Source organism: Phocoena phocoena, chromosome 5, assembly GCF_963924675.1.
Source record: "Phocoena phocoena chromosome 5, mPhoPho1.1, whole genome shotgun sequence".
NCBI lineage: Eukaryota > Metazoa > Chordata > Mammalia > Artiodactyla > Phocoenidae > Phocoena > Phocoena phocoena.
In genome coordinates, this window is record NC_089223.1 from 103,267,742 (window position 1) to 103,530,231 (window position 262,490).

The window sequence follows — 262,490 nt, forward strand, 5'->3', positions numbered from 1 at the left end:
AAGAAGTAATCATAATCTTGGAAATAGAGCAAGTCCCCACAAGTAAAAAAGATATTGGGGGGTTTTGTAATCCATGTACTGGGTCCCCTAAGCAAGCCATTTTTCTCCCTGGGCTTCAGTTTCCTCAGATGAGATACGTGAACCGATTCATCCCCAAGTCTCAGATAACTGCTTTATTTTTTAAGCTTAATTTAGATTATCCCCAGTTTCACTACTGCTAAATATCACACGGATCAAGACAAATTCTTCTTTCTCACTGTAAAAACCTGTCAAATCCCTTTCACGATATAATGTCAGTTTTCTTCTCTTTCTTATCATTTAAGACAAATGACGCCTCTCTCGGCTTGGCTTCACCTTAATCTTCCCAAGTTGGCTGTTGAGACAGACGGCCCATTCATGTTTATCTGCTTCATTGATTCATGAAAGAAATAGACCAAATCAGTCATCACGCAGCCCCTCAGTCATCGTCCACAGCCAGGCAGCATCCTCACACCAACCTGTCTCCACTGTTCTCTCCCCTCCAATCTTTTCTCCACACTGGGTCCAAAATGATCTCCCCAAACACACAAAGTCATCCCCCTGCTGGAAGCTCCCCTATGGCTGCAAGGGAGCCACAAGCTCAAATACCTACAGCAGCCCAGCAGCATGCTCAATGGGTCCTTTCCCTGGCAAAGCCTGAATGGGGATCCTTTTCTTCTGAGCGTCCAGACTATGGAAAACTCTGCTCTATTGTTCAAAGGCTTTCTTATTGGTTTCTCTACTCCCCACCCTGCACAGCTTTAGAATCTGGCAAATGTGTGGAGGAGAAAATGAACCGGGTATTTGACTCCCCTACCCCCATCTCTAATTCTGTCTATCTGGCCCCATGAGTGGGCATCTCTCTGTACCTAGCAGCAGCATCCACCGTACCAGGCCTGGGCTCATGGCCTTGCCCCCAGGTAGCAAAAGACCCCAGAGAAAAAGCAGCAGCTGGCCCTCCACGGTTCTCCCCTCTCCAGAACCTGGCTCCCTCTAGTTCTCACTGCTTCAGCGGCTCCCTGAGGATTTAAACGGATAACTTTTATATTTTATATAAAACAGACTTTCTCATTGTTCTTGGCAGGAGTGGTTGTCTGCTAACAACTCCATCCTATCCAGGACTGCAGCTCATTTTTTAACCCCGAACTTGCTGGCTTCAGAAGTCCAGAGGCAGGAGCAATGAGCTTGTGGAAGAAGTGCTGTGTCCAAAGTACCCTGAACTATGTGTCCAGGACATCGGAAAGTGACCTCACCAAGAGCTCCTGCAAGACAGATTGTGGCTAGGTCATTCTATTCCCCCTGTCAATTCAGGCCCCTCAAAAACCATGCACCTCTCTCTTCCTTAGTGCCTAGGGAGAACCACACACCTCTGCTGATATTAACATGTTTCTCATCAACAAAATCAACATGACTTTGCCATCTGACCCCTCAAAAGAAATCTTACCTCTCATCTGTAACTCAGTTGGTTATTCCGCATTTTATTCAAATCCTGCATTTCTCAGTGACAGAAAAAGCCCTAGTGCCCTCCTCCCAGCTCCTAGTCTGCAGCCTGGATCCCAACATCTCAGTCATTTTAAGGGGTCTGCAGACGTGGCTGGAATGTTCCTGGTATAGTGAAGTCCTTGAAGCTAATTTTCCTGTGTGGATAATGGCTATGGAAGCCAATGCACCTGGCCTCAAAAATGTTAGCTGCTTCTGTGGAGGACTGTTTGCAAAGCTGGTCAAAAGAATCCCTCCCTCCTCTGTGTGCATATGCATTTGTAATGTGATTCCCCTGCCTTGTCACATGGTTGGAGCAATAGAGAGGGGCAGAAGTGACCGTTGTGGGTTTTCTGAGCCCGGGCCTCTGAAGCTCTTAAAGCACCTGCTCTCTCTCTTTTGGAACGCTGCCTTGGGACCACCAGGTGCAGAAGCTTGAGCTAGCCTCCTGGAGGATGAGAAGCCTCATGGAGCAGAGATGAGCATCTGACCTGAACAGAACAGCTGACTGCTGGCTGGAGCCAACCACCAGGTTTGAGGCCATCTTAGACTACCCAACCCCAATCGAACTGTCAGATGAGCATGGCCACATGAATGACCCAGGTGAGATAAGCAAAAAAACTACCTGTCAAGCCAATCCAAACTCCTCACCAATATAGGTGAACAAATGAAACAGTAATGGTTTTAATCAGTAAGCTTTGGTAGTGGTTTATTACTCAAAAATATCTAACTAATGAGCCTTCCTTCTGCCAATTATATAAAGTGTTCTGATGACAATGATGATTTATGTTAACTGGGTGCTTCCTCTGTGCCGGGCTCTAAGTGTTTTACAAGTTTAAAGCTCTTATGTTCTTACAACAATGTTATGAGTTAAGGACTCTCATTGCTAATGAGGAGACTGAGGCCCCAAGAGATGAGGCAATTTGCATAAGGCTGCAGAGCAAGCAGGTAGTGGAGTAGGAACCGGAACTCTGGTACGCTGGCCCCAATTCCTACATCATTTGCCACTGACCACACCACTTCTCTCTCATCCTGAAATTCTCCCCCCCCCACCCGGCAACCCCCCATTCCCTCCCCACCTCCTGGTAACTTCCCTCTGGGGCCTGTATAGAATGACACGGAAGGAAGAACTCACATTTGTCTACTGAGTATTCATTTACACAATAACACGCACCACACCTGCTGGGTGCCCAATACTCTTCTAGAAATTAAGGATACCAATTTCTAGAACACAGTAGACCAGAACTCTGCTCTTAAAGTCTAAACACATGCCTAGCACATACAACCACTCTTAGCACATGCCCTCATGGGATCCTCACAGCAGCATCATGAGATGGACAGCACCATCCCCCTCTTACAGATGAGGCTGAGGGGAATAAGGACACACTCAAGGTCACCTAGGGCTTGGGACCCAGGGTGTCCTGACCCCAGACCTAGGCTTTCCCCAATTCACCATGAGACCTTCTTCCACCCACAGCTCCTTGAGGATGGATGTCCTCCAAGTCTTCTCCAAACTAAAGACCCCATTTCCCTTCTTTGTCCTTCTTATGTTTTGGTTTCAATCCCAAGAACCTCCTGTTCACCAATGTTTATTTTTAAGACTTGCTTTCAGCTCAATTGTGTGCACATTTATGGAGTGCTGGGCATCTGCCAGGCACTGGGTAAGGGGATGGCGCTCAGGGGGAACCCCAGTCCAGCTGCTTAAGAAAACTGCAGAAGAGGTGGCTGCTGGCTTGAAATAATATGGGGTGGGGCGTGGGTTACATACGGACTGAAAAGGTCTCCCTTTCCACACACCCCACTCCAGGAAGCAGCAACAACCAATGCCAGCCAAATCAATAATAGCATCTATTGCACCAATCTGGTTTGCTCAGAGCTAAGACCGGGCACTGGGCGGTCCGAGAACAGACCAGGGGCTTGAGGGTCCTTATTTGACCCAAAGCAGTTGGAATCTCACCTGTGCCAATCGCTGTACGACTTGGACAGTGACTTGTCTGCTCCAAGTCTCAGTTTCAACATCTGCAAAATGGGAGACAATACCGATTTCTTGGCATCATTACACAAATTAAATGTAGCAACATGTGTGAAAAGGCCTTGAAAGATGCCCAGCATAAGTTTAGTAGAATGTGGGGCTTAAATAATTTTACCCCAAATAATAATACTATCCAACATCTAGTGAGGACCTGTATGCCAATCCCTGTTTTAAGCACTTTACATATTTGGTTCAGCTCCTCCTACAAATATATGACAGGTGCTATGCTTACTGCTTTTCATTTGAGGCAATGGAGGCACAGAGGGATTAATTTACCCACAGCTAGTAAGTGGTCTGAGAGGCTAGCTCCAGAATCCACAATCTTAGCCAACACACTCTCCTGCCCCAATAAAATAATACGAAGACAGTGCAAGGTTGAATGGGAGATACTAGTAAATATCATACACGATATGATCTCAAGTTGAAAAAAGTCTGGCTGCGTCCGAGGAACGTCAAAATGTTGAAAGTGAACATCTCCTAATGGTGGGATTCCATGTGTTTTTGTTTCTTTATTTTTTGTATTTTCCAAACTTACTGAAATAAACATATATCAATTTTTAGAAGCAGGGGGAAAAATCGTTATTTAAAATGTTTCTTAGTAGCTACTATGCCAGGCTTGGTTAGGCACTGGGCATATTTTTAAGGATATTATATTATCCTGGGTTTTCAGGCACTATCTGGAAAGTTTCTAGCCTGACACAGAATAGACACTCAATACATGTTTAACCTCTTTCCTCTCAGGAGCAACAGCTATTTCTAGTGTCCCACAAAGCACCCATAGCATGCTTCTTCCTAAAGTGTTCCCTAAAACTGTTATGAAGGCAACAGAACCAAACAATAGCTTAATGATTTTGTTTCTTTACATTCACTCTGAAGATAAGCCCCCAAGTTTTCCCAGTTCATATTTTGGATCTCTGAACATAATTTTTGGATTTTACTGTGGGGGCACCTCTGGGTTGATGTCCAGGCACCAGCAGGTGGAATCTGGGGTAATATGGAGGTATATGCGGTGTTCTTTCCATCCCACGGGAAGCAGGGAGGTAGGAGTAAAGCCACCCTCTGCCCTTCACCCCAGCTCTGTGACCTTGAGCAGATGCATAAAAACTTCAGTTTCCTGATCTGTAAAATGCTATCCTCTTCTTTATCCCTGGTATGGTTGTCAGGAGACTCAAACAAGAGCACACACAAGGAAATACTTTGAAAACTTTAAAGTTCCATCCAGAAACAAGAGGTGGGAAATACATAGAGGAAGCCATGCAGCCTCTAAGCCACTTGCTATGGTCTGAACATTTGTGTCCCCCCAAATTTCATATGTTGAAATCCTAATGCTCAATGTGACAGTATTAGGAGGTAGGGCCTTTGAGAAGTGCTTAGGTCATGAGGGTGGAGTCCCCATGAATGGGATTAGTGGCCTCGTAAAAGGACACCATAGAGCTCCCTTCTGCCATGTGAGGACACAACAAGGAGTCAGTTGTCTGTAACCCAGAAGATGCCCCGCCTTCCAGAACCCAACCATGCTGGCACCCTGAACTCAGACTTCCAGAACTGTGAGAAATAAATTTATGCTGTTTATAAGACCCCAGTTTGTGGGATTTTATTTCAGCCACCTGGATGGACTGAGACAACACTGAGCACACAGTGGATGGAAAACAGACAGGAAATTGAGAACCTGACAATAATCCCTGGCAACTCAGGAAATTACGTTTCATTCAAGTTCACTTCCCTATGTAATATTACACTATCAGAAGTTTATTTCTCAGACTGTGAATTTTTTTTTAATTTTTAGTGGAGTATAGTTGCTTTACGATATTGTGTTAGTTTATACCATACAGCAAAGTGAATCAGCTATATGTATACATATATCACCTCTTTTTTGGATTTCCTTCTCATTTAGGTCACCAAAGAGCATTGAGTAGAGTTCCCTCTACTATACAGAAGGTCCTCATTAGTTATCTATTTTATACATAGTATCAATAGTCTGTATATGTCAATCCCAATCTCCCAATTCATCCCACCACCCCTTCCCCCTTGGTATTCATACGTTTGTTCTCTACATCTGTGTCTCTATTTCTGCTTTGTAAATAAGATCGTCTGTACCAATTTTTAGATGTAGAAAAAGCTTTCGACAAAATTCAACACCATTTTATGATAAAATACTCTCCAGAAGGTAGGTATTGAGGGAATATACCTCAACATAACAAAGGCCATATACGACAAACGCACAACAAACATCATTCTCAATGGTGAAAAACTGAAAGCATTTCCTTTAAGATGAGGAACAAGACAAGGTTGCCCACTGTCACCACTATTATTCAACATAGTTTTGGAAGTCCTAGCCATGGCAATCAGAGAAGAAAAAGAAATAAAAGGAATACAAGTTGGAAAAGAAGAAGTAAAACTATCACTGTTTGCTGATGACATGATACTCTACATAAAAAATCCTAAAGATGCCACCAGAAAACTACTAGAGCTCATCAATGAATTTAGTAAAGTTGCAGGATACAAAATTAATGCACAGAAATCTCTGGCATTCCTATACACTAACAATGAAAAATCTGAAAGAGAAATTAAGGAAACACTCCCATTTACCACAGCAACAAAAAGAATAAAATACCTAGGAATAAACCTACCTAAGGAGGCAAAAGACCTGTACGTAGAAAACTAGAAGATACCAATGCAAGAAAGCAAGGCAACACAAAGAGATGGCAAGATATACCATGTTCTTGGATTGGAAGAATCAACATTGTGAAAATGACTCTACTACCCAAAGCAATCTACAGATTCAATGCAATCCCTATCAAATTACCAATGGCATTTTTCACAGAACTAGAACAAAAAGTTTTACAATTTGTATGGAAACACAAAAGACCTCGAATAGCCAAAGCCATCTTGAGAAACAAAAATGGAGGTGGAGGAATCAGGCTTCCCGTGAGTTCTTTTTGAAAGTGAAGGTATTTAGATATTTAGATGTTATGTAGACCCTATAGCGGTCTAAATATGAAAGTGGATTCTCAGGAGGACACGGTTAGACAGTGGGTCAGAGACACCCCTCCCCCACGCACCCGACACCCCCGGGGAGGGTGAGAACAGCTGTCTCTTCCGGAGGCCTCTGCAAGCAGCTCTTTGAACTCCATATCTCTCCTGCCAGCATCTCTGACAGACTGTGTCTTGGCCGATGGGACACAGCCCTGGACAGGAAGGCACAAGACCCACACCCTGGTCACTGCACGTCACTGGTTCTTAGGTCCCTCCCCTGCCTCCTGGACGGTCACAGGGCACAGCCTCCGAGTTCCCTTCAGCTCTGAGACTGGGTTCTCAGCCTGTCCTGGGCTCTCCCTGGGGAGCTCCTCCCTGACCCCCAGTGGGGTCGGACCCCCCTGCTGCCTCCCACGGCCCACTGAAGGGGGATAGTCTGTTTACAGGGCCGTCTCTCTCTCCCCCAGGAGTTCTTTCTCCTCTTCTCTGCTCCCCGGCACCTCAGAGATGCTAGGTGAACCTCTGTGGAAGGAAGGAGTGACTGAACAAAGGGGTGGAGTGGAAGACAGAGCAGCAAGACAGAAAGAATGACCCGGAGCAGCCCCACACAGCCTCCGCTCAGACCCGTGAGCAGAGCTCATACCCTGGAGAACCTTCTGGAGCCTCCGCCCTCCTAGGCTGTGCTGGGCTGGAGGAGAGAGATGAGAAGGCAGGTCTGTCTTTGAGGAGCACAGAGCTTGGCAGGGAGACAGGCAAGCGACAAGACAGCAAAGAGCAAGGCATCTGGGACAGGGCTGCTGGGTGCAGTGGGAAATGGGAGTCTGGGAAGCCCAGGGGCAGGGGGTTCAGGGTCTGGGAAGACTTCTGGGGACTGGGAGGTAAGAAAGGGGAGGGCTAACACTTTCTAAGCACTGAATATAGGCCAGGCACCCTGCCCTGATTCACTCATGCCTCATAAAAATCTGTCTTACAGGGAGGGAAACTGAAGTACAGTCCCTAGAGAACACCTGTCCAAGGCCCCGTAGTTGGTAAGAGGTGTGGCTGGAATTCACACTGAAAGAGGCTGGGGCCTGGGCCCCTTTGCTGCAGTGCTTGCACCTGGACAAACATCTCTTCAAGCAACAGAATACAAAGAAACTATCAGGGACTAAAAATAATCGCACACGTGGACAATTGGGGTAAATTATCAACAAAGCACCAGAAAGCCAAAACCCAACTGCCACTTCCAAGGTGCCGGGAGCGAAAGCAGGGTCCCGCGCAGGATCCCTGCACACAGCACCACGCAGTTGGAGGCAGGGGGCAGACCCCCTAAGCCACCCCTCAGGCCGGACCCACCAGTCCACCCCCAGCCTCATCCCATTTAAGGAACCGGCTCATCCCCCTTCAGGGAGTGAGCAAGGGAACCTGTTACTTGTTTTTGTCCCTCCTGCTACAGCCCGAGCCCCAGTAATTGCCTGAATTTCTCATCTGGCCTCCTATCAATTTCTATTGATTAAAGAGTCCAAGAACCCAGGTCGGTAACAGCACCAGGCACATCTGGCCCCATGGCGTGTCCTCGGATTTATAGAATAAATCTTGATAAAAGACTCCATCACTTGATCTGCACAGGGAGGTGCTCTGGGATGAGAATTCTAAAGCCCTTCCAGTGAAGCAGAGGATCTGGCCGGGTCCTCAGAGCCCCAGCTCCCACTGCATTAGGGGAGCCAAGGCAGAGAGCGGAGGGTCTCCCTTAGTAAGCAGCATTCTGATTAGACAGCCCGGCAACAGCATGACATCTTAATCAACCCTCCTTGAGGGGTTGTTCCCGACTCAGCCTGGCGCACAGATTTCCCAGGGGCTGAGCGGCTGCTGCTTCCAGGTCCCCCTAAGGCCAGACCTCGGAGACTCACTTCATTTTCCTCCACGTCATCTTCCCCAGCACCGATTAGCCTGCTGGAGCTCCAGGGGAGGGAAAGCCCTACATTGTATTCCCGGCCGTGCTTCATGATCATGAGCTCTCAGCATCTGTGCATCAGTGATTCACCGGGGCAGGACTGGGGGTACTTCGGAGCTGCCGCCCTAGGAGACACGGCTCGGACTTGCCTGGCCTCCTGACTCCTTAAGAAGCCTCTTTCTCTCCATCTCAGTGGCTTCTATTCATCATTTGAGGGAGACTTGAATTTTTCTTGAGTGTCCGCCATGTGCTGGGCCCTGAGCTAGGCTCTGATTGACAGTGGCCAGCTGAGTTTCCTCTCTGTTTTCATACACCCTGCTGTCCTCTGGGCCACGAGCTCTGTCCGTTTTCTGGGCCCCAAGAAGCCCGACCGCTAAGGACACCCCCAGGAAGCTGACCCCAAGGCTGACCTCTCGTTTGATCTCTGGCTTCCAGTTTGGTTCGGCCAATGAGAGGCACGAGGAGGAGTCTGGAGGGAGGCGGGATAGAAGGTTCTAGAATTTGTTCTCCACCCCATTGGGAGCAGGTCTGCAGTGGCTGAGCGTCTCTACCACGGCCCAGCTCTCGGCAGCCTCGGAGGGTAGCAGCGCCCTCTCCTGGCCCTGCAGCCTGGGGCGGGCACCTGCTTCCCTTCTGGCCATCCTCTGTCCCCTCCTCACCCTGCCCCCCCCACCAATAGCAAGTACACCCTCTTCAGTCACCCTTTTTTGGGGGTGTCTCCTCTCTCCTGCCAGGACCTGGTTTGTGGGATGAGGAAGCAGCTCTATCCAACCTCCAGACATGAACCTTGAGGACAGTACACTGAGTGAAATAAGTCAGTCACAGTAGAACAGACGTTGTACATTGCCGTTTCAATGAGGTACTTGGAGACAGAAAGTAGAATGGTGGTCGCCAGGGGCTGGGCGGGGTGTTTAATGGGGACAGAGTTTCAGTTTGGGAAGATGAAGAAGTTCTGGAGATGATGGTTGTGACGGCTGCATAACAAGGTGAACATACATATTGGTTAAAAAGGTACATTTTATGATATGTATAGCTGGCCACCAAGAAAGACACACCAGTCAATCACGGTGTGAAGGCCTTATTTAGATCCTGATTCAAACAGACTGCAAAAAAAGTTAACTCTAAATTTATAAGATAATGAGAAACTGGAACATGGATTGGATATTTGATGAAATTAAGGAATTGCTTGAGGTATGGTGATGGTATGATGGTTTCAAAAACTATGTACGAATTAAGCGATGAGTTGTCTAGTTTTACCTGAAAATAGTATGTGTGGGGGGAAGGGTGTTGTACAGATGAAACAAGATTGTCCTCGAATTGGTAATTTTTGAAGCTGAGTGACATCTACATGGGGGCTTCAGAATAATACAAAAGTATTATTCTGTCTACTTTTGTAACTGTTTGAATTCGTTCACAGTAAAATGTTTTCCAAAACGAGGTTAAATCTCAGTCCTGTCTTTTACTAGCTGGGTCCTCTTGGGCACGCTACTTCACCTCTCTCCTGCATTCCTTCTTCAAGAAGTTTTCTCCTCGAAGCATCACCTGCTCTGAGCAGCCTGGGAGGATGGTATGTATAAGAGCACCCTCCTCATTTCCTACCCCCTTCTCCCCCTCTTCTTCCACTTCATCAATCATGACTTGAAATTACACCACGTATGAGTCTGGGTATAGCCTTCCTCTCCCCTCTGACTTGTTCATAGCTGCATCTCCTACATCAAGGAGCATGCCCGGCACATAAGAGATGATCAGTAAGGATTGCTCGAATGAGTGAATGCATGAATCATCTTTAGAATTAAGGAGGTAACAACTGCCCCGCCAGGTCAGTATGAGCGTGAGTGAGATGAAGCTTTCAGCCCAAGACCCAGAGGAGAATAGATGCTCACTGATCACTACATATTTCCCTTTTCTTCTCTCCACCTTAAAAGCAACACCTGCCTTCCTTGCACTTTATCTTCCCGAACCCACAACTCCTGGGTGAATGATTCTGTGTGTGTGTGTGTGATTAAAAAAAAACACATAACATAAAATTTACCATCTTAACCATTTATAGACTTGTATACTGTTGTACAACAGCTCTCTCGAACCTCTTCAACTTGCAAAACTGAAACTTCCATCCAATGAACAACCATCCCCTCTCCCCGCCAACCACCATTCTACTCCCTGTCTCTATGAATTTGTCTCCTCTACTTACCCCATATAAGTAGTACATAAATCACACAGTATTTGTGCTTTTGTGACTGCCTTCTTTCGCTTAACACAATGTCCTCAAGATTCATTCACATTATAGCATGTGTCAGAATGTCCTTCCTTTTGAGGCTGAATCATATCCCATTGTAGGGATAGACGGCTCTTTCTTTTCCATTCATCCATTGATGGACACCTGGGCTGCTTCCACATCGTGGCTACTGAGAATAATGCTGCAGTGAATATGGGAGTGAGGATCTCTCTTTGAGATGGTGATCTCAGTTCTCTTGGACGTATACCCAGAGATGGGATGGCTGGATCGTATGATGGTTCTATTTTCAACTTTTTGAGGAAACTGGCTGTCTTTTGGCTATAACTAGAGAGCCCCTCTAGAGTTCTGGTTCTTTGGGACTATGACATGGACAAAACATTTGATCCTACAGTACAACAGTGTGGGGAGGCCACTCGCAACCCCCCCAGTGAAAAATGTGATGCTAGAGGAGGCTGATGATTGAACCAACTCAGAAGAAAGGTGGGGGATGACTTAGTAAGAAATGAAATTAATCCTATTGAACGACGTGGTAAAAGCCTTAGGGTTTAAATGAGAGCAGTCTACACCTTGGATGAGAGCAGACGCAGGGGCCCCTCTTCACCTGAAAGGGTCAGGCTCCTAAAAGTGGCCCAGGTGAGAAGATGGGTGGTGGAAGAATTTGAGGCTTCACAGGAGAAAAAAGGTTGTGAGGGAACCTATGAAGATCCATATACAGAGTTCTCAGAGAATAAAGAGAATGGTGAGGAAATATGATCTACAGAAAACACTGATGAAACATCGGGGGGAAGGATAGAGAGCATTTTATCCCCTTGTTCAACAGAAACTTTTCAGGTTCTTTCTTCCTTAAATTTTCATCAAGATGCCAATGAATTTGCTCTGTTTTGCTAACAGCAGGAATGGTGAGGCCATGCCTGGTGTATTCGATTTTGAATCCAAATGCTCAATGCCTTCCTGGTATTATAACTGAAGAGTTGATGCTAGTTGAGGCCGAGACCACAGAGGCCAATCTCATGATCATCGTCCACTTGCTTTTTATAACAGTACACTAATTTCGGTTGGGGTTGCCATGTGTCCAACTGACAGACTATATTCCCAGTTTCCTTTGCAGCTCAGTATGGCCATATGACTAGGTTCTAGACTTTGGAAAATATCAATGGAAAATGCCTAAAGGGTTCCTTAGGGAGTCAGCTCTCCCACCACTCCACTATCAACAATAACATTTTCTGTTTCCTGGAACTTGGACCTGATGGCTGACACTTCTGCAGCCATCTTGTATCATGAGGTGACTTTGAGAATGGAAGTTTTGAGTTGAGATCTTACAGAATAAAGAAGGAGCATGATGCCCATGGCTCCCCCATGAGACCCATGGATGCTCAGCCCTGAGGTACATAAAGAAACTTCTATTTCATTTAAGCCATTATTATTTGGGACTTCATTAGATGCAGCCAAATCCATTTTTAATTGAAACAGCCTCCCCTGCATGTTAGGACCCATCTGGTCTCAGGGTTACAGGGGGACTTGGAAGCTTGAAGTGGAAAAAAATCTGCATTGCTTTTTTATCAACTACCCTGATTTTTTTCTCCCCCCATCCTCCCAGTACTCAGTACTTACAGTTCAGGCTCTGCCCCTGAAAACTTCCTGTCAAATCAAGCCGTCAGCCTTTCTTATACTCATCCAGCCCATCCTTCCTCTCAGGGGCAGGAAGGGGGACTGTCTTTGGCCTCCAGAAGCTTCCATGTAATGAATGATATCATTTCCATCCCCTTATTCCTGCTGCTGGTCCCTCAGACTCCCTCTTTTTGAAAACCTCTGATCACTCATTTTCTCATTATTCCCAAGAGGAGTGACTTGTTGTTTGGGTTGAATAAGACTCAGATTAACATGGCTGACAAAAAAAAAAAAAAAAAAAGACTGCACATGCTAAGGGATCATCGTTGGAGAAGGAATTATGATATGTTCTCTCCATGTTGTATCAATGCAGACATACAGTTTACATGACACAGGCCCATACCCCATGGAAAACTTTCCCCTGCATTCAATGCATAGAAAGAGTACCAGACAGTGTGGGAATCAGAAGTCCCAGGCCCCATGCTCAGCTCTATCTCTGACTTCCTGTGTGACAAAGGGAGCCACTCTCCCCTTCTCTGAGCCTTGATACCCTCATCTATAAAGCAAGGGCACTCTAAGGCATCAGTTCATTTTATCCCTCTGCCCCCAGATCTGCCAACCGAAATTTCCCCTGTGCTAGTGAGTATCTTCTTCACAAAATACAAATGTCCCTAGAAACTATCAGTCATTCATCACATAGTATGAAATAGTTAAACAAGATGACTTTCCTAATAACAGGACAGTAAAGCCACCTGTACTGAATGCATTGGAATGATTGTTCTGATGGAGGGAGGAGGGTTATGGTTATGAAGCAAGGGAAACTGTGGAATGAGAAACTGAGACTCAAAGAGAATATGTCTCTGTAGGTCCCATCGCTAGCTAGTGACAGATCCGGTACTGGTATTCCAGTCTGTGTCATTCCAAGTTGCTGTCCACTACCCTGCAAACCAACACTTGGAGAACTTCTTCATGATACAAGAAATACAAATATAAAGCTGAGAAAAGATGTCACCTTATCTATAAGGTGACATTTATGGTCCTAATATTTACAATAGCCAGGACATGGAAGCCACTTAAATGTCCATCAACAGAGGAATGGATAAAGAAGATGTGGTACATATATACAATGGAATATTACTCAGCCATAAAAAGGAATGAAATTGGGTCATCTGTAGAGACCTGGATGGACCTAGCGAGTGTCATACAGAGTGAAGTAACTCAGAAAGAGAAAAGCAAATATCGTATAATAACGCATATATGTGGAATCTAGCAAAATGGTATAGATGATCTTATCTGCAAAGCAGAAATAGAGACACAGATATAGAGAACAAATGTACGGATACCAAGGGGGAAAGGGGTGGGGTGGGAGGAACTGGGAGACTGGGATTGACACATATACACTATTGATACTATGTATAAAATAGACAACTGAGTATACTGTATAGCACAGGGAACTCTACCTAATGCACAGTGGTGACCTAAACGGGAGGGAGTCCAAAAGGGAGGGGATATCTGTATGTGTATGGAGGATTCATTTTGTTGCAGTGGAGGCTAACACAACATTGTAAAGCAACCATACTCCAATAAAAAGTAAAAGAAAAATTCATGGCCCTAATTATAATGGCACAGATAAAGCATCTGTATCAAATGGAGTAAGACAGACAGTGCATAATAAATACCAGTCCTTCCAAGGGAAAAATTCCAAGGATGAGGAGTGAGTCTGAAATCTCCCTTCCCTCCCACCCTCCCACCTCCACCTCCTTCTCAACCCCTGCCTGTGACGTCTCCACTCTCTGACCCACCTTCATTGCATCCCAGACCCCTAGCAATGCCTGGGCCCTTTACTCCTTCAGCAGCTGATGGCAAAACTCTCGGTGCAGGAGGAATGGGGTGGGGAGGGGAGCTGGGTTAGAATTCAGCTCTCCCTTCTGCTGAATCACTTCCTTCCTGTCCCCCAAAGCAAAAATGAAAAGGATAGTAATATTTTCTCATCCAGCAGGATCTGTACTGGAGACAACCAGATACAGTAAAATGGGTGCTTGGAGCACCATTAAAAGAAAGTTGAGCAACTAAACTATGCATTCATTCAACAAACATTCATTGAGTCCCTAGTGGAAACCAGGCACAGTTCTAGGCACTGGGGATGGGGCTGAAAAAAAAAAAGTGTTGGGGGCCATAAGAAGTGGACAGATCTTGGATATATTCTAACGGTAGAGCTGAGGATTTGCTGACCTGGGGACGGACACACACACACACACACACACACACACACACACACACGGCAAGAGAAGGAGGAGGAAGAAGAGAAGAAAGAGAGCATAGAAGTTAAGCTCACTTTGCAGCTTTCTTGGCTCTACTGAATTCCTGCAGGAAGCAGCAAAATCACACCTCAGAATACTGAAAAGGCTGGCAACGGGCCCGGGACACCTCTGAGTGTGGAAAGGCAGAGCGGGACTAAACACAGGAGGACTGAAATCTGTACAGAAAGCAGCTGGGTGCTGGGGTCACTGCCCCCGGGGCTGCTCAGCCAGGAGACCTCCTCCCAGCCCCTGGCTGCCAGTGGGAAGCAGCTCCCAGGCCTGGGACTTCAGGAAGCCATCTGTTCTCACTCCACTTCCCTTCCTTAAGGGAACTTTGGGGAAAATATTCCAAACTTCCTGCGTAATCAGGGGCTGAAGGGAAAAGTACTGCCTGGCCCCTTTGAGGATGGACTTGATTTGATCACTCTTTTCTGGATGTCTTGGTTTAGATGTGTTTGGAGAAGTCAGAAGGAAAGCCAGGTGTTTCCAGGAGGCAGAGTGGGGAGGAAGGAGATGTCAGAGGAGCCGGAAAACTGAGCGGGCCCTTCAGCTGGGTGCTCTGACCGTGAAGGGTGACCGTGCTATGCGCTGCCAGGCCCTTGGCCCCTTACTCCACTGAGAGCACGTGAATTTTCTTTTTAAAATTTTTAAAAATTTATTTATTTATTTTAATTTTGGCTGCATTGGGTCTTCGCTGCTGCACGCGGGCTTTCTCTAGTTGCGGCGAGCGGGGGCTACTCTTCGTTGCGGTGTGTGGGCTTCTCATTGTGGTGGCTTCCCTTGTTGCGGAGCACGGGCTCTAGGCGCGCGGGCTTCAGTAGTTGTGGCACGCAGGTTCCGTAGCTGTGGCTCGCGGGCTCTAGAGCGCAGGCTCAGTAGTTATTGCGCACGGGCTTAGTTGCTTAGTTGTCCAGCCCTTGGCAAACAGGAGGACGGCACTGGGAAGGCCTTGGGGGCTCCCTGACTCCTCCAAGACCTGCTGACCTCAGCCTGCTGACTTGGCACTTCTGGGTCTGAGTCGGCAAAAATAAGGAGCTGAGGCTAGTCTGGAGCGTTTGTGCGGAATCACAAAAAGATGCCCACTCCAGGTGGCTGCAGCCCACAGGTCTCTGGGTGAATTTGTAAAAGGCACCACCTCCTCCAGCCAGGCACGGTCTCCCGGCAAGGACAGAGCTGGGGGATTTAAGCCCCTTTTGCCTCTGGACCGTATACTTTGTTCGGTACACAATGTGAACAACCAGACCGGCAGCCCTGGAAGAGCGAGGAGGTTGTCTGTTCGCCTCCTGCCGCCTGACCACAGACCCGACTACCCCACGCACACCCTCAGCAGGTGTGCTCGGATCCTGCTCTGCTGATCGCACCCAGGATGGCACCAGGGCACAGAAGGCCCTCAGTGTTGACCTGTGTCTCATGAATAACCGTCAGGAACAATAGGGAGTTGTCCACTGAGGCCACTAGGACGTAACCCATCAGCTTCTGTCTGCAGTCTCCCCCTTGTGTGTGTGGTAGAGGATATTGACTCTGGGGTCTGGTCTGGTGTGAGGCAAACACCAGGGTGTCCCAGTCCCGGGGATGGAGATGGGGATGGCGGAAGCAACGGCAGCTGGAGGCAGTGAGACCCAGCCCCGCCCCCCCTCCAGCCTCACACATGCTTCCCGTTGCTAAATTACTCTCAGCTACCAGCAGACAGAGCTGCTAGTCTTGGAGCTGAGCCCTGGAAGGCTTGGGGGCCGTAGGGAGCATTTGGCTGAGATTTTAGCAAAGGGGAGAATTGATGTGCGTTGGGGAGGCATGCAGAGGGATGGGGGAGGGGTGTGTGAGGGGAGGGCAGGAAGGGGAAGGGGAAGAGCTTGGGAGGAGTAACGCGGGGGGGATTAGCTCTGGGCAATAATCCAAGCGGCAGGGCCTCCCTGAGCTGGGCAGTGCAGCAGAGGGGAAAGAGCTTAGGAGCACGGCAGGTCTGCGCTGGTTCTGAGATTCCTATCCCCCACAAAGCAAGAAAACTTACGTGGGAGTCGAGGCCTCTCTATGCATTCTCGTCTGTAAAGGACAAGTGATGATGCTGAGCCCAAGGAGCTGTGAGAACCCCATGAAGGCAGGTGTGGACCCCTGGCACAGGCAGAGGAAGGAAGCAGCTTCTATCAGATGTTCCTTCCCACTTCCAAGGTTGGGGAGCTGTGCTACCAGGGACACAAGTCACCATTTATCCCCCATTCACTGTATAGAAACCTGCAGGATGATTCCCCTCAGAGCTCAGAGCTGGAGGAAAAGATCTCCAGAGCTGCTTCCTTTTATTGGCAATTCAATGCCGTCAAACCCATGTTATTCCCCTTTTTGCCTTGACTACCAGGAAGCTCAGACCTCATTTTTCCATTCAACTGTCATAGCTGCCCATAGCCTTAGTGCCGGGTATAATTATTCTCTCCTACCATCAGTCATTATTATCTGACCCTAAGTTTTCACTCTCTGTAATACAGATTCTTTTTATTGTATCCATGTCTTTTATTTTAAGTCTCTTTAAGTCCTTCTTGGAAGTAGGTAGGGACATATACAGCATGCCTGGGGGGTGGATTACACGGGTACAGGTGTGAGGACCCGTGTGTCAGGTACTGGGATCTGAGCTCCAATGGAGGAAAAATTGATTTCAGAGTCAGAGCCAGACAGACTGGGGCTCAAATCCTGACTCTATCAGTCTGGGCATCTGTGAGCCTCAGTTTTCTCAGCTGTAAAATGGGGATACACCCCCATCCCTCACAGGCTAGTCAGCGAGGAATTTCGGAGACACACTGTGATAAAGCCATGCATGCCCAATGCCTGGGGCGACGATGGCTGTTATTTGGCCAGTGGGGGCACTATATTTTATACAACTCTGGAAATGGGAAGACATGCTGAGCCCTGACTTTAGCAGGTGGCGAATGTAACAGCAACAACAACAATAATAATGGCTTGCACAGTGAGCCAGGCTCCGTGCTTTATGCCTCACTGAATTGTCTTCCTAAGGTATGAGGTCGTGTCCCCATTTTACAGATGAGAACACCGAGGCCCAGATGGGGTCCAGTGTCATACAGAAAGGAAATGGCGGGCAGAATTTGAGGCCAGAGCCTGCTTTGTTGCACCCTGTAACTGCTCTCAAGATCGACAGGCGAGGCAGAAGGGACAGAAGAGGCCGGGCCCCGTGGCCGTGCTTGGTCACCCTGTGGCTAGAGCAAGGGTTGGGGGAGATGAAGCTGGAGGGGTTTGTCGGTCAGATCCCTGAGGGGCTGAAGGCCAGTGCCTGGGGCTGGGCTGCATCCTGTAGACTTGAACTCAAAGGGAGGAGGAAGTAGCTCAGGAAATTATTTTCCATGCCTAACAGTAATTTCTGTGTTTTAGAAAACGCTTTTTCTGGATGGCAGGGGATGCTGGCTTTCTACTTGAAGGCATGGTGGCAAGTTGCACTTGAAGATAACGTCAACACTGCAAATGGCCAAGAGGCAGGCATTTAGCCTCTACTTAATCCTTCTGAGAGAGATACACTTTGGGAGGTGGGTCTGTTATTTGCATCGTTTCTCCAGGGGAGGAAACTGAGGCACAGAGAGGGTAAGCAGCTTGCTCAAGGTCACACAGCCGATGGTGGCAGAGCTGGATGTTAGAGCAGCTGCACGACTCATACTCTACTGCCTATGTTAGGTTTGTTCATTTTAACAAGGGTCAAATGAAGTGAGAAGGCCCGGCCCAAGCAGTGGAAACGGGCATCCTCATGGATGTTAAACAGGGGCTTTTAGGAAATGGGAGACACCAGCCCAGACCACCTCCTGAAGGCCTGGACACTCTTGAATCCGTGGGAAGGCTTTCCGGGAAGAGGCAGACCAAGGAAGAGGACCAAAGACCCTGGAGGGAACTGCAGCGGTTTGAGTCGGATGGGGAGGGTCAGCGCAAAGCCGCACAGGGATTGAGCTCCTGTGACTGTTAAGTGTTGAAAAGCTCTCGGCCGGCTCCTTACAGCCCTGGATGAGCTTGGCTGCATCATCACCCACAGACCCGACACAGCACCATCACTTCCTCCAGTCTCTTCACACCTGCCTCCTCAGGGAGGCTTTTCAGTCCTAAGCTCTGTCTCCATCTGTACCACCAGCGATCCGTGCCCTCTCCTTACACCCTGGACTTCATCTTCTTTTTCTGCTTTTTAACATCACGTGCATCAAAGAGGAAACAATGGCAGCATTCCCACAGCTCTCATCACATCCCAGGGCCTCTTTTTAGTGCTTTTACTCACTCACCCCTCACAAACCACCCTAGGCTGTAGGCACCCCCATTGTACAGATTAAAAAACCGAGGCACAGAGAGGAGAGGTGAGGAGAGGAGCCAGAGCCCAAACCCAGGCAGGGCATGTGTGCTCAGCTCCTGGGCCACCTGCCTCCCAGCATTAGAGGGAAAGAAGGAGGGATGCGCACCTGGGCTGGGAGGGCCATGGCGAGGCGCTGGTCACGGGGCATCTCCTGTGAGATGCCAGTGAGGTAAGACGAGGTTATGATGCTGTTATTTCCATTTTCTCAGGAGGAAACCAAGCCTTCAGGGGCCTTGGCTCAAGGCCCGCAGGTGGGGAGCATGGTGGGGCTGGGATGTGAAGGCAGGACTCCGTGTTCAGGGCCCACACCCCATCCACCTGCTCGGGAGAGCCGGCCTGGGTACCAACTGCCACGTGGGACCGTCCGCCCATGCCTCCTCTGCCCCAGCCCCTGCCAGCCCTCCTCTGGCTTCCTCTTCTCCAGCCAGGGAAACCCGGGCTGGAGTGTCCACCACTGAGCACAGTGTCTGGCATAAGCGTAGCTCAGAAGCCCTAGGTCCCTTCCTGACTGGCCTCCACCCAGGCCACCACTTCTGCTCTCAGGACAATATCGCCCATCATGGCTCAGCCCAGACGCGACCTCCTCTCCTCCCCCTTGGCCTCCAAATTCCTCAGGGCCTTATCAGCTGTCCGTTCCTGGTGGCCAGATCCCAGCTTCCCTGCACTGAGGTCACTCATGCCCACGCATCACCCTCCTGTCCAGGCGGTCAGTGCCTGCAGGATGGAAACACGGACGGTCCCTCGCTGGGGTCCTGTTCACTGAGCCGTCTCCCCAGTTTGATGTATCCCCTCCTCCTGAGGGCAGGGCCCCATCTGTCTAGTTCACCGCCTCAAACCACGCTGGTCCATGGTTGAGGCTCAAAAAGTAAATGTTGAATCAGCACATCCTAGGGTGCATGATGGGGGGGACCCCCAAGCATCGTGAGGGGGAACGAAAACTGTACAGTCTCAAAGTGGGGCGGGGAGTGGGTGTGGACAGGGCTCTCAAAGTGACAAAGGCTTCTCTGCTCTGACCCAGAAATTCCTCTTCTAGGAATCTGCCCTCAGATGAATTCACACGTGAGTGAAGGGGTGGATGTACAAGCATCTTCATGACAGCACCGGTTTTAGCAGCAAAAGATCAGAAACAATGTGAATGTCCCTTGAAAGGGAGCTAGTAAAACCCACACAATGGAAAATAGCGCAAGTGTTTAAAAACGGAATGAACAAAATTTATGTTCTGATGGGGAATGATCACCGAGATAAATGAACTGAAAAAACCAGAGCACAGGCATCGAGGTAAAACGGGTGTGTGTGTGTGTGCGGGTGTGTGACTGCTTAGAATACACAGGGTATCTCTGGAAGGAGTCATAAGGAACTGGGGTCATGTTTGCCTCTGGGAGGGGAACCGGGCTGGGAAGGAGACTTGCACCATATAGATTTCTGTGCCTTCTGAATCTTGAAGCACGAAAACGTCTTCCCTATACTAAAGACACATGTAAAATCAAAGAGGAAGGTCACAGTGGGATTGCACAAAAAGACAGCACCTTCCGCTGCGGGATTATAGAAGCACATGTATATCCATCCACCTCTGGTTTCCTACCCCCAACACCACCCCAAGCCTGTGCCTGTGTGTTTGCCCCCGCCCGCAAGGACTCTCGCCCTGGCTGAGCCCTGCTCATCTGCGGGGCCCACCTCAGTCACCACTGACCCCTCCCTGACACCTCCCTCACTGGTCAGCCACTGCTTTGTGCCCCTGGACCCTGCATTCTCCCTGCTGCACCCTGCTTATGCCACTCGGTCTCCAGCCATCTGCACATCCGTCCCCGCAGGAGCCTGGAGGATGGGGACCTGGTGTGAGACCCCTGAGACCCAGCCCCCCAGTGCCTCATCTGCCCCAGCAGGTTCTCAGGGAAATATTTGCTGAACAGACCGCTTTGCTGTAGGAGCAAAATGCCTCCCAGAAGGGCATGGCAGTGAATCAGGCGCAGGGAGAGGCTGCACTGAGCACCTGAACCGCTTGGCCAGGGGTCAAGCCAACCATCTCAACCCGATTTGCCTAAAAGCCCAGGTGGTTCGCAGCAGCGGGGGCGGGGTGTGCATTTACCTCACTGTGTTCAGGGCTCCTGCTCTGCGTAGCTCGGCCAGGCACCCCCAAGAAGGCGTCCACTGCTGCTTGCTGACAGCCCCGTGTGACAAATTGTTTTCTGCAGAGGCAGCTGGGCTGGTCCATCTGGCTGGTCTCCAGAGGTCTTGGGTCACTCGTGGTGGGAGGGGCGGCCCGAGCCAGCTCCTGCGGGCTGGGTTCCTGCCTGTCCCCACTCGGTCACCCGAGCAGGTCCTGTCCCTCGCCTGGGAGCATCTGACCAGGCTGGGCCCTGGCCCCATCAGGCCCACCAAGGGGGCAGCAGGGGAACACGGGGCCCCTTCCAAGGATGGGAGTCTTCGGTCGAGGCAAGGAAAATGCCGCAGTCTACCATCCACCATCGCAAACATGTCACCAGGAGGAATCACAGCACAAAGCAGTGACCCAGCTTGAGGAAATCCAAAGTGCAGCCCCAGGCGATTCACGGCTCAGGTTAATAGTAAGTGGCTCCTGGCTTCAGAACGTGATTTATTATGGAATCATCGGGCCACGCTGCAAAGATTGCCACGGCTTCTTTAATGGATTTTCCCCGGTGGCCTTTCTGCTGAAGCCCGGCATGTGAGCAGAGGCGGGAGGGAGAATTCAAGGGACAGAACACGGATGTCTGAACCTGGTGGGAGAATCTGGGGACCAGAAATGGCCTTGACTGCCTCCGGCAGGCTCAGCCCTGTGGCTTAGTTGGCTGCTCACCCCGACATCAGCCGGTTCATAGCCGGTCTTCAGCGTACTCCCGGTGCTCAAAGCTGATGGCATTGTCCCAGGAAAAAGGGAGGAGAGGGCAGAAGAGGTGAGCGCAAACCAGCGTACAGATCAGCTCTGCAGGACGCCGCACAATTGGCAGTTATGGGGTGGCGGTGCTGATTCAAACCGTGAAAGTGATGACTGCAGCGGTTTCCAATCAGGGGACTCCTTGGTGTGCGATGGGGCCACAGGGCTCACAGGTTCTGGAGGATGGAGATGGGCAACTTCTGTATTCTTGTTTCCCAGCACCTACCCGAGGTTCCGGAGCTCACATGGCAGTTAAATTAAATGCTTAATGAACAAATGAATGGGTGGATCCATTGGTAACCTAATCCAGGGAACTGTGGACGGACGTGATGACCCATGACAGTCCCGTGGGCTAATGAAGATGGTGGCAGCTTGATGAGCTGATGCTCGCTCATGGATGTGCTTTTCTTATGCCTTGATGCCCCCCCCCCCCCAGTTTTCCTCAAAATAAATGCATTCATTTCTGTCCTTGGGCTATGGTTAGGTACGTAAGGCGTTAACGTCAGGGGAAGCTGGGTGAGGGTGTGTGGGAACTCTTTGCGCTTTTCATTTCCACATACAAAGCTAAAATACATTAAAATAAAATCAATATGCTTCGCCTACTGCCCCGGGAGCCCTCGGTTTCTTGTCCTGGTCCTTCCTTGTCCTTATGTGACAAGCCCCTCACCAGCCCCTCCTCAGGAGAGAGATGATGTCTCTGATCGGTGAGCCCGGGCACAGGATCTGGGCACCTGTGGCCCAAGCCCCCTTGACTCTTCTTCTACCTCTGGGTCCCACACCTGGGTCAGGGCAGGGTCCTGTTCCCGGAGGAAGTAAGTGGTGCTGGGTAGGGATGAGGCAGTGACTCTTTGCGCCTGGCTTGGCAAAGGGCTACTCTGCACATCCCCCCTCTGGTGGCACACCAAAGTTCAGTTTCATCCTCAGAGCCTTTGCCCTCGCTGTTCCCTCCTTCCCCACCTCACCCATGTACTGAACACCTTACCTCGTTAAGTCTATGGGCTCTGCTCAGCCATTCCTTCTGGAATGACCTCTCATTCCCCAAAGCCAGGCAGAACTGCCTTCAAAGCCCTTGGTCTCACACCTCATGGCACACTTAACCATGACTGCACGGTGAGTTGTTTACATGTGTGCCTCTGCTGCCCTGTGAGCCCCTGGGGCAGGGGCCAATGTGGACTCACCTCTTTCTTCCTCATATCATATTGCCTGGTGTATATTAGACGTCCACAAATGTCTGTTGAATGAATGGACTTATCAGAAAGTTCTGACTGGTTTTAAGGTTTTAAAATGTGAAAGAGATAATTACTTTAATTGTCTCCTTTGGTAGACAAAAATCTTTTAAAACACGGGGAAGGGCCTCAGGCAGGAAAATAACAGAACAGTTCTCTGCAGCTGACAATGTTAGGAGCTATTAGATCAGGGCAGAGTCTCCCAACCCCGGCACTGCTGACATTTGGGCTGGACAATTCTTTGTTCTAGAAGGTTGTCCTGTGCACTGTAGGTGTTTAGCAGCATTCCTGGCCTCTACCCACTAGATGCCAGTGGCAGCTTCCCAGCTGTGACAACAAATAATTTCTCCAGACGTTGTCAAATTTTGCCCTGCGGGATGGGGGGATCAGACCCGGTGGAGAGCCACTGGGCCGGTCACTCGGTAGGTTTTGGAACAGAAAATATTCCCTTTGCTGCCTGGATATTTGCAAAGCTGGACTCCTAAGAATTTGCAAGTCCAGTATTTCTCTTGAGCTCTGACAATCAACACAGATCCCCAAGCCACAGGCAAAGCCACTTGCCACTGAATGAGGGTTTTGATTGCTACCAATTTCTTAAGACGTTCTCTGAAAGTTCTGCTTCAAATATTTACGGAGTCTAGGAAATGGCCCCAGAGAGTGAGTGGTCCTATTGCATTTATAATTCCAACGGTGATTTATTGACCTGGGAAGTGCTGTAGATGCTTTGTCGAAGTTCTTGATGCAAAGCCAGGATCCTTGCGGGGCTCAGGAGCTCGGGGGATGGCAGGAGGTGCTCAGCTTGGAGGCCAGGCCAGGACATTCCACCTTTTTCTTGCAGACGTTGTACAGGGAGCCCTGGTTCCACAGCGATGGAAGCCTGGCACATTCCAGGGTCGGGCGTCGGCCCCGAGGGCCAGGGAAGCTGGAGGCAAGAGCACAACGAAATGGTCTCTACTTTTACACGTCCATAAAAGCCCCTTTGGTCCCACAGTTTATCCAAGGAAGAGATGGCAACGATAACAAACATTTATTGAGCACTTTCTGTGCCAGGCAGCTGCTATTACATTGTCAGTGAGGCACACGCCATCAGCACTGAGTTACAGACGAGGCAGTGGGGATTGGGGCGGGGAAGGCTCGAAGCCCAGGTCATCTAAAGGCCTGACAAGATGATCACTGATGGTATCTCCATAGAGTCATGTCCTCTGTAAATTTTGTTGTTCACGGCGACAAGAGATGATGACCTTTCCATTAAAAGGAAAGCAATATCCACTGGATGCCAACCTCCTACTCCCCTGTTTTTGTTTTTGTTTTTTCCCTCTAAGCTCAACCATAAAATAATTGTGACATATGACAAATCTGGTTACTTCCCTTCAAAAATGACCTCACTTTCCTTCTAGGTCACTAATGCCCTGGTGTCATTTAGAGTTCGTTTTCACCATGGGAAGCTCGTACCAAAAGCCGGCCCAGAGAGACGGCTTGCAATCTGTTTTTCCTAGGGCAGAGAGCTCTGCTCCCCAATGCCTGTTATAGCTAAACAGAACCAAGGCTGTGGGCAAAATGCAATGCTGGGGATAAGGACGAGGTGCCCGCATGAACTTCTAGAGAAAGAGCCCAACAGCCTCCTCCCACCGCCTCACCCTTCATCCAAATCCACCCAACAAGGCCTCCTGTGGACCGGGTACTGTGTAAAGCACTTGAACAAAGACATTTACATTGACTATTCTGTCCTCTGGCTATAAAGAAACAAAATTATCCTGTGGCCTTGAAATTATGTCCAGTAAAGGAGGAGATTTTATCCAGCAGCATTCTACAGTGCGGTGAGAACTCTGAAGAAGGTTGAGGAACACTTGAGAAACTTAGAACCAAGAGTATTAAGATGCTCTTGGGTTCATCCATTCATTCAATTTATGCTCCAACTGTTTCCTCAAAAGCTTTGCTATCAGTTTCTGGCCAGTATCACCGAGTGCAGACATTGGAGGGTTTTTTTCTCACATTGAACTCCAGACTGTAACCTCAAGGGGGGCAGGAGAGACAACTCTCATCCCCCCAGTGAAGGCCCAGCACGATCTGGACACATAATGACCAGAGCATCAGCTCTAGAGCCAGACTGCGTGTGTTGGAACCCCAACTCTTTAGCTGTGTGACCTGGGGCTGGCTACTTACCCTCTCTGTGCCTCACCTTTTCTCACAGGTGAAGTGGAGTGAATGTCAAGATCGATTGTGGGCCTATAGTGAGTACTGGCAAAGCTGATGCGGTGCACATAGTAACCATTCAAGAAATGGAAGCAGGGGTTTTCTTTCTCATTGTTGTTCTTATCAACATCATCATATGATCTCCTAGACTCCTCTCTCCTTTATGCTGCAGCCTCATTTAATCGCTTACTGATCCCCCAATGCTTCAGGGGCATTCACCCCTCTGAATGACAATGTCTGTGTCATTCCCTTTGCCTAAAATGCCTTCTACCTGCTTATAATAAGGTAGGTCAAAGATCAAAAGTCAGATGTAATTTTCCTAGAAAAAGATCAAAGCTGGAAAGAAGTTCTCATTACTAGATAATAAGCCTGCAGATAAGTAATTTGAAATGAAAGGCACCAGTTAGAAAAAAAAAGTTTAAGGTCAATCAATAACACCAGCTGTCTTTTATTGAACACCGCCTGGGGCAGGCAGTACAGTAATTATGTTATGTGCATGATTCCATTGAATTGTCCCAAAGACCCCGAGAAGTAAACATTAGCTCCATTTGTTAGATTAAAAAGATTAATATGAGCATGAAGGCAAGAGAGAAGCCACAGGAATAAAGTTGAAATAAAATGCCAAGTTGAAATAAGTTGATAAGTTGAAATAAAATGCCAAGAATAAGATCAGTTTCCTCCTAAGTAATGGCTGCTTTTTTTTTTTCTTTTTTGAGCATCTCTTATTTTCCAGAGACATATTCAACTCTGCTTATCTGATCTTATCCTCACGTCAGCAGTAGGCAGCATTATCCCCATTTTACAGATGAGGAGATTTAAGCACACACAAAGTAAGTAACCCACCCAACATCACACTGAATTACAGCTGAGATTTGAACTCAGGCCTGTCAGACTCCAAATATCATAAGTAAAATAGGTTTTCTCTGGGAAAACAGAGTGCTTCTCTGGTTCTGAATCATGAGGACATTTTGGACCAAACCTCCAGTAAGAGCATCTAGGAAAGCTGGACAAAATATAGCAAAAGATCTATTTGAAACCATCTGAGAGCTACAAAGACTGTGAGGATTTGTGGGACTAAAATTCAAGATAGGACAGAAGCCAAGAGTAGTTGGCCCAGATTGAAGGCTGTATTTCCCTCCAAGTGAAGGTGAAGCCTGTGTGTGATTGTGGTGGCTGAGAGATAGAAAGCTAAGCAGAGATTCTGACAGCCTCATGGAGTGGGAAGTGGCTGGGGAAGGACACTGATAAACATTACAGGTTTTTGCTTAGAACCATGAAAGGCTATGCCCTAAGAGTAAGAGCAAGCAAGAAATAAAACAGACCTCATAAGTACTAAAATTATCTCTGAATCAGTTCTGATGTGCAGAACAAAGGAAGTCCTGTCTGGATGAAGGCACTATTAAATTACATCTTCACATTTTCACACATAATGTCTAGCACTCAGTGAAAAATAACAAGACACAGAACGCATGATATGACCCAATACACAAAATTTAAAAACAGATAATAAAAAGAGACTAGAAGGGGAAAACAGAGGGGTGCTTTGTGGTCACTTTCTAGTTCTGGACCTGGTGATGGCTTTATGGGCACATACCACTCCATGACAATTCATTGAGCTGTATGTACATTTCCGAGTTGTACCCTTTTCTGTATGTGAGTTATACTTTCAATAAAAACATTTATTTGAGAAATTAAGTGACTGACGTCCTCTCACCTTCAAAGAACCCAGTTGAGCTGTCTGTGCTGGCCACTCAGCCTCTGGAATAGGCCAGGACTCTGAATGCAAAGGTCTTTGGAGGACACTGTCCATTTCAGGATTCAGGAGGTATTTCTGAGCTAGAAGAGAATGTTCTCAGTCAAGCCTCAGTTCAGAAGTCTATTCTAAAAATCAACAAGTCAGACTTCCTTGGTGGCGCAGTGATTAAGAATCCGCCTGCCAGTGCAGGGGACACGGGTTCAAGCCCTGGTCCGGGAAGATCCCACATGCCCCGGAGCAACTAAGCCCATGCACCACAACTACTGAGCCTGTGCTCTAGAGCCTGCAAGCCACAACTACTGAAGCCTGCGTGCCTAAAGCCCGTGCTCTGCCACAAAGAGAAGCCACGACAATGAGAAGCCTGAGCACCGCAACGAAGAGTAGCCTCTGCTCGCCACAACTAGAGAAAGCCCGCGTGCAGCAACGAAGACCCAACGCAGCCAAAAATGAATAAATAAATGAATAAATTAAGAAAAACCCTATATGTCATAAAATAATCTTAAAAAAAAAATCATCAAGTCTCTGAGCCTTTTCATCGTCTTTCATTCCCAGATCCTTTCACCCCACAAACAGAGGCCCTCTTGGGTGCATTTGAACTCTGAGTGCCACATTCACAGCCCTCTGATGGTACTGCCATGGTCTTGGGATATCCTAGAAAATTGCCTGCCTGCTTCACTGTCCACTACCAGGCGGTAAGCTCCTTCAGCACAAGGACCACCACCTTTGAAGCGGACTCATTTTTGTAAGCCCTACAACACCTATCAGGGATCTGGCGCACGGCAGCCTTCTAGATAACCTGAATGAATAAGTAACTAAATTAATCTAGTACATTTCCTTCTTTTGAAGGTGAGGAACTAAGCCCAGAGAAGGGACGACACTTGCATAAACTAGTGGCAGAAGCAGGACCAGCTAGAATTTATGCGCCTCCAACTGTGAAAACAGATGCCAACTCAGACTTTAGGGGTAGAAGACAAAGGTACAGAAGGGCAGGCCCATCCCGACCAGCTAAAAACTGAAGCCAGGTACCTCTTCTTGTTTGTTGGCACCCTGCAGTGTGTCAGGCACTAACACTTCTAAAAAAGATCACGTTATCCTCCTTTTAAAGATAGGAGTCTGGGGCTCAGAGAGGTTAATTAACTCATCCAAGATCACACAGCTTTAAGAACAGAATCTAGCAATAAGAATCGCTGAGCGAGCAGTTATCAAGAGCAGCTCAGTTGCCTAAAGGTAACTCTATCCATACTTTCTTCACTTTTATATTGAGCACCTGAAAACAAAGTAACCCTAAACAAACCGTTAGGAACCCCCCTCCCCCAGTGCTGACAGTACACTGCACTTGGAAAACAAGGCCCAGGGAAATTCTCTCTGGCCAGATAGCATCTTAATTTTCTTGTTAACAATAAGAATAACAGAACAACAAAACCCCACCCATGTTACCATCTAAGTAACCACTATTGGTATTTTAGTTTATCTTCTAGCCTAAGTTGCCAATCATTCACAGATGTTCACGTACAGTTGTATCATTGAGGTCATCCGATACATTCCATTTTGTATCCTTTTTGAACTTAGTAGGATATCCTAATTCCCGTGCTATCACATGGTCCTTATCAGCATCATTTTAGTGACTAGCACTTCATACTCAGTGAATATGGGTTAATTAACAATACTGGAGCTTTTCCCCACAGCTTTTCACTGTTCTAAATACCCTGGCATGAATATGCCTGTCCATTGAGCTTTTCCACATATAGAATTATTTACTTAGGATAAATTTCCGGGACTGAAACTACAGGGTTGCAGAATTTGCCCACTTTGGCAGTGGCAGTATTTTTCTAATGCGTTCTCCTTAAGTAGTGAAATGAAAAGGCAGAGTCAGTAGGGAAGAGAGTGCAAGATAGTGGGGTCGGGTTTCCTTTAGTCATCTGCACTTGACCGTGGGCTTTTCTCCACCCTGGCCCACCTGTCAGACTGTCCTGCCGGTGTGGACCGTGTCTGAGCCTGCAGACTATTCCTAACTGAAAATCACACTGACCTCTGACAACTGTTGTCTTCTCAGACTCGACGTCCAGGTGATGGCTCGTCTGCAAGAAAAGACATCTCAGCAGTTATTCTTCATGACACAGCTGGAAAAGCCTTCTACAGACAACTGCAACTGGAAAAATCAGCCCCCTCCCCGCTGCAGAAAGTGCATTCTATGGCCAGATCCACTCCTCCCTGTGTGTGCGAAAATACAGGCAGGACCGCCCCTCTGCCTACAATCCTCAGAGGGGTCCAGGATTTGCTCCCAGGGATACAGGTGCAAGGAAAAGCTTCCACTTCCTTTACTCAAATTGAATCTCCAAAGGGAAACTGCATTTTAAAAGCTGTTAAAAGGGGGAAAATGAGGGCAGCCGGACGGCAGAGTCTCCAGGAGAAATACTCTCTCTGTGTGGAAGTCCCTTCGACACCTTGTGAGAGCTGATTGCTGAGCTGCATCGGGGACTCCTGACTGAGTCACCCAGGAAACCAGGTCGGGCTGGACCTGAGTACCTGCACCACCCCCTGGTGGACTAGTTGTCTTCCCGGACCCCACATGCACACAGGAAGAGGTGAAGCGGCAATGGTAACTCTGCTCTGAGAGCACTTCGCTTATATCCCCTAAAACTGTGTGTCTTTGAGTACCATGACCCTTCACACCCCAGTTCCTTGCTCATGCAGGTCTCCCAGCCTAGAGGGCCTTCCCTCCATTCTTCCAGCTAGTAAAACTCTTCTTTTTTAATCCTTCAAGGCCTATTTTGTGTGCTTCCTTCTCCAGGGATTATATTCCCAAATAAGTCTCCTTCTCTCTGCCCATCACTGTGTTGCAAGTGAATGCTTTTGTTCACACTTGGGTTTGGAGCTAGTCTTACTAGACACAGACTTCTTCAAAGTGATACTGAGGTTTCATTGACTTTTGTGTCCACAGAGTAGTCTCACAGGCACTGAACTACTTCTGGAGCCCCTGCATTCAGTACCTGATCAGGGATCTATAGATCTTTCCCCTGCTCTCTGCTCCTCATTTATCCCATAGGCCTGGAGAGGCTTGGGGCCAGGCAGCCTCAGGTTGAATCCTGGCTCTGCTGCTTACGGGCTCCATGGTCTTGGCCAAGTCAGCTGAACTCTCTGAGCCTTGTCCTCTCCATCTGCAGAGTGGAGCCACTAATATGGTCCTTGCAGGGTTTTGTCAGAGTGAAATAAGAATGAACGTCTACTAAATGTTCCATATACAGTAGCAGACGGATAAAGACTCACCCTACACGCTCCACTCCCCCACCTCTCTCCCCAGGTAAACTTTTGGGGGAATATTCTCAACTTCATAAAAGGTAGGACATCAAGAGAAAATAATTGCCTGGATCCTTGGGGGCCCAGGCTTGGGGTCGTTAATTTAATGAATTAAGGGAGTTTAGGACTCTCAGTCTCACTGCTTCTTTCAAGATGAGATTCCATTTCCAAAGGCCTATATATAGATCTTGTTGACCAATGCCCAGAGGAGAGCAAGATGTTTCCAGGACATGGAAAAAAGAGGAAAAGGCAGGGCAGGAGGAAGTGGAATTAGCAGCCTACTTGCCAGGTGGCTTGCATCTCTCCGAGGCTGGGGTCTCCACGACCCTCAGGTGTTAGTACACCAATCCCCTGACCTCCCCCAGTGGAGCAATACTTTGGTTCTGCTTGAAGGGACCCTACATCCTCTGTGAGTGTCTTTATGTGACAGCACTGTGAGGGGAATTTCAGGTAGGATCTTGTTCAACCCTCACAGAGCCTTACAAGAAGTCAGCAACCCCCGCCCCTTGCTACCGAGGCCTAAGAGAGCAGGAGGCTTCGGGAGGTGAAGGACGAGCACCGAGTGGCTTGGCACGGAGGACTGTCACAGAGTGGCAGTTCTTCAGGGTCTGGGGTGTCTTTATCTACCAGGTGAAACTTGGTGTCTGAAGATAGGGCAATAATCCTCACGTCCCAGGAACTGCAGGGAGTCAGGCAGTTGCGAACCCATCCAGGTCTCTGATGGACCTTCCATTTGTTGAGCTGACCCCAGGCTGGACCCTGCAAGCATGGGCAGGAGGGCACCCCTGAACCACTTCCCCCTGGCACCCAGGCATCTGCCTCCAAGAAGGGGATGACACCTGAGTATAAGCAACAAAGAAGGTGTCTCATTCTTGGCTTGGGAATGTCAATAGCCTAGATCCTGGTGAGATCCAGAAAAACTAGGTTTCCTGGGACTAGAGAGGGGGTAGGAACTTAAGAGGCCCTGGGAAGGTGCCCTGAGCCCTGCCCAGTCAAGCCAGTTTGGGGGATGGGGTGGAACTGAGAACCCCCCGTTTCCATTTAGGAGTCCAAGAATGGAAGGAACCCACCCTCCCCATGCTCCCATCTCAGCTAAAGCCAGGGAGGTGGCAAGACCCCATGTTCCCAGATGGAAGACAGTAGGAGAGCTGGCCAAGCTAGCCTCATGGAATCCTCCTGCTTCAGGACCAATGCCCGAGCTGAAGAGAACCAGCAGAGCTAGAAGAAGGACACCAGGGCGGATGCAAGGCCAAACTGTGGAAGTGGCAGCCGAGATTCTAAGGGATGGACGATACACCAGCTCAGGGAGATGGCAGCTCTGAGGGCCGGGTAGCCCCCATCCACCCATGCACCTGTCCTGGTCCCTCAGTGGGTATTTGGAGGTGGGGTCTTGGGGAGGTTATCAGGTCATAAAGACAGAGCCCTCAGGATGGAATCAGAGCCCTTATAAGAAAAGGTGTGAGAGAGCCGGCCTCTCTGTTCACCATGTGAGGACACAGTGAAAAGGTGCCTGTCTGCTCCCCAGGAAGAGAGCCCCCCCGCCACCGTGCAGCACCTTGATCCCCAGCTTTCAGTCTCCAGAACTGTGAGAAATGAATGTTTGCTGTTTAAGCTGCCCAGTCTGCGGTATTTTTGTTAAATTAGTCCCAACAGACTAAGATACTTAGATGCAGCCCCGAAGAAAGGACACAGACGCTGAGCCGACTGAGGCTCAATTTCTGTCTCCCACCCAACCAGGGCAAGAACAGGAAGTCAATGGGAGGCGGTGAACGACCCTGAGCCACCGCTGTGGGGTGAGCACCCTCTTCCTGAAATGGTAGGAGCTCAGATGGACCCCAGCTCTGAACCCCCAGCCCGCCACCCCTGCTTGTGACCTCGACCAGCTCTCTGACCACTCTGGGCCTCAGTCTCCTCCTTGACAAAGTGGGATGTTGGGAGGATGAAGTGAGTGAACCACAGAAAGTGCTGGCTCAGAGGAGGCTCTGTGAGTCTCGGCCGTCATCACCGCTTCCAGTGAATAAATGAACGGCAGCCTGTCCGGGTGGCCTCCCCCTACCCTGTCCTCTCTCAGGTGTCTGTGGTCAGTGTGGGCTCCCTCCCAAGGGCAGGGGCCAGTGCACATGAGCTTCTCGGGGCCCAAGTACGCCAGCCTCAGTGCTTCTGGGACTCCCCTGCTTCTCCGCTCTGGCACATCCCCTCCGCAAGCCCGTGAGTGTCCCCCCCACCCCAGCCAGCCAGGCAGCCCTCCCGGGCTCTGAGCCTAAGCCCAATGTCCCCATCAGGAATTCCATCTGTGTTCTCTGAAACAAGAATCAGCACACATAAAACCCACGTCCTGCCCAGCTGCCAGCAGGAGGAGCTGCCACCGCAGCCACCAGGGTCTCTGTGGCCCCAGAGCTCTGCTCGGCTGCCTGGGCCTTGGGTGTTCCCGGCCGGAGCCAACTGGCTGCCGTGTGCATGGCCTGCCAGGGTCTCGGCAGCTCAGTCCAGCCCAGCCCACAGGCCTGCAGGGTTCCTCTTCCCGAAGCACATTGATCCTGTTCCACCCCTTCAGCAGCTCCCCATTCATTGAAGGACCAAATGCAAACACCCCTGCGGGCGGTCATGTGTCCGTGACCTCCCATCCAGCCTCTCGGAACTCCTCCACTTGGGATCCCTCACTGAAGCCAGCCTGGAGCCCTCTTTGCTTCTTAAGCACATCACAGGGTTATTTTTCCCACTGCCTTTTACCTGCACACTGAGGATTGGCCTTCCAGCGACAAGAGGGACAGACTCACTGAAGGCCTAGTCTGTATGTGCCAGAGCCCGTGCTGCTGCCCACATGCCCCACAGCCCTGCAAGACACGCAACACATCCCCCTTCACATAGGGGTCGGAGCTTCAGTGCACAGAATCCCACAGCCAGGTTCAAATCCCAGCTCTGCTCAGGCAAATGATTTAACACACAAAAAGCTGAGCTAGAAAGCTGCTATAGACGTGTGTCTTTGGGCACGACCGGTAACCCCTTTGAGTCTCAGTTTTCCAGTCTGGAAAGGGGGATAATAAGAGCACCTCCCCCGCGGAAAGACTACCTGAGTCAGTTACATAAAACCCCCACGGTAAGTGATACATGTCAGTGTCCCCTCCTAAGGCCACAGAGCTAGACAGCAGCAGAGCTAAGATTTGAAGCCAGGGCTCCTGGGTGCCAGAACCCACGCCCTTGGCAACTGCCCACCCGAGGACCAGGTTCCTAACGCGTGGGACATCCCTACACAAGGTGCTTCATGATCTCCATCTGTCTTCATGTCCATTCTGCCAAGTAGGTCGTAATATTCCCATTTTACAGATAAGCAAACTGAGGCTCAGAGCAATTAAGGTCTTTTCCAAAGACACACACACAGTCTCTGTCTAAGCCCTTCCTTCTTGACACTTGCTATAATTTATGATTATTTCTCTCCTTGACTGCATGCACGTTTTGGCCTGTTTGGTTCACCATTTCTCCCCAACCCCAAGCACCATGGCAATAGGTGCTCAATAAATATTTGTGGAATAAAATGGCAGAGCCAGGCTTTTGTGGTTTGTGGAGGGAACAGTGAGCCACCCCCCCAGACCATGAAAGTGGGGGTGTTCTTGGTGAGCTGAACTGAAAAATAATGCAAAATGGGTCACGGCGGATTCAAAGTCACCTTAAAAGGAGGAAGTAGAAGCTTATGATTGCCCACAGCCTTTCAAAAGGTCTGGGTGGGGAGACACCCTGGCCCCAGGGGAGGCATGCGGAGCACATCCTTACAGGAAACTAACTCATGAGGCTGATGACACCATTAACACTCTCTGTTCTCATTGAATAACCTTCTGACTATAAATATATATTGACTTACAAATGAACAAATGAATGAATGAACTTGACTTTCTAGATAACTCCACTATAGGGAGAGAATATGCTGATTATCTTTTCATCCATCCAATATTTCATCCTGCACATAGTTCGATCTCTCATGGGAAATTATTAAGTTAGTGTTCAGGTTTATACCTCAGTCTCTGTGAATTTGGTCAATGTAAGTCAGCCTGTTTAATCCCAGTGAACAAATCGGGTCTAATTTCAGAGCCTGCCAGACCGAGAGCAGCCCTTGGAGGGTGGGGCCCTCACTGCAATGACGCCTTCTCAGCACACAGCCAGCCTCCCTCCCAGGTGACACCTGCCACATCCAACATCTTCCCTGGAACTCTGCACACAGGGACTGTGCCCGGTCCCTTGACAAGATGCCGACCTCTCTCCCCATCCTTATTCTGCCTCTGAAGAGGCTTGAAACCCTCGGGAAAAGGGATGAGCACTGGACCGGGAGTCTGGGGCTCTGGATTCAAATTCTGGCTCTGAACCAAGTCGCCATGGCCCTGAGCAGGCTCCTTGGCCTCCTGGTGTCCATGTCCGCTGTGTGGCAATTTGGATGAGAGGACATCTAAAACCCTGAAGGCTGTGGGGGAAGGAAGGGACAGAGAAGGTCGGCCTGCAGAGGCTGGGCTGGGAAGGCTGAGGAAGGTGACGCAGGCCTGGGGCTACACTGCCCAAAGCAGGCCCCCCTGAGGGCAGATGGAAAACAGGGCTGGCTGCGTGCACAGCAGCCGCTGCATTTCGCCCTCGCATCATCAGGAGCTGAGCTAGTATGGTGGGGGCACAGCTGGCTGGTCCCCAGGAACGGCGCCGTGCGCCTGAGTATGTGTGCGCGCTCGCGTGTGTGTGTGCGCACGCGCGCGTGTGGGCAGGCTCAGCTGAGCACCCGAGGGTGCTGCGTGCACACAGACACCCAGGTACCACTGTTGAGAGCCAGGCGGAGACCCGGGAGCATGTTTACTAGACCTGGGTCAGAACTGGTATCCATCACCATCTGCACTACCTGGTAGCTGTGTGACCTCAAGAGAGACTTCCAACCTCTCTGAGCCTGTTTCCTCCCGCTTCTGTAGACCATTAGGAGAGGAGATGCTCATTCATTTACTTCATTGCTTCATTCATTCAACAAATATTACCTGAGCAGCTTTTCTGTGCCAGGCATTAGGGAGACAGAAATGGATATGAAGCAGCTCTGGTTTCAACAGAGAAACGCTGACAAAACTCCCCTAACAGTCGGGGGCAAATCCCTCGAATGTCCCGCGTCAGTCATATCCACGTACAACGAAGGATGGAGGGGCATGTGGCTGATCCTGTGGCCCGTGGAATTTAGAGCAGACTCCTGGGCAAGGTCACACCCAAACTGTGCCCTGAAGGATGGATGGGAGGACTACAGGACAGACAAAAAGATCTGCCAGAGGAAGCAGTAAGTGCTAGGGTCTTGAGGCACACGTGAAAGACCCATCTAGTGAAATAAACGCCACGGTGCTTGTCTGACGCTGAACTGACACAGGGCAGGTCAGGCAGGCGGAGGGTAGGTTACTGAGCTCACAGCCCCAACAGGAAGAGGGCAGGGCTGTCTGTGGGAATCTACCTGTGGGACCCCCGGAGCCAGGAAGGTGGTCGCGTACTCAGCCAGCGCCACGTCATTCACCATGTTGCTTGCCGTCTCGGAGAGCTGGTGGTTCTCCACCCCGTGTCTGTGCAGCTCCTGGAGCAGGTGTGTGATCAGGCGGTTCCTCTCCCAACACTTCTGGACCAGGGAAGCCAGCTTAGCCTGAAAGGGTGGGAGGGAAGACACAGTCAGGTGGGTCCACGCATGCAGGACTCCCAGGGGGGCTGGATGACTGAGCTGGGGGGCAGGGCATCGGCTCCCTGCTCTGCATCCAGCAGCCCTGCCTTAGCTCAGCCTCCTCCCTGCAATCCCTCCCTCCACCCAGAAGCCAGAGCCAGCTTTGAAAACAACGGGCCGCACTGCTGCCCACCACCCCAGGGGCCCCTCACTGCTGTCTGGATGCCTTCTGGGTGGGTAGGTGGCGTGGGCTTCAGCTAGCTATGAGACAAGCTCCTCTCTAGCCCTCGACTTGCTCATCTGTACTCTGGGCATCATCAGGGCACCAGGACCAAAGGAGATGGTGCAGGCCAAGCACGCACACGGGGCCAGCCCAGCCAGGCCCTCATGCACAAGAGGTCAGACCTGTCCCGATCACGACCACCCTCCTTCTCACTCCTCTTTTTCCGGACACACTGGTCCACTCCCCAACCCCGGCGCCCCAGAACTTCCTCATCACCCCTTTGTAGCTCATGTCCCAAGCCCAGAAAAGCCTTGCACAGATCCATTCAGAGGCCAGCCTGGGCATCGTCTCCCCGGGCAGGCTTCCCTCATGCTCAGGACTTGGGTCTCTCTGTGCCCAGGCTCCTGGCTTCCTTCTGCCCCAGCAGTTAATCTTTGTATCTCTGGGTCTGTCTCCCACATAGCCTGGGGGATCCTCAAGGTCAAGACGGACACTCCCCTGGATAGCCGGCACCATCCCTACGCCGTGGCTGGGCACAGCATGGCCCATGGGAGAGATGTGTTACATGAGTGATGTGAGTTCGTGACCCTCCCACCATGAAATGACCTCCCACATTTGTGCATGTCCGGAGGGACTGATAGACTCTTGCCATCTCCTGCTCCATCGGAGGAGGTGATGACCCCTTCTTGCCAGAGCTCCCTTCTAAGCCCATCCCAGAGGGTCAGGGACCTTTGCACATCAGTGTCTAGGCAGTGATGCCCGGGTGCCCAGTACTGCAGGCAGGCAGCACAGGAGGGTGGTCTGACCTGGACGCTGGGGTGCCCCAGGCCCCCTGAATCACATCCCTAAAACATCGGGGCCTCTCCATTCAGCCAGCATCTGCTGAACGCCTACTATGTGCAGCTCTCCCAAGAAAGAGGCCATTGTTGATGGTGACAACGACTCCACTGGGCTCTTGGAGAGACAGCGAGGCCAAGCGGAAGGTTGCAGCCTTTGGCATCAGACAGAACTGGGTTAAATCTTGGTTCTGCCACTGAGTAGCTCTGCGTGACTATGGGCAAGGCACTGCATCTCTCTGAGCCTCAGTTTCCCTATCCATAGAGTAGCGTTCATGTTCCTGACACGTTCCTGACATGTTGAGAAACTGTGCTATTGAGAAAATATGTCTGAAGTACCTGGCACATGGCAAGCATTCAACAGAGAGTGGCCCTCGTCATTAGAATCCTTACAAAACCTCCCACGCCAGGTTACGAATCACAGTTCCCATCTGCGGATGAGAAAACTGAGCCTCCAGCGGTGAACGACGCCCCTGGGGAGGGGCTGGATCTTGAACCCAGATCGCTATGGCTCCTCCCTCCAGTCCGACCTCTTCTGCTCAGGCCTTGCCTCGTGTGAATGACGTGGTGCTGGTACCATTTCCCTTTCCATCTTGAGTTTGTAAAGCGCTTTGTCATGTACAAGGGGTTATGGTCCTCATTTAAGTAAATGGTATATACCAAATGATGAAAATAATGAAGGAGCAAGAAAGCCTCCCATTTTCAAGAGCTTTACACTTTGTTCTCCATTTTTCCATGGACACCATCCATGGAGGGTCTGAAGAAGCTGTGAGAGCAGCCGAGCAGAATTACTGTTATTTCAGAGTGAGTGGGATTTGGCAAGTCAGTGGGGTCCCGGGGCTCAACCATGTCCTTCTAACTCCCAGCCAGAGCCCCTCCTAGCCCACCCTGCCCAGAGAGTAGAAAGAAAAAGCAGCCCCTCCAGGTCCACTGCCCAAATCCAAGTGCCATATTTGAGGTGAAATGTGTCACCTCAACCAAACTGCACTTTCAATGAGCACGTTAAACCCTGTGAGCCAGTAATGTCATTTCTGGAAATCTGTCCTCAAGAAATGTCTAGATATGCGGGGAAAACTTTTCTAATAAAAAATGTGCACCATGGTGTTTATGTACAATAACGCAAAAGAGAGAGGGAGGGAGGGAGAGAGGGAAGGAGAACGGACAGAGGGGTTTGAACACCCGAAAGGGTCTGGCAGCTTTACGAACTGCAGTGGCTCCTGCTTTAGACTGTGGCATGAACAGCAGCTTCAAAGGCTAGCAAAGACAAGGACAGCCCCTATATGGGTTACACTCCCAAGTGGAAAAAGCCAGACACAGACGTACAGGTATAGTAGGACCTCAGACACATGTAAAATCTACTGGAAGAAAATACATGCAAATGCTAGATTCAAATAGGGACTTGGGGTGTCACTTGTCTCTTTCCTTCTTCTTTCCAGTGTTTTTACACAATAGAAATGGACTACCTCTTAATGGGAAAAATACTAAGCTCTTTTATTTCTATTGAAAGGGACATTTCATATTGATTTCACACACGTATTACCTTCAAAGGAGTCACAGCCAAATTTGCTTCCTGGTGCTTTTTCTGAAGTGCATCAAGCTGAAAGAGAACCAAGATTTTTGAAACCGTTGAGCCGTGGATTACACAGCTCGGTGCGTCCACAGGCGAGAGCTTGGCTCTTATCCCCCTCTTTCCCCACAGGAGCTCTCGGTGGGAACAGGGACCTTTCCCATCAGCTCCTCGGCCAGATCAGAGGAGGAAGGATGCTCTGAGCACTGGAGAATGAGCTCTGCCAGACTGCAGTTACCAGGGCCAGTTCTATTGCCTCTTACTTCAGGAAGGAAGCCTTCCCCATTCCCCATGCAGAGGTGCCAGAGTTCTTCGGTGTGGTGTTAAACCTGTAGGTTCCCTAGCCAGACACCCTAACCCCAGCCCAGCCACTCACTAGAACTGTGACCCTGTCAAGTCTTTCTCTGCCTCAGCTTTCTCATCTGTAAAGCGGGGTTAGTACTAGCGTCCACCTAACGGTGAGGATTGGATAAGGACTCTGTGAATCGATTCCTGTAAAGTGCTTAGACAAGGCTTGGCATCTGGTCAACATTCGATGAATATAAATCATTATTACTCTCTGCGGCAGGCACATGTGTGAAGCCACCTTGGACCTTCCAGCCTAGCCCAGCATCCAGCTGACTACCACCAAGTGATCCCCACTGATGCTTTGCAGAGCAGAATTGCCCAGCCGAGTCCTGCCTAAATTCCTGTTCCACAAAATGAACATTTCTATGCATCTATTTCGGCACACATTTCTGAATATATTTGAAGAGTAAAAGGCCGGCTCCAAGCAGACTGTCTTCTATTCAAAAGGCACACAGTAATAAGCTACAATACGACAGGTGCTCTGAGAATTCTTCTCACTCACTCTGATTCCCTCTGTAGTCAGTACAAGAAAGCTAGATAAATAAAAGTACTTCTTCTCCCCTTGAGCTCTTCTGACCTCTAATACTATTTTCAACCTTACATACCCATAATCAGAATTCATATGTGTATACACACACACACACACACACACATACACACATGAAACTATACTATACAAAATGTATTACAGCTTGCTTTTGTCATTTAATATAAAATCGTGGTGTTAATTCCATGGTATTACATACAAACCGATCACATTCTTTTAAAATCTTGCATATTATTTAATCATGAGGTTGAAACAAAATTTATTTAACCAATTCTTTGTTTATGAAAGTGTATATTGTTTCTGTTTTTTTGCTTTACAAACAAGGCTTTAATGAACATTTCTATATTCCTATGTTGGCACACGTTTCTGAATATATTTGAAGAGTAAAATGCCGGCTCCAAGCAGACCGTCCTCTATTTGGAAGGCACACGATAATATTTGCAGGCTTGGATGAAATCTCCTCTCTACTTCAGTTTAAGAAATAGCATGAATATGTTTCTGTGAGCTGTGTACTGGGGCATTTGCAATTAAAAAACGGACGAGAAGAAAGCGAAAAGACAACAGAATGGGAGAAAATGTTGCACATCCTATAGCTAATAAGGGACTGTATCTAGAATATATAGCAAATTCTTATAACTCAACAACAAAAAAAGAAACGACCCAATCACAAAGTGGACAAAGGATCTGAATAGACATTTCTCCAAAAAAGATATGAATTGCAAATAAACACATGAAAAGATGCTCAACACTATTAGCCATTAAGGAAATGCAAGTCAAAACCACAGTGAGAATAACCACTTCACACCCACTAGGATGGTTAGCAACAGAAAGACAGACAGTAGCAAATGTTGGTGAGAATGTGGAGAAGTTGGGACCTTCATCCATTGTTAGTGGGAATGTAAAATGGAGTTATCAGAGACAGACCTGAAAATAACTTTGATTGAAATGTTTAATAATTATATTACAAGAATTTCATCAGAGACTGGAAGCTATAAAAAATGAGTCAAATGGAAATTCTAAGACTGCAAAATACAATACCTGAAATGAAGAACTAAAATAATGAGTTTAAGAGCAAATTCAACTCACCTAAAGAGTATTACGTAACTGGAAGATGGATTAGAAAGAAATATCCAAACTGAAGCAGAGAAAGACAAAAAGAATGAAAAGAATAAAAAATAGACTTAAACATATATTGGTTAGGGTAAAAAGGTCTAACATGTGTAACTGGAGTTCTATTTTTCACAGGTCAGTGACAGACAGGAGTTCTATTTTTCACAGGTCAGTGACAGACAGGACAAAAATGTCATCATACCTCCTACACTGGTTGAGGGCACAGTGACAAATATACCTTCATTAATTGCCTTGGCTTTGGAGGTAGGTGCCAATACTTTGGAAAGCAAATTTGCAATATGTATTTAGAATGAACACTATTTCTTCTCCTTAAACCAGTAATCCCAGTTCTCTGAACTACTGTATATAAACAATGATATATAAATTAATGGAAATAACTATAGATCCAACAGTAGGGGAACAGAAATCACATCCACCCCATAGATTACTGCACAGTCCAAAAAATAAGGGACAAAAAGGCTATGAAGCAACATGGACAGAGGACATAAAACTCCACGTATAGTGTATTCGATTATACAAAGAATGCATAAGAAGGAGTCGGAAATCACTCCAAAATGTTGATAGTGTGTTTTCACCCATCGCTTTGCCAAAAAAATGTAAAGTGTGATACAATTCAGGGTAACAAGTTGTAGCCAAACAAATACACTCATTTATTTATGGTGGGAGTATACATGATGCAACATTTTGGAGGGTTATTTGCCATTATCGATCAAAGTTAATTATGTACATAGCCTTTGACCCAGTAACTCTTTCACTAGCAGAAACATATCCCAAGACAGATGTATAAAATGTTCGTTTGTAAAGCAAAGTAACAGAAACCATTTAGATTTCCATAAAGAAAGAATTGGTTAAGGAAGTTATGGTTTGGTCTCTTGAAAAATAATATGCAAGAGTTTAAAATAATGAAGTTCAGTTTGCATGTATTGATATGGAAATATCGCCAAAATTTTTTATTAAATGATAATAGCAAGATGCAGAATGTTTCTTATGGTATGATTTCATATATGTACACACACGTACTGAACGTGGGTAGATAGGGTTAAAATAAAGGAAGTTAGAAGGAGTTGGGGTTGAGGGGGAGAAAGGACTATATTTTTCTGCATTTTTTAAAGGTTGAGATAATTTTAGATTTACATACAGTTTAAAAAAATAATACAGAGAGATCCCTTGTGTACTTTGCCTGGTTTCCTCTAATGGGAACATTGTGCAAAACTATAGAATATTACAACCAGGTATTGATGTGGATACAATCCACCATTCTTTTTTTAAAGGTTTATTTTATTGAAGTATAGTTGATTTACAGTGTTGTGTTAATTTCCGCTATACAGCAAAGTGATGCAGATATATATATATGTATATATATGTATATATATATATATATTATTTTTTGTATTCTTTTCCATTATGGTTTAACACAGGATATTGAATATAGTTCCCTGAGCTATACAGTAGGACCTTGTTTATCCATCCTATTTATAATGGTTTGCATCTGCTAATCCCAATCCACTATTCTTATTCGGATCTCTCCTGTGTACATTTGTGTGTGTGTGTGTGTGTGTGTGTGTGTGTGTGTGTGTGTACCAAGTTCTGTACAATTTTATCACCTGTGTAGGCTTGTGTCTCCACCACCACAGACAAGATACTGAACCGTTCCAACTCCACAAGGACCTCTCCTGTTGCTCTTTTATATTCACACCCACTTCCTCCTTACAGAGAAAGGACTTTTATTTATGTAACATTTAAAAAACTGTTTGACAAAAAGGAGGACATGTCAATCCATGGAGGAAATATGCCTTCTGAAAAGAATGAAGTTATATTTGGTTATGTACTTGGAGAAAAAGGTAATCAAATGCCTTCCTCATAATCTATCCCCAAATAATTTGCAGATGGATTTATTAAAAAAAAAAACTGTTTGATTTTTTAAAAAGCCATACACATGTATTATTATTTTTAGATCTAACAAAGGTTACCTGGATGGAGGGATTACAGGCTGGTTTTTCTTCCCTATACTGCTCTGCACTTTCAAAATCTAATAAATACTTACAAACTGCGGGAAAGGGCCAGTGAGATCTTACCTACTTCTTTTTTCTACTCTCAAAACTTTCCCAAGTGAGGGAACATTGGTTTTCAGGGGGGAAAGGGAAGCATGGGCCCAGCCTACCTTGTCCTTGAGCTCACACCGGAGACGAGCAGCCTCATCCCGAGAAGCCTGCAGCTCCTGGTGTGCAGACCCTTGGTCTCGGAGCTGGCACTGCAGGGTCAGCACTTGGTGACGAAGTTGTCTGACGCACAGCCTGAGGTCCTCCTTGGAAGCCTCAGCTTCAGGGTCCTGGAGCTGTGGAATCACAGATTTGACTGTAATTCTTAGGTAATCTTCCAAGTAATTTGCCTTAGCCAACAGACAGTACCCGTTTTCCTTCTTAATTTGTTCTCCTGCTTACAATAAATTCCACAAAATAAAGTAACAGAGATCACTCCAAAAACTATTAGCCAGCATAAAAATCACTATTATCCATATATTATCTTATATTTTCAGTCTTTCTGCTATGCCCTTACCCAGGTGCCCTTACCCTTGAATGGGAGAGTTGGAGAGGGTCTAGGGAATCACAGAATAGCATTCTAGAGTGTTATTTAAAAAAAAATTTTTTTTCACACATGAAAAATATGTGAAATGGCATGGTATTCCAGAGTCTGTTTTAATAGACATCAGTCACCATTATACTGAAACACAGTACGATGAATGAAATTTAGTGTTCAAGTCCAATTATGAGACACTTATTACACTAAACCTTCATGTATTCCTATGGAACAGAATATACTGCATTTTCCCAAAACACTCTTCTTAAATCAGTACAAAATAGCCTCTCACCCTTCTTGGGTCAAACACGAGTGGGTTTCATATGAACATCAAATAGGGAATTTCTGGGAGGGCAGAAAGTGAGAAAAAAGGGGCTGATTTATCACCATGGGAAGTGTGGTCAAACGGCAGTGATGCTACTGCCCCCACTGGTTCTGGACTCTAAATTTTTATTTTTTAATAACGTATACATACATATACATAAACATGCATATATAGGTATATATGCGTATATACACACACACACACACACACACACACACACGTACACACACACACATACACCCCCACATATTTTTTTCTATATACGTTTATATGCCATAGATATCTTTTGTATCCTGTTTTCCTCCCTTAATACCATGTCATGGTCATTTTTCCATATCATTAAATAATGTCAAAAACCCTGTTAGTATCTAGTCAGTATTCTGTGGCATGGTGAACGCTCAGATTATTCTAATATACTGATGCTATAATTGAGGCTGAGATAGAAAGCCTTATCTGACACACCTCTGGTTCTTCCCCTGAGATCATCAGAGGGGAATTTCTGTGTCAAGGCCCTGAGCATCATTAAGGTCTTGATTCATGCTATTAAGGCGGCCTTGGGAAAGAGCAGCCCTGCTAGTAGTAAAAGTTCCAATTGCAATGCGTCCAGGGTCCCGGAAACTCAGAGATGTCTCAAATGCCATTGCTCCCGGCCCTGGCAGTCTAGCTTTCATTGAAAGCAGCCACCCCGGGAATGGAAAGCCCACAGAGATCATCTCTCCCACGTGTTCCTGACCTGGGTGTGAGATGGCAGGAGGGGCAGGAGAGAGAGGATGGAAGGGAGACAGAGACAGCAGAGTCAAGGCGACTGGGTGGCCCATCAGGCCTCTCCCTTGTAAGCAAGGAATACGATAGCAGAATGTGTTGTTTTGTTTTTTTTTAGTTAATAGAAATTCACAGATTGTGGGCCTGAGATTCACAGGCTGGGCCCTGTCAAAAACAGATGGGTGCTCCGAATGGTTCCGTAAGATCCAGCTCCAAGATTTGCAAAACAACTTGGCCTTTCTGGGAAGTTTGGTGCCTTTGCTGCCTCTCTCCTCTGCGGTGATTTAGGCTTCATCCCCAGGGTCCTAAGACAGCATCCACAGGACATTATTCTAAAGAGAATAAAAGTGTGGGGTGGAGGCTGGCCCTGCCTGCCACGTGGCACCGCCCCACTCAGTGACCCTCGTGAAGGACCCATGACTCACTTGCTCCCTAAAAGACCTCAGAGGCACGTGCTCTAGCCACAGGCTGCACTTGGGCTGGGAGCCCTGGGGAACACGGCCCTCGGGGAGCTCTGTCTGGTGGGGGAGGTTGACGCAGAGATAAGCCACTAGCACAGGGCGGTGAGGAGAAGCCAGGAGGCCGCCGGAGCCCCAGGGAAGCACTAAATCAAAGGCGTCCACTGCCACCCAGCAGTGTGTGGTGAATGCGTAACAACCCACTCTCCAGGGAGGGAGAGGCACACGGATGTGTAGCATGTGCTGATTTCCGTGGTTTAAATACCATCATGGCCAACTGCAAGCTACCAAAATGGCACCACGGAAAGCAGAGTTAGGGAGAGACGTGCCTCAGTTGCCTCTGCACCGAATCCATCCTGGGGGATTGGGAGGAGATGCACTAAAATGAGACCCAGACAGTGAGCAGCAGTTCTCAGGAGAAAGCTGGGGTGTGGGAGGGCCGGGTTGAGGAACTAGGAGCGAGGGCCGGGTTGAGGAACTAGGAGCGCAGAGACTAGGGAATGTATCTAGCAACAGCTGAAGCTCCCCAGGGGCCAGTTTATAACTCATCAAAAGGAGTTTGGACTTCATACCAAGTGTCACAGGAAGACCCAAAGGGTTTAAGGTTTTTATTTTAAGCAAATAAAAACAAGATCAGGTTTGTAACCTGGGACGAGGGAAACAGGAAGCTTTCTTCACCCTCTGCCTCCTGTCCATCAACAAATCCCATTGATTCTAACTTTAGTTTTTACCTGGACTCCTCTCTTTTTTAAAAAAAAATTCCTCTATTCTAGCATCATCTCTTGGCAAAAATCCTCTTGACTGTTCTCCCTGTGTCCTCCCTGTGTCTTTACAGCATCAAAGATCGCATCATTTTTCGACAGAAATTTAATCATGTTGTCCTGCTGAAAACCCTCCAATAGTCTCCCACTGCATTTGGAAGTGATCATAACCAGAGCCTACAAGGCCTCCCGTGATCTTTCTTATGACAACTTTTCCATCCTCATCTCATACCACGCCCCACCCATGCCCACCGCGATCCAGCCACGCTGGCTACTTTCTGCTTTTCAGCAAGCTAGGCTCATTCCTGCCTCAGGGGCTGGCCACTTGCTTCTCCCTCTGCCTGGAATGTTCTTCCTTCGCTGCTCCTTTCAAACCTTGAGACTCTCAGCTTGAAATTCACCTTCTCAGAGTTTTAGTTCCCACCAGGTCTTACTAGCTGGGATTTGACAAGATATGAGGGAAGTACATAAAAACAATTCTTTGCAGGCATTAAATGGCAGCCAACGCAGGGCTACAATCCATGAGAAAAAGGATGCACAACAAGGTGAGCTCTACATTGTCCCTGGAACATTTTCCAAACCATGGTTCAGGGAAATAGATCCCATGCTGAGCATGGTGGTCCTGCTAAGTGGAATCAGAGACTGGGGTTCAGGGATGCTATGACAGCTGGGGTTTGTGGGACAAAGCAACAGAGAGAGGTGAACCACAGAGAAGAAATCCAGACACTGTCCTAGAAATACCCTTGGGTCCTTGGCTGAATCATACGGGGTGCCACATAGTGTAAGACTCAGACCTAGCAGAGAACAGCAGCTGGGAGATCAATTGCTAGAGAGATTTTGGAGGTCACACACTGCTACAAAGATAGCAAAGTTCTGGTGTAGCCGAAGTGGAGAGTCTTTGGTGAATGCTCTGGGAACTCAGTTGATACCACTGAAAGGCCATGCCCTAGAAACAAGGACCACCCTTGAGGAGTAAAATCAAGCCCTGGTACTGAGGGGAAAACTGAAGTAGACCTGCACAGGAATAATGGTCTGCTGTTCATTCAGCTACCTACCAGAACAAAACTTACAACACGCTTTAGAGGAAGCTAATAAGCAGGAATCTCTACATGTTCCACATAACGTCCAACATTTAAAAAAAAATTACTAGTCACATGAAGAAGCAGAAAAGTGGGCCTTAACCAAGAAATAAAATAGCCAATAGAAACAGACTCAGAGATAATCTAGATATTGGGGTTAGCAGACAAGACCTTCAAAATAACTATGATTATATTTTTTAACAACATAGGAAAAAACAGACAAAAATGAATGAAAATGTGGAGTATTTCAACAGAGAATCAGAATCTCTTTAAAAAGGGTAAAATGGATATGCTACTGCAAAATACAATAAATGAAATTAAGAACTAATGGATGGGTTTATTAGAAGACAGGACACAGCAGAACTGAACAGCAGAACTTTTAGTGAACTAAAAGACAGGTCAATAGAAAATTCAAACTGCTAACACAAAGAGAAGAAAATAGAACAGTTCCAAAAGATGTGGGATAAAGTGAAAAAACAGTCTAGGTTTTTAGGAGAGGAGAGAAAAATAGAAAGGAACAAAATATTTGAAGAACTAATGGCCAAGAATTTTCCAAATCTGATTAAAGATATGACTCCACAGTTTCAAGAGGCTCAGAAAAACCAAGCAGGATAAACATAAATAACACTTCATGTAAGCACATCATAGTCTAATTGCCAAAACCCAAAGATGAAAAGCAAATCTTTAAAATAGTCTGAGGTAAAATGATACATTTCTTTCAGGGGAAAAAAAGACAAATGATTCCTTTTCTGAACAGAAACTGTGGGAGCCAGAAGACAATGAAATGAGATCTTTAAAGTGTCAAAAGAGGGAAACATATCTTCCTATCTAAAATTGTGAATCCAGAGTGAAAAAAATCTTTTAAAAGTGGAGTTGAAAAATTGTTTTCATAAAAAGAAATTTGAGGGGATTCATCACCAGGGAAAAATAACAAAGTTCTTCAGGTGGGTGTAAAACAGAACCACACAAGTAGAAGACAGAATGAACAGCACAAGAATGCAGAAAGATATGAATAAACATAAAAGAGTATTGAGTGTTTAAAACAACAATAGTAATAGCACTTTGTAAGGTATATATACGTAGAAGTAACATAGTTGACAAAAATAAACAATGAGCAGGATGAAAAGGAATAAATGGAGTAAACTATTAAAAGATTTTTGAATTATTTGAGACATGGTAAAAGTACTAATTTAAAGTAAATTTTAATAATTAATACCTACAATTTGAAATTTCTAGGGTAACCACTAAAAGAATGACACTAAAATGTGTATCAAAATAAGCTAATAGAGAAGAAAATGGAATAATAGAAAATAGTTTACTAATACCAAAAACAAAGGCAGAAAGAAGGAATGAAAGAAAAGAGAACAGAGCAGACAAATAGAAGAAACAGCAAGAAGGTAAACATAGAGCCAATTACACGATTATGTATGTGAAATGTAAATGGACCAAACACTCCAACTAAAAAGCAGAGGATGTCAAACTGAACTAAGTTTAAAAAAAAAACAAAAACAGCCATATGTTTTTTCTAAGAAACATACTTTAAAGATCCTGATAGCTCGAAAGCAAAAAGATGGATGGTGTAAAAAATTTATATACCATGAAAATACTAATGAAAAGAAACTGATGTGGTACTTTAATATCAGACAAAGTCAACCTTAGGGCAAGAAATGTGAGAGATAATGACAGATATTTCATCATGATAAGAGTCAATCCACCAGGAATACATCATAATCCTATATCCATGCGTATCTAATAAATAATTTCAAAACATATGTATTAAAACTAACATAACAAAAATAAGAAATAAACAAATGCACACGCAGAGTTGGAGATTTCAAAAGCCATCTCAGGGCTTCCCTGGTGGCGCAGTGGTTGAGAGTCTGCCTGCCGATGCAGGGGACACGGGTTCGTGCCCCGGTCCGGGAAGATCCCACATGCTGCGGAGCGGCTAGGCCCATGAGCTATGGCCGCTGAGCCTGTGCGTCTGGAGGCTGTGCTCCACAAGGGGAGTGGCCACAACAGTGAGAGGCCCGCGTACCGCAAAAAAAAAAAAAAAAAAAAAAAGCCATCTCGGTAGATGACAAAACGAATAGACCATACATCAGTAATGATATTGAAGATTTGATCAGCATAATTAATCTGCTTGGGCTAATTAATACCCAGCAACTGCAAAATATTCATTCTTTGCAAGGGCACATAGAATATTTACCAAAATAGATCATAACATGGTCAATGAAAAAAATCTCAACAAATTTCAAGATTAAAATAATATAGTGGGGCTTCCCTGGTGGCACAGTGGTTGAGAGTTCTCCTGCCAATGCAGGGGACACGGGTTCATGTCCCGGTCTGGGAAGATCCCACATGCCGCGGAGCGGCTGGGCCCGTGAGCCATGGCCGCTGAGCCTGCGCGTCCGGAGCCTGTGCTCCACAGTGGGAGAGGCCACAACAGTGAGAGGCCCCCATACAGAAAAAGATAATAATAATAATAAAAAATAAAATAATATAGTGTATGTTTTCTGACAACAATGAAATGAAGCTAGACATCAATAGCAAAAATGTAACTAAAAAATTCTACAGATGCTTGGAAATTCAACAACACACTTCTAAATAACCCATGGGTCAAGGAAGAAATTACAATAGAAATTAAAAGCTAAACTTTGAACTGAACAGACATAAAAAGTACAACTTATCAAAATGTGTGGGTTGTACTTGAAACAGTGCTTAGAGAGAAATGCATAGATTTAAATGCATAAATCACAAAAGAAGAACAGTTGAAAATCAATGATCCAAACTTTCAACCCAGGAAGCCTGAAAAAGAACAGCCAATGAAACCAAAAGAAAGTAGAAGAAAGGAAACCATGAAGATATTAGAAGAAACCAATGAAATAAAATACAGACATACAATAAAGAACATCAATAAAACCAAAAAATGATCCTGTGAAATGACTGATAAAATTGGAGAGAAAGAGAGAGAGACAGAGAAAGAGAGACAGAGACAGAGAGGCAGAGAGATCGGATATGAATATATACAAAGGACTCAACACTAAATATCCTACAGACACATTCAAGACCACTGGAAAAATAAATTTCATCCTAGCTGTCCTGAATGTCGAGTATTGTCTATAGATGAGGAAAACAACTCAGAGAAGTCACGGATATAGTCAGCACAGACCTGGGTTTGAACCCTGTTTGACTGAGTTCTAAAGCCCACTGCTCTCTCCTTTCAAGACCCAGTATTCAGTGTGATAGAGGTGTTGGCTAAAGCTATGGTGGTAATCAGATTGCAATATAGAAATGTATCAACTCAACACATCGCACATCTTAAACTTACACAGTGTTAGATATCAATTACGTCTCAATATAAATACATAAATACCAAAACATAAAAAGACTCAATGTACAGAATTATAACTTGAGGTGCTTGAAAAACTCCTTGGTCTGAAAGTAAAAGCTCTAATATTAAAGTGTAAACACCCACTCCATGTCCCACCAGATACCAATTTGAACAGCCTGAGCAGCGGGGCAGACTCACATTATCTTGTCCAGGGTAAGAATAAAGACTCTGGAGCCTGACTGCCCAAGTAGAGTCTGGGTTCAACCCCTCCTAGCTGTGTGACTCTGGGCAAGTCACTTAACTTCTCTGTGCCTACGTTTTCTCATCTGGGAAATGGGGGTGGTGACTGTTCTTCCCTCCTAGGGCTGCTGGAGGACACGGTAGTAAAGGGTGTGGTCAGTGCTATAAGTCAGCAGGATGATTAAACAACCATGCAGAGTCAACCTACCCGGGGGCCACCGCGTGGGGACTTCAGAGCTCGCCCTTGGTCTGCAGAACACTGTGGTCTTTTGTCGTCCTTCTCCAAATGTGCTTCGTTCACTCCTGCCCCATCGGTGTTTCCTTGCAGGGCACTGGATCCTGCGGTATTTCCCCAGGCCAGCGATGTAGCAGGAGAATCAGCACCGCACCTGGAATTCTCCAGGCTTAAACAAGGTCCTGTCCGCTCTCCAGCCAGACCCATTTCCTGCTCCGAGGGTGGCCCAGGGCCTCTTGCAGTCAGTTGCCCTGAAATCTCAGTCACCTGCACCCCCCTTTCTACAGCGTTCACCTGGTCCACCGCCATCATGTTTTTTCCCTGGAGATACTCCTCTGCTCTCACCAAAGGTCCCCCATCTGTGCTGCTCCCCCACACGACTTCCCCCTCCAGGACTTGGATCCTTTGTAGAAGGTGTTCATTCTCCCCTCTGAAGGCTTGGATCATGTCTTCTATTCCCAGCACTATATCCTTTATCAGCTCTTTATAACTGACCCCAAGCTCCGAAATCAGTGCACTGAGCTCCCAGTTTTCCAGGGTGATGCACTCCATCACGCCTTTGGATTTTCGGATGCTCGCAGACATGGCTTTCCGGAGCTGCCCAAGGTGCCCTTTCAATCTCTCGTTTTCCTCTTCGAGCTCAGAAATTTTGCAGTAACTTTTCCTGTTACAGTCTTCAAGGTCAGAAATGACCTGCACGTACTGGTCCAGCTCCCTCTTTACGTGAGAGATGTCTCCTAACAGCACGCCGTTATCCTGTTTGAGCGCAGATATTTTTTTCACATTTCTCTCCCTCTCTTTTTCCAGGACACGCAGTTTTCTGTGGCATCGTTCCTGATCTACCTGAAGCTTGGCGTTGTCACGTAAAACTTTGCTTCTCTCCGTCTTCAATCCAGAAATGAGCTGACGAAAGCTCGTCCTCGCTCTCTCGAGGGCTCTCGGCTGCTGAGAGAGCTGGTTCCGACCCCACTCAGAGGGCGCCTCTGGCGGGCCCGGGCTCAGGTTGACCAAATCCAGCACCGGCCCTGGAAGAACTTCGCCAGTGCCTAGGGCCTCATTCTCTCCTGGCTCAACGTCTTCATCAGGCTCCTCGGGGTTTGCTTCCTTGGCATAACAAATATCGAGATCCTGGTTTGCCAAAGCCTGCTGAGGATACGCGTCCTCCTGGCAGCTGTGCCATCTCCGAGCAAAGCTCCAGTTCTCTCCTGCCAACGAGGAAGCTTTCCGGCCATGCCCCCCACTCCCAGGCTTCAGGATAGAGAGTTGCTGGAAACAAGCCTCCATCTCCTCTTCAAATTCCTCTATTTTTAACGCAGATCCCTCACGGCCTTTGCTCAGAGCCCGGGAGTGACTGGTAGGTCGGGCCCCCTCGGGCCATAAAGCCAATCCAGGAGACGGTGGCAAACCTCCCTCCTGCAGTAGGAAAAGCATTTCCTTGGCTTCACAGTCCTCGGAGCCAGGCTCCTCCTGGACATCCCTGTGGCCCGGGCTGGACCCTTGGAGATGCGACAGTTCCTCCTCCTCTTCCTGTCCTTTGTCCTCAGGGCTTTCCTCTGGGAGAAGCAGAGCATTTCCAGACCACACGCAGTCTTCCTCCTTGCCTGGAACTCTCCTGACAGCTCTGCCCTGCTCTGCAAGGGTTGGAGCACCTGCCGGAGGCGGCCCATTGGTGCTGTGGGCCCTGGAGAAGGCGGCTGTGGGAGCCTCTTCCTCCTCCGATGATGAAAGCCCTCCTCCCCCTTCTCCCCCTTCTCCTCCTTCTTGGGGGCTCCAGACATGCCTTCCCCCCCACCCCCTCCTGCTCAGGGATTCAGGACCCTCCGTTGACGCTGAGGCCTCCCCCTGAAGAAGGGGCAGTGGAAGCTCCCGCCTGGGCCCAGGGCAGGAGGTTGCAGCTGGGGGTTCGGAAGCCCTGTGCTCATTCCATACACCCTCTGGGGCCCTGACACCAGCCTCCAGGCTCAGGGTCTCACGGCTTTCCTGACTTGACTGAGCCCTGGCACCGAGGTCATCCTCCTTCCTGCCACCGGTCCTCCTCGCCTCCCGCATCTCCGGTCTCCACTCTGGGGTTCCTCCTCCCTCCTTGCAAGAGTCTTTTAGGTCCTTGGGGCCTCTCCTGGGAAATTGGTGATTTGAAATGCATGGGGACTCCCGGCAGAGGGAGGCATCGTGGCTCCTTGCCTGGCGATGATCCCGGCTGGGGTGTCCTGCAGCGGAGGAAGCAGGCGGGGGCCTGGTCTCCAGCACCTGTTGGGCTTGCAGTTCTTCTGGGGAATCTTCCAGGAGCAGCTGCAGTAGTGGCAGGGAAGCCGAGTCCCCAGCCTGCCCCCAGGGAGGGCGTGTGCATGTCTGCATTGGGAGGAAGGACACCTGGGCCAGGGTGGCTGCTAGGTTCTGCTCTGAAATCCAGGCCAGCTCCAACGGGAGGAGTGAGCTGTCCATGTCCTGCCCCGGGGGGCAGCCACAGATGAGAAGGAGGGTCTGTTCGCCCAAGCTGGGCTCAGCCGGAGTAAACTAGGGGAGGGAAGAGAAGAGAAGGGGTGAAGCGGCCCCTTCCCCCATAGAGCCTCTCCCCATCTCTCTGAGCTCATCTCCTCACCCAGCCATACAGGTCTTCCAAACACCCCGGGTCTGTTAGCACTCCAGGGCCTCTGCCCCTGCCCTTCCCTCTGCCCCGCCCCCCCCCCCCCCCCCCCCCCGCCACGGCTCACCCTCTGGCTTCATTAACATCTCAGCTCAAACGTTACTTCCTCAAAAAGGCCTTGCTGACCACTTCCACCACTGTCTGTCCATTCACCCCCTTTCCCTCGCTCTGTAGCGCCCTCCCCTCACTCACATCATGTAGGATATGTGTGTGTGTATTGTTTAACTCCTCCCATAGCCCTGCACTGTCCAACATGGTAGCCGCACAGGCCACACGGGGCTCTTCCAATTTAAAGCAATTCAGTGAAAGTTAACACCCAGTTCTGCAGTCACACCAGCCACGTTTCAAGTGCTCAGAAACCATGCGTGGTTCACAGCTCCTACACCGGACCGCACAGGTGCAGAATATTGCCAGCACTGTGGAAGGCTCTAGTGGACAGCAAGGTGTAGACTATCTGCCTAGAACAGTCCCAGGCACACAGGAGGTGTTTCATAGATATTTTTGCATATCTTTTTATATTCACTTATTCAATGAGCTTAACCAGAGAGGAGGACTGGCCTGACTCAGAGAACAAACCCAGGCTGGGCTGAGGCCCGGGAGAGGAAACTTGGCTTCATCCAGGCTCGGTAGGAGCCCTCGGCTCACATGTGACCACGACCCCACTCGCACCTCGCAGCGCTCCCAGCCTCACCACCTCTACCTGGGGGGTCTTCCCACCTGGCCTGCCCTTTCGCTGTCCATCCCTGGTTTCCTGTCTGTCTAACTACTTCCCCAGCTTCTCTGTGAAGCTCTCCCCACCCCAGGGACTGCTCTGCTCTTTTCCCACTTTGGGTGTGACAGCACACCACGCAGTGGCTCAGAGCAGGAGGTGAATGAATGAAAGTAGGTGAGCAAGGAAGGCCCCCCTCTTTAGAACCACAGAACCGCATCACGGCTGGCTGGAGCCAGGCTCCTGACCCGTAGGCCAGAGCGTGGTGCAGAGTGTGGGCTATGGACACGTGAGGACCCCAGTCCCCTAGAGGGCTGTGAGGCCTTGGGAAATCACAGCTTCCTCATATGCAGAAGGGGGGATGGGTCATGGCTCCTGCCCCATCGCTGGCGGGGAGGTTTCAATGAGATGAAGTTTGCTACGTGGCAGCTGGGTCTGGGTACACAGCTGGGGCACAGAGCCTTCCTGCCCACTCCCCACCCAGGGCTCAAATCTCCCTCTCAATTATTTCCAGAATGTTCTTCCAAACCCCAAGCTTCTTTACCTCCTCCCATCTTCTACGTGGTGGCCACACAGTAGGGCTGATCAGACCCAGCTGGCACCCCAGGCACGCAGAAAGCCTCTGGCCTCACCTGTCCACGGTCAGATCCCGCGAGGTCTCCTGGGAGCTTGTCCGTGGTCTCCGGGCCTGGGATCCAGACAGCAGTGCTTTGTCCAGCCCCGATGCAGTCCCAGGCGCGGGGCCCCTCGGAGGGCTGGCCTGGGAAATGACAGGACCCGAGAGTTAAGAAGACCCTCCTAGGAGCTTTCCCATGATTGCCACCAGCAGTGCCATCTGCTGTTAGGATGAGACAGCACTTCTCATGACTCAGGGCCTTTGAGCCTCCAAAAGTGGCCTGCTGGCCACCACTGCCTGTCAGGTGAGAAACCGAGGCTCAGGGATGGGGAATGACATCCACTGGTGAGCAGCAGAGTGGGGTCTGGAAGCCACCTCTTCTGACCACAAAGCCCACGACATCTCCCTGGCCCCACACCGTCATGGCCACACAGGGTCATAATCCCTGGCCCCCAGCCCCTCACGGTCAGCACCTAGACAGGGGAGTTGATGCCCAGGCTTTGCCAGACACGCCCTGCCCCCTTCCCCAAGGACAAACCTGACTTCGTTTGACTTGTCAGCTCTGTTCCCCAGAAATGGGATGGAGGGGAAAGGTCAGCTTTGCTGGTCAACAGCCCCGCTGGGTATAACTGACCCCCTCATCCTTAAGTTGAATTTCACCTTGGAAAACTGTACATAGACCACAGACGGCCAGTTGGACACCGTGGCTTTGGGGCTCCCTGCATGCAGTGGCTTTTGCAGCAGGGACCCTGGAAGCTGCACCCGAGAATATTAGCAGAGATATTGGTTCCCGTTAGGGACAACTTAGGGATAAGGGGGTCCCAGCAACTCCCAGGCTTCACACTTGTCTCACACCTGAGCTGTCACTGGGGCGGGGGCGGGGAGTAGAACAGCTCCTGGTCATGACACGGTCTTCTGCGAAGACAAAGCCCCCTGAAGGGACCCCTGCTGCCTGAGGCTGGCACGTGCGTCGCCTGGTTGGCACCTTCTGAGGGCTGAGGGAGTGAGCCTAAATGTCGCGTTGAGCCTAAGTCACAGACCTTGCCATGGGCATTGTGGACTCTGATCCTACCTTTCCCGGCTGTGTGGCATCAAGCAAGCAACACTACCTCTCTGAGCCTCAGCTTCTTGACTGTAGAGCAGGGACCGCCACCCTGCTGTGTCATCAGAGAGCTGGCCCATCAGTGGATGTCCACGCGGGGCCCCCCACGCACCTGCCGAGCCCCTTGGTCCAGGCGCCCCGTCAGGGCCTCGGTTTCCACAGGCATCCGGAGCCTCCTCCCAGGGCAGGGGCAGCGATTCATCCTGAACACAGCCCAGGGCGTCCTTGAGGAAAAAAACACAAGAAGACAAGACAGCTGTGAGTGTCCCTGGTTGCAAGGGACCCTCCAAGCCTGTCCCAGCCAAGTCCCTCCCAAGGACCCCTGGAGAGAGTTGCATCCCCTCCCCAGGTGAGGACAGCAGAGGGCAGTGGCCTGGCCATAGGGCCCTGGTCCTGCGTTCTCGGTCCTGCCAACCAAACTGACTCCTGTGAGCACCCAGCATCCATTTAGCAGACAATGGGGAGCTTGTCCATTCAGCCAAGATTTTTCTGGGCCCCCCAAGGCGGCACCAAAGGCTCCAGTCCCCTTTCCTTCCGGTGCAAAAGTTCCCTCTCTATCCACCCGAGGTGGGAGCCTGTCCCTCCGGGCAGTCCTGTCCCTCAACTGTCCACAGGCCCCAAACGCCGCAGCCAGGCATCTCCGGGTGGCACCCTCCTCCCCACCCCAAAAGGCAAGCTGGGCTGCAGCAAGGAGCTTCCCTAACCCAATGCCCACACCCCGCCCCGCAGAGCACGTTAGAGGCAGCACCTGGACTGCGGCTCCAGCCACCACCCGCGAGGGGCCAGGGCACGAGTCTCCTGCAGGTTCCCACTGCCCCGGGTACGCCTAGCCCAGTTCTAAGGGGCGCTGTTTGCTTCCCACCTGCTCCCACACTAGACCCGAGGTCGTTCAGGAAGGAAACTGGCCTTCATTCGGTCCGCACTGACACTACAGCCTGGCACACACTAGGTGCTTAATAAAGGTTTGACAGTTGGATGGATAGACAGAATGTGCAGAAAGGCAGACATTTCGGACTCGCCGTGCATTTATTCAGCAAACATTTATTAAGCTCCTACTGTGGGTCAGGTGCTCTTCTGGGGAGGGAGAAACGGAAATGGACAGGTCATGCCCCGTGCCCATCCCCAGGTCCTCACCTGCTCTCAGCAGACCCCTGCGCTGGCCACTAACTGGGCCTCCTGCTTCCCCTCCCGTCCTGCCCGCAGCTGCCAGGGACCCTCTGACCTGCAAGTCCACCCTCACCTCCCCCACTCAGTCCACGGGATCAGCTCCTGTGCTGCGGTCAGGCACGGAGGCCGTCCAGGGCTGTCACTGCAGCCCGTGACACTCCTGGTCCTGGCTTCCTCTCACAGTGCCTCCCTGTTCCCCCACGCTGGTTCCTGCTGGCCTCCGCACGTGCGGTTCTTCCTGGCTGCCTGGCGCATCCTCCTGGGAAGGGTACTGGTTGCAGGCTGCCTCCTTGCAAAGCCCTCCCTGCCCCTGGCTCTCTGCCCCTCCTTTCCACACCCTTTGGCAGCCGAGCAATTGCACTGAAATGGAAACCGGCTCAGGTTGCTCTCCTGTTTCCAACCCTTCCATGCTTCTCACTGCCCTGAAAGATAAAACCCCTGCCTGCCCAGCCTCACCACACCCATCTCTGCTCTTTGGATGAACCCTTCTCCCTCCTGCCTTGGGGCCTCGCACCCCTAGTGCCTGCTGCCTACACCTCTCCTCCCCACCCTTCTGCCTGGCCCAGCTGCTCCCTTCTGGGCTTAACTTAAAGGCCAGATCCTTAATGAGGCTTCCCTGAGCCTCCCCCAAATGAAGCCCCTCCCTCACTGCAGCATCTTCTCCTCATACCCCAAGGTTGTGACCTTCCAGTTACTGTGTGACAGTTTGTGTCTTGTCCAGTTCTCCTCAGAGACCAGGGGAGACCAGGCCCTGGCCACATCTTAGGATCACCCAGAAGCTTTTAACAAGTACCAGAACAGGGCCCCAGCCAAGACCAATGAAAACCAGAGGGGTCTGGGCACAGCCCTGCTCTGCATCCAGACGGGCCCGGACAACCTGCCACAGGTGCCTTCTGCCCACAGACCTTGGGGTACCTCACGGTTTTCTCCACTAGCTTCCCACTTGATCAGAATTAAACACTCTTGTCAAGAACTTAAAATCACTATTGGAAGGAGGTGGAGATGAGAAAATGGAGAGAGAGAGAAGGCACAAGAGAAAGGAAGAGAGAGAAGGCAAATGAGAAAGAAAAAAAAGAGGAAATAGGATGCAAAAAGGGAGAGAGAAATTCAAAGACATGAGAGCAAGCGAGAGAGAGAAGCAGAAGGAAGGAGGAGGGAACAGATGAAGGGGAGGCGGAGGGCATTGTCGAAGGCCACCATTGTTGTGCTGTTCATTTCTATTTGGATTTTGCTCCAGTACCCAAGTTTACTTCCATTCAGTTCAACAAATACTTTCTGAGCACCTACTATGTGGCAGGCTTTGTCCTGGGGCTGGGACACAGCCATGGGTGACACACACAGACCCCTGCCTCGAGGAGCTAACATCCAGGGGAGGACTTCCGAGATGATGCTATACCCGCTTCATGTCACAAGTGATGAAATCAATACTCAGAGAGGGACAGTGACTTGTCCAAGGTCACACAGCACACACAGTGGGAGAACAGGACCTGAACTCAGGTCTCCTAACTTGATCCGGGCCTTCTCTCCTGCTTCCTGCCCCCCTCTGTTCAGCGTTGCCAGCCCTCCCTGCTTTTCAGCACTCACAGGAGCATTTGCCTGTAACTTTACTTGGCTTTAGTTTTAATGTGTAATTATTTTGAAAGAAGAAAATGAGGAATACAGTGATATCCAAACACAAATATTACAAATGTGTGAGAATATATCCCTCTGGGCTTTTTTTCTGTGCAGAGACATTTAAATTCTTCCAAAAGTCTGTTTCTACAAAATGTTGACTTTCCCTTTGTGCATTTTTCATGTGATGGTATCGAAGGATCATTTCTCCACAACTTCTTCTGTAATGTGGTGTTTTAGGGCTGCCGAATAATCTCTGATGTAAGGAATGCCTTCACTTACCAAATCAGGTCCCTCTGATCAGACATTTAGGTTGTTTCCAATTTTTACCAACTATAAACAGTATTGAGGTACCTTTAATATATGACAAATATTCAGAATCCAGCGGAATCGTGAGCTTTTGCTCATTCGTATATTTTTTTTAAGTAATGGACCTTTTTTGTAAGACCACGGGCCATCTGTATTTCCTTTTTACGTTATTTGTATGTCCGTGGCTTTTGCCTATGTTTTGTTTTTTGACATTATCGAAACTGCTTTAAAGCCCTTGCTCGCTGCAGGAGTGAGTGACAAATGTGTAACGGGCACTTCTGCTCAGGTGCAAGCTTTGAGCAGGAACGGGCTGCCTGGACTCAGGAAACAATCAAGAGATTCTCATACTCGCCACCAGGGGTCGCTCTACTCATATCGCTGGGGTCGAGAAGCTGGCCTGAGCAGCCCGCATTCCTGAGGCCACTGTCACAAGGAGCGGGGTCGCAGCTCTGGGATGACAGCCTGACACTGACATCATGAGAGAGTGACTTTTAATCTCTTTATACGAGCCTCCTTGTTACCCTCCAGGCCAGGCCACTGCCCCAGGGTGTCCCCTGCTGTAGTGGTCATCCCCCAAATTGCCCTTTCTGCCCCTGTGTCTATCTCTCCTATAAACTTTTGAAGAGAAGGATCGCCTCCCCAGCCCCAGTGGTCGGCACGGTGTCTGGAACATACAGGATGCCCAGTGCACGCTTGCTAAAAAGCATCTGGACACATCTGCAGAGAGGCTTTGCTTCTCTTGCAAACCAGAGTCCTCTTAAACTTTCTTTCACCTGGGATTCTGACCAGAAACCCCCTCCCCAAACTCCTCCCCGAGTTGGGCGCTTGTCCTCGCAATGGCCGTTCCTGTGGGGACCTGGGCTCCAAGCAACTTGTTCTAGAAACTATAAACTGTGTGATCCTGGGCAAGGCATGTGCCTCCTCTGTGGGGTTGGGGACAAAATCATTGATCTCTGCCTGGCTACCTCCCAGTATCAAGGAGATCCTGTTTGGGGAAGTGCTGTGTAAATAGGAATCAAAATATCTTCTCATAACGATTACCCTCACCATAAATCACACCATGACACACATCAGATGTAACCAAGGGGCTGGTTTGGGTTGGAGGCACCCTAATAATTTGCAATGATTTTCAATATGATACACACTTCCCTGGGGCTAGACCTCCCTCTCATTTCCCAATTTCTATACCTCACTTCCCAGCATTGCCATCTTAGGCTGGTCCCTTCGTCTGGAAGTTTCCATTTCCCATGGGCAATGGAGCAAATATCTTCTTTTGGCCATTTATTCACTGAGTCACTTCCTCACCAAGTATTCCACAGCCTGTGGACAGGGGCTGGGATTTATGGCTGAATCGGACCCAGTTGGTGATGACGATGAAGGAACAGCTACGGGGGGGTGGGCAGCCAGGCCCAGCACAGTGAGAATTAGGGTCACCAGAGGTGGGTCATATTATGATGGGGGCACCAAGGAGGGAAGGAGCTGGCGTAAAATCAGAAGAGTCTTCTTGGAGGAAGAGACATTCTCACCAAATGGAGAGAAAGAAGCAGGGGTTTACCAAGGGGCCATGGGGAGCAGACGGTAGAAGTCTCTAGACACAGGGAAAGTAAGCAGGCTGGAGGAGTCTGGCATATTTAGGGACCTGCAGGACCACAGGGTGGGAGGAAGGGGTGGGCAGTGAGCCTGGAGGCAGTGGCTAGAGCAGCTGGGGCCTTGAATGCCGAGGTTAGGAAGTGGAGCTGGATCCCAAGGCGATGGAGCTGCTGGGGGCTTATGAAAAGAGAGCATTTGTGGGTTACACCGTTATCCAGAGAAGGGCACTGAAGATCTGCCACGTGGCTCTTAACCATTCTGGGTCCTGCCCCTTTGGAAATGCACTGTCAGCCTTGGGAAATCATGCATGCATGCATGCAATGCTCTCAGAACACTGAGTACAATCTCATACATGCACAGCCATGGCCACAGGCCAGACCAAGACCTGAGGGACACCATCTGGCTTTACAGCATTGTTATCAATAGATTCTAACATTTTAACTTTAAAATTGCAAGCCATGCTGCCCCATGACCTGGTGACTGACTGGCATTTCCCATCTCTCCAGCGTGCTCTCTGGAGGATTTCTTCCTTTCAAGGTGGCCCTTTTCGACTCCAAGGTGCTCAGAGTCAGGGCTGTCAGTGCCCGCTGAGAGTAGGACAGTTTGGAAGACTCTGACATACCCTGTGGCCCTGTCATGGGGAATGGTCCATTCCCCATTCCAAACACCAAGATCCCCAACAGTGACCCACAGATTGTCAGGCCCCTTCCCCCTTCCTCTGTCTGCACCCTCTTTCTCCAGGCAGTCTTGTCATCCCGTGCAGGCAGGGGTCTTGTCTTATTTCCCAGCCCTGGTACCACGCTCAGGCCCGAGTACACCTCGTTGTACGGCACCCGTTAAATGCTGATTTTGGACCCAGTGACCACTAGTTACCGGAGGAACAGAGCATGGCACTCACAGGCTCATCTCAGGGTCAGCCTGCCGGGGCGCAAATCCTGCCCCACCACTTACTATCTGTGGGACCCTGGGACTCTCCAGGCCTTCACTTCCTCATCTGTAAAGTGGGGGTAAAATAGTTCCTCCCTTGAAGGTCGTTGAAGGACAAAATGAGTGGACAACAGATGCAGAGCACCAGAGATGGCGTCTAGTGCAAAGACTCCCTCATAAATATAGGAATCGTCTTGTACCCCCATGAAGCTGGCGAAGAAGCACATCAAGCAACTAGAACCAACAGTTCTACTGTTTCACGGGGCCTCATAATGGTGCATCCAGGAGGGCACTTGTTATGAGTTAAATTGTGTCCCCCCCCCCAAAACTTCCTAAGTTGACTCTTAACTCCCAGGACCTCAGAACATGACCTGATTTGGAAATAGAGACACAATTGACTAAATTAAGATGGGGTCATTCGGGTGGGCCCTAGTCCAATATGACTGGTGTCCTTATAAAAGGGGGACATTTGGACACAGAGGTGCATAGAAGGAAGACAGTGAGACACAGCAAGAAGACAGCCGCCCACAAGCTAAGGAGAGAGGCCCGGAACAGATCTTCATTCACAGGCCTTGGAAGGAACGACCCTGCCGACACCTCGATCTCGGGCTTCCAGCCTCCAGGACAATTGTTGAGACCACACAGTTTGTGGTTCTTTGCTAGGGCAGCCCCAGGAAACTCTCAGAGTACCTACATTTCTATTTGCTCAATAAGGACATTAAGGCATAGAAATAAGACGACTGGCAGGGCTCCCAGAGCTCCTAGAAGGCAGGGCCAGGCTCCAGGCCCACCAGCTGGGGGGACTCGGCCCTGCTTGTCTCCATCTGGGAGAACTGCTAACATCTGGCTGGAGCAAGAAGCTGGTCGCCCTGGTGCCGAGCCCCCCTTGGAGAGATCATGAGCAAGGGGATGGGAGCCACTTCCCGGAAGTGAGAGCAAGCCACACAGGAAATGCACAAACCACGATGACATGGACGCCGACGGCCAGAGCAAGCCCTTGCTAATATCACTCTCCCAGCCCGGATGCTCACAGGCTGCCATTTTAGATTGCTAAAAGCCAGGATCAGTGACCGTCCCACGACACTCTATGCTGAAATGGTAACTGACATTTGTTCCATCTTTAAAGGGCTCTTGCATTCACGCTCCCACGGGCTCTTCACTCTGACACACTCAGAAGACAGCAAGTGCTACTACCCCTTCACCCAGCGGAATCCCCTGCCTCTGTCCACTCCGGGTCCCACCTGCCATCTTAGAACATGAGCATCTCACCCCAGTGTGTATGGCTCCCATGCTTAAGGATCAGCATTTTCTATTCCACGGGCCCCTGCTTCCTCTGCTACTCATCTGATAACAGACTGGCTTCTCCGGATGCTACAGAGGCAGAATTGGCTGGGGACCACACTTTATGGGAAATTTAGGGAATTTTTGAGAGACTTTTGACCGTGCACAGCAGCCTCCAGCAAGGTCTTGAGAGCATGTGGTTCTCCTTGGGCACTGGGTCTTTTAAATAATAAGGCATGAAACATCGAGAAGGTCACAGATGCATGTCAACAAGGGGCTTATAACTGATGGCACACAAGCCACCAAACGCAGCCACTGCCACCGCCCCAAACTCCGCAAGAACCAACGCTGGCCCCAGCATCTTAAGGTAAGGACAGCCTCTTGGAGTCACAGCCTTGATCTGGCCCATGTCCCCTTGCTGGCCCTAATACTTTGGAGCTGCATGCCTGTGGTCAAGTCACTTAACCTCCTGGGTCTCAGTTTCTCCATCTAGTCAGTGGGATAACAGCACCTGGCTTGCAAGGCTGTACTAAAGATTAAATGAGAGAACACAAAACGTACAAAACGTTAGGAGGCATCTCTAAAATATTTAGGTATTCACCCTTTTCCTTAGATAAAAGAAAGAGTAGCAGTGCTCGGGAAGGCAGAAAGGTTGGGAGAATAAGGATGTAAGCCAACAGCCTAAATTAAAATCTTACGTTTAGGAAAATTACAGAAAGGATTCTAAATGACAATTTCCATCTCTACACGATTTATTTTCTGAAATTACAACAAGGTGCCAATATGAAAGGTACACTGTATTCCTTTTACCTGATGAACATAACGGAGGAAGAACGAACAGGGCACGCAGAAGTAACATGAGTAGAATGAAGTACTAAAAAGATAAAATATAACCACAGATAAACTCAGTATTAAAATGATCTAGGCAGGATACACTTCATTATCTTGAGAAGACTAAAGTTCCAGTTAATTTGAAATAGGTTGTCCAGGTCCAAAGATAAATTTGATTTTTTTTTTAATGAGTAATCTTCTTTGGGCTAAGGTGGCTCCCTTATTTTTCCTTAAATGCAAATTAACCCAGTGGGATCTTGATGTCTTGGAGGGAGCTGAGTTAACTCTCCCTTTTCAGGGAGGCAGCCTGGTGCGGGAGAAACAAACTACTCTGGACTCACATCCAATTTGGATCCAATTCTACTTCTGCCTCTTCTGAGCTGTGTGACAACAGGTCAGTGCACTGCCTCTCTGAGCCTCAGCCTCCTCTCTGTGGAGTGCGGACACTAATAGTACCTGCTTTACAGTTTTATGAGCATTAAATGATGCCTTTGAAAACACCGTAGGGTGCCAAGCACGTGGCAGGAGTATATTAAACGTTAAGTTTTTGCTCGTCTATCAGTTAGGTGATAACATCAGTGCCCAGCCTGCTCTCGGCTCCAGAGCTTAAGAAACTTGCTTGGGGTCCCACGGCTAGCAAATAGGAGAACTGGAAAGGAGCTGAACCCTGCTTGTTCTCTACTGCACAGTCCTGAGGGCCTCCTGTGTGCTGCTGCTGGGGCGGCCGCTACAGAAGCCATCTGACCTGCCCTCAAGGGGCTCACAGTCTAAAGAAGGAGAAATGAAGATGCACGTACAGCACCGGCACGCTGGGGACTGTGACAACCTTTGGAGCTGTGAGGGAGTTGGGAAAGGGTGATGGCTTTCCCAGGGAGGGGCGGATCAGGGTGGAAGTCACAAGACCATGACAGTTAATGCCATACTGCACGTGGAGGAGCTCGCCCAGCACGGGGCCTGGCACAGGCAGGGACCCATCAAAGGTCAGAGAGATGGACGGACAGGAGGAAACAGACGAGGAGGGGTGAAGGGTAACTGGATGGCTGCCTGGAGAGTGGCTGCAAGGAGAGATGGACAAGCAGATGGTCCGGTGAAAGAGATGATGGAGTGTGGGTAGAGGGGTGGGTGGGTGGGTAGACAAGACGGTGCATGAGGGCATGGACAGGTGGACGGTGGCTGAGCAGGTGGACAGGTGGTGGGGAGGTGGCTGGCTTGGTGAACGGGTGAGTGAAGCTGTAGGGGTGGATGGGCACCACCAGGTGGGTAGATGCGTGGATGGAATGAAGGGTGGGTGAAGGGGGCTGGTGGGTTGCAGGGGTGGTTGAAGAGGAAAACGGGGGAATGACGGAGCCCGTGACTTGACCGAGCGGCAGAAAGTTAGAGAAAAGCAGAAAATCACTCGTGCTCTGGGTTGCGGCCACTTACCAGGCTACCGTGACCAGCAGGAGCCGTGCTGAGCGCTCTCTCTCGGGGGGCCTGGGCTCCCAGCTCCTCTCGCAGGCACCTGTTTTGCTGGGCGAGCTCCTCCACCTGGCCCTGCAGGCCGATCTCCGACAGCTTCAGCCCATAGATGCAGCAGCGCAGCTCCTCCAGCTGCCCGCGGAGCAGCCGCTCGGTGGCGCGCTGCTCCCGCAGCCGGCGCGCCGCCTGGTCCCGCTCGCGCTCGCCGCGCTCGGCCCTGGCCCGCAGCGCGCGCGGCTCCGCGGCCTCCTCGGGAGCGCCTCGGGGACTGGTCGGGCCCGGGAGTCGGGGGCCACCCTGGTTCGGGGCGTCCAGTTCGGCCAGCAGCAGGCCCGCGGCGTGGCAGAGGCGCCGCACGTCCAACTCCAGCCGCTGCACCTGCGCTCGCAGGATGCGCTCCTGCTCGCGCACCAGTCGCAGCTGGCGCCGCTGGAGCCGCCGGCCGCGCTCCAGGGCCGCCGCCTGCAGCCCCAGCGCCTCGTCTTTGCGCCGCAGCCGCTCCCGCAGCCGCCGCAGCCGCCACCGCTGCCGCCGGGCCGCGCGCTCCTTCTCCTGAACCTACGGGTTGGCGGTGGAGGAGGGCGTCAGGAAGGCGGCCGGGGACGCACCGTAGCTCGCATTGAGCCTGTCTTTATTTGAAACTTCGATATTTTGTTGTTCAGCGCGCCTTTTCTTTTTGCATTAATTTTTGCATTAAAACACTGCTGCAAAATATTATTGATCTCGATGACTGTCTTTTGGTGCCCCCTTAAAGTTTGCCCAGGAGACGAGCACCTTACTTCCCCCTAGTGTGGGCCCTGCACAACCGTGAGCTCCCCGAGTTCTTGGAAGGAAACTGTGCAACGGGCAGGAGGGGGATGGGCTGGTGCACACTGGGAGGGCCAGTGGTTCCAACATGTGATTCCCCCACACCAGTTTGTAAAGAGCTGCCACCTGGACCCCCCTGAGTGTCCCCACTTCCCCACTTGCAGAACTTCCCAGACCTCTCCATTTCCCAGTGCCTACAGGGTTAATGCCTGAACCAGTAAGGATCAGCTGACCGTGGCTTCTGGCTGGTGAGACAGGACCACCAGTGTCACAGCAGTTGTTCCTTCCTGTGAATACGTCCTGTGGAGCTACTCAGAAGTGACCTGCACAATGTCACACGACTAAAAGTCACTGAACCACCACGTACTTGACTCAAGACCTTTCCTTTTTCCGCTTGGCCCGCTGCCTGTCCAAGGAACACATCTCCCTGTTCTTAAACCTTGCCCTCCCCCGACCCATGAGCTGGACGGGGGTGACCCATGCACTGCAAAAATGGGCGTCGTTGCCCAATTTTCAGAATTAATTTATGCAAATGGGTAGAACTGCCTTCATGTTAAGCTCTCTGTCAACTGCTAGTGCCTGCTGCTGATACTCAGCCACGAGAGCTCGCAGAAGACAAAACAAACAAGCAAGAGCAAATGTGAAAGAGGAAACTTGGGAACAGCCCGGCAGGCTTTGTTTGACAGTGTGTTTTGGGGGGAATTGGGGCAGATAAAACCGGAGTTAGATTCCCTGCGAGGAAAATTGCTCGGGGTCTTCCCGATGGTATGAATCCCGCAATCGGTGATGCTAGGTGCACGGTGCCCCATCACCTGGATGGGTCTACCTTTATCACCTCTGGGAATGACCACGGGTCACCACAGAAGTGAGGTGTCTTTGTACGCAAATGCTTACTGCAAATATTGACAACAATGGGGCAAATTGCCATTTGGCAGATATCAGGTACAAAGGGCAGAGGTCGTGCACTCCTGCAAAATATGCTCTGAAATGCAGATAGCTCTGGGGACAGATCGAGGGTTAGTGTCTGGGCTGGGTTGAAGCTGGGCCAAGTGGTCTCCGAGGGGACCCAAGCCAGACCCCTCACCTCTCTGAAATCTTGCCCTTCATCTGGAAATGCGGTTTTGTGACAGGACATTCCCCGGAGCAACCAGATTACAAGAGAATGCAATAAAGAAATGTGTGTGGGCCACATAACTGCGGGTCCTGCAGTGCCCCGAGCTCTCTCATGGCATTTCCCTTGCTTGTCACCCTCATCCTCTGTCTCCCCATCATACTAGGAACCTCTGGTGATTACAGGACTGTGTCTATTCACCTGGGAAACCCTATATGTATGTAAGGCATGACAAAAAGTATTAATTACAGGATTTTCCACGGAGAGATTATATTCTTGATGGTGGGATCCCACATAACACTACTATACCTCGGGTTAAAAACTCTCGGACCCTGACGATGATGTGCTGTGAACCAAGGAGGATGAACTCAACTTTCTGCATCTGAAGTTCAATGCAAAGGGGAAAAGTGGCACTTGCATGTCTCCCTGGCATCTCAGAGACTAATTTCAATTTAATGGAACTTCTTAGCTTTCCATGCTTCACTTCTATTTCAGTTGAAAGCTAATCAATCTGGTGTTTTTCAAACATTCTGGACTACTTCCCATGGTAAAAAATACATTTAAGAACATGCCCCGTTATACATATGCACGTGTTGACAACTGAAACAGAAGTTTCAGGAAACAGGCTCTCCCCTTCGTACACGTGATGCCCTTTCATAATTCCTACTCAACTCCATTTTTAAAATGCTGGTTGTGAGTTACGGAATTGATTTCACAACCCACTTACGGGCGTCAACCTGCAATTTAACAGTCGCTGTGCTGCGCCGTGAGTAGGAATTTACTGAAACCGGATGCCTCTCGGGATCTCTGGGTCTCTGCCTGCCAAGTCTCTGCCCTCCAGCCTTCGTCATCTCTCCGCTGGAATATTTCAGTAAAGACTAGTAATTACGAAGGCAGCTAGGGCTATCCAAATGCCTACCGTTGTGAGTGTTTTACACGTATTACCTTCCTCTACCCACACAACAATTGAACGGGGTTGGTACTGTATCATTCCCATTTCACAGATGAGGAAACTGAGGTCCAGAGAGGTTAAGTCATTTGGCCTAGATCACACAGCTCATGAGTAGCAGAGCCAGGGTTTGGCTCCAGGCATCTGCTTCCAGAGCCTATCCTCTTAACCACCCACTCCCCCTCCAATCGCGCTCTAACTTGCCCCCTGCCCCTGCCACCTCTCTCTCCCATGCAGTTAGAGTGATATCCCCCAAAACCCTGACTATGAGCCTCTCCTGCTAAGGTCCCCCTAAGTCCTGCTCCCCCTTGCCTGCAGAATTTGGATCATGCCAGGGCCCTGGCGACCCTGGCCAGGGCGACCTCTTGCCTCACCAACTCTGTCTCCCCACCACACACCACATTCTCCATGGCTCCCAGCATCCAGCGTTGGAGTTACTTGTTTCCCATCTGTGTCCCTGCCTGCAAGCCAGCTCCTGAGGGCAGAGACCCCACATCAGTCCTCTCCTTGTCCTTAGGCCAGAGCCGGCTCCCCTGTCAGGCACCAAGTCCGCAGAAAGGAACCTCTGGCCAGAGCTCCCAGCAAGTGCACAGCCCCCGCATGCCACCCAGTGGATCCCAGCCAGAGCCCTATGAGGCGGGCAGGACAGGATGGGAGCCCCGTTTTACAGATGGGGCAGCCGAGGCCCAGGGAGGCCACGTGACCTTGCCCAGGTCCAGCGGCCCCTGCCTGCACTGTTAGAATTGGGACCTCTCTTACCCCTCCTGGCTAGGCTCTCCAGGCCCGCCCCACTGTCTATGTTCAAGGGCAGCTGCTACCACATCCAAACCTATGGGGTGACTCTGCTGGGACAAGAAACAAGTACTGGAAAGAAGGAGGAGGGACTCGGTACCTGGCTGGCGAGCTCCCCCTGCAGCGCCTCCAGCTGCTCCTGGGCCCGGAGAGAGGCACTTCTCTCCTGGAACACGAGGGCGCTCAGCTGGTCCACCTTCTGGAGGAGTTTCCTCTCCGACAGCTCCAGCTCCTGAATTCTGCGCATTGAAGCAGCAAGGTGCTTACTCAGGATGCGGTAAGTGTGGCCTAAGCTTTTCACAGACACCAGGATCTTCTTTTTTTCTTCTGTTATTTGGCCAATTTGATATTCTGACAAAATGACATTTTGTAAAACATTCATACCTATCTTTTTGAAGATGATCTAAGATACTTCAGAGACCTCTTTTGAATAGTAAGGCACTGGGAATCTCAACAATGTTCTCATCCCTAAACCAGTAATCCCCAGTTCAGGTCATACCAATGAAAAAGGACTGAACCAAACATCTGAACCATACATCTGCATTGTCTCAATTAATCCTTACAGGTGGATTCCCTTCCCCCTACTTCGCACATGAGAAAACAGGATCAGAGAGGCCGGGCAACTTGCCCAAGGTCACAGGCCATTATAGAGTTCAGGCTGCATGGCTCCCAAACTCATGCTTTAACCCTGTGCTCTGTTGCCTCCCATTTAAGCTAAATTATTGCAAATCTTTTCTAAGGAAATGACTGAAATGCAGAAAAAAGGTTTCTGCCGTTTAAAAAATTAATCTCTGGATTACAAAAGTGAGACGTTGGAAATGACCTACCAGTTAGGGATGGCTAAGCCACCTGAAGTCTTCAGCACTTCAGAAAGTGCTGAAGTTGTGCAATATGGGAAGTAATACCCAGGCTGGAAGTGAACCCTGACCTCAGCTACATAGAAAGGAGGAGCACATGTGAATGGAGGGAAGCCAGAAGGAACATCTGCCTAGTGGTCCCATGAGGAGCAGAGGAGCTACATAGACTCACTTGTCTGTCCCCTGCTCGTACCTAGTATCCAAGTCCCCTCAATGTGCCAATCTTACTTCTATAATAGAAGACCGTGAAACACGTGGCAAGGGCATTCCCAGCCTACATGGACAAGCTCTGCACAGCCTCACTCCTTTACCCAGTTCCACACCAGGTGACCTGCTCATCCAGGACAGACTCTGCTTCCCTGGGTGAGGACTTAGCTTTGCCTCCTGGCTCTGCCACTTACCTGCCATGAGGCCTTAACTGGGCTCATTCACCACTATGACCCTCAGTATCTTCATCCGTAAAACAGGTAATTGCACCTTGCTCAGAGGGTTATTGTGAAGATTACATAAAGTGAGTCACTCTTATTAATAATAGGGCCAAGAGTCCCCTCTTCTGCTCTAGTTTTGAGGCCCTGGGGGAGGCTCTCTAAAGTGGCAGAAGGGAGGGGGCCCTCTTGTGTAGATTAAAATTAAGTTCCTTCCAAAATGGACCAGAGGGGCCGCACATTCGTCAGTCAGAGGCTTGGGTGGAGTGCCTTCTGATTGATTATAAAACGTGGTGATATCTGAATGGGAAAAGAAAAGTTTAACTTTTTAGTTTTTGAGACCAATCTGAAACGTTAAATCTGGGACAATATTTAATTCTGGTATTATCCCTATACTCAAACTAGGCAGAAAATGACTACTTTCATGGTGGCAGGCTGAATAACAGCCCCCAAATATATCCATGCCCTGCTTCCCGAAACTTAATGAATGTTACCTTAAGATGCAAAAGAGACTGCAGATGTGATTCAGTTAAGGAGTTTGAGACAGAGAGATTATCCTGGATTATCTGGGTGGGCTTAACCGCAGTTACGACTGTCCTCATGAGAGGGAGGCAGAAGGGGAGGCCACGTGACCACTGAAGCAAGATGCTACCCTGCTGGCTTGAAGACGGGGAGGGGCCAGAAGCCAAGGAATGCAGCTATAGATGCTGGAAAAGGCAGACACAGGTTTCCCCTACAGCCTCTGGAGAGAGCACAGCCCTGCGGACACCGTGACTGTAGCCCCGTGAGACTGCTTTAGGACTTCTGCCTCCAGAGCTGAAAGGCAATGAATGTGTGCTGTTTGAAGGCAGCACGTTTGCAGTAATTTGTTTTAGCAGCCATAGGAAACATATACACACATAAACAGGAACTAGACAATGAAGTACCATTTTTCACTGATTAATGACAAGTTAAAAATATATATATTACAGTGTAGAGCTGCAAAGAGTGCTACGGAACTGGGAGACTCCATCAGGGAATATCCACCAGGATAAATCGGGCAGGCTGCCTGGGTGGTCCCAGCGCCCCCATGTAGCCGGGTGTGTGACCACGGAGAAGTTACTTAAGCCAGCACCTTAATTTCCCCATCTAGAAATTGAAGATATTGCTATTACTTCATTTCTAGTCATTGATTTTTAAGGATTAAGTCTGCTAATATGCATCGAGCATGTAAATAGTGCCTAGCCCAGAGGAAACACTCAACGTGTTCAGCTATTATTAATTTTGTTGCATTTAGACTGTAAATGAACTTGCAGCAATGATAGTGTTACGGAGGTGGGAGTGGGGCTCTCATCCTCAAATTTCTAACATCGTGGTTGCATTAGTTTTGCCATAAATACTTTTAAACATTAACTCTTTAACTGAAGTGAAATCCAATGTACACTATCAGTCTTTTACTATCCCCTACTTAGAGCAAACCCATGGTGAAATTAGCCTGAAATCTATATTCACAGTCGTGCGTTCAGACCCTGGCTTCAGCTCTCCGTGACACCGAGTAATGTATTTCATCCACTGAGCCTCAGTTTCCTCATCTGGAAAAGGGGATCATATCGCTCTATGTGCCATAGGGTTCAAGGGAGCAGAGATGGAGGCATGGTGGGGGGAGGTCAGCACTGTGCCCTGCACCACAGGCTCTTGGTAAGCCTTAACTCTTTTTTCTCCCAACCCCTGCCGCAGATCGGGCCTCCTCTCCCGAAGCCCTGCTTCTACAGGATGGTGCGTCCCACCTTCAGAGAACTGAGGACACAGCCCACATTTCCCCACAGGCGGGTCCAGGACACCGCCTCCAGGATGGCTTCACCCCAGGCCCCAGCCACAGAGGCCCCTCCTCTCCGCCACTCATGGTGCCTCCAGGCTGCCTGTCTCTCCCTCACATAGAGGGGTCTCCTCTGGTTTCCCACCCATCTTTCCCAGGCCTTGTGACCATCTGGTTTTCACTGCCATGTACAACCTTGCGTGAGCTATACTTCTATCTCTCCAGGGCTGGGGCCCTGCCTTTCCAGCTCTCAACCCCTAGAACTCATGTTTTGGGCTGAATATGTCCTCCCAAATTCATATGTTGAAGTTAGCCAACCCTAGTACCTCAGAATGTGACTGTATTTGGAGATAGGGTTTTTAAAGAGGTAATTTAGTTAAAATGAGGTCATTAGGGTGGGCCCTGATCCACTATGACTGGTGTCCTTATAAGAAGAGGAGATTAGGACACAGACATGCACAGAAGGAAGACCACAGGAAGACACAGAGAGAAGGTAGACATCACCAAGCCAAGGAGAGAAGTCTCAGAAGGAAACAACCTTGTCCACACTTTGATCTTTTACTTCCATCCACCAGGGCTATGAGAAAATAAAGCCCCCCAGTCTGTGGTGCTTTGTTCAAGACCCCAGTTTAAGCCCCCCAGTCTGTGGTGCTTTGTTATGGCAGCCCCAGCAGACTCATACAACAAACAGTATGTGATTCCCGAGGGCTAAGTGCACGTTGTAGAATGAGGGAATGAATGAATAAATGGATGAATGAGTGAGTGGACAATCACATAGACTGATACTGAAGGTGACAGAATAATTTTTCTCATATGTGAATTTTTTCACGTGAAAAGTTTTACAAGGGGGAGAAAAAGTATAGATCATGTAAATACACATTTACTGACTCGCCCTTACTAAAATGAAGGGAAACACACCAAAAGCGTGAAGTTGGACAAATTTAAGATACTTGGCTGTTGGCATATTGGTAAACCTGTCAGACCCCAGCCATAACCGTACTGCATTTCCATGCTGGTTTCTCCTTTGATATGTATGCAAGACCCCACCTCATTCTACTGGCCTAGGGATCAAAACAGAGCATGGGCTTTGGAGAAAGACCTGGATTCAAACGCCCCACCTCTGCACCATGTCGGTTCCATCAGGAAAATAGAGCCTACACCAGAAGGTTCAGCAGCGAGAATCAAACAAACATAGGGATGGAAGAGACGAAAGGCCAGACAGAGATGACAGGCAACCCAGAGGTTAGCAGCCGCTGGGAGCCACTTCTGCCCCTGGGGCTGGAGGGGTAGACAGGGAGGAGGTGGTGATACTGGGGCCCAGAAGCAGGACCACAGAGGAAGCCGAAAGCATGACTGAATGGCAGCCATAGTCAGAGACGTCACCCAGAGCAGAAGAGAAGGGGAGAATACCCTGGCTTCTCCCGTCGTCCTCCCTTCAGCGTCTCCCATTGGCTGGACCCAGATGGAAGCCAGTGAGCGAGGGAGCCTGGGAAATAGGCTCAGCCCCTATGATACAGAGCAGAGGAAGGGAAAGACAGAAAGGAGGGACTGCTGTGGCGGGTTATGGAACACTGACTGTTTTGCCTGCATCCTCAGTCACAGAAATGATTCGACACTCCATCCTGACACAATTAGGATGCCCCAGGATTCGTACATACACAAAGAAGAGGTCCAAATGGTATATTTACCTGCTCCTCAGCCCAGACTCTGACATCACGTACTTGTCCACAGCTACCAACAGCTTCTGTTCTGAGGATTCCAGTTGCTTCCTGAGTGTTCCCGTGTCCACGTCTGGGCTTCTAGCTGCTTCTTCTGGAAGACATCCCGGCTCCTCACCAGTCTCCTCTACATCCTGGAAGATCCAGGACGTGTCGATCTTCACGTCGACGTTCATTATATCAAACCCATCGCTGCTGGGGGCTCTGACAACATAGCTGAAACTTTTTTCAGTCCGTCCTTTAGCTGTCGGCTCCATCCCAGACATAGTTCATGGGCCAAGACTTGATACAATTAAGTGAATCTGCAACATGGACTTTCTGTAGATTTCAAGGTGGCTGTGGTGCCTTCAGATTGTGCAGGAAAATACCCTTTGAGGAGGGCAAGAACAGGTGGATTATTTATGAGTGGGGGACTTGGGTTTCACCTGCAGAAATGTCATACAATATGAATGAAAGCCTCTCGTTTTACAAGCCAGCATGCCGGCAGTCACCCAAAGCAGAAAAGCCGCTTGGAATTAAAAACTTAATAATGTATACAAAGAGCGAAAATAAGATTTCTAGGCAGGACCATCAGAATGTTATAAATTCTCAGCACTGAGGCTCAAGTTTTCACCACGTAATAAATGAAGTTCTAAACCTCCTGTCTGAGTCCAGCAAACATTTATCACAGGCTTGGAGTTTACTAGGGGAAGGGGAAGGGAAACTAGCACTGCACTGGATCATCTCACCTTACCTAGTCCGATTCTCCTGGAAACCCCAGGAGGTGGGCATTTTCATAACCATTTTACAAATGCTGAAACAGAGGCTCTGGAAGCTGGGGGAGTTGGCCAGGCCCCACAGATGGGCAGTGGCAGAGTCAGGATTCAAATCCAAGTCTGACTCCAAAACTCAAGGGGTAAGGGATGAACCCAGACCCCGAACAGGAGGAAACACACCCTGCTGTGGAGGAGACTGAGGCTGTATAGGTGGCCAAGGAATGACCCATCGCAGATGACAGAGGTGGGAAGAAGGCTCCTCCAGGCGGAGGGAGTCTCAGGACCATAGCCCAAGGACAGAGTCAGGACAGGTGAAGGGAGTGGGAGTGGTCGGGTTTGGCTGGCCCAGTGCACACCCTGAAGGGGGAAGTGAGGACCCAGGACAGAAGGTGACTTGGAGCCATATCCCTGTGGGCCTTGGACTCCAGGACATGGCATCTCTGTGTGGGAAGTGAGGGGGTCCCTGGAGTGTTTAGAGCCAAGGAGGGTCCTGGTCAGATCTCTGAGGATGCGGTACCGCGGGGGGTGCAGGAGGCGAGAACTGGAAGGAGCTGGCCAGGGAAGAGTGTAATAAATAGGCCTGATGCAGAGTGGTGCAGGAACAAATAGAAATTTAAACTACAGGACTTAATCCTCCTTGTGAAAAATGATGGAAGAGACTTCCCCCACCCTTTTCTGAGAGCTCCTACTTTAGAAAACTTGTCGTTCTTTCTTCATCTCTTTGAAATATATGTTGATTCTTTTAAAAGCTATATAGGCCCTTTGCTGCTTTTCTGACCCAGGAACGTGTTTCTGAAGATCCTGGGAGCCATCTCTTTGGCATGCAAACACCCAAGGAAAATAGAAGCCTGTCTCCCAGTTCCTGTGGGAGGGTCGGAGCCTAACTTCCTGGTCTCCCGGCTCCAAGTTGCAAAACCACCTCCTGTCATAGAGATAGGAGAAATTCCACTTTTCTTTGTACGAAACAAATGAACAAACACAGAGGGTCACTCCGATGGCCAGGTGGATTTAGGGTGACCTATATGTAATAAATAGTGCTGCCAAGTTCTCTTACGTGACAACAAATTATCGTTTATCCCAAGGACCTGTACGAATTGGGCTGTATCTCCTTGGCTAACAAGAAGTGAGATTCTTTTCTGTCTTTGCAAATCTCTTAGCGGATGGTCTGTGATGCACATCACATTCTGGTTTGATGCTCTTTCGATAATAAAATTGTTTTCTTTCTTGTCTACCTTAGTGAAGAGATTGTCTCGGTCAGGAGAAAATTTTGTTTTAGAGTGTATTTCCCAACCATAATGGGAAAAAGATTTTTTTAAACCCAACGAGGTCCTATTATAGACTATAGGGGACTATATTCAGTATCTTGTAATAAGCCATAATGCAAAGGAAAAAAAATTAAAATCTACTTCCTCAAAAGTGGCTGTGTAGGGTGGCGCAGGGGGCTTGCAATAGACATGGAGCCGTCAGAGGCAGCAGGGCGGGGTATCGGCCAAGAGGGGGCGCAGTGGGGCAACTCAGATCTCCGGTGCTTCTTGGATGGAATCTTGGACAAATCACTTAACTTCTCATAAAAGGTGGGCGTGGGTAGTGAAAATAGTACCCATATCAAGAGCTGTTTAGGCATAACTTAGTGGCTGTAGGGTAGGCAGTGCACAGCGCCGGGCACACAGTGAATGCAGCGTGCAGGTGGTGCGTGACAGGCAGAAGCAACATGTAGTTCAGATCGCCTGCCTGGGCTGTGTCCAGCTCTGCCTCTTATGCGCCAAGATCTTGGGCACTTAACCCAGCTCCCTGCAAAATGAGATGAACAGCAGTCCCCTCCCTGCTGTTGCACGAGTCACTTAGCTCTCAAGTGCCTGGTGCTGTGCCTGGCACAGCGAGCCCGCAGGGACCTTAGCTGCCAGGAGCATCCTCGAGCAGAAGGATTAATTGATAGCCGACTGGGGCCAAGTGACCACCTGAAAAATCATGTGCCAGGCCTGCAAGGAGGAGGAAGCAGGTATTGTAGACCTTTCTTAGGGAAGCAGCCTAGAGGAAAGGTGCAGCCGGGACAGGTAAAGGGCATTTGAGCCCCAGGGCCTCTGCCTGGGGAAGTGTCTTCAGACTTTTTTTGGATAAATGACTAAGACTGACTAAGCTTCGTTTGGAATGAACCATCTGTGTCTGAGGGAGAAGGACAGGGAGGCGGCTTGCCCGTGCATTATCACCCCTGCGGGCTTCTCAGGGCTGGAGACCTGAGGAAAGGGGACAGATGGCCATGGAACTGCTGTAAGGACGTGGCCCTGCATCATTCGCAGCCTGGGTGAGGTTCCCCAAGGCTGACGGCGACCACAGGAAGGACACAGAGCTTGGCTGAGGGCAGGACACAGGGGTCCCCACTTCAGATGAAATGGCAGCCCCAGAGAGATGGTGGGGAGGGGGCGGGAGGAGGGTTGGGAGGGAGGTGGGAGGAGGCCAGGCTTCTGGAGACCGGCAGCTTTGCCCCTCAGCTGGAACCAGGGTCACAGTGCGGGATCTGCAGGAGTCCCCAAGGCTTCTCAGACAACCTGGAGGGCACCCCAAATCGGCTGGTTGGGATCCCCAATTTGGCAGGCCTCTATCAGGTCCTGGTTAAATGTGAGAAAAGAGAAACAAATGTGCTTTTCTGTACTGGAAGCGGCGGGTGGGATTCCCGCTTATCAGCTCTTCACAAGCAGGTTCTGGAAGGTGAGGGGAGAGCAGGAGACCCGACCCTGAGGCTCACCTGCGGAACGCGAGAATCCAGAAAGAGGGAAGGAGGGCTGGCCAATGGAAGGAGAGAGAATGATGAATTCACCAAGAAAGGTGCTGAGTGGGCGCTAAATCGCAGAGTCCAGCTCCAGGTGACCAGGGCCCCTGACCAGGGCCTGCGCGTGCGCAGTGCACCTGCGGTGCCACCACCCTCCCCCCGCCCCCGCCCCCGCCCCCTCCAGCCCCGCCCCACCCTCCGCCCACAGGGCCCTGGGCACCGAGTCAGTGCGCCTGGGACCTCTAGGGTGAGCAGACTCTAGAAGCTTCAGCTCCCGCACACGCCCGCCTGTTGCATTTCACCCGACTCCAACTCAGTACGTGCAGCGAGGAAAGTGCCCAGTGTGCCCGGGACTTCCCCATTTTAGAACTGGAAGTCCTGACCTGAGCAAAGCGGATGGCTGGTCACCCGCAGGGCTGGTCTCCGGGCCCACACCGCTGCCAGACGGTGGCGGCGGGGCACGGTCTGCCCCCTGAACTTTTCTACCCTGCCCCTCACTGGTTTCCACTGCCTGTAGAGGACTGAGGGATATGATGGCGGGGTGGGGCGGGGGGAGTGAGGGGAGGGGAGGAATGAAGTATGAGGTGTGAGGGGAGCGGAGGGGTGAGATGTGAGGGGAGTGGGAAACAGCACATTTAAGTGGCATAGCATGGCGTCCCTGTGTCAGGAACTTGACCTGGGCTCTCCCTTCACCCCCCAAGTAGATCTGTGAGGAGGCTGGTGGTAAAGGGTGGACCCAACCCTTCTCCTTTCTGTGTGAGAAACTGACTTGGGTTCCGTTGCGTCTGTAGCTCTACCACCTGGAAACCTCATCTGGGCAGAAGGTCGGTTGCATTACTAGGCGACAAGCACAACGGCAGCTCTGAGCTGTGTGTCTCATCTGGGTGCAGAGGTACACGAGTACGCACCTGGTGGGCCGCCAGAACTCGGAGGCCCCCTGTGGCTCTTGTGACTGGGCCTGTCCCTGGCAGGGAACCTTGGAAGCAATGCCTGGGACCATCACAAGAAATGCCGACTCGTTGTTGGCTCCCTGCACCTGCCTGTATGAGCCTCACCCGCTCGCACCTGAACTGTCTCCTGGGGGTCAAAGAGACTGGCCCCTGGTCCCCTGTGGGCCGTATGGTCTCCTTGGAGGACGACCTCCACAGCGGTGCATCAGATGCTGCCCGTCCTGCCAGTATCGGAGAGTCTTTGGGTCTAACTGTCTACTTGTGCCCAAAGAAGACCTCTTGTGAGGTGCTGTGTGGGAACTATCACCCACCATTCCACAGATGAAGAAATTAAGACTCTGAGTGGCAAGTACTTTGCCGGTGTCCACTGCAGGGGAGTGGCTGGTCTAGGAGTGGACCTGGATGGGTCTGACTTCAAAGCCACTGCCATTGGCATCCTGTTGTCCGAGTGGGAGAGCTGAGAAGACAGAAGCGCGGGGCAGTAGGGCATGAGGCCCACACTCCTGCAGCAGGGAGGGATGGACACTCTGTGCTGTGGGACTAGCTTCCCAGAGACCTTGCACACCTCCTAGACTTCTGCTACTAAGTTAGCAAAGCAAGGCTTCTCTGTGTTTCTCTGGCCCCAGAGAAAGCAGACGTGCTTTTCATTTTCAGTTGCTGCATGGTTCCACATTCCCACTGCTGCCTGGAGTTCTCAGATGCCTGCTTTTTTCAAGCAAAGACATCAGTTCATTTGCTTTTGGTTATCAGATGTGGGAAAGTCATGGGGGCTGCTGCGGTGGTGCTTTGGGTTTAGATTTCAAAAGAGAATGATCACTTCTCAGCTATCTTGGGTGTGCGTTTTCTTAGAGCCCCCTAATCCTTTGGTTTGGTTTGAGTATCCCTCTCCATCTGGTTGGGTGCCCCTTCTGTGCTGAGCTCCGTGTCCTTCTCCATCCTTGGGTTTATCCTTCTGAGAACTTTCAGCTCCTCTGTTGGATTCCCTGCCCTCCTTGATTCCTTTGGTAGCCTGCATTTCAGTCATTTTAGTTTTCTCCAAAGGTTATTCTCACCAGAAATTATAGGATTGCTCTTACAGCCCAACAAACACAGAGCAATGAATCTTTCCATCCTTGGGATCAACCCATCCTTGCCTTCAGCTGCTCCTTTCAACAAGATGCAGCTGTCCTTTGCTTCACATTCACTACCTTCCATTTCACTTGATCTACTTTGATTCCCAACGTCTTCCTTCCAAAAGTTTGGGAGGGATCAGTCATATGAGCAGGTGCCTTTTCCTGGAGATGCTCCCCCACCCACCTGCTCACCCTAGAATAACAACAGCAACGACATCCGAAAGTAACTTCTCTTCTCCAGGATTTGCTCCTGGGCTTGACCTCCACCAGCTGGTGTCCTGGCCTCCTCGGCAGCCCCACCCAATCCATCGTTCTCCTGGGAGGCGTGGTGCAGAGGCAGGTCTCCTGGGATCAGGAATGGCTGAGGTTGTAAGAAAGTGGACCTGGTCTCAGACCACTGCGGAAGGAGCCTCATTTCCCGCGGGTGCTCCAGGGATCGCTCCACAACCCAGCATTTCTTCCTGGCCAGCCCCTTGCAAATTACCACCCAGATGTGAGACAGCCCGAGTGTGGTCTAGGCGGGGATGCTGTCCACCTCTCAATCCTTGATCTACAATGGCCCAGGTGCAGTCAAGCTCTGGGACTTTCACCCTCAAGGGTGATGGAGCCTGTGGCTTCCCCTTTGTAAATCTGAGGTCCTGGGGTCCACCGTCCACAGTGGGCGAGGCTCCAGTCCTCTCTCTCTGGCCAACAGCTGCTGAATTCAGCTACACACAGATCTGGAGGGTTTTGTTGGCTGGGGCTTGACTTTGGGTTCAGATCACAGGGACATTTGCAAGTCACTCTGGCTGATAGACTCCAGGATTCACACGGCACAGTTCATGGAGACATATGTACACAGTCAGTGTCTAGCCGGGCACACACACCACAGCTAGGGGAGGCATGCTGTGCAGGGACAAGGATGCAGTCTGTCCCCAGACAGTGCAGTGGCTCTCCAGTCAATCCATTTCTAGTAATTGCACTTAGTTTCCTGGTATTCAGGTCTCTGCCCCTCGGGCTCTTGAAGGTGCCACAGTGGGGACTTGGATGTGGCCCTGAGCTTGACAAATTCCCCATCATCCTTGCAGAGCTCCTACAGCTTGGCCCAGCCAGGACCCAGCCATAGATCCTAAATGCCTCCCGTTCAAGCTGTCGTGTGGTATCTGTGAATTCTGGTTTCAGTTTCTGGGCTTGGAATAGCTTGTTTTGCTGTTGAATTTTGGTTTGAGTGGGGTTGGGTTTGCCATAGGACTCAGTTTATTCCATAAGCTCTTTTTCTATCCTGGAAAATTAAAAAATAATTTGACATGACACAAGAACCAAGGGGGAGAATGGCTGGGGAAGCCCCTGGCTTATCTGCCCTCACCTGTTCCCATCACTGTCCTGAACTCTTTAGCTGAGCCCACTGAGGGACCTTCCCCGACAATCCAGGGAGTGAGGAAATAGGGTTCAGATGGCCTGTCTCCCAGCACCCACCCCCAACCCACTACGGCAACCCCCACTCCCAGTCTGATCAGACCTGGGATCATTCCTTTATTTGCTGTACAAGCACGGAATGAGCATCAACCACGTGCCAAGCGCTGTCCTAGGACCAGGGCACAGAGGATCCAAGGAAGAGCCCACAAGGACATCAGGCAGGGACAAGTGTCAGAGCTCAGCCTGGGGGTCCAGGCGGCTAGTAGGCTGTGGGCATCCTCAGAATTCACAGGGCCCTCACCTGGGCTGAACTCAGCAGCAGAATTCTAGACTCCAGGGGCCCTGGCAGACCCCAGTCCATGGTGGGCACTCAGAACAGGGAGAATGGGGGAGGCCTGGGTGCCCAAGAAGGAACTCAGGATGAGACACGCAGGGTCCAATGATCCAGAGAAGGACCAGCTGCCGGGATGGCATCAAAACCAGGCCTGGGGTCCAGGGCAGGTGGTGGGGGAGAGGCAAGGAGCGTGGGCTCTTTACACAGGCTTCCTGGGCATTTTGTATGCGGGTCATGGACTTGCCCATCAGCCTGCTACTCCTGCAGACCCCTGATCCCAGAAGCCCACCCTGGTCTGGACCCTACGGTGAATTTAGTGTCCCACAGGCAATAGAGAGCACCCAAAACCAAAGCCAAAATAGAAAGAACCTTTGGGAAAAGCCACAACCGCCTTTTCAAGATAAAATACAACAGGGGGACAACCAGGTCCCCATTGTCCAATCTTATTCACAGAGAGCTCCCTGATCTTCCTCTCAGCGGTGGAACTCGCCAGTGACCCCCGGATGCCCCGGGGCCAGTGAGCCTGACCAGGAGCAATCTACCACAAGGCCACCTTCCATAGCACCTAAAGGAATGTTACAGTCAGAGCTGGGAGGAAATCTCCTTTTTTAGAAAAATCATTTTTATCAGTGAAAATGAAAGGATACCAACCCGAGTTCCTGGCTCACTGACGTCATCAAGGCCACAGAATGAATGCTAGTGAGAAAAACAAAAAAAGGAACAAAAACTATAAAATAAGACCAAAAGAAAATGAGGGGGAAAAAAAGAAAAGAAAAAAAGATGTAAGATATGTAGTATGGAACTCAATGACAGCATTTCACAAGAACTACGCCACTGGGGTTGGGTTTGGAAAGAGAAACAGGAAGTCAGTGGGCTTTAGGAGCGGATTTCACCTGAGAAACCCATCCTGTGGGATGTGTCACCCAGGGTGGGTTGTCCCTACACAGTCCCCAAATATCTGGCTAATTTAGACAGGGGAGATGTACACCATGGACCAGGGCTTTTTGGTGCAGAGGTGTGACTTTCTTGAAGAACCTGGCAGGACAGTATATATAGAGGAAGACCTCTCCAGTAGTCATAGCTGATGGTCCCACCAAAGACTAGGCATGACATGCGTACAAGGATCAAGGAAGATTCCACCCAGGTCACAGGTCATCCAGTCCGACCTGCGGACCGGCCCCTATACCATCCCTGCCAGGGCCCACTCTCCCAAGAGATTCCACTGTTTAAAATCTTTTGTGCCGTTTGATTAGTCTACTTTAAAAAGAAAAAATTTGCAGAAAAAAAATGGCTTTAAGGGAATGAAAAATTATACAGGTCAGTTTGAGAGTAGAGTTTTTTCCCTTAGTTTATTTATTACTTGCTTTATTCAAAAAGAATTGCTGGTGATTAGGTGAAACATGTCTGGACATTATCCAGGGCTTTTGAAAAGAATTCATTATTTTTTTCCAAATCAAGGTAATAGCTCCCCTAAATTGTTATTGAAAAAATGAAAATCCAAACAGACAGCCACCAAATTTTAAACAAAATTTAGAATCATTGGAAGTTAGAGCTAGAAGGGGCATTTAGAATCACCTAGCTCTTCATATTCTACATGAGGAAACTGAGGCCCGGGGTAGGGGAGGTCCTTGCCAAGACCAGCCTGTGGAGTATGGCAGGGACAGAGTTCCTGACCACTGACCATGGTGGCTGGAGTTATTTTTCGACCAGCCCAGCCCAGTAGTGCCCGCGGGGAAATCCTTGAAGTATCCTTGAGATCCCCTCAGCTCCTCAAAATAACCTTGGAAGCTGGGGAGGGGGGATGGCATGCAGCAGATGGGGACTCTAGGAAGCTGCTTAAACCGAATTTGCATGGGATTTCCAGGGCGCCAACAGGAGAACTGGCCCAAATCCTCCAGCCACGAGCCTCTGCCGCCCCGCTGCTGGTTGTGCCCCAGGGCTCCAGGTGCAGATGGGAAGATGCCAGGAAGGTGAATTAACCCGTGTAATAGCTGACTCCCAGGAGAGAAAGCTGGTGTACCATCTGAAGAGCTGGTCTGTCTCTTTGGGCCATTGTATTTGATTCCCTCTAGACAGAGTGGGCTGTCATCCCATTTGTAGATAGCCCTGAATCTGCTCTCTGGTGGCTTTCGTGACTTTGGCCTCACTCTGTCCATGGAATGAGACGGCTTCCTCTCTCCAAAGGCCAGCCTCAGATACCTGAAGCCCAGAAATGCCCTTTCTCCATCTGCTTCCCCGGGGTAACGGCACATCACCCTTCAAGCTTCCTGAGGCACGTTGTCCCCAGAGGACCACCCCAATGGGGTCAGAGCCCTTCACCTGTTCCCACATGTGAGCATACCTCTGCGATATAAAACGTGCAGTTTTAGGTTTTCTCTCTACTCATCTATTACTCATTCTGCAAACATTTGATGATGCCCTATTCTGTGGCAAGAACTGTCTTGGATAAAGAGATGAATAAGAGCTAGTGGATGGACAGGAAGTGGTAAGTGCCCTGACAAAGATGCCACATGTGTGGACTCATTTGTCCATCTGGACCAACAACGTGTGGCGGGGGCACTGGTGTGACATCCCTGGAGACCCCGGGTATCCCTCTCCAGCTGTGGGATCATGGACAAGTGTCTGAATCTTTCTCAGGCTCAGCGTTCTCACCCTTAAAATGGTGATAGCCATAGAGAGACAATGGGGCTGGGTGTCAGCCATACTTCCCGCTGGAGGGAGGAGACTTCTAAGAATGCTCACTGGTTTTTGGCATATATATCGTTCAAGGTGAATAAGTCCAATGTCTGTGGCTGGTTTACGGCTCACAGATGTCAGAGGGGTTCACCTGAAGGTCTTTGGTGGAAAAAAAAATAGACACCCTCCTCCTCCCTCACACAAAGTTGATCCCAGACTGTACTTTTCTTTTTTTTCTTTTGTTTTTTTTTTTTTTTTGCGGTACGTGGGCCTCTCACTGTTGTGGCATCTCCCATTGTGGAGCACAGGCTCCGGACGCGCAGGCTCAGTGGCCATGGCTCACGGGCCCAGCCGCTCAGCGGCACGTGGGATCTTCCCGGACCGGGGCACGAACCCGCCCCCTGCATCGGCAGGCAGACCCTCAACCACTGCGCCACCAGGGAAGCCCCCGGACTGCGCTTTTCTTCCCTAGAAAAGTACTTGATGGGGCTACCTATTTCTTGGACTGCCAGTTTGGGGGACATGGGCAGAAAAGGGAGGGCTGGAGACAGAGCCCATTCCTTGGGTTTCATGAAACTGACAGGAGAAGAGAATATTCCATGTGAACGACTCATGGAGAGAAGCCCAGGGCATGGTCTGAGCTCACACCACTCACCTTTTCCTCCAGCTCTTTCAGATGTCGCTTCTGGACCTCCAGTTTATCCTCCAATTCTCGGATTCTCTGCAACACATTAAGTTCTGTATCAGAAAAAGTAAAATTTCCAGGTTCAAACCTTACTCTTCGTTGTTTATCGTGGTGTGGCGTATAAGCAGTGACACATACAAATAATAAGTGGGCAGCTCGACTAACTTTTATACGTGTGCAGGCCTGTCTCTCCACCCCCTGAATCAAGACTGAGGGCTTCTCCAGCACCCAGGAGGCTCCCTCAGGCCCCCATGGGACTCTATTCTGACCTCTGTCACTAAAAGTTGATTTTGCCTGTTCTTGAAATGCATCGTAATGGAATTATACAACGTGTACTCTTTTAAAAACATAAACATCAAGATTGACCAAGACACGGAGGTGCCTTGGGCAGGTTAATAAAGACCATGGATTTGAAGCAGCACCAAATGACTTGTCCAAGATTTATTTAGCTGGAGCCTCAGAGCTGGTGCAGAGATGAGTGCCAGTGGTAGGCATGGCTGTAGCATCCACTCAGATTCTTAGAAGCCCACGTAGTGCTAGGTTTTAGGATGACAAACTGTCCCCATTTGCCTGGGACTTTCCTGGTTTTAGCACTGAAAGTCCAGAGTCCTGAGAAACTCATCAGTCCCGGGGAAACAGGGACGGTTGGTCACCTACCTGGCTCTGCGCCTGCCGAATGCCCCTAGGGGTGCACACCAAGCCTCGGTGGTTTATCAGTCTGTTCCTCCCAGTTCCACACAGCATCCCACCCAGGGGGTCTGGCAAGTACAACCTTTTCCAGATTGTCATGTGTCCAGTAGCACTTCAATACCCCTCAAGGGCTGATACCCCTGGACAGCTGCTTAACTGGCTACAGCCTTGCCAGTCCTGAATGTACGTGGAGACCTCACTCCTCTGGAGAACGCTGGCCGGCTGAAGGGTGGCGACTCAGGTCAGCCCGAATTAAGAATCAGTCCGGAGAAGCCTTCTGTCCAGATTCTCAAACTCAGATCAGCATCACCTGGAGGCCCTGCGGATCCCAGGAGCCCTTCCCCAGAGTTTCTGACTCAGCAGTTCAGGGCGGGACCTGAGAAGCTGTATTCCCCACAGGTCCCCAGGTGATGCGGTCGCTGCTGGTCGGGGGACCCCACTCTGAGAACCACCACTGTGGGCACATTCACCCACTCGGCAAATATGGCTCAACATGCCGGGGGCCTCGAGTTTGTGGTCCCATCAGGTTCAGACAATGGTATTACACAAATACATAGATGGTGCCCTGGATGAATACAGATGTCATGGAGAAAGTCGAGCAGGGGTAAGGAAGGAATGGGGTGCTATTTCATATGGATGCTCAGGGAAGATCACACTTGAGCAGAAGTGAGGGGTGTAAGGAGTTGAAGTGTGGGCTGGGGGGTCCAGAGGAAACACAAAACCCAGCCCACTGTGGTTTTCCAGATGCCAAAGAGGGAAGGGAACTCCAGGCAGAAGGCATGTTGTGTGTGTGTGCAGGGAGCTGGGAGTGCAGGGGGGGCAGAGCTCAGAGGGTCTGGAATGTCCCGATGAAGAACTTGCAGATTTGGGGGTGTCACGGAGAACTCATGAAGGATTTCAAATAAGGAAATAATGAGATTTTGATTCTCGAAAGATCACACTGGCAGCAAAACAGAAGATGGATTGGCACGGAAGAGAGATGAAAAATACTTCTGCTCTCAGATATGTGACCTTGGGCAAGTAGTTCAGCCTCTCTGGCCTTGGTTTCCTTATCTGTGAATTGGGGGTAATAGTGCTGCCCACATCTGAGGATCTAGCAAGTGAATCTGTGCAAAGTACTTACAGCAAAGTCGGCAGAGACTACGTGCTCTATAAAGGACGAGAAACCCAGTATGTTTCTAATTCTCTTCCACCTGAGGGAGACTGTGACTGCCCTCCAGAGACCCCCTTGCAAGGCGGGCTGGCAGAGAGCATCTGTGAATGACCACAGAACTCGGCTAGACCCTTGCTTGGATCCCGGGCCCCAAATTTACCAGAGGGTGGACTTTGGAGAGTCATGTAATCAAATAATCTCTCTGTGTGGAACGCCTCTTCTGTAATAACTGCACAGTGACCCTGTAACCCTGGGGGTGAAATGGGGACCTGGGGGAAAGTGCCTTGCAAATCACAATGCCACGTGGAGGGAGGACAATGCTTTACAGCTTTCGAAGGATTTGCAAAAATCTCCCAGGAACAACTTCTGGGCTTTAAAAATCAGCCTGAGTCCATTTGTGTCATTTTTTTTAGATTCCAAATATAAGTGATATCATATGATACTTGTTTTTCTCTGACTGACTTAGTATGATAATCTCTAGGTTCATCCTTCTTGCTGCAAATGGCATTATTTCATTCTTTTTATGGCTGAGTAATATTCCATTGTACATATGTACCACATCTTCTTTATCCATTCATCAGTTGATGGACATTTAGGTTGCTTCCATGTCTTGGCTATTGTAAACAGTGCTTCTGTGAATAGACACTGGGGTGCATGTATCTTTTCAAAGTATGGTTTTCTCTGGATTTATGCCCAGGAGTGGGATTGCTGGATCATATGGTAGCTCTATTTTTAGTTTTTTTGAGGAACCTCCATACAGTTCTCCATAGTGGCTGTACAATTTACATTCCCACTAACAGTGCAGGAGGGCTCCCTTTTCTCCACACCCTCTCCAGCATTTATTGTTTGTAGACTTTTTAATGATGGCCATACTGACCAGTGTGAGGTGATACCTCATTGTAGTTTTGATTTGCATTTCTCTAATAATTAGTGACGTTAAGCATCTTTTCACGTGCTTTTTGACCATCTGTATGTCTTCTTTGGAGAAATGTCTATTTAGATCTTCTGCTCATTTTTTGCACTTATTTACAAAAGAGAAACAGATCCACAGACTTTGAAAACAAACTTACGGTTACCAAAAGGGAAAGATGGGGGGGGGGGAGGGATAAATTAGGAGTTTGGGATTAACATATACACTCTAATATATATGTAATAGATCATCAACAAGGATCTACTGTATAGCACAGGGAACTCTACTCAATATTCTGTAATAACCTATATGGGAAAAGAATCTGAAAAAAATGGATATATGCATATGTATAACTGAATCACTTTGCTGTACACCTGAAACTAATACAACATTGTAAATCAACTATGCCCCAATATAAATTTTTTTTAAAAGATTAAGTGAAAAAAAAGTAAATAAATATTTTTATTTAAAAAAACTCAGCCTGAGAAGCTGATTCTCATTCTAGTCTTTCCTGAATTTTTTTAATAACTAGGGTCAGTCTCCCATCCAGTCATGGGAGGCTGGAAGGGGCAGTGCTTAAGAGCTTTGTCATCTTATGACATGGGTTCACATTCCAGCTCTGCTACTTCCTGGCTGTGTGACCTTGGGCAAGTTGCTTACCCTCTCTGAGAACTCACCTCACCTGTGAAACTGCATCAATGGTTCCCACTCAGAGGGTTGGTATGACCATCAGTGAACCAACATTTATGGAGCCCCTTCTATGTGCCATCACTGATCTGTCTCCCTGCACTGGAATATAAGCTTCATGAGAGCAAGTGCTGTATCCCCAGCACCTAGAACAGAGCCTGGTATGTAGATGTTAGAAAAATTGCAAATGAAAATGGTGTGACATGGAGCAGGAGAAGGTCGTGAGAGAGGCAGCCAGTGCATTTGTAGAGGTGAGCACAGGGCCCAGGGGGCTCAGGGCGTGAGGCTAAGCAACCCGGACTTCATCTTCTGGGCATGGCGGAGCCAGGGAGGGTCTTTGGGGAGGGGTGGTGCTACGCTGTGTTAGGCAGGCTTCTGCGGTGCAGTGGATGGATTGGCAGGGAGGGGCAGTGAGGGGTGAGGGTGGTACTGCAATTGCTTGTGGTCCCAGCAGATATCTGTGGTGCAGGCCAGCTGGTGCTGAGGAATAAAGCCTGGGGAGGGAGAGGACAAAGCAAGTTTATGAGTGGATCGACTCCAATCTTCACACCGGGAGAACATTTTGCAAACGTGCAGAATCGTTCTGTTGGGAAAGGTACCATGGGCTGATTGATTTTTTTTCCTGCACCCACTTTTCCCCTTACTTAATAGGGCTTGAAAACTGAAATGCCCACTGGGGCCAGGCTGATGACGTCACATCACTGCATCCCATGGGCCAAATGCAGGAAAAGCGGACAGGGGCCATCCAGGGCAAACTGGGACGCATTCTTCCCATCAACGCAGGCAGCTGGTGCTCCAGGCCGGGTCAGATGCCAGAATGCCTGGCAGTGCTGTGCTGTGTTGTGTTGTGTGTGCTGTGGGTTGTGTGTTATATGTATTGTGTTGTGCATTGTGTGTGCTGTGCTGTGTTGTGTTGTATGTATCATGTTGTGCATTGTGTGTGCTGTGCCGTGTTGTATGTGCGTGCTGTGTTGTGTTGTGTGTGTTATATGTACTGTGTTGTGCATTGTGTGTGCTGTGCTGTGTTGTGTTGTGTGTGTTGTGTGTTATATGTATTGTGTTGTGCATTGTGTGTGCTGTGCCGTGTTGTGTGTGCTGTGCTGTGTTGTGTTGTGTGTGCTGTGTGTGCTGTGTGTTATATGTACTGTGTTGTGCATTGTGTGTGCTGTGCCGTGTTGTGTGTGTGCTGTGTTGTGTTGTGTATGCTGTGTTGTGTGTGCTGTGAGTTGTGTGTTATATGTATTGTGTTGTGCATTGTGTGTGCTGTGCTGTGTTGTGCTGCGTATGCTGTGCTGTGTGTGCTGTGTGTTATATGTACTGTGTTGTGCATTGTGTGTGCTGTGCCGTGTTGTGTGTGCGTGCTGTGTTGTGTGTGTTGTGTTGTGTGTGTTATATGTACTGTGTTGTCCATTGTGTGTGCTGTGCTGTGTTGTGTTGTGTGTGTTGTGTGTTATATGTACTGTGTTGTGCATTGTGTGTGCTGTGCCGTGTTGTGTGTGTGCTGTGTTGTGTTGTGTATGCTGTGTTGTGTGTGCTGTGAGTTGTGTGTTATATGTATTGTGTTGTGCATTGTGTGTGCTGTGCTGTGTTGTGCTGCGTATGCTGTGCTGTGTGTGCTGTGTGTTATATGTACTGTGTTGTGCATTGTGTGTGCTGTGCCGTGTTGTGTGTGCTGTGCTGTGTTGTGTTGTGTGTGTTGTGTGTTATATGTACTGTGTTGTGCATTGTGTGTGCTGTGCCGTGTTGTGTGTGCTGTGCTGTGTTGTGTTGTGTATGCTGTGTTGTGTGTGTTGTGTTGTGTGTGTTATATGTACTGTGTTGTCCATTGTGTGTGCTGTGCTGTGTTGTGCTGCGTATGCTGTGCTGTGTGTGCTGTGTGTTATATGTACTGTGTTGTGCATTGTGTGTGCTGTGCCGTGTTGTGTGTGTGTGCTGTGTTGTGTTGTGTATGCTGTGTTGTGTGTGCTGTGAGTTGTGTGTTATATGTATTGTGTTGTGCATTGTGTGTGCTGTGCTGTGTTGTGCTGCGTATGCTGTGCTGTGTGTGCTGTGTGTTATATGTACTGTGTTGTGCATTGTGTGTGCTGTGCCGTGTTGTGTGCATGCTGTGTTGTGTGTGTTGTGTTGTGTGTGTTATATGTACTGTGTTGTCCATTGTGTGTGCTGTGCTGTGTTGTGTTGTGTGTGCTGTGTGTTATATGTACTGTGTTGTGCATTGTGTGGGCTGTGCCGTGTTGTGTGTGTGTGCTGTGCTGTGTTGTGTATGCTGTGTTGTGTGTGCTGTGTGTGCTGTGTGTTATATGTATTGTGTTGTGCATTGTGTGTGCTGTGCTGTGTTGTGCTGCGTATGCTGTGTTGTGTGTGTTGTGTGTTATATGTACTGTGTTGTGCATTGTGTGTGCTGTGCCGTGTTTTGTGTGCTGTGCTGTGCTGTGTGTGTTATATGTATTGTGTTGTGCATTGTGTGTGCTGTGCCGTGTTGTGTGTGTGTGCTGTGTTGTGTTGTGTGTGCTGTGTGTTATATGTACTGTGTTGTGCATTGTGTGTGCTGTGCCGTGTTTTGTGTGCTGTGCTGTGCTGTGTGTGTTATATGTATTGTGTTGTGCATTGTGTGTGCTGTGCCGTGTTGTGTGTGTGTGCTGTGTTGTGTTGTGTGTGCTGTGTGTTGTGCGTGCTGTGTTGTGCCTCTGTGCCGTGCTTGCACTCAGCATTGTTCTGGGCACTGGGACACGGCAGCTCCCCTGCCCTCAGAGCCTCCTGGGGAGACAGTCAGTCAGCAAAGACCAGGTAGTGAGAAGTGACAGGAAGAAAAGTCAATCAGGGGAGCAGCTGGTTAAGCAAGGCCATGGGGCAGCCGCTCTCGGGTGACATTTGAGGAATGTGTCCCCAGCAGGGGGACAGCAGATGCAAGGCTGGATTTGGGCACAAGGGCTGGGGTGACACGGGGCCAGAGCGCACGCACCTGGGATCTTCTTCCGAGAATGAAGGGAAGACTTGGGGGGTTTTGGGCAGGGCCCATTCCTTCCTACCCTCAGGTCCCCCCACCAGCAGGTCTCTCCCTGGCTCCCAGCACCCCCCAACCCCCGTCACGGCCACCCCCTGCCCAGGGCCTGCCTCTGTGTTCACTATACCAGGTGTGAGCTCCACAAGGCCAAGGGCATCTCATTCTCCCTCTTCCCAGTCCTGGAGCACAGCCTGGACCACACTTGCCTGATCAGCGTGTGCTGGGGACCCCAGCAGGGGTCTGGTTACTGTGAGTGACAGAACGTGCAGTGGAGGCCAGGCTGGGTGGGAAAGGCCCAGGGCAGCGGGTAGGAGCTGACACCCGTCCAGGGCTTAATTCATGGTGGGTTCTCTTCCAAACGCTTCACAGAAATTCTCCATTGACCTCAACCCTTGAGATGTGTGCTGGCAGTGTCCCCATTCTGCAGATGGGGACACCCACCCGAGGCTCACAGAGCTGAAGTACCTTGTCTCAGGTCACGCTGGGCGGGGCCGGGGGGATTTGAATCCAGACCTGTCTGACCCAAGACCCTGTGCTACTAATGCCACATTGTAGCTCTCCATTTGTAGCTTTAACATGCTGTTTTTTATGTTCCTGGAGGGAAAATAAATCACTGGATGCACGTTTGAAATTCTCAGGCTCCTAACGCCCTTCTCCCACTGGAAATGTAGCTTCTTCAAAATTATTATTTTTTTTAATGCCAGATTTCTGGAGACTCTATCGAATTCAGGACAAACACTCGCCAAAAACAAGTAGCAAACCTCAGGGAATTAGTATGACGTGAACTCAGAACTGGCCCCTAGTGGAATGGCCACTGCTTCCTAAAGGCGGGTTGGCCTTAATCAAGTTGTTTTGGCCCCTGGGCCTCTGTTTCCCATCCATTAAACTGGGTCTAACACTTAGATAGCCAAGAGTTGTACAAGTCATGTGATACTCTACAAACTGGGGTTTTCACAATGCTCATTACAACTATTGTTTCGGGTTGATGGTCTCTTTTAAAAATCCTGTATGTGGTGGGAACTGCTTTTGAAAACTACAGCTGATGAACAATGTAAACATTTTCTCCAGCATAATAAGCCTGTTCCCACCTCAGGGCCTTTGTACTTGCTGTTCTCTCTTCAAATAGCTGAATGGCTCACCTCTCACATCATTTTAGCCTCAAGTCTCACCGTTTCTGATATCTACACGCATGCTGCCTGTTTCCCCCCAGTGAGATATGGAAAGACACCCCCCAGGAAAGCAGGAACTTTGCCCACTGCTCCATCTCCAGCGGCCAGACCTGTGCCCAGCACATAATTGGTGCCCAGTGATACGCTGTTGAATGAAAGCTCGAGACAGGAGGGTCTCTCTGTCCCCAGCATCATGCTGTCATGGGGCTTGTTGTAAGGAAAGTCTCTCTACCCAGGCATCACCTGGATGAACCAAATCCAGCCCATTCCTTTAAAGGAAACACCCAGTAAAACAGATGTACTCTGAACTCCGAGCATCTTTTGCAAAGGCACCGAGATGCTGGCTGGGGCTCCTGCTTCCTGCTGCTATTACACGTGTGATGCTGGGCTGGGAGAGCGGGGAGCAAGAATCTGTGAACGTCATGGCATCATCGGTTACATCTGTGCCACACTGGGAGAGTTTGGCCAAGCATTTCTGCCTACAGGGTGACACAGGACCCTTAAGACAAAGCCTGGAGCTAGAGCTGCTCCGAACCACCCACGAAGAACGAACAGGAGGCCAGGAGGGCGTTGCCTTGCTGACAGTTCCGGAGCTGAGCCCAGAGAAGGGAGGAGGTGGAACCTTTTCCCCTGGATGCTGTGGCATGATGTGATGGAGGAGGGGCTCACCTGAGTTGAGTCAGGGAAGAAGGCATGAGAACTCATTTCCTTACAAAGCCAAAAATGTAACGGGAAACCTGCTACGGACTGAATTGTGACCCCTCTAAATTCTTATGTTGAAGCCCTAATAAGGTCATAGGTGGGACCTTAATCTGGTAGGATTGGTGGTGTTATAACAAAAGGACAATCTCTCTCCCTCCCATCTTTGCCCCAATCTGCCCCTCCCCACATCCCCCTTGCCATGTGGGGGTCACAGAGAGAAGGTGGCCGTCTGCAAACCAGGAAAAGAGCCTTCACCAGCAACCCAATCAGCCAGGCCTTGATTTTGGACATCTAGCCTCTGTTGTTTAAGCCATGCAGTCTGTAGTATTTTGTTATGGCAGCCCAAGTAAACTAATACAGACACTTACACCCCTCTCTAACTCACAGCCATGTATCTCTCAGACTAACTAGCATTTAACAACTTAACTTGCACAGAAATCTCCTGGGAATCTTGTAGACACAGAATCCTATTCAGTAGGTCTGGGGTGGGCCCTGAGAGTCTGCATTCTAAGAGCTCCCAGGAGATGCTCCATGGACCACACTTTGAGTAGCCAGGGTGGACAGAACACAACGCGGCCTCGGGTGTCAACATCCACGTTTGTAATTATATAAAGAGAGTCTTCCTTTTACTAGACACCTCCCAGGCACCAGGCACTCACTAACTGATTTGCATGTCCTACCTCACTAATGCCTCAGAGTGATATATCATCTGTCATTGGTATTGGCTGACAGACGCCTATCAGTGTATATTAATGAGAGTGAGGGCATTTTCGGTGGGAGGAAGGGTATCTACCATTTACCCTCAGCAGAATTCTCAACTGATTTGAAAATGTTCCAGAGATAAAGGAAAAGCAGCTCCCAGCCCTGGGTCAAGCTCTTAGTCAACTTTCCCTATTCTTAGGTACATGCAGTTTACTAGGTAGGTCAAGAGAAATGTAAAAGGAAGTGATTGGTCCCATACGATCTTACACAAACACTCCAAAACACTTGTATTTTAAATGATTTTCTTCTTTAAGGGAGACTAGTCCTCAATCGACCACACAGCCAGCATGGCTTGCTTTCTGCTGTTTTTTTTTTAAATCACCTGAGTCCCTTTTTCTCTTAGTATGTGGGACATGGTGCTTTTCAGGGAGTCACGGCCACATGTGGCATTGCCCTTTGTGTTTAGGGTGTGCTCACTGGCCCACCCATCACACTTTCTGGACTTAGACTATAACCAGCACCTTCGTGAGATCTGGATCCTCAGGTGGGTAATGACTTTTTGGTTCAAATACACAAATGCTCTGCTTTGAGCTGGATTTGCTGAACGTGAAATCAACCCCTTCATTCACACTCAGTTGGCAAGTCCTGCAAACGACACCCAGTGCTGGGCGTTAGCTAATCCAGCATCCAGCTCTTAGCCTGGTCTGGCCCTGGTCCTGCTACACCTACTCACAGCCTACACTTGGCAATAATAACGCTGCCTACACTTACTGAGAGCACTTTCCATGTAATAGTTCACTTAAACCTTACAGCATCCCAGTGAGTAGGCATTATTACCATCTCAGGAAAGTGAGACCCAGAGAGGTTAAGTCACTTGTCCAAAGCCACACAGCCAATAAGTGGGAAAACAGGGTTCAAAGCCAGGCTGTCTTGTCCCAGGGTCTGTTTTTTAAGCCACTGCTACTCCAGCTGACCACCCCTGCTCTGCTGCTGCCTGAAACACTGCTCCCCCAATGGCCACCTGGCTTCTTCCTATTTACCTTCAAAACCTGGCTCAGCTGGGCCCTCCATCGGGACCTTCACAGCTTGCCCTGGGAAGGAACCTCCCCATACCCCCAGCACTTTGTGTGCACCGACTGAAGAGCCCCAGTCACGCTAGATGCTCGGGATCTGTCCCGCTGGGGTGTGGCCACCTCAGGGGACTTTTCACTAGCGATGTGACCATAACAGAGATGGTTCAGTGACAGTGCCCTTGTCACACCCCCTCCATGCTTTTCCCTTCTCTCCCCTCCATCTCCATCCTCTCCCTCCTGGTGTCCCCAGCATTCCTAGCATGTGCCAGACATCATACCAGCTCAGGAGCTATGCCCATCAGAGCCAGGTCACTCAGGAGCTGGCGAGCAGATCACACTGGCACAGATGGGGCAGTGCGGGAGCCCAGGTGGCGGGTCGTGGGGGATGCCCGGAGTCCTTTCACCCAAATCCAGTGTGTAATGAAGAGTTTGCCGTCATAACCTCCAGTTACCCTTTCCCCCTTCATCACGGCCCTTTCAGTCCTCAACCGAATGCAGTCGGCTGTGCCCCCCACACCCCTTCCAAACCCACCAGGGATCTTTGCTTCTCAGTCCTAATGGGGGCTTCTGCTGCTTCGGACACAGCTCTCTACCTGCTCCTTCTTCCAATTCTCTGTCTCTGTCTCTCTCCTTCTGTGACACCGACCCCCACTGGTTATCTAGATCCTTCCTCACAGACAGGATTCCTTATGAGCTGTGTGACCTTAAGGCACGTGAGTAAACCTTCCTGAGCCTCAGTTTTCTCACCAGGAAAATGGACATAATCATCCCACCTGCAGGAGTGCCGTGAGGTAAAGGATCTAAAACAGTGCGTGCCCAATGAATGCCAGAGCTACTGCTGCATCCTCACCTTTGTCCCCCTCACGAGTCCTGGGAAGCTGGTCCCCGTGCGCTGGGCAGCACATGACGTTCGCACAGGACCCCAAACACATTTAGGAATACAGAGGTAACAACTAATACAGCCTACAGGTCCAGTCCTCAAAGTAGCCGTCATCACAAGATCAGCCCCAAAGCAAACCGTCCAGCCCGCGCCTCCTGGTTACAAGAACCTGAGTTTAAACAGAACACAAATGCTGGAGGAAGAGGGGACGCCTTGCTTTGGTTTGTGTTACCACTTAGCTGGGCCGGGGACTGTGTTGTTTAAGTGTGTGATTAGAAACAGTTGGCGGTATAGTGGGCCCGAGAGCCCCGCGTCTCCCCGTCACTGAGGATTCACCTGTGGGCTATGAGGGCGTCCACGGGAAGACCTCCCTGCTTCACGGAAACTTGATTTCCTGCTAGCTCTCCATCGACCGTGTCCATCAGAGGTGTCAGTGTGCCGACAGGGGACAGGAGGGGTGGAGGAGCGGGGATGGTGGCCAGTGGTGGCCAGTGGCGCCCAGCCGGGCCCCTGCCCCTACCTGCTGGGCCTGCTGCAGCAACTCCATGCGCTCCCGCAGGATCTGGCTGTCAAACTCCCGGCTCTGCCGCAGGATTTGCCTGCGCAGCTTCTCCACGGCGGCCTGCAGGTCCTCCCGCTGGCCCTCGCTCAGCGCCTCGCTGGCCCGCCGCCCCGGCTCCTGCTGCAGCGCGTCGTACAGCGTGGCCTCCAGCTCCTGGATTTTCTGAGCGGCCCAAATCACACAGACAGTGGGAGGTCACAGGTGGGTGGACGGGAACCCCTAGGACACTGCAGCCGAGCGAGGCCCAGCTGGGGGATCTTGGGCAGGGAGGGGAGGCATGCAGGGGCCGAGCAGAGCGGCCAGCGGCCTCGGGGGTGGGCATGGGGGCGAGGGAGCCCCTTTCAGCCCTGTGCACACGGTTTTGAGAACCCTTCTTAACTCTGTTCAATCAAGACACCGTGCTCTGTACAGGAGGGGACTAGGGCAATGAGAAGAAATAGTCGTAACCGCCCCTTAAGATGTGTGATTCAAAGAGAGGTTTGACTCAACGGGTCTTTATTTTTGTCTTTGACTTCCAATTCACTGCCCCCAGCTTGGGAACAAATCTCCCCTTTATCTCGAGTAGCGTGGAAAATGTGTCCCAAATGGCACGCACTTGGCATTCAGCTGCCTAGTTAGAAAAGCAATTTCAACCCCAAGCAAATGGGGACAGTGTCCTCATTGCTCTCTCCTCCCCCTGAAAAGCAAGACACCCCTGGTTAGCAGAGCACATGAGAGATTAGTAGCCAGGGGAGGAGATCCTTGTGAAAGCTCAGAGTTTTCATCATGAGAGGAAGTTATTTCTTTTCGGCCTCACGGCGAGACACTTAAATTCATTTACCTCATGGGAATATCTAGGGACAAAAGAGAGAAGTATCTCCTTCTCTGCCATCCTAAATCCCCACCCACGTCCCTTGCTAGGAACAGCTCTTTCTCTTCCAAAGACGCTATAGACCAATCACCCGTTTTAATGGAAATTGCTATGAAGACGCAGGAGGAGGTTTGGAGCAGTGGGTCAACACGGGTGGCCCTCTGTGCCTGTGGTCACCTGCTCCTGCAGCCTCCCCGGCTTCAGCATGGCTGTGCTAGCCTCCCCCCAAGGGAATTCCAGGCCCATCAGACCAATCTTAGCCAGCAGGCATCAAATTCCCCTCTCCTGACCCTAGTCATCGCCCCTGGGAAACTAGAAGGTGGGAATCTGTCCACTGACACAGCCAAGAGATCCACATGGAGCCGGAGCTTGCCTGTGCCTGCTGGCCGCCCCCTCCCCCTGCAGCAGCTGGGCTCCTAGGAGACCCGCACGTGGCCAGCTTCCAGCCAGGACCCCACCATCCAATTCCGGAAGCTCCACTGTGGCCTTGCACCATCTCACTCAGCTCAACGACAAAGGAACACAGGTGTGACTTTGGCACCTGCTGTCCTCCCTTCTGCCCGCGGCCACGGCACTGCCACCCTCTGGAGATTTTTCTTCCCTGACCGTTCAGACCAGCCGAGCGCTGATCACAGCTCCAATCTCGTCATGTGCCTGAAAGCCCACTTGAGGCTTTGGAATATTCTTTGGGTAAGAATGTCATTTCTACCCAGTGGCAGGATCAGCACACCCAGGGACCTCCTCTGTGGAACCTGGACTCAGGGTCCCCCAGGGCCTTTCTGCACATGGCACTTAGAGAGCCGAAGGCGGACACCAAGTTTTCCAAAGTGCGTTGGGAAACACCCGTCTTGCAAGATGCCCCTTGAAAGAGGGCCCCAAGAACCACTGAACTTGGACATGGCTTGCTCTGTTCCTCTTGAAGTCTCAGCCCATCCTTTAGGACCCAAGAAGTCCTCAGAGTTTTCCAAACGTACTCTCCGGCAGCCTCTCCCTCCTTTTGGGGCCATACGTTTCTACGTTATCTCTTGAAATCATATCCCTCAGAACCTTCTGGGGAAGCCAGGGAAGGACAGAGGTGGTGTATAGTGCAGTGGCAAAGGGCGCTTGCAAAAGGACGGAGAATGGACAGAATCAAGGAAAACCCAAAAAAGTGAAAGAGGGAAGAAAAGGATGAGTATGTTTTCATTTCTAAATTGCCCTTAACAGCACGTGCCCAGAAGTAAGAACTGAATGGGAAAATGCCACTTCTTGATGAGGCTCAAACCATCCTGACCTTCTCCATCTGCTGCCCCCTGCCGTGGGGATTCAAGCCTCAGAGCCCGGACACAAAGGCTCAAGGGTCGCAGTGAGGTGGACCAGCCTTCAAGTCCAGAATCTCCCACCTGTGCTAAGGCCAGCGTCCTACTCTCTGTCTTCATGGAGACGGGGATTTTTAGTTATTGATTCTGCATTGCTCAGGTACAAACCCACTTTGTAAAATGATTTCAGCTACAAATGATCTGAGCAAAGCCTTGCTCCAGACTCTATATACTCACTGCTTCTTCCTGCAAGAGCGGTGTTGAACTCCAAGTGCGCTCTGCTGTGGGGACATCCTGGAAATGCCCCCTCAAAGCCATATGAACCTGAGCATGGTCCCACCTCATGTTCATCACCAGTAAGTCCAGAACCAGTTCTGTGACCCAGGCGCAATGCTGCACAGGACCTCACAACAAGTAATTCTTGTTCGGATCACCACCCACCCTCCACTCATTGCTTTGCCTTTGTTCCTCTGTGACTGTCTCTTTTTGCTATTTACGGGAAAACTTGCTCTGGGCTTTGAGCATCAATAAATATTAATAAGAAATATTAATAAGCAGAAAGTTTCTTTTCCTTCATCTCAAATGATTACTAGAACTGAATAAGTATGCCCAAAGAAACCACCAAGCTAACTAAATGCTTTTGAAGAATCGTGACTGATTTGGAAAAAGTGACAATTTATCTGTATGGTCATTCGGGTTGAAACCAGTCGAAATGTGGAGATGGCATTGGTATCGCGCCACGCGGCATTTCAAGGGCCCCAAATGTGCCGTCAGCCCCAAAAGGAAGAGCAGCCTGTAATGCTGAGTCTAAAGAATCAGAACATGCAACCCACTTCCGGTCCTACCAGGTAAGCCTGGTCGAGGGCTTGCTTCCGGTAGTCTAGCTCCTCCTCCAGGTAGCCCTTCTGCCTGCTGAATAGGTCCTGAAAAAGAGGAGGTGCCCAAGGTCAAGATCAGCGTGAGAACCCATCACTGAGCAGCTCTTCAGAGCCAACCTTCTCACACTTGATGGACAGTGACGGCCCCACCGAGTTGGGGACCTGCCAGGTGCTTGGGTGAGAAGGGATATCAGGTCTGCCCTGCTTGCTCCTGCGTGAATCCCCAGCAGGAGCCTCGCTGGCCCAGGAGCCTTGATCAAGCCTGTCCCAACTCCTCCCAGCTTCCTTCCTCTCAGGTGTCTGACCTGGTTCCCACGCCCCGGGCTACAGGAATCCTTCTCGATTCCTCTTGTCACACCCCGGTGGACCCTGGATGCGGCTGGTTCTCAGATGTGGCTCTTCCTCCCCACGCCAATGGCATCACCCACCTCCTGATTACTCTCACTGCTGCACGCATCCTCCCCGCTCTCTGGTCACTCAGTCCCTGAAAGCGTGATCTCTCCGAAACCCATCTCTTTTTTTATTACTGATTGGAGGGTTTCAGGTTTAGAGCTCAGCAGTTACAGCCACTTGCTTTTACAGAGGAGGAAACAGAGGGCCAGAGAGGACCAGTGCCTTGCCCTAGATGCCACAGTTCACTGGTGACAGAGGTGGGACTAGACACCCAGGCCTGGTGATTCAGTCCAGGGCTCTTCCCACCCAACACGCTGCTTCCAGGCCTTAGGCTCTTCCTTGGTCCTTCCCCTCTCATTTCTACTTAGAAAACTCGATTTGGTCTTTGAAGGCTCAAGAACCACCTCTTCTGGGAAGCCTTCTCTGACATCCCCAGGCTGGGTAAGATGGATCCCACTGTACACTCACGGCACCTGGTGAAGAGCTGGCATCACTGTTTATCAGGTACCGCGTGTGCCAAGTACAGCGTGAAAATGGGCCATGTGTCCAGTATCTCTCATCCCTATGGCCCAATGAGGTGGAGATAGGAAACCCCATTAGCAATGAGGAAGCAAAGTCCAGTGTGTCTCTCCCAAACTCACGGCCAAGAAGGGGCAAGTGAAGCCTGGAGCTCCCCCTTGGTGTGCCTGAGCCCCTGGTCCAGGTGCCTCCATACCACCAAAGTGCCTCCCCTAATGTTCCCACACGACACTGCCGCTGCCAGCTCCCGCGCATACATCCCCAAGGGCTTGCAGGCTAGACAAGGCAGGGACCCCGCTATTCATTACTGAACCCCTAATCGTGACATAGTGTCCAGGATAGCAGAGGCTCCAAAAATATGTATCAAGGGAATAACTGAGTGAATGGATGATACTTACACAGAACAGCCATGAGAGCAAAAGCAAAATTTAGAAATGCATTGCAAATCAATACAAAACACACGCCAAGCTTTCCTCGGAAGCGAATCATCTGAGCTGTCAACCCCCCTCCCTCCTAGGGGGTTGCATCTTTTACCTTCTCTTTCTCCAAGTCTAGCATCTTCTGGGTCAGGGCCGCCTCCGTTCCCTCTATTTGCTTCAGCCACTGGAAAACAGCAGGGACAGAGCGCGCAGCTAGTGAGAACAAGGGCTCACTGGGGGCCGTCCTCCAAGAGGAGGCTCCCGGCCCGGAGAGGGTCCCTATCATGTCCCAAGGTGGTCCTCGAAATGGAACTTCAAAGTCCATCCCGATGTTTCAGCTTCGACAGATGTTAGCACAGGGATCATGGGTTCACACACGTGCGTACGTGCATGCAGGTAGGTGTGGGGTGTGAGCCCAGGCAAGCCTGTAAGTAGGGGAGGTTGTGGGTGTGCGTGGTGGATACATGTGGAAGGCTGCGAGTGTGTGCCCTGGGATCCCCGCAGCCGGGTGGGTGAGCCTCCCTGGGTTCTACCCTGCCGAGCGCTGTGCTGGCGGCTTCACGCCTGCGACCTCGTCCAGCCCCCTCATGACCACCCCATGGAGAAGGCAGCATCTCCCCATTTAGCAGGTGAAGACATGGCAGCTGAGTTAAGTCACTTGTCCAAGGTCACACAGGTGAGAAGTGGGGATTTCGAACCCAGCCTGCGGGACTGCACCCCTGCAGCCACTGGGGCGTGTCTGAGCAGCTGGGGGCACCACGGGATGCAGGCGTGAAAGGGGGTCTGGCCGTGCAGGGTGTGAGGGCACCTGCCATGGGCTGGTGATGGGGGTCCGTCTGCCTGTTCTCAGGTCTGGGAGGCGGTGAGCAAGAGGCAGGCCGCTGTTCCTCAGGTGTAGGCACGTGGGTGTCTCTTTACGAGGAGCCCACCTGAGAGACAGGGGGAGGTCCACACACCTGGCTAACGCCCTGTGGGGATGTTTTAGGTTTTAGGGGTGTCAGTTTGACAACGTGTATAAATGTGTATATTCAACCTCCTCATTGCTAAAGCCATCAGACGACCTCCCTGCCATGGGCCTGCCTGCTGCCCACCTGTGGACGCGCCCCTTCCCGACGGCCCAGACCCTTCCTCCTCCTCCTCTGGCTGCGGCTGCCCGTCCTGGACTCTTGGCGCCCTTTTCAAAGGCCCCACCCTTGGCCGTCCCCTCTCCTCAGCACTCCCCTGGGGGTTCCACCATCCCCTGTGCTCTCTCCCTCTCTGAAATGTCCCCCTCCAGCACAGATCTGCCCCCCACACCCCGATGCCTCAAGCTCCCTGAGAAAGGGCTTCCCTCGAATGGGAAGAGCCCCAGCTCACCTTGACTGGGAAACTGGGAGCAGCCACGGCTCCTCCCCCTTCACTTCCCAAACGCTGGTTCTACCCCCTCCCGTTTCAAAACCCCACCAACCACACTCCACCACCACCGCCCAGCGCAGGCCCCCTCTCAGCCCTCAGGCTCACGTCGGACCCCAAATCCCCTTCTGCCTACCAGCCAGCGTGTTCTCTCCAAACACGTAGCATCTCTCATGGACCTACCCTGCTCCCACTGAAAGCCTCCCCAAGGAGATCCCATCGCTCCTGACAATGGCTGGGGGACGAGCCACGCCTTCCCTCACCTCAGGGCCTTTGCACATGCTGCTCTCTCTGCCTGGAACATCACCACCTCTCCCATCCCCAGCTTCAGCCCCAGGCCTTTTTACCTACTCAGCCTCTGGACCTGAGTTAGCTGTCGCCTCCTCCAGGAAGCCTGCCCGGCTTCCTGAGTCTGTGGGGCCTGGTGCCCTCCATGGATCCCCTGTCACAGCACTCACCTGACAGATTGCTGTTTCCCTTTTCCCACGACATGGGATGTGTTCTGTTAAATTTCCTTACCCTGCACAGGGCCTGGCGTGAGGCAAGCACCTAATAGACGTTTGCTTAGGGAAGGAGGACGCAGGGGTCTGGAGGTCTGTGGGGTGTGTGCCGGCTCCATAGTGGGAACAAGCCTAGATAAAGCTCCGCCCACAGAGCCTCCCCGCTAAAGTCCATGTTAGCATGGCCCCCGAGAGCGGCCCCAGAGCCAGCCACAGAAGCAGGCACCCAATGCAGCATTGCTTTAGACGGTGCTGAGCCGGTGTGCAATGTCTTAGAAGCAGGTAAACATATTTCTGACAAGGAATGAAAAATATTTCGTTTTTTACTATCCTAAGGCAAGCAGTCATAAAATGAATAAAATAAAATGGAAAAAAAATCCAGTTTTGAATCACTACAAGCTGCTCTTAGGTTTTGTAGAACAAAATGTCCAGTTCTTTCCTATTGTTAAAAAACAAAGATTTGACAGGCATATTATGCACATAAAGAAACAACGTGACAGGTCCTCTTCAGCCACTGGGAGAGTAAAATGAGATCAGAAAATGCTGGCCCTGGGCCTCCTGGGCGTGTGAGGGCACAGATTTCTTATCGGGGTCCGGCCAGATGTCTATGGGGCCTCGCTCCGGGGTGAGAACCTGGGGAGTGGAGACAGGGTGCCTGCCTGCCCCCAAACCCTCAGGGGGAAGTGAGTCAGCCCACAGGGCACGGGAAGAGGACTCTCGTGGGAGGTGTGGCTGGTGCACCTCCGCCCCAACCAGCACTTTGCCCACAGGTGCAGGACACTGATCTCAGAGCTGGGGAATGGGGGACCTCCCCCTTCTAACGCTCAACCCTCCCTTCAGAGAAGGGCCCCAAGGCCTTGATGCTGGGCCAACTATTAGGAAGCTTGCCTGTGGCCTAAGCTGTACCTTCTCATCTGTTGTTACCAGTGAGAACACGGATTTTTTAAAACCTCCATCTTTCTGATTGATTTTGAACTCGAGGGAGCAGAGGCATGACTTGTGATCACTTGTAAGTCCCCCTGACGCCCCACGTTCTCTGCTCAGCATGTGTGCTGTGTGTTTGGGTCGAGACAGCAAGGCGACGTCCCCAGTCTTGGACTCTGCTAACCAGAGACGGGTCTGGAGGGCGCTGAGATGGGCCGGCATGTGTTTCTCTGAGCCTTCCAGACAGAGCAGGGCTTCCCCAGGTGGTGATGGGAGGAGGGCGAGCGCCCAGGGCAAGATGCCATTTGCAGCAAGAATGCCAAGGGACATGCAAACTAGCTTGAGCCGCACTTCGCTTACAGGCTATGAAAGGAGCCCTGTGCTCCTAAATAGAGAATGGAAGTGGACCTCAGTCCTGCCAGTCAGGTACCGGTACTGAATGGCAGTTTTTAAAATGAGGTATAACTTGGTTGAGGGGGGTTGACTGAGGACGTCGCAGGGGCCTCTGAGCCCCACTGCGAGATTTTCTTCGCAGCCATCAGCCCCGGGGTGACCAACTCGTCCCCGTTTGCCTGGAACTGTCCCCGTTTCGGCACTGAAAGTCCCATGCATCCTGGCGAAACCGGACGGTCGGACACCCTGGCTGTCCTGTAGGTGCTCCCAGGGGAGTCCCATTGACCCACTTTTCTTCCGGGGGTGCACTCAGCACCGAGTTCTCTCCACGGGGGAGACACAGCACCTCCCAAACACTGGGCCTTCAATCACAGACACGCGGCAGAGCTAGTGTCCCTGAGGATATGAGGCAACACCAGTCTAAGTCCAGTCCCCACAGACGGTCCCAAATGGGGAACTGGGCCCCTCTCACCTGGTCCAGAGTCGGGTCTCTAAAGGGCAGCGCCGGGCACCGCCTCTCCTGCCACCACCCTTGTGAGATTTCGGGAGGAGCTGGCAGGCCAGGGCAGCCGGCACAGCTCTCTGCGTTTAGGGTGCAGAGTGTAGCGCCAGCCAGCCAGCTTGGCAGGGCTCTGTGGTCATTGGCAGACAGGCAGCAGCCGGCAGGGGCTGGTACAGGTGGGCACGGGGTGGGCGACAGGGTGAAAGCAGACAGCAGCCGCATGCCAGGCGGGCCCCGTGTCCTCTGTGTCCAGGGACCCGTGCTGCTAACCTTGCACAGTCGTTGAGAAGAAGAGGAGCCCTGAAAGCCTGAGCTGGGGCCAAGGCCGTGGGTCTGGAACCTGGTGTGGGGAGGAGAGTGTCGGGAAGGGCCCGGGGCGGGAGAACTTGGTAACTGGCAGAGGGCTGGGGATTCCCGACAGTCTGCCCCGCTCCAGGAGGCTCTGGGGGCAGGAGAGAGGGAGAGCCCCCTCCCCAGGCCCACTGCCCCAGCCCCACCCCGAGTCCCTGGCAGTCCCTGCTCTTTGCTCACTGACCACAACCATCGATCAAACACCTCTCAGTCCCCAGCCTTGCCCCAGGTGCTTGGCAGCGAGGCTTGGTCCCATTTAAAAGTGCCGTGTCCTGGAGTCCTGACACTAACTCTGCAAGGCTCGCGGCTCAGAGGGATGAAGGCGCTGGCCTGCAGCAGCCCCTGCAGTTGGCGGGTTGCGGGGGGCTAAAAGCCAGCCCAGGAGGGGCCTCCGGGGGATAAGGAAGGAGGCCTGGGTCTGGCATCGCCACGTCCTCCGGGCGTGCTGGGCGCTGGGCGCTCGGAGGCTCATTCTCAGTGAACGCTGGAGTGAACGAGGAATAAACTGAAAGTGTCTGCTGGGCTCTCTGTGTGACCCCCTGGAGGCTACACTGTCGCATTTGGCTCTCCTGGTGAGAGGGACGTTTACTGAATGCACACTTACCATCACCTGTATCTGAGGGGCCACCAGCCAGCCAGGTATGAGTCATCCTCATCTCCCGACCCACCTGAGGACACAGACTCAGCCAGGTGACGGTAGCAGTGATGTGGGCATCGCCACTTAACCACCTGTGTGACCTCAGCAAGGGTTTGCCATAAGTCTGTTACCAACGTCTAGTGCCCTGTACACGGGGAAGGATGGACAGGTGCTCAGGGAAGAAAACTATATTTTAAATGCCCTTCCAAAGATTCTGGAAGGAATCCTGATTAAGATCATTAAGGCTTCATCAATATATAAGTAGCACTTTAAAGTTTAACTCACGTGCTTTCAGAGAAAAAGATCTATAGACCAGACTACATTAATAAGTTGCATGTGCCTAAAACACCCTAAATTAATGGAAAAGGCAAACCAGGATGCATTTTTAATAAATACGGCAGTAAGTTATTATATTTAGTATGTAAAGCACATAGATAAGTCAGTAAGAAAAACCATAGTTATGACCAAATACGTATTAAATATGTGAATAGATGAATGCATGATTGAGTTAATGTATGAATGAATAAGTAACAAACAAGGGCAATGGAATGTAATTACGATTCACAAGAAAGAGGAAAATGGATAATACACAAAAATCCATTATCACTAGCACTCAAATAAATGAAAATTAAAATAATGACATCATATAATCTCTGCCTATCCTATCAGCAGAGTTCTTAGTGGTGATATACGCCATGTTGAACAAGAAACCGGCAGCAGTAACACTCAGGTAGAGGGGAATTGGTACCACTTTTCTGGAAAACATTTGACAGCATGAAAGCTCTTCAAAACTCTCTTACCCATCAGCCCAGTGATTCCACTTCTAGAATCTATCCCGTAGAAGTGTTTTAGTATGTCGATAGAAACTTATGGGTAAAGACGCTCATCGCTGCATGATGGTAAATAGGAAAAAGAGCAGAAATGCCCTCAATATCTTAACAACGAAAGAACCATTACTGAGCGTGTGGCTATAGGTGGAATGATGCAGGGCCGTTCATTCTCGTGGTGGAAGCTTATGAAGCAGGATTAAAAACTCAAGTATGATCCTGACCAAGTTTTTTAAAAGGGCGTGGGAAAAAAACTGGAAGGAAATAGCCCAGCTGTCGCAGGTGGTTTCCTTGAAGGGGGTTTTGATTTCCTTCCACGGTCTCTAAGTTTTCTACCATAAGTATGAGTGACGTTCAATCAGAAAACAAAAAGGCATGCACGTGCGCATGCAGACACAGACGGACCAGAACCATGCTTCCAGAACAAAGCGAGACGCCAATGTACAGTTTCTTGTATGGTGCCGGGAAGCTCAGACAAGGTGTATGGACAGAAATGCCGCTGGGCTCTACCTTTTCACACAGGGCAAGCACAGTTCCAGCCTGGATTATTGCAACCTGTTCTTCATTTCTCAAATTCTAAAACACAAAAATGGGCAAGGGCATTTTACACTGATCTCACATCACGTGCAGACAGTCAGCCCTACACAACGCTGACAGCGGCCTCCCCAGGGTCAGCCCCACTCACTGACGGGACCAGATGTGACATATCTGAGGACTGGCCCTCGGGGTGGGAATGTCTCATGTAGTAGCCCTGAGCCTTTTAGAAATAGGGCCTCGCTCAAGCTGATCTTTTAAGAAGGCAGAAGTCTCACTTTCTGATTTCAGAAATCTCGACTGATTCCACTTTCTTCCTGGACATTCATTTTTAGGCTTTCTCCCCCCTCATCACTCACGGGCTATCAGGACGATCTAACTTCAGAACCCCACTTCTGATGGATGTGGACCCAGCCACCCACGCAGGAATGTGGCCATACAAAAGCCTTACATTGTACTTAGTAGATCTCTTAAATTAGGAAGAAATTAAAACGAAACGAAACAAAAGCCACACAGAGTACACCCGAATCAAAACAAGAACACGAAACCGGAAACCGATCGCTCATAGTTACCCCATTATCGCCAAGGATATCTAATTTCTTCATAAGTTCAGAAATATTCACATCCTGGAAAAGATGTCCAACGTTCATTTTGTGTGAGCTACAAAGACCATGCATACCAATCTCTAGGGCCTCAGCCCTCAGTCCTTGATAAGACACCTCTCCCTTTCTCGTCTCTGAGAGCCTAAGGCCGGGCAGAGTTACTCTTAGCAGTTCCTTCAGGGAGAGAGGGAGGGCTGGTAACTGCTGCGTATTGGCTGAGTTTTATGCCAGCACAAACACCGCTTTCTAGAAAGGCTCACGGAATACTGTGGGTCAGAAGGACCCCTCTGTGCCCGCGGGCCTAGCGGGACTCCAGGGTCACGGCAAACACTGAGCTGCTAGAACGACCACAGCTACTGTCTCTAAAATACTCGGCACCCTCTGGGCACCGCACTGAGCCCTTCATGTTCACTATCTAATTTAACTGTCACACCCACTTCACGGTGTGGGTGTTGCCACTCAGCTCTCCTAGATGAAGAGACTGAGGGTCAGAGAGGTTACAGGCCAGAGCTGGGAAGTAGCCAAGCTGTTGCCTTCAAGGCTGCATCCCAAGGCTCTGCTCTTTTAACATGAATACAAGTAGAGTAACATTTGGTGACCCGCTGGAATAATGAACTCTGCCTTTCAAAATATAGTGGAGGGACGGGGGTATCTTGTTAAAATCATTCCTACCCCTGGCACCGGCACACGATCCCCTTTCCAGCTGAGCCTAGCGTTTGAGCAGGCTGTGGCCGTAGTAGAGCGGGGGCACCCCCCAGGCACGCTACCTTAACTCCTTCCTGGTGACAGAACAGCTGGAGGGCGCTGCTGTTGTTCTCGGGGAAGGTGGTGATTTGGAGGTTAAATGCTGGCGACCTCCGCTCTCTCTCCTGGGGAAAAGATTTGGTTTAAAAACAGAACTTTATTGGATTATTTACCACTTGCCATTTTCCCACGTTACTTAGCAAAAACCAACGAATTCCAGTTGGCAAAGGTGTTACTAGAAAGCACGCATTCAGGCTACAATCTTGATGGAGACTCTGTGTCCTGTCTGCACCACAGGGGATCTCCTGTGGACACGGGGTTACTTCTTAATCTAATCAGCTGGGAAGAAGTGGTTAGCAGAGTGTCCTGAGTTAACCTGCTGATGGAAGCTCAGGAAGTCACACTACCATCATTAAATACTCGGGAAGAACAAGCGCGTGAAATTTCAACAGAAATCATCGTTACCTCATTTCATCCTCACACAACCCCACGAGGCAGCCATGACTGCTTCCGTTTTGTGGACAAAGAGAAGGAGGCTGGGGAGGCAGAGACCCCCCGAGGTCCCACATGAGCGAGTGGCAGGGCCAGGACCCTGACCCTGGCTTCACATCTTTTTCAATATAATCTGCTGACTTTGTTCACAATTTGTTTTTGAACCGCACTAACACTACTGCAATGATCATTCTACCTCTGCCTTAGATTAACAGTCGAATCTCAACTACTCAGGAAGGAGAGCAAGCATTTTCCCAGAAGCAGTACATTAATCTTGTGTAAAGTGACAAGTTTTTAAAAAGGACAGGAGAAGCCCAGTTACTTACAGAAATAAAATACAGCAGCTGAACAGAACTCTGGTCTCAAACGTGTTTTCTACACAGAGCTGCCTTTAAACCCTGAGCAATGGACAGGTCAGCCAGCAGAGAAGACCTTTCCCAAATGATACCTTGAAATCAAACTGCTTTTATTTTCTCAAAATTATGGTAAGTAAGCTTGCCTTGGACCATGCCTGCAGAACCTAGCTACAGAACCAATGGGCTTCTTTAGCCATTCAACTAAGAAATGTAGCCAAGATGAGCACCAGACGGCAGGTCTTAAGCAGATGCTCTAAAGGAGAGAGGAAGGGTGGGGCCATTAATTCAATTAATTTCCACCAAGCCCCAATCTGCCTCACCTGGTTTGAATCGGTTTAGCTAGAAAACCTTACTTCCCTTATTAGACAAGAACAACACAATTCACAATGGTTCCGTGCTACAGATGCCTTTCCTACCTGTAATGCTTACTTAAATGGGGTCTCCACAGAAAAGGTGACAAAAGAAAGCCCATGTTTTAGATGAACAAAAGTCAAAAGACTGGTTTCCAATGGCTCCAAAGGATGGTGGAGACACTCAAAGAAAGTTCTAGTAAAGCGACCGATGCTTATGGAATTCTCATGAGAAAGACACAAAGAGACGTGGAAGGTTTTCTAACAGTGGCAGTAGTATTAACCATGACCTTTCCTAACTTCTACTTCTGTTGCATGAACGAAGGAAGGACTCGGTTCAGGTTCAAGCAAGAGCTGAGTTGCACGGCAACGCTTGGTTCTGAGATATTCAGGCCACGGTCAATGTCAGCACAACAAAGAACAAGATGGGAAGTTCCAGTGCAAGCAGAATTTTAACTGAGGCCGGGAGGAGAAAACAAAATCGGAGAAACACCAACATTGCCAAGGAGCTCGCTTTTACTGAGGGTTCTGGACACGCAAAGGCTTCAGCGGAGGGACAGCAGAGCCGTGTCACCACAGATGCTTAGAGAAAACCAGTCACAAACTCAGGTGATGTCTCACAGGTCGATGATTTTTAAATGGAAACAAACAAAAAAGGGGTATGAAGTGGTAGCAAGGCAATACAGTAACACACCCGAGGCAAGGTTCCCGTAGGAAGCAATAATCCCATCAATATCCCTCACACTGGGTCCAACTCCGTGTATGTGGGAAGTCACTGAAGATTCGGGACAAGATTTCTACCTGTGAACAACATTCAATCTCCCTTCACGCTAAAGAGTCGTTCTGAGTTGCCGTTTGAGTTACAAACAACAATTGTGTTAGTCCAATACTGCTTGCCATGTCTGTATTCACTGCATGAAGGAGTTGGAACGTTACAAGCTTTCTCAACCGCCTATGCAAATACCTCCTTTTACCCTGTTTACTTACCTCGTGTTTACCTTGGCAAATAGAAAATGGGCCAAACTAGCAGTAAACACATTATAGAGTCAGCTGCGGGCCAGGTCGGACCCCGCTCTCTCAAAAGGTGAGATTCATGCATGCAAGGTCACTTAAAAAGGTGTGTTATTAATTGCAACAGTGCTTCTGTCCGGGTTTGCAGAATGCATACCAGGTGACTATGCATGCAAGAAGGAAGTAGTTATGGAAATGAAACACAAATAAAAAAGGCAAAATATTGCAAAAACAAATTATTTTATTAAGTGCAAAAACAAGCCGTAGGCAATAAATATATTAGCTCTGGTACATGTCCAAAGACTTCGGTGAGCATTCTCTCCAGAACATATTAAGGCAGTGAAATTATTCTGAACATACAGATTTAAAAAAAAAAAGAAAAGAAAGCAAGTGTCACACGTCCCCTTACACATGCTTGAAAACATCTGGGACTTTACATGAATTTCAGTTTGGGCTCAAAGAGAATGTCTGCTCCGTTTGAGAGTTTACAACAGATAGAGTCTCTTACTTCGAGCTCTAGCACTCTGAACTCTAACAGCTCATTCTGATCCTTTGCGTCTTGCATTTCGTTCTTCAGCTGGTTCTCTTCCATTTCCAGCCTGTAAATCTGGAGCAGAAACACCTGTGGGTTAACGGGTGGGAGAACCACTGTCTCTCACTAGGGGCCATGAGAATGTGTCCCCCGATCACAGACCCCCTCGGTGTTGGCCTGAGGACACAGGGGCTGTCACCAGGGGGCGGGTGGGAAGGGGAGGCTTTCAGCGAGTGGGTGAAGAAGGCCTTTTCTGTTCCGGGAGCTGGGGATGGCACAGATGGAGGCCGCGCCTGCTGCGCCCCTGCGGTCCCGAGCCTGGCCCAGCACGGGGGCCAGATGTTTGCTGAATACACGAATGGTGGGGAAACTGAGGCATGGAGCGATTAAGTCCCGTCCCCAAGGTCAGTCGTGGGGGAAGCAAGAGTGATCCCCAAGCTTGTCTGAGTTCCTTCCGACCCGGCCCCCCAGTCAGCCCACCCAGAGTCCGGCAGGAAGTCACCCTGTACTCCCCAGAGTGCTCCTATGGGGAGCCCAAATGGTAGCAGATCTCCCCAAAGCACAGTCTGGGAGGGGGATGGCCTGGGTCCCAACCCCCCTGGGAGACCCTGGGTCAGCTACATAGCTGTTGGTACCTTAGAGGCAAACAGCAGCCCCCCCACTAGGCTGCCTGAGGTGAGACTAAGACAATGCATGGAAACGAGGGCCCCGGTGGGTCACGGTCACCTTTACTCCCTCCTGTCTCTACTGGGCTGGTACTGCCCCACCCCCGGGAGACATTTGGAAACACTGTGAGAGCTTTCCGTGTCTCCCAATAGAGCGAGCAGGACCAAGGATACAAAATCTCTCCCAACGCACAGGGCTGCCTCGCAGGACAATGACCAGTCCTGTCCCAATGCCCCAGATGCTGTGGAGAGACACGGGACAATGGATGGCCACACAGCGGGCCAGTGCAGAGCTGGGACAGGGCCGCGGCCCCCCACCCAAGGAGGCAAGGCTGGGCTCATACAGTTGGGGCATTCTAGGATGCTTAGAAGCTACGGCCTAACCCAGGTCCAATTCCACTAGTACAGGAGAGCTCTGGCAAGTTCCTTGATCAGAAAGTTCCATGACCAGAGAGGGAAGGCCAGGCTCAGCTCTGCCAGCGCCACGGCCTCCGGTCCATGAATTGGACTATGACCGCCGAGGGCCTGCTTGCCAACCAGTGCCTCAGGCCCATGCACGGGAAGCAGGCAGGGGAGGAGGTCTGGAACCCAAGGCAATGGCAGAGGTGGCCTGGGAGCCCAGCATCAGAAGAATGGGCAGCCCCAATCATGTCTGCAGGGTGCTCTAAACCAGTTCTGTGGACCCCGCCCCAGAGGACAGAACCAGGACCAGAGGCCAGAGCCCCCAGGAGGGGCGTGGGTCAGACTCCCGCGGCCAGAGCAGGCCTCTGAAGTCCACGGGGGCTCCATGATCCCCTGCGGAGGGTCAGGGTGTCTGTGCCACATACCTTTTCCAGCAAGTCTTGGTTTGTCCTGATGAGCAGCTGCTTCTCTTCAACCCATTTGGAATCCTAAGGAAAAGTACTAAATATGTTCAAACTCATTGAAGCAAACAGACAGTTAAGTAACAAATAAAGTGGCAGGGGGAAAGGTCACTTCGTATGGAACTTTCTATGAAAACGTCAGAGAAAAGGACAGCAGTTAGAACGATCGCATCATCCCTCAAAACCTGAAAAAGAGAACCAGCGGGTCTGTGGCGCATCCCTCCTCCACCTCTCACGTTCCTTAAAGCACAGGGAGTGCGTCTGTATCACTGACAGAAAAGCACCTGTACGGCGACTGAGCTGGCCCCAACAGACCCTCCCCTGGCTTGTTCCCTGCGGCCCGCAGGCCAGCGCCCAGGCCGCACCCCAAGGGTCTGCCCACACTCAACACACCTGGAGTCATTACAGTACCACATTTCTGCTCATCCTAGACCCTCTGCCCGTGACGCCCTAACCAAGTCTCTTTGCCTGGACAAGTCCTGTCCAGGAAAGTTCCAGGAGCACAAGGTGCTAAGTCTGTCTTTACACCAGCATCCTGAGTGCCTAGCATGGTGCTTGGCACACAGCCGGTGCTCAATAAACGCCAGGGGATGGATGAAGGAGTACACGAGGGAACTTTCTTCCTCCCTTCCTTCTACCCAACATTATCAGCCTGCACCGTCCCTGGGCTGACACACGCGTAGGTCCCACGAGGCTGAGTCCCTGTGAGGACAGAGCCGGCTCCATTCATCTTTTTTCCTGTGGGAGGTTGTTGGCAACGTCCCTCCCATCTCTGTGCCCCTTTGCAACGTGACTCTGCAGCTCCTTCCATGGAGAGATGCATCTCTTCCTGCAACCTCGAGGCTGGGCGTGCCTGCAGCGTGCTTTGGTGACTGGGATATTAGTGAACGTGACACAGGCAGAGGCGTGGCATGTACTTGTGCTTTGGGGCCTGCCTTTTCCTCCTGCCCCCAGACCACCAGGTAAAGGAGCCAGGGTAGCTTCCTTAAGGATGAGGGACCATAAGAATCTGGCCAACAGCTGGCACCAATGCAAAGACAGGACAGAGAGGCCACTTAGGGCCATCTATCCCCAATCGATCTACCAACAACGAAGCCTCTAGAATGACCCCAGGTGAGACCAGTAGCAGAACCACCAGCTGAGCCCAACCCAAACTGCTGACCCATAAAACTGTAGCCAAATAAAATTTTTGTTATTGTAAACAACTAAGTTTTGGGGTGATTTGTTAGGCGGTGATAGCTAACTGATACATCATACCCCAAGCACAGAGCCTGGCGCAGGGCAAGGGCTCTTGTAAGTGCTCAACAAATGAATGGCCATGTGGTCTGTCCCAAACTGGCCTCTTCATTTAGCAGGAACTGAGGGCAGAGTGGGCCCACAGACAGGGCCTAGCACCCTCAGGTAGGAGGTTAACTTATTCGTAGACTGTGGTCGGGTAAGTTACAACCTGTGAGCTCAGCCTCGAAGAGGGAAGATGAGGTCAATGGCAGGTTAGAACAGGAGTCTGAAAACAGCTTCATCTCTCACCTGGACTCCACCCAGCTGCTGCTGAGTCTCCCCTTCCCCTATGTGTTAAGTACTATTATTAGCCCCATTTTAAAGATGAGGAACCTGAGGCACGAGAGACCATGTAACTTGCCCAAGGCTGTGCAACAGGTCAGCGGTGGGGCTGGAATGTGGCGGGTTTGCTGCAGCGTGTGCCCTGCACTGCACTCCTGCCTCCGCAGAGGATTCTGGACCATGGTTACGTGACCAGCTCCCAAGGGCTGGCTGCTACCCTGTGCCCAGTCAGTCCTGCATAAATGCTGCCACGGTGAACTGCTCTGTGCAGGCTTGAGTTCCAGTTACTAGCCAGCTGCCTCCATTTGAATCTCAGTCACAACCTGAGCCCTCATCCCACTGACTGGACACCAGAGTTAGTTCTAAGCCATCTGCTCTGTAGCTCTTCCTGAGCCCCCGTTAACCCTCCTGGAGCCTCTTACAACCCCTTCCCTTACACCCACCTCCCCACTCCCTGTGTCCCACCGTAGGGCCTCTAGGAGCCCATGCCAGACCTCCTCAGGTCACCTCCTGCCCTGGGGTTGGGGCAGTGGTGCCACCACACACTCCACCTGCCCACACACTCCTTGGCACCCTCACAAGAGGCAGGAAATGTGCCTGTTTAGGCTGAGGCACTGAACAGCCTCTCCTGGCCCCTGTCGAGGAGGATGTGCTATGGATAGGCCAGTACAAGATGGCGCTGCCTCCAGCGCTGGATCCCTGAGTGACCACATGGAGTGGAGACCCTCTGCCTACAGGAGGACACGCAGCGCGTCAAGCAGGACAGAAATCTTGTGGTAAGCCACTGAGAAGTCCCGGTTATCTCTTTCCACAGAGTTCTGACGTGGAGAGCATGGCCCACCCGTACTGACCCCTGGGTTCATGTTGCTTTTAGATGCTACCCTCTGAGAGGCTGGACCTCCACCCAGAGCCCCCCAGGGTCCCCCCACCCCAGGGGATGGGTCTGGGCCCAGGTTTTGCCTCTCGACTGTGTCCTGCTGTCAACATATGCAATGAATTCAAATTCAGAGAATTCATGCCTAACCAAATTCAGAGAAAGCGCAAACGGAGGTGACTCTAATCTGAGAAGCTCGGGGCCCAGATCTGTATGTGGCAGTCACCACATGGAATCCCGAGGCCGCCTCTGCCTGCCGTCACTCAGAGCTAGCTGCAGGTACCAGTTCTTTTCCACAACTGAATCCTCATAGGCAATGCCAGCTTTTCTTCCAGATTCAAGTCAGAAAAGATTTTGCTGACCACTTTACTTTTGGAATTGTCTCCTATTCTTGTGCATTTGACAAACAAAGAAAAAGCCAAGTCAGGATCTCATAACGTGTCTGATTTTTAAAAACTTGGTAAAGAGGCGCGTGAGCTGGGATATTCTCGCCTGGTCTCGGCTAGTGTTTTTTTCTCTTGTCTCCGCAGTGAACGATGCAGATCCACAGAATAGTCCCCTTGGCACCAAGGCCCCAGGGACACCACCAAGGGAACAGAAATGTAAACAGCCACAGAACACATGACCGTTTCTGCTCACCTGTCCCTTCTCAACCAGTAACTTCTCCAGATCTTCGATTTTGGCCTGACACCTCAGCAGATCAGCTTGGAGCTGTTCCCGAGTCTGAAATGAAAAAGACCAGGAAGTGAGCATGTCACCCTGGATGGTGACAGGAGAGTGGAAAGGACCGGGCTGCAGGATCCAGTCCTAAGAAACGGGTCCGTTTTTAGGAGCACACGTGCAAACTGGCCTACCTGGTTCCTCTGTCACCTACAGGTGTGACGTGTGTAAGAACTGCAAGGTCTTGAGAGGCTGTCAGTGCTACCCCCTCAGTTTAGAAATAAGTCTGCAGACTGGAGAAGGGGCCAGTTTCTTCACTCACATCAGGTCCCAGCCCAGCTGACCAAGTGCAGTGGCTGCATCACGAATGCCGGCAACACTTTCATGCTTGCTTAGCCCATCTCGTGGGCCTTTGCCACCTAGAACAAGGGCTGAATTCCAAAATACCCCAAGGACCAGGCAGGTACTATAAAGAAGGGAGCCAACTGGGTGTGGGGTAATAGGGAGTGGTGGGGACTGTGGCAAACCAGAGGCACATGTCCCATCTCAGGGGGAATGCCACTCAGCGGTTGCGGCCAAATGGGACTATGTGGAACGGGAAGCCCCGTTCTGCCAGGTGTTCTGAGCCCTCAAGAGAAGCCAGGAATCGGAATTTCTATGTGAAATCTCCTGACTTTTAAATGCTGCAAGTAGATGAAATTTTTAATGAAAACCACGATCCAGCCCAAACCACTTCCAGCAGTATACCTCCTCCAGTCTATCGGTTACAGGTGGAATGCTATTGTAGCACTAGAAGCTTCCTTCCCCCAGCCTCACTCGCCACCTCCCACCTCACGGGGCTGTTGTGGGAAAGAAACGGGGACGCGCTGGGGTGAAACGTTGGCCCCAGCGGGTGTGCTCCCTGGGAGTCCCCCTCGCCTTCCGAAGGCAGGGCCAGCGGACTCTGGTCTGTGTGACTCCTGAAGGTGGGGTGATGGCCAGTGAGTGGACATTACTACAAGGCAGAGCTCAGCCCAGCACGAGGGCTGGCGTGGCCCAGACCTGGGTGTCCAGCAGAGCGCCGTGTGGGCTGGGACACCCCGACCGTCTCTGCCTGGGCTCCTTACGGACATGCCTGAGGGCTCCTCAGCCAGGAGAGAGGGAAGTCTGTTTAACAGTGGGCCTGATTTCATCACTGAGTCTTAAATTCTGAAACCGTTCTTGCCAATGGACGGCGCACACGACACGTGTGAGACGGCAGCGTTCCTTCTGCAAGTTCCACCGTCACACTGAGGATGGGCAGATAGTCCCCGTCCGGTTTGCTAAACACTGGAATGTTGCCACGGCGGAAGCTGTTAGGCGTCCCCATCCTCGCTCAGCACCCCTATGGAATCCCGATGCCAGAAAGGGCACGAGCCACCCGGCCTCTGCCCAGACGCTCGCCGCCCCGCCCGCCGCACCTACCCGGGCCTCTCGCTCGGCGTCCAGCGTCCCCCCCACCTGCTCCTGAAGCAGGGCGTAGGCTCGCTGCAGGGCCTGGTACTCCCTGGTCAGCTGGCAGAACCTCAGGTCAGCCTCTTCTCGGGTTGTAGTCTTAACGCCATGGAAAAGAAAAGCACGAGGAAGTGCGTGACTTGACGTGAACTGCGGTGCCAGGGTCAAGTCAGGCAAAGCACGTGTCCAGATCTCACGACTGCTGCCAACAGTTACACAATGACCCGGTCACTGCCAGGACCTAACTGGAACTCTGGAGTGAAGGGCTCGGGGACAAGATGCCTTCTCTGCCGTCAGCGCCCTTCCCAGGAGCTCCCTGAACCCCGGGAATCACTCAGTCACGTGCAGGCGAGCAAGGGTGAGCCCGCCCCGACTGCAAGACTGAACGGGTGAGCATCTACATTGTAAAGGGCGCCCCTCCCACCCAGCACGAGGAGCCCTCCTCATTCTGGGAGTTTCTCCTAAGGAAACAACCACTCAAAGAGCATCGCCGCAGCTGTGAGAAACTGGAATCCGTGTAACACCTCTCATCGGGGCCTGTTAGGTTAGAGGCACGTGCAGATCCATGAGGATCTGCTCGTGACAGAGGGTGACGTGCAACACAGTGTTTGGTGTCAAAAGATGCCTGTCACACATTCTTGGTGAAAAGAGCAAATCAAAAAGCTTGTGTCTGATGTGATCGTGTGTCATGGGGTTTCCTGAGTGAATCCCACCAGGTGGGGGAGGTGGGGGAGAGCGAAGCTGCTCCTCCCTGCTTTGTGGCTCCAGCTCACCAGAGCCACGGTCACGGACGCGGGCATGCACAGATGGAGAGTCAGGAAAGCGTGAGGGTGCTGAGCCACGAGGAGAGGCTCCAGGTGGCTTTCACTCTGCTCTCTACCCTTCCCAGTGCTGTTTGGATCCTCTCCTACAGTGATATGCCATCTTCATATACATGGGTGGCGTGTGTCTGTGTGCGTGTGCACGCATGTGCGTGTGTTAGCACAGGGGGACGAGGAACAGACCGCCACTCAGCAATTTCAACAACGCAGTGGCCACGGATCTCCTGTGTGAAAGCCGTGCTGGGGAAGGAAGGGGCCCCCACGTGCTGCCAGCGCCCCCATCACCATTCTCGGAACCTGTGACAGTGGGGACCACCTTTCCTGGATGCTGGACTATGATCACACAGGTCCTGCAGGGCTCGTGCCTCACAGTGAGGGAGCAATGCCTGCAGCGGCCAGAGGCGGGAGGCGCTGTACAAGCATCCCCAGGGTGAGGTCTGCTTACGTCGTCCAAGTCCTCCTCGGGCGTGGCCGGAGCCCTGTCCGTCCTGTCTGTGTTGCAGGACGTCTCTGACAATGTTTCCGAGTCCACAGACTCCTCGTCAAATCCAAAAAATGTCTCCACAACATGCTTCTGAAAAAGGCAATTTGCATGACATGAGGAGGGGACTCAGAATCACCTGGATCCTCCATCCTGTCTTCCCCGGGGCAGAGGGGGCTACGATGGGCAACTGGGCCAACAGGGCATCCCAGGAGGTGGGTCGGAGGGCCTGTGTGTGATTGCTGGGGGAGAAGGGGCGCCAAAGGTGGTCACAGGGTGGAGGGTTGCCACAGAGCGTGCTGGCCCAACCTGGCTCCAGGCGCATGAGCTGATGACCTTTTGCAAGTCAGCCCCTTGGCCCTTCTGAGCGCCAGCTACTTTCTCCCTTGGACAGACATGAGACCCCCCACCTCACCTGTGGGCACAAAGTGAGGTCACCAAGCACCACGCCCAGGGCAGTACGAGTGGGCAGCATCCTTGCTGTACTGAGGAGGGGGAGGGGAGGGGAGCCACGTGAGACGTGGTGTTCTAGACCAGGCACAGGGGAAGGTGGTGAGGCAGACTGTCCACGGGTGGACCCTGGGACTCCAGCTGGACAAGTGTGGGCCCCAGGTCCTCACCAGACGTTCCCCGTGAGGCAATTTTAGTTTAACCGTCTGTCATGGAAAACTTGGAACACTTACAAAATGAGAAGGAAGAGTGTAACAGACCCACATACACCCAATATTCAGATTCAGAGGCAATTTTAAATGCTCTGTGTGCTGGCCTCCCGGTTACCCTGTCCAGCACTTCTCCCACCCCAAATATCACAGGAGATGGGGCTTCATTCACTCACTCATTCATTCAGCAAACACCTGACTGAGCGCCTTCTATGGGTCAGACACTAGGTTGGGCCTGGGGGCTCCAACTAGACCAAAACCAGGCCTGGTCACTACCACAAAGAGCTTCGTCCCCTGGGGCTGCAGATGTCAACTCACAATCACCAGATCAACATCCCTTGTCCAGAAACACTGGCACTTTTTTTCCCCAAAATAGCCTCAGAGAAGGATTTTTATTTGTTTTTACAATCAATGAATGCTCTTGACCATGAAGAAAGAACTATAACTAAATCCAGAGCCAAGCCCAGGCTCCTACCTGTTCATCTGAACCGGCTCTTCCCAGATCCCCCTCCCCGCCCGCCCCCCCACCCCCCCACCCCCCCCCCCGCAACATACAGAGGGAGGGGTCAGGGCACTCCCCACATGCGCAGGGCACCTCCCACTCTGTTGCAGCTAATGCTTGTGTACAATCTCATGTGCCCAGATGTAAGAAAAATGTGGTTGGTACCACAATCAATAACATGATTAGGAAATAATTCAGATTCAGGAAGGGAGAAGAAGGGGGCTCCTTTGTCATCTTGTACGGTTAGTGTCTCTCAAGAGGCTTTACTGAAGGCACCTGACCACCGCTGTCATCCACAATGGCTTTGCATTTGGCATTCGTGTTTCTGCAAACTGCTTTCACCCTGTGCTCCTTTTTGTTTATTTAATACAGGAGGGGCAGGTACTGCCCCGTGAACTCCCAAATAATCTCCTCAACAGCTCCATGGGTGGCTAGTGGACACCCCCAAACCAACTGTTCCCACAGTCTAACGTGCTTGTCACTGGCAGCTCCATACTTTTAGTTCCTCAGGACAAAAACCTAGGCTCCCCCCCCCCCGCCCCGCCCCCCATGTTCCACGCCTCTGGGAGAAATCCTGTTGGCTCCATCTTCAGCCCGGAATCTAATCCTCCAGGAACCAGCGCCTCCCTCCTGGCTCAAGCCACCATCAACTCTCACTGAAATTTTAAAAACTGCCTCCTAACGTCCTTCCGGCTCCTGCCCTTGTCCCAAAACCTGGTGGTCAGATGAACTATTTTGAAACAAGAGTCAGGTCGCATTGGTCCTTTGCACAAAGCCCACCGGCTCTGCACCATACCTCAGTAAAAGTCAATCCACACTGCAGTCCACCGGCCCTGCAGGACCTGCCTCCTACTCTGCTCTGGCCTCATGCCCTTCACCACTGGGCTCCAGCCACACTGCCAAGCACACACCTGCACCTTCCACATGCCTGCCACAGGGCCTTTGCACTGCCTAGGTGCTCTTCGCCGAATGCACAATGCTCTCTCTCTCCCTTCCCTCAAGTCCTTGCACAAATGTAACATTAAAAAAGACCTCCCTGACCACCACATCAAAGTCCTGACTAACCTATCCCCACCTCAACCTCTGCTCTCCTTCCTTTATTTTTCTCCATAGTGCTCATCGCTACCTAACATAAGACATATTTTGCTTATGTGTCTATTAGCTGTCTTTCTCCTCTAGAATATAGGCCCTATGAGGACAGGGATTTTGCTCCATGAGAGCAAGGATTTGGGCTCTTCTGTTCCCCACCGTAGCCCAGGACCTGACACACTCAAATATCAGTTGTTCAATGAGTATTTGCAATGAACTCAATGCCAAACAAACCTGTTTACCCACAAATAGTGTCGGGTTTGCACGTGACCTCCCTTCCCTCATTCATGCAGCCAGCATCAGCTGGGCCTCCACCTGACTGTGCACCCCAGGTGAGTCCACCAGGTAGGAATGTGAGGCCCTATTAGGCTCCTTTCTGAGTGGAGGTTGGAGGAGACAATCCTACACTCAAATCCCCCCTGCCCCTGGGTTGAGAAACCCCACCTGAGTTCAAGTGTCAACGATGTTCCATCTCCAGGGAGCTGTGGCTATGACAGCTGATGGCGGATGCATTTACAGCGCTCAGCTCCTCTGCACACACGCAGTTCACCCGAGCCTCAGGCTCCTTATTTTTCTGGGCAGCCACTCAGCTGACCTCATTTCTTGTAAACACTGCTAATCGCTAGGCCTCTGGGGACAGGCCTGTTGTGCTGAGTGGCAGTGAGCGGTGATGCGGGGAGGGCCCTGCCTGGCACACCGATGGAGCCCCAGGAAACATCAAGCCTCACGGTCTCCACACGACCAGGACGCGATGCTGAGTGGTGGTCACTCACTGCAGGCATCATGGGCCATTCTGGGAGGTGATGACTCAGTGTTCCATTACCTAGGACAACCCGCTTTTTGAAAACTTGCGGGACTGCGAGTTAAGTACTCAATTACTGTGCCCTAATACAGTGTATTAACTACAGACGCCGCAGCCGCGCATTTAAAGCAGACCTGCCCAGACTCAAGTGGAGCCCCCTGAAGTGTCATGTGGCCCCAGAGACCAAGAACCCTAGGAAGCATGCTGCAGTGAGGGAAGGAGGAAGCAGCTCTTAGAGTGGGGATCAAACACAAAAGGACATTCAAATTATAGCCCTATAATCAGAAAGGAGACAAATCCACAGATACACGGCACATACAATTTCCAGGACAGCAGTGAGCTGACTATGACCTGCCCCCAACCTTGTATAACTTATGGGTGAGGTTAGTTTGTTTCCTCTGAGGGTTAGTTTTTTTAAGTGACTGTATTAAATGGGAAGCCAGAATGTTCTATGTATATTTATGCCTTTATTAATAAAACAACAAGATAGAAAAAGACATTTTAATGTTTCAAGTGAAAATCTGGTGGCTGTCTTCTTGGAGACTAAGTAACGCTGCCTTCCACTGCATTTTCATGTACACAAAATACCACACCAGCCTCCAAGGAATGAGAGGAAAATCACCTGCAAATACCGTTTCCTCAAATGCTCGGCTCATAATGGGCTTTAAAAAAAGTCAAGCATGAAAGAAACCGTCGATTTTTTGGAGCCTCCATTGTTCAAAAATTCTCTGGGAATTTCTTAAGACAAGACACTTCAGGAGCATAAAATTTCCATCTTTGTCCATTCCGAGTGCATTTTCTATATAAAAGGGGCACACTCCTCCAGACTTCTATTTTCTTTACCACCAAAGTCTCGCCTTGCTGACACCTTTTTACTAACTAAGCCAAATGTTTCAAATGCAGTTTGGGCAAAACATGACAGAAAAATAAACACTTCTTCTCCATTTACGTGCTGAATAGACGCTCATTCTTAGCAGTTCACATGGGATGGAGAGGAAAAGGGGAGGCACCCCCCAAATAAACAACCCCTCAACTGACTCCAGCCTCTCTCAGCCTCCTCTCTCCTCATCTGTGTCATTCCCAACAATCGTGGTCACAGGAAGGAGCTCCCCGATCATAGCCACTTACTTTCACATGGCCACAACCAATCCCCCAAAGCTGGCCACTCACCGTCATGCTTATAGGTCATCTCCTGGCAGCCAGAAAAGTACAGGCACACCAGGGTGCAGAGACAGAGGAAAAAGGAGAAGTACAGCACAAAGAGGATATACTCCATGGTGGGGAGGGGCTGCAGGACCCACTAGCTGTGTGTGTCGAGGGAGCCGAAAGCCATATCATTGCCATCAATTTCCAGGCCTCTCTCAAGTCCTAGGAGGAAGCACCGATTCTTCCCCAGAGCATTGTCCTTCCCTCGACCACACAAGCCCACCGTCTTCCTTCTCTGCTGCAGAGCTCTGAGAATGAAGGTACTCCGGAAGATGCACCTTTATTAAAAGGGATGCCAGCTCTGGGGCAGATCTGTGGGCTGAGAGGAGCCGGTTTCCAGGGGCCGGGCCTGGGCGTGTCAGTCACAGAGGACGGCCTCTAGGCTGGCTTATTCTCTGGGGGCTTTCCTCCCAGACCCCAGGTTCCCTGAGCCGCCCTGCTGTCGGGGCCAGTCCATGGGCCCGGGTCCCTGGATGATCACAAGGGCCCCCGGGAACAGCGCTAGCAACCACGAAGCTGAGAGAGGCTTCTTCACGACCAGAGCCCAAAACAGGGAGGCTTGGGAAATTTCTCTATTGATCCCCGTCCACCCTGTACACGCCCCGGACTAGTTAAACTCATGGGTTCTCAGCAATTCTTCTGTAAGTATTTGTTTTTATCATTTATACGAACCGAAAGAAACCATCATCCAACAGAAAAACTGCAACTAGAGAGGTCTTCAGTTTCCCACCTGTGTGGCACCTACGAGGGCCTTGTGTTTCTTGCAGAAGCTTCTCTAAGCATAAGATCAAAAGACAAAAACCCTCCTAATGGAGGGTTTAAAAAAGGGCATATCTTACCATTAAAAAGTAAAACTTCTGTAATTTGAAAGGTAGTAAAGCAACATTAAAAGGTAGTAAAGCAACATTAATTCACAAAAGGAAAAATATACATAGCCAAGTTCATATATGTTTTAACTTCAATAATGTTTGATACTCTGCTCCTTCCAAAGGAGCCGTGATATGAGCTACGTAACCATGTCATACTATGCAACCTAGTGCTAAGTCTTTAAGTCATCCTTCCAAATGAGCTGCCACCCAGGCAGAGTTGGGACTGGTTCAGGCATGGGCCTGTGACCAGGCTGAGCTAAGGAGCACCAGCTCTGGGACTTTTGCTGGAACCACTAAGGAGAGACACCCTCTGACCACAAAGGTTGCTAGACAGGTATAATGCCAGCCTGAAGTTGCTAAAGTTGTTTGGGCCACCACATGGGAGAGCCTGCTTGAGAAAGAGGTCAGCCCAGAGGAAAGTACATTTGAAAGATGGAGATAGACAGGTACCTGGCAATATCGTGTGAGCATCTGGATCCAGCCATGCCTGAAACCATTCTAAACTTCTCAGTTATATAAATTTTTTCTTTGTTTAAATGACTTTGCGTTTTTGATGCTAGCAACAGAAAAAATCCTGGCTAATGGGGAAGAGGGAGATAATCCTAGAAATCAAGTCATCTGCAAATTGTTGAGTTCTGCGATAAGCCTAAAGACTGATTTCTCTCTGAGCTGCTCTACACCTGAACCCTCAAGAAAAATGAAAGACAACCTTTGACTTGCAAGCAGATTCCTGGCTCTGTGGACACCATGACACATGTCCATGACACATGTCCAACCTCCTGGACCTACTTAGACCCACCTTTGCTGGAAGCTCCTCAAGAGTGGAGGCATCCCTCTGCACCTGACGCTGTGCTGTGCCCAAGGCAGATGCTCCACGGATGATGGAGCAATGGCGAGAGAGATGGGGGGATGGGAAGGGCTGAGAGCTGCACCACCTTGGCCTTCACCTCCTAGCCCACTGAGGACATGAGCCACCACAGGCCTTGGTCAGGAGGCAAGTGGGACCAGGTCCCAGAAGAAATGGGGAACCAGTGGAGGGTTTCTAAGAAGAAGGTGGCAGGGTCAGACTTGTGCCGTAAAAAGATCGCTCTGAACAGCTCTCGGGGGAGGAAGATGCTGGAAGCAGGGGAGCAGCCAGGGAGCTGTGGCAATAACCCCAGGACAGCAGATGAGGGCCCAGAGGAAGATGGTAGAGACAGATGAGGAAGCAGAGGCCTAGAGGGGGGGGGCTCTGGAATCAGGGAGCTTTGCCTCAAGCCCCTCAGCCCTGGGTCTGGGATCCCCTCCTAACACCAGGCGGGAGGCCAGGAGCTGCAGACCCGCCTTTCAGCTGGCTCCTCTCCGAAGACCGAGACTCACCCCCATGCTCACTCCCCGTGTTGGGGTTTCCTGCCCTGCTAGAATACATTGCCTAGAACCACCATCACCTCCTGTCTATTCCAAAGTCTTCGGGTATGGCCTGGATGTCCCCATGGGCGTTGCTATGCGGGATGAGGTGCCCTGGGCAGGCTCTGCAGCCAGGTCAGGCCCCCAGCTCTGCTTTCTCTCCCCCCTCCGTTGCCCAGCAACCTGCAATGCTGCCCCAGGTCGGGACAGTGCAGACTGCATGTGCGGCTAGCTACTCAGCTGCCCTGCATCTTCAAAATCGTCCCCATGTTTTATCTCCAGGACCCAAATCTTTTCCCGAGTCCTTTACCAAACAGCCCCAAAAACCCAGCAGGCGGAATCTGGAGCAGCTCCTGGGGGCCTCATGTACTACTGATGTAGAGCTCAGCCACCTGCCTGACCAGGTTATGGAGGAGGGAACAAGTGACAGGGGTGCTGCCCAGCCTGGAAGGGACAAGCCTTTGTCCCGTCCAGGGAATGAAACACCCAGCGAAAGCCCTTGCACGTTGCCACGCGGGGAGCCTCACAGACCAGCAGGACTGAAAGGAAGTATAGCTCACTTAGTCAATGTGATTGAGCCCCACTGTGTGGGCCGGGTGCTGTGCTGGGAGCTGCTCATAACTGGACGAACGAGGCAGGATCCAGCCCTCTCCACACTCAAAGGCTGATGACAAAGCCATGGGGAAGGGTTGTACAGGAACAAAGTCAAGTGGAAACAACCAGAAAGGGGAAAAAAGATTCCTTTGGCTACTTAAAAATGGGAAATGTATTCACGTGATGGAAAGTGCCTGGCATCCAGCTAGGCTAAGGTACGGCACCCTGGCTTCTGTGCCAGAGCAGCTGCTGGGACCCTGGTCCTTCCCTCCACAAGGCCGCAGGCTTGGCCTTGGAGGCACAAGGTCAAGTTTGGATAGGCCCTAGGTGTCCTATCAGAACGGATGCAGGAGCCACTGACCAGGAGTGACGTATCAGAAGCTCCCCAGGTGTGAACTGTGTCCTGGTGACAGCAGACCCCTGGTCCATTTGGGAGAGGGGACCACAGAACAGATGCTTGAACCCAAGGAAGGGCCTATTCTCAGGTGGTGCTTTGATGTTTCCCATCCTCCCCTCAAAGGATGGCTGCTGTCTACAGGGCATCGAGATGCCACCTCACTGCTACCTGAGACTGTCTCTATCTAAAAGATGGTGACGTGAATTAGAGTGGGGGGGAGGGGAGGGGCAGGGCCTGGGAACTTGCATCTAAAAGGCCCTCCAAAAGAAAGCTACTGATTTAAGATGAAGGGAGAAAGAGAAATTATAATTTATAATTTCAGTTCAACAGGCATGGAGCCAGAAGCTACATTTAATCTCATGGGTGTGATGTTCATTGTAAGAACCAGGAAACCGAGGCTCCCAGAGTTCAAGGCCACACAGCTAGGAGCCAGTGTGACCCCCACGCTGTTCCAGGCTACGGTTTCTGAGCCTCATCCAAGATCCCAGCCCCACTTTCAAGGTGTATGAGCAAAGTGTACTAATTTTAGCCATTCTTCACGTGCCCATTTCTCTCCTAAGACACAGCTGTCCGCTGCCAGGCCGCACGGGCTGACCCCCTACCACCCGCCACTCCATGGTGGGGCTCTGATTCCAGTTAGGCCCTGATCAGACCTTCTGCAGAGCAAGTCCCCCTCCCTGGCCAGGGCCCGAGGAACCGCTCAGGGTCGTTCTCCTGCAACCTCCACCCGGGGCTGAACTAGCAGGGTCCCCGGGCAGGGACAGCCAACACCAGTCTTGTCCCCAGAAGACCCATGAGACAGGTCAGTAGCCCTCGGGGACAGGATGGCCCCCTGGAAGATGAGGGCTGGCATCACTGCTCTGCCCTCAGCACTTCTGCAGCAACTGGGCTGTGGGTGTGGAATTAGAGGAGCCCCTTCGGGGGAACTGCAGAGTCCAGGGAGGCTTGCAACAGCCAGAGAGCAGGGATGGCTGTCAGACTTCCAGAAAATTCTGGAAACTTCAATGCATTCACCATGACACTGTGTCATGCAAGGACCCGGACAAAGTGGTAAAGTGCGTGGATGCATAAGGGACAGAGTGCGATGGAGGCATTTAAGGAGAGAAAAGAAAGTACTGAATCCCTGCGGCCTGTGGAGAGGAGGAAGGGAAGTTGCCCAGCTTGAGAGGCAGCCCTGCGGAATTAAAAACCTAACCGGGTCCCCGATGGACCCAGATATTCATCCCATCCAGCCCCGGACAAGCTGGGATTGAGTAGTAGCATAAGGGAAACAGCTGTACACTGAACCTTGAGAAAAAGAAAGGTGCTGGTGGGTCATAGTAAGTGGGAAAGACCCTGAATCAGGTCAGGAAATTTCCCACAGAAGTTCCCAAACTCCACCTTCCAGTGGCATGAAACTATTGCAATTACAGTGACCAAACATCCCCATCCTGAGAAGACCCAGTGTCAGGCAAATGTATCGTTCCAGTAAAAGCAATTTGTTTATTGAGTCAACAACTATTTAGGGCCACCCACTGTGTGCCAGGCAGTGACCAGGACATGGTGAGCAGGACACAGGTGCTGCCCTCCTTGCCGGCTGTACATGCAAGCCTAGCAAATCCCAAGCCCATTCTAGGCCTCTGTAAAGTTCCTTCCCATAGACACATTCAGAAACAGGAAAAGGGGAAACATAATCTTCTCTTATTCCATGCATTCTGATAAGGTTTGAAAAATATAGTTACGGCTCCAAAGTGGGTTTCCTGAAAACCTTTCTGGGATATATGAGGCCGCAGCACATCCAGTTCATGCAACAAACTGAACACCTTTAGATTGTTGCTTTTTAAACATATGTCCTGTGGTGAAAATGGCATTGGTGTACATTACTGGCAACTGTGCAAAATGACGCAACCCTTCTATAAAGCAGGGGTGGGAGGCTGGGGGCGAATGTTCTTGACTGAAGCCTTCACACCCTCTGACCCACATTTTGACTTCTGGGAATCTACCCACGGGAACGATCCAGACTATGGACACAGTTTTCTGGACAAAAAGAGTTCGCTGTGGCGACATTTACAGAAGAAGGAAGTCCAGGAAGACGGAAAGGGTGGTCACCCAATGAGATGTTCAACACTCAGGGAATCCAGCAGAACTGGCCCGTGAAGAGTGGTCTGCTAAGCATAGACACATTTATTGCAGCATTATTCATAACCGTGAGGAGCTGGAAGCAAACGTGCCCGGCAGACACAGGACAGTAAACAAATCTATAGCCCATCCACTCCCTGGATTATGTAGCCACGAACATTCACATTTATGATGACAGCAACATAACATGGATAAATGCTTTATAGTATAGTAGTAAGTAAAAACCCAGGGTGCAGAAGTGTATTCGACAGTTACAGTTACATTATTTATTTATTTATTTTGCGGTATATGGGCCTCTCACTGTTGTGGCATCTCCCGTTGCGGAGCAAGGCTCTGGACACGCAGGCTCAGCGGCCATGGCTCACGGGCCCAGCCGCTCCGCGGCACGTGGGATCCTCCCGGACCAGGGCACAAACCCGTGTCCCCTGCCTCGGCAGGCGGACTCTCAACCACTGCCCCACCAGGGAAGCCCTACGGTTACATTATTTAAAAAAATGGAAGCAGAATGAGGATGGGGGGAGCGGAGATTGCGTTAAAATGCCAACATTGATCGCACTGGGGAGGTACTGCTGTGATGGACCCCTTGTCTCCCAGATAGTCTACAATGTGGTTATACTACTTCCATAGTAAAATATATATATTTAAAAATAACCAAGTTCTGCTGAACCACTTCCCTTTCCTGAGTTTCTAATGTCACTGCATAGAGATTTGTATCTCATTCAACTTCACTTGGTGGCACAAGCTTGGGCCTTGGAGCCCGAGACTTGAGGCTGAAGGTCAGCCTTGTCAATTACTTTACCTCTTTGACTCATTTCTAAATTTTATATCTATATACTTCCTGTAACCTTAAAATGAAAAAAAATAACACCAGTCTCACGGGGTTGCTATGAAGATTAAATGAGATGGTATAAATAACCACTTATCCATGTGTCCAAATTCGGTCCACAGATATATTTTATTTGGCCCACAGAGTGTACTATAAACAATTTGCACCAATATTTACAACCCTTAGATTTTACATAAAGGTGTTACGGGTTGAACTGAGTCCCCCAAAAAAGATATGTTAAAGTCCTAACCCCCCAGTACTTCAGAATGTGACTTCACTTGGAAATAAGGTCATTGCAATAATATGAGGGCACACTGTAGTGGCGTGGACCCCTATGTGACTGGTGTCCTTATAAGAAGATAGCCACGTGATACAGAGACATACAGGGAAAATGGCACGTGACAACAAAAGTAGAGATCGTGGTTATGCAGCTTTAAGACAAGGAAAGCCAAAGATTGCCAGTAAATCACCAGAAGCTAAGACGAGGCAAGGAAGGATTCCCCTACAGGTTTCAGAGGGAGCACGGCACTACTAACACCTTGATTTTAGACTTTTAGACTCCAAAACCTTGAGATAACACATTTCTCTTGTTCTAAGCTACCCAGTTTGTGGTACTTTGTTACAAAAGCCCTAGAAAACTAATGCATAAGGAGTCCCACTTCTCTTGAATGACTGGAATATCTGATACCAATTGGCTCACTTTCTTATAGCAGCTGATAGTCTGGGCCCAGTTTTCCACAGTCCCCACCACTCCCTATTGTCACCCTGACACCAAAGCCATATATCTGTGATCATTCAGTAAGACATCTGCACTGCTGTTTTCTTTATAGGAGAGAAATATTTCTCTACAACCATATCTCTACCCAAAGATAAACCATGAGGGGCATCTGGTTCAATAAAAAGGAGAACAGGCCCACAGCTTCATGGAAGTGAAAAATGTTTACGGGTATTAATGCAAACTAAATCCTTTTTAAATACCAATTTGTTCTTTTACTTTCCAGCTTGGTCCCTGTGGGCATCTGAGTTTTCCAAACCCAGCTCTGCTCTCTTCACTGGACGTTTGGACACCATCTCTATAAAATGGGCAAAGCCACACTTTCCAAAAAGAACGCATTTTGTATCATTCCAAAAAAGCCCGAAGCTCCTGATTTTTCAAAACAGGATATAGATGTTATAAACCAAGACTAAGTATCTTTTAAATCCTTCCAAAGGTCTAAGTATTTAAGTTTTTAATTTTGGGTGAGCATCCCCTGAGGCCTAAATACAGAATTCATCTGTAAATTTTCCATGAATAAATTACAGTAAGCAGCCCCACGTTGCTTTGAGAGGTAGTTATAACGGGTTTTTCACCATCGAATATGCAGAGATGTGAGTGTGTCTGCCTTCAGGGCTCCTCTATGGATTGCTCGCTTCTCCCCCTATGCCTGGACCATCTGCCCTGCAGACCCTGGCACGGAGCCAAAGCAGGGCAGCTGCGCCCTCGCACGCTCACCTTGGGTGGCTTCAGGCCCTTCCCACGATGTCTTCTGGAGCGCAAGAGCCGTTCTCTTTCCTAGAAGGAAACACAACTGTTGGGATTTTCAGCCAGCCTCACATCACATCCACCAACCCAGCTGACTTCAGAGGGCGTAACTTACAAAGCTGCTGTGCCTACCTGTCTGCACCAGGCCTGGGTCAGTCCAGGTTCTGAGCACCCAAGGCATGGCTGCTTCTCAGAACTGACAGCTACAGAGCCATGCCGTTAACTGGACTTGGATCATCCCAGAAAAAATGCCAAGATTTGCCAGTCCTGTAAAACTCCAGCCTGTCTGTCTCTGGGGCTGTAAGCTATAAAACTTTAGGCAGTGTTGACTAGACATCAGCTGTCAGTGATCCCAGCAGAAAATTTAAAAGTTTGCAGCTTTGATCTCAGACAGAGCTGGGGCCAAATCCCCATGGGGCCTCCTCCTGGTCAGGTGACACACCTCATTTCTCTGATTCTCAGGTTCTTCCTTTGCTATATGGGCTGGAACACGCCCTTCAGAGACGGTGGGTACCTGTGGTTCTTGTCAGTAGAAATGGCACCCATCGAGTAGTAGCAGAAGTAGCAGCATTCTGCCCCAGATAAAACCAGTGAATTGTCTCCTTCCTAATCAAATGTTCCTATTCTCTTTGGCTGCCAGGAAACCCAGAGACAAATCTGGTGCTTGGCCACAGCCCATATGGTCCACCCATGTGTCCCTGCTGATCTTAACTGATGTTGCTATCTTCATTTTCTCTGGTCTTATCTGTTAATCTTCCTCTTTCAACTCTATCATTGTTTTGTTGAGTGTGTTTTTTTCATCTTATGTGGCATAAAGACTTTCGTGTGATGAAGCAAAGATGAATGGAAGGATAAATGATTAGAAGATGGTTGGAATGAAGGTGGGAAGGAGGGAAGAAGGGATGGGTGGAGGAAGGGGACGATGGGAAGATGGATGGAGGGATGGGAGGGAGGATGGATGGGTGAGTGGAAGGAGAGAAGGAAGGAGTAGAGATAGAGAGATAGGAAAGCAAAATGAATTGGACAATTACAGTCAAAGCCTTTTCTATAATTTTGATCACTGGCTTTTCTACTTTTTGAAGATCCACTAATGGAAGCATCACATACCCCCTTGACACACACACACACACACACACACACACACACACACACACACACAGTCTTAACAAGTCCTTCAAATTCTGCTCTGATCATAAGGTTCCAGTTTTCAAGTTCACAGTCTGCAACAACTAGGCTAAAAGAAAAGAAAATAGATTTCTTGGGGACAGATCATGCCCACCCTGTAGAGGCCAGAAGGCTCTTTTGAAAAAACTGATGCTGCTTCTCAATGGCAGCAAACTAGGGATAAGATTTGAGAAAACGAGTAGCCATGAAAACCGCTCCCAGATACCAGTGATGTCGTATAAACCAGTGGAGGCTGCTTTCTGGAAGAACAAAGGGGGAAGGTGCCCATCACCAGGAGGAGCTCTGTGAGATCCCACCCTGCCAGCAGCATCGCCCTGCAGCCCTGCTGCCATTCCCGGGGCCTGGGTCTCATGCGCCCCACGGAGGGCTGTCGCTCACGCTCACGCAGACATACCAGCGAGAGATCGTCGATGACATGTTGCTGCTCCAGCACCTGCAGGCGCAGGAACTCGATCTCCTGCTCGTCCCTTGTCACACTGAGGTCATTCAAGGAAGTGTGCCTCTTCAGGGACGCCTGTGCCGACAGCTTCTCCTTCTGCAGCCAAGGGAAGAGAGGGCACTGCAGGGCCACTCATCCACAACACTTGATAGGAACCCACCGTACGCGTCAGGGCGTGGAGTGTGGGCTTGGGGATATGGGATGGAAGAATGGAGGGACGGATGAGAGCCCCCTGGTCGTCAAGCTGGAGGAGTGGACAGCTGCAGACCGGAGTCAGGCCTGAGGTGTGGCTGACTGTGCCCGATGCTGACAGGAAGGGCTGGGTGGGCACTGGGGTGGGGAGAGGTGGATGTCTGCACCAAGCCTGGAAAGCTTGGTCGCTGGGGAAAGAGAGCACGGAACACGTGGTAACGACACACACTCACACCTGGACCTGCCAGGGCGTGGGAGAAGGGTGTTCTGTCTCCCGGAGCCTCAGTCTTCTCAGCTGTAAAATGGGCATGACTGACACTAGTTTAGACAATGAACCTCAGAGTATTCCTTAAACCGTCAACGGCATGACACCACCCTGACCACAAAGACCAGTCATTCTTGTTGGAGCAAATAAAAGGCCCAAATTCAAAGCACTCAGAGCAAAATTGTAATCGTTCACGTACTGAGCTTCGTCAGTGCACCGGGTTTTCTGTGAAAATGTTTTACGCCATCACTCCATCCTCTCCTTAAACCCACAGCGCTGATATTTTCCTTGCCAGTTCACAGATGAGGAAGCTGAGAGAATGAGGGCTGGGCCTAAGGACCCTGGGCGGAGACCCACCGTCTGACTGCCCCGGGCTCTCCGTCAGGCACAGACGCCCACGGTGCTGTGAACTGTGGAGAACAGAGGCAGGAGGGACGGGTGCAGACTGAGACCGCTCGGCAGGCTTCCTGGGGGAGGTGGGTAGGAGGTGGCCCCGGGGAACGTGTACGGTGAGGGCCAGGGGCTGGAGGAGCCCGGGCAGAGGCAAGGACTCCGAGATGATGACTTACCATCTCCACGTTTTCCCGCGTGAGATTCTTGATCTTCTCCTCCATCCTCTGGATGCTCTGCAGCAAGTCCTCGTTCTTCTTGTTCATTCGCTTGTTCTTCTCCACCAGGGGCTTCAGCTGGACCTCGGTCTCACGGGAGCGTTTCAGCTGTGGCCAGACAGAGAGGGCAGCAGCTGTAAGAGCCAACCTCAGAGGCCAGTGGAGATGCCCCCTGGCCTGGAGCTGCCACTGCTTGGGACCACATCTCCTGGGTGGTGCAAACACCACGAAGAGCCCACAGACACCTGGCTTCCAAATGCAGGCTCCCACCTGAGCCTCAGAGGGCCTCGGGCAGGGCAACAGGAGGGGGTGCAGCCCCAACACGGAGGCCCAGAGACCTCCCTCAGGTCGTCCCCGCCGGCAAGCGGCCTGAGCCTCTTCCACACTTCCTTTACCTCCGGGCATAACCCCCAGAGGTCATGGGTCACATGCATAAAGGTCATTCCAGCTACCTAGCTCCTCCTGGCCACCATTCCTCTCCAGGTAGAGACCTAGCCGAAAGCTCAACACTTTTCAGACAACAGACGATCCCTTGGCCCTGCTCAATGCCAGCCTCAATGCTCAGGGTTCCATCCAGCCCTGGAGCCACGCCCTGAGTCCTCTGAGCACAGTCCCTATGACTGACGAGGTGTCCTTCCAGTCTCTCTCATCCCATCAGCATCTGGGGAGCCCCTCTCGGGCCCGGGCCCTGTGCTGGGAGCTGGGTCAAAGGGATGACACGATGGGGTGACCGTCCAACAGACGGGAGAAGAGGACAAAGACGGTAACAGAGGTAAGAACACAGTGAGACAGGCGCCGGTGGACACGCCAGGCCGGGGAACCACACATCCAGGGGTTCAGAACGGACAAGAAGACGGCGTGTCGCTGAGTGCAGTGGGAGCACAGAGTCTGGGGGATGGGCAGAGAAGGGGCGGGCATGGTGAGGTCTGATTTAGGGAGCTGAGAGCTCTGCCATTTGTTTGCACCTGCAGCCACACTCCTGCCGCACCCGGGGCTTTGAGGCAGGAGCACTCTGTGGTCAGGACTGCCTTCTAGAACAATCCATCACTCTGACTGCTGTGTGGAGGCCAGTCCAGCGAGACAGAGACATGGGAGATGACAGGGGAGGGGGAGGGGGAGCTTGGACTGGCAGGCTGCTCCATTAGAGGCATCCACTCTTTTTCCTTCTGAGCACGGTGTCCTCCGTGACACACAGACTAGCTGCATGACCACGGCCGAGTTCTCAGCCTCAGTTCCCTCTTCTATAAGATGGGAATAATGGTAGTATCTGCCTCAGAGACTTGTTATGAGAACTAAATGCACAGTGATAGTCTTCGCAGAGTCATTTTAATGGATGAAAATTATAAACAATTTAAAATATTTATCAGTATCACGACAATCACAAGAACCACTGCATCTATCAAGTACTCGCCATGTGTCCAAAACGATGTTCGGCCCTTCCAGGCATCCCCTCTCATTTAGCCCTCACCACCACCCTAGGAGGGGGCCCATCCCCATCCCCATTCCACAGACAAAGAACCTGGCTACAAAGAGGTGGGGTGATGTACCACACAGAAAGTGCCAGGACCAAGAACCAAACACAAGGGACTGACTGCACACCCCTGCTTTTGGTTACCAGGCTGTGAAAGTTAACATAAAACACTGATGGTAGCCATTAAAGTATAACATGGACCTTGACTCATACACTGTACCTCTAGAAATCTATCCTGCAGAAATAAAAGTTCAAGTCGGTAAACACAGAAATGTATCTTCTGTGAGGCATTGTTTACAACAGCAAGGACACGCGAAACGGCCTAAATCTTCACCAGTAGAGGAATGGCTGAATAAACCATGCTTTGTCTACACAGCAGAGTATGATGGAGCTGTTACAGAGACAAAGGCGGATCTTCACGCATTGCTGGGGGCGCTGTAACTGACACAGCAAGTGAAAAAAGCAAGTTGCAGAACAATATTACATAGGGAAAATGTCCCATTTGTAACCACAAAACAATAAAAAAAAGGCTCCTCGTGGGTGTCAAAATATTTGCATAAGCATTAAAAACATGTGAGAATCACCTCAAGCTGTTAACAGAAGTTACCTCATGATTTTAAGGTCCCAGTGCTGGCCAGCTTATTGATTCTTATTTTAAACACTTCAGAAGGTTTGCATTGTTTCAAGCAAGCTATTTTTTTTTCTAATCCACTTAGTAAACTATTTTGCCTCTCATGAGGGATTTTTTTTTAAGCTCATGAATATTTAAATGAAAAGTGGAGACATAATATTAGATGTGCAGTCTGATGAAAACTATATAAGAATATGCCTTTAAAAATACTGGAAGGAAATGAATTTATTCTGATCCTGTTAAAATTATGAAGAGGTGACACTTATTAACACTTTTCATCTCCCATGTTTTTCAAATATATTGATACACTTACTTTCATAATAAAATTTAGAATAAAGAGAAATATTAAGAGACATTGGTCAAGACATTTGTACGTGTTGACTACCACTACATAAAAATTAGGTTAATTGTTTATCCAGCAAACTTAAACATATTCAAGAAATTGCTATTTTTACTAGAGATTTATTTTTTTTAACCAGAAGTTCACATTCACTACTTTTAAAATTAGAAATATGTGAACTTTAATGCAAAAGAAAGTAACTAGATAAGCAAAAAATAAAAATTATCCATAATCACACCACCTAAAACAACTTCCAAAATCCACGATGATGACAATGTATTTTTGTTCTGTAGACTGCTTTTATCATTTAATTCATTGTGGCAAATAAACGTGACCTATAACATCATTCTTAATGACTGCACGCAATTCATTGCATAAATGTTCCATAATTATTTTGATCAATACTTAGGTGGGGCTTGGTTTTGTTTTGGTTCGGTTTTGGTTGCTACTATAAACAACACTGCAACGGAAACCCTCTCCATACCCCTCACTGAACTTCTCTGATTGTTAGCTCAGGATAAATTCCTACAGAATCAAGGGCACTAACAGGTTTCTTCAACAAACGAGTGTTAGAGTTTTAATCAGGAAGAAATGAGAAGGAAAGTAGAGAAAACCAGATGGCCTGTGCGTTAACTTCCTGTTTAGGGCGTGGTTTGTGGCCCCGGGGCTGCTTTCCTGCATCCCGAGGCGCCATCTGCCTCTTGGGGGCTGATTACCAGTTCATTCCTCTCGTCTGCCAAGAGGGTATTTCTGTCTTCCAGCTTCCGTATCACCGAATTCAGTTCAGCAATTTTTAGCTGAAATCGCCGCACATCTCGCTCGTCCATATGCTGATCCTAAAAAAGAAGCAAGATACAAACATACTTTGAAAAAGCTTAACTGAGTCAAAGCGCTCTGTGGACCCTTTGTGGAAAACTCTGAGGGCAAAGGTGAGCTCCTCACTAGGAGGACCATGCGCCACGCTGGGGCTCCCCCAAATCAAGCAACATGTGGAAAGACTTCATCTCAAAGGCGACAAGACCTCAAACCCTCCAGAGGCTCCCTGACATCTGAACGTGGTATCTGGGGGCCTTCCCATCCCAACCCCTGCCCGCCAAGCATCTCTGACAAAGGCACAATCACAGAGTTCCAGGATGCTCCTCAAGGGCAGGCACTGTGCTCACCTCACTCACCACTGAGACGCCAGCACCTCACGTGGTATCTGCACACAGCACACTCAACAGACACTTGAGTATTTAGTGAATGAATGAATGAGTGAATGAATGAATGAATGCAGCTTTGGCCTCCTCTGTGCCTGGTAAGTACCAAGCTGTGGCCCCAGGTGCCCTCTCTGCTGGCTGAGCTCTCCTCATGGGCAGAGCTCTGCCTTTAAGTCATGTCCTGTCCTGACTGGGTCCCTTTCTGAGCTCTCACTGTATACTCGGCACTCATGTTTTCATTTCTTTTCAACTGAGCTCCACGTTTGGGGCGGAAGGGGTAAGGGAGGGAAGGAAGGACGCACAGATGGATGAGAGGGAAGGCGAGGGGTGGGGGAAAGGCAGGCAGGCAAGTTCGCCAGAAGAATGACCAGTAGGAGGAAGGACAGGTAGGTGGTCAGCTCTGAGGCCCCAGTGCTTGCATGAGCCCCTCACCTGGACACCCATGAGCTCGGCCATGTCCCCTATGCCAGGTGGGAGCTCTCTCTTTGGACTACCGTGGTACCGCTCAGCCTCTCTGACCTGAACCAACTGCTCATCCAAAGCCTCTTTCTGAAGAAGCAGCTTCTGGGTCTGCCCAGTCTGCACACCAAGTTCCTTCTCCAAGGCCAGAATCACACGATCTTTTCCCTTGATCTCATCCATCTGGAAAGAGAAAGAATAAGCATTCAGTCGTAGGGGCTCGTGACCAGGGAAAGCTCTCTTTTGCTGGCCTTAGGCCCAGGGAAAGGTTCAGCAGGTCCATGGACCTGGGGCAGCCAAACTCAGCAACACAGGACAGAGAGACACTGTAGTGCACAGCCCAGGCCCTGCTCCGCCGTCACCGCCCCCAGCACAGAGGAGCACAGAGCTGTGGGTTCAACGACCTATATGGTCAAGCAGACACTTACCCTCGAAACTGATCAGTGCTCGCGTCTCTCTCATCTTAATGGAATAAAGTCAAATCCTGACCCGCCAGGGCCCTCCAGCCGTCACCCCCTGGCCCTCCAGCAGCTCAGCTTTTTCACAGACTTGGTCGTCCTCTCTCCCACTCCTGTCTGGCCGCGTCCCCACCCCTCCAGTAAACGGCTCTTGCTAACGTCCCCAACGCTCTCCTGGCCCGCAAACTCACTGAACCATTTTCCAATCCTCTCTCCTTCTCACCCCGTCTGACACTGTCGCCCACTCCGGCTCCCACCCTCGCGCCCTCTGTGGGACTTCACTGTTTCCATCTTCTTCTCGCCCTGCCCTGGTCACCATCGAAATCTGTAGTTTCCAAGGCTTGGCTCTCTTCCCAGTCTGTATCCTCTCCTCAGCCAGCCGCATCCTCACCCATGCTAACTCCCCGTATGCAGCTGACACTCCAACCTCCTCCCTCCGCCCTGACGTCTCTCAGGGTCCCACGGTCAGAGAGCCGACTGGATGCTTCTGGGGCCTCCAAAGCACCTCAGCCTCCCCACATTCGAGCCTCAGCGTGAGCCCCAGTGCCCCCAGCCCAGCCTCGTCCCACATTCCCTAGAGGAAACCAAGCAGAAAGAAGCTTACGGAGGAGGGAGCTTCTGCCCCGGGCCATACACTTCGATTGTTTCTGAACACAAAGACAACAGCTGGGAAACTGCCCCGGTAAGGGTGCTATACTGGGGTGCCCCTCCCCTAAATCCATGTCCTTCCTACAACCTGAGAATGTGACCTCATTTTGAAATAGGGTCTTTGCGGATATAATTAGTTAAGATGAGGTCACAGTGGAGTCGGGTGGGCCCTAACGACTGGTGTCCTTATAAGAGGAGAGACACACAGGGAGAAGATGGAGGCAGAGCCTGGAGTGATGTGGTCACAAGCCAAGGAACGCCTGGAGCCTCCAGAAGCCGGAAGAAGCAGGAAGGATCCTCCCCTATAGCCTTCAGAAAACATGGTCCTCCGACACCTTGATTTCAGACCTCTAGCTTCCAAAACTGTGAGTGAATACATTTCTGTTGTTTAAGCCACCCAGTTCATGGTACTTTGTAACAGCCGCCCTAGGAAACTAATACAGGTGTTAAAAGAGGAAATTTCCCAAGTATTAGAGTTTCATTAATTGACAAAAATCGTAAGAGTTTCAGCTACAGTGATTACTATCATCATGGGATTTAGGAATAAATTCTATTTGAGATAAGGTACATTAAAAAGTTCTGAAGAGAATACTAATGCTTTAGTAAGGATGGTTGCAACGAAATCTGGATAAAGTCTATACGATGTGGCTTTATTTAACACATACCTGTGAGTGCCCGCCACGAGCGGGCCTGTATGTAAGGCAACGTAACGTGGATACTACCTTGATTGCCCAACGTAAAGGTTAAAGCCAACTGATATAAAACAACGTGTCACAGAGGAAAAAGCACTGTGCATGGAGTACAAAAGTATGAACTGGAGACTAATCCCCCACTGGCAAGCTGTGTGACCTCTGGCAAGTCACTCAACCTCTCTAAGCTTCAGGTTCCTCACCTGTAAAATGGGGATATAGGAACATCCACCTGGAAGGGGAGCTGTGAGGGCTGAAGGGTACAGCAGAGACAGGCAGGCTGCTTAGGAGCAAGGCCACTGCGCCCAGACTGCCTGGGTTGTAGCCCTGATGCCACCACTTATTGGCTCTGTCACCTTGGTTTAGTTACTTGATTTCTTCCTAAGCCTCAGTTTTCCAACTGTGAGATGGGGATAATAATAGGGATGTTTTGAGGATGAAATACATTAACACATAAAAACCGCCTGGCACGCAGTAGGCATAAAATAAACATTAGCTCTAATTATAATTGTTGCATGCACATAGTAGGTCTCAGTAAATAGTAGTTCCTAGACTTTTGTTTCCATTAGGTGTGCAAATATTGAGGAAATGAATGAATGAATATTGCAGTTGTTTGAATTGTGGTTCCTAAACAGACATGCCCACATCCTAACTTCAGATATCTGTGAATGGGACCTGTTTTGGGAAAACGGTCTTTGCAGGTGTAATTAAGGATCTTAAGATGAGGAAATCGTCCTGGATTAACTGGCTGGGTCCTAAATCCAATGACAAGTGTCTTCATAGGACAAAGAGAAGATGCAGACCAAAGGAAAAAAACATAGAGGGGAGGCCATTGCTGACTTAAAAAAAAAAAAAGCACAACGTGAGAGTTGCGAGTTAAGTTTTATTGGGGGCAAAATGAGGACCGCAGCCCAGGAGACAGTGTTTCAGGCAACTCTGAGAAACTGCTCGGAGGAGGCGAGGGGAGGAGCCAGGATATAGAGGAGTTTTTGCGACAAAGGCAAAGTAGGAGGGAACGTCAAAAGAGGATTGTTAATTAAAGAAAACCAGATATCTCAAGTCAAGGAATTTAGTGCTTTTCTATGCATTATGGGAAGATGCAAGAGTCTGGGCTCACTGAAATCATTCCTTTGATATGCACCTCAGCTATCTGGGGCCAGTATCCTGTATTTTCACACCCTGAGTTTCCTTAGGGCTCACCGCTGCAGGCAGTCTGAGGGCTGCTAGATGGCAGGTATTCTTGTCAGCCTTGAGTTTCCTCGGGGCTCACCGGCTCACGTTGAAGGGCTGCAGTCCTTGATGACTGTGACATCCTTTGTTTATTGGTATGGCAGGAAATATTCCATTTATAAATATTCCATTTATCACCATGTAAGAGGGAGGCAGAGATTGGAGTGGTGCAGCCACAGGCCCAGGAACTCTTGGAGCCATCAGAAGCTGGAAGAGCAAGGAAGGGTCTTCCCCGAGAGCCTTCAGCGGGGCGCAGCCCGGCTGACACCTTGATTCTGGACTTCTGGAGCCCAGAGCAGTGAGAGAGTAAACTTCCGTTGTTTTAAGCCACTGAGTTTGTGGCCATTTGTTAAGGCAGCCCCAGGAAACTAATACAAATGCGCTTCTCACTCATCACACTCTCAGAGGGTAACAAACTAAAGCTGATTGTAACTTGAAACATCGCTAGAGCAGAGAATGCTAGTTAGGAGCCCTGCCCTGAGGGCGGACAGAAGCTAGCTTAAATCCCCACCCCTACCTGCTGTGTGACTCTGGGCAGACTGGGCCATCCCTCCTAGCCTCAGCTTCAGTAATGTGGGGACACTGAGAACACCCCGTCCAACTGTGGGGAGACTTCAATCACGGGAAGAATTTAGCACAGAGCCCGGCATCTTACAAGCACACAATCAACGTTAGCGGCCACTAGTAATCCACTTCAGCTCCTGCGTAACGGAAGGCGATCTGATTTAAACAGCAGACCATGAAAAACTTACAAAATACAGTTTACAGAAGGCAGCAAATGGTACCCCCAACCTCCAGACTGAGGCTTTCAAGCAAAGTCCCAGAGCTCTGACAAGCTCTTTGAGTGGCCTTTCTTTAGAAGAAAAAAGGATACTCCCCTTCCCTCTGTATCCCCAACCACCTCCCCATGACAGTTTCCTGGAACTCCAGCCAAGGGTGTGCCCGGTGCAGCTTCTCCTGCAGCAGCTGCAGAATGTGCCTGCTGCTCCCCCTGGCGGCGGCCACCCGCAGCTCCCCGCTCTTCAGAGCCGGCGGTGGGAACCCCTCCCCGCTGTAGGGAAGAACGCTTGATGATGCAGAAAACACTGTTGCCACTGCAGAGTTCAATCCAGAAGCAATGTGAACCAGCGAAAGTTCATTAATTGAAACCACTTAAACATGCTTTCATTAATTCAACAAATACTGAATTGAGTGCCATCAGCAGGTGCTGGGAAACACTGACGAGCAAAACAGATCAGAGTCCCCGCCCTCAGAGCTTCCATTCCAGAGGGGAGGGTAGCTGAAAACAGAATAAAAAAGTCAACATGGAGTAGATCAGAGCATGATTAATGCTAGGAGAAAAAGATAAATCGAGGGGAATCAGTGGTGCCAACTGGGGAGGTGTTACAAGTTAACAGGCAGGGCTCCAGTCCGTCCCCCTCAGCATCCCAGCTGCACCCTCCTGGCTTTGCACGGGAGCCCGGAAGCGCTGCCTCCACCACTGCATTACACTAGTTCCTCCCACAAGAAAGAACAGCATCTTAAGCAAGACATCTCTGGAAATCCAAACTCTCAGCCTGGAAGAGCACCGATTCCCCATTTATCCTAGAAAATGAGCAGAGGGCTTACACCCCATCATGTGGGAAAGGTTCCCAGAAAACAGTCTCCACTAGTGGAGATGGCATCCAGGAATGGATGGACAATGTGGAATAGATTGTGGAGCCAACATTTTCTAGGTTGTCACATTTCCCCAGCCAGAGTCCTGAGGCTCCAGAGGTCAGGAGACCTGCCAGCTCACACAGCTACTCTATTTGTCGACTCTGGTCTGGCCCCCAGGCTGGGCCCTTAGTGATCTTGCCCCCTGCCCTGAGGACCTGAGGAAGTATAAACCTCTGACAATGAGCTTCTCAAGCTTCCCCAAACCCCAACACCTGAGTGTGCTGGACATTCCTGGGTTGCCTCCCAGCATCCATTTCCCCTTCTCCCACACTCCCACTCTCACCATGTGGTTCAGGAGAGGGGTGGGGCTGAAATCACTCCAAGTTCCCAGGGCAGGCCCTGATTGGCTCACATCACCTGCATGGCTCCACCGCCTACAAGTAACTGGTTCAGGGATGGATACATGACCCAATCAGAGCCAACAGCCCGGAAGAGGGTGTTGCTAGGACCCTCCTGTTTCTCCTTAGGAGCTAAGAAAGAGCTTCTCTCACACCCCAGTGTTCACTGCAGCACTATTTACAATAGCTAGGACATGGAAGCAGCCTAAATGTCCTTTGAGAGGTATGGATAAAGAAGATGTGGTACATATATACAATAGAATATTACTCAGCCATTAAAAGGAATGAAATAATGCCATTTGCAGTGACATGGATGGATCTAGAGATTGTCATACTGAGTGAAGTAAGTCAGACAGAGAAAGACAAATATATGATATCACTTATATGTGGAATCTAAAAAAAATGGTACAAATGATCTTATTTACAAAACAGAAATAGAGTCACAGATGTAGAAAACAAACTTATGGTTACCAAGGGGGAAAGGGGGGGGGAGGGATAACTTGGAAGATTGGGATTGACATATACACACACTACTATATATAAAATAGATAACTAATAAGGACCTACTGTATAGCACAGGGAACCTAACTCAATACTCTGTAATGACCTATGTGGGAAAAGAATCTAAAAAAGAGTGGATATATGTATGTGTATAACAGCTTCACTTTGCTGTAGAGCAGAAACTAACACAACATTGTAAATCAACTGGGCTGTTTCCTGTGAGGATGTGGGGTCCGGCACAGTGGTGGCATCTCACCAGCACACTGAGAGCTCAGAGCCTGAGAATGACGCATCCGGGGACACAGCAGAGCCTGAGAAACCTGGGTCCGGGGTGACATCATTAGTGCCACTGGAGCTATGCCTGAGGCTAGTCCTGCTACTTCAGTCATGAGAGCCGACAGACTCGTGGTTTAAGCTAGTCTGAGGTGGAATTTCTGTCACTTGCAACCATAAGATTCTAGTTGACATACACTTAGGGAAAGAACAACAGTCTGGATGACGGCTATCACTTTTCACTTACATGCTAGTGTGAGCTCGGGACTACATTTGTACTTAAGAGACACTCTCTCAGTCTTCAAAAGACCCTCAAAGTAGACATTATTTACTCCATCTTACAGATAAGCTTGAGGCCCTGAGAGGTGAATGTGCCCACATACTAGTCAGAAGCAGATCCATGATTCAGACTCAGGTCAGCCCCTGCAAAGCCCTCACTATGCCCTCTCTCAGCCCCAGAGGCACAGAATCTAATCATTTCTCAGCAGTCACATCCATCAGGACACTCGTCTCAGTGAAAACCTCAGTTTAGCCAGCTCCCAACGAACCCACCAATCTGTGAATAATTCTGTTAGTTCCACTTCATTTGCAAAGTTTGGAGCATCAAAGAATGAAAAAGAAGCTGCTACCCCAAGATCCATTCTCGTCTCCTCCTTGGTACCTGTAGTTGGGTGAATGGTGTCCCCCTCAAATTTCATGTCTATTAGGAAAATCAGAATGTGATCCTATTAGACATAGGGTCTTTACAGATATAACTGAGATGAAATCATAACAGATTGCGGTGGGCCCTAGATCCAGTAACTGGTGTCCTTATAAGAAGACGACAAGACACAGCCACATGGGGAAGAGAAGACCATGTGGAGGCAGAGGCTGGAGTAATGCAGCTGCAAGCCGAGGAACGCCAAGGATTCCTGGCAACCACCCAAGCCTGGAAGAGGCAAACAAAAGATTCTTCCCTGGAGCCTTCAGAGGGGCACAGCCCTGCTGACACCTTGTTTTCAGACTTCTAGACTCCAGAACTGCGAGAGAATAAATTCCTGTTGTTATAAGCCATGGAGTTTGTTATAGCAGCCCTAGGAAATGAACAGAGTGCCATACCAGGATTTATTAGGAGCTGCCATGCATTTCCCAGCTCCCCTTGCAGCTGGGTGAGGCTGAGCAAGTAACTTCCCGCCAAAGAGATGGAAGTGGAAGTATATAGAACCTCCAGAAAGAAAAGTGCTTTTAAATGAAGACCATACCCTCCTTCATCTGCCCTCCTATTGCCAACCTGGGATGCAGATGTGATGGCTGGCACTCCATGGCATGAGGGGCCATGAGGACCATGGCCACATCCCAGAGCCCCTTCTGAGGGGAGAGGTAAGAGGCCCTGTGGCCTACCCTACTCTGTGGAGCACTTTACAGACCTTGTATATGAAAGAGAAACAACTTCCAGATTTTAAGTCCCTGTGTATTGGGGGGAGGGGGGAGTCTTCTCAGACCTAATCCTAACTGGTCTAAAAGAATGTGTCCAATAGCCCCACATTGACCATAATTGCCTTTTCTTCTTAACTGTTTCTTAAGAGGCATGTTAAATGTGTAAGCGGAAGCCTGGAAGCCTTCTTGCATTTCTAATCCAATCCAGCTGACAAAGAAACAAAACGCAGGCCACTTTCTGAACATGTTGCCAAGAGGCCTGTCTGACGAGGGACATTTATCAAATGCGTGGAGAACTGGAGAAATGGACATTTATTCTTTTCACTCTATTCTCCTAAGTGGCCCCCACACACTGAGACTACCTGAGCTGGGGATACTTCTGTTTGGCACTGAAATGGAAACAGACACCAAGTCCTTGGTTCGTTTTAAATTAAGCTCAGTCTGTCTCTTGTGCAAATACTTGGTTTTCCCCCATTTTATTTACCTTAAATATACATTTCCTGTAACAGAGGAACATATTTTACATGCCTTCTATTACACAATCTATAAGCTCCGGATAGATGCTTTAGTTAACTTAATTCTCGTAATGCTGTAACAGATACGTGATTATTCCTCCTTTTGTAGGTGAGGCACCAGAGGCTTAGAGACCGTAAGCAACTTGATTGGGCTCACACAGCTAACCAGTGAGGGAGTCTGGATTCACACCCAGAAGAGACTTTCTCCAAAGCCTTCTCTTCCTATTATGTGATAACACCGCCCCTACACACACAAAGGGAAAAGGGGCTGGGGAATACTTCTGAGAACTTAGTATCGGTATGTGCTTAGATTTTCTATACATTAGACATTTAAAATCAGTGCATCTCTTCTGCCATTCTTGGTACTGGCTTGTTAAGCTGTGAACTGATGCTCTGTCACTCACTGGCGACCAGTCTAGGGATGGACAGCTGGACCAGGCCTCCAAAAAGAACACCTGGTCCTTCTGCCTCCAGTCCTTAAATTTCTTAGGTGTCTTCCAGAGACAGGAGAGACCTGCCAAAGCTTCCATTCCACGCCCAGGATGGCAGGGGCTTTGTTGGAACCCCAGGGTCTAGAACCATGCCTGGAGCACAGTGGGTCCCCAAAACTCGGCATTTATTGCTCCGTGAGGGAGGACTGGGGCACTTGCTGTGGAGAGGACATGGTGCATGCATCACGGAAGGATGGGCTGCGTGTGTGCGGAAGGAGGGTTTGCATGTGTGCAGGGAGGACAAGGTGCTTGTGTGTAAGAGGGAGCAGGGTGCGTGTGTGCAGGGAGGATGGGCTGCGTGTATGCGGAAGGAGGGCTTGCATGTGTGCAGGGAGGACAAGTTGCTTGTGCATAAGAGCAGGGTGCGTGTGTGCAGGGAGGATGGGCTGCGTGTGCGGAAGGTCAGGTACGCACTCGAGCCGGTGGGGGGGAGAGGGCAGCGCACTTACCAGCCGGCGGATGTCGCGCTCGCACTCGCGCTTGATGCGGTGCACCTCGTCCTGGTGCGCCTGGTAGGCAGCGCGCAGGTCGGCCGCCTTGGCCTTGTCGGCCTGCATGCAATTGCTGAGCGCCTCCTCCGCCTGCTTGCGTGCCGCCTTGAGCTCCAGGATCTCCTGCTGCAGCCGCAGGCGCTCGCCGTCGAAGGCCCTGCGAGCCTCTTCGCGCGCCTCGGCCAGCAGCGCCGTCTTGACCTTGTCGGCGGCACCATCGCGCAGCACGTTCAGCGTGGCCTGCAGCCGCTGCAGCTCGCCCTCCTTGATCTTGGCCGTGCGCGCTGCCTCCTGCTCGTGCTGGCGGATGAGCACCTCGCGCAGCGCCTGAAGCTCCTTGGTCTTCTCCTCGTGCAGCTTGGCCCTGAGCTCCGAGATGTAGGCTGTGTGTCGCCGCTGCTCCTGCTCGCGCTCCAGCTTAGCCTCCTGCAGCCGCTCGCGCAGCTTGCCCACCTGCAGCCGCGGGGGGAGAGCCGGTCAGGGTCCGGGCTAGGGGAGCCGGCCAGGCCGGCCGCCACCTCCCCGTGTCCCTTCGTGTGCGACCGGCCCCTGAGACCCTCTCCCGGTCCCCACACTCCAATTCCCCCTCCCGCCACCTCCATCAGTCCCACGCAGAGTCTTCCCTACTATTTTGTTGAGATGTTCCCAGCCGTGGAAAAACATCTGAGGGTGTTGGAGAGGAAAGTAAGGCTTTGACATCCCTTCCAATTTGGAGATTTACGAGGAAGGGCAGTTTATCAGTCACAAGATATGCCGCGCAGAAATCATCTGTCTCATCAGAGCAGAACAGATTGTAAACCAGAAACACATTTCCAGTGCCCATGCCCTGAACTCTGGAGTTAGAGGAGGCCGAGCAGGTGGACGTAGAGAGGGGCAGGGGTGGAGGTGCCCTCACTGCTGAGTGGCTCTCCTGCCCGGGCTGGGGCTTCTGTGACCCTTCCCTCTACACGAAGCTCTCACAGCAGCCAGGAAGGAGGTAACTGCTTTGCCACAAGGCAGCCAAGCATCAGAGATGCGCCGCTGGTGACCTGCCTGGGATGAGGGGCTGCCAAGGGGCAGAGACAGGCTTCACCCCCAGGCGCCTGGCCCCAGGGCCAGTGGTCTGCAGGTGCCAGGCTGCTAACCCCACCAGAAGGTATTCGTCTATTCAGCAAACAAAACATTATTTGTAAAATATGCCAAGGGAGTGTCTTCTTCAAACACTCCAAAAGACTTTATTCGATCTTTTTATTTCAAATATCACACAATTACACACATTCCACAGGAACCCATTCGTTTTCCAAATTACAGCAATCTCCGAAGAACAGAAACAAATGTGTCTCTCATGGATGAGCTGCTTCCAAGGTGGCAACATTTCCCCCAGACCACAGTCTATAGAATACCAACATGCTGAAATTAATTTTAGGTGAGGAGTTTTACGATGTCACTCGGGTTGATAAATCCTTACTCATAACAGCAGGGAAAGGAGCAAATAAACCTGGCCAGGCAAAGATACAAGATCAATGTCTCCTTACATCAAACAGGCATAATCACAGAAATAAAACAAGGACCGGACCTGTCACAGGGCTCATCTCACCCGAGAGCTAGAATTGGCCTCTTCCTAAGGGATTGAGTGCCAGGAAGCCAAAACTTTAAATATTTAACATGATCTCCCCAGGGAGGAACTAAATGCTTCTGGCGTTCTCCTTCTAAGGAGGCAACACTGTTCTAACTTTCTGGGATGCTGACAGTGATTTGGGATCTTGTCGGAATCCGAACCTGCACTGACGAGTGCATTTCCCTCTGCAACTACTTAACCTCGAGATGGTTAATGTTACGCGTCAACTGGGCAGGGCTGTGGTACCAGGTCATTCGGCCAAACACCAGTCTAGATGTTGCTGTGAAGGAATTTTTAAGGATGTGATTAACATTTTAATCAGTAGACCTGGAGTAAAGCAGATGACCCTCTATAATGTGGGTGGGCCTCACCAAGTCAGCTGAAGGCCTTCAGAGAAAAGACTGAGGTCCCCCAATGAGGAAGGAATTCTGCCTCATTACTGTGAGATCAATGCTCCCTCGAATTTCCAGCCTATCTGCCCGGCAGATTTCAGATTTGTCAGCCTCCATGACCATCTGAGCCACCTTCTTGAAAAAAACCAAATCCCTCTCCATCTCTCTCTCCTACTGGTTCTTTTTCTCTCTGAAGAACCCTGACTATACAAACCCCCCAGAGCTTCCTGACCCTTCCCTGTGAAACAAGGCTATCAACAACAGTCTTAAAGACTGTTGGGAGGAGGAAAGCTGAAAGCGGATGAGCGGATAAAGGGGAGTTTGGTCCCAGGCAGTAAAGGAAGGAGGAATGTGGCCAGCATGAGCAGAGCTGTGTGCACGGCAGCCTGGGCGAGGCCGGGCCTGCCCCTGGGAGGGGCAGAGGGGGCCAGCTGAGATGGGCCACGTGACACCCGTGTGTAGGGCAGGGAGGCTAACAGTGGATGGGCTGCGGGAGAAGGCCCTGCTGGGTCCCAGCAGCTCTGCCTAGAAAAGCTGAGGGCCGAGCCCAAGCGCCATGAGCCAGGTGTGGCACAGTGAGGCGGGGGTGGCCCCTGGTGGGCACAGAGCACCCGCTCCTTACTCCATTGAGTGGAGCAGGTCTACGAAAGTCATGTGCCACTTGACTCGCCAGCTGCCTCCAAGCTGTGCCCCGCCCCCAAGTCCAGAGGTGCAGCAGGAGAGAGGGGCCCTTACCAGCCTTGCCTCAGCATCTGGGCTCTAAATGTGGCAAGAGCAAAGTGACCAAGAAAGGGCAGGCATCTAGGTGGGAGGGGCTGGCCTGGAGAACTCTGAGACAGCACCGCCAGCACCCCAGTGGGCACAGTGAAGTCAGCCTCCACTTGGCTCCTTCCCCAACTCCTCAGTCCATCTGTCAGCGCTGGGTCTCCACTTCCAGGCCTAGACCACTTTTCCCCGTTCCCTGGTCCAAGCCAGAGGCAGCAGCCCTCTGCCAGACCGTGGCAGTCACCTTCTCACCCATCGCCCTGTCTCTGCCCCCGCACACTCGCCCTTTAGTCCTTCCCAGCGGCCAGCACAGGCCTCTGAACACACACGTTAGAAGGTTTCCCTCTACTGCCCTCTGAATCCACGGGGTGCGGGTTAACCGTTCTGAAACCACTAGAGTGCTGAGTAACTAAGTAAATGGGTGGTGGGGTCAGGCCCTCCCCGCTGGAGGGAGGACAGATGAGCAAGGGGAGGAAGCCAGAGGATCCAGGTGCTGGTGGATTAGCCTGGGGATATCGGTAAGAACTCATGTTTAACTTAATATACATACAGATGCTACATTTAGAAATATTTTAGATATGTACACATACACGGTTAGTATATACGCATACACTTCCTTGCTCTGTCAGCTAAGCCTAGAAGCAACGACATGCCAGCAGCGGTGAGCACACCCAGTGCCCAGATCCTGGTTTCTCATGCCATTCTCTAATAAGTGGGACCAGGGCTCCTTGGAGAAATGAGTGGCTCTAAGACTGGGGCAGGGAATATACGAGACGAACCTGGAGCACCTTACAGGACTGGAAAGTAAGGGTGTACCCAAGAATAAATTAATAAATAAATGTCACAATGATGGGGTGCAAAGGAGCACAGGGGTCAACTAAAAGAGATTCCCGTGGCCAAACTAGAACAGTCTGAGCAACAAAATAAAGTGGTATTGGATTATAAGCCAAAGTGTAAAATAGTGTTCATAGTGATATAAATGACTGAACTGATACATGTAAAAATACGAAAGAAAACCAAAAAAACCCTCGAGGGCTCGTGGCATCCAGCATACAAGCCCACGTCCTCCCCAGCCCACAGGACTGACCCCGGCTGATGGCTCTCCGGTCCTCCTCCCTGACCACCCAGCTCAAGCCACGTCCCTGGCTGCTGCACCTCAGACATGCAGGCACCTTCCCGCCTGCGGCCTTTCCCCAAGCTGGCCCTTCTGCCTGGAATGCTCCCAGCCAGGCCTCTGCAGGACCTGCCCTCCCACCCCCTGCAGCACCCCTTTGCTGACCACCTCCCAAAAGAGCCACCCCCACTGCAGCCCCACGACTCTCCACCAGCTTCTGCTGCTTTACTTTCTTGGCACTTTTCACTACGGCATAAATATTACATGCTAATCTCCTGGCCTTCGTTCCCTACCTCCCCCATTAGATACTAGCTCCAGGAGAGGATCTCCAGGGCAACCCAGCTTCTGGGACACAGCATGGCACACAGTAGGTGCTCAATAACTAGCCACGGACTGAGCAAAGGAAAGAATGAAAGGCTGAGGGGCCTGGCAGTTCTGTAAAGAATGAATGACAGCATCCACTCCCTGGGGCATGAGGCACTGGCCCTCCCCCCCACCCCACCCCATGTGGGTGCCAGCTCCTAGGCTAGCTGGTCCCTCTGCCTAGTCCCTGTGCCTCACCTTCCCTCCATTCTCCAGGAGACCCGGAAGGCTTCCCCGACTGGGTCAGGGCCTCCCCTGGGCTCCCAGAGCCCTGCATTATTCCCTCCATCACCACACAGATCACACCCAAATTCCAACTCTCCCGGCCTACCCACTGCAGCCGGCAGCCCCTGCAGGGCAAGATGAAGCCTGATTCACTTCTGTAGCTGGACTAGTCCCTGGCCCAGTGTAGATCCAGACCAGGGTGGGCTACTCATTGCAAGAACGAATGAATCATCAGCTCGGTGAGCGGTGGGCAGCAGCCGGAAGCTTCATGGCCTGGCTTGGGCCCATGTGCTGACCACTGCCCTCTCTGCCCCCACCCACTCCAGGCCATGGGCCTCAACAAGTCAGGGTCTCTGCCCCAGTGGCCTTGGCACCCTGATTGGTGCCGAGCATACTCCCAGGTGAGGCCAGACACTTGGAACGGTGTGAGCCCTGCTCCCTTTTGTGCCAGCCAGCAAAATCCTTCAGAGCCAGCTCCAGACCACCCCTGCAAAGCTTTCTTGGGCCACTCTGACCATTGCATGGCTTCCTAAAAGCTCTGGTGCAACATGCCAAGTACTGTCATCCGGCTAGCTCCCTGAGTATATGAGCACCCAGCCTGCCTGAGGGCAGGCCGTTTCTGAGTCACTTCCAAACGCCCAGCCCAGTCCCAGAGCACAGGCACGGGGCGGGGGGCTGGGGGCTTGATGAATGTGTGGATGAACCAACAGGTACATTCCCCACATGCCCTCGCCCTGCGGTGTTCAATGGGGACTCCTCTGCTAAAGTAACAACACCGTAAATACATCAGCAACAGTTATCATGAGATCATATAGAAACAGCGGTTAAACGCAATCACAAAGTTTACACTTATGTTTCTCATACCAGCCAGTAAGCACATTGCTGAATTCTCTGAGAACAGAAACTCTCCCAGTGGCGGCCTGGATAAGCCCCCCGGCAGGGCCACGGGGTGGCTGGGCTGAGCAAACGGGCAGCCAGGGCACGTAGAGGCAGGAGGTGCCTGGGGAGGCACAGACTGGGTTTCTTGTAGGCCTGGCTTCCAACCCAGTGCCAACACCTGTGTGACCTGTGACTGTGCACACCTGCTGTGATGGGCTGAACTGTGTCCCCCCAAATTCCTGAGTGGCCGTCCTAACCCCCAGACCCTCAGAATGTGACTGTATATGGAGACGGTCTTAAAAGGGGTTACTAAGTTAAATGAGGCCGTGGGGGTGGGTCCTGATTCAATACAACTGGTACCCTGACGAGAAGAGATTAGACAATCAATTGAGATAACTCACTACCTTCGGACCAGCCGTCAAGAAGAGATTAGGACACAGACACACACGGAGAAGAGCATGTGAGGACACAGGGAGAGGGCGGCCGTCTACAAGCCCAGGAGAGAGGCCTCAGGAAAAACCAACCCTGCCCACACCTTGAACTCAGACTCCCAGCCTCCAGGACTGTGAGGAAATAAATCTCTGCCGTTGAGCCCCTGCCCCGGTCTGTGGTACTTTATTATGGCAGCCCAGCCACCTCTCCTCTCCAACCCTCAGTTTGCCCACCAATAAAGTGGGGAAAGCCATATCTGACCTCACCGGTCACTATGAGGGTCAGGAGGCCCTCTAAGGTACCTGGTGTGGCCTGTGTAGCAGACGCGTAAGTGTCTGCCAACTGCTGAGTAACTACACGTGACAGGCAGTGCCCAGGCTCCGGATATGACTCTCTCATTTATTCCTTAAACAACCCAGGGAAGCAGACACATCAGATGTCCCCATTTAACAGATAGGGAAACTGAGGCATAAGGCAGCTACCTGGCTTGCCCCAAGGCCTCAAGGCGAGCTAGGTGGTGGAGGCGGGACGGAGACCTGGCCGAATGACGTTGGCTGTGCGGCTTTCCCCATAACCACAGCTGCTGCTGCTACTGCCTGGTCAGCCCCTCTAGGCCCAGCTGAGCAGTTGACAACCCGGGGGTCCTGGCAGGCAAACCCTTCCTGAGCTGGACAGGATGTGGACAGGCTGGCACCACCAGCAGCTGTGCTGAAACACCTTGGCTGCACTGGCCCTGGGACTCTGAGTGTCTGGGGATGGGGGGCAGCACGCGTGTCCCCAAGCTCCAGGAGCCCAGTCTTCATCATCCCAGGTCGGGGGCTCTGCCTCTGCTCTCCATGTAGCTGTCCTGAGCTGGGGTCAGAGCCAAGGACCAAGCCCCAGCCCCTCCCCACCCAGGAGCTGGACCCCGCTCAGCACTGCAGCTGCTACCAGAGTCCCAGCTCTCAACCAGACACCTGCTGCCCTCCCCCAAGCAGCCCCTCCCCTCCCTCAGGTGCTGTGGGCAGGGCCGGAGGGTACCTTCACGGCTTGGGGTGTAAGGCCAGCCCCTCAGTCGGGCCCCTAGGAGCAAGCCCTAACCCCGTCCTCCTCTTCTCATACGAATGGCGGCTCCACCCTGCTAGGAGAGCACCTCCACCCCGCCTGCTTCTGCCCTCAAACCGCCCAGGTCAGAACCACACCAACAAGGAGGACTGGGGCAGCGCCCAGGCACCGGATGGGCTGTTCTTGCTTACGTTACCTAAGATCTTTAAGACAACCTTAAACTGGGTGGTTATCATGATGCCATGTTACACGTGAGAAAACGGAGGTTCAGAGACTTTATGTCACTTGTCTAAGATCGTGAAGGCAGTCGGGGGTCAAGGTGAGGTCTGAAGCCAGGTCTGAATGATTAGGAAGCCTGGGCTCCTCCCACTGTGACTGGCTGCCCAGCACGCTGACACTTTGATTGGCACCCAACGGGGCATCGTACTGACTGGCTCCAAAGCTCATACCTGCCTTACGAGAGCAAAACAGCTCCCATCACAGAGCCAGGCTTCAAATCAAGCCCTTTATGTCAGGGGTCCCCAACCCCCAGGCCGTGGACCGGTACCGGTCCTGTTAGGAACCGGGCCGCACAGCAGGAGGTGGGCGGCGGGCGAGCGAGTGAAGCTTCACCTGGCGCTCCCCGTGGCTCCCCACTGCTCGCATTACCACCTGTACCCTCCCCCCGACCCTGTCCATGCAAAAACCGTCTTCCACGAAACCGGTCCCTGGTGCCAGAAAGGTTGGGGACCGCTGCTTTACGTTTGATATACGTATTTACATCCTTACTCCTGCCCAGCGGCCCATCAGGTGGTACTGTTATGATCTCATCTTGCAGGTGAGGGAAATTACAGCGTGGAGAGTGAAGTACCTTGTCCGAGATCAGAGCCAAATGTCGGGGAGGGTCAGGGTGGGGGGGCGGGTAGCAGACAGGATTCGCATCCAGGTGGTCTCTGTACCACCACTGATGTTATACCCATTTTAAAGCGAGGCAAGCTGAGGCTCAGAGAGGCGGAGCGCCCAACCCCACCCCAGCCCTGGGACACACCCTTCACGCTTACCTCGGGGGCAGTCTGTCCCCCGGGAGTTCACAGCCCACCCCTCACCTGAGCCAGGAGGCCCTTGTCCCTCCCACCTTGCTCTTTTCCTGCTGGAACTCGATCTGAACGCTGGTCAACTTGGCCCGCAGCTCCTCGTTGGCCATCTGCACCGCGTCCACCTCCATCTCAGGCTTCTCGCCCTTGCTCCGGCCTTTCTTAGACATGCTTCCTCTCAGGTTGAGATGCTGAGATCCTGTGTTCACTCCCGCCAGCCAGCAGGCGCCGCTCCCAGCTCCACCGTGCTAATCAGTCTCAGCTCCTCCTCTGCGTAAACCACCATCACTTGGGACCCTGGGGGAGGAAGGAAGCCAGGTCAGCAGAGAGAGAGGGGCCGGTGCCCCCTTGCCTGGGGCACTCAAACACGATGGCAGGTAGCGTTTGCTGATGCCTCCCTCCCTGATCCGGGCACCTGCTCACCCCGAAGATGCCCCACCATTCACAACACTGACCTAGGGCTTCTCCAACAGCGGCTGCATCAGAATCTCTTGGAAGCTTGTTAAGACGGAGTCCTGGGCCCACCCCCAGGAATCTGATTTGCATGTCTCCCAGGCTCCCAGGTGAGGCTCCCAGGTGACCACCCCTCATTGAGTAGCTCTGTCTGGTCCAGTCCTGGCCTCCTCAAGATGGGACTATGGCATCTAAGCAACTATAGACCTCGGTCTGCAAGTGTGACTGAGCCTCAGTCACCCTGGTGCTTGATTCAAAGGCAGGATTCCGGGGGAGCACAGAGCTCAAAGCTTGAGGCCTGTGGGGAGGGGGCCAGGGGACCTGGATGTCTCATCCACACACCCAGGTGATTCGGGAGCAGAGTCTAAGGACCGCACTCTGAAAACTGGGCTTTTAGACTCCCTAAAGGCTAGTGGTTCCCTCCCCACCCCAAGGACTAGCACAGCACTGGTTGCCCAGAACTGTTAGCTCTGGGCCCAGTTTTGGTGCCCAAGCCAGCCTGGGGGAGTAGCACAGCCCCTGGAGGAGGTGACAGCCAAGCATGGTGCTCTGCGGTCCTCCAGGCCTCTGTGCCTGCCTGGCCAGGCCTGAGCTGGTCAGGCGGCCAATGGGATGCCCTGATAAGCTAACGGCCCCTCCCGCACTCACATTTCCCTGGGGGACCCCAGACCGGCCATTTGGTAGGGCTGCCCTCACAGCCCACACGGTGTCAAAGCCAAAGCCATTAAAATCAGGCCCTAGTGACAGCCAGTAGCACTGTGTATTGGATGCTACACCTCTGTCACCCCACGGAACACGGTACAGCACAGTGTTGACCAAGAAGCCCGAGAGTCTCAGCAAGGAGATGTGACTGCTCGATGCCACAGCACGGGGAGAGACGAGCCGAGAAGGTGCGCTCCAGAAGTTATACTCAGCGTGGCCCTGCGCTAGCCCTGGGATGCGATGGAGGGCCAGACAGCGTCCCAGCCATCATAGAACTTTCTAGCCAGGGAGACGACTACGGAAATGAATACATAAAATAACTCTGAATTGGGATTGGCGTTGGCAAGAAATAGTAAACAGGGTATTTGAGACCTCTATCAACTATTACCCAAGTCACTGGCAGAGGGAGACAAGGGGAGTAAACTGCCCGACCACATGGGGCCTAGAGACCACGGACAGAGTCAAGGCCAGGTATGGAATGTGCAGCCTGGTGCAAAATGGAAACGCGAGGGTCTTGTTGCAAAAGCTATTCAGCTTCTCATGACCACGACACTGAGCATTAAACCAAGAGTGAAGCCCCCTGACGGCCTCTACAACCACACCATGCACCGGTGATGCTGGCCCCGGACAGAATTTAAGTGCAACTCTGAGGATGCTTGGTTGGGCAGCAGGCCCCGAGCAACAGGGGTCAGCTTTTGGCTGATGAGGACCACAGTGGGCTGAATGATGGTCCCCAAAAGACATGTTCACATCCTATTCCCCGGAACCTGGGAATATGCCCTTATTTGGAAAAAGGGTCTTTGCAGATGTAATCAAGTTAAAGATCCCAAGATGAGATCATCCACGATGAGGGTGAGTCTTAAATTCAGTGACATGTGCCCTTGAAAGAGACACAGAGCAGAGAACATGCAGAAGGGCAGGCCGTGTGAAGAGAGAGGGGGGACTGGAGTGATGCAGCTGGAGGAGGCCGGGGGGTCCCCTCCTAGAGCCTCCAGAAGGAGCAGCACCCCGCCGACACCACTGACACCGCCAGATTTTGGACTCTGGCCTCCAAGACTGTAAGAAAGTAAATTTCTGTCGTTTTAAGCCTCTCCATTTGTGGAAATTCTTTATGGCAGACACCGGAAAGGAATACACTGGGCATGAAGGGGAAAACGCTCGTGGGAGACATTCAGCACTTTGTTGAATGACTTAAGATAGCCAGCTTCTCAGCACTGAGCCCTGCTTCTTTCCCTGCTTCCTTTCACATCAGTAATAAGCCAGCTCACGCCACACCACAGGCAAATCCCCTGCCCCTCACTCAGAGCCTGCTATCTCATGATTTACACACAGTGCTAGCAAGCTGCGCTGTCTGTTCTCCCAGCCCAGAGCAGAAGGAAACTAAAAACCGGCAGACGGTGTTCTGCAAAAGGCAAACACGCAGATAGGAGAATGAAAAGAGAGCAAAGATTTTTCTACCATACCTTCCCCCCCAAAAAATAAGAGAGTAAAATAATAATTACTTTTATTACCTTCAGTATTACCTTTAATACGTAAAAAGCCTGCAAGGCCTAAAATATTAACGTTCTTAGGACACCTCATTCTCCAATTACAGCAAATTAATAAGGTGCTACCTGTCCAGACTCTTCTTATACAGTGTTGGTGCAAGATAGTCAGTGGGAGTTAAAAAAAAAAAGTTCATGAGATGTGATAAAGTCAGCTGAGTCGGGTTTTCCTAACACACATTCTGGGCTCTGGGGCTCAGGGCTATAAAGAGGACCCAGAAGGAGCTGGGCTCAGTCGCTCAGCCCAGCTCCGCCACCAACCTCTGTGCTCTCCTCACCCAGGACTCTCGAGCCATGAAGTGCAGCGGGCCACGCAGGGGTGGTGTGGGCGCCAGGACTGGCACCACGGCTAACCCCAGAGCAGGCAGCCTGCGGCCACAGTGCCGGGGCCTCTGCGTCCCGCGACAGACCCCAGCAGCCCGGAGCTGGCACGTCTTAGAAATGATGACAGAACAGCACATCTGGCAGCGCTCGGCTCCCTGGGCCCTGCTCCAAGCTCTCTGCGTGGCGGCTCGGTCCTCACCTTGACCCCGGGGCTCCTGACCATCAGTGTCCGGCCACCAAGCCTTGTTCCCACCAGTTCTCAGAGGTGTCCCCTCCTCCCAAGGCTCTGGCCATCCCGCTGGCCTGACTGTGGCCTCCCCTGTCTCCTGGCCTGCACACTGCCTGCCCCCCCAGGCTCCAGGGGCAGTGGGATGACCCTCCTCGCCACTCCCTGCTGACAACCTGCAGGGGACAGTGCCCATGGCCACAGAAAGCAGCCCTCTGTGCTGGGCCCTGATCCACTGCCCGGCCTGAACCAGTGGTGGCCCCCGTGAGCCACACCTGCCGTCCCCTGCCGTCCTCAGCCCGTGCCTCTCCCTGCCTGACAGGGCCACCTCCTAACTGTGCCCCACACTCGACTCCGGCCACACCTCCTCCGGAAGCCCTCTCCGCCCCACAGGCAGGGTCAGGGTGTCCCTGCAGCCCAAGCCTCACCAGATTGACTCTCAGCCACCATCCAGGACCACGAGTCCAGCAGGGCTGGGGCCGCCACAGGAGACAGAATCACTTTACCGATGGGGAAACTGAGGCCCAAACAGATCAGAGGCCTGCCTGGGGTCACAGGGAGGGGGGGCCCAGTGGGGAGAGGAGAACTCACCACTCCCCTGAGCCCACCTGGCAGTCAGCAGAGCTTGCCTTGAGCTGTAGAGGCTGTGGGGTGTGCACCACCCCACACGGACCCCACGGGCCCGGCCCCAGCTCACTGGGGTGCCCTCGGCTCCCATGGCCCCCACCGCCGGGCCAATGATGTCATTCATCACGGCAGCTGGGCTCCCCTGCCTGGGCTGGCTGACCCCTCACCTAGGACCCTCTCATCCCAGGGGCCACCGGAGCCAAGACCCTGCCAAGCTCCTCCCTACACCGAGGGCCACCCGTTCCCACTGAGCTGGGACTCAAGCCCCTTGCTGCCAAGTCTCCCAGCCGCGGACTCTGCAACCACAGGGCCTGCGCTGTGCTGACCTCCTTTTCTAGTTCAGGTTATACATTTTGCACCCAACAAACATCTGAGGGTCCCTCTAGTGACAGGGAGGGGTGGCTTCTGTCAATGTTCTACATACACCACACAAACGCACACACACCACAATGCACACATCATACAGAAGCACACACACAATGCACACACCACACATATACACCACAGAGAAGTGAGTACACATACGCACTGCTAAGGACTGAATGTCTCTCTCCAAAATTCGTATGTCGAAATTCTAATGTCCTATGCGATGGTATTAGGAGGTGTGCCTTTGGGAAAAAGTTAGATCGTGAGGGTGGAGTCCTCGTGAATGGGATTAGTGCCTTTATAGTCTCTGCCTGGTGTAGACTCAGCAAGAAGGCAGCTGTCTACAAGCCAGGAAGAGGGCTCTCATAAGAACCTGAGCATCCTGGCACCGTGATCTTGGACTTCTAGCCTCTACAACTGTGAGAAATAAATGCCTGTTGTTTAAGCCATGCAGTCTATGGAGTTCAGTTACAGCAGCCCAAGCTGACGAAGACACACATAGCACACCACAGGCATCAAACACCACACTCACACCACACACACAGATGCACACCAAACACCACAAACTCACCACACACATACCCTCCAAACACAACACACATCCCATACACACCACACGCACGAGTCAGCATTTCCAACGAGGATGGGGAAACCCCGAATGTCCATACACACCACACGCACTAGTTCAGCATTTCCAACGAGGATGGGGAAACCCCGAATGTCCATACACACCACACGCACTAGTTCAGCATTTCCAACGAGGATGGGGAAACCCTGAATGTCCAAGGAAAGCATTTCTGAGATGCGCAGACCTGTCTCTCCAGCCTCCATGTCGGAGTTCCCCAAAAGGGGTCCTGAGCATCTTGTGAAGGCTCCTTGGAGCCTCCAATGACTCGGGAAGGCCTGGGTGCTTCAGAATTCCTGTTATCAACAACAAAGGGAAGCACAGAATCGGCAGGCTCTGAGCAGGTGCGCCCACAGCAGGCCCACAGGCTGACGGGATCATCATTCCCATCGTTCCACCGAGGGAACTGGGCTCAGAGGGGTTCAGAGCCACCCGAGTCACTGCAGGTGAGCCCCGTCTGAGTCTGGTTTACCAGCTGCCCGCCATGGTCCACCTCACTGCAGCCAAACCACAGAGTGACCCCAGGGGCAGGCAGCGCAAAGGTTGTTCTCCCGATTAAGAGATGAGGAAATTGAGGCTCACACACACACACACACAGACACACATACACTAAAAAGCCACACATCTGGGTTTGCTGAAAAGCTGGTTGTTCTGGAAGGAAGGGGGTAAGCAGAGGAGAAAGGGGGTGTGGGCTGTGCCCTGGGGTGGCAGGGCAGAGACTGCGGGCCCTGGCAGGGGAAGCTCGGCGGGCAGCCTCAGACTCCCACTGGTCAGGTCACCAGCACGACCCCACCGGCACACTGGTAAGGGCCAACTGGGACAATGGCTATGACAGTACTTGGAAGGCCATGAAGTGGCCCAGAAACAGGGCTTTTCAATGTGTGATGAAAAAATAACGCAAACAAAGACAAGGTCAGTGAGCAGGGACCCTGGGACCCAGAGGCCCCACAGGTCACCTCCTCCCGGCCATTCCCCTGTGGGAGCTGCCACACGTGGCCTTCCAGCCTCTCTTGAAAGTCCTTCCAGGGACAGGAAGACGCCACCACAATGAGAACGTTTGCTCTCCAGGGCATCCCTACTTTAGAAAGCACTTCCTATTTCAAGCCCAAAACATGGAGACGCACAAATAAAGAGGGCCTCCTTAGGACTTCTGCTGTCGGTGCCTTCCAGCACCTGGAAGCTGCCCCAAACAAGCCCACTGCCCCGCCACACAGAAGGCCCTTTAGAGCCTGAAGATGCCCATCACACTCCCCCACCTTCCTCTCCTCCAGGGGACGAGGCATAAGAAGAACGAGGCTCATGCCCCTCATCAGGCCCCACGGTCAGCCTTTTACAGAACAAATCCATCTAAGCCTCCCAATGACTATGATGCAGGTGCCATTGTTACCCCCATCTTGTGGATGGAGGAATCGAGGCCCAAAACAGTAAGTAAGCTGCCTGCGGTCATGCAGTTAGAAAAGAGGCAGGCAGACCTGGATGCAAATCCCAGTCAGTCACTCTGGTCTGCGGTCTGTGATCTGAGTTCCCTGGGCCTCGGTCTTCCCATCTGTGAAGTGGAGCTGTCACTGTTGAGAAGGTCCTAGACAGTAGGTACTAAGCAAGGGACATCTCTCCATGGGAACAGGGCCGGCCAGCACCAGTTTCCTGTGGGTGTGTTTTTCCAAACGTGTGGACATAGCACTCTACACCCCGGAGCCAGGCACTGCGGCTGGTGTGGTGGATGGAGCTCAGAGGGACAGAGAAAGAGGAGTGGGTGAAGCGAAGCCTGGGGCCTGGGAGTTCGTCCCCACAGTGGGGAACCCGGCTGGTGGCAAACTTGCTTCCGCAAATGGAGAGAAAAGAATGGACTCATCTACTGGACAAACCCCAGCTCAGGGGGACACACAGGCATGGGCCGCTCCTCCCACCATTGACTTTGCTGCCTGCCCCTCACGGGCAATGCCCAAACCCACGGTGCCACCTGTCAGATTCCCTCTAGCATCCTTCCCTTTCCCCGCACCTGCCACCTGCAGCCTGGCGGACTACCAAGCAGTCTCCCTGGTCCCCCGACTCCAGTCACCCAGCTACAGCCACCAAGAGGAAGCCTCCTGAAGCAGGAGTCAGCCCACATTGCACCCCTGCCTAGGAAATAATCAAAACAACAACAGTAAGAATCAAACAACACGTCAACCTGCTGTGGTCCCACTGCCTCAGGGGAAAGTCCGCACATCACCAAGGATGCCTTGCGAGGCCCCTGCCAACTCGCCCCATTGCCGCGTCTCCTTGTCTGCTTGCCCTGCCGGATTCTCAGCTACTTTGAAACCGTCTTACTCACTTGACTCTCCAGTATCAAGCAAAGTGCCTGCCCAGAGCAGGTGCTTGGCGACATCAGGACCCCTCCCGGACGTCTGCTGATCTGTAAAAGCATCACATACACTTCTTTCATACCCAGCCCACGGGTGCCTTTACAATTACAAAGTTCAGGCAGAAGGACACAAGAGATCCTTCAAGGGATGCAGGATTCCTGAGTCCTCGGTAAAAATAATCCCCCAACCATGAAGCCGAGCATCAGTACGTAAGAACTGACTTCTGTGTGGACAGAGACACGAGTGCCCGGGATAGCGGGTCTGGCTCACTTGCAAGCTGGCCCCCTTGCTGTGCCAGATGGGTACCCCCCATAGTCAAATGTGGCCCTCAGCAAAATGACAAGATATGAGCATCCAAGACTTTGGCCTTGCCCTTGGGTAGCTGGTTGCAGAGAGGAGCTCAGCCGAGTGAACACATCATTCCCTCATTTGCTCAGCGCAAGCTCACCGCTCACTTCCTGTATGCAGGCACCGCACTGGGCACTGGACCACGGCACCGAGTAGCCCCGCCCCACCCCGCCCCCACCTCGGGATGCTGACTGCCTCACCAGCCCAACGCTCCCTCCTCTCAGACACCTGCTGCCTTGCTCTTTTCAGTATCTCCATACCAGCTGCAGAGGAGACCTGCCCTTTGCACCTTAAAACTGCTGTAAGAAGGGTGTAGTGAGATTTCTCCAAGGACCACCGCTCTTCAATCCCTAGAAAAGTATTAGGAGGTCAGAACACCCCTTCCTTTTGATGGCAGCATCACCTGCCATCGTCCCCTGCCATTGTCACCCCAGTCACAGAATCAGCATCGTCACCTCTGAGGTCAAGACCATGCGAATGGCTGGAGCTGACCTAAGCAACAGCTGGACCCTGAGGACACCCCTTCAACAGGAGCAGGAGAGCCCAGGGATCTTTGGACAGCCTCCATCACCTGGTCCTAGCATGTCCATCTTGATATGTCCCAAAGAAGTAGAGTACAGCCAAGTTCAGGGACAGGAGGCCTCTCTGAATTTGCAGACTCTGAAACACCAGGACTCATGGTCAAGGACCCACAGAGGCCACACCTGCACTCATGGATGCCAGCTCCCCTCCCCTACCAAAAAAAAACCAGAGAAACCCCAATAGGGCAATACTGTGCAGTTACCTGCCCTGTGGCCACTTTGGCAAAGTTCCACCCAGTGAAAAGGAGGGGACACCTACACAGGAGGAAGGAAGGGAAGAAAAATGGAAGAAAGAAACAAGGGAGGGAGGGAAGGAAGGAGGGAGGAGGGAGAACACAGAAACAATGGAATCAAACTTCTTGTTTCTGGTCTGGTGTGTAAGGAACTTTGGAGTCATCACAAGACAAGAGCTGAACAAACTGAAAATCAGTAACTTTTCTTATATCCGTCAGAGAACCGAGGTCATGAGGCAAACCACTGCAGACAGGCAGATACAGAGAACAACATACCACAGCAGAAACCCAGGAGTAGAAACCTCTGTGGGAACCGGTTCAGATTCCTTTTACCAAATACTTCCTGGCCAGCTTTCAACAACAACAACAAGTTACAAGGTATACTAAAAGGCAAAAACAAACAAAAAACAACCAAACAGAAAAAGTCTGAAAAGACAGAACAAGCATCAGAACCAGACGAAGATATAGCAGCGATATTGGAATTAGAAGACCGAAGCCTTAAATAACTCTGATCAATACGCTAAGGGCACTAATGGAAAAAGGGGACAACACGCAAGAATAGATGGCTAACGTCAGCAGACATGGAAATCCTAAGAAAGGAGCAAAAAGTGATGGAGACCAAAAACACTGTAAGAGAAATGAAGAATGCCTTTGAGGGGCTCATTAGTAGACTGGACATGGCTGAAGAATCAGTGAGTTTGAAGATGCATCAATACAAACTTTCCAAAGTGAACAGCAAATTAAAGAAGAACAACTCTGAGATAAACAGAATAGAATATCCCAGAACTGTGGGATAATTACAAAAGCTGTAACATATGCATAATGAGAGGAGAAGAGAGAAGAAACAGAGAAAGGAACGCAAGAAATATTTGAAGCAGTAATTGAATGTTTAAAGTCCCACCCCTGCCTGGACTTGAACCCAAACCTTTGAAAGCCCAGTCCATTGGTTCCTTCCCAAAGCGCTGCCCAGTAGAACTGCTAGCTGTCACAGAAATTCTTACAAACGTTTTCAAATCATCACCTAACACCGTGATAGAGACTGGTGTCCTGGGAATTAAGAAATAGTGGGAGGGGGAAAATTACACAGTGAATGGACCATCCCTTCAATGCTTATGGAAGTGCTCTGGTTTCCTGCAGGCATCTACGAATCCATATTTTGGTCTGTTTAAACCCAAATAACCATGAGAATATTTAAGCACTTTTGGAATGATCCTATTTCAGCACCCCAGTGATAATATTTCCCTCCAGGAGCAGGAATGAGGGAAGCACCAATGAGGGACCTATTAGAACGTGCTAAGTGTCTGCATAGAGTCATTTCGCTAACCCTCTCGAGCTCCTGACAGGGAGGCTCATCTGGCATACCTTGCACATTAGACAACTGAAGCACAGAGAGGCTGAGCCACTGCCCATGTTCACACAGCCAGAAAGGGCCCCTGCCGTCCCCAGCCCACCCCTACTCTTAGCCCTTTCTTGCTTGCTTTTCTTACTTTTGATGAAACTTAGTACTAGTTAAGAGCCAAACTAAGGTAAAGAAACTAGATTCCTAAGAAATGGCCGGCCCAGGAAAAAACAAACAAATCAGCTGACCAGAACCCACATGACAGCAGGTCCTCTGCACCCAGAAAGCTCTGTTCTGTGAACAGCCTGCAGAAACCAAACAACAGCGACAAACCATGTAGCCACTCAGCATTTAAACAGTTTTGTACTGAAACTCCATAACAAGCTCATGGAATTCAGTTGACTACCCATTTTACAGCTGAGGAAACTGAGGCTCAAGGAGGTGAAATGGGGCCCTCGATCCCACCGGGCCTGACTCCGCAGCCTGCTCCCTCCAGCCTCCTCTGCTCCACTCTGTGGCCCTTCTCCCCCCGCCAAGGGAGGGATAACTGCTATTCCCCCCACCTCCCACCCGACTCCACACTTTCAGAGTAAGGGGCTGCTTGTCCCCTTGCCTGGTGGCACTCCCCATCTTATGCCCCAGAACACAGCCCGTGCAGCCCCGCCTCTTCCACGCTCCTCCATGTGAACAGACAGGAGCTTTGCATGTGTTCTCAGTGCCCGTCCCGTGGGTTCACCCATCTCTGCTGAGAGATAGCGTGTTGTCGCTGTTTTCCTAACAGGTCCCAGAGCAGCTTTAGGCTGCACTTCTTGTGTCTTCGCTGGGATTCAGGAAATGCACAAGGCTCTGCCCTGTGGAGCCATCGCCGCCACACACCTGCCCCAGTTCCTGCAAAGCTGACTCACACTCCGGGAAACAGCACATGCTGCATGTCAAGTACGAACCCTTCAAGTCCTTTGCTCCAGGACATCAGTGATTCATTCGAAGATTAGAGGCAGGAGCTCTTCAAAATTCTCTTTAGAGGTCTGGCCATACTCTCTCATACCCTGAGGAAATGACCCCCTAGGGGGACAAACGTGCCAACGTCAACTGCGGAGGCTGGCAAGCTGAGATCTACACTTCTCAGCTCCATCGGGGCTAGCGTTTCACATGGGACTCACACTCCATCCTTCATTCAATTCATTCAATCGTTCATAAACACAAGGTTTGACTCCAGGATAAATGGGCAACCCGGTGCTGGTGCCAGGTGCCCATCTGCTGGTGTGGGCCTGGAGGACATGGGATGCTCTGGTGCTCCTGGGGTCTGGCCACCTCTCTGCTTGCAGCTGTAGCCCTGGGACAGTGGCTTCTAACCCCCCCAGCTCCCCAGAGGGCAACTCTGGGGTGGTACCCTGAGGCCCAGCCCAAACCCCACTCCTCCACCTTCCAAGCATGCTGTCAGCACCTGCTTCCCTGCACGACACCCCTCTGTTTAAAGGAACCCAAGAGAGTGGCTTCTGTTGTCTGCAACTGGACACAGATTAGAATGGGGGTGCCCCAGGGCTTCCCTGGTGGTGCAGTGGTTGAGAGTCCGCCTGCTGATGCAGGGGGCGTGGGTTTGTGCCCCGGTCCGGGAAGATCTCACATGCCGTGGAGCGGCTGGGCCCGTGAGCCATGGCCGCTGAGCCTGCGCGTTCGGAGCCTGTGCTCCGCAACAGGAGAGGCTGCAGTGGTGAGAGCCCCACGGACTGGAAAAAAAAAAAAATGGGGGTGCCCCAGAAACCTGAGTTGAAATGAAAGGGGGACACACAATGTTAAATCACACAGCACAAAACCCAATACTTTGTTCACGCTCGGCACAGAGCCTGCCTCACCTACACTCCACTGATGGAATTTCTCAGTCCAGAAGCTCAGAAATGGCAGTGGAGTGGAGGGTTCTCAAGGGCGGACTGTGGCATCAGACTGAGCTAGCTGCCCCTCATTAGCTGTGTGTCTCTGGGCAGGTTACCTGTCCTCTCTGGCCTTCAGTTTCTCCACCTGGGAGAATGATGAAAGTAATAACACCTACCTCACAGGGCTGGGCTGTTGTGAGTACGGCATGAGTTGCGTTAACTTGTTAAGTCATAATTTAATTATTAATTAATGTTATTAACAGTAATGAGTACATATAATTAATTAATAAGTATTACATGCTCACTATGGAAAATGTGAACAAGACAGATAAAGATGAGATTAAAAATCACTTATCTCCCCACCCCTCTGGGAACAATGGGGATAATTATTAACTATTACCCATCCCATTAGTTAATATTAATCATTAATACTCATTGACACACACCCGGACATACACGCACATGCACGCACACACACACACAACGGCAGAGGCCAGCCCTGCTCTCCTCTGAACTCCTCCAAAGCCTGGGCACCACTCTCCCTCCCCAACTTTAACCTGCACTTGAGGGTTTCACGTGGACTTCAAGATTTCATTTGTTAAAAGGATTCCATGCCAGCTGAAAAACATTTGAAAGCCACAATGTCAGAAGAAAATTTCAATGATGTTGAAAAATGTTCTTGATATATGTTATAGGTTAAATTCCTCGCCCTCCTATAAAAATCTACACGCTGAAGTATTAACCCCCAGTACCTCAGAATGTGACCTTATTTGGAGATAAGGTCTTTACCAAAGTAATCAGGTTAAAGTGAGGTCATCAGGATGGGCCCTAATCCAATATGACTGGTGTCCTTATAAAAAGGGGACATTTGGAGACAGACACGCACACAGGGAGAACACTGTGTGAAGATGGCAGAGATCAGAGGGATGCAGCTAGAAGCCAAGGAACCCTAAGAAGGGCCAGCAAACCCCCAGGAGCTGGGGGAGAGGCCTCTAACAGATCCCCCTTCACAGCCTTAGAAGGAATCAACACTGCCTCAGACTTCCACCCTCCAGGACTGCGAGAGAATAAGTTTCTGTCGTTTCAGCCACCCAGTCTGTGGTCCCTTCATCCAGCAGCCATAGGAAACTAATGCAGTATATTTACTAAGTAATGAGAACGGCATATAAAATATTGTCCCAATTTTTAAAGGGAACCATTTCATCCACACAGAGAGAAAAAAGACTGGAGGGAGTAGAACAAACGTGAACAACGTTTTTTCAGCTGTACTGACCCTCGCTTTGCAGGCACTTTTGTGCATGTTTAGAATTATTCCCTTCCCAGGAGTGGGTTCACTGGCCAAACCTCACAAACTTTCCAAGGGGCTTGTACCCATTTAGACCTGCACAGGCAAGGTTAGCCGGCCCAACCCAGGAGTCCTATGTTTTCATAATGGTAGCTTCTCAGATTCTGCTTTTTCTGAGACTGGTGCTTCCTAATGACATTTTTTTTTTTTTTTTTTTTTTTGCACCTTCAGCCACAGCACTGCACTGATTTGTCACACAATGAAAGTTCTAAGTAGACTCGGTGATATTCAAAAGCTGTATATTTTGATTTTGTTTCATATTATTAGTATTTTTTAAGCTAACATATCAAAACGTTACTATCCGCATTCCAATCTTGAATCTTAAAATATATCTGGAGTCACTGCTCTCAGACTCAGGAGGCAGCTAGCAGAGGGGTCAAGTTCATGGCTTCTGGAGTCTGACGTAGGATTCCACGAGACAAAGACGGAAAGGTCCTAGCACAGGGCCTGGCCGCAATCAGCATGCAGTCCACAGGGGCTGAGATTATCAAACGACTGAACCACCAAGAGACACACTCATCTAAATACTCCCAGTGCTGTCTGCAAGGTTTCTAAGAAGTGACAAATGATATCGTGGGGTTTTCAGTGACCTCGGAGATAATAACTCAACCTCACTGTCCACAGATGAGGAAACTAAGGATGGAAAAGTTAAATGACACAGTTGGAAATGACAGAGGTTAACCTGGAATCCTGGTTCCTCTAGTCCAGCACTGTGTGTGTGTGTGTGTGTGTATGCACGTATGCACGTGTGTACGGCCTCTTGTGTCCAACTACACTATCTACATAAAGAGAAAAACTACCCTGATGCCTTCTAGGGACTCTGGGAGACTCGGGTTCAGCACACACTCTGGTCCTGCCTGGCTGGGTGACTCTGGGCAAGTTACTGGACCTCCCTGAGCCTTAGCGTCCCATCTGTAGAGACAATGACAGCTCCCACCTATGAGGATTAGATGACTTAACACAGGTAAAGCACTTTGCACAGCACCTGACACCTGGCAGAGTTCACAGAAAACGTTAAACCTTTATTATCCCGTTTTTGTTTTCCTTTGGATATGTTCTGAAAGCTTTCTGAACAGACTTAGGGGCTTTGCGGCCCCCTGTCCGAATTTTGATCTGGAAGTGAGAGACCTCCTTTTGTCATCACCAAGGCTTAAGGCTCAGCTGCCATAGACTCATTCTGTGGTCCTCTCTGAACACGGGCTCATCAGAGTGACCAGGTCCCCTCTGAGGCCAGCATGGGCCCCCTCACACTCCAAAACGAAGACAAGAAGCAGGCCTGCTGTATCCACCCCAGGTCCCATTCAGTCTCTTATAGCTTCACCTACAGCCTCTGGATAATTGTTTTTTTTTTTAATTTTAACTTAGTCTGGATGCCTCCCCTAGAACAGCAGTTCTCAAAGTGTGGTCCTTGGACCAGTAGCATCAGCTCCAGTTGGGAGCCTGTTAGAAATTAAAAGCCTTTGGCCCCGACTCAGACCCACCGAATCAGAAACTGGGGGTGGGCCCACCAACGCGAGGTTTAACAAGTTCTCCAGCTGATCCTAACGCATGCTGCTCTGGAGCACAGTTTTTTATTTAAATGGAGAAGAAGAAGAATAGTCTCACAGTGACTCTCTCTGGTCATCAGGGGCCAACGGAAGGCCTGCGGGGCCTGGGGCCAGGCCAGTCCGCTCCCCCGCTACTTACTGGCTAATGGCTCTGGGTGAGCACCTTCCCTTCTCCCCAGTCTCCTCATCTGGAACAGGGGACCACAGAATCACCTCACAGCATCCATGAGATTAAAGGGGAGATGCTGACCCAGGCTCAGCACAAAGGCTGGTGTGGGTAGATGGGTTAGAAAGGAAGGAGCTTTGTCATGATGCCGCCAAAGGTCTGATTTTGGGGAGAAAAAAAAATCTACCATTCCTGCCTATGCATCCTTATATCAAAAGGGTGCAGGGGCTTCCCTGGTGGCGCAGTGGTTGAGAGTCGGCCTGCCGATGCAGGGAACATGGGTTCGTGCCCCGGTCTGGGAAGATCCCACATGCCGCGGAGCGGCTGGGCCCGTGAGCCATGGCCGCTGAGCCTGTGCGTCCGGAGCCTGTGCTCTGCAGCGGGAGAGGCCACAACAGTGAGAGGCCCACGTACCACAAAAAAAAAAAAAAAAAAAGGGTGCAAATCTGATGTAAATTTATCCTTTAAAAGCTCTGGCCCTGTTAGCCATTCCTTTCCAATTCAGGTAAAACTGTAATGCCACAACAGAGATGAAAACTGTTATGTATTAAACAAACTTTACAGCTAGATACAAAGAAAGCCCAGGCCTAGATGGCTTCATGGGTGAATTCTACCCAACATTAAAGAAGAATCAATGCTAAACTCTTCCAAAAAAGTAGAAGAGGAGTGAATACTTCCCAGTTCATTATATGAGGACAGCATTACCCTGATACCAAAACCAGGCAAAGACATTATAAGAAAACTACAAACTAATATCCTTTATGAATATAGATGTAAAAATCCTCAACAAAATACTAGAAAAACAAACAAGCAACATATAAGAAGAACTGTACACCGTGGCCAAGTGGGATTAATCCTAGGAATGCAAAGTTGATTTAACATCCAAAATGAATTTGTTTAATATACTATATTAATAGAACAAAGTACAAAATCCTCAGGACCATCTCAGTGCAGAAAAGGCATATCACCCTACCATGGTTAAAACACTCAACAAACCAGGAACAGAAGGGAACTTCCTCAACCAAATAAAAAGCACCTACCAAAAACCCACAGCTAAATCATACTCAATGGTAAAAGACTGAAAGCTTTCCCTCTAAGTTCAGGAACAAGTCAAGGATGTCTATTCTCATCACTTCTACTCAACATTATACTATAGATTTATCCAGTGCAATAAGGCCAGAAGAAAGAAATAAAAGGCATCCATATTGGAAAAGAAGAGGTAAAACTACCCCTACTTGCAGATGACATGAACTTTTGTATAGAAAACCCTAAGGAATCGACGCCCCCCCCCCAAAAAAAAAACCCCCACAGAACTATTAGAACTAATAAATTCAGCAAGGTGTCAGGATACAAGATTAGTATACAACAATTGATTGCATTTCTATACACTAGGAATGAACAATCAGAAAACACAATTAAGAAAACACCCAGCTACGGCCCAGAAGACACAGGTGTATTTGTGCATCTCACTGGACTGGCATGATTGCTAACAATGTGGGTTCTGCCTCCTTGCCTCCCTCTGACCAGAGGCCCTGTTCTCAGTCTGGACACAGTCTTCTTCTCAGCTCACAAGTCTCCTCCCCCAGAAGCTTCCATAATCCGCTTCAGGGTACCCACAACTCCCGTACTTCCTCCTGACAGGGCTACCCTGGCTATGCTGGGCTGGCATCACCTACTGACTTGTTCCCACGCAATCATTCATCCAGTTGGCAAAGGCTTATTAAGCCTCCACTCTGAAGAACACAATTCTCAGCACTGGGACCACCCAACAGACAGAAGTCCTTGCCCTCCCAGAGCTGACCTCCTCTGAACATTCACTCCTTAGGTGCCAGGACCTGGTCAGGTCAGCTTTGTGCTCCGGGATCTACCACAGTGCCTGGGGCTGAGTAGGTGCTCAGAGAATAGTGTGTGACAGAATGAAAATCAAGCAGGATTTCCATTGCAGAATGGCTTTCTGGAACTGTTGTGGGTTGGGTAACAGTGCATGCTAACTGAACTCTGGCATATTCCAAGCTGAATGCCAGCTGGAGTGCAGTGATGTGATGGCTACGGTGTGTCAATTTCAGACCAAGAGCGGGGCAGGTGCATTTCCTGATGAGATGCTCCATGCAGCTGATTGACTTAACAGTCCCCAGTGCTGGCTCACACCTAGCAGATTTTCTGGAGCAGAGGACTGGTGACATTTTGCATTTGTTTCTTCCTAAGCAAATGAGGATTTCAAGCTTCAGCTTCTGGACTGCAGGAAATGCATATGAGCATGTAAGCGAACGGTTTTGCAAATGTACCAGGGTCCAAGTATCTCCCTTTCTCTGGCTGCCTGGGAAGTTTCAAAGCTTTGGAGCAGCACATGGCATCCACCCACCACGGGCATGGGGCTCCTGAGTCCCGCACCTGCCGCCAGTGGGCACAAGGCCAGTCTGCAGAGGCAAGGACCCAAATGAGCAGATTGCTTGTTGGGGCTTTTCTTTATAAGTCATATTCTTAATTATAAAAGTAAAATCATGCTAAGCAAAGAAAAAATTTGAGGGGTTCAGAAAAGAAAACAAAATTAGTTTACAATCCCACACCCCACACCCAACACATGGCGTCTTTACAACCTTTCTTCCCAGAAGGAAAGGCCCAGCAGTGAGCGGGCACTTAGTCCAGACCCAGCTCTGTGAGACCATCCCAGTCGACCCTCAAGTCTTATGTTTGAAGAAGGACTCTCACACTTTATAGACACGAAAAGAGAGTTTCTGTGAAATCAAGTGACATGGCCCAAGGCCACCGAGGTAAGAAATACTGAGTCCAGGATCTGAAACCAGATCTGACTGCAAATCACAGTTTGTGCCACATGTGCTCAAGATGGAAGGAAAGTTCATTTCATCTCTCCTCCAAAGATTAAAAAAATAGGGCAAAAAATTACCTAACTTAAAATTCAATATTTTTTAATATCTTTATTGGAGTATAATAGCTTTACAATGCTGTGTTAGTTTCTGCTGTACATCAATATTTATATCTGCTCACAAAGTCCAAATTATATCAAGTTCTCATTGCACCTGCAGTGTCTTTTTCTCCTGACCAGGCTGTAAGCTCCAAGAGCGGGAAGGACTGTACCTCTCAGCTCCCGAACAGCACAGAGCAGGCCTCCACTTGCCACCAGGCTGGAGAAGACGAGGCCAAACATCTCTTACCCACACCCAAAAGACAGCCTCAGAACCTCAGTGACAGCATCCGCCTGGTGGTCAGGACCTGCAGCACAGCCCTGCTGACCTCTCCCGTCCCACTGCCAGCTCTCCCTACAGAAACCCACCCTCCAGCCGGGCCGTTCTCCTCACCCCTGCCCAGGCCTCCAGCCTCCCCTCCTCTGCACCTCTGCTCCTTCTGTGCCCCCTCCTTGCCCAGAACACTGACCCGCCTTCCCAGGTCTCCACTTGCCTAAACTCCAAATTCTCCAAGGCCACTGTCACATTCATTCTTCCAACAAACATGCCACAAAGTTTGCTGTATGCCAAGCTCTGTGAGTGAAAGGTGAATGAGACAGGTAGTGTCCCCACCCTGCTCCTACAGCACAGAACATTCTAGAGAGAGAGACAGAGGAGCAGCTCTCAAGAGCAGACTCATGCTATGTGCTCAGTGATCGTCATGATTCTTTGAAAGAGATGCTGTCACCCTCCCCACCCCACCCCCATTTCAGAGAAGGGGAAACCATGACCCAGAGAAATTAAGTGACCTACCCAAGATCATGGGCTGGGAAGCGGCACCCACCCATCAGGGTTCAATCTACCTAAACCTTGACTATTGTGCCCTGAACTTCAAGGGCAGCGTCTGCAGCTCATCCACCTCTGCATCCCTAGGGCCCTGTCTCCGGCCTGACACAGCAGGGACACGGCCCCGCTTGCTGAACTGAGTGGTTTCCGCATCCAGGAATAGACACGTGCTTCCACTCTCGGCTTCTGAGCGGTGTTCCCCGAAACGGCCTCTCCATCGTGATGAACAGCCCAGGGAGCCGGCCGCATCTGCATCAGCGTCTGCCTGCCTTCCTCCCTGAAACCCGACAGGCTCCACCTGGGCCCCCAAAATGGCCCTGAGGCTGCTGATAGGAAGCAAACTCTTTGAAAAGCACCTTTGGAAACGCAGGTCTCTAAAATCACCTTCCTAGACCATGACGGTTAAAGAACGGGTATGATTTGTCTACACCCGTCTGGGGTTCCTCCGTTTTAGCAGGACAGTCATGCCTCCAGACAGAAGACACCCACTTCTACACCTGAAGCAGGTGGTCCACTAGCGAGCTCAGGGGACACACAACTGGAAAATGGGATTATTAAACAACCATACCTAACTCACAGTGTTGTTGCGAGAAGTAAATGAGATAATATAAGTAAAAGCTTAACGTAGTGCTGATATACGCTCACTAAACATTAGCTGATGTTCCTGTGTTGGCTCGGTAGCGACTACAGTCCTCACCACTCTTCCTGATACACTGTAAGCCACTTAAGGGAGGGAGGAAGGGAAGGAGGAAGAAAGAAAAAGGCCAACAAATCTACCTGGAATCAAACTGCCTAACCGACAGACAGTGCCCTAAATGGGAGCAAAAAAGCCAAATTTCTTCGAATTCTGGCCACGACACCCCACAGCGGCTTTGATGAACTCTCCTAACTTACCCAAGCCTGACTTTCATCTTCTCTGGCGGAGGCTGCATTACCTGAGCCTGGAGCCTCTGCTCCCAGCGCACCACCCCCAGACCCCCACCAACCTGCTGAGGAACCTTGCAGCTTCTCTGCGTGCCATGAACATAAAGATAAGACCAGGCATCGGAGGAGCTGGGTCAGCCCTCAAAACGCAGGCAGTCAACAAGAGAGAACCATAACATCGGACACCTAGGAGTGTTCACACGATGCTTTAACCCCTAAGTTAACCTAAACTCTCCTTCTTTGATCCTGAAACTTCTAAACCCTCACTCTTGCCATGGGGATGTCTTCAGAATATTGTCCCAGGAGTGGGTATTCCTTAGCAACTCTAATAACCCACAGTGCCGACCTGCTAACCTGAGGACCATCTGTTTTGCTGTAACAAGCCACAACCAGGCATGTCCACCACTCCCACCTTCCTTGACAACTCAGCAGGCAAATCCAGCCACAAGGCCTCAAACTCAAGCCCCACCCAGACCTTCGTGGACCTGGCCCGAACACCTGTTGCACGTCACCAGCACTCAGATTCCCCCGCCACGGCCGCCTCAGCTCCAGACCTTGCCGCACCCCAGCCTCCTGTTAACACAGGCCTTGGTCACAGGCTGGATCTGGGGTGGACCTTGAGTTGAGCGCCGCCAGCCCTGGGTTTTGATCCCCATTCTTCCCTCAGTGCACTGTGTGACCTCGGGCCACGTCTCGCCTCTCTCTGGGCCTCAGTTTCATCCTTTGAAAAATGCACATTTGGGCTGGACAGTGTTTCAGTCATCCGGTTGCAGCTGCCGTAATTTCTGCGTAAAATACATATAACAAGTACTACTTTTTAAAAATTAACTTTAAGTGGAAGCTCAAAGGGTTCTGGCAATTGAAATAGAAAACGTTTTGGGGAACCCCCAAAAGTTCCCTCACACCCCTTTGCAACTTACCTTTATTTGCATAATATTTTTCTTTAAAATGACTGACTTTTTAAAAACATACACTGCTTCAGCTTTATTCCAAGCAATGATATCCACAAAATGACAGGCTTAATGGGCTAGGTATACTTTCTCTAATACACGCGAAAATAATTCCTATTAAAATAAAACGTCCAAGTGCCACCCCAAATATTCTCACGTACCTACAAAGCCATGCATGCTCCATGGAGAAATACTTAATGAAATGACCACTCCCTCCCGAGGCCCCTTTAGCTCTGAAAGTCTGCATTCCACATCTTACTTGTCACTGAGTCTAGCCCGGTGCCCTGTATACAGCAAGCACTTACTAAATACTGGCTGCTGAACACGAGGGACAATCCACGGCCCATCTCCTTTCCATCTCTGACCAACCTGACTGAGTTCCACCACCTGCAGCGGGAAGCAGCCAGCTTACGTTCCTCGGAGCTGATAAATGCTGCATTCAGAGAAACGGCCACCCCAGAGGGAGAGGGGACCAGAAGCAGAGCCAAGCAGGAAACCAGGTGGATGCAGAAGAGAAACAAAGCGGCGAAAGTGCAAAGGCTACGTTTGGGAGAGCTACTCCTAATTCTCCGTCCTCTGCCTGCATTTTTTCAGCTCACTAAGTTATTTTAATAACTCGGTCGCTTTCACATCAAAACCTTTTGCAAGAAAAGCCCTCCAAGATGTCGCATCTGCATTCCCAGAAGGGATTTACCACAAAGAGTGCAAAGAGGGACTGGTAGCCTTCCAAGTCCCAGTATTGCGACGAGCTAAATAACTGAAGGGAAGCCTTCTGTGCCCTTAGCAACTAGGCAAGGAGTTTGTCAGATGTTTACAGTCCTCTAAAAAATAGAAATGGAGAATGAATGGGGAGGTGGATTGCAGCCTAGAAAAAGGCCCTATTGAAAAGGTAGACGGGGAACCTTAGCATGACTTCAAGATCCCTGCCATGCCGGGTCCATCGCGTGCAGGAACCACTGCCCGACTCTGCAGCCCGGCAACTGGAGCCCCTTCCAACCCAGCCCCCAGCTGCCTCTTTCTCAATTTAGATTATGAGCCCCATCCCAACACCCCATACCCAGCCGCAATGATCTACTGACATCACCCCAAACATTCAGCTACACCTTTGTATGTGCCGGTTCATCAGCCAGGACAGCCCTTCCTTCCTTCTCCACCTGGAAAACTCCTATTCATTCCTCAAAGGCCCAGGAATGATGGCCAAGTTCAATCATCACCTCCCATAGGAAGTCTCCCCTCATAGAATCTCTCCCTTCACAGAGCAGCACAGAGCACACGGGGTAGGGCGGGGTGGGGGGGGCTGTTCCATGGGGCTGGGGCCAAGTTCTAAAGGGCCTTCCTTCCTTGTCCAGTGTGTAAGGAATTTACAGTTCATCCTCAGGCAGTGTGGGAAGTCAGGGAGGAGACACAAGCAGAGAAACACTTCCAGACGAGCGTGGTAGAAAATTTCTGGTGACAATGTGGGAGACAGGCTGAAACTGGATCCGTGATGACGAAGTGAGTCTCCGCATCAAATCGTATATGTTTGACTGCTTGTATCCAGAGCATCCTTCCAGAGTCACTGCTGTGCCCACACACCACGCAGAGAAAGCAGGGCCCCTCCTCTACCTGCCAGGCAGTATCACAACCAGCACCGCAGCTAATATGCACAAAACACAGCCTGGTTACCATTTATCAGTCCAGCTCTAAGCACCTACATCGAATCCCTACAATAGCCCTAAAATGTAGGTACTATTATTGTCCCGTTTTAGGGATGAGAAAATATGGCAAGGTTCAGGAAGTTGCTCAAAAGCGCCCAGCTAACAAGTGGCAAAGGAACCCAGGTGGACAGGCTGGGAGAACTACGGCAGACCCATACCTCACCCTTAGAAAGTCAGCCCAAGTACCGCTGCCCAATTTACCCTAAAGAAACCACGGGAGAGTTACGCAAGGATTTAGCTGCAGGGATATTCATGGATGTGTTGTTTATAACAGGAAAACAAGAAACGACTAAGTATTTGCTAAACATCCAAATATTAGCAAACGTCCTGAACTACTGTGGAGCATTTACGCAGTAGGATGCTATGAAGTTGTTAACATGCTAATAGAGTCATAAACTCTATTTCTCACATTTCGGTTTGAAGTCCTCCTGTCCCTGGAGCTCCCAGGGTGTGTGTGAAAATGTGGATTCCTGGGTCCCTCCTAGACCTCATGAAAGACAATGTCTGGAAGTGGGACCTGGCAATCAGAATCTTTACACGTAGAGTTTTCTGCATGGTAATGTTTGAGAACCACTGCTGGGGATGAATATTTATGCCATGGAAAGGGTGAGCTCCGCGAGTAGTTCTGTTCGCCACAGGGTCCCCAGTGCCTAGAACAGTGCCTGGCACACGGCAGGTGCTCGAGAAATATTTGGTGACTGAATGAACACATCAATCAACAAACTATTCTGCAATGCTCTGTTGGCAGGTCTAAATAACTGACCAATCTGTGTGCCTCTGAGGAGCAGGGCCTGTGAACATCTTGTTACCCTGTTGTACCCAGCACAGAACCAGCCCTCGGACGCGGTCCACCAGCACATGAACACGTAAACACGTGAACACTGCCGTTTGCATTGATTCTGAGCTGCATGTCCTTTCACTTTTTAACATTTCTGAAAGCAGAATGTGTCTAACCCTGTCATGGTTTAGCTGGCAGCGTTGTTTCTTCCCCTTCCTTAGTGGTACAAAGATAATGATGCCATCTCTCAATTGCTGTCATCTTAGATTTATTAAAATATGGGAACTGAGTACATAATTCTGATTTAAAAAAATTAAAGTCAGATGCCAACACAGCTAACAGATTGCTGTGCTTCCCCTTTCTCATGATTTTCAAGAATTAATCCAATGCCATCTGTCCTAAGCTTGTGGCTGCAGCCCCCAGTACTCCTGGTCATCCAACCCTTTGCTGCTGAGATGCAAAACCAAGATCTGATGCAAATGACAGGCTTTTTCACCTGTCTTCACCTGGGAGACTTCTGACAGCATCGGCTGGAGGGTTTCTCTACATTCTTGGAGGTCGCAGGATGGGCCAGAGGGTGCTTCTGGCCCAGACTCGGGTTCATCCCAGCCCCGTCGCGCCTGGATGTTCGGCCTGGCACGTGGTCTGTCCACAGCAGCTGTTGGTCCTCTTGTGACTTCTCAGCACTCAGAGGACCGGCACCCTTTGGCCAGTGCTCTACAGCCCTGCATGCCCTTTAAGAGGTCCCGTGGCTAGATGAAAGTCGGACACCCTAGGCAGGTTACTCTCACCTGCAAGAAGGGCTTGGGGATGGGAATCCGGCCCACTATACAGCGTTGTTCTGCGAACCAAATGAGATTCATCTGAAAATTCTCTGAATAGCAGCAATTTCTATACAAGGTAATTCGTGACATTTAGGAGACACAGATGAGTAGAAATCCTCAAACTTTCAGGAAAACTTCAGCACCTACTTTCCATCGTAACACTTGCCTTTTTTTATTGAAATCCATCATTGCCCAGACCTTTTCGTGAGTCAGTGGCACAAACCATCAGAGCAGCTAAGAGCCAGGAACTGGGGCCAGAATCCCAGCACCGTCTCCCTGTGCTGCCCTGGACGCGTCACCTAAGCTCTCTGAGCCTCCATCTCCTTGTGTGTAAACTGGGGCTAATTGCCTAGTTTTCCCATTCCCTGTACAGTTAGATCCACCTCTCTGTAAAGCACCAGGCACAGAGCCCCCTCCTGCAGTGCCTCTGGTGAGGAGAGCTATTCGCATGACGTCTTCATTTAGAGCAACAGCACTGGGTTAGCTCAGCTCTCCTTCTACGGAGCATTTTATTCCCCCAAAGAGCAAGAGCTAACTAAGCTTCCACAACTTCAGAAGAGTTATTTGGGCCACATTTCCAGGGCTAGAGGAACGGAGAACAGTGCAACATGGCAGAGCCCCAGCTGTAGGCTGGCTCCGCCCCTTCCCCTGTGTGGGACCCTGGCCAGGTTATTCTGCCCTCTTCTCACTGCCTCCAAGCCTCAACAGAGTGAGGATGATGAGAATGGACCGCCTCACAGGGATGCTGTCAGAACTGGGGACAGATAAAGGCCAGCACAGAGCGAGTGCTCCAGACATCCCAGCTTTCCCCACGCACGTTCAAGCTTCCCACAGGCTCGAACACGAAGCACTTGAAGGCCAAGAGCCTTCCAGCACAGGGACAGCAGCGGGGTGGTGGTGTCTGCCTGCCCGCCTGCTTCCAAGTAGGAATGTCAGAGATGCTGCGAATAAACACAGGTCCACAAAGGCTTCGTGGTGGGTGAAGAAAGGCACCAGGGGTCATGGTTTCTGAAGCCCCTGCTTAACTCGTGTGGCTGCCCCAGCACAGGGCCTGGCAGAGGACGTGGCAAGCAGATGTCTGTAGGTTAAGTAAAGGTTGAGTGTTGGAGCCCCGGGTGAGATACGATTAGGGAGAAAGAAGGTGTAAGAACATTCCAGAGGGGCTGGGGTATACGGGGGATCACCCGCAGAGGATCTTTTGGGCTCCTTCAGATAATAGCTGTCATTCTCAGACAGGAAGTCCATCCTTTTCAGTTAGCAAAGAAAAATCTGGTTTGAAAACTTCAAGCTGGGAGTTTGTGTCTCTCTCCTTAGGGGTAAAACGTGGGCTGCTCAACAGATCAGTGAGATGGGAGAGACAGTCCAAAAACAGATCCAAGGATGGACACAGGAATTTAACACACAAGAATGGGGACAGAGAACAGCTCATGCACTACAATTGGATTGGGATAAAGGACTAGCTATTTGGGAACAAATAAAACTGGATATCTACCTAGATCCTTAAAGTAAAACAACTTTCAAGTGGATTACAAATTGAAATAAAGACAAAGATCCAGAGCTTCCCTGGTGGCGCAGTGGTTGGGAGTCCGCCTGCCGATGCAGGGGGCACGGGTTCAGTGCCCCGGTCTGGGAAGATCCCACATGCCGTGGAGCGGCTGGGACCGTGAGCCATGGCTGTTGAGCCTGCGCGTCCGGAGCCTGTGCTCCACGGCGGGAGAGGCCACGGCAGTGGGAGGCCCGCATACTGCAAAAAAAAAAAAAAAAAAAGACAAAGATCCATTGACAGATGAATGATAAAGAAGATGTGGTATATATATATGTGTGTGTGTGTGTGTGTATGTATATATATACATACACACACAATGGAATACTACTCAGCCTTAAAAAAGAATGAAATAATGTCACTTGCAGCAACGTGGACCTAGAGATGATGGACCTAGAGATTATCATACTAAGTGAAGTAAGTTGGACAAAGACAAATACATATGATATCACTTATATGTGGAATCTAAAAACATAATACAAACGAGCTTATTTACAAAACAGGAACAGACTCACAGACTTAGAAAACAAACTTATGGTTACCAAAGGGAAAAGGGGGGTATAAATTAGGAATTTGGGATTCACAGATACACACTACTAAATATAAAACAGATAAGCAGCAAGGTCCTACTGTACAGCACAGGAAACTATACTCAGTATCTTGTAATAACCTATAATGGTAAAGAATCTGAAAGAATAGGTATGTGCGTGTGTGTATATATATATACATATACATATATGTATGTAGCCTAATCACTTTGTTGTACACCTGAAACATTGTAAATCAACTATACTTCAATTTAAAAATACATTTGTTTAAAAAAACCAAAGAAACACAAAACAAAGAAATCTCCTAAAAACAAGTATTAAAGGAGGCAAACAGTCTAAGCGTCCACGGAAGGCACCACTGTTGAACTTCTGGAGGGGAAAAGCATCACAGAGCAAAAACATCAGACCAGAAGTTGGGAAAAAATATTTGTAACATATTAAAGACCACAGGTTAATATCCTTTTTAGTGAAGAGACTTTACAAATCAAAATTGCTTTAAGCAGCACATCAATAGAACAATTAGTATAAATAATGAAGAAGCAGTTCTCCAGAGAAGAAAAGCAGGTGGCCAGTGCACAGACCGCAAGATGCTCAGCCTCACTGTAATCAGAGGAGTGAGAACAGGGCTGAGAACTCGCATTTATCACGTTGGCAAAGATCTGCGATATCCATTGCTGGCAAGGTTCTGGGAAGCTGCTATTCTCATTCATCCCTGGTGGGTGCAAATTGACGCAACTCTTCTGGAGTGCCATTTGACAATTTCTGTCAACATTTTAAACATGGATTGCTTTCACTCAGTAGCTTCACTTCTAGAATCTTTCCTAAGGGAACAATCAGACAAGGGGATAATCCATAAAGATGGGAATAATAAGGGACTTGTTAAATAAATCATAATACGTCCAAGCCGCAGAGGCCATGGCAAGATTTCTGTATACCCGTGTATGTGAGAAAAGCTGGTCACAAACGGGGTGATCCCGTTTCTCAGGGGAAAAACCCCACATTGAGACACTCGCTGACATCACAGCCCTAATGAGTAGGATAAGCCAAGAAAGTATTTCCATTTAGGGGCAGGGGAAGGAGGCTGTGTGAACAAAGAGGATTCTTAGAAAGAGAAGGTGGAAGGCTCCTATCAGGGGCAGGGAGGGAGAAAGGAACCAGGAAACTCAGTGGGGGTGGGCTAGGTTTAGGCCAAGAAAAAGAGAGGGAGAAGAAATTAGGCTGGAGAGAAGCCACAATGGCACTGAGAAGATGAAAGTCAAACGTCCAGTCTGAAATATACTAATGGGACTTCTAGAATTCCCCAAAGTAGTTGGATAGGGCTAAGTGACCCAAAGAATAGCCTTCTTTCCTATATACCAGCAATAACCAATTTGTGGATAAAACTGGAAGATGATTCCATTTATAACTGAAACAAAAGGAGTTAGGAATGAACAGCACAGACTGTTCAGGAGAGAGAAGAAAACGGTACTTTTCTATAAAGGAGAGAGCAAGCTGAACTGAGAACCAGACAGGGTCACCCTCAACCCCACGCCCCCAAATCAACACCCCCTTCTTCTCTGGCCCTGGACACCTTATCATCCCCATCTTTTCCCAAACCTCCCTCCTTTCTCCCAGCTGCTGCAGTGTCACCTCCCTCCAGGGCACCTCACTGTCAGCTTTATATACTTGGGTCATTCCCATTAAAATAAAGACTTCCCTCTGTCCCCAACACCCCTAACCTCTGCCTCTCTCTGCTTTGCCACAGTCATTGAGGCTGTCATCTGGATTGCCTCCTCATTTCCTGCAGACTGTGAGCTTCTTGAGGGCAGGGACTGGGTCTAAGTCATCTTAGTCTCTATCCCTCAGCACAGGGTGCACGTGGGATACCCCGGTGGCGGGGTTAAAGGGGTGGGAGAGTGGATGGATGCATGGATGCATGGATAAACAGAGGGATAAAGAAAAACTTCTCAGTTCAACTCAGAACTTCAATAGAGGATTTAGAGCCCAAGCAGAGTTTGGTCCAGGGGGTCCATAAGATTCCTTCCAACCTGAGCTTCTAGGACTTTATGGAACAATCCCCTGATGCCTGGGGCTGGCCTCAATTCTTGGGCTCGGCTTAGAAGGAAAATTCTCAGCAGAAACACCACTCAGAGGAGGGAAACAATCATTTCTCAAACTGGAGGAGTCTTTTCCACTGAGGAATTTTGCTTTTAGGACAACTTTTAAAAATAAACAAGATGGGCTTCCCTGGTGGCGCAGTGGTTGAGAGTCCGCCTGCCGATGCAGGGGACACGGGTTCGTGCCCCAGTCCGGGAAGATCCCACATGCCGCGGAGCGGCTGGGCCCGTGAGCCATGGCCGCTGGGGCTGCGCATCCGGGGCCTGTGCTCCGCAACGGGAGAGGCCACAACAGTAAGAGGCCCGCGTACCGCAAAAAAAAAATAAATAAAAAATAAACAAGATGTAAAAGAATAAAATATTCAGGAATAAACTTAGCAAAAGAAGTAAAAAACTGAAAAATACAAAATATTGTTGAAAGAAATTAAAGATGACCTTAATAAATGGAAAGGCATCCTATGTTCATGGATCAGAAGACTTAATATGGTTAAGACCAAATTTACCCACTGATTCAACACAATTCTTAACAAAATCCCAGCTGACTTCTTTAAGAAGCTGATCCTAAAATTCATATTGAAATTCACATTTCAACATGAACAACCTTGAAAACAAACAAAAAGTTTGAGGACACAGACTTCCTGATTTCAAAACTCACCACAAAGCCGCAGTGATCAAGATAATACGATACTGGCATAAGGACAGACGTATAAATAAATGGAATAGCATTGAGAATTTAAAAATAAATGTTTACATTGTGGTCATTTGATTTTTAACAGGAGTACCAAGACAAGTTGATAAAGAAAGAAAGAATAGCCTTTTCAGCTAATGGTGCCTGGGCAATTAGATATCCACAAGCAAAAGAATGAACTTCACACCATATACAAAAATTAACTCAAAATGGATCAAATACCTAAATGCAATAACTGAAACTATAAAACTCTCAGAAGAAAACATAGGAATAAATCTTCATAACCTTGGATCAGGCAATGGTTTCTTAGATAAGATACCCAAAGCATAAATGGAAAAGAAAAAATAGATAAATTGGAGTTGACCAAAATTTTTAAATTCGAAGGATACTGTAGTGGTTTGAATAGTGTCCTTCAAAAATTCATGTCCACCAGAACCTCAGAATGTGTCCTTATTTGGTAATAGGGTATGTGCAGACACAATTAGTTAAGGATCTAGACATGAGATCATTCTGGATCTGGTGTCTTTATAAGAAGAGAAGAGGACACCAGAAAGGCAGTCAGGGAAGAAGGCTGTGTGAAAACAGTGGTAGAGATTGGATTGATGTGGCCACAAGCCAAGGAATGCCTGGGGCCACCAGAAGCTGGAAGAGCCAGGACGAGACTTTAGAGGGAACATGACCCTGCTGACACCTCGATTTCAGACTTCTGGCCTCCAGAACTGTGAGAGGATAGATTTCTGTTGTTTTAAGAAAATACCACCCAGTTTGTGGTTATACAGCAGCCCCAGGAAACTAATACAGATAGCACGAAGAAAATGAAAAGAAAACCCACAGTAGAAAATATCTGCAAGTCATATATCCAATAAGGGGCCTATATCCAGAACTCTATATAAAGAACTCTTATAATTCAACAATGAAAAGACAAACAACCTCATTTTTAAATAGGCAAAAGATTTGAATAGGTATTTTTCCAAAGAAAATATATACAAATAGCCAATAGGCAGATGAAAAGATGCACAACATCACTAGTCATTAAGGAAAATCAAAACCACAATGAGACAGCACTTTAAACCCACTAGAGAATAAATATCTGTTTTAAGCTACCCAGCTTGTGGTACTTTGTTACAGCAGCCCTGGGAAACTCTGTGTATGTGTGCACACATATATACATGATGTTTTCCTTTTTTTTTTTGATTGAAGTATAGTTGATTTTCAATATTGTGTTAGTTTGAGGTGTACAGAAAAGTGATTCAGTTTTATATATATATATATATTTCAGATTCTTTTCCATTACAGGTTATTACAAGATATTGAACATAGTTCCCTGTGCTATACAGTAAATCCTGTTACCTGTTTTACATATAGTAGTGTGTATCTATTAATTCCATACTCCTAACTTACCCCTCCCCGCTTTCTCCTTCGGTAACCATAAATTTGTTTTCTATGTCTGTGAGTCTATTTCTGTTTTGTAAGTAAATTCATTTATATTCTTTTTTAGATTCCACATACAAGTGATACCATGATATCTGCCTTTCTCTGTCTGACTTACTTCACTCAGTATGACAATCTCTAGGTCCTTCCACATTGCTGCAAATGGCAATATTTCATTCTTTTTTATGGCTGAGTAGTATTCCATTGTATATATGTACCACATCTTCTTTATCCATTCATCTGCTGATGGACATTTAGGGTGCTTCCATGTCTTGGCTACTGTAAATAGTGCTGCAATGAACATTGGGGTGTATGTGTCTTTTTGAATTATGGTTTTCTCCAAATATATGCCCAGGAGTGGGATTGCTGGATCATATGGTAACTCTTTTTTCAGTTTATTAAGGAACCTCCATACTGTTCTCCATAGTGGCAGCACAAATTTACATTCCCACCAACAGTATAGGAGGGTCTCCTTTTCTCCATACCTTCTCCAGCATTTATTTGTAGATTTTCTTTTTGGCCACGCCACACAGCATATGGGATCTTAATTCCCTGACCAGGGATTGAACCCACTCCCCCTGAATTGGAAGCTTGGAGTCTTAACCACTGGACCACCAGGGAAGTTCCTATTTGTAGACTTTTTGATGATGGCCATTCTGACCGGTGTGAGGTGGTACCTCATTGTAGTTTTGATCTGCACGTCTCTAACAATTAGCATTGTTGAGCATATATGATTTATTTTTTAACTGACTTTTAACCATTAGGTAAGTGAAACAAACAAAACTCTCAAGGCTGAGAGAAGCCATGTCGATGCCCAGAGGCTGCAAAGGACAGCTGTGACCAGATCTGACCAGAGACATTAAACCATTAACCATGGCTTCAGAGAGGCAGCCTCAGAGGGGGTGTCAGGGGAGGAAGGGCAAAGAAATTGAGGCCAGGGGTTGACAAAGCACATGGGAGGCAGTGGTCAGAGTGCTGAGAGCCACAGCCTGAGGGACAAGGCAGACAGTGAGTGAGACCCAGAGTCAGTTCACGGCACAGAGCATCCCCACAGATCCCGCAAATGGATCTCGCTTGTATGAAAGACTGCTAATGTCACAGGGCAATGCAAGAAGCTCTAGGTCCTGAAGAACCAGAGCCTTTCCTCAGAGATGGTAGGAATACAGCATAGGACTGTCTCATGCGTTTCAGACCTATGTCCCCAACTGCCATCTGGACCTCCCTGGGCTGACCCCCAGATGCCTCATACTAAGCGGCCCAGAACTGGGCTCCCCATCTTCCCTCCTTCACATCTGTGCTTCTCCCATGATCCTCAGCCCAGAGAAGACCCCACCAGACTCCCAGGCCAGAAATCTGGGTGTGCTTCTTAGCTACTAGCTAATAATAGCCACCAGATTATTATAACATCAGTGGTTTTCAAACTGCTGTGCACCGAAAGCCCTGGAGGGCTAATGAGGGTCACAGAGGCCCAGCTCCTAAAGTCCCCCTGTGATTCTCCTGCCCCCCACGCTGGAGAGCTGCTGTACTTGGTAAACAGTACTACCCACACATACGCAGCCACTGATCTTGAGGGGGACTCCCGGCTGTCGGGTGCTGTGCACGCTGCTTATAAACCTTATTTCTCAGGCAACTCTTTGGAGCAAATAATTTATTTCCCCCATGTTATAGATGAAGACAGACTTCAAGAGAGGTTAAGTAAGTTCCCGGAGGTCACACAGCCCAGCGGGGAGCAGGAGAAGCGGAGTCTCTGTGTAGGTCTCTGACTTCAAGGTGCTTCACCTCACCAAGGTCAGGAATTAGAGGCTAGGAACGCGAGGCTGGCCCTCAGGGCCTCTTGCCGACAGCACAGGAGCCTCGAGGGGCCAGGCACAAGCTCTAGGTCCGGGCCAGCTGTTCTCAGCCACACTGCCCACCGGAAGAGTCTGGAGAATTTATTGTTCATGCCCCTGCCTGGCTCCACCTGGCCACAGAATGAGAACTCTCCAGGGGCAAGATGGTATTATATTCTCACCTCCCCAGGCAACTAGGGTTAAAAAAAAAAAAAAAAAAAAAGGCTTGAGCAGCAGTTCTCAACATTGGCTGAGAATTCCCAGCGCCCAGGCCCCTCTCAGTCCTAGTGACTCAGCGTCTTGGAGTGGGGTTTTTTAAGTCCTCAGTGGTTTTTTAAGGTCCTCAGGTAATCCAACGTGCAGTCCAAGCTGAAGTCGCTGGCTTCGGGCCCTGCCTGCTCCAGGTGTGGCCTCCAGGTCCAGAGCACTGGCTCCACCAGGTAGCTTGTTAGAAATGCAAGATTTCAGGCCCACCCCAGACCTGCTGAATCTGAAACTTGGGGGTGAGTTTAGCTAGTCCTCCAGGTGCCATTGATGCTAGTTCAAGTGTGAGAATCTCTTGCCTAGGGCCTTGCAACTCAAAGTGGGTCCACAGGCTGGCAGTGTCAACATCACTGGATCTTGCGAGAGATACAGTCTCAGCTCTCCCCCCCCCCCACCCCCGCCAGACCCACTGAATCAGAACCTGCATTTTAACAAGACGCCCAGGTGATTTAAGCACACAGTAAGGAGTGAGAAGACCCTCCCTTCTTCTCCTCTCCCTGCCCCGCCCTGCACTTTGGATTAGAAGCTCTCATCCCGCCAGGGGTGAGGCCCAGGTCCTGTTTAAGCTGATACTGTGCGGCACGCCGGCTACTCTAAGTAACAAGGTCAGAGTCACAATAGCCTGGCTACAAGCTGACTCAGCCGCTGAGAGCAGGACTGGGTGACAGTTTAATGCAGTGATTCTCAAACTTTAACGTGCATGAGAATGACAAGCTCCTTGAATGTCCCTTAGCTGGCCCCTCCCCAGTGACGCTGATCCCATGAGTTGGGGCCCATGAGTCAGCATTTCCACAGAGCTCCCAGGTGATGTGATGCTGGAGATCCCAGGATCATACTTGGGTAACTCTGCTTTAGTGTGGGCTCTGAATCCAATCTATCAGGGTTTGAATCCAACTTTAGCATGCACTAACTGTGTGTCCCTGTGCCTCCATCATCTCACCTGGCAAACGGGCCTAGCAATGGTTACCACCTCATAGACTGTTATGAGCAGGCAATAGATTCAGACAACTAAAGTGCTTACAAGAGTGCCTAGTACGGACAGGCCCATAATTTTAAGTTTAGTAAACACCACCACCAACACCACAGCTACCACCATCCCCACTGCCACATCAGCTTCACCACCACCATCACCTTCCCCACCACCACCACCATCAATCAATACCATCACCACTGCCGCCACCACCATCACCATCACCATCGCTCACCACCACCAACACAACACCACCATCACCCTCAACACCACCGCCATCACCAATACCGTCACCATCACCACCCTCCCACCGCCAATACCGTCACCATCGCCACCACCAGCACCATCATCACTGTTACCATCCTCACCACCACCACCTCCATCACCATCACAATTACCATCAACACCATTATCAGTACCACCACTGCCACCGCCACCACCAATACCATCACCATCACCACCCTCCCCACCGCCAATACCATCACCATCGCCACCACCAGCACCATCATCACTGTTACCATCCTCACCACCCCACCAGCACCACCACTGGGTATTCACAGTACAGTCCCAGCCATCAAAGAATGTCAGCCTATGTGGACGGGCGGACAAGAAACTGAGAGGGAGAGAAGGATGTAGAACCTGCTGTCATGTAGCCCAACTCAATTCACTTCAGCACCTGTTCAGAACTAAACGCCATGGGAATGAATACAAAATAGTGACGGGCGTGGGAGACAGAAGAGGAAGCTTTACATGCCCTGCATGTCGGTGGACGAACCTAAAAAGCCACCTAGACTAGGTGATGTTAGGACTGTGCTTCTTTCATCTCCGACTGTCGACTCTCGGTCCGGGGCCTGGCATGGCATCAGGAATGAGTCCACAAGACCTGACTTTCCAGAGTCACTTTCCCACTCAGCTTATGCCTCCATTAAACAGGGAAAATGCTAATTTCAAAGCTGCTGAAGTACATATTCCTACAAAGCTATGAAGACATTTAATAGTCAAGCACTATTAATACTGAATAACTATTTAATAATCAAAACTAACAGAAAAGCCTAATTTCTAACAGGCTCCCCAATTGACACTGACCATGACCGCTCTTCCCAGGACACATGCCCACACCATCCCACCAGGGAATTCGCAGCGCACTCTCTTCCAGTAACCTAAATCGTCTAAAATCTTGGTCCAGTGCTCTAATGTCTACAGTCCCGCCATCAGATGAGCCAGGGCCCCTCCGGCTTGAACTGGCGGGCAAGCTTGGGACAGCTGCCCAGAGCAAGGGACGCTCTTCTCTGCACTACCCAAGCACACTGGCTGAGAAGCCAGCCCCTCAGCTTTACATCCTGCTGAAATTTTTAACTTCCTCCAGCTTGCAGTGACCTGGTCCCTTGGCACCAGTCGGACGACCTGCAGATAAGATTAATAAATCCCAGATGCAGAAAGCAGTGCCTCTAATGAGGAAGCAGTCGGGATTATGGCAAGATAACAAGACTAGGCCAGGCTCACGTCTAAATCCTGTGCTGCTCCAGCCCTGGCCTGGGCTTCTTCCTGTCGCCCCTGAGACTCCCAGTGGGCCAAGCCTGTACGGGGCTTGGGATGGAAGAGAGGATCCAGCCCTGGTCCCGCCTTTGGTTGCTCATGGCCATCTCACCAGCCTGGCCCACATAGGGCATTAGTGACAGGACAGAATCAGCCCAGGCATGGGAGCCTCAGGGCGGCAGTGACCATGTTCCCCAAAGTGACTTTCCAACCCCAGATGCCCAGGGGCCTGGGACTCTCTTCCCAGGGGCTAGGAGTGTTTGAACGAGAAGGCTTCTCTTACCTGCAAGGCTCTGGTCATGTGGCTTCCTCGCCCAGGATGCCTGCCCTGCCCATCTGTTCACTCTACAAACACCGACTGTACATCTCCTGGGCTCCTGGCTCGAGTGCAGACGATGAAATGGAAACAGCTGCTGCCTTTGCATTACCCACGATCTGGCAGGGGAGGCGGCTTGTAATCAGATGACTGCAATGAAGTAAGGTCAGCGCTCAGAGTCTGGGGGGCTTTCTGGAGGAGGTGGCCTCTAGGTCATGTCTTCGGCAGGAAGCCCAGGTTAACAAAGGATAAAAAATGAAAAGAAGACACCGAGCCCTACTAGATGTGTGTGTGCGTTTCTATGTGTTCCCACGAGCATGGGAGAAAGTTCTGGGGGTTCCACCTACCACTGGTTACCCCACACTGGATGGAGAAAAATAGAGTCTATTCATTTCTTTATTCTCTTCTCTGTTTGAATAATTAAAATAACAAACACTACTTTAGTAATTTTGGAAGGCAACACAACTTTTTAAAAATGTAAGGGAAGGAGGGAAATGAAAATTTTAGGGGAAGTTGACCCAAAAGCAAAGATTCTGAAAATCTAATGAATTCTCTATAGAGGGAAGAATGAATTTTGTCAAAAGGCTGTGCCTCTATTTCAAGACTGGCCCCCAAGGGGTTGATCAGACTCGAACTGTGGGGTGAGCAGTTCTCTCCACCTAGAGGCAAATGAGACACAGAGGCCAGAGACACCAGGGTGGACAGGTGGACACAGCTGAGCCTCACCACACCTCTCCCGCTAGGAGTATTTTTCACAAACTTTTCAATTTGCAAAGTTTTGAAACTACAGGAAAGTCCCAAGAATAGTATAATGAACTCCTCATACCTTCACCTAAACTCACCAATTGTTCACATTTTCCCACAGCTACTTTATAAAGATACATTTCTATATATAAATGTCTATTTTTATGAATCATTTGAAAGTATATTGCAGACATCATGACATCTCACGCTCAATGCTGTGGCTTTCATCCCTTACCGCCAAAGACATCATGAAATCATAACACAATTATCAAAACCAGGAAATTTTATCATTGATACATTTCATATTCCAATGTCACCAACTGTTGCAATGATGTCCTATGTAGCAAAATGATTCTTTTTCTTCACGCAGCACTTATTAAAGAGCAGTTGTTGGCAGGATGCAGCTGTGTCTCTGTCAGAGGTACTCCAAACCACAAACAAACTTTCCCTAATAATCAAGTGGAAAAGTAAAACATAACAATCAAGAATAATAAACATCATTAAGTACAGAATAATCTTTGACAACAGGGCAGGGCAGCTGGAAGGGGTTCTGGGCACAGCGATAAATGAGGATCAGTCTCAAATCACCCCTCAGCCGATGCCAGCCCTGGTCCTTAGCTCTGTGTCTAAGAAAACACAAACCACACGCTCTCAGGCAGGACAGTGGGGTCCTTCTGTCCTTGGGCTTTGGCAGCGTGGGCCCGGTGGGCCATGGCGCAGAAAAGCAGGGGACCTGGGCTCCCACCTCTCAACTGCTGAGTCACTCTGGAGAAGTCACACAGCCGCTGTGGGCCTCAGTTTTCCCATCTGTAGGGATGGGATCTGGCCACTTCCTCACCCCCTGCCCCACTCCATGCGGCCCCAACTGCCCCCACGTCCACGGCCACCCTGAGCGTCGCAGAGCTCTGATCCAGGGCCTCTTGATCCGGGTGTCTACCACTACTTTTCTGAGAGTCAGAAATAGTAAAATATATTCGTAGACTGCCCTTGGCTCTCCACTGGCCTCAGGGGGAAAACCAAACTCCTCGGCTTGGATAAAGCCCTTCCTCATCTGTTCCCCACCTCCCCCTTACCACAGATCCCCTCGGACTCCCCTCACCCACCATCCCAAACAACGTCAGAAAGCAGCAGCCCTGACCAGCAATGGCATTCTCTACGGAACAGACTGCTAAGGCCTCTCTGGAGTCCCAGAGAGGTTGACAAACTTTCCCTAGTTCAACAGCTCAGGAGTGATAGAACCAAGGCACAAAGAAGTGAGCTCCAAGCCAGATCCCTTCATCCCACACTAAAGGCAAAATGTTTCATCGATGCAGGTCTCTACATGCACACTGCCTCTGGACAGTGCTGGAAAGGACATTACAACAGTGGTTCAGAGGGTGCTAGGAATATAGGTGGATGCTGGTGTGTTTTTTCTTTATGCAATACTTCCATTAATTTTGTCTGGTTTAAAATTTTCACAGTGGAAAAATAAAAGTGGCTAGAAATTGGCAGGCACTAAGTGATGAAGAATTCCGCAAGCATCTCAGTGTCACTATCGCTGATATGCTATGCACAGGAGATAAAACTGGTGGCCTGATTTCAGCTGGGAACTCACCTCAGTGTGGCTGGCACAGGTAGGACTTCCCCCTGAGCTCTGCCCAGGCAGGTGGACGCTGCCCTAGCCCATGACCCAACCCACATCTGCAGCATGCCTGCCTATCCTGGGCTCTCTCTGCACCTGGAAAAGACTTCAGGTTTTTTTTTTTTCCAATTGAAGTAATAGATGCCTCATGGCTCCCTTTAAAGAGCTTAAGAGAGTAACCATATATTTATTTAATGATCATTTTTTTTTTTTTTTTTTTTTTTTAATTTATTTTTGGCTGTGTTGCGTCTTCGTTTCTATGCGAGGGCTTTCGCTAGTTGCGGCGAGCAGGGCCCACTCCTCATCGCGGTGCGCGGGCCTCTCACTGTTGTGGCCTCTCGTTGTGGAGCGCAGGCTCCAGACGCGCAGGCTCAGCAGTTGTGGCTCACGGGCCCAGCCGCCCCGCGGCACGTGGGATCTTCCCAGACCAGGGCTCGAACCCGTGTCCCCTGCACTGGCAGGTGGATTCCCAACCACTGCGCCACCAGGGAAGCCCTTAATGATCATTTTGAATCCCATCAAGACCCATTATCCTCTGAACTTCAGCTTCTTCATCCATATAAGAGATAATAATACTGGCATCCACAGGGCTGTAACTGAAACTCTTAACAGAGGAGGAGGTACCCTGCTCAGTAGACAGGCAGCAACATTACCACTTACTGAGAATCTACTAAGTGTCAGATACTTTCCCAGGCACTAAAGGTATAGAGATGAACAAGACACAGTGCTGCCCTGGAGTGATTACAGGCTTTTCCTGTAGGAGGAAGCACAATAAATCCCTAAAGGGCTAGTACGTGACCTTGAGCACAGCAGGGAGCCACTGGTTAAGGTTTATGCCTGGGAGGAAAAGGTCAGATACCCATGCAGTTCAGACCACTTGCTCAGGGTCAACACGGAGGGCTGCCTGGAGGGGGCCCCCAGAGGCACAGTGCTGAGGCTGTGTCCTCACCTGGTAGGGAACGAAGAGGCCTGAGGTGAGCCACGGATGTGAATATTTCAGGAGGCAAAACCGATAGGACTTACAGTCCAAGTGAACGGGGACAAAGATTTCCTAAAGCTTGAATTAAGCTGTATTTTACATTTTAATCTATTTTTAAATCTCTTCAAACGGTTCACCAAGCTCCTTATCATTCCTACCACAGGGCTGCTTTTCTGCAGAAATGTGAAGCAGCCCAGCTTCACCTCACCCTTGGCTTCCCACTGCCCTCGGGGTGAAAACCAAGGGTGGGGGGATGGGGGAGGGAGGTCAGGAGACTAAGGGAGATAAGGGAGATAATACCTCCATGTTTACAAATAGGGAAATGGAGGCTCTCAGAGGCAGAGGGACTGGCCTAAGGTTCCACTGAACATGCAAGAAGATTGGGATTTGAACACAGGTCTGTCAGGCCCCAGGGCCTGCTTCATGGCGTCACCCAGCAGGTGAACCTCCTAGCAGCACTGATAGCCCAGGTGGCCAGAAAGAGTTGGAGTCTTTCAAAATGGCGGGCAGGGCAGAGCCCTTGTTGTCATGAACAGGGACACCTACCTGGACACCCACTGGCATCCTGGAACCAGGAAGGGAGCTCAGGAAGAGAGACAGTGTTGGTAGTCAGATGTCAAGCTTCCCCAAGAGGAAAATATTTAGCAAACATTGCTGTAGAGAAGGAGTGAGCCCGAGACTTAGAAGGGATGTTGAGAAAGGCCATCTGGTCCCACCTCCCCATTGTACAGATGGGACATGGAGCCCAGAGTTGGTGTGTCTAATGCAAATGTACACAGGGAGGCAGGATTTGAACCCAATCCTCTGCTCTCCTTACCCTTACCTCATACTTAGCCTGGTAAAGGTGTATAAGCCACATCACCACCGGCTCCAGGAAGTCCTCCATGACTGCCAAGGCTCCTGCCCCTGAAAACCTGGGCCTCCCAAAAAAGCCTGGACTTCACTGTCAGACCCAGAGTCGAATCCTGGCTCCATCCCTTATTTCCTGTAGGACCTAAATCAAGTCATGTCACCTGAACTAAAGAAAACCCTGCCTCCTGAGAATGTTGTAAGGATTACATGAATTAAGAAGACCCCTGCAGAGTCTAGACTTCCATGGATGGGCCCAGAGAACAGCCATATAATAACAGCTGCGTTCCCTTTAATGTCAGTGCCACAGACTCTGCTCCCCTCCAATGCCACTACCTACGTCAGAGCCACCATCTTCTCTGCGGCCTGGGAAGCACCTGACCCCGTCCTGCCATGGGGCCTCTCACACGCTGCAGGCCAACCCTCATCCCTCTGCCTGGTCACCTCTCCTCTCCCCCTGCCAAGCCTCTTCAACTCCAAAGGCAAGTTTGTTCAGTAAAGCCCTGACGTTAACCCGAAGCCACCAACTCTGATTCCTGCCCCTTCCACTTCTGGCCAGTCATGCGTCACTTCCTGCCACGGACTTTTAAAGTGGAGCCTGGACTTCAGACTATACTACAAAGCAACAGAAATCAAGACAGTATGGTACTGGCACAAAAACAGAAAGATAGATCAGTGGAACAGGATAGAAAGCCCAGAGATAAACCCACGCACATATGGACACCTTATATTTGATAAAGGAGGCAGGAATGTACAGTGGAGAAAGGACAGCCTCTTCAATAAATGGTGCTGGGAAAACTGGACAGGTACATGTAAAAGTATGAGATTAGATCACTTCCTAACACCATACACAAAAATAAGCTCAAAATGGATTAAAGACCTAAATGTAAGGCCAGAAACTATCAAACTCTTAGAGGAAAACATAGGAAGAACACTCTATGACATAAATCACAGCAAGATCCTTTCTGACCCACCTCCTAGAGTAATGGAAATAAAAACAAAAATAAACAAATGGGACCTAATGAAACTTCAAAGCTTTTGCACAGCAAAGGAAACCATAATCAAGACCAAAAGACAACCCTCAGAATGGGAGAAAACATTTGCAAATGAAGCAACTGACAAAGGATTAATCTCCAAAATTTACAAGCAGCTCATGCAGCTCAATAACAAAAAAAACAAACAACCCCATCCAAAAATGGGCAGAAGACCTAAACAGACATTTCTCCAAAGAAGATATACAGAATGCCAACAAACACATGAAAGAATGCTCAACATCATTAATCATTAGAGAAATGCAAATCAAAACTACAATGAGATATCATCTCACACCAGTCAGAATAGCCATCATCAAAAAATCTAGAAACAATAAATGCTGGAGAGGGTGTGGAGAAAAGGGGACACTCTTGCACTGCTGGTGGGAATGTGAATTGGTTCAGACACTATGGAGAACAGTATGGAGGTTCCTTAAAAAACTACAAATAGAATTACCATATGACCCAGCAATCCCACTACTGGTCATATACCCTGAGAAAACCAAAATTCAAAAAGAGTCATGTACCAAAATGTTCATTGCAGCTCTATTTACAATAGCCCGGAGATGGAAAGAACCTAAGCGCCCATAATCGGATGAATGGATAAAGAAGATGTGGCACATATACACAATGGAATATTACTCAGCCTTAAAAAGAAATGAAATTGAGCTATTTGTAATGAGATGGATAGACCTAGAGTCTGTCATACAGAGTGAAGTAAGTCAGAAAGAAAAAGACAAATACCGTATGCTAATACATATATATGGAATTTAAGGAAAAAAAATGTCATGAAGAACCTAGGGGTAAGACAGGAATAAAGACGCAGACCTACTGGAGAACGGACTTGAGGATATGGGGAGGGGGAAGGGTGAGTTTTGACAGGGCGAGAGAGAGTCATGGACATATACACACTAACAAACGTAGTAAGGTAGATAGCTGGGGGGAAGCAGCCGCAAGGCACAGGGGTATTAGCTCGGTGCTTTGTGACAGCCTGGAGGGGTGGGATGGGGAGAGTGGGAGGGAGGGAGACGCAAGAGGGAAGACATATGGGAACATATGTATATGTATAGCTGATTCACTTTGTTATAAAGCAGAAACTAACACACCATTGTAAAGCAATTATACCCCAATAAAGATGTTTAAAATAAATAAATAAAGTGGAGCCTGACTCTTCCCCTTACGCTTCCTGTCCCCAGCCCACCTCATTAGCCACGCCCACAGCCTGCTTCCTGTCCCCGCCCCAAAGGAACCACACCGAGGGGAAGTCTTCAGCCTGGATTGCTCCGTTTAAAAAGAAGGGCAGGCTACAAAGTTGGTTCAGTATGACCCTAGTAAAATACGAAACTAGCATATATGTTCAGAGGGCAAAAAAATATAAAGATTAGAGGTGCTTTTCAAACAGTTTTTGCTTTTTTTCATGAACTGAAATCTTGTTGGGCAGTCCACATGAAGCTGCTCTTGGAAGGACCCACACCCAAACCTCAGCCTCTTATGCCACCTTTGCTGAGCCCACCCAGAAAGCACCAGCGTGGGTGGAGAGAGGGCAAGGTTCTCGTCCTGAGGCTCCACCGCTCACTAACCCTGACGGTTCAATGACTGTGTAACCTCCCAGGGCCTCCTGTGCCCTCCTACCTTCTTACACGGTGGTTGAGGGGCCCAGAGAGAAGCAGAAAGCACCTGCCCAGGGGGCACTCAGTAAATACCACTGCTGAGAGGCAGAGTGGATAGAGCTGGACAGGAAGGCAGAGGCCAAGGGGGAGGGGGGGTGGTCGCTGGCTGTGCTCTCCTGGGAGACCCTGCCCCATCTACCACCACTTGCCTCCTCCACCTTCCAGGAGCCCTCAGGTGCCATCGATGGGATAATGCCGCAAACCCACAGGAAACCAGGCCTCTCACCCACACACACAGCCACCTCCCCTGCAAAAGGTGACCCTACCCATTCTGCCAGCCGGAGAACAAGAGAAAGGAAGTGGCCCAGGGTGGCCCCGAGTCAGGCTGCATGGGACTCTTGGGGCAGGACTCCTTCCTCTGGGCCCTAAAAGCATCAGTTAAACCAAGAGCTGCCACTCATAAGAGCCTACTCTATGCCAGGCAATGTGCTGGGCCTACCCATCTCAATCCATCCTCAGTCCATCCGTCCTTGTGAAACAAGTGACAGTATTATCCCCATTTGACAGATAAGGAAACTGAGGCTCAAAAAGGTGAAGTCACCTGCCCAAGGTCCATGGCTTGTAAGTGGCAAAGCCAGCACTGAACCCATGTATGTCTGACTCTAAGGCCACTTCCCAGGTGCCCAAAGAACTGTCAATTTTGTTTTCTATCCTCAGGACCCAGCACCACGCCTGGAATGCTCTTAGAAGGCACCCAAGAACATTTTTAGGAATGAACAGCCAGGCTCCTTCCTGCACATCATGCCATCACCCTCCAGGAACCAGGCATATTGACAGCAAATCAAATGTCACTGAATGAGTGACATATATAAAACAGTAAAACTTCTATAAAACAGTAAAACTTTTTCAATCATGAAAAACTTCCAATATCATCAGGAAACCACCTACCAAACCAAAATACCAAACACGGCCACAAACACAATCTGATAAAATTGCTACTCGTATGCAGGACCCACATGACAAAATTCTCATCAAATAGAGGGATGATAGTTGTTTATCAACAGTTACAAGAACATGATGACACTTCCTTTGGAATATTCTGTGCACGTGACGTCTTCTTTTTTCTTTAGCTTTTCACTGTAAAATCTTACCAGGTGCTGAACAGGAGAGAAACTTTGAGGTGGGGATGAGCAATGGGAACAATAACTGTGCTGCAGGAAAAACAAAGCATCGTGGCAGCGCCCGTACTCCTCTTCCATCAGACAGAATTCAATACAATTCAACAAACATGCACCAAGGTAACAGTAATAACAGTCCCTGCTTATACAGCAGTGTCTCTGCACTAGAAACTGTTCCAAACTTTCCAGATTCTCTATTATTCCACAGCCCTATGACGTTCTGCCAGCCAGAATGTGAAGATAGAGCCACTAGGGTGGCCCAGGCACCGCCTCATCCACAAAATGCCAAAGTAAATACGTTTATACGACTGACTAAGCCTCAGCCATTCTGCATACCTGGGGGTAGATGGTTGCTATCCCTTAGGCAGCCAAAACGCATCAGGTCCTTACACACATAATCCTGGTGCTCACGAGGTCCTGGAGAGGCACGTGTTACTTTCCTCATTTTATAGGGACGAAATTTCAGCTGAAAGTAAGTAAAGGACTTGCTCGAGTCCCCACCTGAATACAAAGCCTTTGCTTTCTGCTACTACGTGATGACAGTTCGCAAACCCCCTGCACCATTTTGTAATCTCCCCTTTATTGATGTGCAAGCGCCCCTTAAGGAGTCCCAGAAAAGGTCTCAGCCATTAGGCTGCTTCTGTCCCACCTCTCCTGAATGAGTCACATTATCACACCACTACGAACAAGCAATGTGACTCGTGACTTTCAAGCCAAGAGCAACTTCTTTTGTGGTTTCCACATCCTTTCTCCACCAGCCACTCAATGTCGTCCCATATGCCTAGGGCACTCCTCAACAGACACTAACGAATGACTCCAGAACTGGAGGACAGGGGAAAGGGTGGCAAGGCTGAAGCAAGCAGGGAGAGACAAGGGGCTCAAATCGGAACACTAATTACAGGGCTCGGGTGTTCGGACCAGGATGAACTTACTGCCAGGTTATTTACTACCAGGTTACTACCACCATCGGGAAGGAAGATGGTTAAGGATGATTTCTTCAGGTGCAGACATTTGCCGAATCCCTCGAATGTGCTGGCCCAGGGCTGGGTGTCCCAATGGCTCCCCCACATGCGTGAGGAGTTCCCGTCAAGTCAGGGAGGCAGGCAAGGGAACAGAGTACAGCGAACCCAGGTGATAAGTGCAGACCAGGGCTGTGGGTCCCAGTAGGGTATGACAAAAGAGACGTCTGAAGTGGGCCCTGGCAGGGGTGAAATGTGGACATGCAGACAAGGGAATAGGGGTCTAAGGAAGGTTGAATGGCATTTAGGCAGGGAGAGCAGAGAACCACATTCAATCAACATCCCGGTGCCTGCCCAATACCAGGCCCTGTGCTGTGCACAGGGGCTTCAGACACGAATCCCAGCCAGGCCCTGAGCTCCAGCCAGTGAAGAAAAACCGTGAAAGACAACAGTCCCACAGTATGGCCAAAGCTGGGACAGAAAGATGTGCAAGGCTTGGGGAGTCAGGGAAGTACCCGAGGATATGAGCCTAAGCCACCTCTAGAGGCGGCAGAAAGGGCGTGCTAGAGAGAAGGTACAGATGTGCAAAGACAGGAGGAATGGAGGGCAGGTTCAAGGAAGGCAGACTCTTCCATATGGTAGGGGACAGTGTTATGGACTGAATGTCTGTGTCCCCCCACCACAAATTCATATGTTGAAACCCCAATCCCCAATGTGATGGTATTTGGAGATGAGGCTTTCAGGAGGTGATTACGCCCTCATGACGGGATTAGCATCCTTATAAGAAGACACACAAGAGAGCTTACTTCCTCTCTCTGTCCACCTCCTGAGCACACAGTGAGAAGGCAGCCATCTGCAAGCTGATTCTCACCAGAAACAGAATCAGCCACCACCTTGATTTTATACTTCCCAGCTCTAGAACTGTGAGAAATAAATTTCTGTTATGTAAGCTGCCCAGTCTATGGTATTTTTTGTTATAGCAGCCAAAGCAGACTAAGATAATTGGTAAAAGCAAGAGCGTCGAGAGATGAGGTCACAGATGTGGTGACAAGGAGGGTGTGCTTCATCCCAGGACAGGCGGAGTCCATCGAGCAGAGGGGTGACACAGCCAGGTGTGGTTTCTGAAAGATATCAGCCTTTCTTGGTATGACTGTTTGTCTTCCCAAATACTCCCAATAACTCAAGAGCCATTCTGAGGAAGGAGTGGGTGGGCAGAAGCTTCAGACTGTCCTCAGAGAGCACTGGACCCTCAAGGTCTGTTCACAGAGACCTGGGGTGAAGCAAGTGCTGGTCTTAATGCAGCTCTTTCTCCAGCCCAGCTCAGTTCAGTCAGTGACAGTCCTGGAGGCTCCTCCTTCCCAGGGCCCAGTCTTAGGAACATGAGGATACTTGGAGGTTGAGACAGAACCAATGTGATACTGATGGGCACATGACAACACAGAGACACAGGTGTCTGCAAAGGGATGGTGGCCAGTACCTAAAACAGAGCAGAACCATCAGAACTTTGGGGCACTGGGAGATGGTGACCAGGCCTGGATTTCAAACCACATTCCATGGAGCCCTGGTCCACCCTGAAGATGCTCAGGGGTATCAGAGATCAGGGTTCTGGAGCAACAAATGTGTGGTTCTATTTTTTATAGGTAGAATCATTTTAAACTACAAACACGGCATGCAAGCTCAAATGAGTTGCACATCAAATGTGGACCCTCTGTAGACGCCACTGCATGGACCTGGGTTGCCAGGTGAATACTCAGCTTTACACAGGTCTTGGGGTTGAGACTCTCCTGTCATCTCCAGCAAAATGGATCCTGACACTAGAAGACAAGTTGTTGACAAAAACCTTACCAATTGCAGATGTGGTAGGTAAAGATTCTCAGAACAGAATATTTTCACAACCACAACAAAGCCCGATTGACACTCAGGGTGCCGTGGCTGTGAAGAATACTACCGTCACCCCAAACTTTTCATTTTGAAAGTTACATGCATCAAGGCAACCTCACTGTTCTCATGGACTGACGTGACGTGAAGTCCTGTAAGTTTAGAGTCATAAAATAAATGTGACAATAAACTATTGCCAGACTGCTACACCCCGACCCAGTATTTCTGACTCAGCAGCTCAGGGCGGGGCCTGAGAACGTGCGCTACTAAAATGTTCCCAGGTGACGTTGATGCTGCTGGCCCAGGACCCTACTTGGAGAACCACTGCTCTAATCTGCTCTTTACAAACTCTGCTTACTGTGACTCATTAGGGCAGGTGGTCCCATAAGCCGGGATAGGTAGGTCCTCCTACGACAGCAAGGATGGGGCAAGGCAGAGGAACAGGCATTCCGGGGACTGGGGCAGCAAACACATGGAATCTGGAAACAGTGGGTAAGGAAGTCAGTAGTTCACTGGGGTCAAAGGGGTGGCTAGGAGTAATGAGGTACAGGATGAGGTGGGAGGGAAAAGCGGGGGCTGTAGAAATCGGGCTTACAAGGGTGGAACTGAACATCAGCTATGGACCAGGCCCTGTCTGCTGCTATTGATTTCTCATGTCATTGCATTGTGGTCAGAGAACATACTTTGTATTATTTCTATCCTTTCAAGTTTATCGAGGTTGTTTTATGGCTGAGCATATGGTCTATCCTGGAGAATGATCCACGTGCCCTTGAGAAGAATATATATTCTTGGCGAGGACATGGAGAAAAGGGAACCTCTGTGCACTGTTGGTGGGAATGTAAATTGGTGTAGCCACTATGGAAAATAGTATGGAGGTTCCCCCCAAAATTAAAAATAGAACCACCACATGATCCAGCGTTTCCGGGTATTTACCCAGAGAAGATGAAAACACTAACTTGAAAAGATAAACACACCCCCGTGTTCATTGCCGCATTATTTACAATGGCCAAGAAATTAAAAGCACCTAAGTGTCCATCAGCGGATGAATGGATAAAGAAAATACGAAATAGATAGATATAAAATGGAGTATGATTCAGCCACAAAAAAAGAATGAAATCTTGCTATTCGTGAGACATGGATGGACCTTGAGGGCATTATGCCAAGTGAAATAAATCAGACAAAGAAAGAAAAATACCACATGATCTCACTTATATGTGGAATCTTAAAAAAACAACAACAAAAACCAGACTCATAGATACAGAGAACAGATTGGTGGCTGTCAGAGGTGGGGGACAGGAGAGTGGGCAAAATGGGTTAAGGAGGTCACCAAGCACAAACTTCCAGTTATAAAATACACAATTCATGGGGATGCAATATACAGCATGGTGACTATAGTTAGTAACACCATATTGTATATTTGAAACTTGCTAAGAGAATAGATCTTAAAAGTTTTCAACACAAGAAAAAATTTTTGGTAACTATATGTGGCAATGGATGTTAACTAGACTTATTTTGGTGATCATTTCACAATGTACACAAATATCAAATTATTATGTTATACACCTGAAACTAATATAATGGTTTATATCAATTATACCTCAATTCTACATATATATGTGTATATGTATTTTCTTATGCTGGTGGAGTATTCTCTAGGTGTCTGTTAAGTCTGGTTGGTTTATAGTGTCCTTCAAGTTTTCTATTTCTTTACTGATCTTCTCTCTAGTTTTTCTATCCATTATTGAAAGTAGGGTATTGAAGTATCCAAATATTATCGCTGAATTATTTACTTCTCCCTTCTTTTAGATCAGTTTTTGCTTCAAATATTGATATTTTGGTGTTCTGTTGTTAGATGCATGTGTGTTTATAGTTGTTATATCTTCCTAATGGATTGACCCTTTTATCATTGTAAAATGTTATTAAATGTCATTATAAAATGTCCTTCTTTATCTCTATCTATTTATTTATTTTTTGCAGTACATGGGCCTCTCACTGTTGTGGCCTCTCCTGTTGCGGAGCACAGGCTCCGGACGCACAGGCTCAGTGGCCATGGCTCACGGGCCCAGCCGCTCTGCAGCATATGGGATCTTCCCGGGCCGGGGCACGAACCCGTGTTCCCTGCATCGGCAGGCAGACTCTCAACCACTGTGCCACCAGGGAAGCCCTTTATCTCTATTTTTTATTTTAAATCTATCTGGTATGATATCAGTATAGTCACTCTAGCTTTCTTATGGTTGCTCTTTGCATGATGTATCTTTTTCCATCCTTTTACTTTCAACCTATTTGTATCTTTGAGCCTAAAGAAGTATGTCACCTGTAGACAGCATATAGTTAGATCATTTTTAATATACTCTAACAATCTCTGCCTTTTGATTGGGTTGGGGTTTTTAAAAATATTTATTTATTTATTTTTGGCTGCATTGTGTCTTAGTTGCGGTACGCGGGATCTTTGTTGCGGCACGCAGGCTTCTCTTTAGTTGTAGCACACGGGCTCCAGAGCACGTGGGCTCTGTAGTTGCGGCGTGCAGGCTCAGTAGTTGCGGCATGAAGGCTTAGTTGCCCCGCAGCATGTGGGATCTCAGTTCCCCATCCAGGGGTCGAACCTGCATCCCCTGCATTGGAAGGCAGGTTCTTAACCACTGGACGACCAGGGAAGTCCCTGATTGGGTTGTTTAATCCATTCACATTTAATGTTATTATTTATACAGTTGAGTTTACCTCTGCCATTTTACTTTTTGTTTGCTACATGTCTCATGTCAGTTTACTTCCTCTATTCCTCCTTTACTGTGTTCTTTTGCATTAAATGAATCGGGCATATGTCACAGCAAGAACTTCAAAGAGCTTATTCTTTTTAATTCAGATAACAAAATCACCTCTCCAGCAATTTTTAGTTCCTTAAATGGTTCATTTTCTAATCAACCATGATTTTTTTCTCTCTGGTTCCAGTAAACAGGAGCAAATGAATTATCCACCCAATAGTCATAGAACATCATCTATAATAATGTCCATTACCAGATTCCTGGGTTGGACAATTTGAGGCTAGAATTTGACCTTCCCACAAAGAGGAGGCATGGGGCCACTCACGGTGTTTTGAGGATCACTTTCATGACATGTGATGATACGAAGTGTCATAACAGTTCAGTGCTTCAGACCAAGGTGGGAAAGGATGGTTGGAATTCACAACAGAGTCCATAGCATGGATATTTTCAAGGGCTGTGGCACTGCTTTCACAGACACCTGGCACAGATGCTAACAAAGATCTGGTAAGCGGAGGGGTTTTCTATACCAGCTACGATGAACAGGTGAGACACCACAAACTGATCAGCCCACATCCCTTCCAGGGAGTGATTTAATACCCGCCCCCAATCTCCTTGTCACTTGACCTCTCAGTTTACCTACAATGCTCTCTGTTCATCAACAAATATGAAGGGAAACTACAATCTGGGAGCTTGTGAATTGTGAAATCCCCAATTCACAATTTATGTTGTGAACACCTGAGGTTTGGGGCACCCAGCACCCCTCCCCCATCTTCTGACTGGAACGCCCTCAATTTCCGATATCCTATCCAGCAACAGGACTTGTTTGCGTATTTGGTATGAAGTGTCTTGCATTCACCTTTAGCCATGCCTATAGAAAACTCAGGGGATCTGTAATGCCCAGGCGCTCATAAACTGGGCTCATCCTGGGTATCTGGTACACTTCCAGGGAGAGATAGATACTAAAAGTAAAGTGCCCATCTGCCCAATAGTTTAAACAGATTAGCCACAATTTGGGGGCATCCAGGCCCTTGTTTAAAATAAGGTGTCTGGTTGGCAAAAGAACCTCTTCCAGCCCTGATCCTGAAAGGCTCCAAGACTTGCCGCAGAAACTCAATTACCGCCAGGCTTAATGACCTCACTCACCCAGCTGCCCTGGCCCACAAAGCAGCCCCGCCAACTTCCAAAAAGAAGATGTGGGGCTTCCCTGGTGGCGCAGTGGTTGAGAGTTCGCCCGCCGATGCGGGGGACGCGGGTTCGTGCCTCCCTCTGGGAGGATCCCACGTGCCTCGGAGCGGCTTCCAAAGCGTATTCTGAGGTGCAGCTTGGGAGAAATGGAAACATCAGACCACTTTAACAAGAAATATGACCTGTGAACACAAGAACATGGTTTGGATTCTGAAGAACAGCTGTCTAACATTTTTTTTTTTTTTTTTTTTTTTTGCCCTTAACCAAAAACAGGCTGCACTGCAAGGCTGTGAAATCCCCGTGTGCAGGGGAAGGGTAGCTTTACTGAGTTCTACAGAAGCTTCAGAAATGTCATCTCTGGGCTGATAGAACCACCAGGGGTGTTTCAAGCACGAGTACTGAGGGGTCGGAGGTTTGGAGAATCGATGTCACTAGAGGAGGCTGCTACAGAGAAAGGAGTGGGGCTTATTGAGGGCAGAGTGGACCTGATGCAGACAACAGAGAGAAGAACCTACGGCACCCTGTTACGGTCCCTCCCAGCACTAACATTATAGGAACACGAAACATATACATTTTTCCTTTCTTGGCCCAGAAGTGAAAACAATTCAGTCGTAATACTACAAACAGCAAATATTAAGGCTAAAGCCCCAAAGCGATTGACCATCTACTGTGCCCTTCACCCTGTGCTGGGTTCTGGGAATCCCACTGTGAACCAGGCAGCATCCCTACTTTCCCGGAACCTTCTGTCTAGTGGGAGAGTCGGACAAGTCACTGGCAGCTGGAATACAGAATCCAGGGCAGTGACAGAGGGATGCTCGGAGCGACGGGAACCCTGGGGGCATAGCTGACCTGGCCTGCGGATGCAGAAGGATGGTCAAGGAAGGTTTTCTGGAGGAAATAAGGCTGATGATGGATCTTAAGCACATGTGGAAGATGTTCAACTGGGTGAATGGGGGCAGGAAAGGCTAATGGGCAGATCTGCCAGAGGGAACAGCATGTGCAAAGGCCCGGCTCAGTCAGGAATGGCAGGCAGATGGTACAGTTGGAAGCATGGTCTACTGAAGGCCTGGGAGGAGAGAGGCAGGGGCAGGCCACGCCACCCTGGCAAGATCAGGAGAGCGCCGGAAGCCCCTTTAGTCCGCCTCTCTGCCTCCAGGCTGTTCCTATCTTAACCCAGCCCTGGTGACCGCATCCACTGTATCTTCACTTGTAGAGTAAGCAAACAGGCCTCTCCTAGGGCTTCACCATCCAAGCTGGGCCATGGAACCTGCAGGGTTTCACAGGTGGGGGTGGTGAGGGAGGGAGGTATTTCAGGCAGAGGGAGCTGGCAAGCAAGGGTCTGGAAGAAGGGACAATGCTTAGGAGGGGGGTACAATTCACCAAGGGAAACATGGGAATTGAGTTGGGAGCAGGCCATGGGGGCCCTGAACACAGGCTAAGCTGGCCGCACTCTTTTCATAAGTAATCAGCAACTGGAGTAGCCAGAGGTCTGACCCCCATCACTGCCATTTCTACCTGGGCAATCTCAGGTAAGTCACGCATTCTTCACCAATGAGGTGGTACGGGCCCAACAGGGGCTGGAGAGGAAGACTCGCTGTCGCCCTCAGTAACCCACTTCCACTTACATGTCAGCACGATCCACTCCTCAGTCCCCACCCGAGCAGCAGTAGAAGGCCAGCAACTCGCAGGCAGGTGTGCATGGGGAAGACAAGGAGGACAATATTCGCTGACCCCTGCAAAACCTGGACAAAGCCCTTCACGGGCATCTCTCCACGTGGAACACACGGCACCCTGGGTTGGGGAGAGGGGTGTGACCCTCCAGGACAGCAGAACTCCCAGAGGTGATGTGCTTTGTCTCCCTCGAGGCTCCTGGCTGGGTGGGGAGTGGAGTTCAACTCAGACTTCTTCCCAGGTCTGGCAGAAAGCAGTGGGGATACGGTCTGGAGCAGAGAAGATGCGCACAACAGGGAGGTGGCCTTGCCACGCCCTGAGAATCAGCTTCCCTCGACCAATCAGCTCTGGCCATTGGGCAGCCCTGCCCACTGCTCTGAGAAGCATGGAGAGATCTCCGCCTTCAGAGACCATGGGAAATGAACATGCAAACTCTTCAGAGGACAGAAGAATTCTGGTGCGGTTACTCTATGCAGAGGGAGTAAAAACGCTAGAGCCATTGAGTGGAGGCGACTCAGAAGAGTGTCCCAACGCTCTTCATCCTAATCATGTTGCCGCCAGTTACAGAGAGCCTACCACGCACCAGGCTGTATGTGGATCCACGCCTGTTACCCTCACAAGGTCTGCCCTCAGGACTCCCAGCTAGAGACCCAGCTCTCATCGCCCTGTGATTGTTTACCAAGTCTCCTTACTCATATTCTCCAGGTAATAGTCACAGTCTTAGTGATGGGGTTTGTGTTTTATTTGTGGGTCTCCCCTCTCTCAGAATGAAAGCTGCCATGGGCAGGGACCTGGCCGCGCCTGGTCTTCCTGGGGCTCTAGTTCCTTCCGGGGGCACACAGGAGGCCCTCAGATGCGCCCTGTCACTCTTTGTTATCAGACTGAGCGCTTTGTTTACAGAGGAGGAAACTGAAGCATGGACGAATGTAACTCACTTGCCCAGGGCCACATACTTCACAGAAGGCAGAGCCACCATCCTCTGGGCCTGGTCCCTGCCCCTGAGGAGCATAGCGTCTAGAGCAGCACTGCCCCCCAAAATACAATGTGAATCCCAGGTAAAAATTTAAATTTTCTAGCAGCCACATTAAAAAAAAGTAAAAAGAAACCAGCGAAACTAATTTCAATGATACATTTCATTTAGCCCGACATATCCGAAACGGTTTTGTTTCAAGTCATCAGTGTTAAAGTTATTACTGAGTTCTTTCTCATTCTCTTTTTCCTACAAAGTCTTTGAAATCCAGTGCATGTTTTCCATTCCCCAGGGCAAGTGAGCATATGACTTAGGAGGCCCATTCACAATCATTATGACCAGTACTTCTGAAACCACCAGTGTCAGCAGCACCACCTGACAAATACCTCCTGTACACCAACATGCTCTGGGACGTCTGCACAGTTATTTCTGACCTTCACACCAACCCCAAGAGCTAGGGACACTGAACTTTCTCCATACTGAACGGAAGAAAAAAGTGAAGCTTGGAAAGATTAAGTAACACGCTCCAGATCACCGAGCTACCGAGGTGGAGTCAGGAAATTAACTCACATCTGATTCTAAGCAAAACAACCATTGGGAACTTACTGCATGTCAACATCTTGTGCTGAGAGATAGAAAACATGCCAGTCGAGGTTTCTGCTCTCACGGTGCTTTCATTCTAGCTCAGGAGGACCAGGGGAATGATCACAAATGGGGAAACAAAACGCATTTCAGATCATGATGATTTCAGGAGAAACGGGGTGCCAGAGGGGAGAATAACAGTGGAGGGGGAAGGTGGGCAGGGGAGGGCAGGGAAGACCTCCCTGCCTGAGAAGGGCAGGGAAGACCTCTCCAAAGAGGGGACGTTTAAGCTGAGACATGATGGGTGAGAAGAAGCCAGTTCTGGCGAGGGCAGGAGATGAACAGGCCAGGCAGCAAGCAGCAGACACAACACTCTGGGCAGGAGAGTCCAGTACATTCCAGGAACCATCAGAAAGGCCCCCTATGCTATGCCAGCTGCCTCTCTGGGCCACCGGGTTGGCCCCTGGCCGGCCCCCCTGCCTCAGGGCGCTCCTACACTCTGGCTTGGAAAATGAGAAATCTACAAACCATTCTCCGGATAGTGAAGGCTGGAGGTTTCCAGCACAGAGCCTGGCAAGGAGGGCACATTCATAGCTATCTGATGAGTGGCTGAACGGATGAATCAGTGAGCAGTGGGAGGAGAGAGTAGAAGCACCACAACAGAAGCCTGGTAGCCAAGGTCCCAAGAAGAAAGCTTTAACGCTTGAAGCTACGCTTCAAACACTCTGCACAATAGCCAAAAGGTAGAAACCACCCAAGAGTCCATCAACAAATGAATGGATAACAAAATGTGGTCCATCCTTACAGTGGAATATTATTCAGCCTCAAAAAGGACTGAAGTGCAGATACATGCTACGACCTGGATGAACCTTGAGGATATTATGCTGAACGAAAGAAGCCAGACACAAAAGGCCACATATTATATAAGCCCATGTATATGAAATTCCAGAACAGGGAAATCACAGAGACAGAAGGCAGATGGGTGGTTGCCAGGGGCTGAGGGACAGGGAGGGGGAGTGAGTATTCCACGAGGAGGGAGTTCTCCTTGGGGATGATGAAAGTGTTTTAAAGCTAGACAGAGGTGTTGGCTGTACAACACTGTGAATGTACTAGATGCCACTGAATTGTATACTTTAAAATGGTTAATCTTGTGTGAATTTCAGCTCAATTTTTAAAAAAGGGGGAAGGGGAGGAAAAAAGAATTGTTTCAACAGAACGGTCAGGTCATGATCCTGTTAAATAAAATAAAACCCCGCGTCTCAGAAAGCAGATAGGAGTGATCAGCCTCCAGAAGTACCAGAATAGAAAAGGAAAAGAGAGAAGACGGACTTTCCAATGTTAAAAGAAGCAGAAAGCTATTGATACTTTACCAGATCACTCTCACCTCCACTATCGACGCCTGTGATACTCACGGTCTTCCTGTCCTCCACAGGAAGCAGGACTCTCCTCAGTGGTGTGTCCCACCCCTACCAGCCCTAAGGAAGGGACGAGGGGCCAGTCCAGGGCTCCTGAATCCAAATGCAGCCGAGATGGAGGCTTGGGGGCCAGCAGGCTGAGCCAGCGCATCCCCTGACCTGGCACACACAAGGGCATTACTGCCACAATGGGCAGCCCTTGGCAGCCCCGGGATGGTCACAACAGAACCTCCTTTCATTCCCTAAAGTGGCCCTTCAGCCAACTCTGGGCCACAGGGGAGAAAGTACAGCAGGAAACCTGCCTCCACACAGCACATGGGTCCTCTGAGGTCCAGTTGGGGGCTTTAGGACACATGACGGGTCCTGAGGATGATTCCAAGACCTGGAAAGGATAAAGGGGACACCACGAGCCACACAGAGAGGACAGACTGACCTAACGACTGACTAAGGGTGTGGCTGTTCCAGGGAACAGCATCACAGCGACTGTCCACCACACAAGGCCTCTCACTGCTGTGGCCTCTCCCGTTGCGGAGCACAGGCTCCGGACGCGCAGCCTCAGTGGCCATGGCTCACGGGCCCAGCTGCTCTGCGGCATGTGGGATCCCCCCGGACCGGGGCACGAACCTGCGTCCCCTGCACTGCGCCACCAGGGAAGCCCCACCTCCGTTCTTTATTTCATCCTTACACCCACGTGGACGGCAAGGATGGGGATTGGGGTTATTCCCATTTCACAAATGAGGACACTGAGCTGTGGAGGGTTCAAAGGGTACAGGCGATCATCCACGGTCAGCATATGGCAGAGCCGGCGTTCAAACCCAAGGCTGCCATCAACGCCTCCTGTGCTAAATTATGCTGCTGCTGATGTTTGCTTTTTTCTCCAAAACTCCCACAAGGCAGGACGGAGTCATGGTTAAGAACATGGGCCGCCGGTATGGGATGACGGAAAAGTTCTGGAGATGGATAGCGGTGATGTTTGCACAACAACGCGAATGTACTTAATGCCACTGAACTATACCCTCAGAAATGGTTAATATTATATATATTTGAAACAAAGATATATAATTGGTCAGGAACTAGGACATAAACTATCAACAAATTTTAAAAAATAGATATCATACAGACCACATTCTCTGAACATGGTAAGATTCTGTTAGAAGCTAATAAAAAATATAAATTCTTCCCCTGCTGGAAAAAATCCCTGCTTCCCCAGTTACCAGTTCTGTGACCCTGGGTAGGCTTCACAGCCTCTCTGTGTCCACCTGTAAAATGGGAAATGCAGGGCTTCTCCCTCTGGGGTTGTGTTCAGGATTGAATGAACTCAAACCAGGGAGAGAGCACAGACCAGAGGGTGGCAAACTTCTGCAAAGGGCCAGGTAGTAAATGTTTCTGGCTTTACTGGTGTCTTCTCCAACTGCCCAGCTCTGCCAATGCAGGGCCGAAGCAGCCATAGACAGTAGGTACACAAACGGACATGGCTGTGTACCAGTAAGACTTTCTTTACAAAACCAAGCGGTGGGCCTATGAGCAGTAGCTTGCGGAAACCCTGGCGCTTGGTAAGTGCTCAGCCAATGTTAACTGTTACAATTAAGAAAAGCAGCATTTATCTCAATTCATTTCTGTAGACCAATGAAAGGCACAGTACTCCTTGTTGCGGTTCTGAAAATAAATACTATCACCAAAGACAAGAACAGAGCTACTGTCCCCACTGGGGAGCTGGCCCCTCCGTCACTCTGAGCACCCCTGTGCCCTCTCTCTCTGCTGCTTTCAGGTTGATTCAGAACCAGCATGTTAATTACCTCCTGGGCTACTCTCTGCAAGCACTTGTGCCCCTCCCACCACCCACAGGAGGGGCTCCCTACCCCTGCCCTTCACACCGTGAGGCCCTCAGGGCCCCCTTCCTTGTCCTTGCCCCTCCCTGCTGGCCCATGGTCCCTGGGCTGTCCATCTGGCTTTGGAAAGGCATAAGCAAAGAAAACATTTTCAGAAGGCATTCAGGGCTAGAGTGGCAAGCCAAGGTCCCACTGCTAGCCAGCCTTGGAGTTTTTTTCTGAACCTCAGGCTACAGCAACACCAAGAGCTACTACTGCCTTTAAGGTAACATGTTTCTATCAAAAGCACTGAGAAGGCTCCTCTGATTGGCTCCTCACACTAGCCCTGCGGGAAGGTTTTCTTTCCATTACTGGAATCAGCATGCTTCATGGAGCAACATCTAAGCTCTGGAGTGAGAGACACCACCACCCCCCGCCCCCCGCCCCCCACCCCATACACACTGCTTAATTCCACCTCTGCCTCCACCTCCAGACACAGCCCCTGCTTGTTAGGGCCTCACATAATCCTTACCCTGCCTGGTGCTGTGCGGTTTAAATAAGATAATTCATGGCAGGAGTGGGAGTTTAAGCAACAATAGAGAGCTATTTTCCCTATGTGAACATCACAGGAAAAGGAACTGGGCACAGAGAGGTTAAGTGACTTGCCCAAAGTCGCACAGCCAGTAGGTGTGAGGTGGTTCTCAATGCAGCTCCTCTAACCCAGCCCTGTTCCCTCCCAGCCCACCTCACCTAGCTGGTGGTCACCGCTCATGATCACTAGTTCCATTAAGAGTTTTCCTTAAAATAGATAACCAACAAGGACCTACTGCATAGCACAGGGAACTATACTCAATAATATGTAACAACCTATAATGGAAAAGAATCTGAAATATACATATAACTAAATCTCTCTGCTGTACACCTGAAACTAACACAACATTATAAATCAACTATCTTTCAATAAAAAAAAATGTTTTTAACGAGTTTTCCTAAGAATTGGGTGGAAATTATTGTAACTGCTGTACCCCAACACTGAGCAGGGAGAAAGTCTAGACGAAAGAGGCATCGAAGGAACTGTTCTGGGACCAGTGGACTCGGAGTTCAGGATTCCTGCATGTAGCTCTCAGCACCTTCTCACACAAGTCTGCACAGTTGGGATTAGTCAACATGGCACCCACCCCTTTCATCTTTCATTCCTGCTTATTGAATATTTAGCTTATTGGTGTGACGTTGTTAGCTTGCGAAGGACAAAGAGGGCCTCCAACCAGGCCATTTGCTCTGTGACAAAGCTAAAGGATTTATTTTTTTCAAATCACTTATGACACCCTCCTTCCTTGTCACGACCATTTATTTAAGTGCTTCCAATGCCCAGAGACTACACTTCTGATCTCACACCAACTCAGCCAAAGACAGACCACTGCCCTCATTTGTACAGGATATGGAGGTTCAGAGAGGTTAATCCTCTTGCCCAAGATCACACAGCCATAAGGAACAGGCACAGGTGAGTCCAGCTTCAGAAGCCCTGCAGGTTGACCCAACCACAGTGGGGAAGGAGGCCGACAGAGAAGAACCAGGATACACTGCAGTCACCCCCAATCTCTCTGAGGAAGGCACCCCATTTTAGTTAGAAAGCCCAGGTGGGAAGCACTTGCCCAGTCGCAGATGAGTAAGGGGCAGGGCCCGAAGGGGAACCCAGGCAGTCTGGCTCTACAGCCTGGAGAGAGGGAGAGCCCGTCCTCAGGGAGGTAAACAAATAGCCATAGCACACAGCAGCAGTCACTGCTGGTTTATGCCTTCCTCAGAAACTGTTCCTTCCTCCGCTCCTCTCCAGCCCCAACTTGCTCTGTGCTAAGACAGCGGGCTCCATCGTGCCTCCTCCTCATGAAGCCTCCAGGTCGGGGGAAGGCAGCTGTCATGCTCTCTCCCTCTGTGCATGTCTCTCTTCCAGCGCTGGCAGTACCGATGCCAGTGTGAAGGCCTCCCCAGGAAGATGGAGTCCCACCAAAGAGGGGCTGCCTCTCAGACTTCACTGTGCCCCTAGTCGCTAGTGGGCAAGATCTGCTTAAGGAAAAATGACACAAATACTATACAACGTACAGATATAAGGTTCTGGGAGAGAACTACACAATCTGTTTGGCAGAGTCAAGGAACACCACAGAGAAGTAACATGAGAGCTGGGCCTTGTCATATGAATAGGAGTTCTCCAGACAGACAAAGGAGGGGATCATTTCTGGGAGAAAACACAGCACGTGGGGAAAACCTAAGTGGGAAGATGCATCTGGGGACACAGAGTTGGCATGTGTGGCTGAGATTGTGGTGGGGAGAGGAAGAGGTGGGCCAGGGAAGCTGGGATGTGAGGAACTTGTGAGGTCATGGAGGCAGTGGGAGCCATGGATGGTTGGTGAAGGATGAAAATGGCAATGAGCTCATTTGTGGGACCCACACTCTGACCCTTTGAGGGGCTTCTTGCTGTGATAAGACTCAAGGCAAGAGCTGCCCCCAGACTCTGAGTAGAGATGTTCAGCGTTACAGACCACATGCAGGCGTCTCAACAAAAAAACTGTGCAACCATCCATAAACCTCCATCGAGTTGTACAAAACGAAAAGTTTGCTCAGACCAGCGGGTCTCTGGGAGTTGACAATGCCCTGCTGGGCAAGCATCCTGGGGGCGGGAAGTGGGGGAGTGCTGACCATCCCACCCCATCCCCAAACCTGTCCCTCTTCTTCGTACATCCGGGCTCACGGAAGAGCCACCCACCTGCCCAAGGCCCTGGAGAAGAAGCCAACTCCTTCCACAGCCCCGCCCCATACCAGGTCACCCTGAGTTGGGGGAAGGCCCCCCCACTTAGGCCGGATATGTACTCTGGGTGGATCCCTGTGCGAGGGGCTTAGGCTCCTCCGCCCTCCGCCAGAACCTCTTAGTCTGGTCTGTGAGGCGGAGGCCATCAGATAGGGCAGCAGTATGTCCAGCTCTGCCATACAGGAAAGCTCAGGTGGGGCACGGGGCTCTCCCCGCCTTGTTCTAGAAGGAGCTGTCCAGTTAAAGGAGGGGAGTTCCCGGAGAGGGAAGAGCACGAGCAAAGGCCAAGGAGAGTGTGCCTGTGAGTGTGCATGGAAGGGGTGTGGGGGGCGGAGGAGGACCAGGGTTAGATACAGTATCTCTGGAGCTTAGAGAGCTGGGCAGAGGCCGGCGGAGAGCCCAGGCCGGCCAAGACTTCAGAAGGGTAGACTAGGGTGTGTGGCGAGGGGAGGTGGTGGTGGTGGTGTATGTGTGTGCGGGGGCGAGGGGGGTGTCTTTAGGCGAAAGGCTCCAGCCTGGGAGGCAGCCTCTATCAGGGATGACGAGGCCGGCTCAGGAGCCCGAAGCCAGGAGGGTGGAGTGATGGAGCGATGGAGTCAGGCGGCTGGTGGCGAAGGCGCGGCAGGCCCGAGCGGCCGCTAGCCTGAACGCAGGGCGTCCGGCAAGGTGCCTGGCCCCGCGGGAGCCAATCTCTGTGCGCCATCTCCGGAGGCAGAGTACGCCCAGGGCGCGCCGGCCAGGCAGGAGGGTGGGTACCAGCCTTTCTTCGCATTTCTCCAGCCTCCTCCCCGGCGCCCACGTGGGCGGAGCAGCGTGGGGGTGTGCGTGGCAGAGGCCGCGGCAGCGTGTGCTGTGCGTGGGGTGGGGCGGCCTCGCCCTCCCGGCCCTCCGCCTCCACGGCGCGGCCCGGGGCTCCATCCTCTGTACCACCTCGGCAGAGATCCGTGGGACCCAGACCTACTCAGTGGGTGGGACCCAGAAAGAACCGGCCGGCCACGCCCCCCGCGCCACTCCCGGGAGGCACCCGGTGGATCCCCTCCCCCTCCTTAGCTTGGAGACGGAATGGGGAGAGGAGTGGAAATGGGGGTGGCATAAGAAAGAGAGGGCTGGGGGCGGGAGAAGGAGAGGGTGTATGTAGGAAGGCGACGCAGAGTCCTCCGGCTGGGAGACTGCAGGGGGATTTGGAGGGGATTGGGGGATGGGAACGGAAAGGTGTGGGACCTCAGAGGTGAGATGCAAGAGTGGCAGTGTAATCAAATGGGGGCGCGAAGGCTGGAGGAGGGGCGGGGAAGGTGGGAGACGGGGCGGGGCGGCACTGGTCACTGCGTCCCTTGCCAATGGGTCAGCCCATCGGTCGTGGAGTCCGCGGCTCCCCTTTGGCCATCGCGCGCCTCCCGCCCCCCGGCGCACCTGTACCCACCTGCTCGGTGCTCAGGCCCGAGCCGGGCAGCAGCAGCAGCGGGCGTAGCGAGCGCAGCCCCGCACCGCATTCTCCGGCCGCCCCCCTCCCCGCCCAGAGCTTACGCTGCCGCCGCCCCCGCCTTAAAAAGGACAAAACGGAACAGAAAAAGGATGCATGCAAAAAAAAAAAAATCGTAAGAAGCAAATGAGGAAGACGGGCTGATGTGCGCGCGCGGCCCGGCGGGGCGGGGGTTGAGATGCAGCGACGCGGGTGACCGTGCTTAGGGCAGCCGGTCAGCGCGTGCCGCACACTCCCGGCTGCAGCTCCCGCGGCAGCCCGGCGCCCGGCTCGCAGCGCGGCCCCGCCCCTCACCCGGGGCGCCCCTCCGGTTGGTCCGTCCTCCTGCCAGTCGGAGGGGTGGGCCCGGCGTTTGCCCCGCCCCCGCCAGGGGCCGAGGCCGGGAGCTGTTCTGCTGCTTCGAGAGGAGTTTAGGGGAGGCCTGAGCGTGCGCAGTGGGCCCAGCGGCTCGTGCCAGGGAGGGGCTGGGGGACCTACTGCTGAGCTCCATCAGCCTAGCCGCTCTGCCCAGCGCTGGGTCGAGGCTGACTCTGACGGCTCCATCTAAAGCTAAGGACCCCAGGAAGCTCGTTCCTGCCCTCAGGGGACTCACACCCAGTTTGGAGAGAGTGTACTGATATTTATAACCTGAGACTGTGGCCAGCCTGGGCCATCCGTGGTCCAGAAGGCACAACCACCACGGTACTATGTTTCCCCCTTTGTATAGATAACAATCTGAAAGTCAGAGGTTAAAGGAATATGTTGAAGGTAACACAACCAGCAAATGGCAGAGCCAGGAGTCCTACTCCTGAGCCCGAAGGCTTCACTACTAGGCGAAACAGCATCACCAAACAATAGTAAAATGAACGATGTGATGTCCAGCTGAGGCTTGCAGGAAGGGTAGCATTTAGCTAGGCAAAGATTCATTCATTCAGTTTCGTTTCACAAAGATTTATTGTACCAGGTACATATCCTATGTACCGGTATGTGTCCTATGTACCAGATAGCCATTAAGATCTAGAGATACTGCAGTGAAAAAACAGAAAGCAAACAGCTGCCCTCCTGAAGCTTACATTCTAGCAGAGAGAAGGGAGGAAAGAGCATCCACATAAAGGCAACAGCACATGTTAAACCGCTTGACTGGAGGAAAATGTGGCATATTTGAGAATCTAAAAAAAAAAAGTGGGTGTCTCTGTACCACAAAGAGGTAAGCGGGAGAGTGGGGAAAGGTGAGGCTGGGAAGGTGGCCAGAGGCCAGCACATGTAAGCTCTCATAGGCTATGGGAAAGAATTTGGAATTTATCCTGAGACTGTCTCACCAGGGAAGGTGGTCTATAGGAGCACTGTCAGGTTCATATTTTTAACATGTACATGTCAGGATGAGCTATGTAAAGCCCCAGGAACAAACAAACTCAAATCTCACCATCTTGCACATGCTACACATCCTACCTGGGCCAATAGGGGGCTCTGGTTGCTTTAGTGAATCAGGAGCCCAAGCTGATGGAGGCTCTATCTGAAACTGTGTATTGTACCCACAATATTTTTGGCAGTTTGAGTGAAAGGTGGCAAGTTGTACCGGCTTTTAAAGTTTCCACTTGGAAGAGACACATCACTTCCCCTCGTGGCTCATTGGCCAAAGCAAGTCACATGGCCATTCCTGACTTGAATCAGGGTGAGAAGTGCAGACCTCCCGTGTTCCCAGTAGATGAGAAGAACTGGAATATCTGTGAACAGATGAGACTCTCATTAACAGATGCACTGGCTGCCTATGGACTGTGGACTGAAGAGGAAGGCAAGTGTGGATCACAGAGGTGGGTGGGCGTGGCTTTGGTGGCAAGGGAAGAGGAGCATCAGAGAGGGTCAAGCATCAAATTGGCAAGACTTGATCAAGGCTTAGACAGGAGGCACCCAGAAAGAAGAGGCATCAGGGATGGCCCTGGTGTTATGGGTTGACTTGCATTCCAAAAAAAAATCAAACGTTGAGGTCTTAACTCCCATATCTCAGAATGTGACCTTTTTTGGAAATAGAGTCATTGCATATTAATTAGTTAAAATGAAGTTGTACTGGAGTGAGGTGGGCCTTAATCTGTCTGGTGTCCTTATAAAAAGGGGAGATTTAGACACAGAGACACACACAGGGAGAATGCTATGAGAACATGAAGGCAGAAACCAGAGTGATGCATCAGTAAGCCAATGAATGCCAAAGATTGCCAGCAAACCCCCAGAAGCTAGAAGAGAGCCCTGGAACAGACCTTTCCCTGGCACCTTCAGAGGGTGCATGGCCGTGCTGATACCTTGATCTCAGACTTCTAGCTTCCAGAACTGAAAAACAATAAATTTCTCTTGTTTAAGCCACTCAATTTGGGGTACGTTGATACATGCATAGTTCAATAGTTAGGGATTATATTTGGCTGTGAGTAATCAAAATGCCAACTATACAGTGGCCTAAACAAATTTTTTTTTCTCACTCAACAAGAAACCCAAAAGTAAGCCATCCCTTCTTTTATCCGTTTGCACTGCTTCATCCTCAGCATACAATTTTCTTCCTCATTATAGCCTCATGGTGGCAAGATGGTCGCCCTTAACCCAGCATCTCATCGCTATACCAGTCAAGAAGAAAGGGAAGGGACTTCCCTAGTGGTCCAGTGGTAAAGAATCCGCCTTCTAGTTCAGGGGACATGGACTCGATCCCTGGTCAGGGAACTAAGATCCCACATGCCAGGGGACAACTAAGCCCGTGTGCCACAACTACCAAGCTCACGCGCCTCAACAAGAGAGCCTGTGTGCCACAAACTACAGAGCCCATACACTCTGGAACCCGCGAGCCACAACTACAGAGCCCACCCGTCCTGGAGCCTGCGCGCCACAACTAGAGAAGAGAAAAACCGCATGCCACAATTAGAGAGAAGCCTGCACGCTGCAAGGAAGAGTCCGCGCGCCACAACAATAGATCCTGCATGCTGCAACGAAGACCTGATGCAGCCATAAATAAATAAATAAATAAATAATCTTTAAGGAAAAAAAAGAAAAGAGAAGGGCAAAAGGCATAACTCAACTGAGTTGGCTCCCTTTAACCACTTTCCTGGAAACTCTTCCCAGAGACCTCTGTTCTTGAACCAAGTCAGTGTCACATGGCCACCCCTGGCTTCATAGAAATTTAAAAAACAAAAAAGTAAGGAGGGTTCATTGTTGCCTGAAACAAAATCAGGGTTCTGTTGGTGAGCAAGAGGGGAGAATGGATTTCGAGCTGGCATCTAGCAGGGGTGGACCAGGTTTCACAGGATGTGGAGCTTCCGCAATTTGGGAGGTCCTCTTTAAGAAAAAGAAAATTTTAAATTACAATACAAAATTAAGTACAAAAGTGAATATGTATTTAGAATAATTTTAAACATCACAACAAACGTTTAAACGTTTCAAGTTGTCAGATATCACAAGCATTTAAAAAATCCAGAAAAATAATATGTTTTAATTAACTGATAGCCACCTTTATAATATCTTTCTCTACATTTTTTTGGCTTTTTCATCTTTTGGAATTGTCTCTTCATAGGACAATAATTTCGCAATATTTTTTTCTATGGAGAAAATAGAAAGTAATTCATAGCACTCCTCTAATGATGGATTTTTTAAAAAATATATTTATTTATTTGGCTGCTCCGGGTCTTAGTTGCAGCACATGGGATCTTCATTGCAGCATGTGGAATCTTTTAGTTGCAGCATGCAGGATCTAGTTCCCTGACCAGGGATTGAACCCAGGCCCCCTGCATTGGGAGCATGGAGTCTTAACCACTGGACCACCAGGGAAGTCCCTAATGATGGATTTTTATAAAATGTTAATTAGAAAACTTTCTTTCAGCTTCATAACTCATTATTAGTATTCATGTACATTGTTGGGATTGTTGTCAAATTTGGGAAGACCTCTATCATTGTTTCATAAATGAACACTAGGATTTGGAAGACTTGCTTTTTTTTTCAGTTTCCTCATTGTGATTTTATTAATTTGGGGGACAAAAGGCAATTGTACAGATTCAAATAAGTCTTCTGGAAATTGTACACATCTTCCAGAAGATGACTCTGCCAGCAGTTCCAAAACCTTGGTGTCCCTCACAGGCACATGTGGAAACATATAAAAATGCAGATGCCCGGGCTCCTCCACATCTTGCTGAAGTGGGGCCTTGGAATAGCAGGGCCCAGGAATCGGTATTTTACTAAGTGCCCCCATGATTCCAATGTCTGCTGAGGCCTGAGAGGCCCTGGATTAGGTGATTCCGAGGTTGCTTTCTGACTCTGAAGGTTTGCAAATCCAGGTCTCCCCATTGGAAAAATTACCTTTTAAACCTTGTTCCTCCTCTACCCATTTACTCAGACATCAGGTGGCCCTGGATTGGCACAGTGTGGGGAAGGGCACACCTGGAGGCCATCGTACCTGCTCAGGGAGCAATAACTTGACCTACACAGATTGGCTGAGGACCATATAAACATAGCCCACTAAACTCACATCAAGACATCCTCCACCCAACTTCCCTTCAGCTACGTCCCCAAAATGCCTTCAGCCACGCCAGCACCTCCCAACATGAGGAGTATGATGATGGGAAACCAGTGGGAAAGAGACGGTGGGTGTTATGGGCTGAACTGTGTCCCCCAGATTCATATGTTGTAGTCCTAGGCCCCAGCACCTCAAACTCTGGCTGTATTTAAAGACAAGGTCTTTAATGAACTAATTAAGGTAAATGAGGTCTTTAGGATGTTTCCTAATCCGACATGACTGGTGTCCTTGTAAGAAGAGGAGATTAAGACACAGACACACACAACAGGAAGGCCACGTGAAGACACAGGGAGGAGACGGCCATGTGCAAGCCAAGGAGAGAGGCCTCAGAGGAAACCAACCTTGCCCACACCTTGATCATGGACTTATAGCCTCCAGAATCGTGAGAAAATAAGTTCTGTGCCATATAGTCTATGGTACTTTGTTATGGCAGCCCTAGCAGTGGGCTTGACCAACTGTGGCTAAAATATCTCACATTTGCAAAATTGTCAAAACTATGTGACCACCTGAACCCAGAGCTCAGGCCCTCCCCAGTCTTGGAGGAACCTGCAGCTTTACCCTCCTTACTTTGCAGGGAATCCACGCCTACTGCCACTGTGTGCACACCCTCAGGACAAGCCTACAAGTCAGGTACCATCACTACTTCCTCACTAGGGATGAGGGGGCCCCAGGGCCCAGACACAGGAAGCAGTAACGTGGGGGCCAAGAGCCCATCCCTCTCCTCCAAAGCAGCCTCCCTGGCACGTGGGACTTGTGGTGTGTGACCCATCCATCCATGACCCATCCAGGTGACCCTCCATCACAGGGAGGTAGGCTTCAGCTCAGCCTCATGAGGACAAAGGTTCTCATCAGAGATGCCGCTCCAAGAAGTTGTAGCTCCCTTGGCTGCGAAGGCTGTGAACTTATGAGAGCATTGGAGAGGGGATCCTGCCGGGGTGAACCTGAGGCTTGTGCCCACCACTGCAGGAGCCTGGCTGCTTGCATTGGATCCCGACTCTGTCACTTACTAGCTGGTGACCTTAGGCAAGTTATTGCCCTTTTACTTTCCTCAGTTTCCCCATCTGTAAAGTGGAGCTTATAATGGTAATAACCTCCTAGCTTTGGGTGGGGATTAAATGAGTTAATATATATGAATCTCTATTGGTATCCTAGGGCTGCCATACCGCACACCTGCCAGATGGTCTGGGATGTGAATCCTGGGTCCACCACCTGGTCCCTAGGTTACCTTGAACCTCAGTTCCCTCATCTGAGTAATGGGAACAGAACCTACTTCACAGGCTGCTTTGGCTATTAAATAGATTCTGATCAAGACACACCTAAAAGAGGGTCGGGGCTATTAAATGTACTCAGTTGGTAACACTGCTGGTAAACATAGCTGAAAAGCTTACCTCCTTCCATCCCTGCAGGGCAGGTGCTGTGATTCCCACTTTCTAGATGAGACAGTGGAAACTCAGAGAGGCCAAGTCACTCTGACAAAAAGGATCTGGAAATTACAGCCAGGTCTCTATGACCCCAAGGCCATGCTCTCCATCAATTCACTTTCAAATGCAAAGGATGGGGATGATGGGGAGTGAGAACAGCTGTATGATTCCATTTATATAACTTTATCAAAATGACAAAACTCTAGAAATAGAGAACTGATTCGGGGTTGCCAGGAGTCGGGGAGGGGGCTGTGACTATAAAGGGTTAGCAGGAGGGGTCCTTGTCAGGAACTGTTCTGTATCTTGACTGTGGTGGTGGCACACAGAGCTCTAAACACGCACACGCACACGCACATACGAGTCCATATAAACCCAGGGAAATCTGAATAAGGTGGATGGCTGGTATCAACATTGATTGTCTGGTTTGTGATGTTGTGCTATAGTTTTGCAAAGTGTTACCAGTGGGGGTAATTGGGTGATGAGTATAATGAGTCGCTGTGTATTTTTTCTTACAACTGCATGTGAATTTACAATTATCTCAAAACAAAAATTTTTTTAAAAGACAGTGGTGACCGTTAAGATAGCTGACCAAGGCTCTTGCACCAGACAGCGTTCTTCCCTGGGACAGGGAGATGGAACCGGGGGGAGGGGGGAATTGTCCTCCAGAAACAGGGTGGAGCAGCCTGGACGCGGGTGGGGCAGGCAGAACACCCAAGTTCTCTACCACCTCCAGCGTGGAGGCATCCAGCCTTCTCAGCAGCAAGGTCCCTGTGCCAAGACAGGCTTCTTTCGTCTCCTGTCCACCTTCCAATGAAAACGGTTTTCTGTGGGCTATTTCTGGTTCTATGAATAATACATGCTCATTGTAAAGAATTCAAACAGTACAGGCAGATATAAAAAGGAAAACAAAGGTCACCTTGAATCTTGTTGCACAGGGTAACCCCCATGGGCCCTCGGGTGACCAGACCTTCATGCATCTCCTCCAGTGCAGATACATACAAATGACTTACATGAATGGACTCCTTTTATGCACCACATTTTTATTATGGATGCTTGAAAGTATATACTATACACATACACGCTTACATACACACACATACAGGGGTTTGGGGGGGTCATTGTTTTACAAAATGAATCCATCCTAATCATATTTATCTGCTTCTTACTTTCCATGCTCATCAACACCTGGCAAAAATCCCTACTAGCATCTAGAGGGAACTAGATTCATCCTTTTGAAAGGTTGAAAGGCTGATGGCTTCCGTGATGTAGGCATCCTCTTTGTCCTTGTCAGCTTAGGACAGTGGACAGTAAATACTCTTGCACGCATGTCCTCACATATCATTCTACAAATGGATTCCCAGGCATGGAATTGCTGGTTTGAAGGTTTAAACTTTTATTTTAGTAGACGTTGAGAGGTCAACTTCCCAAGACTCTGTGACACCTCACCCTTCTACCTCAATGTGTTTATTTCCCATCATCAACCAATGCGGACGATACAGCGAGCTGTAATTGTTGCCATCCTGATGGATGTAAAGTGATATGTCCTTGTTATCCTAGTTTGCGTTTCTCTGTCTATTGGGAAATTTGGCAGAATTTGAATATATACGTAACTTTAGATTTGCTCTTTTGATAACTGTTCACACTCTTTGCCCATTTTTAGTTGGGGTTTTTTCCTTTGTCAGTTTTTAAGATTGCTCAGTAGAACTGTTACCTCTCTGCCTGTCATGACTGTTCAGGCACTTTTTCCAGATCCAGGCTTCATCTCTCAAGTTCTTCACCTGTGGCATCTTTGCCACACAACAACGAACTTTTTATATAGTCAAACATGTAAACGGCTCTCACTTTCTTTTTCTTTCTTTATATAGTTTCTGAGGTTTTTTGGGGGGTCAGAAAGTCTCCAAGACACCTAGACTCCACAGGCAGTTTCCTAGATTTTCTTGCATGAAAAAAAAAAAACTTGGTTTCACAGACAGAACCTCTATTCCAGAGTATATACCATAGGAACGGAATTGCTAGGTCATGAATATCCTCACCTTAACAAGATAACTGCCAGATAGTTTTCCAAAATGTTCATGCTAATTAATTTTCCAACCAACAGTCTGCAAGAAAGCCAGTTCCTCCTCATCTTTGCCAACATGTACTATTGGCTGGATGTTAAGTTGTTGCCAATCTGGTGAGAGTAAAGTGGTGTCTCAGAGTCAATGAACTGTGAATTTCTGTGACAGCAACTCTTTGTGTATTTCTGGCTACTCACATTTTGTATCAATGAACGTGCCTTTCCATGTATCTTGCCTATTTTTCTATTGGGTTGTCTTTTTCATATTATTTTCAGGGATTGTTGATATTTTCTATATACTAATGTTTTGCTGGGCCTGTGTTTTGCACATACCTTCTTTCAGTTAAGGGCTTGTCATTTCTCATTACTTTGGTTTCCTTTGGGTGAATAAAAATATTAATTTTAATATAGCTGTTTTTTCAATATTTGCATTTATGGTTTCTGCTTTTTCCATTTTGTTTAAGAAGTTCTTCCATATCTTGAAGCACTCAAAATATTCTCCCATATTCCCTTCTAAATGTTTTAAAGTTTTACTTTTTAGTTTTAAGAATTAATGCCCCTGGAATGGGGTTTTGTGTGCACTGTGAGCTAGAGGTCCTATTTCATTTTCTTCCCTCATGGGAAGAGCCAACTGTCCCATCGTCACTTATTTAAAACTCCATCCTTCCTCACAGTGAACTGCAATGCCACCTGTGATATATATCAAGTTTCCATGTATTCATGGTCTGCTTATTTTGTCCCATTTGTCTATCTGTCTAACTCTGTGTCAATATCACACAGTCATAATTACTTTACCTTTAGAGTAAGTCTTAATATCTGTCACTTGTTCTGTCTTAATATCTGTCACTTCCCCCCCTCACTTGTTCATCTTTTTCAGGAGCATTTAAGCTATTCTTAGCCCTTTGCTCTTCCATATACATTTTGGAATTAGCTTTGCAAATTTTGCGAAGAACCTTATGGGGATTGTATTCGGAACTGCATTAAATCTATCACACAGTTTGGAGAGATATGACATCTTATATCAAGTCCTTCTATTGATGAATCCCACTATTTATTTGGGTCTTCTTAAACATCCTTCAATTTGGAATTGCAATTTGCTCTGTTAAAGTCTTGCATATCTGTCAATAAATGTATTTCTCATTTTGTTTTGCTATTGTAAATGGTATCCTTTTTAAAAAAATCATTTATTTATTTATTCATTTTGGCTGTGCTGGGTCTTAGTTGCGGCACGTGGGATCTTCGTTGTGGCATGTTTAGTTGTGGCATGCGGGATCTTTTTAGTTGCGGCATGCGTGCTCTTAGTTGCAGCATGCTGACTCTTAGTTGCGGCATGCATGTGGGATCTAGTTCCCCACCCAGGGATCGAACCCGGGCCCCCTGCATTGGGAGTGTGCAGTCTTATCCACTGGATAACCAGGGAAGTCCTTGTAAATGGTATCTTAAAATGATAAATGTTCTTTATATGATAAGTTGAGGGTTCTCTATGTGTTCATTAAATAAAGCTGACTCTAGTTGTGTTGTTCAGATCTTCTCTATCCTTATCAGCTTTTAACTCTTTGGCTTATAAATTATTTAATGGTATGTTGACACTTCACACTCATTGGCTACTATCAAAAAAACAGACAATAACAGGTGTTGGAGAAGATGTGAAGAAACTGGAACCCTTGTGCACTGTTGGTGGGAATGTAAAATGGTGCAGCCACGTGGGAAATGGTATGGTGATTCCTCAAAAAATTAAACACAGAATTACCACATAATTCAGTAACTTCACATCTGGGTATATATCCAAAAGAAGTGAAAGCAGGACCTTGAACAGATATTTGTACACTCATATTCATAGCAGCATTAATCACAATAGCCAAATAGTGGAAGCAACCCCAGTATCCATCAACAGATAAATGGTTAAATAATGTGTGATACACACACACCCCAGAATAGTATTGACTCTCAATAAAAGAAGGAAAGTTTGACATGAGCTACAACGTGGATGACATTATGCTAAGCGAGGTAAGCCAGTCATGAAAGGACAAATACCGCGTGATTGCACTTACATGTGGTCCCTACAGTAGTCAAGTTCATAGAGACGGAAAGTAGAATGGTGGTTATCAGGGACTGGGGGAGAATGAAAAATGGGAAGTTATTGTTTAATGGGGACAAAGCTTCAGTTTGGGGTGACGAAAAAGTTCTGGACGTGGATGGTGGTGATGGCTGCAAAACGTCAATGTGAATGTTCTTAATATCACTGAACCGTACTGTTAAAATGGTAAACTTTATGTTATGTATATTTCACCACAATAAATTAAATTTTAAAAAGCGGTATGTTGAACTGCCCCACTAAGATAGTGGAATTGTCAATATCCCCTTCCAGTTCTCTCCATCTTTTTTCATATATTTGTGTTTCATATACCATGCATGCAGTTGTAGATTGTGATCTCTTGCTGGCGAATTCATTATTTGGTAGTAATCCTCTTTATCCTAATGATGATTTAATCTAATGTTTATTTTGTCCAATAGTAAAAGCTACTGCAGCTTTCTTTTACTTCATGGATTTTATTTCATCCTTTGACTTCCAACCTTCCTGTGTCCTTCTCACACTTTAGGTGTGTCTTGTATACTTGGGTTTGGAATTTTTACAGCATAACGCTCCATCCTTACCCAGCCAGCTTCTTCATCTAGGCAGACCGTGAGTATAGGTCTCTTTGGAGCTATTTCTACCCATCTGATTTTGTCTTGCTTTTTTTTTTTTCTTCTCCCTGTTCTCTCTTTGTTTCTTCTTTAGATTACATGAGATTTTTTCTTATTCCATTTTCCTCTGTTTGACAGTTATCATTTATTTCCATCTTTTCAGTGATTAATCTGGAAGTTTTACCATATTTATTTTGCGAAGCCTAAATTAATCAAAATCTTAAATCATCATCTCAAACAATACTTTAACCTCAGTCACTTCTCTCTCGGGTTATACAGTTTTTGTCCAGTATTTTAATTCTGGCTTCTATTTTTTTTAACCCTATTAAGTAGATCACTAATTTTATATACACAGTATGTATTATCATCCAGTTTTAAATATTTTCTGTTTCCCCTGGTTTCCAGTCAATCCCTGGATTTCTTTTTTGACCTGTGTATTAATTAGAAATGTGTTGCTTAATTTTTAATATTTGGGGGATTTTATGTACATCTTCTTGCTACTGAATTCTGCTTTAATACTCCTGTTGTCAAAGATGATACTCTGTATGGTTTTGGCCCTTTTAAATTTATTGAGACGTATCTCATGGTCTAGCACAGGATCTATCTTGGTGAATTTTCCATCTGCACTTGGAGAGAGGCAATATCTGCTTTTATTGGGTGGGTGGAGGATTCTATGAATGTCAGTGAGGTCAAGTTGGCTGATAGCGCTGTTCAGATCTTCTTATGTATCAACTGATTTTTGCCAATTATCAAGAGAGTGAGTGGGGTCAAAAAAAATCTACAACTATAATTGTGAATTTGTCCATTTCTCCTTTCAGCTCTGTCACTTTTTGATCCATTTATTTTTTGAAGCTTTATTATTACATATATCCATAATTAAGGTTGTCGTGTCTTCTTCATGAACTAATCCTTCTATCATCACGAAACCTCTCTGGTAACATTCCTTGTTGTAAAGTCTGGGTTTTTTCTGTTATTTATATAGCCTTGTGAAATTCCTGATCCTTAAGAATATTGAATGGTCTATTGTTTTCCAGCCTTTTACTTTCAGCCCATCTTTCTTCATGTTTAAAGAGGGTTTCTTATAAACAGAATATCACTGGGTCTTCTTATTTATTTAGTTGACAATCTGCCTCTTCTATGGAATTGTTAATCCATCCATTTTTAATGTAATTGTGAATACGGGTGGGCTGAAGTCTGCCATCTTGGTATTTGCTTTTTATTTTTCCCACTTGTTATTTATTCTCCTTTCCCCTTTTGCTTCTTTATTTTAAATTAAGTGTTTTTAGTATTCCATTTTCTATCCTTTATTAACTTATTAGCCATTCCTCTATTTTACTTTTTTACTGGCTGATTTTAGGATTTATAATATGCATCTTTATCCCAGTCTAGTTCAAATAACACATACCACTTCCCATGTAATGTGTGAACTTTTAACCTTATACTTCAATCTTCTCCCATCCTTTCCTTTGTGCTATTGCCCATTATTTTACTTCTATACTTCTTATAAATTGAAAAGTTTAAGTGGTGTAATTATTTTTGCTTAAAACTGTCAATTATAATTTTTCTTTTTGTAACAACTTTATTGAAGGAAAATTAGTACAGAATAAGCTGCAGGTATATAAAGTGAAGATAAATCTGGACACGTGTAGACGCCTATGTAGCCATCACCACAAACCAAGACAATGAACCTATTCATTCTTCTAAGGCTTCCTGGAGCTGCTTTGTGAGGCCTCCTTCTTGCCTCTCCCCTTCCCCAACACCCACCTCTCATCCCTGGCGCTTTCCTGGTCTTGTTTCACTAGACAGTTACTTTGAGATTCATCAAGGTTGTTGCACTGGTCAATAGTTCACTCCTTTTTTTTTTTTTTTTTTGCAGTATGTGGGCCTCTCACTGTTGTGGCCTCTCCCGTTGCAGAGCACAGGCTCCAGACGCGCAGGCTCAGGGGCCGTGGCTCACAGGCCCAGCCGCTCCGTGGCATGTGGGATCTTCCCGGACCGGGACACGAACCCGTGTCCCCTGCATTGGCAGGCGGACTCTCAACCACTGCGCCACCAGGGAAGCCCAATAGTTCACTCCTTTTCTTGCTCAGAAGTTGGATTGATATACCACCATTTGCTTGTCCGTTCTCGTGTAAATGGACATTTGGATTGCTTCCAGTTTTCAGCTATTACAAATAAAGCTGCTATAAACACTTGTATATAAGTCTTTGTGTGGACATATACCCTCATTTCTTTTGGGTATATACCTAACAGCGTAAAATCCAGGTCAGGTAGCAAATGTATGTTTAACTTTTTAAGAACTGACAAACTTTTCCACAGTGGTCGTACCATTTTACATTCCCACCAGCAGTACACATGAGAGCTCCAGTTCCTGCACAACCTCGCCAAAACCTCGTATGGTCTGTCTTTTTAATTTTAGACGTTCTCATAAGTATGTAGTGGTAAGTCATTGTACTTCTAATTTTCATTTTTATTTACATGATTAATGCTCTGACATCTTTTCATGTACCTATTTTCTATCTGTGTATGTTCTTAGTAAAATGTCTATTCAAATCTTTTGACAATTTTAAATGGGTTTGTTTGTTTTATTGTGGGAGTTGATACACACACACACACATTCACATTTATTTATATAATCAAATAATTTCTCCCAGTCCATAGTTTGCCTTTTCACTGTTTTATCAATGTCTTATGCTTTTGGTACTGTACCTAAGATCTATGTCCAATCCCAAATCACAACAATTTTCTCCTATGTTTTCTCCTGGAATTTTTATAATTTTTATTTTTATTTAGGTCTATGACCCATTTTGAGATAATTGCCATATATGGTTCAAGGTATGGGTCAAAATTCATTTTTATATAGATAGCCAATTGTTCTAGCACCATTTGTTGAAAAGACTGTCCTTTCTCTACAGAATTTTCTTCACACCTTTGTCAAAAATCAATTGACCACATAATGTGTGGGTCTGTCTCTGGAGTCTATTCTGTTCCATTGACCTATCTGTCTATCTTTGATGCCAATACCACAGTTATAAGACTTCATACTGAATCTTGAAAAGCCAGGTAGTGTAGGTCTTAGACCTTTGCTCTTCTTTTGATGTACTATTTTCTCTGGCTGCTCTTAAGATTCTCTCTTTTATTACTGTATTTCAGCAATTTCAGACGTGCATTGGGGGGTGTGTGTGTATGATGCTTGGGATTTGTTGAGCTTTGTGGATTTTTGCGTTTATAATTTTCATCAAATTTAGATTTTTTGTTCATTATTTCTTTAAATATTAGTTCCTGCTATACTTCTTCTAATACTCTAATTATATAGCCATTTGATATCCCACAAGTCACTGAGGATTATTCATTTTTCAGCTTTTTTTCCTGTACTTTAGTTTGAATCACTTCTATTACTATGTTTCCATATTCACTATTCGTTTTCTGTAGGGTATAATCTTCTCTGAAACTTATCCAATGAATTTTAATTTCTGACATTGCATGTTTCAGTTCTAGAAGTTTCATTCGGTTCTCTGTTTCATCTTACTGTATCTCTTAATTGGTTTCATGTTTTTCTCTACATCCTTAAGCATATTAATAATAGCTTCTTGTAAGCCCTTGAATGCCAGTTCCATCATCTGTCATATCTGGATCTTTTTCTATTGACTTTTTTTTTCTAGTTATGTTCACATCTTCATGGTTCTTCATTTGTCTAGTAATTTTTGACTGGATGCTGAACATTGTGAATGTTATGTTGCTGAGTGTTTAGTTTTTGTTTTCTTCCTTTTTTTTTTTTTTTTTTTTTGCGGTACGCGGGCCTCTCACTGTTGTGGCCTCTCCCGCTGCAGAGCACAGGCTCCGGACGCGCAGGCTCAGTGGCCATGGCTCACGGGCCCAGCCGCTCCGCGGCATGTGGGATCTTCCTGGACTGGGGCACGAACCCGTGTCCCCTGCATCGGCAGGTGGACTCTCAACTACTGCGCCACCAGGGAAGCCCTTGTTTTCTTCCTTTAAAGAATGATTGGCTTTCTTCTCTCAGACAGTTAATTTACTTGCAGATCAGTCTGATACTTTTGAAGTTTAGTTTTACTGTCTGTTAGATCGGGTCCTAGGCTTGCTTTCACATTAGTGCTAGATGGGCCCTATTCCTAAGGCATGGCCATTCTGGGGTCTCTACTGAATGCCCCGGGGTATTCAACAAAGTCTTTCCGCTCTGACTGATTAAACTTCAAATGGCTCCCAGCCCTTTGAGAGATCTAGTAGTTATTCGATTTTTAGCTCAAGAAGTTTCATCTGATATATTCTTGGCTTAGTATTCATCCATAGACATGAGAGAAGCCCTCTGTAGAGTCCTAGATCGTTCTCCCCATAGTCCTCTCATGTCTGGTTCTCTGCCTCTGAAGTCCCAGCTGCCTTGGCTTCCCTCTCTTCTCTCTCTCTCTCCTCAACTCAGCAAATGTGTGCCCTGCTCTGATTCCTCTTCCTTGCACTGCACTTGAGGAAGTGCCTCCAGACAGGAAGCCAGGTTATAGAGTTTCCTTATTTGCTTCTTTTCCTTCAGGGATCAGAGTTCTGCTCTGTCTGTTGTCCAATATCTGAAAACAATTTTTTCATATAGTTTGTCCAGTTTTCCCCAGGGACAGAAACAGCAATCTAAATGCTGTTTTTATTTTTATTTTCTCTCAGAACCTTGAATTTACCATGTCTCTGTCTTTGGGTTTCCATTGTTGCTGTTGACATGTCTGTGGCCAGTCTACCATATTTCACTCACTCTAAGACATCACTGAGTATATGATCCATCAATATTTTATTACCAGTAAGAAATACTCTGTCAATTTGTCAATTAGAATTGTAATACTCTATCAATAAGATTGGTCCCAATGTCATGCATGTTAAATGGTGAGAAAATATGCAACTTAGAATTGATGAAATATGGTAACTGTTGAATATCTGTCTTTTACTTCTCTATCTTTGATGTCTTCTTGTTTCATCTGATATGTTTATGTGTGATTCTTTTTATTTATGCTGCTTACTATACGTTGTTTTTCCTAGATCTGAAATTTGGCAACTTCGAACTATTGTGAAAAATTCTCAGTCATCATCTAAGTATAGCTTCTCCTCCACTTTCTCTATTTTCATCTTGTGGAATTCTAACTAGACAGACGTTAGACTTTCATATTCTATCATGTGTGCCTCCAAAGCTCTCTCTCCTATTTGTTATTTCCTTGTCACTTTGAGTTGCATTTGGGTAATATCCTCAAATCTGTCCTTCAGTTAACAGATTTTCTCTTCAGATAATTGATCTGCTATATGACCCATCAATTGAGGTTTTTATTTCAGTGATTATATTTCTTATTTCAAGATGTTTTAGTTGATTCTTTTTCAAATGTTCCTGGTTATTTTGTTTGACTTTTGTTCTTTGAACTCTTCTTATTCCATTTTTATTTCTTTTAACATTTTTTGTTTACACATGATTAATTTTAGTCTGTGGATTATGTGTCTACTATCAGAAATACTTCAGTATTTAAATTAATGTTACTCTTCAGAATCTCACTTATATTGCATTATTTCTTCGTGCCTGTGGTAGTTTTTATTATGAGCTCATATATGGTATACGGTGATGGGCCTGGATTGAAGATGCTTTTTCTCCAGAGAACATTTGCATCTGCTTATTCTGGGCTCCAGGGGGCGATACTAACCTGCAACTATTTTAATTCAGTTTGATGGGTGAGTTTACTTTGGGGGCAGTGCAAATTTGAACCCCAGACACACATGAGAGTAGTCCTCTGGCTACAAATTCTCAGGAGAAACTATTTATTTATATCATTTGTGGTTTTTCCACCCAGAGGCAGCAGGTATGAGCAGGTTTTCTTCGTTGGTCCACTGAACCAGCATGAGTCCCTAAAACTTGAAGTTCATGTTATAGGTGGTTGTACCCTGTGGAGCTCAGATTTTTGTGTTAATACCCACTCTGTTTGGGGCTGATTATTCTTTTTTGTGTGTGGGAGGTGTGATTATTCTTTTTACCTGTGGGATATTTCCCCGTGGGTTCAGCAGGGCATTTTAAGTTTGTTGTAAACAATCCCCCATCTGTACTTGATCTGAGAGGGTGGTCCAGTTGAGCTATTTGTCTGAGCATGATATTGGGATCCCAATGTCTTGTATTATTTTTATTGTTTCCTTTATCACTTTAGGTCTGTAATCCATCTAGAATTTACTTTTGTATTTGAAATTAGATTGGAGTCCATCCTTTTTCTTCTCAGGTGGCTAGCCAGTTAGCAGTATTGATTAATAATTCATTCTCTTCTTTTTTCTGAATTAAGCTATTATGTTTGTCATAAATTAACTAACACATATTCTGGGATTTAATTTTGGTTCCATCTTCCGTTACACTCATGTATTCATCCATTCCTCTATCAGCACCTTACTGATTAGATTCCAGTGGCTTTATGTACAGGCTGATGTAAGAAAATACAAGTCTCACTTGAATATTCTTCTCTTTCACAATTTTCCTAGCTAATCTCAAGGATTTATTTTAAGAGAATATTTTTTACTCAGTTTTGCAAGGAGGAGATCTCCTCCTGTATTTGCTGCATTTAATTAGACTGAATTGAGAAGCTGCATGGGGAGGTAGAAGGAGCTTCATTTGGGCAAGCCACTCTCCCTCTCCAGGACTCAGTTTCCTCCACTGGCAAAAAAAAAAGGACTGGTACTCAGGATTCCTGGGATCCTTTCCTTCTCTGGAGTCCCAGTCCAGGTTGACTAAGCCCTGGGGCTTCCCTGTGGGCATGGACAACACCAGTGGTAAGAGCAGCTATTTATGTCATTAGCCGCGAAATACACACCAGGCACCAGGCGTGGTACTCAACAATTCTATACATTCACCTCTCACAGCATCTCATTTAATCCTCAAACATCCCTGTGATGCTATTAATAATCTCTATTCTACAGAGGAAGAAACTGAGGAACAGAGACCTTTAGTGGCTTATTTGTTGAAGCCATTGGTTGGTTAAAAATAAAAACAAGGGAAAGGAGTGGGGAGCTGTGGGGAGTATGAAAAGACCAAATTATGTATTTACATGATTACTGCTCATTACCCTTGATACATGCAGAAAACCTCAGAAACAATAACTGACACATTTCTTGACTGCCTCTGATGTACTTTAGGAGTATTAGGTCACTGATCCTACAACCGTCCTATCTAATGGGCACTAGTATTATCCCCACTTCTCAGATGAAGAGAGTGAGGCCCAGAGAGGTGAAGTAACCAGCCCAAGGTCACCCAGCAGAGGTAGGCTGGTGGACTCAGACCGTGTGGCTCCAGGGACCGTTCCTTCCTATAGGTAACCTCTAAATTACACAGAGAGTGTGTGGAGCCCATGACTGCCTTCGGGTCACCTGCCACAAACCTAAAGGAGATATGCGAACGTGGAAGTGTTGCCACTGGAAGGCGGGTGGAGATCGTGGCTATCTCTAAATGTTTAGAATTATCTTTTAAAGTGCATTTTGAAATTTTTTTTAACGTAAAGGAGGCCCTCCAATGGGTTTACAGGTGGTTGGTTTTGAGGTGCTGGATTCCGCGAGAGGGGCTGGCTGCTCTGGATTTTCTAATTTCGCCACAGTGCTAATGTATTATGCATTCTTGTGTGCCTTGAAAATATTGAGACGTATAAATAGGGGCACTTACGTAACTGACGGGGCGGGTGGAGGGACCCGCAGCCTCAAAGCGGGGCTTCGGCCGCGGGGCGGGGCTGCCCTGTCCTCCGCCCCTCCCGCTCTGGCCCCGCCCAGACCCCGGTTACTCCGAAAGCCTGGAGCCCGGAGCTCCCCCGCGCGGCTGGGACTCTCGACCCACGCGCCCGCCCATGTCTCAGCGGCCAGACGCAGTCCAAGGCGGACAAAGCCCGCTTCCCTGTGACGGGCAGCAGCGCGGGGAACGACGGCTCCAGAGAGCCCGCCCACGGCGTGCGGGGCGGGGCGGAAACGGAGCCGAGGGCGCGGGGCGGAGCGGCAGGCACTGGGCTGGCGCACCGGGTGGGCCGTGCCCGGAGCCGCCGGCGCGGGGTGGTGGCCCCGGCGGGCGGGCGACATGCAGCGGGACAGCGGCCAGGCTGCGGGTCAGTGGCTGGACTTGCGGCCCCTCCCCTCTGCCGCGCGCGCCCCGCTCCCCGGGAGTGTGGGGGGGGGGTTGTCCCCGGGACGGGGTGGGCGCGTCCCGGTGCAGCCCAGCCCAGCGGCGCGGGTGTGACTGCCCGGGGCGGTGTCCAGGCCCTGGCACGTGACTGGGGCCTGCGCCGGGCCGGTCCGTTCCCCGCGCGTCCCTCGGCGCAGGTGCCCGTCTGTTCCCCCGCCGCCCCAGTCCCCGCTCTGGTGACCTCTTCCCCGTCCCTGAGACACCCCGCCCGAGAGCGGGTCCGGCGCCGTCCGCGGCCGCCAGTGCTGAAGCAGGGGCGGCCCTGGCTCCGGAACCGGCCTGAGATCCCGGCCCGCCGCCACGGTCACCAGTCGCTGCTGGGGGCGGACGCGTGCGCGTCAGGGGGCGACTCTGGTCAGGAGAGCTGTTGCGTTGTGCGGCGCTCGGGCCGCGCGCTCGGCTCAGAGAACCTGTACTCACCTGTCCCGTGTAACGCCCTGGCGACCTGGGGGCGGGGACTGTGCTCCACAGTGAGAAACAGAGGGCTTTCAGTGACTTGAACGAGCCCCTCGGGTAGTTAGGGGAGTAATCAGGATTCGAGTCCAGGTCGGTGGGTGTCAGAGCTTCAGCGTATACCGTGCAAATGTTGAAACTGACGCTGGAAAGATTCAGGTCTCTGTCCAGAACCTTCCCTTTATGCAGAAAATCCCGTTTCCCGACCTTGTATGATAATTTAGTGAAAACCCCGTAATTTGCTCCTGGCTGATGTGTTTCTGTCACCTGCGGGCAGGTGGCATTCGAGCCTAAAGTTGAACTCTGAAGACTGTATTCTCACGTTCCAACGCAGACTCTGACGACGTTAGAATACTACCAGTTCTTGGCTATAGCCTGCTATCTGGGAGGCAGGCACTGTAATAGCCATGCCACCTCTTAGTAGCCCCATCTTACAGTTGAGAAAACTGAGGAACGAGAGATGATGTGCCTAATAGGTGGCAGGGCTGGCTCTGAGGCCAGACGTTTTGGCTGAGGCATAGGGGTGACCACTGCACTGTCCAGTAAGTGGGGAGGCCAGTGCCCCAGGGCAGGCACCACTTGTCTCTGGATTGAAGGGCTTGAGCAAGTCATAGACTATTCCACAGTCTCAGCATTAGGCAATCAGCATGGCTTTTGCCCTCCAAGGAACTAGGACTTGGTATTGACCTAGAGCTCCCTACACTCTGCATTGTCAGCCACTGCTGTTTCTGCAGCCACTGCCTGCAGCCTGGCACTGGTCCTAATGTCTGTCCACTGAATGAATGAATCGACTGAGAGCTGTCCTCCAAATGGGTTCCTTCCTGCTGATCCTTGGAAAAGGGTGAAGGCAAGGCAGGGGAGATTTGGGGCTGCGCTCAGTGGGATCAGGGCATCAGCAGTCGGGCTGTACTAGATGGGAGAGGATTTCTGCTTGTTGGTGAGATGGCTGGGGAGATGGGAAGAGCAGGCAACCCAAGGTCGGGGGGTCCCATCTGCCCTGCCCTGCTGTGGACACTTGGGAAGGTCACTGACCTCTCTGAACTTCTTTCTCCATCTGTGGATATTGCCATGGTAATCAGAGTCATGCTGAAGATTAAACGGGATAATACGCTTAAAGGGTCTGCTTATCGTACATTTTCATCACCACCTTTTGGAGTCAGTTGTATCAGTTGGATGAGCGTGCAGCTGGATGAGTCATTAGGGCCCAGCCTCCTGGAGCTTCAGATACCAGGCTACGGGGCCTGGACTCCATGCCGAAGTCGGGGGAGCCATAGACTGATATGAGCAGAGAGGGAGGTGGTGAGATTTTCACCTGTGGACCCAGAGGCAGGGATCCTCAGGAGGAAGCCAGATCCTACGCTGCTGGTGGGCGTGAAGTGGGTCCAGCCTGTGGAGGGGTGTGTGCCAGCCAGGGTCCATCTGAATTACAAACACACATGCCCTTTGACCCAGCAACCCGATTTCTAGAGAGCCCACTGCATGCATGCTATGTGTGCAAACCAGGACTATCCTGCATCTGTTACTAGGGGCCGGTGACTGCTCTGTGGCCCGTTCACCAGAAAATGCAGCGGCTGTGAATGGGCTGGTGCAGAAAGAACGCAAAGGCATAGTAAATGAAAGGAGTAAATTTAGAGCAGTGCAACTAGTTTGCCATTGTGTGGGGGACAGGAGTGTTTGTAAATGAGCATACTAGCTCTGGAAGGGCATGTGAAGAGCCCCCTAACCGGTAGCCTCCAGGGAGGGGACTTGGTGCTGGAGGACCAGGGAGGGGCACTGTCTACCCTTTACCATCACCCTTGGGTACCCTCCCCCCATTTCTGAGCCATACCCACGAGTTATGGTTCAAAACAGAAATACCATTTGAAAAAACAAGAACAGTCCTAGTGATGGATTACAAGGCCTGGACCAGGCTTGGCCATGTGGATACAAGCCAAAGAAAATTCCAGAATGCTGGGTTTTGTCATCACTATTTGCCGCCCTTCCCCTTCCCAGGAAGCTGAGAGGGAAGTCAGTGGATTCCTTCCTGTCTTTCCTCACTCTAAGGCAAGTCAGCATCTGGAGCTGTTTGGCAGGGGGCCTGCATTGTGGTTGTTAAGTAGTACTTAATGGGATACTGATGGGGTCACTCTTGAGCACGGTCACTTGAAAGTTATTACCTTCCCCTCCGCACGAGGAACCATAGAGGGTGCAAGTCAGAGAAGGAGGACAGACCGCTGGGCTGGCAACCAGGAGACCTGGGTTCAAGATCTCACCTGACTTTTCCCCCCTGTGTGATTCTAGGCTTCTCTCTGGAATCACTTTGCTTCCAGGCACCTCAGTTTCTCCATCTACAAACAGGTGTGTGTGTGTGTGTGTGTGTGTGTGTGTGTGTGTGTGTGTGTGTAGGTCGTGCATACATTTAATAGATCTGAGCTATGTATTGTCCCATTCCCACCTCTCTCCCATCTGTAAAATGGGATCATAATTACCATCCTGCCTACTTCATAGGGGATCGGGATAATTTGACCGCAGATAACCTTCTTGACATTCTCAAAGGATAGTTTTCTGTAAATGCACCAATTTAAAATGCCACTAAAATAACAGTGACATTACTGAGAACCTACTGAGGGCTGTGTGCTGCTCTGAGGACCCTACAAGTTTTAGTGTAATCCCTCACCCTTAGAATGTAAACTCCGGGGGGACTGGATATCTGTCTGTTCTATGCGCTGTTGTCTGCCGTGTCCAGCGTATTGCAGGCATCCTGTAAATACCTGGGGGTGTGAACAGGCATTTCAACGACTCTGGTCTGAAGTTTGCCCTAACCTTGTGAAGAGGAAGCCACGGTCCCGGCAGGTGAAGTGTGTTGCTGCTGGCGTGAAGCTGACTCATGGGACCTGGGGGCTGAACCCCAACGGTCTGAGTCCAGAGCCCACACTTCTAACCATGATGCTCCCCTGGGCGCGGGTCCGTGAGGCAGGTCCAACAGAGCAGGACCTGAGGGCCATCTCGGTTGCCCTGCTCACAGGGAGTGACTTGTTTCTGTGTAGCACCTCCCCTGTCCTTACCATCTGTGCCCCGGAGAAATGACCACCAGCTCAGGTTTTAGGCATTTGCTGTCACTTGTGGGCATTTGAAAACACAAATGGCATATCGCAGAGTGCCTGGAGTGCTGGATGGACTCCAGGGGTGGTGGTGATTTCAATGTCTCTGACCTTATGTGCCGTTTCTTGTTGTTCTAGTGCCCATAGAATTCCTTCTCCCATCTCCAAGTGGGACAGGCAGCCTACTACCTGGGAGCTCCGTGATCCAGACGCGCTGCTGGGACCTGGTGTCTCAGCCCACTCCGCACATTGTACTGGCTGAACCGGGGGACCCGAAGGAGCGGGACGCAGAGGAGCGAAAGGCAAGTGCGGTCCAGGGCAGGCACAGAGGGCCTCACGTGCTGCATTGGCATCATGACGTGAGTGATAACACCCGCGTGTTTAGTGTGTTCTGTGCTCCGAGCTCTAGGCTGGCACTCCTGGGCATTGTCTCTTCAAACCCTCTCAACCCTGTGAGGCACAGAGAAGTCAAGGAACTTGCCCAGGGTCACACAGTAAACGGCAGAGCAGGATTCGATCTCAAAGAGCTTGGCTCCTGGGCCTAACTAACTATTCCAGGAAGCTTAGGGTTTCTGGTGAAGGTTCTGCGGTGAGGTGAGCAGTTCTCACCTGGGAGATGGCCCCCGTTCATTCTCTGTGCAGGAAAAGCAGCTGGTGAGGAGTGGAGTGGAGTGCACAGTGTGGCTAAGTGGGAAAATAAACCAGGACCTGGACTTTGCTGGGGCAGTTGATTGTAAAACCACTGGGGCCAAGATCCTTTTCCCAACCATGATTATAATCATCATCTGAGCTTTGATCTGGTTCCCAAATGATTGACGTGATTAGTTGTATGAACTGAAATATTTATCTCCTTGGGATCTGCTCAGTTGCCTTGTAGAATCCTGTTCATTGGTATGTTCTTGAGTTTTTTTACCTTATCAATAAAGAGAAGGAACATACATGCATTGAGCCTTGCTCTGTGCTGGGACTGTGCTGGCCCTCTACAAACCCACCCCAGTGCTGCCTTTCGTTGTGTCACAGTTAGGCTGCAGAGGTAAGGGGGGGCTCAGGCTTACAGTGTGTCAGAGCCAGGGAGTGAGCCCATATCTGTCACTCAAGCCCCTCATACCTTCTGCTACACCCTGCTGACTCCCAATGGACATATTCTTTGTAAAAGAAAATTCTGTGTATAAAACCAGATATCCAAAATTCACCGTCTGTTACAGTCTGATCATGAAAGTTCTGTGCTGGTCAAGAATCCAATTGAAATGGATCTTTTCCCCTTGAATTTTGTCAGTCCACGGATCTCCTGCTCTCCTGCTGACTGCGCTTTCTTTGTAATCAGTCTTTCCTTGCTCAATCATGTTCTACTTCTGCTTTTCCTTTGAGACTAATGTACTCCAGTGTGTGGGAAATGCTCTCCATGTAGTAACACCTTGTGCTAATGATCAGCTCACTGTGTACGTGGCTCTATTTAGGGCAGAGTCAGTTTGGTATAAATCTTGTGTGAGAAATTCAGCGAGAACAAAAAGCTTCAGAGAAAAGTATCCCTGCAGCCTTCCCAAGTGCCTTTGTCTCCGTAACTATGGTTTCCGGGCAAACGAAGAAAACACTCAGGAAGGATTTTCTTTTAATAAAGAAACTGAAACAAAGGACCAAAGATGGCAGTAAAATGATAAGCGATTTTAGTTTTAGTTTTGACTTATGAAACTAGAATATAGAGAAGTACAATGAATATCAATAAATGAACATGGTTCCTCCAATTAAAAACAAACAAACAACTTCCCCTGTGTGCTACGGCAGAGGAACTGAGCAGGCAGACAGGAGGTGGCAGCTGTGATGCACGGCTGGGCGAGCCGATCCACATCCCACGTGACTCCAGGCAGCTGTGGGGTCTCCCTCAGAAGGCATGGCTCTAACAGAAGCCGCCAAGTGGCCAAGTCGTTCATCTTTCTGAGTGTCTTCCTGTGGCGTGGGATGATTGACATATTTGCTTCTGGTGGGGAATGTGAGACTCAAATTCAGGAACATGTGTGTTGGAAAGCTCCCAGTGAACTGGACTGCAGAAACGGTTTGAGTTTTTCTTGCGTGGAATCAGAGCTGACCGCAGGACCCGGGAGCTGTCCAGGGTCCTGAAAGGCTTGTCCTTCACTTTCAGACTCCAGGGATCAGCAAGGAAGTGAACAAGGGAGAGTGTCATATCTTGTCCTTTCTGAGTGTCACTTCTGTCATGCAGCTACAGCATGCCCAGCACATTGCTAGGTGCTCTGCAGCAGTCTCTCTCTAACACACGTGTCTACTAGCCTGGCTCTTTGCCTCTGCCTGGCCCGAGCTCTACCCTCCTGTTCCTCAAGTGCCCATGCCAGGTGCTGCCCTGACCTCCTATGTCCTTTGGTCCCCAGCACATGTGGCCTGGCTGTGGCAGCGCTAGATCCTCACCCAGCCAGCCTGCTGGGCCTCTGACCAACTGTGTGTCTCCTGGCCCTGGAAAGGCCAAAATGGGCATGTCTGGGAGGGAGTTTTGAAAACTGGAAAGCTGAAACAGTTGAAACAGAGGTTTTTAAGGCCACATTTTGATTACTATCCACCATTAGTGGCGTGTGTGTGTGTGTGTGTGTGTGTGTGTTTGGTTTAGGAAAATTTGAAACTGAGACGTGAATGGAAGGGTGTCCAGGCTGTCATTCTGTAACTGTTATCCCTGTAATGAATTGTTGCCATTATTTACATGCATCAGACCTCCTGTGTCAGACTGGGCTGCTTGAGGGCAAGGTCTGCGTCTTACTCAGCCCTCTAGCCTCCAAACATGGCACAGGGCCTCAGTGGCAGCAAGGGCACAGGCACTGTTTGATGACCCAAGAAACGCAGTGAACAGAAGAGAGAGGGGCAGCTTGGGTCTCCCTCCCGAGAGCTGGCTGCCACAGGAGGGGTCTGCATTCGATTGTGGCAGCCTGCGTTTAGTGAGCACTTACTAGGTGCCTGGCTCTGTTCTAAGAAACACATGAATATTTCCACATTTAATCCTCACTGCAACCCACAAGGTTCAGACTTTTGTGATCCCCATTTTACAAGTGGGGAAACGGAGGCACGGGGATGTTACTAATTTACCTGAGGCCGCATAACAGGTAAGTGGCAGAGCTGAGACGGGAGCCCAGGCTGAGCACCAGGCAAGCTCAGATGTTTACGCCCTGTCCCCAGTGCTGAGGCCGGGCCCCACCCACTGTGAAGCGAGTTACAGAAACCTCAGGTTGCCTTCTTGATTGCGCCCAATGTGCGCGTGCAGTCGTAACACAATGGGAGGGAATGTCCCCAGCTCCCCCGCCTGCTAGGGACACCAGGGCAGTGATGATGTCCTCCAAGCCTCGGTTCTTTCATCTTCAGGGCACGATTATTGCTACGCTGCAGAGCTGCCGGGAGGTCAGAAGCCGCGTGGGTAAAGTGTGACGAGGACACTTTAGTATGTTGCCGTATTGTAGGCCGTGATTCGAATATGGTAAATCATTGTTGACAGTACTGAGGTTGTCCTCTGTGTGTTGCTCTTTCAGAAAAGGAAAGGGGGCTGGCCTAAAGGCAAGAAAAGGAAACCCCCAAGGGACCCTCCTGTTCCCCGCGCTCCTAGGACAGGGTAAGATGGGGAGATTACCTGACTGATGTTAAGGTAACATTTTGGGCTCACCCTGTGGCCTCTGATGTGTGCCAGGCCTGGATGGCCTCTTATCCCATCTCAGCCTTTGTCTGTTTTTCAGGGCCCTTGATCGTTATGGGGCCTCACACGCCAGGGAGTGAGGGAGGGTTGCTTAGTTCTTTAAACTAGAATAAGGTTCTGATGCTCAAAGGAGAGCTGGGCTTGGCTCACAGACGGGAAAGGGGGTGGCTGTGAGGCCAGCAGGTCTGGTTTCCCTTTCAGGCTTGCAGATATGTATGCTCCACGGCCTCAGGGGAGCTAGTTAACCTTCATCAAGGCTCAAAATGCCCCCTCCCCCACCAAGTGCACTGAGACCATCCGTCCCTTGTCCCCTGCCATCGGAGGCTGCAGAAGAGAGGCCCCAGGCCAGTCACTTCCCACTGCTCTGAGGGTCACTTTGCTCCTCTGGAAGCTTGTGCGCTTTTCTCTTTTATCCTCAGGGTCCGCACATTTCTAAGGGTGAAGGTCTTTTCTCAGTTTTCCTGTAATTCCTGTGGACATGGCTTTTGTTCCAAAGACTGGTTTGTCTCACCCCAATGCCCACAGCCTCTCTCCCTCTCCCTCAACCCGAATCTCCCTGATCAGGAGGGTGGCCTGTACCTGGAGCATTTGGGCCGCACAGCAACCTCATGAGCAGGTGGTGTTATATCCATTACACAGAGGGGAAAACTGAGGCTCAGGTGGGTTGAGTGAGTTGCCCACTCAGTCTTCGTGCCCCTCCCATTGGTGGGGGGGTCCCCCTTAGGTCTTCCATCAGTCTCTGGATAAGCCAGCCATTCAAATATTTTCCCCTTTTTGATTAACTTCCATTTCACTGGTTAGATTGAAAAATATGGGCAAACCCATGACTGTTTATTTGTATGAAAACCTGAAAGTGGAAGTAGCTGCAGCAGGCCCCGCGGCCTCCGCTCCAGCCGGTAGCTCAGAGCTGTTGCGTTTGTTCCATTCCTGGTGCAGGTACGTGATATTCCTAAATGAGCAGAGGAGCCCCCTGAGGGCCAGGCACCCAGATCTGCCTTTCACGGAAATCACGAAGATGCTGGCCGCTCAGTGGGCTCAGCTGCCCCCAGAGAAAAAGCAAGTAAGTCCTTTTCTGCGTGGAATGCGCAGAGGAGTGGGCCTAGCTGTCTGCAGCCTTGATTAGGGGCTGTTCCCTCCTGGTCTGTCTCTTCACACTGGAGCCAGAGGGCACTTGCCAGAACGCAGGTGGGAGGTGCCTCTCGCCCCACCCCTTCAAAGCAATGACTGGTCTCTGGCTTTGGCGTCCACCATCTCCCAAACTGTGTCAGGAGGAAGGGCGAATCCATGAAACGTGGCTAAATGGTCCAGAGTTTAGGAAATTCTGGAGTAAATCAGGTGAAACAGATCTTTTTTTCCCCCTGCAGGAATTTCTTTTGGAGCATTTTAATATAATTTTATTCACTTAAAAATATTTCAGGCGAGGTCCATGCTCTCCTGGAATGAGATGTGGAAGGAGAGACGGAGCAGAGCACTCTAAGGGTGTGAGAATCTCTGTCCTGTCTCCTGTGAGGCTTTCTCAAACTAATTCCACCATGGAACCCCTTATACACAGAGCACCTATTAGCCGCCTAGGGAAGTATGTTCTGGGGTCACAGGGGAAGAAACACTAACGTAGGGGATACAGTCATGCCTTTATCATGGCATTCATGTCCAATGTCAACTTCTGCCACCACCCCACCCCACATTCCAGTCACACTGATCAAGACACGCCTGCTTCAGCATCACTTCCTACGATATCCCTCCCAAATTCCTTCTAAGTATGTCTGACCCCAGAGCCCATACTTTTCCCAGAACTGCCTGCTGCCTCCGGAGTGTCCTTTCTTTGGGTTAAATGCAAAGACTCTGAGATGAGCTTCTTTAAGCCCCTGCACTTGCAACTTTTTAGCTGTAGAAAACCCTTGCTTCAAATTAACTATTGGGTTGGCCAAAAACTTCATTTCGGTTTTTCCATAACATCTTACGGAAAAACACGAACGAACTTTTTGGCCAATCCCGTGTTTCAGAGAAATCCTAATTTGGGGGCATGGTATCAACTAATAACATTCTTCTCCTTGCTACTCAGGTTTGTAACCATTCAGGAGGTAGATCCAGTAGCCAGTCAGACAACTGGAAGAGCCCTGGCTGTCCCAGTCTGGGCAGGCCCCCCGACTCTGGCTAAGAGCAGACTGGGGCCCTGGCTGTCTGCTGGAGCTAGGTCTTGCGGGGAGAAGAGAGGTGGGGCTCCACCAAGCATCTCTGGTTCTGGCTCCCAATTTATCCCCCTGCAACACACACACACTAGTTGTCCCTGGGTTACACCAGCTGGTGCCAGCCTCTGTGGCTGGAGATGAATCCAAGTCCCTGCCTTCAAGGAACTCACAGTCTCGGCTGTTGGGACCTCCGAAGTGGATGCATACAATCCATGGTGAGGGGTGCCTGGGACAGAGGTCTGTGCCAGGGGCAGGGGGTCTCCAGGAGGCACCTAAACCAGTGTGGGAGTGCCCTGAGTCAACCTGGGGGCATCAGAGAAAGATGCTCAAGAAGGTAAATGTTCTGTGATAGATCTTGAAGGATTAGTAAGATTTGGCCAGGGGAGGAAGGTTGAGACAGGTGTTAACTGATGGAGGGAAAACAGTAGCAGATGAGGTAGCTTGGGGCTGGGTCTGATTCGTCTCTATCACTAGTGCCCCACCCAGGACCCTGCAGAGAGTTAAGCACTGATGTTTGCTTGTGTGATAATTGAATAGAATTGTAAGGTCCCTCAAGGCGGGGAGGGGAGCTGAGTGCTACCCTCCTCTACAGTCATCAGACCACACCTAGCAGAATGGTAAAAGCCACAGGGAGGCAGATTCCAGCTGATTGGAAGGGAAACTTTCTGTGGTCTGCATCATTCAAGTAAGGAATGAACTTGCTGTTAGGTAGTGAGGTTCCCATCCCAGCAGGTGTGCAAGTAGAAGATGAGCAATAGCTTCTTGGGACCATCCTAGAAAGACTGAGGCAAGTTGGACAAGAGGACACCTCCAGCCGCCCCCCCCTCCCCCGGATTAGGAGAGTCTCAGAATCTCTGTGCTCCTTCTTCCAGAGGTATGTTTATGAGGCAGTTGAAGACAAGCAGCGCTACATCCGAGAGCTGCAGGCCTACCAGAGCTCCAAGGCCTACCGAGCCTTCCTGCGCAGGCGGGCAGCGCACAAAGTGCAGGCGCTGTGCGGTGAGTGGGGCCTGGCTGGGGTGGGCTGCAGCTTCTGCCTCCCAGGCCTGAGGCTATGGGATGTTTTACAGCAGAAGGCACATTTGAAAAATGCTCTGTGTTAGTCTCAGCCTTGGTCAGCATTCACATCCTTATATATTATGGATATTAACCCCTTGTGAGATATACCGTTTGCAGGTATCTCCTCCCGTTTTGTACGTCGCCTTTGCGTTTTGCTGACTGCTGTGCAGAAGCTTTTTAGTTTGATGTAGTCCCACTTGTTTATTTTTGCTTTTGTTGCTGTGCTTTTGGTGTCATATCCAAAGCACTGTTGCCAAAACTGGTGTCTAGGAGCTTTTTCCTTACATTTTCTTTTGGGAGTTTTTTCAGTTTCAGGTCTTATATTTAAGTCTTTAATCCATTTCAAGTTCATTTTTGTGTATGGTGTAAAATAAGTGTTCAACTTCATTCTTTTGCATGTGGTTATCCAGTTTTCCCAACATCATTTATTGAAGAGACTATCCTTTCGCCATTGTGTATTGAATTCACTGAGTAGGTCCTCTCTGAACACTTTAAGTATATACATTTTTAAACGTGTCAATTATACCTCCGCACAACTGGGGGAGGGGGAAGAGCCACGCCCCGAACAAAGCCGCTGGCATCACGGTCTCCCTTTGCGGCTCTTCTGGCCGGGTTGAGACACATCTTGTACCTGATTAAAGAGGAGGCATCTCATTCCCTCCTTCTTAGGAACGTCAGAGAATGGTCAGGTAGTGCTGGGCCAGTGATTACGTTTTAGTCCTTAGAAAGAGGAAAGGAACCCGCAGTTATGGAACTCACTGCTTCTCAAACTCGAAAGTACCCTGGATCACCGGGAGTCTTGTTAAAATGCAGGTTCTGACCCAGCAGGCCTGGGGTCTGCATTTCCAACACGCCCCTAGCGCTGCCGAGGCTGCTGGTGCAGGGACCACACTCTGATTACGTTGGGGGTCCACTTCCCCATAGCATCTACGTGGCACGTCCCCACGTGCCAACAGCATCCTACTGCAGGCCCCGGCATTGCCCAACTGGAGTCAGGCCTGCTGTATCAGGAATCAACACACTGAGCATCCCTAAACCAGCGGGCACAGGAATGGCAGGTAAACACCCCAACTCCCGCAACCCGCCATGCTGAGATGTGTCCCATGCGCCCCCTCGAGGCTCCTGGTGGGACTGCGCCCTATTGACTGTAGTGGCCTCCGCTCAGCAAGGCCCCCCATACTGGCTTTCTCCCCTTCCCGACCCACTTCCCCACTCCTCTACCAGCATTTCCTGAGATCACTGTCCAAAAAAAACCCCGCTTGCACCAAAATCCTTGTCTCAGAGTGTGCCTCTGGGGGTGCAGGCCTAAGGCAGAGAGGCGAACTCCATTTATTGTCTGCTGACCCTGCCTTCACCATGGAGGTCGCTTCTCGTTCCATCTTTACCGTCCTTACTGGAAGCTGTATCAACTACAGTGCCCACCAGAGGCCCAGTTTACATTCAGACTCAGGGCTGCCACCCCACCCGTGGTACATTCCCCTCCAAGGGGCACATGGCCTCAGGGCAGCGTGGGGTGTCCTCACCGGTGGTGCGGGGTCCGTCACTGTCTATCCTGAGGGTTCTTCCTGCCCTCCCCACGCTGGGGGCTGACCGGCATCCCGGCAGAGCCCATCAGCTCTCCACTTTGCCGCTTCTCACTCCCGCCTGGGCCTGGCTGAGCGCTGCCTCCATAGTGGTCAGGTGTGGGCTCAGCGGTCCAAATGCCTGGGTCCAAATCCTGGCTCTGCCACCTTGCACAAATCACTAAAGCATTTAGTGCCTCCGTTTCCTCATATAGAAAGTCGGGCTGTAATAGGACCTCCTGCACAGGGCCTGGTGCCGATGAAACGAGTTAAACCATAGGAGCTTGGTGCTCAGTGCTTGGCACACAGCGAGTTCAGTAAGAATTCGTGCTTCATACCCTTTGCACTGGGGCATGAGCCTCCCCCCTCTGCCACAGCTTCATCCAGAGAGAGTATCTGCAAACTTCTGTAAAGGACTAGATAATACTTTATCCTCTGTGGACCCTGAAGTCTGTGTCGCAACCACTCAACTCTATGGTTGTAGCAGGAAAGCAGCCGTAGACAATATGTTAATGAATGGGTGGGGCTGCGTGCCAATAAAACTTAATTACAAAAGCAAGCAGAGGGCTCAGTTGGTCCACAGGCAGCTCCACTCCGGCCCATTGTATTTCTTGGATTTCCACTTAACATTTGTTTTCAGTCAAGCACCTGCAGATAAAAATAATCCATTGAAAACCACTGGTCTAGCATATAATTATTATTAGCAGAGTGGGGTGTCCAGTGGTTCTGAGGGAGCTGTGAGGCCTCTGGTCCTCATGTGAATGTCAAAGCTAAGCCGATTGTGCCCTGAGACCTCTGGCTAAGAGTCTCCCCATGAGCAGCTGTCATTCCCTGTTCATATTTTTCTCCCTAAGAATGCTATGTCAGGGCTTCCCTGGTGGTGCAGTGGTTGAGAGTCCGCCTGCCGATGCAGGGGACACGGGTTCGTGCCCCGGTCCGGGAGGATCCCACATGCCGCGGAGCGGCTGGGCCCGTGAGCCATGGCCGCTGAGCCTGCGCGTCCGGAGACTGTGCTCCGCAACGGGAGAGGCCACAACAGAGAGAGGCCCGCGTACCGCAAAAAAAAAGAAAAACAATGCTATGTCAGACTTCGCAGAGAACACCGCATCGCGCTTAATCCTTCAGCCATGCTGGAGTTCTGCTGCCTTCTTATTTTTGTGCTTATTTGTAGATTGTCATCACATGACAAGCTGGCGTGTTACAAAGAAAGGCCGCCCCAAGAGAGCTTGGTTTTTAAATAAGATGTATTTCTGTCTTATTTAAAACACAGTAAAATTTAAAAGTTTACTATATAAAAATGTAATAATTATAATAATAAAAAAATACCACTAGATTCTGCCATGCTAATAAAAAATGAATTGTGTATGTTTTTCCTTGTTTCTCTCTCATCTTCATTCCGTACCTGGCCAGGTGTTTATAAACGGAAGTCAGAGGTATCCGGTTTTTCCTCTTGGTTTATAATAAGGGATTTTCAGACCTCTGCTGAAATTGAGCAGCTGAAGTCAAGCACTGATCCTCCAGCAGGAAGCATGGAGACCTCTTAGGATAAATCTTTTCAGCCTCAGAAGGCGCTTCTGACCCTTGAGTTGATGCTTCTGCAATAAGGCTGAGGCCTTTTCTGAGAAAGATGCTTTGTAAAATGAGGCTGTTTTTTTCTCCATCAGGAACAGGTACACTAGGATGTGAGTTTGAGAGCGAGGACCTTGACTTCTCAGCAATTGACGTAAGTATTCGCTGGGGGGGCAGGGGGATGTGGTTTTAAAATAATCACCCTCGTTTGGTGTGGGCGGCTGAGAAATGGTCCCTCCCAAAGGATATCTGGGTCCTAATCCTTGGGGCCTGTGAATGCTACCTTATATGGCAAAAAACGGGTCGGTCTTTGAAGTTGTGATCTAAGTTAAGATCTTGAGGGAGGGGAATTATGCAGTCACACGTGTCCCTACAAGAGGGAGGGAGAGGGACACTTGACACAGAAGAGGAGGAAGCCGTGTGACCACTGGCAGAGACTGGAGTGATGCGGCCACGAGCTAAGGAAACCATCAGCCACCAGAAGAGGCTGGAAGAGGCAAGAACAGATTCTCCCCAGAACCTCCAGAGGGACCTAAGCCCTGCCCACACCTTAATTTTGGTCTAGTAAGGCTGATTTCAGACTTCTCGCCTCCGGAACTATGAGAGAGTAAACCTCTGTTGTTTTAAGCCATCCAGTTCGTGGTAGTTGGTTATGGCAGCCCCAGGAAACCACAGCATCTGGGCACAGGATTCCATGCATTGCTGGAGTGTGGCTCACACATCAGTCCCTTATGGAGGCCTCTCTTTGTGTGTTCCTTGGACAAGTATGTACTGAGCCCAGCTCAGTGGGAGGTGGGAGACCAGGCTGAGGATGCAGAGGTGGGTGAAGCCCAGCCTCACGGCTCCTGTTCGGGGGAAACTGGCAAGCGTGCAACACTTCACACCAGGATCTGCTGTGATGGAGACAAGTGCACGGTGAGAGCGGCCCCTGACTCTGGGCGAGTCAGTCTCAGGGCAGGTAATTCTGAGATGATGCTCGTGAAGAAGAGATGGGAAATTCCTAGAGGAAATGCTGGCCAGGTGGAAAGGAAGCACAGAGGGAGCTCTAGGCTGGGGCAACAAGAATTGCAAAGGCCCGGGGATGGGAAGCAGCCCAGCGTGTGTGTGTGGCTCTGAGCAGTTCAGGACGCCTGGAGCAGACAGTACGCGGATGGGGATGAAGACAGGGCAGTGGGGACCAGGCTTGTCAGGTGGTCTGAGCTAAGGTGTAACTTGTAGGTGTTTCCCCTTTGAAGTTAATTGATGATGAAACGTATATATTTAACAAATGAAGAACAATTGAAAGTGACTCTTAAGGGGCAGATGTGTTTACGTTGAAACGTTCTGGAAGGCTACACGAGAAGCTCTTGCAGTACAGTGAGTAGAAGTGGGAGCTGGGTACATTTTACTTTTCACTTTACACCACCCCTTTTCTGTTACTTTCAACACGCATTTATAATAGCTTTAAACATTGTTTGAAGTACACCACCTTTTATCATTAGAAAATGATTTGAGACAGAGGGCAAAGGACTTCCTGAGTCCATTGTCCACATGAAAGGTCAGCCCTCTGTGGCCCAGGCTGGAGCCGCTATGAGAGGAGACACATGAGTGGAGTTCCCGCCGGCAGCCCCTCCCCCTGAAGGGGTCTGCTCTGCGCAGCCAGCTGCTCTCCCACCAACCCAGCCATCCTCTCCCTGGAGCCTGCGCTGGCTCCCCATTGCCTTCCATGACCTGGCGTCCATCTCCCTACTCACCATGTCCCCCACCCACCATGGAGGGATGCCAGCAGGCACCATGCTTTTTTAGAATCTTGCCTTTCTTCCTCACCCATTCTGTGACCTTAGTCAAACACCTTTAAGTCTGAGGCTGGCCTTCCTCATAACAAAATATAGCTCAGAACATGACTGAACGATGTAAGAGCAGACAGTCATGCAGTGTCCATGCCTGGCTTGAAAATATTAGTCACTGTTATTGTTTCATGTCTCATATCTCTGTCCACCAGCGTAGGTGGGACCGTGTGTCACACTCTTTATGGGGCTGCCCTGTTAATGCCTGGTAATGCAGGGGCACGAAGCCAAGAGGCCAAGGGCCAGTAGCTCAGTGTCTGGTAACCCAATGAAAGTGCAGCTGCTCTAGTTGAATTTGCAGGGAAACATGCACTGATTCTCATAGATGAAGACCTCACACTTTAATGGAGAAATAGGATAAATGGTTCCTGGCTATTGTTTTTCTTGGACGCTTTTTCTTGGGTGCCTTGTGATTCATTTTCTCTTGACAGTGGTTCCTAGTCTTGGCTTCAGGTTGTGAAAGGATTTGTACTAGGGATTACCTGAATGAGTTTTGGGTCCCTCCCATAATTGTTCAAAAGGTCACCAAACCTAAAAGGCTCAGCCCCACCACCCTGGGCTATGTGCGATTAATTTTACAATAATGACGTATTTCTTTGTTTTTTTTTTTTTTTTGCGGTACGCGGACCTCTCACTGCTGTGGCCTCTCCCGTTGCGGAGCACAGGCTCCAGACGCGCAGGCTCAGCGGCCATGGCTCACGGGCCCAGCCGCTCCATGGCATGTGGGATCTTCCCAGACCAGGGCATGAACCCATGTGCCCTGCATCGGCAGGCGGACCCCCAACCACTGCGCCACCAGGGAAGCCCCGTACAATAATGACGTATTTCTATAAGCAAAAGTGAGAGGATGGAATTTTTTGTTGAGGTGTACGTGCAGCTTGGTTGTTTGCTCTGATGTCTTGGCCTCGATGAGCATTTGGGCCCTTTCTCGGCAGTGGCCCCTCTCTCCTCCGTGAAGCTCCCTCCTGACGAGTCCCCCTCCCTCTGCCAGCCCTCATCTTCCCGCTGTGGAGCTCCCTGGGGCCCCCTCGCTCCCGGCCTCTCTTAGCCGGTCTTTCCGCTCATTTAGTGAGAGGCAGAGGCAAGCCTCACAGAGGGTGCGGAAGAAACCCTACAGACACTCTTCCAGTTGGGGGCACATCTCCGGGCTGAAAGAGTGCCCCTCTGATGCGGGAGAGGATTCCTGAGAAGCAGAGTGAGTGGCAGAGTGTTCTGAGCATGGTCATTTCCCCGCCAGCTCTCGGGGCAGCAGGGGACACTTCAAGTCTGTGACAGGAACCATCTCTTGTCAGAGCTTGGGGAGTTTTTACGTCTCTGAACTAAATGTAAGCAAATACGTACAGCTCTGTTTTTTTAAATTAACTGTTTTTCTTTTAAAAATAACATACGTGCATGGTAAAAAAAAAAAACAAAAAATGCAAACAGTGTACAAAGGTTTACCATGAGAGGTGGGTTCTGTGCCCAGAGCCCCAGTCCCTCACTCCCCCACGCCATCCCTGCATCCCAAGGCCTCCACTATGACCAGTTTCTAGTGCATCTTCCAGAATAGTCCATGGATATATGAGCACTTACAGGTTAGTACATATGTATTTTGATAAAAGGACACATCTTTGTCATTTAGTCACAGAGTTCATTTTGCTCATGTTTTCAAAGCAAACTCTTTGAAAATATGAAAAACTCAGAATTGGTTGTGGACTCAGGCAACACCACCAATTCTCAAAACCTCCCTGTCGTACCCTCTTTGCCACATTCCTAACACTTTCTCTCTCACTCGGTGACAGAGGCCTTGGGATGAGTTGAAATTCTCAGCTGTGCTCAGAAAAGCCTCAACCCGGCAAGCGATCTCACAGGTGAAAAAAGGACTAGCAAGACCCAACCTAGCCCCGCTGAAGCCCGTCTGCCGTTTTAAGCTAATTTTATGTTCAGAGAAGGCGGGATCCCGCCTCCTCCCTGCTCACCAGAAACCGTCTCCGTCCGCAGGGGGATGAGAATGATGACCTGTACTGTCGGACCTGCAGGCAGTTCTTCAGTTCCCTGCATAACAAGCGGGAGCACCTGCTGGGGAAGCAGCACCTGCAGAACCTCACAGGTAACCAGCCTCTGGTCAGTGCATCCCCTTCTCAGCACCGTGCTTGCTGAGTGGGCTGGGGCCAGTTACTTAACCTCTCTGTGCTTCCACTACCTCATCTGTAAAGTAAGGTTGAAATCGCCCGCCTCACAGGGCTCTTCTGAAGATGGATATCAGAGCCGTGTGCAGGCCTGGTTCAGCTGAGATGTCACCTCCTCCAGGAAGTCTCTCCTGGTTTCAGACATGGGGTGGGGGGCTCCTGAGGGTGTGACATGTACCCTTTGCTTAGTAATTATCATCCCCTGCTACTGTCACCATCACCCTGCAACATGTGTGTGTGCACATACATGCAGAGACACAAGACACGCTCACACAGTCATGACTGTGCGTGCACGCGTGTGTGTGCGCGCACACACACACACACACACACACACACACACGTCTGCTCTCCTGGAAGGAAGGAGCCATGTGGTTTAGGACATATCTCTTGCCCATAGTAGAGTTGCAATAAACATTTGATGAGGGAATGCACAAATGTACAGGAGGCTCACCTTTGTCTGGGGTTTGTAAGGAAATAAAGTGTCTTCAGTAATGTGTTGCTGAAGGTGAATAATGGCAATGGAAGTAAAAATGAATCTCATTACCTGAAATTGAGTATAATGTGTGCACTCCATATGCCTAGAGTTATACTGTGTAAATTACCTGCTGGAGAGGATTACGGCTCATTTCAAAATCTATAAAATCATGTACTAGGGGACCATGAGGCTGTAGATACATGTGGCTCTGATTCCATGTAACTCTCTGAGGGCCTTTGCAGTTATTTAAAGGGAAACAGACATGGGCACACCTTGCTTTGTCTTCTCCCTAAACCGCCTACCAGTTTTATGTTAACAGTCAGGCTCTCAAGAGCGTTTCCATGTCTGCCTTAATTGCTGTGATATTGTTGGAAAGCAGGGCTTTGAGCAGCTGCGGTATCTGAGTCTCGGTCCTGATGGGAGGGGGCATTAGCCACTCATCCTTTCAGAGCAGGATCTCATGTGGCTCTCATTGCCTGGGATCCCCCCAACCCCTTGAGATGAGAGTGAGCCCTGGAGTCGCCTGCTTCTGCAGTCACCGCCCCAGAAGAACCTGAACGGTCCCCTCCCCAGCTCTCCACTCCCTCTCAGCAAAACCAGGGTGGGAAGCAGGTATGGGGCAAGGTCCCAGAGCTCTTTGTTTTTACAGTGTTATTGGGATCTAATTCACACACCATAAAGCTCACCCACGGAAAGTAGTTTTCAGTATATTCACAGATACGTGCAGCCACCACGACAATTAAGTTTAGAACATTTTCATCACCGCAACAGAACCCATCCCCGTGAGCAGGAATGGTCCTGGGCAGCCACTAGGGTGCCTTCTGCCTCCATAGGAGGCTCTGGTAGTTTAATACTTGATGTCTCCTTTCTGTGGCGACAACAGTCATCCCCGCCTTGGTGACATCTTAGGTGGCCAGCACCCTGTCACCATTAAGGACCTGAGTTTGAATCCCTGCTCTGCCGCTTACTGCCTTTATCACCTTGGCTGAACTCTCTGCCCACTGCCTTCATTTTTTCAAGTGCAAAATTGGGAATAATGATAATAATACTGACCTCACAGGGCCGTCGTAAGGAAATGAGTTAATCCCGTGATGCCTGGCACACTCTGGGTGTCCACTGTGTAATTATTATGAGCTTGGGGGCTGTAGCGGATAAGCAACTCCCTACCTCCCCACTTACTTTCCAGGAATCTCAAACTGCTAATGGTTCCCTGTAGCTCCCTGCTCTGTAATTTCTTTTCATCAAGCCCTTCTACAGGAATGGCCTTCCCACCTCTGTGTACTGGGTCTCACTCCTATTCATCCTTCAAAACCCTATCAAAAAGGTGAATAATAGCAAGTGCTGGGGAGGATATGGAGGAATCACATCCTGATTCACTGCTGGTGGGAATGTCAAATGCGGCAGCCACTTTTGAACAGTCTGGCAGTTCCTCAAAAATTTAAAGTTACCATATGACCCAGCAATTCCACTCCTAGGTATGTGCCCAAGAGAACAAAATATATATGTTCACACAATATTATGAATGTACATGACAACATTATTCATAGTAGCCCCAAAGTGGAAACAACCCAAACATCCATCAACTGATAAATAGATAAAATACGGTCCATTCGTACAGTGGAATATTCAGCCTGAAGAGGAGTGAGGTACTGATATGTACTATAAGGTACATGAACCTTGAAAACAAACATGGTAAGTTAAAAGTCCAGTCACAAAGGACCACAGATTGTATGATTTCCTGTATATGAAATGTCCAGCATAGGGAAATCTGTAGAGACAGAAAGCAGGTTAGTGGTTGCCTAAGGCTGAGGGAGGGTGGGGGACGGGGGGGTGATGGCTAAATGGAACCAGGGTTTTCTTGGGGAGGTGATGAATGTGTTCTAAAAATGATTGTGGTGCTGACTGCACATATCTGAATACACTAAAAACCACTTAATTATATACTTTTAATGGGTAAATTGTATGGTATGTGATTTAGATCTCAATGAAGTGGTTTGGAAAAAAGATACCCATCTCAGTCAAGGAACCCCTCTTCCAGGAAGCCTCCCTTGCTGCCCTCCATCTGGCACTGGTCCCAGTACATTCTTCTTGTACATCTGGGGACCTGGCGCAGGGACTGGGGTTCGGAAGGGATGGGCTTGCCCATATCTGGACAGAGGGCCAGACCCAGAGGAGCCGCTCATCTTATGCTCAAGGGGCTGACCTTTGACACAGGATGTCTTTGCTTTTTAGGGGAATTTGAAAAAGATTCTGCTGAGTGCTTGAAGCATCTGGAGCCTCTGGAGGGAGAGGTAGGTCAGAATTTGAACAAAGGGGACTCAGAGGAGGAAGCTGAGTGCCCTGATCCACTTCCACTCAGAGGCCTGATTCCAGAGACGAGTTTTGCTTCACTTGACTTACGTTTCTTGCAAGAGTTCATCTTTAAACTTCTGAAAAGTGAGTAGTCAAGTTCTACAACTCCCTAGTAACTTTGGTGCCCGAGGGTTTTATAATCCTATAATCCTAAGAGCAACCTACATAATAGGTTATAATATTAAGTGGAACAAAACAAAAAAAAAAAAAAGGAAAGGTTGCAACTACGAGAATAACAATAAGTAAATATAATAATCAGACGGGAAATAACCGAGGGCTTCCGGGAAGCCAGGCACAGGTCTAAGAAGTTTATACAAATTACCTTTTAATTGTGAGGTCGGTTATAGTATCACCTCCTCTTAAAGATGAGAAAGTGCAGCATGGGGAGGTTAAGTAACTTGCCCATGGTTGTACAGATAGTGAGCTGAGATGGGATGGGTTCCAAGACCCATGTTCTTCATAACTTCCCTACGATCTCAACTATATTTATAAAATTATGCATATGTGAATCTGTGCAAATGTTAACAGTGGTTACCTCTGGCAGGCAAGAGGAAGGTACTGTTTTTCTTTATTCCTTTCTTATTTCCCCCAATGGATAGATGTCCTTTATATTATCAGAGAATGAAATAGGCAATATTAAAAAGGGTTTTGAGGATGCCCTGTATATGTCAGGGTCCCAGCTGTTGCCTGTTGTGAAGTGCACTTCAAAGAGAAGGGGAGGTTTTGGATGGAAAGGACAGATAAAGACGGCCTTCTCTCCCTTTTCCTCCCAGTCAAAGAATTTGAGCTCAGAGAGCTGAGGAAGACTTTAGAAAGAGCTCAAGTAGAGCAGGAGGCCCTGCAGAGGCAGCTGCTGGAGTTCCAGGTGAGGCTCTCGGGAGGGAAGCGCCCAGTTCCATCTCTGTAGCCCCATTGCTCAGCTCAGGGCCCTACCTGGTGGGGTCGGGAGGCAGGGGAAGAAGACCATGTGGTCCGATTGAAATAACGCATCACAAACCAAGGTGCCACTAGCCTCCCCACCATTCCTGCTAGGGCATACTTGTTATACATTCTTGTAAAATACGGAGCGTTTGTGTTTCCGACGTAGAGAAATTGTGCTGTGATCCTTCTTGTGCTGCGTGCTTGCTTCACTCAAGGCTCCATGTTCATCCACGCTGCCCCATGGCATCTGGCCTGTTACTTCTCTACCCACTGCACGTCCCTGGCCCACTCCCCCCGTTGGGGGCCCCAGTTTGCACCAGCTTCCGTGACCACAGCTTAGGGTGTGACGAGCATCCTTGCTCGCATCCTGTTCCATGAGAGGAGGTCTGGACCACATACCACAAGGAGGGTTGCCTGGTGTGGATTGGGAATAATTTTCAGTTGGCAAGTGTGTGCACTTATGCGTTGATGGGTGGTACCTGTTTTGATGAAAGCAAAGAGGAGATGTGGTGAAACCGTGCAAAAAGTCACAATTTTTAAATGTGTTATTTTATTCTGAATAAAAAGTAAGTTATATTCCTTGAAGAAAATTTTGAAATTTCAGAAGACATTTTGAAATTTTTCAGAAAAATGAAATCCAATCATTAGAGAAGCATCATTAACATTTGTGTAGCATCTTCTAGTCTTGTTTTCCACAAATATCTAAATCTGTTTACATAGATATATTTGTATATTATCTATATATTTATGTATCTCTGTATTTATCTAAATAGGTAGAGATAGGTAGGTTGGTAGGAAGAGAGACAGGAACAAAGGAAAAATTAGAATAAAAACCACACAATTTGATTCCTCCGGTTGCCATTTCATTCCATAGTAAGTAAGCATTTTCACATCTCCTCCGATGTCCTTGTATGAATTGCCTCTCATGACTGCAAAATATGTCATTATGTGGATGAACCATAATGGATTCCCGTTTCCCAGTTGGTGGACATTTTGGCTACATCCAATCATTATATTATAATAACACTGTGAACACTCTTGTCAGTGTTTACACTCATCCTTGAGCTCCCTTCTCCAGGGTGGGAGCCCACCCACTGCACGCACAGCCCTTGCCCTGGGGCTGCCCCATGTCATCCTGGCCCCCAGGGCCCTGTAGATGGCAGCACGAGAAGGGCTGGCTCAGAAATCAGGCCCAGCTGTGGGTCTGGGCTCCCGTCCGTGGTCATGGGGCTGGGGCAGGCCACTGACACCCCGGAACCTCGCTTCCCAGGCGGGGACACATCCTCAGCAGGAGGGTGAGATACTGAGTGATGTAAAGGGTCCAGCACGAAGTAATAAGATTTTTAACAAGTCGGGGCTGTGTCAGTGGGGTAGCTCTTTTACTTACTGGAGGTGTGGGGAAGGGAGATGGACTATGTTCATGGATTCTGAGAGCAGCTGCAAGACCCTCTTTGTTTAATTGTTTATTTATTTGATTACTTCTCTACTTGGGGCCTATTTACTTTTAATTATTTGTTCATTTACTTATTTACTTTCTCATTTACTTATATACTTATTTATTCACTTGTTCGTTTGCTTGTTCATTCATTCATTCATTCATTCATTCCCTTGGAAAGTCTTGGAGCCAGCTGCCTGAACACTGTGTTCTTTTAGAATCGGCAGCAGAGGCTGGAGGTGGAGCTGGCCGGCCTGAAGACCTACGGGGTCGTCCTGGAGAAGGAGTTTGAGAACCTGAACATGGTCCTGATGCTGTCCCACTTCGGCCTGCGAGTAATAGACATGAGTGAGCCAGCCATCGGGGCAGTCCCTTTCCCCCTCTCCCCGGGCCACACGCATGCTCCCTCCAGGTCCTCGCTGGTCTATAAAGCCGAGGCCCAGAGGTTCCTGTCCATTCATTTATTCATGCCTGCGTCCCCCACTTCTTTACCCAGCATGCTTCCCACATGGCCAGTGCGTCCAGGTTTGCTGCTGGGTGCTGGGGGATGTACGGAGATGAACGATGATACTGTGATCCTAAATCCAGCACCCACTGGGTGCCAGGCCCTGAGCTGGGCACCGCCAGGGGATGAAGAGGTGGAGAAGCCCCTGGCCTCAAGCTCTAATCAGGTGGACAGATCCTCAGTCACTAGACTGTCGGGGTGCAGTGTCCCAGCGGAGAGCTTCCCTCCATGGACAAGGTGCTGTGGGCACTCAGTTGGGAGGCAGTTCTCTATCTATGGGAGGTGGGCTTCTAGAAGGACTTGACAGAGGAAGGACCCAAGAGGACAGTCCCAAACTCCTGAGGCAAAGAAGGGGCCAGAGGCACAGCAGGCAGGGAGCCCCGCGTGTGCCACGGAGGTGAGGGAGGGCATAGAGCACATACGTGGCTGTGTCCTGTGCAGGCCTGGTGCAAACGCTCCTCTTTGAAGAAAAAAATCATGAATACCATTTCATTGTAAAATATTTAAATGTGACCTTTTGGAGAAACATAAAATGTGACCATTCCCCTTCACTCCCCACTCCCCTGCCGGATCCCTTCCCTGCCCTCCCTAGAAGCTTTTTACTGTTCGCATCTTCCTGCATCTCCTTCCTTCCAGCCGTTTTCTATCTGTTTATGAATGGGGTAGTGTCAAAAATCATTAACAACAGGAATTTCTTGAGACATGGCTGGCCATGAGCTGAGAGCAGGGTCCCTGGGGCCCCTGCTGGACCAGGCCTTAACCCCCTTGGTTGCTGGATTGGGCAGCTCCTGGGCAGTGGCTGTTTACCAATCAGTCTGGCAGATGTCAGTACTCTCAGACCTGGCCTAGCCGCACTGGTGCATTACTGGCTGGCCACCAGCACAGTGCAGGCGAGAATCAGATGGATTTGTTCATTGACAGCTTGTCTGTTTGCTACGAATGGGACAGCACCCCAGTCCCCTGCTGATTCACCGCTGGGTGGGACACTTGGGGTTTCGCATCACGGTGAAGCAGTGACTCCAGAACACATCACATCTGGGCACAGGGTGGAGCATTCCTGCTCTATTAATAGCGACGCCTCAAGGCCAAGGACTCTGGCAGTGAGGCGGATGGAGCAGGTCCTGCTGCTTTGGAAAGTTGGAGACTTGGCCTCTTTGCTTCCCGTGCCCTCTCCTCACCATCCTCGCTTGAGAGCATTTGCCCTGGCCAGATTCCATGTGAATTTTTATCCTTACATAGTGTAAGTGGGGCTTCCCTGGTGGTGCAGTGGTTGAGAGTCTGCCAGCCGATGCAGGGGACACGGGTTCGTGCCCCGGTCCGGGAAGATGCCACATGCCGCGGAGCGGCTGGGCCCGTGAGCCATGGCCGCTGAGCCTGTACGTCCGGAGCCTGTGCTCCGCAACGGGCCAGGCTTGAGCGCTCCTAAGAAAGGAGGACAGGCTCAGGTTCCTACTGGATGTGGGAAGCAGGTAGGAGGTGTGTTCTCCAGTGTTGATAAGCCCATGGGCCCCAGCTCTCTCTCCCTCCCTGTGGCCTTTTTCTTTTCTTGTGAATTGGATCCATTTACTGCAGTCATGACAGCAGCAGCTCTGGGGAGCAGATGAAGGATGCTCTGGGGGTTGGTTAATGTCCACGTGTTCTCACGTGGGTGTCCTTCCCAGGGAAGGCATGACGGAAGGCATTGGATGTGGTGCCTGGAAAGTATAATGTAAAGGAAACCCAGCTTTTAGAAAACATTTACTGATCACTGGCTCCAAATTTATCAATGCATCTGGTGTCAAGTAATGTCCAGGAAGTGGTTTTGCGGGTTCAGCTCCTTCTCTGCTCCCACCACCCTCTGTTTCCTGTGGTTCCCCTCAGCCCACTCACTTGGTTCACTCCATCCAGAGACATCCTCCAAGCCCTGGGCTCGGTGCTGGGAAGCCAGAAATTCCAGGAGACATTTTATGACCTTAGAGAGCTCCAAGTCTCAGACGGTGACACTGGGGAATAAATTGGGGCTGATGATGTGACCCAGCCATCCTGCCTAAGCCTGAGTTGTGTCCAGTGTAGCGCCAGGTGGGCCCTCCTCTCAGACCCCCTTCTCCAGGACCCTGTCCGAGTTCTCTGTCCGGGACCAGTGCACAGTTGTCTCTGCAGGCATGTCTGAGATGAGCAGAGCAAGCATGGATCGTGCTTCATCTGAAGGAGCCCTTGGGCTCCATAGCTTTTTCCGGGCAGTAAACTGTCTGCTCTCCCTTTCCAACTCTGCAGCATAAAGCAGTGCCCACCCCCGCACCGACGGAACCCCAGGACGCATTCTGGACACACGGGAGTCAGCTTCCAAAGATGTATTTCCCTCAGTGGAGGAAGAGTGGAAGATCCTGGGGTCCTGCGGATGGGACAGCCAGGACGGCTCTACTGACCCAGGAAAAAATAAATTGTGCATGTGTGTTTGCACAACAGACGCAACCTGTCTTTTGTCTGGGGCTTGGCAGCGTCTGCCCTGTAAGCGTTCCTTCTACGGACTAAAAGTTGAGCAGCTTTAATGTGGGGAAATGTTGGTGGAGTGTGTCTGCCTCTGCAAGCACGGAGGCTGAGTGCAGTGCATACCTGCTCGCAGGGCACACTGTGCCCGGCAGCCCCGAGTCTCTGGCGCACTTTGAGCAGCCCCTCTCCTCAGCCTCTTGGACACTTTGGTTTCCTCTGCTGAATTGTAAAGACAGCACTGCTGCCCATCAGCCTCAAGGGATGGGATGAAGATGGAGTAACACAACCAACTTGTATGCATTTAGGTCCCCTGGAAGCTGACCTTGAGATCAGGACCTACACGAAGCAGGTAGTTTGGGAGGTGATCCCAAGTAGAGGAGTGGGGAACTGAAACAGGCAGTGGGGGACAGACATGAGAGGATGCACTGTGTCAGCAAGAAACTGTGGCTCAACCCCCAGGGAAATTCTGGGAGCCAGGGTAGGACCCACACCTGAGAGCATCCCACGCAGTGGCCTGGAAGGTGGGGTATTTATCCACCAACTCCCTTCCATCAGTGCTGGAGGATGGCTTCCAGGAAGGGTCAATTCCTTTTCCTTCCAGCCTGCTGTGCAGGTGACAAGGGGGGTGGGGCACAGGAGGCCAGAAGAGCCTTGAGCAGGGAAATGTACGCTGCAGTTGGAAGGCTGGCCAGCGTGCCCCCTGGGGTGGCAAGGACAAGGGATATGGGTAGGGCACCAGCAGTGTCTGTTATGGGGCTGTTGTAGGGTTTTATAGGCTATTAATTTATATACAGCTACAAAATGGGGGCAGGGGTCATGGTGGGTCCTGTACACACATGGGTGTAGACATCAGGGACTAGGTCTGCCTGCCTGAAGCAAAGACCCGACCACAGTGGCTTCACCACATAACAAAAGGTCCAGCAGTGAGCAGCAGGGACAGGGACAGCAGCTGCCCAGAGGGGCCCACGCACCTCTTTCTACTCAGTTCCCTCCAGCACTGGCTCTTGTGTGTATATCCATTGCCCCTAGGGTAGCTCTCCAACCTCCAGCATTGCTTCTGCACTCCAGGCATGCTGGGGGCAAAGGGAAGGGCAAAAGGGAGGCTCCAGCTGGTCAGCCTCCTTTTACAAAGAGCTTCCAGGAAGCCCCACTTTCTAGAAGAGTTTTCAGAAAGCAACTTCCACGTGTATCTCAGGGACCAAGATGGCGGCATTTGGCCAAGACAGCTGCAAGGGAGGCTGGGAAATGTATTTTAGGTGAAAACAGGACCACCCAGAGCAAAGTTGGTTTGGGTTAGTGAGGAAAAAGGAGTTAGAGAAGAAATGGGAGGGCAGAGGGCAAGCCCCAGTGGACACCATTTCTGAGAAGGAAGCCAGCTTGTGATCCTGTGGAGGTCTGTGTGCATTCTGGCCGGCGTCCCTGTGGAGGAGCCCAGCGTCTCTCCTCAGCAGATGATGATGGAGTGTCTCCGAGCCCGTTTATGGCAGCATTCAGCCGGGGCGATAGCCGCTGCTCTAGCGTTGTTGAAAGCCTGCTCTGTACCTGGTGCTTTGTACACATTTCACTTAATGCACCCACTGCCCTCGCAAGGCAGCTCTGCTTGAGCCACTTACCTACTTATGGAAAGACAGGAGCCCAGTAATTGGCCCGAGATGAGATGCTGTTGGCAAGGGGGCCAGATTTGGTTTCCATCACAACTGTATCCTATGGAAGTTCAGCTCTTTGCTTTAACCGCATTGGCCTACAGGACTGGTAGCTGTTTTGCAGGAGGAAGGTCATCTGCCTCTTTCCAAACAACTCAGTCCCTCCTTCACTAGTTACCCTGTCCCACATTTACCTACAGCTCAAAGTCACACTCCCTGAATCTTGCTGAATCAGAACACCCAGATTATCCAAATTAGACCACGAAGAGGACGGCCAGATTTAGCAAATAAAAATACAGGACACTAGTTAAATTTGGATTTAGATAAATAATGACTTTTAGTATAAGTATGTCCCATGCAATATTGAGGACATACTGAAAAATCGTTCAGAAAATTTTAACTGGACACTCATATTTTATCTGACAGCCCTAACACGCATGCCTCGCTGGCTGTATAACTCACCGAGCTCAGCCCCTTCATTCTATCGGCAGGAAAACATATGGATTTCTCCCAGGAGGATGCACAGCACATTGGTGGTGGCCCCTGAACTATATCCAGGTCCCAGGATCTGAGGCCCTGACTTTTTCACCAAAGCAAGAGAAGCAGGCGATGGCAGGTCCTAAGAGAGGCAGGGCGGGCCTCCTCAGGTGCAGGTGGAAACTTTACCCATGGATGGTGGGCAAGGTTGATTCTAGCCTCAGCTCTGCTTCCAAAACCCTGTGGGGCCTGGAGCCCATCCTTTCATTTCTGTTTCCCCACTTGCTGCAGGGGAGTTGGACTAGCCCGGGTCTAACACTTCAAGTCTGAATGCCCAAACGCACCCTGACGTATGTTATCTCCACTTAGCAGCTGTGGGATTCTGAGCAAGGCGTTTCCTCCTTGAGCCTCAGTTTTCTGCTCTGTAAAATGGGAATGTCAACACCTGGTGGGGTCACTGCCAGAACCAAGGAGCTGTGCCTTATAAGGCACCCTGCAGAGGGCCTGCAATCTGCAGGGGCTCTGGACATGGATATGCCTGTTGTCCCTGACAACCGCTCTGCCAGGATCCGTTCTGGGACTCATGGTGACAAGAAGACCTTGACCGACCACCTGACGGTTGCTGAGTGTGTCGCCTGTCTCATGCTCCTCCCCACCGACGAGCCTCTTTACTGAAGTGACTCCATTCACCAGGCACCATGGGGTCTGGCTTGGGTTTAGGTTTCTCACGCCCCTCCAGGGCGCTGGCAGTGCAGGACCCCATGCCACTGTCCTAGGTGGGATGCAGGGCTGGGGTGGGGGAATGATGCTATTGGGGTAGTCCAGATGCAGAGAGGTCCAGATGCAGGAGCTCAGTGGAGCCTCCTTCTAGGTGCCCCACCCTCCTCAACCCAAGTCTTGGCCCAGAAATCTGACTCCCTCCAGATCCAGTCACTGAGGCCCTCCAGGAGGGGTGCCTCCACAGGTCCGGGCCCAGCCTCTGCATGAAGTACCCCAGGGAAACCAAATCACTGGGGGTGATGGGGCTCACAACAAGACCACAACAAGATGGGGCTGACAACTGTACTGGGTATGCCCCCTGGCCAGCAGAGCTGAAACGTAATTATCTGAGCTGGACTTGTGTTCAAGGAGGCACAGAAAGAAATAGAATTGATGTGTTACCCAGCACACACAAATAGAGTTAAAACCGAACCCATGCAAAACAATAGTCACACTACTTCAGGGGTACACTCTGACACTTTGTCTTCTTTTCTATTTCATATTTTAAAACTGTTGGGCACAGCCCACCAAATTGATTTCAGGACTTCCTAATAGGTCATGGCTACAGTTAAATAAATCTTTCTTGGGCATCCTCACTGCAGGCCCCTTAGGTACGATTACCGGAATCTATGACTGAGCAGGTTGGAGTTCTGGCCTGAACTCTTTCCTCTGTTCACTCTGGGAGGCAAGAAACCTGGGCTGGGCATCTAGGTCTGCCTGCCTGCGGGGATGGGCTGTGGTGGGTGAGTCACTGAGAACTCTGAGAGTAGAGGTGATTGATAATCCTCCTGCTGTAGAATGTACAGCTGAGCTGTTAGGAGCACTGGCTCTGGAGCCAGACTGGGTGTGCAGACACTGCCACTTGCTAGCTGTGTGACCCTGGGTAAGTCACTTTACCTTCAGGACGCTCAGTTTCCCCATCTGTAAAATGGGGATGATAGCAGGACCTCATCGGATCGTTGTGAGGATTCCATGGGTTCCTACACCAGGTCTGGCATGTGGGGAGTTCAGTAAATATTAGCCAGGATGGTCATCATGGCTGGCTTCACAGGTGTGCAACCTCTCAAGTCTCACAGAGTCCCACTCTCAGAAGGACTTCGTTTAGTGCTTTGCTGTTGCCATCTTGAAAGTCAGTAATTTTTTCTTTGAACTTGTGCTTTGTAATTGACGTCTGACAGGACAACAGAGTATGCACATGGGATGTGCCAGGTTGCAGTGCATACAGGCGCAGTGGGCAGTGCTCCAAGCAGTTAGCTTGGTTGCTGGACTACACACATACACATATGCCTGGGGTGGCCTGGGGCACTGTGGGGTCCTGGATAGGGGGTGGCCGGGGCTGAGACCTAGGCCTGGGTTGTTGGTGGTGATGGTGGCAGCAGTGAGAGACACTAGGAGAGATGAGGAACTCTATCCCTGGAGCCTGTCCTGGGGGGACCTACATAAACATTAACTCTCTGGCCTGAGGGCCGGGGTAGGAACTGCAGGGGCTCAGGCAGTAAACTTTGTCAGTAAATTATTACAGAATTGAAGTAAACACATGGACATTGCAATACAGCATGCCAGGAGTTATTAGAACTCTTCAGTGAACTTAGAATCTCTGGTTTTGAAAGCTATTGTAATGCTACAAATATCCGAAGTCTTATAAATAGAAATTAAACGTAAAGGTTGTCATATTTGATGGTAAAAAGCACTACATCCATGTCAAGCTTTGATGAACCAATGATTAAAGAGAAAGACAATTTTAAAATAAATTTCCCTTGTAATTCAAGGTATAGTGAAAGAATGCATAAATAGGTGATTGAACTATATACAAGTCACGAAGCCACTTTTGGTTTCTGGTATAACCTCCACAAGTTACAGGAAATGTCAGACAGTAAACATTAAAATATCATTGTATACACTGATACATTTACAATGTATCATTGTATACATTTACATTTAGAACTAAATTCAGGCTTACATGAAACTGAGTTGTATGAAGAGTTAAATCTTTTTAGAAAAAAGCATTCTGCGAGAATCATCAGCTGTAGGTGTACTAGAATTTGTATTTCAAAATAATTTATCAGAAATGTATCCCGATGTAATCACAGCTTGTAGAATACTCTTAACAGCTCTAATAATGGTTGTATCAGCAGAAAGTTCCTTCTCAAAATGA

At 49.7% G+C, this 262,490-nt stretch overlaps 2 protein-coding genes across 4 annotated transcripts; both read right to left on the reverse strand.

The window, feature by feature from the left end:
• Positions 1 to 23,704: 23,704 nt before the first annotated feature.
• On the reverse strand, positions 23,705 to 73,306 carry C5H4orf50 (chromosome 5 C4orf50 homolog). The gene is made up of 12 exons (XM_065877266.1): positions 73,020 to 73,306; positions 68,355 to 68,493; positions 64,560 to 65,153; positions 55,534 to 55,645; positions 54,336 to 54,463; positions 50,324 to 52,864; positions 42,741 to 42,914; positions 38,527 to 38,583; positions 35,730 to 35,912; positions 29,007 to 29,055; positions 26,936 to 27,057; positions 23,705 to 23,950 (listed from the first exon to the last, which is right to left on the reverse strand). The coding sequence occupies exons 1-12, from the start codon at positions 73,304 to 73,306 to the stop codon at positions 23,705 to 23,707; spliced, it is 4,632 nt and encodes a 1,543-aa protein (XP_065733338.1).
• Positions 73,307 to 81,038: 7,732 nt separating this feature from the next.
• JAKMIP1 (janus kinase and microtubule interacting protein 1) lies at positions 81,039 to 213,082 on the reverse strand. 3 transcript variants are annotated; one of them, XM_065877910.1, is made up of 20 exons: positions 152,589 to 152,717; positions 144,622 to 145,116; positions 135,889 to 136,098; positions 134,974 to 135,093; positions 131,777 to 131,923; positions 130,706 to 130,846; positions 129,097 to 129,156; positions 117,121 to 117,249; positions 115,825 to 115,953; positions 114,361 to 114,444; positions 111,252 to 111,314; positions 109,736 to 109,834; positions 107,042 to 107,143; positions 106,245 to 106,298; positions 105,649 to 105,714; positions 99,728 to 99,796; positions 98,249 to 98,326; positions 95,214 to 95,417; positions 83,694 to 83,759; positions 81,039 to 81,089 (listed from the first exon to the last, which is right to left on the reverse strand). In XM_065877910.1, the coding sequence occupies exons 1-20, from the start codon at positions 152,715 to 152,717 to the stop codon at positions 81,039 to 81,041; spliced, it is 2,496 nt and encodes an 831-aa protein (XP_065733982.1). The 3 variants fall into 3 exon arrangements, with proteins under 3 accessions (XP_065733982.1, XP_065733983.1, XP_065733984.1); XM_065877911.1 differs by lacking the exons at positions 81,039 to 81,089; positions 83,694 to 83,759; positions 95,214 to 95,417; ... (3 more) ...; positions 106,245 to 106,298; positions 107,042 to 107,143 and adding an exon at positions 212,792 to 213,082 and having other exon boundaries at positions 109,451 to 109,834; positions 152,589 to 152,844; XM_065877912.1 differs by lacking the exons at positions 81,039 to 81,089; positions 83,694 to 83,759; positions 95,214 to 95,417; ... (4 more) ...; positions 107,042 to 107,143; positions 144,622 to 145,116 and having other exon boundaries at positions 109,661 to 109,834.
• Between the last annotated feature and the right edge of the window lie 49,408 nt (positions 213,083 to 262,490).

What these genes read in the sequence shown, in the direction of transcription:
- C5H4orf50 (XM_065877266.1), bottom strand. Translation starts at nt 73,306, where the DNA reads ATGGAGCCGACAGCTAAAGGACGGACTGAAAAAAGTTTCAGCTATGTT. An exon ending in CGGGATCTGACCGTGGACAG is followed by an intron (nt 52,865 to 54,335) that starts GTGAGGCCAGAG and finishes TCCCTCCCCTAG; the next exon opens with TTTACTCCGGCTGAGCCCAG. An exon ending in TGGCTGTGACTCCTTTGAAG is followed by an intron (nt 35,913 to 38,526) that starts GTAATACGTGTG and finishes CCACCCTTTCAG; the next exon opens with GCTAAGCTGGCTTCCCTGGT.
- JAKMIP1 (XM_065877910.1), bottom strand. Translation starts at nt 152,717, where the DNA reads ATGTCTAAGAAAGGCCGGAGCAAGGGCGAGAAGCCTGAGATGGAGGTG. An exon ending in TACTGGTTGAGAAGGGACAG is followed by an intron (nt 111,315 to 114,360) that starts GTGAGCAGAAAC and finishes ACTTTTCCTTAG; the next exon opens with GATTCCAAATGGGTTGAAGA. An exon ending in ACCAAGACTTGCTGGAAAAG is followed by an intron (nt 109,835 to 111,251) that starts GTATGTGGCACA and finishes TTTCTGCTCCAG; the next exon opens with ATTTACAGGCTGGAAATGGA.